Source organism: Microcebus murinus, chromosome 16, assembly GCF_040939455.1.
Source record: "Microcebus murinus isolate Inina chromosome 16, M.murinus_Inina_mat1.0, whole genome shotgun sequence".
Classification (NCBI taxonomy): Eukaryota; Metazoa; Chordata; class Mammalia; order Primates; family Cheirogaleidae; genus Microcebus; species Microcebus murinus.
Genome location: NC_134119.1, coordinates 68205686 through 68482416, shown reverse-complemented (window position 1 = coordinate 68482416; position 276731 = coordinate 68205686). Strand labels below are relative to the sequence as shown.

Here is a 276731-nt window from a genome sequence, read left to right as displayed (position 1 = left end):
TGGAAACTGATCCTTCCCCAGTCGAGCCTTAAAAAGAGACCACAGCCCTGGCCGACACTCTGATTACAGCCTCGAGAGACCCCGAGACAGAGGATCACTACAGCTACTTCCAAAACATTATTTTCAAATTAAAACAATTTTAATTATGCAAGATGAAAAAAAAATATCAAACAATAAGGTAACATTTCCCTTGACCAACATGCTCCATCTCATTTCCCCAGCCAGATGCACCCTTGATAATACTTTGGTGTGGATTTATTTATTATCAACTATTTATCATCTTCGGTGGAGGGTACTAATTATAGCTTCCTTTTATTGGGAGATTGTATTTGCTGGCACCACTTAAAATGTTTTATGGATGCGAACTCATTCAACCTAGACATCAGCCCTGTGAGGCAGGCTCTGTCGACAGTGGCATCTTGCAGATGATGAAATCATGACTGGGAGAATTTGTGGTGTCATCCCAGCTCATGGAGGTAGGGTGGCAGAGCTGGGATTCGAACCCGGGGAGTCTCCACCCACTGTATAGTTCTACTCCTGGGAGGACCCCCAGAGGAGCGGACTCTAGGCCTGCAGTCCCCTGTCTGCAGCTCACTCAGAAGGCAGGTTCCTAGGACCCTTCACTCACCCCCTGCAGAGGTCCCAGCTGGGTAGATTGGGGCAGGGCTCAGGAACCTGCCTTTTCACAAGTTCCCAGGTGACCCTGTGACAGGTGGCTCTTGATCATACTCAAACAAAAACACTTGGTGCCAGCCTTGATTCCTTTTTTCTCCTCACTTCCTACATGCAGTCCATCAGCAAGTATTGTCAACTTGACCTTGAAAATATATCCAGAATCTGACCGCCTCTTGCTACCCCCAACAGGGCAGGCAGAGGGACCCTCTTAGGACTCAAGTCAGCTGCAATCCCTCCTCTGTTCAGACCCCCTGTGGCTCCTGTCTCACTCAGAGTAAAAACAAAGTTCTCACCATGCACCGCAGGGCCCTGCAGGATCTGGCCCCCTTTGTCCCTTCTTTGCCTCCCACCCTCTCCCACTCCCTCTCGCCACTGCATCCAGGCTAGCCTGCTTCCTGTTCCTCAAGTGCAACTGATAACATTCCCGCCTCAGGGCCTTTGCACAGGCTGTTCCCTCTGCCTGGAATTCTCTTCCTCCCAGACATGCCTCTGGAGCTGCCCCATTCATTCAGGCTTTTTTTTTTTCTAAAAGGAAAATAGAGTTGCTATGGGTGGCGGTTTGGCAACATCTATTAAAATCTGACTTCGTATACTCTTTGACAAGGCAATATTCCTGCCGGTGCACGAGAAAGTAGAAAGGAGAATGTTCATGTCTTGCGATTTTATTTTGTTTATTTATTTATTTTATTTTTTTTTGAGACAGAGTCTCGCTTTGTTGCCCAGGCTAGAGTGAGTGCTGTGGCCTCAGCCTAGCTCACAGCAACCTCAGACTCCTGGGCTCAAGAAATCCTCCTGCCTCAGCCTCCCGAGTAGCTGGGACTACAGGCATGCGCCACCATGCCCGGCTAGTTTTTTTTTCTATACATATTAGTTGGCCAATTAATTTCTTTCTATTTATGGTAGAGACGGGGTCTCGCTCTTGCTCAGGCTGATTTCGAACTCCTGACCTCGAGCAATCCTCCCGCCTCGGCCTCCCAGAGTGCTAGGATTACAGGCGTGAGCCACCGCGCCCGGCCTTGTCTGTCTCTTTTGACAGACAGAATATCAGCACCATAGAGAGTGGGGACTCTGTCATTTACTGTTCTGTCCCCAGCACCTAGGACAGTTCCTGGCACACACTAAGTGCTCAATAACTATCTGCCAAATGAATAACATAAACCTTCTGCTCTAGCTGGTAGGACGCCAGGGAACTTTTACTTCCTCATTACTTTTACACACTGCTGGCATTTTCTAATATGATCATAGTCACGTTGGAATCAGAAGGCAGAAAAAAGCCACCAAAGCTATTTTTTTATGACATTATTTTCTTTTTGAATTAAAACAACTTCAGTCACACAAAGTAGAAAAAAAATCAAACAAGAGGGTAACCTTTCCCTTAATCAGCCCGGTCCTTCTCACTCCCCTTTTCAGATGTAGCCCTGAAAATATTTTGGTGTGGATTCTTCCAGAAACAGTTACTGTTTATGTACATCAGGGGTCAGCAAACAACAGCCCATAGGCCACGATTGGCCCACTGCTTGTGTTTGTAAATAAAGTTTTATTGGCACACAGCCATGCTCGTTGGTTTAGCATTGCATGTGGCTGCTTTCATGCTATAATAAGGGCAGAGCTGAGCAGTGGCGACAGAGACCATATGCTCAAAGCTGAAAATATTTCCCACTGGGGCATTTGCAGAAAAATATCTACCAACTCCTGGTTTACGTATATAGATAAATAACTGAGAAATAGTCCTTATGATTTCTTGTGTTCAGGGAAATAGGGTGATATTTGATATAGGGTACTCTGACTCATTTTTTGTACTTAAATATATGTCTTGGAGAACTTTTCAAGCTCCTACATTTTCTTTTTTTTTTTTTTTTTTTTTTTGAGACAGAGTCTCACTCTGTTGCCCGGGCTAGAGTACCATGGTGTCAGCCTAGCTCACAGCAACCTCTAACTCCTGGGCTCAAGCGATCCTCCTGCCTCAGCCTCCCGAGTAGCTGGGACTACAGGCATGCGCCACCATGCCCGGCTAATTTTTTCTATATATTTTTAGTTGTCCAGCTAATTTCCTTTTATTTTTAGGGTTTTAGTAGAGATGGGGGTCTCGTTCTTGCTCAGGCTGGTTTCAAACTCCTGACCTTGAGCGATCCGCCCACCTTGGCCTCCCAGAGTGCTAGGATTATAGGTGTGAGCCACCGCGCCTGGCTGAGCTCCTACATTTAAATTTACCTTAATCTTTTCCACACCTGCATGGTATCCCGTGGCCACGGTCTATAGTTCTTTTCACTCCTGTCCCATTGGTGGAGCTGTTCGTGGTTTTCCATTTTCACCTTTAAAATTGCAATAGGCCGGGTGAGGTGGCTCATGCCTGTAATCCTAGCACTCTGGGAGGCTGAGGCGGGCGGATTGCTCGAGGTCAGGAGTTCAAAACCAGCCTGAGCAAGAGTGAGACCCCGTCTCTACTAAAAATACAAAGAAACTAATTGACCAACTAAAAAATATATATATAGAAAAAATTAGCCGGGCATGGTGGCGCATGCCTGTAGTCCCAGCTACTCAGGAGGCTGAGGCAACAGGATCGCTTGAGCCCAGGAGTCTGAGGTTGCTGTGAGCTAGGCTGACGCCACGGCACTCACTCTGGCCTGGGCAACAAAGCAAGACTCTGTCTCAAAAAAAATGAAAAAAAAAAAAAATCGCAAGACATGAACATTCTCCTTTCTACTTCCTCGTGCACCGGCAGGAATATTGCCTTGTCAAAGAGTATACGCAGTCAGATTTTAATAGATGTTGCCAAACCGCCACCCACAACAACTCTATTTTCCTTTTAGAGAAAAAAAAAAAAAGAAACCAGTGCAGTTGAGTATTTATCACGCAGCTCTGCTGTGCAAGGCTCCACCCGCGGCGAGCCTGACCTGTAATTACCTCAGCCCTTTGTACTGGCTGTTCCCTTCTCCGCCTGGTGACATGTCGTTAGGGCTTCGAACCCCACCTTAGATGATGGGGCAGAATGTTGTGGCATGAACTGTGCACTCATCCCGGGACCGGACACCCCCACGTCCGGGTAAGTGTCACAGGGACGCTGCACAGGTGACACTCGAGGACGTGTGGCAGCATTGTGGGTGGGAGTGGGGACGTGGAGACCACCACGTGGCCTGCTACATGGGGAGCTGGTGACAGGGAGTAGACCCCTCCGTGGGGTTCTAGAAGCAGGAGATTGGGAGTTGCACATGGTAATGTAGAAAGATCCTAAAAGCATAACATTGAGTGGAAGAAGTAGAAAACAAAGCGGGGCTAAGGCACAATTTAAAAGACAAAATTTATCTTTTTTTTTTTTTTTTTTTGAGACAGAGTCTCACTCTCTTGCCTGGGCTAGAGTGGCCTAGCTCACAGCAACCTCCAACTCCTGGGCTCAAGCGATCCTCCTGTCTCAGCCTCCCAAGTAGCTGGGACTACAGGCATGTGCCACTGTGCCCGGCTAATTTTTTTCTATTTTTTAGTTGCTTGGCTAATTTCTTTTCTATTTATAGTAGAGACAGGGATCTCGTTCTTGCTCAGGCTGGTCTCGAACTCCTGAGCTCAAGCGATCCTCCCACCTCGGCCTCCCAGAGTGCTAGGATTACAGGCGTGAGCCACTGTCCCAGGCCCAAAATGTATCTTTTGTATCAATTTAGAGGATATAATTACACAAAGCAACACTATCTGGTCTACAAGTGTTTACACGTACCCAAGAAGGCAGGAATGAATATTAAATGTACTAGGGATTGTTTATGGGGTGCTGGGGGGGCAAGGAGGAGTCTAAATGAAAGGGAAAAACAGAAACCAAAGAAGGGATATGGCCAAATGGCAGAAAGACAAGAGCTGAAGGATGACACAACTCTATGCACCGAACACACCCCGCAAAGGATCCGCCCCGAGGGTCTCTTTTCAGAAGCCTTCCACGAACTGCACCCCCAGCCCCCGTTTCTGTCCTGCCCAGCGTCAGTCCCTTGCTCCTCTCGGCTCGTGCCTACGCCTTCTGCTGCCACACCACAGCGCCATTGTGCTACATTGGCTCAGCGTCCGCGACTGCTCCCCAACCAGAGCAGGAACATTGGGACAGAAAGGAACCAAATCCATGCCTCGATTTCCCTGCTCTGGAGAAGGGAGTAGTGATAAAAGTATCTCCCATGTAGACCTGCCAAAGGGCTGAGTTCATTCATTCATGCCTTACGTTTAGTGCAGTGAGTTTTGGCACATTGCAAACACTCAGAAAATGTTCTCAGCTATTACTGTCATTATTAATGTCATTATTACTATTCGGGTTGGCCTCATGACATTGGGAAAGGCCTCCGCCCCAATGCCCCCTCCTTCAGGAAGCCTTCCCTGATTGTTTCACAGGTGCTCTGCCAGCCCCTGTGCCACCTCCGTTATAGCCTCTTCCCCAGGTGTGGGCACTGCCTGCTCACCTGTCCGTCTCCCCGACTGGGCCGGGAACTCCTCAAGGCCTGGGACCAGGGGTGGCTTGCCTTGGATTCCTCGGAGCCTGGCATAGCCGCGGGTGTCCCTCGGGCCTCCGGGACCGTCTGCCCACCGGGATGGAATGCGGGCTGGGCCGCAGATAAGGCAGGTGTATAATTAACGAATATATGGCGAGCTGTATATGATAACAGCCTGGCGACCAGGGTAGGAACCGTACATGCTGAGTCCCGACCCGGTTTCCGCCCGCCTCCTGCCTCCTCTCCTACCGCACCCCTGCGTGCTCCCTGCCTTCCGCACTCCTGGTCGGTGCACCTGCCCCAGGAGCCTCCCCTGCGCCGGGGCCAGGCCTTCCTCCCCTCCTCCATTCTCACTGGGGGGGGTGCAGATGCGTGCAGGCAACACCGGTGCCCCCCCACCCCGAGAAATAGGATTCCTACCTTCTAGGCTCGTGCCCGAGAGGATGCCCTTGGCCTCTGAAGAAACCAACAGACCCTTCCCCAAAATAGGCTTTTTTTTTTCTTTTTTGAGACAGAGTCTCACTCTGTTGCCCAGGCTAGAGTGAATGCCGTGGCATCAGCCTAGCTCACAGCAACCTCAAACTCCTGGGCTCAAGTGATCCTCCTGCCTCAGCCTCCCGAGTAGCTGGGACTACAGGCATGCGCCACCATGCCCGGCTAATTATTTTCTATGTGTTTTTAGTTGGACAGTTAATTTCTTTCTATTTTTAGTAGAGATGGGGGTCTTACTTTTGCTCAGGCTGGTTTTGAACTCCTGACCTTGAGTGATCCACCCGTCTTGGCCTTCCAGAGTGCTAGGATTACAGGCGCGAGCCACCGAGCCCAGCCTACAATAGGTTTTTTTTTTTTTTTGAGACAGAGTCTCACTTTGTTGCCCAGGCTAGAGTGCCGTGGCATCAGCCTAGCTCACAGCAACCTCAATCTCCGGGGCTCAGTGATCCTTCTGCCTCAGCCTCCCAAGTAGCTGGGACTACAGGCATGCGCCACCATGCCCGGCTAATTTTTTTTTGTATATATATTTTTAGTTGGTCAATTAATTTCTTTCTATTTTTGGTAGAGACGGAGTCTCCCTCAGGCTGGTTTCAAACTCCTGACCTTGAGCAATCCGCCCGCCTCGGCCTCCCAAAGTGCTAGGATTACAGGCGTGAGCCACCACGCCCGGCCTACAATAGGTTTTTTTAAAGTCAGGTTTATTGAGATATAATTCATGTACAAATTTATAATTTTTGTGTACATGTGCAATTTTATATGAATATGATACATACTTATATAATTTCTATATGTACATGTACGAGGTAAAATTCCCCTTTTTAGTGTACAGTTCTATGAGTTTTGACAAACGTTCACAACTGTGTAATCAATTAAGACACAGAACAGATCCATCGGCCCTCGTGCCCCTTTTTTTTTTTCTTGAGACAGAGTCTCACTCCGTTAATGCCGTGGCGTCAGCCTAGCTCACAGCAACCTCAAACGCCTGGCTCAAGCGATCCTCCTGCCTCAGCCTCCCGAGTAGCTGGGACTACAGGCAGTCGCCACCATGCCTGGCTAACTTTTTCTATATATATTTTTAGTTGTCCAGCTAATTTCTTTCTATTTTTTAGTAGAGACGGGGTCTCGCTCTTGCTCAGGCTGGTCTCAAACTCCTGACCTTGAGCGATCCTCCAGCCTTGGCCTCCCACAGTGCTAGGATTACAGGCGTGAGCCGCCGCGCCCAGCCCCTCATGCCCCTTTGTAGCCAAGCCCCCCCTCGCCCCTAGCAATCGCCGCTCTGTTTCCTTCTATAGTTTTGCTTTTCTAGAATGTCGTATGAACGGAACTGTAGACTGTATAGCCTTCTTTCACGTAGCGCCATGCATTTGGGATTCATCCCTGTTGCGCATTTCCCATTGCCGAGGGGCGCTCCATGGCACGAACGTGCCGTGGTCTGTCTATAGGGTCCCCAGTTCGAGGACATCTGGTTGTGTCAGTCTTTAGCGTGGCAATAATGAACATAGAATAATGTTTTTGAGGGTGTACAGTTAATGCACATTATTTGTCATAAGGAGACACCACAGCACACCCCGCGGATGGCTACAGTAAACAAGATTGGTGGCATCTGGAGCAGGTGCGTGTGGCTGCCACCGGAAGTCCCCTGCACCGCGGGTGGGTGTGCACCATGGCACAGATCGCCGTGGTCGGGGGTAACAGCCCCGGAGATGTCTGCGTCCCAGTCCTTGGGACCGTGAGGGTGTTCCCTCCTACGGCCAACGGAACTTTGCAGGTGCGATTCAGTTGTGTGGGACGAGTGTCCTGGGCTATCCACGTGGGGCCAGTGTCATCATATGTCACCTGAAGGAGTCAGAGGAGGAGATGTGACGACGCCAGCAGATTGTCACAGGGACGTGATGGAGACTGGCAGATGCCCCGCTGCTGGCTTGGAAGCCCGAGGAAGAGGCCAAGAGCCAAGCAGCCCCTAGACGCTGGGAAAGGTGAGGAGACGGGTTCTGGCCTAGAGCCGCCAGAAGGAACGCGGCCCCGCCGGCACCTTGACTTTAGCCCAGTGAAACCCATTTTGGACTCTGACCTCGATAACTGTACGATAATAAATCTGTGTCATTTTAAGCCACTCCATTTAAGGCAGCTTGTTACAGCAGTGAGAGAAAATTAAGACAATGGCTTTGGAAAGTGATTTGGCAGTTTCTTTTTTATTTTTATTTCTTTTATTTTATTTTTGAGACAGAGTCTCGCTTTGTTGCCCAGGCTAGAGTGAGTTCCGTGGCGTCAGCCTAGCTCACAGCAACCTCAAACTCCTGGCCTCAAGTAATCCTGCTGCCTCAGCCTCCCGAGTAGCTGGGACTATAGGCATGCGCCACCATGCCTGGCTAATTTTTTCTATATATATTAGTTGGCCAATTAATTTCTTTCTATTTTTATAGTAGAGACGGGGTCTTGCTTTTGCTCAGGCTGGTTTCGAACTCCTGACCTCGAGCAACCCGCCTGCCTCAGCCTCCCAGAGTGTTAGGATTACAGGTATGAGCCACCACGCTGGGCCTATTTTATTATTATTATTTATTTATTTATTTATTTATTTTTTGAGACATGGTCTTGCCCAGGCTAGAATGCAGTGGTGTGATCATAGCTCACTATAGACTCAAACTTCTGGACTCAAGTAATCCTCCTGCCTCAGCCTCCCGAGTAGCTGGGACTACAGGCGTGTGCCACCGCACCTGGCTAGTGTTTTTGTTGTTCTTGTTGTTTTCGAGACAGAGTCTTGCTTTGTTGTCCAGGCTAGAGTGAGTGCCGTGGCATCAGCCTAGCTCACAGCAACCTCAAACTCCTGGGCTCAAGCAATCCTGCTGCCTCAGCCTCCCGAGTAGCTGGGACTACAGGCATGAGCCACCATGCCCGGCTAATTTTTTTCTGTATATGTTAGTTGACCAATTAATTTCTTTCTATTTATAGTAGAGACAGGGTCTCACTCTTGCTCAGGCTGGTTTCAAACTCCTGACCTCGAGCAATCCGCCTGCCTTGGCCTCCCAGAGTGCTAGGATTACAGGCGTGAGCCACCACGCCCGGCCTTATTTTTTTTTTATACAGATGGGGTCTTGCTACGTTGCCCAGGTTGCTCTTGAACTCCTGACCTCAAGTGATCTTCCAGTGTCAGCCTCCCAAAGTGCTGGAATTACAGGTGTGAGCTACCACTCCCTGTGTCAACTTCTTATAAAATTGCATTTCATATCTACCTTATAAACCAGCAATCCCCCTCCTGGTTAGTTACCTGAGAGAAATTAAAACACACATGGACACAAAGACTTGAACATGAATTTTCATAGTAGCCTGAGCAGAAGAAATTTGTTCAACTCTGGGACATAACTTCAAAGAACTGTTATGAGATTATATGAATTAAAATATGTAAAGTGCTTGGAACTGTGCCAGGTACGTATTAAGTGCTTAATGACTGGTATCTGTTGTTATTATTATTGATTATATAATAATGATGTTAATTAAGATAGATAAAGCATTATTCTAATAACTAATAACAACTGTTATTTTGCTATATATTTCATAGTAACCAAATATGGGGGCTATTCGGGGGTTCTCACCCTGCAGCCCTATTGAGGGGGTCCCAGACTGAATCACTGGTCAGTAGGTGGCTACATTTCAGTTTTGGACACAGAGCTGAGTCTGCATCCATTTTTCTTCCTAAGCCCACAGCTTCTCCTAAGCTATAGGCCCAGGACTATACACCACATTTCTAAATATTTAAGAGCTACACATCAAGCTAACAAACCCTCATGCATTACTGGTGGGAATGTAAAACGGTGCAGCCACTGTGGAAAATAATACGATAGTTTGTTGAAAAATTGAACGGTGGTGTGTGCCTGTTGTCTCAGCCATTTGAGAGGCTAAGGCAGGAACATCGCTTGAGTCTGGGAGTTCAAGTCCAGCCTGGGCAACATAGCAAGACCCCCACCTCTAAAAAAAAAATAAATAAACATAGAATTACAACATGATCCAGCATATGTCCTAAAGAATTGAAAGCATGGACTTAAACACATATGTGTACGCTCGTGTTCATAGCAGCATTCTTCACTGTAGCCAAAAGGTGGGAACAACCCAAGTGTCCCGTAAGGGATAAATGGATAAACAAAATGTGGTATATCCATACGATGGAATATTCTCCAGCTTTGAAAAGGAAGGAATGGGATTCTGATGCATGCTACAATGTAGATGAACCTTAAAAATATATGCTAAGTGAAATAAATCAGTCGCAAAAGCACAAATACATAGAGACAGAAAAGAGAATCGTGGTCACCAGGGGCGGAGGGGAGCAGAAGGAAGTTGCTGTTTAATGGGTCCAGAGTTTCAGTTTTGCACGATGAAAGGCAATCTGGAGATGGATGGTATTCCTCGCTGCAGGACAACAAACATACTTACTGACGCAGAACTGTCCTCTTAAAAAATGGTTAAAATGGTAAAATGTACGATCTGTATATTTAACCACAATTAAAAAAAAAATAAATCCAGCTCACAATTTTGTCAAATTATGTTCTATAATATCTTGGTCCCTTGATATATATACCTTCATTGCAACAAAATTGTAAAATACGGTTTTGTTTGGTTGTTATGAAATAGCAAAATAACAATGACGGCTGAATTGGATTACGATTACTGCCTATGGCTGGGCATTCTGATGATGGGGAGGCAGGGACTGATTAGTAATAAAATGAAGCACCCAGCAATAGCTTGATGGACACTTGGAGTCCTACGAAATGTTCCTCCAGTGTCACATGCCCTGTTGCGAGGACCCACAGAACCACACATTGGAACAAGAATTAGATGGTCATCTCTCCTAGGAAATAATACTTTGCCTCGCAAGAAGCTGTTACATTCATGCCATCTGGGAGGGAGGATTTGAGAATTAGGTTATCTTGCCTTTCTTCTTACCTAAGAACCTCTTTGTCTAAAATTCCCTCTTCACCCCAAAACAGCATCCATCCTGACATTAGCATAACCCCCAAACCTTCGGGCATTTGGGTACAGACCGTTTGTTCCAAGGACGTGGTTTAAAAGCCGTGTGGCTGCGACACCCTGGGCTCCGAACAGTCAGAGAGTGGACGTTTAGGGTCGCCAGTGGCCCTGTGTCAGCACCGAGCACTAGATCCTGAGCCAAGAAGGTGCCGTGTGTCCTTTAATCAATTGATTTTGTGAGTGTTTGTAATAACCGGGGGCGTCCACAACACAGGTCCCAGGACAGGAGGTGCAGAGGCAATAATTGTCTATAACTGTAGTCCCCAGCCTTTTTGGCATCAGGGACTGGTTTCATGGAAGACAATTTTTCCACTGCCAGGGCAGGCATGGTTTCAGGCTGATTCAAGCGCATTGCATTTATTGTGCAGTCAGACCTCTCTGCTGATGATCATCTGTATTTGTGGCTGCTCCCCAGTGCTAGTATCACCGCTCAGCTCCACCTCAGAGCATCAGGCATTGGATTCTCATAAGGAGCGCGCAGCCTGGATCCCGCGCATGTGCAGTTTACAGCAGGGTTAGTGCTCCTATGAGACTCTGATGCCACTGCTGATGTGACCTAGGCATAGGGACCCTGGCTTATGGATTGGGGGCCGCAGGTCTATGGGCAATAATTGTCTTCAGGTTTTCTCAGTATTGGTACATGCATGTCTTTCTCTTTAAAAACAAAATGCGAGGGGGGTGGGGGGGCCATGGGCAATATATGTAACCTGAACACTTGTACCCCCATAATACGCTAAAATAAAAACATAATAAACAAATAAAAATAAAAACAAAATGCTACTGCACAGAATTCCATAACATGGATGTTTCATAGTTCATTTTAAATAATCCACAGTTGATGGTTGATGGACATTAAGATCATGTCCAGTGTTTTGCCGTTATAGACAAGGAACTGAAAAACAAAGTAAAGAATCTTCTCAATACATGCCTCTTTGTAAACACAGGCCAATTATTTTTCCCAAGGGTAGCTGCTTGTAAATAGTACTGCTGGATCTCAGGGTGTGTGCGGTTTTCCCAGAATATTTTATCATGGAACATTTCAAGCATTGCTGTGGACCGTTCACAGGACGGGGGATGAACACAGAACACAAAAGAACGAGACAGACACACAAGACAGACACACATGACTCGAGTGCCCGATGCACTGGTCGCTTTATTTTTATATCCCCCAGACCCAAGATTAGTTCCTTGTATGTGAGCATCTGAGCATAGCAGCGACAGCCATCAATTTCAGAGTTGTTTTACAAGGGAACAATGATCCCATGCTCTCAGACCAGAAAACGGTTACTTAAGGCGCCAGACATAGCTCAGAAGCCAAGGCCGAGATAAGCAACATAAAGCAATGCAGCCATCTGAAGAACGTTTTGTTCTCTTTTCCAGCCAGTGGCTCCTTCCGGCCCCCACGGTTTTGCCTGTCTTAGGTTGCCCCTCCCTTGAGGAGTCTTACCCGTCATTGACTACCAACCATCACACAGGGCTAGGCCTTGGGAACATTCTTCTTATCTTTATGGCCTCCAGACTCCCACCACGGGGGCCCTCCGTGTGGGAGCCGGGCAACATTTGCTGACGTGCAGAAACTCAGGCCTCTTATCATGTCACAAGGCAGCAACCGCGTCTGAAGACAATGCTGACTACCGCTGCGTCAGGCAGCACACGTACATTACAGGCTGTAGTGAATGATTAGTATAAGGCATAACGCCAGAATCAGCCCCCGACAGAGCACATGGAAAATTTGGGGGAGGAAAGTGTACAATGAACACTCAAGTAGCCACTGGCTAGATTCTACAATTGTGAACACTCTGCTGTATTTGCTTCAGTACCTACATATCCATTTATCCTTCTCCTATCTCAGTGGTTCTGAACCAGGAACAAATCTGCCCCCTGGGGGGACATTTGGCAATGTCCAGAAACACTTATTATTGTCACAACCTGTGTGGGCAGAAGGGCTATTGACACTGAGTGGGGAGAGGGCAGGATGCCACCAACATCCTGTAATGCACGGGACACCCCCCCCAACACGCACACAACAAAGAATTCTCTGGCCCCAAATGTCAATTGTGCTGAAGTTGAGAAAGTCTACGGTTCATTCATCCATTAGAACAATTTGCGACATTAGTACACTTTAGTCTTAAACGCTTCATTGCACGCATTATTAACTCAAGCTCAATATTTGCTTACGTCTCCTTTTGTTCTTTTCTTTTTTTTGGAGGGGTCACCTAGATTTGAATGGCTCCTTTTTTTTTTGAGGCAGTGTCTCACTCTGTTGCCTGGGCTAGAGTGCCGCGGCATCAGCCTAGCTCACAGAAACCTCTAACTCCTGGGCTCAAGCGATCCTCCTGCCTTAGCCTCTTGAGTAGCTGGGACTACATGAGTGTGCCACCATGCCTGGCTAATTTTTTCTATATATTTTTAGTTGTCCGGCTAATTTCTTTCTATTTTTTAGTAGAGATGGGTCTCACTCTTACTCAGGCTGGTCTCGAACTCCTGAGCTCAAACGGTCCACCCACCTCGGCCTCCCAGAGTGCTAGAATTACAGGTGTGAGCCACCGTGCCCAGCCAGAATGGTTCCTTTTTTTGAGGTAAAAATTACATACAGTGAAATGCCACCAAGTGCAGCCAATTCTGCCTTCTTTATCAACATTTGGCATTGTTGATTTTTTTTTTTTTTTTTGAGACAAGGTCACACTCTTGCCCAGGCTAGAGTGCAGGAGTGTCATCATAGCTCACTATAACCTTGAACTCCTGAACCCAGCCTCCTGAGTAGCTAGGACTACAGGCACGCCACCAGACCTGGCTAATATTTCTTTGAAATTTTTTGTAGAGAAGGGGTCTCACTATGTTGCTCAAGCTGGTCTCCAACTCCTGCCCTCAAGCGATCCTCCCGCCTCAGCCTCCCAAAGGTCTCAGATTACAGGCATGAGCCAGGGCGCCCAGCCAGTCTTTTCAATGCTAGCAAATTGCCGTGGGTGTGTTGTATCTCATTGCAGTTTCAATATGGTTTTCCCTGATGACTAATGTTCAGCATTTCTTTTCACATGTTTATTGGCACTTGAATTTCCTCCTTCGTTCAGTGTCTGTTCAGATCTTTTGCCATATTTTAATCAAGTGATTTGTCTTTTGTTACTGAGTCCCGGGAGGGACGCATGCCTTTTTTATGTGACTAGTTTCTGCCAAATTGTCCCCTACATTCCCTGTTGCCAATTTAAACTCCTCTCATGCACAGAGAAGGCTTCCAACCTGCTCTTCCTTTTTATTCTTGCCTCCCTGTCATCCCTTCACCCCTCCCTTGCTACCTCAATAGTCCCTGCAGCTTTGGGTCTTTGGGACAACAGGGCACTTTTTTATACTTCCGGGGAGCGGGCTTAGGTCTAGAATGCACCGTCCAACATGGCAACTGCTAGTCATGCAAGGCTGTTTAAGTTGAAGTGAATTAAAATTAAATAAGATTAAAAATTTCCACTCCTCGGTCCCAGGAGCCAAATTATGCAAGATCAACAACCACACGAGGCTGGTGACGACTACGTTGGCAGCACAGATATTCCACGTTTCCATCATCACAGAACGTTCTACAAGTCTCTGCAGGGAAACTAACCCGTCTCTTGCAGCCATGGCCCTGCCTGATGTCAGACACCTGCCCTCCCCCTGCGGGTGAGGAAAGGAAGATAAAAAGGAGAGGGCAGAATGAGAAAAAAAAAAAAGACCATCCAGCCATAAAAATAATAATTGTCTGGCCGGGCGCTGTGGCTCACGTCTGTAATCCTAGCTCTTGGGAGGCCGAGGCGGGCGGATTGCTCAAGGTCAGGAGTTCAAAACCAGCCTGAGCAAGAGCGAGACCCCGTCTCTACTATAAATAGAAAGAAATTAATTGGCCAACTGATATATATATAAAAAATTAGCCGGGCATGGTGGCGCATGCCTGTAGTCCCAGCTACTCGGGAGGCTGAGGCAGAAGGATCGCTCAAGCCCAGGAGTTTGAGGTTGCTGTGAGCTAGGCTGACGCCACGGCACTCACTCTAGCCTGGACAACAAAGCGAGACTCTGTCTCAAAAAAAAAAAAAAAAAAAAATAATTGTCTGGCACTTTGTAAGTGCTCATTACATTTTTGAAAAATACACGCACAGCTACCATCTAATGAGCATTTATCGAGTGCCAGGTACTTGCTCGACTGCGTTTATCTGACACATGTTTATTCCCAGGGAAACAGGAGGAGCAAGAGAGGAAGGCGCTCATGCCAAGCCACTTCTTTGCCAAATTACAGAGGGATTAACCCCTCAAGTTGCACACGCTTCTTGGAGCCAGCCATCTCGGAAGGAAATCTCTCTGAAATGTGTCGTCTACGTATGCTAAATTATCTTCCTCGCCAAACCTGCTCTAAGACCTGCATTTTCCCTCTTGGTCCATGAATGGCCTCGATGCATGCAGTCGTCCAGGTTAGATACAGGGGCGTTGTCCTCACCGCCTCCCTCCTCCTTGCCCCACCCCCACACCTAGGCCTCTTGCCCCTGTCTCTGCCCCAAGCCCTCTTCAACATCCACAGGGTCATGGGCTCAATTCCAGCCTCATCCTCTCCCACCTGGACTCTTACCCTAGCCTCCTCCTGGGCCTGCAGGTGCTCCCCTCCAGCCTGTCCCCCACACAGCCCCAGAGGGTCATTCTATACCCAGAACTGCTCCTGCCCATGCCCTGCTCCCAGCCCTTCCATGGCTCCCCAGTGCTTTTAGGACCATACTTCAGCCCTTCAGCTTGGTTTTGGAAAAGTTCTCTTTCATCTCTGCACCAGCATGGCTCCCTTTACCTAGAATTCCGTCCTGTCCTTCCCTAGTGAACTCCTACTCATCCTTCAGCACCCAACCCAAATATCCCTTCTTCCAGGAAGCCTTCCCTGACTCCTTCAGACAGGACAGTATACACTGTCCTCTGGATCCCTGCAGTACTGTATGAGACCTGGATGACCCACTGATTTCTCTCTGTTTATGAGTTTCTAACCACCTATTAATTTTCCTCGTAAGAGTGTAAGCTCTGGAGGGGAAAAACTCTCACTCATCCTGGTTGCCACATCTTAGACAGGGCCTAGCACATAGTAGGTACTCAGTAAATGTGTGTTGGAAAAAAAATAATTAAGATCAAAGGAACTCTGTGTAAGAAGTAGTAGGTTTACAGAGAAGAAACAGGGAAGACAGAGCCTTAAGCAAGTGATCAAAGCTAATGTTACCAGTAATGGGACTTTCCAACAGCAGGGGCCTCCTGATGTCACTGAGAAGGACACAGCATCACTTCCATGGTGTCCCTGTCCCAAGTGCATAATCCGAATCTAATCATAAAGAAAATATCAAACAAATCTAAACTGGGGGACATTCTTCAAACTAAATTCCCAGAGAGCCAAGGCCACGAAAGCCAAAGAAAGAGTGAGGAGCTCTCCCAGATTGGAGGAGACTAACAAGAGGTGACAACTAAATGCAGCATGGGATCAGGATCGGATCCTGGACCAGGAAAAGAACATGGCTGAAAATATTGGTGAAATTTGAAAAAAGGATTGAAGATGAGTTCATAGGAATGTTACAAACGTTAATTTCATGGTTTTGAGTTATCTCACTGTGGTTACAGAAGGTGTTAACGTTTGGAGAAGCTTGGGTGAAGGGTATATGGGAATTCTTTGAACTGTTTTTGCAACTTTTTTGTAAAGTCTGGAATTATTTCAAATTTAAAAATTAAAAAAAAAATAATAAGCCATGTGTGGCAAAAACTTCACAAACTCCAAGTTCCTCTAACTCTTTCGGTGTCATGATCTCAATTTTGCCAACACAGAAACAAGCTCAGAGAAAAACAATTAAGGGGCAGCACCGGGATTTGAACCCACGGCCTTCTGATTCCAGTGCTTGCATTTTTAAAAATTCGACACAATGTTTTTGAGCACTTACTGTGTGCCACACACTGTTTTATGAACTGGGAAATACCAGCCATGGACAAGACAGAGTTCATCTCTCTGAGAGCAAGAAACGGAAGTACAGTGAAGGCAGAAGTTTTAAACCTCTGAGCCTTGGCTACCTGCTTTCCTAATTTGGTGCCTCCAAGTCTGGAGTCTTATTCATTAAGCTAAATTACTTCCCACAGGTGCCATGATTAATTGAACTTTTTCTTGACTCAGAGCTGTTATTACTAACATTGGTCATTAAACCTATGGCTATTGAGCAATACCCCCTACATCAGGGATCCTCACAGTTTAATGTGCTCAGTAAATGTGTGATGGGAAAAATAAAAAGTTAACAATAATTAACATCAAATGAATGCTGTGTGAAAAATGGTAAACTTTACAGAAGAGAAACCGGGTAGACAGCACTCGAATGCAGTGATCAAAGTTAGCATCACCAGTAATGGGACCTTCTGACATTAGGGGCTTCCTGATGTCATGCACTGGGAGGGACACAGCATTACTTCTATGGTTAATAGAACATTGGGAGGGTTCTTGTTCGAATGCAGATCCTGATTCGGCAGGTCCAGGGTGGGGCTGAGGGTCTGTATTTCTGATAAAGTCCAAGGTGATATTGATGTTATTCCACCATATTTTTGAGCAGCAGGGCTACAGCTTCTTAAACTTGAGCAGGGCTGAAAATCACCCAGAGGACTTGGTGAAATGTAGATTGCTGTGCTCCGGCCACAGACTCTCTCTAGGAAGCCTCCTTGTGCAGTTTGGCCAGTTCTCCCACCTCCTGTGTGATCAATCCCCTATATTAAATTACCTCCTGTTGAAAGACCTTGGGTGATTTTTGTTTGCCTGGCCAAACTCAATCAGGGACCTACACCTGGAATTGAGAAAGGAAGAGCTGGCATGGGGTAAGTGTCCTCCAAATGCAATATCCTGTAGTACCACATGCCACGACCCCATGAAACTAAACTGTGCATTCTTGTATATGGAAACCCGATGGAATCCTGCCTCCTTACCTTTTCCCAGGCTGTTCCCTTCACCTTGAATACCCATTCCCCTTTTACACATATCTGAATTTCACCCGTATGTATTAGTTTGCTAGGACTGCCATGACCAAATACCTCGAGCCCGGTGATTTAAACAACAGACATTTATTGTCTCACAGTTCTAGAGGCTAGAAATTCCCAAAGTGTCACCTGGGCTAGTTCCTTCTCAGGCCTCTGAAGGAAAAAATCTGTTCCAGGCCTCTGTCCTAGCTTCTTGTAGCTTCAGGCATTCCTTGGCTTATAGATGAGGTTTTCCCTGTGTCTTCCCATAATCTACCCTCTGTACATGTCTGTCTCTGCCCAAGTTTCCCCTTTTTTATAAAAATATAGCCTGATTGGATTGGGGCCCACCCTAATGACCTTATCTTAACTTAATCATCTGCAAAAACTTTATTTGCAAATAAGGTCACATTCACAGGTCCTGGGGGTTAATAATCTTTTTGGAGGACATAATTCAACCTATAACACCTTTGCCAAGGTTCAGCTCAAATCCTGATTTCTCCTTAAAGTGCTCCCTGGCTGCATAACCTTCATTAATCTGTTGCTCAATTTCCATAGTTTCCTCCTCCAGAGCAGATTACATGCAGACTGGTCTAGTTATTTATTTATTTATTTTTTTTTTTTTTGAGACAGAGTCTCGCTTTGTTGCCCAGGCTAGAGTGAGTGCCGTGGCGTCAGCCTAGCTCACAGCAACCTCAAACTACTGGGCTCAAGGGATCCTCCTGCCTCAGCCTCCCAAGTAGCTGGGACTACAGGCATGTGCCACCATGCCCGGCTAATTTTTTTTTTTGTATATATTAGTTGGCCAATTAATTTCTTTCTATTTATAGTAGAGACGGGGTCTCGCTCTTGCTCAGGCTGGTTTCGAACTCCTGACCTCGAGCAATCCGCCCGCCTCGGCCTCCCAGAGAGCTGGTCTAGTTATTTTTGTCTGTGTTTTGTGATTGTCCTGTTAGGATATGAGCTCGCTGGGGACAGCCACAGTGCCTTAGACCCAGTCTCTGTGCCCACAATGCATTGGTACAAAGAAAGTGCCCAGTCTATGTTATTTTCAGAATGAATAAATGAATAAAGGAATCAACCAACATTTATTGACCACCTCCTAAGGCCAAGGTCTGTGCATACAACAGTAAACAAGGCAGACAAAAATCTTTGCCCTCATAGGTTTTATAACCCAGGGAGGCAAGAAAGACAATAAACAAGATAAACAAGCCAGATGGTGATGCACACTATATTAGTTTGCTAGGGCTGCCATACAAAATGCCACTAACTGGCTGACTTAGAATAGAAATGTACCATCTCACAGATCTGGAGGCCAGTGGTCTGAAACCAAGATGTCAGCATGGCCATGCTCCCTCTGAAATCTGTAGGAGAAAATCCTTCCTCGTCCCCTCCTAGCTCCTGGTGGTTTGCTGGCAACCTTGCTGTTCCTCTGTCTTCGTGGTCACAGGGCATTTTCCTTGCATGTCCCTGTGTCGTTACACGGCATTCTTTTTTTTTTTTTTTTTGAGACAGAGTCTCACTTTGTTCCCCAGGCTAGAGTGAGTGCTGTGGCATCAGCCTAGCTCACAGCAACCTCAAACTCCTGGGCTCAAGCGATCCTCCTGCCTCAGCCTCACGAGTAGCTGGGACTACAGGCATGCGCCACCATGCCCGGCTAATTTTTTCTATATATATCAGTTGGCCAATTAATTTCTTTCTATTTATAGTAGAGACGGGGTCTCGCTCTTGCTCAGGCTGGTTTCGAACTCTTGACCTCAAGCAATCTGCCCACCTCGGCCTCCCAGAGTGCTAGGATTACAGGCGTGAGCCACCGCGCCCGGCTGACCCTGTCTCTTTAAAAATAATAAATGAATAAATAAAATAACCAAGTGTGGGGGGGAAGTGAGGTGGAGAGGGTTATGGATGAAACAATAAAGGTCCTATGATGATAACTATTGGAGCTCGGTAATCGGGGGTGCAATCCCTTCATAGTGGGGAGCTTGATGTACGCATGTCAGTAGTGGTTTCTTCTAGTCCTTGCGACACAGCAGTGTCCCAGCCAGCCGAACGTCTGGGATCCAGAATGCTCTTGCTCAAATCCATTTCTATAGTTTTATGCTGTCTTTTTCTTTTTTTCTTTCTTTTTTGTTTTTTTTTTTGAGACAGAGTCTCACTGTGTTGCCCAGGCTAGAGTGAGTGCCGTGGCGTCAGCCTAGCTCACAGCAACCTCAGAATCCTGGGCTCAAGCAATCCTCCTGCCTCAGCCTCCCGAGTAGCTGGGACTACAGGCATGCGCCACCATGCCTGGCTAATTTTTTTCTATATATATTAGTTGGCCAATTAATTTCTTTCTATTTATACGGCATTGTTTTTATAAGGACACCAATCATGTCGGATGAGAGGTCCACCCTGTACCAGGATGACCTCATCTTAACTGATTACACCTGCTGTGACCCTATTTCCAAATATGGTCACATTCTGAGGCACTGAGGGTTCAGGTGTCAGCATACCTTTCTTGGGAGAGACACAATCCAACCTCTGACGTGCATGAAGGTAGAACAGAAAGCAGAGAAGGAAGCCAAGAAATGGTGGGGTGAGGGCCTGCCGCCTCAGTGGGGTGGCCTGGGAAGGGCTGTCTGCGCAGGGGACACACGAGTCATGGCATGCTGTCCGAGGAAGAAAGAACCTGGATTTCATTGCCTGGCATTTAGAGCATTTCCTTTGGCGTCTCAGAGGTATTTAAGTTGTTTTTTTGCTGCTCATTTCCTGGTCTGAAAGTGGTGCGATTAAGAGGGAGGACAGTCACTGGGGCGTGGTTCTCCTAAGAACCTGAGAAATTTTCCGCCGTGTCAAATTCACTAAATCAGCGGCTCTGAGAAGCCCCAACAGCTGTGAGGCCGAGAAGCCGTCAGATCCCAATTCCAGCGAGAGGTTGGGAGCCTCTGCTGAGCACCAGCTGCTTCACCGGGTCTCAAATTGTCACAGCCAACGCCCCGCCCGCCTTTATTTAAAATAGCATGCACACAAAAAAGGTGCACACAACTCGAGTGTACAACTCAACCAGTTACTACAGAGTGGGCACACCCATGACGCCCACACCCAGATTTAAAAAAAGGAACATCCCCAAGCCCTGAAAAACCCTCCTTGTACCACCTCCCTTGTCCCTCGTCTTCCCCAAGGGTCACCGCTATCCTGACATCTAGCACCTTAAATTAGTCCTTCCTGCTCTTGAATTTCATATAAATGGAATCATACCTCCGTACTCTTTTGAGTCTGGGTCTTCCACTTAACATAGGTTCTATATTGATTGTTTATTCTCATGGCAGTGTGGCAGGGGCTGGCAAACCATAGCCTGGGGCCAGATCTGGCCCGTGGCCTGTTTGTGTAAATAAAGTTTTATTGTAACACAGCCATGCCCATCCACTCACTATTGTCTATAGCTGTTTAAGCACTGTAAGGGCTGCAGGGGAGACCACACTGCCCAGAAAGCTGGAAATATTTACTATGTGGATAGTAAGAAAAAGTTTGTCAAGCCCTGCCAGTGTACAAATATAACACAATCTATTTATCCATTCAACAGTGGATGGGTATTTGTGTGGTTTCCAGTTTGGGGTTATTTTAGTAGCAGTGCTAAGAACATTCTAGTGTAGGAGCGTCGAACTTTTCTGCAAAGGGCCAGAGAGTAAATATTTTAGACTTTGGGGGCCACATATGTTGCCTGTCACATATTCTTTATTTTTTCCTCCCTTTTTACAGCCCTTTAAAAACATAAAAAGCATTTTGGCTCTGGGCCATAAAAGAATAGGCTGTGGACTGAATGTGGCCCCAGGCTGTAGTTTGCCAATCTCTACTTTAGTACGTGGATTTTGGTAAACATATCTATGCACTGCTATTGGGTATTCCAAGGTCCCCTTTTTATGACGAATGTTTTGCTGTAGCCCTTTACTCTCCCCAGATGAAATTCATGGGCAATCTAATTTACCTACAGATACAAATTTAAAAAACCAAACAACTGTAAAATAAAGGAGAAATAAATTAAAAGTAATTTTTAATAAAATAATATAAATTCCAGTGTGCAAATGTTGGTGCACTGTGGCAGCCTGTTCACTGTTTTTTTTTTTCCTGAGCACATAAGCGTGTACTTCCTGTCATGTGACTTGTGTGGGCCAATGAAATGAGAGCAGGAAAGCCTGCCATTTTGGGAGGAAGTGAGCACGTTACCTTCTTCCTCTGCCTCAGTAACTGGCAGCAATGCCTCAAGGGTGGCTGTTCTGTCAGCCTGGGTTCCAGAGGCAGGACTATGAGGATGTGGACGTATAGTCCTCAGCCGAATGTGATGCATAAAAAACACAAATCACCACAAGCTTAATGGCTTAAAACAACACACATTTATGCCCTCACAGTTCTGGAGGGTGGAAGCCTCACTGGGCTAAATCAAGGTGTGGGCAGGGCTGGTCCCTGCTGGAGGCTCCAGGGGAGGGTCCGTGTCCTGGCCTTTTCCAGCTGCGAGAAGCCACCACATTCCCTGGCTTGTGGTCCCTTCCTGGCATCGCTCCAGCCCCTGTTTCCATTGTCACGTCTGCTACCATTAATGTCTTGGAACCGCCTATGTCCCTCTTGTGACGACAATGCTCCCAGCTGCACAATCCTTATTGTAAAGATGATACGAGTTAGTCTCCAATAATAATATTTCTAGTCATTGCTATCTGGGCGTTTCTAAATTATTTTCTTGCAACAGTGGAACTATTGTGCCAGTGAACATCCACACATTTACAGGCTTTTGATATGTATTACTAACTTATCTTTTAAAATTATTATACCAATTTATTTTAACAAAAACTATTAAGGAATTTGTTTATTTTCTTGCAACCTTGCCAATATTTGCTTTTGCTCATTTAGATGCAAAATAACATTCCATACTTTAAAAAAATTGTATAAATACAGTTGGTGTGATTGAATATTCTTTCTTGCAACCCAATTCTATGTGTATTCCTCTTCGTGAATCATTTGTGGTTTTATTTTCCTTGTTGGAACAATGTACGCTGAACATAAGAGATGATTCCAATAGCCTACTTGCGATGACAAAGCTCCCAGCTGCACAGTCCCAGCTGCTCATGATCCTTAACTTAATCACACCTGCGGAGTCCCTTGTGCCGTGTAAGGTCGCACTCACAGGTGCCAGGGATTAGGATGTGGACCATGGCCCAGCCCCCCACACCCTCCAGCCTGCTCCTCCCATCTCCTGTCTCCGTGGGGGGGCAGCTTCCAGTTGCTAAATCCCCTGGAGTCACCCAGGACCCCATGCCATCTCTCCCATCTCACCTCTAATTTGTCAATAGATCTACCTTTAAAATGCGTTTCTACTTCAGCTGCTTCTCGTTACTCAGCTGTCACCCTGCCAATCCAAGCCACCATCACCCTGGGAACTACCTGTCGCCTCCTCCTTGGGCTCTCTGCTGCCATCCACAGCCTGTTCCCCAATGGGCAGCCAGAGGATCCTACTAAAACCTAAGTTAGGTCTCATCCCTCCTGTGCCCAGAAATCTCCCCTGGTTCTTACCTCACCCAGAGCAGAAGCAAAGTGTCCCCCACACTCCACAGTCTGCACCACCGACCCCACCACTCCTCTGACCCTGTCTTGAATCTTCTGCTCTTCCCCTCGTGCACTCAGTTGCTGTCACACCGGTTTCTTTGCTGGCCCTCAAAAGTGCTGGGCATTCATACCCCAGGGCCTTTGCACTTGCTGCCCCCTCTGTCTGGAAGGCTCCTCCCTGCGATAAGCCTGTGACTCCCTCCCTCATCTCCTTCTGGACTTTACCTAAATGTCGCCTTCTTGGTGAGGCTTCCCCTGCAGACCCCTGAAAACTGTCAACACCTTCAGCCACCTCCCACCCTCCTCTCCTGCTTTATTTATTTCTCCGTAGTGCTGAAGGCCATCAAATACAATATAAGTATGTATTTTATTTATGGTCTGTTTCCCCCTTTAGAACACAGCCTGCGGGGGTTGTGTGTGTGTTGGTCACTGTTACAGCTCCCATGTGTAGAACAGCTCGTTAGTGCACGAGCTGCTTCTATGGTCCCAGAAACAAGCGTTCCTACTGGGTGCCTAGAACAGGGCTGGATTCGCGGACTCGGGAAGCTCAGACGGGCTCCTGCCCGGCGGAGTCCCTGCTGCAGGTGGGGAGGGCGGGAGCCCTTAAGGGAAAGAGAAACCGATAGGGCAGCACAGTGTGATAAGGACACGGAGGGAGGGGAGCTGAGGGCCTGGGAGGGACGGTTGCCTCAGGGCGGGCAGAGCAGGGAGACACCCACGCCCAGGACAGCGTTTGCCATGGAAACCACACTTAGGCTGGATTTTTTGAAAATTTTATTTTATTTTATTTTATTTTTGAGACAGAGTCTCGCTTTGTTGTCCAGGCTAGAGTGAGTGCTGTGGCGTCAGCCTAGCTCACAGCAACCTCAAACTCCTGGGCTCAAGCAATCCTCCTGCCTCAGCCTCCCGAGTAGCTGGGACTACAGGCATGCGCCACCATGCCCGGCTAATTTTTTATATATATATATCAGTTGGCCAATTAATTTCTTTCTATTTATAGTAGAGACGGGGGTCTCGCTCTCGCTCAGGCTGGTTTTGAACTCCTGACCTCGAGCAATCCGCCCACCTCGGCCTCCCAGAGAGCTTGAAAATGTTTTTTCATTTACTTTCCCGCCCCCTCCTTGCTGGTGGTTTGCTTATTGAAAAATCTTCAGGGCTGCCCAGATACTAAATCCTGTAAATCCCAGAGACTTTTTTTTTTTTTTAAGACAGAGTCTCATTCTGTTGCCCAGGCTAGAGTGAGTGCCGTGGCGTCAGCCTAGCTCACAGCAACCTCAAACTCCTGGGCTCAAGAGATCCTCCTGCCTCAGCCTCCCAAGTAGCTGGGACTACAGGCATGCGCCACCATGCCCGGCTAAGTTTTTCTATACATTTTTAGTTGTCCGGCTAATTTCTTTCTAGTTTTAGTAGAGACAGGGTCTCACTCTTGCTCAGGCTGGTTTTGAACTCCTCACCTTAAGTGATCCTCCCGCCTTGGCCTCCCAGAGTGCTAGGCTGGAGACTCTTTAGTAATAAAACAGGGGCCTGCCTGAGCCAGAGCTGCAAGTGTGCCCATCCTCCATACAATGCACTCCGCACCCATTGGTTGGGCAAGGCAAAGTCATCATATGTAACCAAAATGTTTGTACCCCCATAATATTCTGAAATAAAAAAGCAAAAAAGAGGCCAGACTCGCTGGCTCACGCCTGTAATCCTAGCACTCTGGGAGGCCAAGGCGAGCAGATTGCTCGAAGTCAGGAGTTCAAAACCAGCCTAAGCAAGAGCGAGACCCCGTCTCTACTATAAATAGAAAGAAATTAATTGGCCAACTAAAAATATATAGAAAAAATTAGCCGGGCATGGTGGCGCATGCCTGTAGTCCCAGCTACTCGGGAGGCTGAGGCAGGAGGATCGCTTGAGCCCAGGAGTTTGAGGTTGCTGTGAGCTAGGCTGATGCCATGGCACTCACTCTAGCCTGGGCAACAAAGCGAGACTCTGTCTCAACAAACAAACAAAAAACTACAATGAGATACCACCTTAACCCCATCAGGATGGCCATTATTAGAAAATCAAAACTCTAGGTGCTGGCATGGATGCAGAGAGACAGGAACGGTTATACACTGCTGGTGGGACTGCACATTTGTGCAGCCTCTATGGAAAACAGTATGGAGATTCCCCAAAGAGCTAAAAGTAGACCTACCCTTTGATCCAGCAATTTACCCAAAGGAAAAGCAGTCCTTTTTATCAAAAAGACACATGCACTGGAATGTTTATTGCAGCACAATTCACAATTGCAAAGATGTGGAATTAACTCAAGTGTTCATCATTTCATGAGTGTATTAACAAACTGTGGCATATGTACACTATGGAATGCCATTCAGCCATGAATGAGGATGAATTAGTGCCTTTTGCAACAATTTGGATGGAACTGAAGACCATTATCCTAAGCGAAGTGTCTAAAGAATGGATAAACAAACAATACACGTCTTCACTATTAATCTGGAACTAACTGATGAGCACACGTGCACAGAAGGAAGTAAAACTCAGTGGAAATCAATGGGTGTGTGTGAAAACTTACCTAATTGGTACAATGAACACTGTTTGGGTGATGGGCATACTTATAACCCTTACTCAAGCATAACAAAATTGATACATGAGACCAAAATCATTTGTACCAATGTAATATTTCGAAATTAAAAAATGCTACAAAAGAAAAAAAAGTCACAATTTCTATACCCCAGAAAAGCATGTGAAAAATGTTCTAAGGTTCTAACGGTGCTAAGTTTTTTAAAAATCACTTATTTATAGTTTCTACTCTATGTCAATGAACATGATTTGATTAAAAAATAAAATTAGACTACTGGAAATAAAAGGCAGGGGCCTATAGATTATGAAAATTCTATCATCTGCTAATGACCACTGAGAACTGATTTTCAAGAAAGCTGACTAGGAGCAGTGGCTCACGCCTGTAATCCTAGCACTCTGGTAGGCCGAGGTGGGAGGATCACTCAAGGTCAGGAGTTTGAAACCAGCCTGAGCAAGAGCGAGACCCCATCTCTACTAAAAATAGAAATAAATTAATTGGCCAACTAAAAATATATAGAAAAAAATTAGCCGGGCATGGTGGCGCATGCCTGTAGTCCCAGCTACTTGGGAGGCTGAGGCAGGAGGATCGCTTGAGCCCAGGAGTCTGAGGTTGCTGTGAGCGAGGCTGACGCCACGGCACTCTAGCCCGGGCAACACAGTGAGACTCTGTCTCAAAAAAAAAAAAAAATGATGTAGAGTTCACATAAAGTGTCCAACTCTTGGGTGTGCAGATTGTTAAGTTTTCGCAAATTGAACACACCCACGTGGGCACCACCCAGATCAAGATATAGCAGATTTCCAGCCCCTTAGAACAGGTGTCCTCAGACTACGGCCTGCAGGCCACATGCGGCCTGCTGAGGACATTTATCCAGACCACCGGGTGTTTGTGCCACCGCTGCCTGTCCTGCTTAGCAGCCGGCTAGTCCTGGGCCCGCAGTGCGCATGCGTGGAATGTGCGCAGCACTCTCCAACGGCCTCCAACAGTCTGGGGGACAGTGAACTGGCCCCCTGTTTAAACCGTTTGAGGACCCCTGCCTTAGAAGGTTCCTTTGTGCCCCTTGCCAGGCAGTCCCCTTTCTTACCCCCGAGAAGCAACCACTAATCTGTTTCCATCACTGCAGATCAGCAGTGTCTTTTCTAGAATTTCATGCGAATACATTTGCAGGGCGAGTACTCTTTCGTGTCTGGCTTCTTTTTTCCCCCAGCATAATGAATGCACTTGAGGTTCACCAACGTTATGTGTATCTGTGGTTCATTTCGTTTCTTTGCTAAAGCGTAGCCACTGTGCGGATTGACTGCGGTTTAGTCACTTCACCGAGTGACAGACATTTGTGCCGTTTGCAGTGATGGCTGCTCTGAATGAAGCCGCTAGAAACACTGTTGCACAAATCCCTTTGTGAAGGTAAGCTTTCATTTCTCTTGGGTGGAACTTCTTGGGAGTGAGATTGCTGGGTTATAGGGTAGGCATCTACTTATCTTTATAAGAAACTGCCAGATTACGTGCAAAGTGGCCGGCCCACTTGGCAACCCCTCCAGCCCCGCGTGAGACTCCCAGTTTCTCCATATCCTCACCTACGCTTGGGATTGTCAGCGCTTTCATTTTAGCCATCCTAGTGGGTGTGTAATGAATGACAAGTTTGCCAATTCCACAGAAGCCAGGTGGGTGTTTGAAGCTACCCTCTGCTGTTAAACCCCCAAGTGGGACATTCGTCTGTAACTTTTAACAGCCAAACTCCGCAACTTGAAACCACATCTGAGAGTTCCTTATGTCAAATATTTAATGTGCATTTTATAACCAGCTTTTTTTAGGTTGAGATGATGACCTTTCATCTCAAAAGTGTGGATAATAATTAACTTTTCATAATTGCAGCATGCCTTACAATCTTTAATACTTTTCTTTTGTATGCGGTGTTATGCCATAAAACAAGCCCGAAATTTGGGCCCAAAGTAGTAAATGCATGGAGCATAAAAATTTTCCAAGGGGTGCACAAAAGGATATGCAAGAAAATGTTTCCCTCCCACCCAGACACCTAGAATCTATCTCTACAGGTAATTGTAATTTCTTGCAAATACTTTCGGGGTATTATTAGGTGTACAAAGCCTATAAAAATAAACAGTTGTCTCTTATATAACTCTAACACAGGGGCACGGGGAGGGGGGTTGGCAAACTATGGCCTGTGGGCCAGCTGCCTGTTTTATTAAATACAGTTTTGTTGGAACATAGCTGCATCCGTCATTCACGTACGATCTGTGACTGCATTTACGATACAACGAAAGAGTTGAGTCACTGCAACAGAGACTTCATTGCAACCTTTGAGATTATGAATGTCCTGTTTTATAGATGAGGAAATGGGGTTTCAGAGAAAGGACATAATTCCCTGAGGTCGCACAGCCAGCAAGGGGGGAGGGGCAGAGCACAGGACACACTTACTTGGTTTTACCCCTCACTTTTTTCACTTACTAATATAGCTTGGAGAGGGTCCCGTATGTAATCGTGTATAGCCCCCACACTCATTTTTCTTTTCCTATTTTTTTTTTTCTTTTGAGACAGAGTCTCACTGTGTTGCCCAGGCTAGAGTGCCATGGGGTCAGCCTAGCTCACAGCAACCTCAGATTCCTGGGCTCAAGCGATCCTCCTGCCTCAGCCTCCCCAATAGCTGGGACTACAGGCATGCGCCACCATGCCCAGCTAATTTTTTCTATATATTTTTAGTTGGCCAATTAATTTCTTTCTATTTCAGTAGAAACGGGGATCTGGCTCTTTCTCAGGCTGGTTTCGAACTCCTGACCTTGAGTGATCCTCCCGCCTCGACCTCCCAGAGTGCTAGGATTACAGGCATGAGCCACCGCGCCCTGCCGACACTCATTTTTAAAAAGCCTGCTCTTGGGATTTAGACCCTCTTAGCCCTCCTGATGCAGGTCTAGGCCATTTCCCCCTCTGCGGAGACCGGCAGCGCCTCCATGAGTGTCTTGGAGCTTACTTCTCGGAGCTCCCATGTGAGTGTGGTCTGAAGGGAAAATTCCTGGAATTGGAGTTGTTGGGTCAAAGGGCACGTGGCAGTCGGCGACTTCGGTGTGGAATTGAGTTGACCGGGCAGGTGGGGAAGAGGAGAATGCAAAGGACATCTGGGCAGGGGGACCCGCATAGACAAGAGCGTGCAGGTGTGAAGTAGGCTGTCCCGGAGTGCTTGGAAGGCTGCACTGCGAGGGTGCTAGAAGGTTCGCTAGGGAGTGTGGCCGTCTGTCTCCAGCTGCAGGCTGGGCTCTGCTCTGGGGACACTGGGGAGCCACAGGAGGGCTGTGAACAGAGGAGGGGCAGTTACCTCTGGAGCCCTATAGGGACTAAGAACTTCAAATGCATCATCTCTTTTGCCCCTCGAAGCAAAACTATTATAGAGATGCTAATATCCTCGTTTTATAGACAAGGACCCTGAGGCTCGGGTGGGGTGGGGGATAAGCCTCAGGTCACACGGCTCATAGGAGCAGGGCTGGGACTCTGACCCCACAAGCCAGACTCTTTTTTTTAAAACCTTTTTTTTTTTTTTAGGTATAATCCACATACCATAAAATTCACCATTTTAACATGTACAATATGGACACCTGGGTTGTTTCCACTTTTTGGCTATTGTTTTTTTTGTTTGTTTGTTTATTTTATTTTATTTATTTATTTTGCGACAGAGTCTCACTTTGTTGCCCAGGCTAGAGTGAGTGCTGTGGCATCAGCCTAGCTCACAGCAACCTCAAACTCCTGGGCCCAAGCGATCCTCCTGCCTCAGCCTCCCGAGTAGCTGGGACCACAGGCATGCGCCACCATGCCCAGCTAATTTTTTCTATATATATTTTTAGTTGGCCAATTAATTTCTTTCTATTTATAGTAGAGACGGGGTCTCGCTCTTGCTCAGGCTGGTTTCGAACTCCTGACCTTGAGCTATCCGCCCGCCTCGGCCTCCCAGAGTGCTAGGATTACAGGCGTGAGCCACCGTGCATTGGCCATTTTTTTGTTATTGTGGATAATGTTGCTAGGATGATTCGTGTACAAGCTTTTGTATGGACCTATGTCTTCAATATTTTGGGGTATAGACCTAGGAGAGGAATCGTGTTGGCTCATATGGTAATTCTGTGTTTATGTTTTGGAGGAACTGCCAAACTCTGTCCACGGCAGCGGCAACATCTCACATTCCCATCAGCCACGCACGAGTGTTCTAATCTCTACGTCCACGTCAACACTTCTTGGTGACTTTTTGATTCTAGCCACGCCAGCGGGTGTGAGGTGGTGTCTCATTGCGGCTTTGGTTTGTGTTTCTGTGATGTCCAGTGACGCTGAACATCTCTTCATGTGCTTTTGGTTGTTCTAGTATCTTCTTTGGAGAAATGTCTATTCAAGTTCTTTGCCCATTTCTTAAATTGCGTTGTTTATCCTTTTATTGTTGAATTGTGAGAGCTCTTTATATATTCTGGAGACAAGTCATGCACTAACTAATGATTTGCAAATATACGCTTATATGGGATCTTTTCACTGTCTTGATGGTGTCCTTTGAAGCCCAAAGGACTTGAAATTTCTAAATTTTGAGTAAGTCCTCGCTAGCCCTTGTTCTTGATCGCTGCATGCTATTGTCAAATGTTGATACAGTGATCCGCAAACGGGGACGTTTGGCGACAGCTACAGACATCGATAATTGTTCCTGCTGGGGTGAGGGTGCTACTGGCATCTGGTGACTAGAGGCCAGAGATGCTGCTAAACACCCTACAGCACACAGGACGGCCCCACAAGGAAGAATCCTCCAGCCCCAAATATCAGCGGTGCTGAGGTTCGGAAATGCTGGTGTTCACTAATAAACGGAAGAGCTAACATAATGGAGGTTTCATAGCACAGGGTTAGGGGTGCAGGCTCCGGGGCAAGGCAGCCTGAGTCCAAATGCTGGCCCCACCACTTACTCAAGGTCTGATTTGGGGCTAACCTCAGCGTCCCCATCTGTGAGCTGGGACAATGTCTTTCTCTCACAGCAGCGCCACAAGGACTAAATGAGTCACTACGTCTTAGGTCTTAGCATGGGGTCTGGCCAGTGTTGGCTGTGGTTCTCATTGAGCCCCAACTACATGCGAGGTCCCCCCTGGGACAGAGTCAGTCTCTTCAGTTTCATGTCAGCCCAGTGTGTGCCGTGGCGCCAAGGTACAGATTAGGAAACTGAGGCACAGAGAGATGGAGAGATGGAGCAAGAGTGCTCAAGGCCACACAGAGAGTACATGGCTCTCAGAGTTTGAAAGGCAGGCAGGGCAAGCCGGGGAAAGGAGGAATACAGAAACACTGAGACTTGGAGTGGGTGGGGGAGGGAAGGGCGGGTGGACAGAGACCAAAGAGAGGGGGACAGAGAGAGAGCAAGACAAAGAGAAAGGCCGGGAGCAGTGGCTCAGGCCTGTAATCCTAGCACTTTGGGAGGCCGAGGCTGGAGGATTACTCAAGGTCAGGAGTTCGAAACCAGCCTGAGCAAGAGCCAGACCCCGTCTCTACTAAAAAAATAATAGAAAGAAATTAATTGGACAACTAGAAATATATATAAAAAATTAGCCGGGCATGGTGGCGCATGCCTGTAGTCCCAGCTACTGGGGAGGCTGGGGCAGAAGCATCGCTTGAGCCCAGGAGTGTGAGGTTGCTGTGAGCTAGGCTGACGCCACGGCACTCACTCTAGCCTGGGCAACAGAGTGAGACTCTGTCTCAAAAAAAAAAAAAAAAAAAAAAAGACAACGAGAAAAACAGTGAGTTTGAGGAACAAGAGGGATAGTTTGGATGGCTTTGGGCAACTTAGCCAAGCTGTGCCCAGAGAGCAGGGGGTGGGGGCAGTTTGCGGAGAAGCCCCGGGCGTGGGTGGGGCATGGAGCGATCCGGCCTGAGGGGCGGCCTGGGAGCCCAGGCTGGAGTCGCTGCCCCAGGCAGGTGAGGAGGGAGAGGAAGTGTGGGTGTGGGGCCCACCCGTGGGTGTGAGAGTCACTGAACTCGGGGAGAAATGTCCCACAAGACAGATCACAGCCCCACTTCTGCCTGGGGACAGCACTTGGACCCAGGCCATGGGCCCGTGCACTATTTACTCAACAATAACAGAGCACGTTATTTTTTTATTTTTTTTTTTTTGAGACAGAGTCTCACTTTGTTGCTCAGGCTAGAGTGCCATGGTGTCAGCCTAGCTCACAGCAACCTCAAACTCCTGGGCTCAAGCGATCCTCCTGCCTCAGCCTCCCGAGTAGCTGGGACCACAGGCATGTGCCACCATGCCCGGCTACTTTTTTGGGTGGCCAATTAATTTCTTTTTATTTTTAGTAGAGACAGGGTCTCACTCTTGCTCAGGCTGGTTTCAAACTCCTGACCTTCAGTGATCCGCCCACCTCGGCCTCCCAGAGTGCTTGAAAGATTTTTTCTATCCTGAAATATAATACCCATCCACAAAAGAGAGGAAAACAGCCAGTGCGAGCGTCCACGTTTCTCCTGACCGAGGAGCGGTGTCTCTGCACAATGGAACATTATTCAGCCGTAACAAGAAAGGAAATTCTGGCACATGCTGTGCCACGGACGAATATTGAGGACATTATGCTAAGTGACATAAGCCAGTCACAAAAGGGCAAACACTGTATGATTCCACGTATATGAAGCACGTAGAGTAGGCAGATTCCTAGACAGAAAGCGGACCGGTGGTTGCCACGGCTGGCGGGCAGGGAGCATGGGGGATTATCGTTCAGCGGGGACATGAGCTTCGGTTTGGGACGATGGAAAAGTCCCAAAGGAGACGGATGGCGGTGGTGGCTGCCCAGCAACCTGAATGGACTTCCTGCCACTGAACTGGACACTTAAAATGGTTAAGATGGTCAATGCTTTGTGATGTGTATTTTACCATAATTTTTAAACATGCAAATTGGATCATGTCAGTTAACTTTAGGCTCATAATAAAATATATAGATAATTTTTTTTTTGAGACAGAGTCTCACTTTGTTGCCCAGGCTAGAGTGAGTGCCGTGGCGTCAGCCTAGCTCACAGCGACCTCAATCTCCTGGGTTCAGGTGATCCTTCTGCCTCAGCCTCCCGAGTAGCTGGGACTACAGGCATGCGCCACCATGCCCGGCTAATTTATATATATATATATATTAGTTGGCCAATTAATTTCTTTCTATTTATAGTAGAGACGGGGTCTTGCTCTTGCTCAGGCTGGTTTCGAACTCCTGACCTCGAGCAATCCGCCCGCTTCGGCCTCCCAGAGTGCTAGGATTACAGGCGTGAGCCACCGCGCCCGGCCGATAATTTTTTAAAAGGTGCAGTTTCATGGATGAATATAAAATGAAACCCTTGGCCGGGGCGGTGTCTCATGTCTATAATCCTAGCACTCTGGGAGGCCGAGGCGGGCGGATCGCTTGAGGGAGGTCAGGAGTTCGAAACCAGCCTGAGCGAGACCCTGCCTCTACTAAAAATAGAAAGAAATTAATTGGCCAACTAAAAATATATATACAAAAAATTACCAGGCATGGTGGCACATGCCTGTAGTCCCAGCTACTCAGGAGGCTGAGGCAGGAGGATCGCTTGAGCCCAGGAGTTTGAGGTTGCTGTGAGCTAGGCTGACGCCACGGCACTCACTCTAGCCTGGGCAACAAAGGGAAACGCTGTCTCAAAAAAAAATGAAAGCCTTGTCCTCGCCACCCAGGTCAGGAACTAGACCCCGGGCCCCCCAGAAGCCGCCCTGATCAGAGCCCCCTCCTCCCCGCAGAGGAAACCTCTCCCCCCTCCGCCATGGTCGCCGTCTGGGCACGGGCGCAGGGCAGGCTGGCGGGCAGCTCGGCCGCGTCCCTTGCTTTGCATCGGTGCGGGAGCACGTCACGTCTTCTTCCTTTGTTCCTTCTTTCGCTCAGCATCATGCTCGAGCGATGTCCCCAGGCCGCTGCGTGGGCAGCTGGGCTTTTCGTCCCGCTGCTGTGCCCTGCTGCCTCCGACGAACGCGCCACTCCGGCTTATCTAGTGAGTCTCCCGCTGACGGATGCTTGGGTCGCTTCCAGCTTGAGCTCGTCACCTGGTGACATGACGCCAGCACCGTCGTCCGGTGGGCGCATGCCCGGCAGGGGTGTGCACCGGCCCAGCCTCCCTGCACCCGTGCACGAGAACAAGCCGCTGTGTTTGCAGCCACACGGCGTGGCCCGGGGACGGGGCTGGGCGTGGGCGGCGGACGGCGGGGAAATCACCCCTCCACCCCTGCCCCGCGAGCTCCTCTGATTCCCTCCTCCACGCTGGGCTCGCAGCCAGTCCCGAGAACCATTTCCCAGGCATTCTCTTCCGCCCGCTGCACACCAACGCGCATGGGCCGTTAGTGTCGCTCGGCAGGGCTTTGCCGCGTGACACCCCCCCCCCCCCCGCAGGCTGCCGGCCCGCTCCTGCCTGTCTCTGCCTGAGCGACCCAGCGCGAGCAGATTGACCAGCCGAGCCTCAGTTTCCACATCTGTGGCAATGCACACGTTTTCCGTACATTGCAAGGGTCGCGGGGCACAGTTTACCCTCTGGAAATATCAGGGCTGCAGGCACAACTGTTTACAGTCACAAACTCAGACGAGCATAAAACGCCACTTTTTTTTTTTTTTATATATATAGTGTAGTGGTTAAGCGCATGGATTCCGGAACCTGACTGCCTGGGTTCGAATCCCAGTGCTCCGTGGAATTTCTTTGGGCCTCAATTTGGGCCTCCATTTCCCCCTTTATCCATGGGGTGAAAACAGTACCTGTCTCATCTCCTGTAACTCCCCTGAGCCATTGGGACACTAACAGAGCCATCCACAGCCTTCTAGGACCAAACGCACCCACCACCACTCCGCCACATGGCTGCCTGGGGTGGTTTTAAAGTATATCCACAACCGAAGCTAGGGTGGCCTAAATAAATAAAAAATAAAATAAAATAAAATCTATCCACAAACTCCTTGACTCTCCTCCCTTCAAAAGGTGAACCCTAGCCGGGCGTGGTGGCTCACGCCTGTAATCCTAGCTCTTGGGAGGCCGAGGCGGGCGGATTGCTCAAGGTCAGGAGTTCAAAACCAGCCTGAGCAAGAGCGAGACCCCGTCTCTACTATAAATAGAAAGAAATTAATTGGCCAACTGATATATATATAAAAAATTAGCCGGGCATGGTGGCACATGCCTGTAGTCCCAGCTACTTGGGAGGCTGAGGCAGAAGGATCGCTCGAGCCCAGGAGTTTGAGGTTGCTGTGAGCTAGGCTGACGCCACGGCACTCACTCTAGCCTGGGCAACAAAGCGAGACTCTGTCAAAAAATGTTTAAAAAAAAAAAAAAAAAAAAAAAGGTGGACCCTAATTCTCCTTCCCTGGAACGTGGGCCAGGCCTCATGGCTTGCTTCTAATGGACAGACTGTGGTGGCAGTAATCACATATGACTTCCGAGGCTGGCCAGAAAGGGACATTGCTGCTGGCCCCCAGCTTGCTCTTGGACTGTTTGCACCTGGCCAGGTTGGCTCCTGTGTCTCGTGGATCTCTAAGAAGCCTGCGTAGGGGCCCAGGCAGCAAGGAGTAGAGGCCAGAGGTGTTCTGCCCAGCGCGGGTGCCATCTTGCCAGTGCGCCATCTTGGACACAGATTCTCCAGCGCCAGTCCTGCCTTCCGGGGACTGCAGCCCCAGCGAATGTCTGAACCGCAACCTCATGGGACTCGGAGCCAGAACTGTCCAGCTAAGACACTTTCAAATTCTTGGCTCATAGAAAGTGTGAGATAATAAATGTTTATTGTTTTTAGCTGCAACATTTCGGGGATCGTTTGTTACGCAGCAATAGCTGACTATTACACTGCCCCATCATGAGGCGTGCGGGAACCTCCCTGACAGGTTCATCTGCTCTCTGAGCCACCCCCAGGCTGGAGGTACAAATTGTCTCAGCCCACAGATCCCTAAACTCAAAGGGGGTTTCGAGATGGTTGTTGGAGACGCTCACAAATATCTGAACTCTCTCTCCTTCTGGGCACGTGAAGGATTGTTCCTGCTCACTCTTGTGACGTTAGGTGTGGCCATGTGACACAATTGGGTCAGCAAGCAGCTGTCATTTGTGGACGGGAACATTTAAAATGACTGTGAGCGCTGCTGCCTTCCCCCCTGCCGGAGTACAGACCAGCCAACCATCGTGACACGAGTGAGAAAGAAGTCAGTTGGGGCCAGTGGCTCACGCCTGTAATCCTAGCACTCTGGGAGGCCGAGGCAGGCGGATTATTTGAGCTCAGGAGTTCGAGACCAGCCTGAGCAAGAGCGAGACCCTGTCTCTTCTAAAAATAGACAGAAATTAATTGGCCAACTAAAAACATATAGAAAAAAAAAATTAGCCAGGCATGGTGGCGCATGCCTGTAGTCCCAGCTACTCGGGAGGCTGAGGCAGGAGGATTGCTTGAGCCCAGGAGTTTGAGGTTGCTGTGAGCTAGGCTGATGCCACGGCACTCTAGCCTGGGCAACAGAGTGAGACTCTGTCTCAAAAAAAAGAAGTCAGTTGGTTTAAGCTGCTGAGATATTGGGACTGTCTGATCCAGCAGTGTAACCTCATCCACCCTGACGCAGACATCTTTGCTGTCCCCTCACCCCTGCCAGACTCCAGAGGTACCAGGTACACATCCAAATAGATCGTTTTCTCTTTTTCTTGAACCTCCCCTTCTGTCCCCACCCCTAGTTCCAGGAGCCTCCTATTTCCTTTCCACTTTTACTAACCTCAGGTGCAGAAAATGAATTGTATCACCATGATCTTCAGTTTATGAAACTTATAAAAACAGCCAGTGCTTAGATAGTGCTTTGCTATGGACTATTCTAAACTATACATTCTAGGTTATTTAATGCTTGGGACAACCCTGCAATGTAGGAACTATCATTATCCCATTTTATAGATGAGGCAGGTGGGGTTAGCTAATTTGCCTGAGGTCACCCATGTTAAGTGGCAGAGCCAGGATTCAAACCCAGGCCGGCCGGTCCCCACTGTCCCATAACCTTCAATGGTTCGCACTCAATCCTGCACCCATTTCACTTATTTCTGACTCATTTTTATCTCCCCCACTCGCCTGCCTGCTTCTCTTCCTTCCCTGCCAGAAGCCACCATTCTACCACATTTACCGCGTAGACTTTTGTTTGTAGGCATTCGTACACACAGCGTATTTGTGTTTGGATGAATTTCAATTTATGTCAACAGTATTGGATTGTAGGTCTCACTGTGCTTTTTGCTGTTGTCACTCAGATCCATTCATGTCACGGTGTGGACAGTCTCGTCTGTTCTTCCGGCTGCTGGAGGGTCCGTCTTCTGCCAAGGACACCCTATGGGTGCTCCCACCTGCACCCCCCGACAGACACCCAGGCTGCCTTTGACTCTGAGCACCATAAATAACACTGCGATGGACACCTTGGTGCCCAGTGCATGAGCGTGGGAACTTCTGCAGCCTCTTCTGCTGCGATGTGAAATCTGATAATGCTTCATTTAACCACGTTGGGCCAAATGGCTCTTTCGCACGGCTGCATCGGAGAAACAAAACCAGTTCTGCCTCCTAATTCCTCCTGCCTGGCACCTGGCCCCGGGGGGTCTGGGGCTTAGAAGCTGAGGAACGTTCGGCCTCTGTTTCCCATCCCATCTGGCAGCTCTTTGCAAGGGCAAATAACAGCTGCCCCAAAGAGGTAAAGGGGGAAGAGGAAAAGGGCGAACAAGTTGACATCTCAGGTTCATTTATTGGCTGCATGTGCTAGTATTTTAACTGGCGGATCCTGGGAAAGGTAGGCGAGGCAGCCCAGCCCCTCTCGCAGGTGTGGGGAGAAGAGAGAATTTCTCTCGGGTGTGAGCACCACCTTGTGGTCCAATCGCCTCATTACACCCTGTTGGCCATTAACCCCCTAGCCGATTTAATCATGTCTGATTCAATTCAAATGATGTCTATTGGGTACCTTCTCCATGCCAGACCAGCGATGGCCAGTCGAAATATGATGAGCTCCACATGTAACTGCAAACCTTCCTCTTGCCACAGCGAAGAGGCAAAACGAAACAGGTGGCATTCATTGTAAGAATATATTTATTTAACCCGATACATCCAGAATGTTATAATTTCAACTTGCAACTAATATGAAAGTTGTTAATGAGCTATTTTACCTTCTTTGCACTAGGATTTTGAAATGTTCTCATAACAGCACATGTCAATTTGGACACTACACTTGCATTAAAAATACTTGATCTGGCCGGGCACGGTAGCTCACGCCTGTAATCCTAGCAATCTGGGAAGCCAAGGCGGGAGGACTGCTCAAGGTCAGGAGTTCGAAACCAGCCTGAGCAAGAGTGAGACCCCTGTCTCTACTATAAATAGAAAGAAATTAATTGGCCAACTAATATATATAGAAAAAATTAGCTGGGCATGGTGGCACATGCCTGTAGTCTCAGCTACTCGGGAGGCTGAGGCAGGAGGATTGCTTGAGCTCAGGAGATTGAGGTTGCTGTGAGCTAGGCTGACGCCAGGGCACTCACTCTAGCCTGGGCAACAAAGTGAGACTCTGTCTCAAAAAAAAAAAAAAAAAAATACTTGATCTGCATTTAGATTTCATAATGTTTGCAGTTGAAGTAGATCCATATACTCAAGTTGTTCCAAACATTTCTAAAATTTTTCTAATAACAGGATCAAGGATCCGTTTTAAAAATTTTTAAGTTTAAACTAGTTAAATAATATCAAAAGTGAAAGTCCTCAATCATACCACATTTCAAGTGCTTAGTAGCCGGCCACACGTGACTACTGACTACCATCCTGGACAAAGCAAACATTGGTTTTATGCCACTTCACCCTTGGGATAAAGTTGGCGCATTATTATCCTCATTTTACAGAGGGGTAAACTGAGGCTCAAAAAGGGAACTGGCTTTTTTCCTTTTATTTCCTTCAATAAATATTTATTGGACACCTACCATATGCCGGGTTCCTTCCTGCAAGTTCAGGGCAGTATACGCATGGCTCCTGGCCTCAAGGGGTTTATTGGGCTGATACGGGAGAGAGACAAAAAAAGACAAAGAAAAAAATTATAATTAGTGCTACGAAAGAAGCCAACAGGACGATGAATTAGAGCAGGTGTTGGCCACCTATGGCCCACGAGCTAAGAATGGTCTTTACATTTCTAAATGGTTGGAAAAAGTCAAAAGCAGAATAATCTTTTGTGATGCTTGAAAATTATATAAAATTCAAATTTCAGTGTGCATAGTTTCATTGAAATGCAGCCACCCTCATTCATTTCCCCAATGTCCTACTTGCCCACTACAGTAGTGACAGAGAACCTAGGACTCATAGAGCCTAAAATATTTATATTCTGGTCCTTATTTAGAGAAAATATCTGTTGATCCCTAAGATAGAGAATAACAGATCCGCTGTTCAGAGTGTAATCTGAGAGGGCTTCTGGGAGGAGGAGACACTGAAGCAGAGAAGAGTTAGAAGGCATATGGGAAAGTCTGAATATGTCTGGTGTTGAGCCAATGTTAAATTTCCCACGAGTGATAACCAGACTCTCGTCTCTAGAAGAAGGTCCTCATTCTTAAGAGAAATGTGCTGGAGAATTTAGGGGTAAAGTGTCTTGGTGTCTCCAAATTATTTATTTATTTATTTATCTTGAGACAGAGTCTCACTCTGTTGCCCCGGGTAGAGTGCCCTGGCGTCATCCTAGCTCACAGCAACCTCAAACTCCTGGGCTCAAGTGATCCTCCTGCTTCAGCCTCCTGAGTAGCTGGGACTACAGGCATGCGCCACCATGCCCAGCTAATTTTTTCTATATATTTTTAGTTGGCCAATTAATTTCTTTCTATTTTTAGTAGAGACAGGGTCTCGCTCTTGCACAGGCTGGTTTTGAACTCCTGACCTTTAGCAATCCTCCCACCTTGGCCTCCCAGAGTGCTAGGTATTTTCAAATGGATCAAAATAAATATATCTATGGTGCTATGAAGGAAACCAATAGGAGAACAAATTATAATGTAGGAGAATGCAAATCAGGGGAATAAAATATGCATATATTATACATAATTATATCTTTCTTCTCCTCTCCCCTCCCCTCCTGTGATGGACTGAATGTTTGCATCCTGTCAAAATTCATATGTGAAATTCCAACCCCCATTGTGATGATATCAGAAGCGGGGCCTTTGGGGGTGATTGGGTCTTGAGGGTGGAACCTTCATAAGTACAATTAGTGCCCTTCTAAAAGGGACTCTACAGAGCTCTGTCACCCTCTTTCTGCCATGTGAGGATACAAGAAGGCAGCCTCACCAGTACTCGCCCCTGCCGGCACCCTGACCTTGGACTTCCAGAACTGTGAGAAATCAATTCTGTTGTTTATAAGCTATTCAATCTATGGCACTTCGTTACAAGGGCCTGAACTAAGACAACTCCCCTCCCCTCCCTTTCTCCCCCTTTCTCTCTCTCTGTCTCTATGTCACTCTCTCTATACACACTAATATTTATTTAGTCTTTATTGACTTAAATATCTATTAATTAAATTAATATTAATCTATATATTAATATAATATAAATTGATTTACATTTGCTGTATCTGTGTACTAATATTTAATGTCTTTTATTTTTTATTAATGTTTTTTTATTTTATTTTATTGTCAACAGAACTACCAGAAATATTTAATGTCTTTTAATTTAATCTCCATCATTAAATTACTATTTTATTAATCTACATATAGGTAGAGAGATACAGCGAATGCAAAGTGTGAAGGCATATTTGAGTGTTTATTGTGCCACTCTTGCAACTTTTCTCTAGAGTTGAACATTTTCAGGGTGAAAATTTCAGGGAAAAAACAAAGTACACTTCCCCTGGGGAGTCCCCAGGGATATTTAGTGGGTTCACTAAATATCTATGGAGGACCTAGAACATGCCAGGCACCGGGCTAGAGCAGGGAACCAGACATCACCTCCTGCCCTTGAGAATTCTCCTGTCATCACACTGTATTTGCACCCCAGAGCAGAATGCAGTTTGTCATTGCTTTATTTACTAATCTGTTTACCGGGTTTTACATTTCTCTTCCCCCCACTCCCTCCCACCCCTGCTGGACTGAACTGCGTGAGCAGCGACGGTGTCCATCGTAGCTCAGTCATCTCCAGCTCCTGGCACGTAGTAGGCAACACTGACGTCTGTGGAAGAAATGAATGTGAACTCCAGGTGGGCAGGGGCTGCCTGTGTTTATCTCAGCTCTGTATCTGGTGCCTAGAACGAGACCTGGCACACAGTAGGCACTCAGTAAATACGTGTTGAATTAATCAAAGTAAGTGCCAAAAGGGCAGAGACCTCCTGTTTTTCTCACCTCTAGCTCTGGGGGCCTTGGTCGGCACCTGGCACATAGTAGGTGTTCAATAAATATGTGTTGAATGAATCAATTCAGTAGGAACCAGGAAGTTGCACGAGGGCAGAGGCTTTCTGTTTTTTCTCGACTCTCTCTGCCTAGGTTCCATGCCCGGCACACAGTAGGTGCTCAGCTTACGCGTGCTTGAACGCACCTGTGGTGTTCCCTGGCCCGCCCCGCCCCTAACTGGGGGGCGGGGCCTGCGGGCTGCCTCTGTGACGTCACAAAGACCCAGCCATGGCCCTGGCCTTGGCCCTTCTGCTGCTCCTGGGCCGGGGCGCGCCCGGCGGCCGGGGCTGCCTGCAGTGCGTCGACTCGGTGAACGAGGCCCTGGACAAACTGCGCGCGGCCATCATCCCCGGCCGCTTCCACCGCGAGCAGCTGCAGGCCCGCGCCCAGGCCCTGCTGCGGGGCATGCAGGGGCCCTTCTTCCGGGACTACGCGCTGAACGTGTTCGCGGGGAAAGCGGGTGCGGGGCAGACGCCCGGGGACCGCGCCCCGAGAGGAGCCCCGGGGGGCAGGGCCGGGCGGGGCCGGGCGCGGAGGCGGCGGGGAGGCCCTTAGCCCTCGGGGACCCACTGGAATGTCCTCCCTCCCGCCCCCAGAGGCAGATCAGCTGGACCTGGTGGCGTCCTTTGTCAGGAACCAGACGCAGCGCTTGCTGGTTTATTCTATGAAAGGTAGGAGCCGAGAGGGGCGCCTTTCCCAGCACCCTTCCCCCGCCTGCCCCGGTGCCAAGATAAAAGCAAACGCGCACACGGCCTTCTCGCCGCGCCCGGCCCGGGCCCGAGTGCTTCACCTAGAAGAGTCTACGGCAGTGCGTGGAGCTGGCCGTCTGAGTGATGCGCACTTCGCCGACGGGGAAACTGAGGCTCAGGAGGTCAGGGGACCCCCCCAACGTCACACACAGCTAGGAGGTAGCAGCGCTGAAGATCTGTGCCAGGGACCCCCGGCTCAGACGCTGTATTCCTAACCGGCAGCCCGCGGATGCTTCTGGTTTTGTGTCCGGCGACGCCTAGGGCGCCAGGCGCAGGATTAGTCGTCGCAGATTTGTGCGGTTGTTCTGACATTTCCCAGCAGAGGGCAGTAGAGGGTCCTGTGGACTCGGGGGCGTGGTCCGAGTGCAGAGCCCCGCCCCACCTTGAAGGATGAGTGACGTCATGCGGAGCCCGCTATTTTTTTTTTTTTTATGTAAAAATGTGTGTTTGTGTGTTACGTTTGTTTGAGGTCATTAAATATGAAATGTCTGGGCCGGGCGCAGTGGCTCACGCCCGTTAATCCTACCACTCTGGGAAGCCAAGGCGAGGCAGATTGCTCAAGGTCTGGAGTTCGAAAGCAGCCTGAGCAAGAGCGAGAGACCTCGTGTCTACTAAAAGTAGAAAGAAATTAGCTGGACAACTAAAAATATATAGAAAAAAACTAGCCGGGCATGGTGGCGCATGCCTGTAGTCCCAGCTACTCGGGAGGCTGAGGCAGGAGGATTGCTTGAGCCCAGGAGTTTGAGGCTGCTGTGAGCTAGGCTGATGCCACGGCACTCTAGCCCGGGCAACAGAGTGAGACTCTGTCTCAAAAAACAAAGAAAGAAAAAAATGTCTGATTTTGACTCCAAAGTCTAGTTTATTATATCTCAACCAAGAAGCAGTCCAGTGAATCAAAGTACGTGCCCAGACTATTGACACAGTTTTGCCATCTAAGCAGCTTGCTTATGCGAGCAGCAAAGAAGCCTGGAGATCGTATGGCGATGAAATCAGGAAAGACGTTTTCCGCAGCTTGTTGAGAATTTAATATTTTTCCTTGCAAGAAGTGGTCCAAAGCCTGGAAGAAGTGGAAGTCAGCTGGTGCAAGGTCTGGTGAATATGGTGGATGACAGTTTCCAAGTCCAGCCTCTGTAGTCTGAGCAGCGTTGTTTGTGTGACATGTGGTCGAGCATTGCCTTGCAAGAGGATTGGCCTGTCTCTATTGACCAATCTCAGCTGCTTAATCGCATGCATCCTCGTCATTTCCTCCAGTTGGTTGCAGTAGACATGCACTGTATCGACTGACCAGGTTTCATGAAGCTGTAGCGGATAATGCCAGCGCTGGACCACCAAACAGACACCATTAGCTTTTTATTGATGAATATTCAGTTTTGGACTGTGTTTCAGCACTTCATCTTTATCCAACCGTTGTGCCGAATGCTTGCAATTGTCAAAAAGAATCCATTTTTCATCACAGGTAACTATGCGATGTAGAAATTGTTTGCATTTATGTCGTGACAGCAAAGAAAGGCAAGCTTCCAGAGGATTCCTCTTCTGGCACTCATTTAATTCATGCGGTACCCATCTATCCAGCTTCTTACCTTGCCCATTTGTTTCAAGTGGTCCAATATTGTTGGAATAGTAACGTCAAACCTTGCTGCTAATTGTCATGTAGGTTGAGATGGATTCGCTTCCACTACAGCTTTCAGTTTATCATTATCCACCTTGGTCTCAGGTCGCCCACGTGGCTCAGTTTCAAGAGTAAAATCACCAGAAGGGAAATTCTCAAACCATCGACTCGTTCGTTAGCCACATCCTTCCCAAACACTTTGTTGATATTTCAGGCTGTCTGCACTGCATGGGTTCTGCAACGAAACTCATATTTGAAAATAATACGAATTTTTGATTTATCCATTAGTTTCACAAAAATTGCTCTAAAAATCATTTGAAAGATAATCACAAGCCAAAATGTACATTTGAAAGACTGAGGATGTACCTTCACAATAAAAAGAAAGCAATAAGTGTCAAACTGAAATATCAGAGATATCAACTGTCAAACTTAGCACTTAAGGAAATCGGACATTTCATACTTAACCTTAATCTAACACGAGCAACCAAAATACTGATTCTAGGTGTCCTAAGTTAAAGGGACTGAAGGTGGTGCTTGCTTTCTTCCCTGTGCTTGTCAAATTGTAGTTTTCAATTTCTTGTTTCTTCCTACCTTTTTAAATAATGAATGAGAAATAGTCATAGAATCAGGAAAAATATGCTAATTATGTAATAATGTTATCTCCTTTTTAGAATAACCCTACCATTTAGTGAATATGAAATTTTAAATACATGCTAATGGGCACAGGGTTTATTTCTGGGGTAACAAATATCCTAAAATTAATTGTGATGATTGCAAAATATGTGAATATACTAAAAACCATTGAGCCATACACTTTAAATGAGGGAGTTGTATAGTACATGAATTATATCTCAATAGAGCTGTTTTTTAAATGCAGACAAATATAGTCCCCTTTGACCAGACTCAGGCCCCTTCCTGGGGAATGAAACACTGGAATCCCCTGGTTCAGTGAAGTGGAAAGTCACCCAGAATACAATCATGACCTGCACTGTTACAATGGCACTTCGATGGCTATAGACGTTTGGCTAGCATAGCACTTAAAAATTTATTCAATCCATTCATTCTACAAATACTTAGTGAGCACTTACTATAACGCTAGTCACTCTATGCTAGGCACTGTCCTAGTAGCTGGGGATACTGCAATGAATATAACAGACTGAAATGCCTACCTCTTTGGAGCATATATGCTAGAGAGAAAGGCAGACAAGAAATACGATAAAGCAATATAATATACATGTGTGTTTGGGGACCTCCCAAGACCACTTTTAGGTTCAAAGATTTGCTAGAATAACACAGAACTCAGCAAACCTCAGTTACAGTTTATTACAATGAAAAGACACAAATGAAAATCAGCAAAGGAAAAAGGTGCGTAGCGAGAAGTCCAGGAGAGACCAGGTGTGAGCTTCCAGTTGTCCTCTCCCAGTGGAGTCATGTGAATGGTGCTTAATTCTCCACCAATGGAGTGCAACAATATGCACAGAGTATTGCCAACCAGGGAAGCTCACCTGAGCCTTAGTGTCCAGGGTTCTTACTGGGGGGTCAGTCACATAGGCACGGTTGACTTCAATTACTCAGTCTCCAGCCCCTCCAGAGGTCAAGCTGCTACTGCACAGCCCAAGGCTCCCACCATCAATCATATTGTTAGCATAGACTATTTGGTGTGGCCCAAGGCTCCCAGGTAAACCAAGACATTCTCAAGAGGCAGAATATTCCAAGAACCTAGAGATTACCTTCTAGGAACCAGGCAAGAGCCAAATTTTTGGAATGTGAAGGGTTTGGACAACCCAGATCTGCTCAGTTAATCTGCACAATTTAATATGTCAAATGGGGGGAAATACTATGGAAAAAAATTAAGCAGGGAACAGGGGGCTAGGGAATACTGGGAGCAGGGTGTGGGTTACAGCTTAAAATAGGGCAGCCAAGAAAGATGTCACTGAAAAGAAGCAACATGAAGGGACGGAGGGAGGAAGCCATGAGGGACTGCAAGGTTAAAGGCAGAAAGAACAACTAGCAAGGTTCCTGAGATGGGCTGATGTTTGGCATATTCACAGGACATCAAAACCAAGAAGGCTAGAGTGGAATGAGAGGGAGATATTATTTCTGTGTAAGATGAAATCCTAGCATTAGGAGGGAGGGGATGGATATCTTGAATATTGAGCAGACAGGATTTGGTGCCAAGCATGCTGACAGATTGCATGTAGGATGTGAGAAAAAAGAAAGGGGTCAAAGACAGCACCAAGGATTCTGACCCAAGCAACCAGAATCATGGCATTTACTAAGATGGAGTAGACTGGGAGATTGGGAGTTGGTTTGGAGCAGAACACCAAGGGTTTAGTTTGGGACTTAGTTTGAGATGCCCACAAGCCATCCAAGTGGAGATCTTGACTTGATAGTTGGATATATGAATCTGGACACCAGTGAGTGGTCTAGGCTAGAGATATAAATGTGGGAGGCATCAGTGTATAGGCCAGTACCATCCAATAGGAAAAGAATATGAGCAGGGCTACCAAATTTAAAATTTTCTAGTAGGCACGTTTTTTGAAAAAAGAAGTAAATAAGAAGCAGGTGAAATTAATAATATATCTTATTAACCCAATATCTAAAATATTACCATTTCAATGTGCAAATGAAACATTTAAGACAATTTATAGGTTTTTTGTATTATGTCCTTGAAATCCTGTGTACATTTTATACCTACAGCACATCTCAGTTCAGACTAGCCCACTTCAAGTGTTCCATGTGTGGCCAGTCGCTACCGTACCAGACAGTGCAAGTCTAGGTCGTATATAAAGCCATGAGGTTGGACTGGAATCATGAAGGAGTGTAGACAGAAAAAAGAAGAGGTTATCCAGTCCAAATCCACTTACCACATGAGCAAACTGAGGCCAAGGGAGGGTGATTTAGCCTGGGGGCCCCACAGTGAATCAAAAGCTAGAGGCAGGATCTCCTAAGCCATAGATTTGCCCAGGGGACCCTAAGGAATACCTGGTCTTCCTTATTTCTGGTAAATGAAGACGAGCTTCCACATCCCTTCTCCTGGAAGCCATAGATGGGGATGGGCTTGCTGGGCGCCTCCCATCCCACAAGAATCTCTTTCTCTCCCCAGATGAGCTTCTGCTGGAAGAGCTGGTGACTCTTAGGGCAAACGCGATCAAGGAACTCAAGACAGTTTTAAGATCATATGAATTAAAAGGTACAGCGTATTTCTCCACCAAGCCACCTTCTCCCCTTGCCCATTGATCTCTTGATCTACTTCGTTCACTTTTTCTCCCAACCTCCTCCTTCACCTCCCCTATAACTCAGCCTTCTTCATCTCTCCTTTCCCACACTCACCTCTCCCTCCCTCTCCCTTCCCAATTAAATTCTTAAATTGCCATCCCCTGGCAATTGAGATTGCCATCTCAATTTAACTCACTCGAGCTCTTTTCTCTTGCAGCCTGCGATCCCCAACTTTGCTGTGAGTCTTGGATTTGTTGTCTGCCCCTCCCTCCGTCCTATACCCTCCTACATCCTTTTACCCTCCTACATCCTTTTACCCTCCCTCCCCAAAGCAAGCCTTGCTACCACACCTCCATTCGGCGGTTCCCTCACCCCGAAGTCATAGCACCTAGGGAGATTTGCTTTTTGAGGGCTTATGAAAATAATTGCTACTTGCAAAAAAATATTACTGGAGTTAAGTCAGTCAGGATAGGATCGGCTATGTTGTATTAACAAATAATCCCCCACATCTCAGTGCTTTAACACAACAAAGGCTTGTTTCTCTCTTACCAAATTCCACTGAGCTTTGAGCAGCTCTTCCGAGCAGTGACTAAGGGATCCAGGCTGCACACATATTGCAGACTTTTAGCTTGCTTCTGAAGGGAAAGAGAATAGGGAATCACACTGGGAGTTTTAAGCCCACGCCTGGAAGTGACGCACATCACTCTGCTCACTTTCCATTGGCCAGAACTAGTCACATGGTTTCAGCCTACTGCAAGGGAGCCTGGGAGATGTAGTCTTCCTGTGTATGCAGGAAGAGGAGGAGGCATCTCACCAGTCTCTGCTACAAAGGGCTCCAGATTGGAAAAAGAAAACTGTCAACTCAAAATTAACAAGTGCTTAATTAAATGTTTACAAACAGAATGTTAGGTCTACTGGATTACAGGGGCTGGTCCAAGTGCAGTGGTGTTTACAACTAATTGATCACAACCAGTTACAGATTCTTTTGTTCCTTTTCCACTCCCACTGCTTCACTTGACTAGCCTAAAAAACAAACAAACAAACAAAACTGGATGACTGCAGCTCAACTCTTCAATGATTGTATGAAAATTATTTTTCATGTGAATTGTCAGTGCATTTTGCTCCACCTGCTTGGCTGTGCAGTGGAACCTCCAAAAATCAAGAGGGCCAAGGGACCCCATCTCCTCTTTCCCCTTCTTCCTTTCCACTCCTCTGATTTCTGCCCTCCTCATACTTCTCCCTTTCCCCTTGTCTAGACCAACTGAACGAAGAGGTCTTGGACTGTTTACAATGCCAGATAATCAAATCCAAATGTATCCCAAAAAAGTACTGCTTTGGTAAGCTCCTGAACGTGAAAGAGGAAGACATTTATGGCCCACTAGCTATGGGTTATGAGGCTTCCTACATGCAGCCTTGAATTCTGCCTTTACTGTTTTCTCGCAGTGTGGCTCAGAAGTTGCTTCCACATTTTAAAATTCGCTTTCCCCCTTCTGTTAAATGGGAAGATTCCTCTGGAACTTTAAAATGCCCCTAACACCAGAATGGCAGGTGCTAGAGAAACATTTTATTCTTAGCCATTGCAATACCTGGGGAATCAGGTAGGATGTGATGAAATCACTCATTCGCTCATTCATTCATTCAGAGATCTAAAAATATACATATCCTCATAGCAGAAAGATTAGTACAAGGGATCCACATATATCCATCCAGGTTGAATAGGCATGCTAGACCATTTCACATGCTGTTCTCTCTCTGTGTCATGCTGTTCCCCTCACTCCCACACTTCATTTGAGTCTCAAAGGTCACCTCCTCAGAGAGACCTCTCTGAACATACTCTTTAATATAGCACTATCAAATTATGTTACCAATGAACATTCTTCCAAATTTACCTATTTTATTCTTTATCATAGTATTTTAAAATAAACCACAGACATGCAATTTCACCTATACATATCAAGTACCTCTAAAAATAAGGACATTTTCCTACATAACCACAGTGCCATCCCCACACCCAACAGACTTAACAACGATTCCTCAACAGCAGATAATTCCAAGACCTTCTATCCATTCCCCTAATTGTCCCCAGAATATCTTTCACAGCTGATTTGTTCAAATCATGATTCAATGAAAGGATTTTTCATATCATTCAATTGGTACGTTTTTCACTTCATTTTTTTAATCTAGAGTTGTTGTTTTTTTCCTCCATGGCATTGGCTAGTTGACAAAAAGGGTGTGTGTTCTAGAGAATGTTCCACTTTCAGATTTGTTTGTTTGCTTCCTTTGGATGGTATTTAATGCCCCAAACTAGGGATCAGCAGACTGGGAGATAGATGTAGCTCCTGCCCTCATGGAGCCCACATTTTAGTGGGGCAAGGTGTTAGGCTAGGGTTTCTCGACCTCAGCACCGTGGACATTTGGAGCTGGGTATTTTGCTATGAGGACCCTCCCCTAATTCACAGGATGGTTAACAGCAGCCCTAGCCTCATCCACAAGATGCCATGATCAAACAGACCCCTCAACAATCAAAAATGTCTCCGGACACTTCCAAATGTCCCCTTGGGGATAACAATTGTCCCTGGTTGAGAACCACTGGGTTAGAAGGTAATTACATGAACATATAAACGAATTGATTCCAGAAGGCATTGAGTGCTCTAATGAAAAGAAACAACTTGATAGAGTGTATCTGGGTGGTGCTACTATACAGAGTACAGGTGGAGGGGCCTCTATAAAGAGGTGACCTTTGAGAACTGAAGAAAGTGAGGGAGTAACGGGAACAGTGTGAATGGTACGAGGGAACAGTACAGGCAGAATCCAACATGATTACGCAACAAGGAAGAGGAGTGGCGTGGCTAGGGCTGAGTGAGTGAAGGACATTAGTAGTGCAGCTAGAACAAGGGCCAGGTCACAGGGAGACCAGATCATGCAGCAACTGCTGGAGCAAAGGGTGGACTCGGGCTTTTATCCTGAGTGAGATGGGAGCCATTGAGCAGAGGAGGGAGCTAAGGTCGGTGTTAACAGCGCCCTCTGGAGGCCAAGTGGGGGAGTACAGGGGGAGGAGCCACAGGGAGACCCCTTTGAGAAGCAATGGTGAGGGCTGGACCAAGTTGGTGGATTCAATTCTGGGTACAGTTTGAAGGTCGAATCAAGAGGAGTTGCCGAGGGAAGGAAAGAGTTGGGGACAGCAGGGGAGTGGAAGATGCAGAGTGGAACTCCCAAGGCCGCCTTCAGTGTTGCCAGCTAAGACACAAGGAGACTTTAATCTTGAGAGACTGTCAGTGGTTTGCAGCCCCCTCTCATGTGTATGGTGTCTCTGTCCCTTTTCTTGGTTTTGAGTCAATGTTCCCAAGTCTTCCTCGCCCCCCCCACCCCATCAAATGAGGTGCATTTAGCACTGGCTCCTCACTGCGACTGACATGCTGTGTAGACTGCCAGCTGCATGAGGGCAGTTTGCCAGTTTCGTTCCCAGCTGTATCCCGAGTGCCTTCATTGGTCCCTGAGACACAGCATTTGGGGAGTGGACAAATGGGGAGTCAGACTCCAGGGGAGTGCAGGGACCAAGTCCGAAGAAGGGACAGGGAAGCCTGACCCCGCCCCAGGTTGCTGAGGGGACAGGTAGAGAGTGGGTACAAGGCTAAGGAAGGTGGTAACTTGAAGGTCTGGGCTGTCTCCCCCACCCATCCCAGTTGACCGGCAGCCCCGAGTGGCCCTGCGGTACAACAAGAGCAAAGAGTGGAACCTGGCTCTGTTGGGCAGCCTTATTTCCGTGTTTCTGGCTGTCTTGGTCTTCGTGGTCATCGTGGTCTCGTGAGTCATCCTTGCCCCCTCCTTGTCCCCCAAATGTCCCTCTGGGTGCCTCAAAAATGGCACCTCCCTGGATAGGCCACTGTGTACTTTGGCAGTCTCCTCCCCAGTCATTTGATGTGTCTCTGCCTTTTTCTCTCTCTCCTCCTCCTTTCCCTCTCCCCTCCCTCTTTTTCATTGGTCTCTCTCTCTCTCTTTCTCTCTCTCTCTCTCATCTCTTCTTTCATCCACTCTTGGGCCATATTATGACTTTCCTGGGTCTTCAGCACTTTCGTCATTGCGGACCCCTTCCTCCATATAAAAATTACTAAAAGTTGTATTTTGCGAATGCATTGGTATGAAGACAAAGATCATCCAAGTTGGCTTCATTATTATATATTCTTCATCATCATCATTATTGTTATATTCATGTGTTATCTTCTGGCTTTCAGAGATATTACAGTGAAAACGTTTCCATGGGCACCAGGCCCCTGTCCCCAGGGAGAGGTGGCCCTCACCCTCCCCTCTCCACCTCTGAGGGCTTGTCCCTGCCTCCATCTGCCTGTATGCCCCTCAACGCTTCTCCAGCCCCTCTCCTCTTCTCTCTGCCTCCTCCAAGTGGCCCAGTAGCCTCCTTTCCCTGACACCTCAGTTTCTTCATATTCAAAATGGGGGTGATCCCAGCGCCTCCTCCTCAGGCTTTGGTGGTGGGCACTGAGTGACTCAGCACATAGGAGCGCTCCGGGAGTGTCAGCCTCTCTTCCATCTCTGACTCTCCTCGTCCCTCGGTCTCCCTGTGTTATCAGTTTCGTGTTGCTGCTGTAACACGTCACCGCCAACTGGCTGGCTTCAAGAAACAGAAATGTATTCTCTGTGTTCTGGAGACCAGAAGTCCAGAATCCAGGGGTTGGCAGGGTTGGTTCCCTCTGGAGCCTGTGAGGGTGAATCCACTCCACGCCTGTCGCCCAGCTCCTGCGGCTGTGGCAGCCCTAGGCCTGGCTTCCCTCCCGTCTGCCTCCGTTGCGTGGCTTCTTTGTGTCTACGTCCCAAATCTCCCTCTCCTTTCTCTTGGGAGGACATCTGTCCTTGGATGTAGGGCCCAGCCTAAACCCGGATGAGCTCATCTCACCTCAACTTAATTCCATCTGCAAAGACCCTATTTCCAATTAAAGTCGCGGTCACAGGTACCGGAAGTTCGGACTTGGATGTATCTTTTGGGGGAAAACACACTTTAACCCACTATACTCTGCTTCCACTATCCCCATCTCTTCCTTTCATCTCTCCATTTCTGTCTGTCTGTCCTTGCTCTTTTAGTCTTTCTCGCTGTCTGTGTCGCCTCCTGTCTTTTTTGACTCTTCCGGGTCCCACATCTTACTCTCCCAACTTTTCACCCTTCTGAGGTATCAACTTCGATTGGCTGAGAACTTTGGAAATCTGCCCAGAGACTCATGACGTCACTGGCTGAACCAAATCAAGCCAATGATTGGAGGGAATTTGGGGGGGGTAAGGGTCAGTTGAGCAGCAGGAATCTGAAATTCTTTTCTAACCTCCAGGCTTTTTCTCTCTTACTAGGGCTTGTACGTACAGGAAAAACCGAAAACTCCTGCTGCAATAGGGTGATGCTTTGAAGGTGTGTAAGGGGAAAAGTTTAATAAAATCTGTGACAATCTTCTCAATGTGTCTATCAGTTTCCTGGGCCCTCCTCCCCACAGTTGGTGTCCAGCTCTGTTTCTCTACCCAACTTTCTCCATAAATGTTGTTGGCAATGAATTTATTTCAAGTACCAAAATCAACCCAAACACGTCTTGCTACCTCTGTGAGATGACAGGAAAACTTCTGGGGCTGGGCGTTTTTTGTAGATTTTACATTAGTGAGAGATTAGCAAAGAAACTTTTAAGTGTTGATCAATTCCGCTGGCCTCCCTATTAACATTTCCCAGAATCCGCTGCCAGCGCAATATCTGTTACCATGGATACCGGCGTCCCAGTCACTTTAAAAATAGGAGGGTGTGTATGTAAACCGTAACTTCTGATTGGCCGAAACCTCGACTTCTTTGTTCCAGCCCCACTGGTTGCCAAGCTACCAGTTTTAGTACATGCGCTGTAGAGTGCGCAACCACTATATTTTACTGCTGCCAAGTTCGCCTCGTCTCTTTTCCCTGTACCATGAAAATGAAATAGAATTGGCTCCAACCGAAAGGATTCTGGGAATGGTAGTTTCCGGCCTCGGCTGCGCAGGCGCACTCCCCTCATCCGGCGCTGCCACTTCCGTGGTGTTGGAAAAGTCGGCGGGAACCAAGTAGGCAGTGGTGTCTCTTCTCCATTTCTGAGCAGGTTCTGCCCCCTCCTCTTTCTCTCAACTCCAAGCCCTTGCCTCCAGCCTGCCAGAGGCGTGTCTAGGCAACGGACGCTGGTCGCCATGGCGACAGCCCTCCTGGAGCGTATGACGTCACAGTCCCCTGTGCGCTGGCCTGCTACAGCAGACTCCTCAAAATGCTTGACTTAACGCGCACCTCTTACGCGGGTAGCCAGACCGCAGCCCACCTGGAAGAGGCTCAGGTTTGGGGGTCGCAAACTAGTGGCCCAAAGATGCCTTTGTTATGGATTTTTTAAAAATGTATTCACGCCACAGGTCCAGATATTCCTTTAACTTCATGGGAATCCCCTGGGGATTCCCAGGGGACAATAAACAGATAATTTTATTATCTGTTTATAATAAAATCTGTACAATAAACAGATAATTAAATTGTGCATAAACTATGGTGTGATGAGAGCTCCTGGAGAGTGCAGTTGGACAATTACAACACAGCAATGATTACAATATCAGCGCTAGGATACTGGGATGATCCTGTGGGAACCCAGGAAGGAAGTTGCCAAAGCCAGCTGGGTTTGGTGGGAATCAGAGAAAGTTTTTTATTACATTCCTTGTGGTTCTTGTTTAAATGGAGAAAACCTATTCGTTTTAATTAATTTTGTACCCAGTCATTTTACAGAATTACCTTGTTTATTTTAGTGTTTCAGTCGATTCTCTGATTTTCATGATCTTAATCATATGTGAAAAGAAGAATGAGAACCCAGACTTCTCTATTTCAATGATGTCTTTTGTTTCTTTCTGTTGTATAATTACATTTTTAATTCTTCCAATAGTAGTGAGAGTGGACATTTTGGTTTTGACTTTAACAGGAATGCTTCTAGTGTTTTACCATTAAGGCTGATATTAAGTTTTTATTATATGTGTATAATTAAACACAAGAAGAGACCAGTAACTCTTCAGCATTTTTGTTATTATTGTTCAATATTGGCCTATTCTTAACTTATTAAGCTTATCTAGAAATGACTGGTTACTGAATGTTATTAAAAGCCTTTTCAGTATCTATGAATATGATTGCATTATTTTGATATATCAATATGTTTTATATCCTAATATTAAACCATCCTTGCATTCCTGAACATACATTTCCTAGCTCCCAGCATAGGACTCTGTTTCCTTTACAACATTGCCCTTTAAGAGGTGATGGGTAAAACTGAGGTAAACAGAAAGACAGATGCCCAGGGAAACTGAGTAATTAAATGACAGAAACTCGACTCATTCACCATTGGTTTAGATGGGGCCAACTTTTATCTGCCCTGAAGCCTTCCGCTATGGTAGGAGAAATTTGGATTAAATGGACTATAGCATTGCCTTATGTGAAGGACGATGAAAAGACTCTGCCTAAAATGAGGCTATTCGCGGAGCCAATACAGCCAGACATGTCTCAAATACCAGGTTTCCTCCAGCTGCAAAACAGTTGTCTATCCAAATAGTCTTTCTCACGCTCCACGCTATACGCCTAGACTCCATTTCCCAGCATCCCCCGCACTCAGAAACCTTAGGCCAGGAGGAGCGTGAGCCTCAATGGTTTCTGGGAAATGTAGTCCAGCTGCGATGCCAAGTTTAAAGTACTGGGACTGCTAGTTCCCAGACAGCGACCGCGCAGGCGCATTCCGCGGCCCGCGGGAGGGAGGGTAGGCCTGACTGCCCTGCGGAACCCGCCCGGGCGCACAGGTGAGTCGGGACCCAGCGGACTCGAGCGGAGCAGGTGGATGCGAGCTGGGCTAGGCTGGCGGGCGGGCGCTCAGGGGGCGGGCCCCAGTCGGGCCTGGGTGGGAGGGGGACGGGCTGTGGGTGGCGCCCCGCCCCCTGCTGTCAGTCGTGAGCCATCTCAGACCCCCTCACCCCCCGCATCCGCGCGGCCCAGACTACTCAGCGCGCGAGCACCGGGCGCCTGCAGTTTGCCAGGAGCCCGGCCGAGCGCGGGACAGCTGCGATCTCCCAGGAAGGGGAACCTAGCTTTCCTCACTTTGCGGGTGAAGAAACTGAGCCTCGGGGAGACTCCGCGACTTCTTTCAGGTCACGGAGCTACTAAGTGGTAGACCTGGAACACAGAGATTCTGACCCCAAAGCCTGAGAACAACAGTGCAGGCATACCCTGGTGTCCGTACCCCTCAGCTCCACTGTCCCGGATTCTGTTCCCCTGGTCTCGTCCGCCCTCCACCGCCCCGTGTGTGTCCCTCGCTTTCTAGGTGTCTCTGTCCCCTCCTCTGTGGGTCTCTGTCCACCTTCCCAAGTCGCAGACCCTCTCTTTGGGTCTCTGCCCCCCTCTCTGGGTCTCTGTCCCTTTCTCTCTGAGTCTGTCCTCTTCTCTTTCTGGATCTCAGTTCCCCTCTTCCAGGGTCTCTGCCCTCCACGCCCCCTCCCGGGGTCCGTGTGCCCTCTTCCCAGCCCCCAGCCCTCCCAGTGAGTCTCTTTGTGTTTTCTGAAAACGAGGTCGTTTTCTTAGGTAACCATAGCACCGTGATCACCATGAGGAAATGATAAAAAAAATTGTTACAATACTATTAGCTAATCTAAGGGCCTTATTCAAATTTTTGCTAATGCTCCCAACAATGATAAATGGCAAAAAAAAAAAAAAAAAATCTGAGATCACACATGGCATTAGTTGTCTAGTCTTTCTGGTCTCATTTAATCTGGAACAGTTTTTCATGCTTTTCTTGACCTTTCTGATGATCTTGGAAGTTCTGAAGATTACAGACCATGTACTTTCAGAAGGTTCTTCAGTTTGGGCTAGTCCAGTGTTTCTTCCTGATTAGATTTGGGTCACGTGCTTTTGGCAGCCATGCCCTGGGAGTGGTGCTGCGTCCCTCTCTCGTCAAATCGGGGTCCTTGAAGCGGGTCTGTCCCATCACAGGCCGGTCAACCTTGCTCACTCAGTGAAGGTGGTGCCTGCCGAGGTTCTCCTCTCTGCAGTTACTGTCTTCTCCTTGCAATTAATAAGTGATTTGGGGGAGATGGTTAAGACTCTGTCCCTCATTTCCTCATCAAAGTTTCACCTGCTGGTTTCAGCACTCAGGGGTGTGCATCCCTGTGTAGCTGTTTGCTTGGGAACACTCGGGAGGCACTGTATCTTTTCATTGTGTGGACGGTGTCAGTTTCCTCTTGCTGCCGTAACAAATTCCTGTATACTCAGTGGCTTAAAATGACACAGATTTATTCTGTTGCCATTCTGGAGGCCAGAAGTCTGAAATGGGTTTTTCACTGGGCAGAGATCAAGGTGGCAGGAGGGCCACGCTCCCTCCAGAGAGTCCAGGGGGGATCTATTTCCTCGCCTTTTCCAGTTTCTAGTGGCACCGTCTTCCTTAGGTTGTGGCCCCTTCATCTATGTTCAGAGCCAGGGACATAGCATCTTATCTCTCGGCCTCTGCTTCTTCTCCCCACTTCTGTCCCATGGCTGCCTTCTCCTCTGTGTCAGCCCCGCCTCCACCTCCCTCCTATAAGGACACCTGTGATGGCATTTAGGGCCCACCATATAACCCAAGATAATCTCCCCATCTCAAGATCTTTAACTTAATGACACCTTCAAAGTCTCTTTTCCATACAAGGTAAGAGTCACAGGTTCCAGGGATATCTCTGGGGGCCACGATTCAGTCTGCCACCTGGTCTGGGTCAGGCCTGTTTCCCGCACCTGGCAGAGAACCCCTCGAGGACAGGGCCGAGTCTCACTCGTGTCTCTCGTCCTCAGAACCTGGCACGGGGCCTGTTGCTCACATGGGGCTCAGAGCCCATTTGATGAATGAATGAATGAGGGTAGCCCCCCACTCTGAGCTCCCGCCTCTCTTTGGCAAGGATTCTGATACTTTATTTTACCAATTGGAACTGTTCTTCAAACAACATCTTAAGCAGGAGCCCAAGATCCTTAAGCAGGATTTTTAAGACAGACAGAAGGGGCTCTGCAAAATGTGGTCTGTCCGTCCTTTGGAATATTACTCAGCCATAAAAAGAATGATGCACTGATACAGCCTGCAATGTGGATGAACCTTGAACACGCTGTGCTAAGTCAAAGAAGCCAAACACAAAGGCCAAATATTGTATGATTTCTGCTGACCCTCATATGGAACACCTAAAATATTCACAGGCAAATTCAGAACAGAAAGCAGATTTGTGGTTGCCAGGGGCTGGGGAGGGGTGGGATGGGGAGGTCGGGGGTGACTGCTTAATGGGTACAGGATTGCCTTTTTGGGGTGATGTAGATGTTCTGGAATTAAATAGAGGTGGTGGTTAAACAATATTGTGAATGAACTAAATGCCACTGAATTGTAGACTTTAAATGATTAAGAGGGTAAATTTTATGTTATGTATATTTTACCACAATAAAAAATTATAAGGAAAAATGATATTGTGCACAGTGGCTCATGCCTGTAATACCAGCACTTTGGGAGGCAGAGGTGGGAGGATCACTTGAGCTCAGGAGTTCAAGACCAGCCTGGGCAACATAGTAAGACCCCATGGCTATAAAATTTTCAAAGTTAGCCAGCCATGGTGGTGTGCAGTTATAGTCCCAGCTACTCAGGAGGCTGAGGAGGGAGGATCACTTGAATTGGAGGCTGCAGTGAGCTATGTTGGAGCCACTGCACTCCAGCCTGGGTGACAGAGATTCTATCTCAAGAAAAGTGGGGGGAGGTGATTCTGCAGCCAGATTTCTGGGTTCAGATCCTGCTCTGACACTTATCTCTATGACCTTGAGCAAGGACCTTGACCTCTTGTGACCTCAATTTCTTTTTTTTTTTTTTCTTTTTTCTTTTCTTTTTTTTTCTTCTTTTTTTTTTTCTCTGACCTCAATTTCTTTATCTGGGGATAACTATAGTTCCCACGTCTGAGAGCTACTATGTGGGCGAGGTGAGCCGACCTTCATATGGATGATTTGTTGTCCCTGATATGAAATGGGGGCCTCAGGTGGCCTGTCCTGAGCCTTTGCTTTGTCCCTTAGGACACCAGGGACCCCTCTGTCACCAGGTGTCTTTGGGGAAGGCATCTGTCTGTCTGGGCCACAACCCCTTCTCTGCTCTGGTCTCCTCCTCCAGCTCTTCAGACTCCGGCCGGGATCTTCCTCCCAGAGGTCCCTGCCCAGGTCTCAGCAATGGCCACTGGGACCCTGATGGCTGAGAGCCAGGTGAGTCTGGGCTTCCTCTTCCGAGATGACTTTGTGGACTCCAGAAGGTCCTCCCCGTCTCTGTGCATGATCTGAAGGGCTTCCACCCCTCCCAGTGCTGAGGAGCAGGGAGCTCTGGCGCTGGGGGGTGCAGGGAAGGCAGGGGCAGGTGCAGAATGCTGTGAGCGGGGACCTCGTGACATAGTCTACAAATCAGTCATTGAACACTCAGCAGCCTTTTGGTTACCAGATGAAATGGGCAGTGGATGGTTTTGCTTCGTCCCTGATCCTTATCCCTGGAGTCAGGAATAGGGGTCAGGATCAGGGATGGGGTCTGGGACAGAGTGGGACATAGGAATATGTCTTACACAAAATGGCTTGATAGTTTTTTAAAAAGTGTTTCTTAGGGCTGTCATGTACAGGTGTGCAGGTTACGCACTGCACAAGGGCGCCTCATCTCAGGGGCTGGATTCACATCTTACACCTCATACACTGGTATGTTTATTGTGGCGATTTTCAAGCAGATGGCAGTAAACTGTCATATACTAAAATAATTGGTGTATTACAATAACTCTCCAACAGATGGCACTAAAGAGTCGCGTGGAAGGGCTCCTCGTTCTGCGTTACACCAAGGCGCCTATGGGCTAGCGGCTGCCCTAGGTGGTTTCTGTCCCCATGGGCCAGTGTGATTCAGTCACCTCAAGTCATTCTAATTCTTCAGAATTAGAATGTTCCGGCCCAGGGGACAATAGTGGGCGCTTGACCCGTGACATCTCCTGCCCCAGAGCTCTGGAGGCACGAGCCCCTCCACCGTGTAAAATCCACCCTTGCAGGAATCAGTGACCTTCAAGGACGTGGCTGTGGACTTCACCCTGGAGGAGTGGGGCTGGCTGGGGCCTGGCCAGAGGGCGCTGTACCGGGACGTGATGCTGGAGAACTACCAGAACCTTCTCTCACTGGGTGAGGCCCACCCCCAACCCTCCCCAGGGAGGGGCCTGTGCCCCTTTGCGCCCTCTTCCCATTTGTGCAGGCAGTCCCTGGGGCCGTCTGGGGCCCTCTGTGCTCTTACTGGGGCCTGGGGCCTGCCTCTGGCCGGGGTTGGCCTTGGCCGTGAGCAGGGCCGTTTCCAGGATAACCGGCGGCGAGGTGAACTGTGAGCAGAGATGCAGATTGGTTGCCGGGACTCCTGGTGGGGAAGGGCAGACGCTGTCATCCCGATGGCGTCTTCGAGTGATGAGGGGAGGTCACAGCTGCAAAGAGGGGCTGAGGTATAGCAAAGGAAGAGAAGAAATGACAAAAGGATCATTTTGGAGAATGGGAAGAAAACACACAATTGTGCATCGCAACTTGCAAGTTGCAAGCCGGACATTGGCGGAAACTCTCTTGAGCCTCTTGGGCGCTGGCACCTAAGTCAGAGGGTATCTGGCCCTGAGCACCGTGGGACCTTTCCCCAGGGAGGTCCTTGCAGGCCAAGAAGGGCAGTGCAGGTAGGGCTGTGGCAGGGGAGGGGCTCCAGGGTGAGTCACAAATGCCAGGCTGCAAAGAGAGAGGGAAAATCGTGGGGAGGCCACAGACGGCGAGGGGTGTACAGGCTCAGAGAATTCGCCATCCTGGGTCTCTGCTCCTCTTCCTCTTGCTTGTCCCCAGCCGCTGAGCCAGATTCCAGGCAGCTGCTGGTCCATGGAAGGTTAGTTGGAGTCAAGAAGTAGGGAAAGTGACAAGGAGGCCGGAAGGAGGGAGGAGAGGTTTGACGCTGAGATGGGGAGGTGTGGTCGTTACCGGTGGTGAAGGGGTCTAGGATGTGACCATGGGAGCAGGTGCCTGAGGTGGAGGGGGATGGACTCAAGGGATCACTGTGTCCAGGTCTGCCTCCCCCTTCAGCTTGGGACACCCCCCTCCAAGGGCAGAGGGGTGCCCAGATCATTTCTGTATCCCCAGCACAACCTCGAGCTGGCGTGGGAGGCCACTGGGCATGTTTGTTGAACCAAAATTCTTCTCACCCTCACCCCTGTTCTAGTCATCTTTTGGCTGCCTCCTCCAGGAAGCCTCCATTGATTTCTCCACCCTCCATGACTTCCTGCAAGACCAAGTATTTCTTCCATTCAGCTTATACCATACTAGACTATGCCTCAGTTTCCTGGTTGGATGGTAAAATGAGCTAATACATTCAACTAGCTTCAAAACATGCCTGACATGTAGTGTGTGCTTAATAGATGTTAATTTTTTCATATTACTCTAACTATTGTTGTAATTATCTCATGTTTTAATCAGGCATCAAATGTTTGCCTACAGGGATTCAAGACAGTTTCATCAAAATGAGAAAGTTTTGACTTGTGTTTCTAGAAGTCTCGGAATGGAAGGCTTCGAGCATAGATGAATCTAGAGCTGTATTGGCCGTCAGAAATAGGACATGACCCACGAAGGTCATTTTAAATTGTTTGGTGGCCAGGTTAAAAACATAAAAAGAAATGAGTGAAGTTAATATGAATCATGCGTTTTATTTACCTCAAGCTATCCAAGATATTATTTTGACTCATGGAAATCATAATATACAAATTATTGATTTTATGGCTTTTTCCATAGTAAGTCTTCAAAATACAGAACATTGTGTTTTGGGAGGTTTTTTTTTTTTTTTTTTTTTTTTGAGACAGAGTCTCACTCTGTTGCCCGGGCTAGAGGGCCATAGTGTCAGCCTAGCTCACAGCAACCTCAGACTCCTGGGCTCAAGCAATCCTCCTGCCTCAGCCTCCTAGGTAGCTGGGACTACAGGCATGCGCCACCATGCCCAGCTATTTTTTTTCTATTTTTAGTTGTTTGGCTAATTTCTTTCTATTTTTAGTAGAGACAGGGTCTCGCTCTTGCTCAGGCTGGTCTCGAACTCCTGACCTTGAGCGATCCTCCCACCTTGGCCTCCTAGAGTGCTAGGATTAGAGGCGTGAGCCACCATGCCCGGCCATGTGTTTTTTACACTTTAACGTCACACTTGCCTTGGACGGCACAGGCCCAGGGCTTTAAACAGTCTCATCATGGCTCAGTCTCTCATTTCGGTTTACTAGGCAATCAACAAACAAGCCTCGCCTTGGCCATTGGGGCCAATCATTAGGCGCTCGCTGTATGCATCTCGTCTGCAGACCGAGGGCCCAGCGCCCAGGCCTCCCTGGGATTGATTCTGGCACCCACGGCCAACTGTCCTATCTTTCCCCAGGGGCAGGGGTTCTCGGGTCCAAACCCGATGTAATCTCCCGTCTGGAGCGAGGGGAAGCGCCGAAGATGGAGGAGAGAGAAGCCCAGCGAGCTACCTGTCCAGGTGGGTGAGGATGCCCCGCGGGTGCGCACCCCCTCCCACCCCGTCTGTCATGGCCAGTGGGGTTCGTTCGGGAACAAGGCAGCAAAACACACAGGCGGTAATCAAGGGCTCTGGAGTCCGGCCTCCTGGGTTCGAATCCCAGCTGCCCACTTCCTGGCTGTGTGGCCTTAGCCTCTCTGTCCCTTGATTTTCTCATCTGTAAAAAGGGGATGGTACCAGTCCCGAGGGTTGGGCGGGATCAATGACTTAACAGCTACAGAGCAGCACCCCGCCCCCCAGTCAGTAGTGGCTTTGATGGTTGTCATCATTGTAATTGTGTATTGGGAATAGCCTTTGGAAAGACCCAGAAGTAGGACCTGGCCTACCATGTTTGGGAATTGGAAGAAGCCAGTAGAAGCTTCCCTATGGACTGCGGCCTCCATTGGAGGAGGGGATTGAAGCAGCCATGTTTCCATCACCGTCCAGATCCTCCCCTCCCTCCCCTCCCCCACAGCCCATCAGTCCTCAGCCTTGTCCCTCCTGCCCCTGGCCAGGCCTCAGCTCCTCTCCCTGGACTCTCATCTCAGCCTCCAACTTGGCCTCCTGGCCTCCAGGCCTCCCCACTCCAGTCTGTCTCCCACACAGCGCCCAGGGGTCTTTCTGTACTGAGAGCTGACCCCCTCCCCTGCTCATGCCTTCCCATGGCCCCCAGAACTCCCAGGATGGAGCCTCAGCCCCTCAGCCTGGCTCCCTGTGTGGTCTGTCCCACGCTGTCTCTACCCTCATCTTTTTTTTTTTTTTTTTTTTTTGAGACAGAGTCTTGCTTTGTTGCCCAGGCTAGAGTGAGTGCCGTGGGGTCAGCCTAGCTCACAGCAACCTCAGTCTCCTGGGCTCAAGCGATCCTCCTGCCTCAGCCTCTCAAGTAGCTGGGACTACAGGCATGCGCCACCATGCCCGGCTAATTTTTTTTTTTTGTATATATATTTTTAGTTGGTCAATTAATTTCTTTCTATTTTTAGTAGAGACAGGGTCTCACTCAGGCTGGTTTCAAACTCCCGACTTCGAGCAATCTGCCCGCCTCGGCCTCCCAGAGTGCTAGGATTACAGGCGTGAGCCACCTCACCTGGCCGAATTCTGATTTCTTTACATCCTCATCATCATTTGTTATTTTATGTCTTTTATTTTTTTAGAATTTTTTATTTTTATTTTTTTTTGCTTTTTTTAAAAAATTTATTTTGTTCTGGATGTTCCTTGCTAATCTGTCTTTTTGATTGTATTCCTAATGGGCGTGAAGTGGAATCTCACGATTTTGATTTGTATTTCCTCGATGGCTAAAGACGTCGAGCATCTTTCATGTGTTCATTGTCCATTTGTGTATCTCCAGAGAAATGACTATTGAGATATTTGCCCACTTTTTAATTGCGTTGTTTCTCCTTTTATTATTGAGTTGTAAGCATTCTTTGTATATTTTAGATATAAGTCCCTTATCAGATATATGATTTGAAAAACTTTTCTCCCATTCTACTGCTTGTCTTTTCACTTTCTTGATAGTGTCTTTGAAGCACAAAAGGTTTTAATTCTGACAATCTCCAATTTATCTATTTTTTCCTTTGTTGTTTATGCTTTTGATTTCATATCTAAAAGACCATTGCCTGATCCAATGACATCAAGATTATTTCAAGAATCTCACATAACATTTAGTTGTCATGTCTCTGTTTTGGGGGTCCCACAACTACCCACTAGTTTAGTGATTTTCTAGAAGGATTCACATGACTTAACAAGTAGTACTCACAGCTTATAACAAAGTATAGTGCAAGAACAGTAGGGACAAACACAGGCTCGAGAGGTCATACATAGGCCTCCATGGACAGTGCAAAACCACAGAGACACACATGAGGTATCCTCACCCAAGGAATCCCACTTGAGTCTTCAGTCCAGGGTTCTTGAAGAGGGCTTGTCACATATGCACATTCCCGCTACATGACCAGCCATGTGAGGACCCCAAACCAGGTACCATCATGGATCTTCATATTTATAGTCAACAATGCTAACAACTTAGCACATCGTGATCCATGGCCTTGAGCATACAGAAAAACATCATTAAGTAATAACTGTGTAAACGTCCCAGGAGTTTAGTTCTCAGAGCTTGACCAAGGGGCATTGCTGTGGCAGCAAGAGACAAACAAAAACTAAATAAAATAGACCTTCAGTGTTAACTCTTTCCTTGCACAGTCCCACAAACACAGCATGAGATATCTGTGCCATTCTCACTTGCCAATATTGTATATTTTTTAATATTTTCCAATCTAAAAAGGGTAAAATGGCATTTTAGTAATTTGGCTTTTTACTATTACTAATGCTGAGCATCTTTACGTGTATTTATCAGCCATTTATTTTTCTTCTGTGAATCGTCTATTCATATTCTTACCTTACTATGTTACTAGGATTTTTTCATTTTTTTCCTCATTGATTTGTAAAAAAATCATTATATTTCATGGCTAATCAACCTCCATGTACAAAAACTGTTTTGCAACTTGGCTTTTTTCATTTTTTGAGTATACTGAGGCCACCTTTCCATGTCAGAACATGAATCTATCTATTCATACATTATGCCTTTCAAAATAACAACAAATTTTAAATCATTTCTTTTTAAGTTTATCCCGCTACTGCCAAATAATCCGTTTTCTTTGTCTTGAGATAGATAATATTGATATTTTCCATTTATTTCAGACTTGGAGAAAAGCTCTGTGGCTACTCAAGAGACACCTCCCAAAAAGAGCATTTCTGAAGAGTCAGCTTCTCCAGTTGAGGGAATTTTAAGGGCTGTACTTGGTGATGCCAAGTTGAGGGAACTCCGGGCATGTTGCCATCCATTGGAGGACCTGGGAAAGCAGGAGAGGCATTTGAGGTGCTTATTTGCTACTCCCAAGGGAGACACCTTGGTGGATAAAGGTATCAGGGGTAATGAGCTTGGGAAAAGTCTCAGGTGGACCTCAGCCCTCATCAGGAAGCAAAGAGTGCCTGGTGGAGAGAGGTCCTGGAAGTGGAGTGGGCCATGGAAGAGCTTGAAACACCAAAGGATCTTCATGGAGAAGAAACCATTTAACTGCACAGAATGTGGGAAAGCCTTCATTTACCATTCGGACTATATTCTACATCAGCGAATTCACACTGGAGAGAAACCCTACAAGTGCAATGACTGTGGGAAGGCATTCAGCAACAGCTCATATTTCATTCAGCACCATATCATTCACACAGGAGAGAAGCCCTATGCCTGCCACGAATGTGGCAAGACCTTTACTCAGAGCTCATCGCTTACTGAGCATCAGAGGATTCACACTGGAGAAAAACCCTACAAATGCAAGGACTGTGGGAAGGCCTTCACCCAGAGCTCATCCCTCATTAAACACCAGCGATGCCACACTGGGGAGAAACCCTATAAATGTGACCAGTGTGGGAAGTTCTACTCACAGGTCTCCCACCTCACCCGCCATCAGAAAATCCACACAGGGGAGAAGCCTTACAAATGCGGCGAATGTGGCAAGGCCTTTTGTCACACTTCCTCCCTGACCCAACACCAGACCATCCACACTGGAGAGAAACCATACAAATGCAACGAGTGTGGGAAAACCTTCAGCCACAGCTCCTCCCTCACCCAGCATCAGCGAGTCCACACTGGAGAAAAACCCTACGAGTGCACTGAGTGTGGCAAAGCCTTCAGTCACAGCTCGTCTCTGACTCAGCACCAGAGAATTCACACTGGTGAGAAACCCTATGAGTGTCATGAGTGTGGGAAGGCTTATACGCAGATTTCCCACCTCATGAGGCACCAGAGCATTCACATGGGGGAAAAGCCCTATATATGCAATGAGTGTGGAAAGGCTTTCAGCCACACCTCATCCTTTACTCAACACCAGACAATTCACACTGGTGAGAAGCCCTACAAATGTGCTGAGTGTGGGAAAACCTTCAGCCAGAATTCTTCACTCACACGCCACCAGAGGATTCACACGGGAGAGAAACCTTATGAGTGTAAAGTTTGTGGGAAAGCCTATACCCAGATCTCCCACCTCATTCAACACCAGAGGATTCACACTGGAGAGAAACCCTATGAGTGCAGTGAGTGTGGGAAAGCCTTCAGCCGGAGCACCCATCTCATTGAGCACCAAAAGATCCACACTGGTGAGAAACCATATAAGTGTAAGGAGTGTGGGAAAACCTTCAGTCACAACTCATCCCTCACCCAACATCAGAGAATTCACACTGGTGAGAAACCCTACGCCTGTAAGGAATGTGGGAAGGCCTTCAATCAGAGCATCCATTTGATTCAGCATCAAAGGATTCATACTGGAGAGAAGCCTTACAAATGTAATGACTGTGGGAAAACCTATACTCAGATCTCACACCTTCTCCAACATCAGAAAGTCCACATTGGTGGCAAACGCTATGCCTGTAAAGAATGTGGAGAGGGTTTCAGCTGGAGTTCACACCTTACTGAACACCGGAGACGTCACACTCAGCAGAATGCCTACATATGTAATGATTTTGAGAAAGCCTTTGCTTGGGGCACAAAGCTTGCTGATCATCAGAGAACTCATGCTGACTAGATAACCTGAGCATGTACAAACTAGCAGTTCTGCTGTTAGGTTCAGTTCAGCCTTCATCAATACTAGGAACCCTAGAAAAAAATTCACCTTCAGGAAAATATGGATCCAGGTGCTTAAATAACCTTTCGGCAATCTGTTCTTCATCAACACCAGGAACCCCTCCTACTCAGGGAGGAATGTAGCACCACATTTGAGATAGTTTGTTACTTTGTTTCCTAGAGGGAGGATGGCACAGTTTATCACTAGCTGGGATAGCTTATGATAGTTTGGGGGGTTTACCTCACATATTTCCTCAACCCTGAATGTCCCCAGATGGTGGTATAATTAGGGGATGGTCTAAAAGTGATGCCACCTCATCTGAGATCTTTGATAAGAATAATTATTCCTGAGCTTTTTAAACTGATTAAATTGGAGCCTGAATATTCAGAAGGAAAAAACAGCTGTAAAAATTAACCCTTTAAAGTAATGATTTCACTTTCCTTTAAAACTTTAAGCTACAAATTTCACAATCTGTAGTTGGCTTAAATAATAAATATATTTCACACATTTATAGCCACTTTAATGTCCTATTATTTCTGTTTATTACATTTCCAGGATTTATGCTTTACAAAGCTATTACCCTATTAAGCATCATGCTCTTAAGCATCATTTTTATTCATGCCCAAAGAGAGATTTTTCATCACATTTTAAACATTATTTTTATTTTAAAAATAATATGTATACTTTTATAACAGGAAAACATTGAGGCAAAATAACATATGCTCATTGTAAGGATAATTTAGAAAGTGTAGAGAAGCATGCAATAAAATATCAAGTCCCTATAGTCCCACAGCTATAGAGAATCATTAGTCATTCTTGGGTGTGTTTCTTTTCTTTCTTTCTTTCTTTTTTTTTTTTGAGACAGGGTCTCACTTTGTTGCCCAGGCTAGAGTGAGTGCCGTGGCATCAGCCTAGCTCACAGCAACCTCAAACTCCTGGGCTCAAGCGATCCTCCTGCCTCAGCCTCCAAGTAGCTGGGACTACAGGCATGCACCACCATGCCCGGCTAATTTTTTTTTTTTGAAAGATTTATTCATTTTGAAGAGAAACCAGAGTATGTGGGCTAATTTTTTGTATATATATTTTTAGTTGGTCAATTAATTTCTTTCTATTTTTAGTAGAGATGGGGTCTCGCTCAGGCTGGTTTCGACCTCCCAACCTCGAGCAATCCACCCGCCTCAGCTTCCCAGAGTGCTAGGATTACAGGTGTGAGCCACCACGCCCAGCCCTTGGGTGTGTTTTTTTATGGCTTTTTTTAGTCTATATCCTACATGGTATGTTTAGTTGTCAGAAATTTTGGATTAAAAAAATAAAAGCCATATACTCATAATTTGGCCACCTTTAGAAGTCATATTGTTTTTGTAGTTTATATTTCCTTCCAAAACTTTTAAACAAATGTAACTTTATTTCATGTAATCACAGTGTAGAGACAATTGTGTCATTATGCCATAAGCATTGTCCTTGTCATATACACATCATATTTATCATTATTAGGGCTAATGATATGTCATTGAGCAGGTGGAGAATAATTTACAAATCAATTCCTCATTTAGGTTTTTGTTCTAAACTCCTGATTGACACATGTTATGGACCAATTTTTCCAATTATGAATAAGGTTATAATGAGCATTTCCATGCTTCCTCCCTTCTTCTGGGGGGATTATTTCTTGAAGTAAAATTCTCAGAATGGCAATGAGGGGAACCACATCTCCAACCAGCTTCCTGATTCCTCAAACATGTTGCAAAATTGCTTTCCAAAGAGGCTGAACTTCACTTAGCTGTCACAAGCTGGGTGTAAGGACCACAGTTGCACTACATTTTTACAGCAGTGTCAATTATTTAATATATCATTAAATAATCTTTAGCAACCTGATGTTTTGTAGTTTCACATAGTTATGTTTATTCAACCAATACATTATCCAGTCCCTTGTGGGACATTTCAGTTATTTCTTGTTGACTTTTATAAATGTGGTATAGAACAGGATGAAGTGCCTGACCATTTCCCAGGTAGTGAGGTCACTGGGTCAAAGGGGAGGACATTCCTATGACCCTGTGCATATTGCCAGTGGCTTGCCAGCAGCTCTGTATGGGTTGGCACTCTGGCCGTGTGTTGGGCTCTGTCTTGGGCTCTGTCTCACCAGCCCTCATCTCTACTATTATATTTTAAAGTCCTTGCCCAGATATTTCCTCTCATCTTCTGGGACTTTTTTCATGATTGAAGTAATATTCATTCATTGTGAATAATTCAGCCAAAACAAAAATGAAGAAAGGTATAGTGCCCTGTAAAACTTCATTCCAAAGATCCTAGACTTTTTTCTGTAAATGTGAAGCTCTCTTTTTGTTTTTATGAAACTGATTATATATATTTACATATAGTATATGTATAAGGCATATCCATATACAAAAACATGATTTTAAAAGTTACTTTTCTCACTTGACATAATATGGATAATTTCTCACAATAATACTACTATAAAATACATACATATTGTATATATTATAGAAAAAAATATGTGCAGGTAGCTATATATGTATCTTCATTTTTAACAGCTGCATAATATTTCATGTTAGAGTTTCGTTAATTTATTTAACCAATCCCTATTAATGGACATTTAAGTTGTTTCCATTCTCTTTTCAATCATTGGATATTTATTATTTGACATTATGTTTAAGATAATAATATGGACATAATTTGACATTATGTCCATAAGATGAATTCCTACAAGTATATTTGTGGGATCATAGAATGTCCTGCCCACATTTAAAATTTTCATAGTTAATGCTAAATAGTCCCCCAAGAAAGAATGAACCAATTTAAATGACTCCTGGAAATGTAAATGAGTGCTTGATTTTCTGTTCCTCTACTTCCTTCTTAAATACTTGGTATTAGTCCTTTTTAAAACAGTTTTAATCTGATAGGTAAAAATGTTCTATTGTTAGTGATATTAATGATCTTTTACGTGTTTATGTATTCTGTGAATTGCTTATTTATTTTGCCCATTTTTAATTGGGCAGCCTTTTGTATTGATTTATAATAAGCAGGTCTTTATATATTATGCATATTAACCCTTTGGTATATACGTTACTAACATTTTTTTTTTTTGAGACAGAGTCTCACTGTGTTGCCCAGGCTAGAGTGCCGTGGCATCAGCCTAGCTCACCGCAACCTCAAACTCCTAGGCTCAAGCGATCCTCCTGCCTCAGCCTCCCAAGTAGCTGGGACTACAGGCATGTGCCACCATGCCCGGCTGATTTTTTCTATATATATCAGTTGGCCAATTAATTTCTTTCTATTTATAGTAGAGACGGGGTCTTGCTCTTGCTCAGGCTGGTTTTGAACTCCTGACCTCGAGCAATCCGCCCGCCTCGGCCTCCCAGAGTGCTAGGATTACAGGCGTGAGCCACCGCGCCCGGCCCTTTACTAACATTTTTTCTCGATTTTTATTTCTCTTTCAATTTTGTTTGTAGTATATTTTGCTATACAGAATATAAAATTTTTTAGGTATTCAAATCTATTTGTATTCCTTTATAGTATAGAAAGGCCTTTCTCACCCCCAAGATTATTTTTAAATAATAGTTCTCTTATATTTTACACTAGTACATTTATAATTTTCTAACAATTAAAATTTTATTTCATCTGGATTTTTTATGGTTTATGGTATGAAATAGAGAATTATTATCAGCCAAGAGTATTTTGCTTGCTTACAGAAGAGAGAGGATTTGTTGGCCCATGTAATTGAAAAGTTTCACCTTCTGGAACAAATGGATCCAGGTGCTTAAATGACTTGTCAGCAATGTGTTGTCTCTTCTCAGCTCTGCTTCCTTTTTGGTAAGGTTTGTTTTCTGGCAATGAGAGGCCCTCGCCTAGAGCCTGTGCCTAGACAGCTGCCACGGAGAACAACTCTGGCGTTTGTTTCCTGAGTTGATGGTTGCCCTGGAGACGAACGCAGGGCGGGGGGCGCCTTACAGAGTCACAGTGGCCTGTCATTATTCATAATGGGAAGCGTTCGTATCCTGTGTAGCTGTCGTCTCCACTCCAAATACGGAAGCCTCAGTAAGCCCTGATACCGTGTAACCTACGCGAAGGCTACTTGGGCGCCAGGGTTTCTTCTGACTCTGCCATCAGAGGACAGTCGCCCTGAGGAGCCCGAATCCCTTGGTGGCGCTGCCCACGTGGGGACTGCGGTGGGGAGCCAGCTTTGGGCGGGAGGCCCACGGGATGCCCAAGGCCGACTGCCTGATGACATTCACTACTGACCCTCCCCATCTTTGGCCCGAAGAGCTGCCAGCGCTGTCTCCAGGGGTTTAGGTCACAGAGGGGAACAGAAAGACGCCTGAATCTGGCGGATGCCGAGGAGGCTGTGGGGGCGTGGCTGGTGCGCAGGCCTGAAGCAGGGAGTGGGCGGGGTTAGAGGCGGGACGCTACGGGGGCGGGGCTAGGAGCTGTGCTGGCGCAAGGATTGGCTCTAATAGGCATGGAAGGGGATGGAGGTGGTGTTGAGCCAATGAGGCCGGAGTGGGCGGAACCCGCTGATGCATGTCTGAGAATCCTTAAACCCAGTATCATTCTTGGCTCCATTGGGGAAATTGAGGCCCAGAGAAAGCAGGGGACCTTCACATTTACTAATTCATTAGAAGGGCTCACAGAACTCAGCAAAGCTATTATATTCATAGATGCATTTATTTCAGCTAAAGGATACAGACTAAAATCGGCTATGGGAAAAAGTGCATAGGCCACCGTCCAGGAGAGACCAGGCCATGAGTTTCCAGTTGTCCTCTGCCAATAGAGTCACATGAACAGCACTTAATGCTCCCAGCAAGGTGTGTGACAACATACAGAGTGTTGCCAACCAGGGAAGCTCACTCAAGCTTTGGTACTCAGGGCTTTTATTGGAGGTTGACCAATATTGGAGGTTGACCACTGCGCGGCTGACTTTAGTGTCCAGCCCCTCCAGAGGTCAAGCTGAATTCCAGCCTTTCATGATAGGCTCTTAGCTGGGTTCCACTTCTGACAAGGGGTCCCCATCTCTGAAACATCAGGGGAGACTTCAGCCCTGGAAGGCTTTCCTGCTACCTTATACCTTGCCCTCATGTGAGCTTGTCCTCATGTCAGCCTCATAGGTGTTGGGTTTTGACATCTTATTCTTTCTTGGTTTAGGCTCCTGTAGATCTCTGTTTTCTATTACATTTCTTCTTTTTAAAAACAGCTTTATTGGAATATGTTCTCACACCAATTTACTCATTCCAAATGTATAATTCAATTTTTCTAGTATATTCACTTATAATGTGCACCCCATCACTCACACCAGACAATTTACTCATTCCAAATGTATAATTCAATTTTTCTAGTATATTCACTTATAATGTGCACCCCATCACTACAGTCAATTTAGGATGTTTTAGAACATTTTCATCCCCCCAGAAAGAAGCCCCATACCCTTAGGTAGCAACCCCATCCTTCCACCTAGCCTTAAGCAACCACCATTCTCCCTTCTGTCTCTATGGATTTGACTCTTCTATATACCTCATATAAGTGAAATTATACAGTATTTGTCTTTTTGCAACTGGCTTATTTCACTTAGCCTATCTTCAAGGTTCATCCATGGTGTAGCATGTGTCAGAATTTTTTTCCTTTTTAAGATTGAATAATATTCTATGATATGGATACAACATATTTTGTTTATCCATTCTTCCATGGATGGACATTTGGGCTGTTTCCACTTTTTGACCATTATGAATAGTGCTGCTATGAACATTCATGTATAAGTTTCTATATGAGTTTTCATTTCTCTTAGGTCACAGGTCAACTCTATGGGTAACTCTTCGACGAACTGCCAGACTATTTCAGTACTTCTTTTGCATTTATTCCTCTACCTTTAGATGACAATGGCAAATTGGAAGGGCAGATGTCAGTAAGACTCTGAGGCTGAATGTTGAGTTCCTGACTGCTGGCCCCATGAAGAAAGGCTGATAATATTGCTGCACTGAACCACCAGGTAAGAATTTTGGAAAACCTACATGGTGAAACGAATGTTCTCCCACCCTACTGCATGAGAGGTGACTCATCTTAATGATTTATCTCCCTATGGTTAAAGGCAGGAGCTGATTATCTGTGCCTTCTGTCCTCTAGAGAGCTGTGACATCAGCTGGGTCACCCAGCCACTGGCTGGGAGTGGTGGCATGGGGGGATGGAGTGTGGGATCAGGGTCTTGAAGCCTGTTCCTTTATTAGGGTTTGTAGATAAGTCCCTTTACCTCTCTGAGCCTCTGATTCCCCAGCCTTTGCTGTCATCTATTTATTCAAGTTGGGGGCACAAGATCTCCTTCAGACATGAGAAAGAAAGTGCTTGATCAGCTGCCAAGTGCCATCAGTGTGGCTATCACCACACTCAGATGATTTCCCCTTAGGGACTGCACTCTGGGAGGGGAGACCACTCAGTTAATCCCCAAAGTCTACACCAAACCAGTGATCTCAGTCAGATCTGTGATGTCTTTGAGGCCTCCTGCCCGGTTACCAAGTGTCCTCTGGGTAGTTCTGATAATGGTACCAAAGCTCGCAAGAAATTGCTTTGTAAACATCAGTGAGAATAGATTCACTGATGTCTCCCTCACTTAGTTTCTTACTTGCTTTTCTGGTTGAGGAATGAAGCAGTGAATTAAACCAGCATGTCAGCTGGGAATTCTCTAGCTATGATTAATAGAAATCCTGTCTCCACCCGTCTTAACACAGGGAAGTTACTGGTTCATGTAACTACAACGTCCAGAACTTAAATGTGGTCAGATAAGGTCTAACCCAAGAGCTCACCCATGTCTGCTCATTGAAGTGTTGAAGTGGGCAGGGTTCAGGCCTCCTGAAGTGTTGACTCATCTAAGGCTCAGTCCCTGTATTAGATCCTTAGGGGTGCTGTAACAAATTACTACAGATTTGGTGGCTTAAATAACAAGAACTTGGGAAAACATACTCAGCTGCTCCCTTTTACTGGGCAACACTCACCATCATAAGCCCTCCCACACAAGAACATGAGTGCCAGTCAGGCAGAACTCTGATGCCTGGCATCTGGCTAGGTATGTGGCGCCAAGCTGAGAGAAGGAACCAACGCTTTCAGATTCAAAATTTTAATCAGGTATTTCTACAAAGGGGTTCAAAAGAAAAAAGAGGGGAAAATACCCCAAATTTTAATCAGAGAACCAATCAACATGTACACATAAAAGACATTTCTACCTTGACCTAATGGCTTCCAATTTTCCAGGGAGCATTCAATCTCTATCACTGGTGTAAAAACTCATTGAACACACTTATCAATTGTTTTCCTGTTCTGCAATACCTTGTACACCCCTTTTGTATGTAACATGCCCATCTTCTGGATCAGACAAGAGTTCCAGCATCTATGTGGAGGGAATGAAATGTTTTGGCCATTTGAAAAACAGCATGTCTAGGAGGTTCTGATGTGGAAAAAAAAAAAAAAATAGAAAAAAGAACAACAGAATGTGTCCCATTGTGGTTGTGGGCCCAATGGTCTGCCAAAATAAGGTTCCCCATTTCAACTACAAAACCAACCAGCAGAACTCAAGCTGAAAGGCTTAAATAGTCCAAGGGTACAGAGCAAATACCCCCAAACTCAAACTGTTTTGAACACTGAAAATATGGAAGGCATTGAAAATATGAGGGAACAATGTTTTCATAGGATTCTGTCATGCTTCAGCAAACATGCTACTGGGTCACTTAGTAGGTAAGGCACAAAATCCCAGAGCTGACAAAGCACTGTCAAGAGGGAGCTTGTCCTGTGTTTCCATCTCTTTTGGCTCTCCAGCGATTCTTAGTGGTCCCAGAATTTCCTGACACGAGGGAATGTGGCATATTTAAGATGTTATTTGCCAACTAATGGCAATCTTCCATGAAAATGGAGCCATTCATTTCCCTTTCTGATTCCAGAAGCTTCAGAACAGGGGCAGGGCTTATTATATTGGCTTTACTCACCAAAGCCTAGCAAATTGCCTGGTGAGTAGGATAAATGGTGCACGATAAACATTCTAGCAACCACTTCTGCACACAATTTCCACACACACCCCACTCCCCAGCATGTCTTCCATGTGTTTTGTGTGTGGCAACATCTTGATCAATGCTGCTCTCCTGACTGAATCCAGCTGTGTTTTCAGTTATCATCAACTTCCATGGCAAATGTGGTCTCACATGGGATAACTAACCACTTTTAATGGAGGAAAATTATGAGATGAGGCAGCACGTGGGAAGGGGAGTCCTTTGAGTAACAGGCTTGGGAGGTTGGCAGTGGAAAGTTTTAGCTCAGGTTAGGAGTTTACATGCTCTTCTTGGCTTTCTGGAGGTCAGTTAACAGAGAAATGGAAGGCCAGAAAAGACCAGACATTTTAAAAGAGTAAGATGTGAGAAATTTTTTAAAAGTAAAACTTTAATTAAAAGCAGTAACATTATAAAAACATTAACTGCAGTAAACAGAGACAAGTTACTAATCCTTTTCTTCTTTTAATATAAAAGAGTATATTTGTATTAGAGCTGACATATTTGTAGCTCACACTGGATGAGTACTTAATATGCCAGGCATCAGTTCTAAGTGCTTCACATTTGTTTAATCCTCACAACAGCCATCTGAGGTAGGTAAATCTTATCATCCCCATTTTACAGATGAGGACACTGAGGTCCTGAGAGATTTTACAACTTTCCCAAGGTCACTTAGGTAGTAGACAGTGGTGGGATTTAACCCAGGCAGACTGGCTCCAGAGTCACCTCTAAATCCCACTGTTGTACAGCTTCTTAATTTTTGTTTTTATTATCTTAATGAAACTCATGTGTGCAAACTTTCTAATCAATCTTTATTAATAAACAGACTTATTTCTTTGGAGGGAGATTGCAACGTGATGGTTTCAACTTCTGACATCAGATGAACATGGTCTCAGACGTCTGGGACTCTGCTGCCACCCAGTGGCAGCAGGCAGCATAGCTGCTTGTTACCTGTGTACTCGCTGATGGCGCCTGAGACTTGAGCAGCACCCAAAGGCTCTCTGACAATGTGGACATTGATAAGGTTTCTCCTGGCTGTGAGTTCTCTGGTGCTGACTGAGATGGGTGCTGAGGCCAAAGGCTTTACCACACACATTGCAGATGTACGGCTTCTCCCCAGTGTGAATTCTCTCATGCTGCGTTAGATTTGCTTTCTGGGCAAAGGCTTTCCCACATTGGCTACACACATAGGGCTTCTCGCCAGTATGAACTCTCTGGTGAATAACAAGGCACGAGCTCTGGCTGAAGCCTTTCCCACATTCCTGACAAACATAAGGCTTTTCTCCAGTGTGAACTCTCCGGTGGCGGATGAGTTCAGCGCCTAGGCTAAAGGCTTTCCCACAGTCACCACATTCATAGGGCTTTTCCCCTGTGTGATGAACTCTCTGATGCTTGGATAGGCATGAGCTCTGACGGAATGTTTTCCCACATTCTTTACACTCAATGGGCTTCTTTCTATCATGAGTTTTCTGATGCTGAATAAGGTAGTTACTCTGGGTGAAGACTTTGTCACACTTGTTACATTTAAAGGGTTTCTCTCCAGTGTGAACTAACTGATGTTCTGAGAGGCATGAACTTTGGCTGAAGGTCTTTCCACATTTGTTACATTTAAAGGGATGCTCGCTTGTGTGGAAGGACTGAAGGTCAGTAAGGGAGGTGCTGCTGCTGAAGGCTTTCCCATGCTCACCACATTCATGTGACCCCACCCCAGAGTGGATTCTTTGGTGGTGAATGAGCTGAGTACTCTGGCCAAAGGCTTGTCCACACTGGTCGCACTCAAAGGGCTTCAAGATGCTGTGAATTCTCTCGTGCTGAGTTAGGTATTTGCTGTGGGTAAAGGTTTTCTCACATTTGTTACACTTAAAGCACTTCTCGCCAAGCCTTAGATGCTCTCTCTGTTCTGGGTTCTGATCCAAGATCTTCCTGCCCACATCAAATCCTTGTTTTTCTCTGGCGTGAACACTCTGGTGGCAATTCAGGGTTGAGCTGCAAGTGAAGCGTTCTCCACACTCCTGACATTCATAGGGGGTTTCAACGGTGTGGATTTTCTGGTGTTGCACAAGGTGTTCCTTATGGCTAAAGGGCTTCTTGCATTCAGCACAGCTGTAGGGCTTTTCTGTGGTGTGAGTGGACAGATGTCGAATCAGGCGTGAGGGCCGGTTAAAACTTTTGACACATTCTTGACATTTGTGGGGTCTGTGGCCCGTATGAATTCGCTGATGTTCATTAAAGTGAGTGTTTCGGCAGAAGGTTTTCCCACACTCACTGCATTTGTAAGGCTTCTCTCCACAGTGAACCCTCTGATGGATCTTTAGGGTAGAGGTATGGCTGAAGGGTTTGCCACATTCATTACACTTATAAGGTTTCTCTCCAGTATGAACAGCCTGGTGCTCTATGAGCAGGGAACTCCGCCTGAAGGCCTTCCCACACTCCTGACAGTCGGAGGTAGCTTTAACAGCATGAGTTTTCTGATGTTGGATGAAATGTTTGTTCAAGTTGAAAGTCGCTTGGCATTTGGCACATTCATAGCGTTTCCCAGTGTGGGTCTTCTGGTGCTGAGTGAGATGAAAGGTCCGGTTGAAAGCCTTGCCACATTCATTACATTTAAAGAACCTACCACCTATGTAAGTTTTATGAGGTTTAACAGGCCTTGTGCCACGACGGGACTGGCCACCATCTTGACTCTTACATGGTTTTTCTACAGAGTGAGTTTTCTGATGCCGTAGAAGGTGACGATTCTGACTAAAAGTTTTCCCACATTCATTACACACATATTTGTAACTCATGGGAGTCATCGGATGCACAAAAAGGCAAGAACTCAGGTTGAAACCTCTCTCACACTCTTGATGCACAGTAGGTTTCTCCCTAGTATGAATAATCCAGTGCTGGATAAGATGGTAACTCCGGCTGAAACTTTTCTCACATTCACTACACTTATATGGTTTTTCCCCTCCCTGGACAGAATCTTGCTGGCTTTGGTCAGAGTAGTAGCCAAAGTTACTCATATATTCCTTAGACTTGGCTGGTGTGAGGCTCTTTTCAGGAAGATCATGCACCACAGAGTCCTCTCCTGTGCAAAGGAGGGACACAGGACTGAGGCCTCTCTTGAATTCGTGACTCTTGCATTCTGTGGGACTTCCCTTGTTGGTGATAATGTCAGACCTCAAAAGACATTCTGGATCTCCCAGCAAACTATCTAACCAGCTCTCGCCTATACAATCTTCTCCAAAATTGGAGTTCCAAAGGCCATCTTTGGACAGCGTCTCCATAATCTCCTGGTAGAGTCCTTCTTCCAAGAAATCCTGCTCCAGAGGAGAGTCATTGGTCTCAACCATGTCTGAAAGAAAAAGTACAAATGTCTCCTATTCCCAAAAGAGGAAAGACAGGAGCTGTGGAGTGAGAACACAGACAACAGGGAATGGGAGTGATGGATCTTGAGTCTAGCCTGTCTGTCAAGGGCCCCAGAGTAGTGACCTGTCTGGAATTGGCATCACAGAAAACAGAGAACCTACTCCCAGAAGGGGAACTGGGAAACCACAAGAGTTCAACAGGTCACAAAAACCTCTACCACTGCCCTCACACCTACCCGACAAAGTTCCCTAAAAAGTCTCCTGGACTCACCTCCTTCTCCCCTCCACTCTATCCTGCACTGTCACCAAAATCTTGCACCTCATATTCTGCATCCTCCATCTTGGAAAACCCCACCACCATCCATCCAGTCCTCCATGCAAGAATCCTAGTAGTTGGCCGGGCGCTGTGGCTCACGCCTGTAATCCTAGCTCTTGGGAGGCCGAGGCGGGCGGATTGCTCAAGGTCAGGAGTTCAAAACCAGCCTGAGCAAGAGGGAGACCCCGTCTCTACTATAAATAGAAAGAAATTAATTGGCCAACTGATATATATATAAAAAATTAGCCGGGCATGGTGGCACATGCCTGTAGTCCCAGCTACGTGGGAGGCTGAGGCAGGAGGATTGCTTGAGCCCAGGAGTTTGAGGTTGCTGTGAGCTAGGCTGACGCCACGGCACTCACTCTAGCCTGGATAACAAAGCGAGACTCTGTCTCAAAAAACAAAAACAAAAACAAAAAAAAAAGAATCCTAGTAGTAACCCCCGGGCCACCCCCCACCCCCCGGGCCCCCATGCCTCAACTCAGGCATTACTTCCTGTCTGATCTCCTTCAAAATGTCTCAACTAACTTCCTCTTCTCTCTACCGACTCCATCTGACTCCAGGCTCCTTGTTGGCCTTTCCTTTCTCTTCCACACTAATCCTGAAGGGCTTTATAATAAACAGATCTGACTACATCATTCCCCTGATTTAACCCTCCCATGGCTTCTTGCTTGAGAAAGAGAAATGCAAGTGTATTAGCCCAGCATTCTTTGTGCTGGCCACACAGAACTCCTGTAATTCCCTGAATCTGCCAGACTTTCTTACCTGTGCCTTGACTGGTCCCTCATGCTGGACTGTTCTTCCCGAGGTAACTCCTCTATGTCATTTTTTTTTTTTTTTTTTTTTGAGACAGAGTCTCGCTTTTGTTGTCCAGGCTAGAGTGAGTGCCGTGGCTTCAGCCTAGCTCACAGCAACCTCAAACTCCTGGGCTCGAGCGATCCTTCTGCCTCAGCCTCCTGAGTAGCTGGGACTACAGGCATGCACCACCATGCCAGGCTAATTTTTTTTATACATATATATCAGTTGGCCAATTAATTTCTTTCTATTTATAGTAGAGACGGGGTCTCGCTCTTGCTCAGGCTGGTTTTGAACTCCTGACCTTGAGCAATCCGCCCGCCTTGGCCTCCCAGAGAGCTAGGATTACAGGCGTGAGCCACCACGCCCGGCCCTCTATGTCATTTAATACTGAGCTTGAGTATCACCCTCCTTTGAAAGCCTTCTCTGACAACCCTGCACCCTGTTCTGCTTTAAGTGCCCTGCCCTGTATTCTCTGAACAATGGCCAAGCACTTACTTTTCTTTACTGTAACTGGTTATGAGTGGGCTGACCCCTGACCAAAAAGCAAGCTCTTTGATGGGGACCCTTCATTGCTTATCTGTCTTCAGTGCCAGTGGGCCAAACCTGCCACACAGGAAAGGCTCACAGGACAGAGTAATTCCCACTTATGACACACTTGCTCTTGGGCAGAAGTGCCTCAGTTACTCCCCACAGCCCCCTGTAAGGTGAGTACATTTCTCCTTTCTTACAGCTGAGTGAGCAGTGCAGTGAGGATCTGACCCGTGTGACCCCATACCCTCAATAACCAAGATGTGTGCTCTCTGGGATCCTCCATAGAGCATGAATTTCACTGCTCTACTCCATGCCTCCAGTCCCCCGTCCCTCCCCACCACCTCTCCTCCATCTTGCACCATCATCACATCTTTTCAAGCCTGCTCCTTTTGCTGAGATTTACTGGCTCACCATCTACTGAGTATCTGTGGGACTGCTTAATTTCTCTCAGCCCGCAATTGAAACTTGCCTTCCAAAACCACATCACTCTTGCCTCCACTCTTGTGTCCCACAATATCTGGCTCATTCCCCCGACCATACCTTTGCTCATGTTGTTCTCCCTGCCTAGAATGCACTGACAGATGTAACAGGCACCTCTTATATGCACAACATGGTGTTAGTACTGGGGAATACAGGATGAATCAGCTAAGCTCTACTTTCTAGAGAGGTGCACTGTGAAAGGAGGAAAGACAAAAATGAAAACAAAGCAACACAAGTGTTACTATTGGAGGTTAGTAAAGGCATGGCTGCCTATTTGAAAATAGTTAATATGCTGAGGTGGCAAAAACAGGAAACAGGTTGCAAGAGGCTGTGCCTGGGTTAGTCACTTGCATGGAACACTGGTGTGCTGAAGAGGAGGCTGCAGAGGGCCCACATTCATGAGCTCGTGGGTGGTGAGCCAAGAAGAGAGCTGCAGACTCACTCATTTGTGTGGAACTTAAGACTCCTGTGGTCTCTGATTCAGGGCCCTCCTTCCCATGTAGATAAAATAACAATGAGAGAAGCTTCCGATGCCCAGGTAAGGCACCTGCTGCTGCTTTCTCCCACTTGGGGAATACCCTGGGAATACTCATTGCCTAACCTCATCGACCCAGAGGAACCCTGGCCTAGGAGATGGCAGAGTGGATGCTCTTGGTGGCATTCAGGCCTGGACTTGAGTCACTACCAGATGTGGCCATATGCTGTGTCCTGGCCTAAACAAAGGGAGGTAAAAGAAGTAGACCAGGGGGTCGGTCCACATGCTCAGGGAGCACAAGGCTGGAAGGTAGAAAACCGACTCAGGGAGTGGAAGGCCTCCCATTGCTGAGTTCCAGAAGGAAAGAGGAGACACAAGACAGCCCTGTGCTGAAAGCCCAGGTAGATGACAACATGTTGCCAGAGTGAGGGTCCATCCAAATGTCCTGATCCACTCCAAGCCCCCGGGAACAGGGGATAGAAGCCAGCAAATGGCAGTGAAGCCTGGAAGCCAGGCATGGAGACATTTGGGTACATCTTCTGGGGGACTGGCCATAGCCTTTGGATGGAGGTCCTGAGGACAAAGGGTAAATGCAAGGGTCCCCCCACTCCATTCACTCACCAGGGCCAGTTGCTTTTGGGCTTCCTCTCACCAGGGCCTCCAGCTCTCCCGTGCCATCCAGGTGGGAGGTCAGATTGGGGCTTCGGGGGTCTGCAAGGAGAGAAGAGCACTGTCATCCAATCAAGCCTGTTGGCCAGGCTGGATTTCAGAAGGGTTCCCAGCATCACCAGAACCGATGATGGGCTCACTGGGCCTCAACTGTACAAACACTGGCTTACATTGAGCATCTGCTTCCCTTCTGGGGGTCTAGAATTTTGGTATATGCCAGGCAACAGAGGGGCCATGTGACCCGCCCCCAGTAAAAATCCTGGCACTGAACTCTTACGAGCTTCCCCGGGGTACAGCATTTCACATGCTGTCACACTTCATTGCCAGGGAAATTAAGTTCATTCCACATGACTGTACAGAGAGAATTCTGGAAGCTTGTGTCTGGCTTCCCTGGACTTCACTCTATGTAGCTTCTTCACAAGTAGTGATGATCAACAATGTCTCTAAACATTGCCAGTGTCCCGTCAGCCAGCTGAGAACAGCTAGACTAGGTCATGCTGATTCTAAGAAGCTTAGGAGCTGAGATTTCATCCTACAGGTGATGGGAAGTGTAAGTAATCAGCAAGCAGGGCAGTGACTGGGGCCCTGGGACGAGAAACACTCACTCAGCAGGAAGAGATCCTGGTAGTTGTCCAGTGCTGTGTCCCAGAACAGGTCCCCCTGGTCCAGCCCCAGGTCCTCCCAATCTTCCAAGGTGAAGTCCATGGCCACGTCCTTGAGGGTCACAAATTCCTAAAACATAAGACAACGCTGGTCACTCGGGGGAGCTCACTCAAAGTAGTCCTAGCCCTCAATTTTCTAGGCTTTTGGCAAAAATCATCCTGTTCTCAGCTGTAAAACAGGAATGAGAGCAGGAGTGACTCCATGACAGGCTGCACTTCCTGGAGTAGGTCTAAGTTTCGGTTTCCTGAAACTTTGCCTACTACACCCTTCCCCGAAGTGACACCGACAACACCCTTCCCCGAAATGACGTGTGCTGCTTTTGAAGGAGCCAATCAGGAGCCAACACGATCAGCCACTTTTAAAGGAACCAATGGACTAAGGGGGGAGGTGTACCCAGCGTGTATAACTTGCAGAAAAGGATAAAAGCTTCACTTATACCCCAGGGCAGGGTCCTGGTTCGTAGGGAGGCCACTGTGTTGGCGCTCTGGGACCTGGACCCTAGCTCGAGCTAGCCAATAAACTGTTTTGTGCTTTGCAACCTCAGCGATTCTGCCTCTCTGTTCCTGGGGCCAAAGGAAACTGGCTCTAACTAACACAGCCTCACGAGAAGAACCTTGAGATGGAAGAAATCGGAAACCTCTATATTGTGCAGGTAAGGAAACAAATCAACTCACAGTCACACAGGTAGCAATTAAATCCAGGTCTGCTTGATCCTAAAATCCATGTATTTCTTGCTCTTTTTTTTAGTGTTCATTCAAGATTTTTAAGTTTTATTTATCATGGAAATTTTCAAACATATGTACAAGTAGAAAGATGCATGTAATTAACTCCCATGGATTCATGACCCAGGGATCATCTGATTTCACCTGTGACTATTTCAGTATGAACAGTAACTCCTTAATATAACTGAATACATAGACCACATTAAAAGTCTGTATACAGATTTGTCTGACATCTCAATGCTATGTTTTCATAGCTAGCTTGTTTGATTCAGAATCCAAGGAGATCTATACCCTGGATTTGGCTGATATAGCTCTGAAGGTTTTTAATCTGTGCCCGCTTTACAATTACATGCGCCTGATTTAAGGTCCCACATTCTGGGTGTGGCAGACTGCTTCCTCATAGTGTCACCTGGCTGCTCCCCTGGCTCCTGCATTTTCTATAAACTGGTTGGTAGAGCAGAGGCCTGACGAGTCAGTACAGCTTTTGCGGGGAAGACCCCCTCACAGGTGGTGCCAGGTCCACTTCAGGCCATGAAAATACCTAAGGCTCATGTCCAGCTGTCCAACTTTTAGTGATGCCATCTTTCTTCATTTTAAAACTTCCTAGTTAATAGGTGTTTAGAATAAAATTTCAAATACTCAAGAAATAATGACAGCATGCTCCCATATGCTCTATCTCTAGGTGAAACTGTGACTTTTTGGTGTGTCCCATCCCCACCCCACAAAATATATACATAGATACACACTCATGTGCGCACACACACAGGCACGTTTTAGGGAAGAATGGAAACCAACTCTCTAGTCTGGATTTGAGGGTTGGCCCCTCTACCTTCCCGTGGGTGACTGTTGGTAAGCAAGTTGCGCGCCCCTCGTGAGCCCTATCTCATCAAGCAACTTCATTCCAGCTTACGCTGTCCGTCCCAACCCTCCAGGTGCCCGACTGCAAAGGCCCTCCTTTGACCAAGAGCTTCCTTCATGCTGGGAATGGATTCAACGCTGTAGGTGCAGTGAGTCCCTGAACTGCCTGACTTCTCTCTGAGGCAAGATTATCCCTGATTTACAGAAGACTGAGACCCAGAGAATCAAAGTCACTCACCCAAAGTCACACTGTGTGTTAGTCCGTTTGCTGCTGCTATAACAGAATACCTGAGACTGGGTAATTTATAAAGAAAAGAAATTTATTTCCTACAGTTCTGAAAGTGGGAAAGTCCAAGGTCGAAGGGCTGCATCTGGTGAGGGCCTTCTTGGTGGTGGGGACTCTGCAGAGTCCTAAGGTAGCACAGGACATCACATAATGAGGGGGCTAGAGCATGCCAACTGGCTGTTATAACAGAGTCATTCTCATGCTAAGTAACCAACTCCTGTGATAATCCATTACCTCTTAAAGGCCCCACACCTCTTAATACTGTTACATCAGGACTTGAGTTTTGACATGAGTTTCTGAGGAGATAAAAGTTCAAACCCCAGCACAGTAAGTAGGTGGTGGAGGAGCGTACCCCACCATCTGCTATGTGACCCCCAGCAAGCTGACCAGTTAGTGGCTTGGCTTTGGAGTCAGAGGGACCCCGGTTCAGATGCTGCATCTATTAGCTGTGAGGCCTTGTTACTCCTCATCTCTAAACTAAGGCTGCTGTGAGGACAAAGTGAGCTGATACCCGTACAGTGCTCAGCAGGGACCCAACCCGCTAGGAAGCAGCTGAGCAAGTGGCGTCTGTTGTCTACCCGTTTGTCCAATGATGACTGAGCAGCTACTATGAGCTGGCCCCTGAACAGGCACGGGATGCAGGAGAGAAGGAGGCAGCCAGTTCCTGCCCTCATGGGATTTAGTCACATTGACATTTGTGAAAATGCTTTGTAAACTCTAAGAATATTGCCGGGCGCGGTGGCTCACGCCTGTAATCCTAGCACTCTGGGAGGCCGAGGCGGGCAGATTGCTCCAGGTCAGGAGTTCAAAACCAGCCTGAGCAAGAGCAAGACCCTGTCTCTACTATAAATAGAAAGAAATTAATTGGCCAACTAATATATATATAGGAAAAATTAGCCGGGCATGGTGGTACATGCCTGTAGTCCCAGCTACTCGGGAGGCTGAGGCAGCAGGATCACTTGAGCCCAGGAGTGTGAGGTTGCTGTGAGCTAGGCTGACGCCATAGCACTCACTCTAGCCTGGGCAACAATGCGAGACTCTGTCTCAAAAAAAAAACCAAAAAAACAAAAAACAAACTCTAAGCGTATCAATTAACACACACACACACACACACACAAATACAGGTGTGTATAAAAGAATTGGTCAGGCCGGGCGCTGTGGCTCACGCCTGTAATCCTAGCTCTTGGGAGGCCGAGGCGGGCGGATTGCTCAAGGTCAGGAGTTCAAAACCAGCCTGAGCAAGAGTGAGACCCCGTCTCTACTATAAATAGAAAGAAATTAATTGGCCAACTGATATATATATAAAAAATTAGCCGGGCATGGTGGCGCATGCCTGTAGTCCCAGCTACTCGGGAGGCTGAGGCAGAAGGATCACTCAAGCCCAGGAGTTTGAGGTTGCTGTGAGCTAGGCTGACGCCACGGCACTCACTCTAGCCTGGACAACAAAGTGAGACTCTGTCTCAAAAAAAAAAAAAAAAAAAAAAAAAAAAAAAAAGAATTGGTCATCTTCGAAGGATGACAGTCAGAAACCAATTCCTTATATTGTAAACTGAAACACAAAAGGAAAGAGTCAAGCATTTACCCACCTGTCCCATGTGAAGTATACCATTGCATAGCCAAATAGTAGATGAGGGGAGACGTCTTTTTAAAAAAATGTTCCAACTAATAAATGAAATGATAGCACTAGAACAGCACCATTTTGCAACCCCTGGTGAATGAACAGAAGATAAGGCAGTAAACATCAGCATCTGCCAGGATGACAAACATGGAGAACTAGACATTCTAGGACTCCTTCACCTCTTAGCAAAAGGATTGACCCTAAGTCAGACCAAGCCTCTGGATCCAGCTGCCAACTGGGAACAAACTGAACTCCACCCGGAGGATGGAACTGACAAAAACGAACTGAGAGAAATTCTACAGGTCAAACCGCCCTGGTTCTTCAAAGGACAAGCTGTTAAGAACAGAAGGGGATGCAGGAGCAATCTAGAAAGAGTCGTAAAAACATTTTTTAAAAAAGAGGGGGCAGGCCAGGCGTGGTGGCTCACGCCTGTAATCCTAGCACTCTGGGAGGCTGAGGCAGGCAGATTGCTCAAGGTTAGGAGTTTGAAACCAGCCTGAGTGAGACCCCATCTCTACTAAAAATAGAAAGAAATGAATTGACCAACTAAAAATATATATACAAAAAATTAGCTGGGCATGGTGGCACATGCCTGTAGTCCCAGCTACTCAGGAGGCTGAGGGAGTAGGATCGCTTGAGCCCAGGAGATTGAGGTTGCTGTGAGCTAGGCTGATGCCACGGCACTCACTCTAGCCTGGACAACAGAGTGAGACTCTGTCTCAAAAAAAAAAAGAGGGGGCAATGGGCATGCTTTTGGGTAATGAAGCTATTATTTAAAAAACCCATAGGCAAGTAATAAATATAAAAATCATCCCTTATGAGGGATAGGAGAGGCTCTGATGGGGTCCACAAAGGACTTCTGGAATGAGTGGCAAAAAAAGTTCTCATTCTAGAACGAAGTGGTTATTTGTCTTCATTAGGTCATATATTTGATGCATGTTGGTTTCTGCTTCTGTGCTTTATTTTACAGTAAAAAGATTTTCTAAAACATTAAGCACATACTAACCAGGATCTTCCTCTGGCTGCTTTGTGGAAAAAGACAGAAGGTGGGAAGGACAGAAGCAGCGAGTCAAGGAAGAGGACCAATTTCAATGATCTGGGTGAGAAACGATGGCAAGAGTGGAGGGAGTGAGAAGTGGTGCGAGTTTAGATAGTCTGATGCTGGTGCTGACGAGACTTCCTGACAGATAACATGCAGGGCGTGAAAGGTGGAGAGCAGCACAGGATGTCTCTAAGTTTTTAGCCAGAGTAGCTGGAAGAACAGAGCTGCCACTTACTGAAATGTGGGAGAAGCAGCTTTCAGGGCAGAAAGTCTGAGTCTGGTTTGGGATATGTAAAGTTTGAGATTTCCTTTAGATTTCAGTAGGCTGAGTCATTCCCCCAGCCCCCACAAAGATGTCCACATCCTAATCCCCACAAATGTTACCTTATATGGCAAAAGGGACTTTGCAGGTGTGATTAAAGATTTTTTTTTTGAGACAAATGTCTCACTCTGTTGCCCAGGCTAGAGTGCCGTGGCATCAGCCTAGCTCACAGCAACCTCTAACTCCTGGGCTCAGGTGATCCTTCTGCCTCAGCCTCCCAAGTAGCTGGGACTACAGGCATGTGCCACCATGCCCGGCTAATTTTTTCTATCTATTTTTAGTTGGCCAATTAATTTCTTTCTATTTTTTAGTAGAGACAGGGTCTTGCTCTTACTCAGACTGGGTGATTAAGGATCTTGAGATGGGGAAACTATCATGGATTATCTAGGTTGGCCCTCAATGTCAAAGGTCCTTATAAAAGGAAGAAAGGGAGTCACAGGTGGGAGAAGGCAATGCTATGACAGAAACACAGACTGGAATGATGGAGCCAGGAGCCAATGAATACAAGCAGCCTCCAGAGGCTGGGAGAGACAAGAACATATTTTCCCCTAAAGCTTCTAGAAGGACCCAGCCCTCCTGACACCTTGTTTTGAGGCTCATCAAAACTAATTTTGGGCTTTCAAATTGTACAGCCAATATTTGAGCCCATGTACGCCTGACCCCAGAGCCTATATGTTTTAACCAGGGGTGAGCAACCTAACTACCCATTGGCCAATCCTCTCAGCTGCCTACTTTTATAAATAAAGTTTTATTGGAACAAGCAAAAAAAAAAACAAAACTAATTTTGGGCTTCCAACCTCAAAAACTGTAAGAGAATAAATCTGTGTTGCTTTTAAACCACCAAGTTCGTGTTAATTTGCTACAGTAGCAATAAGACACTAACACAGTCATCCAAACAGTGATGTTAGGCAGGAGTTAGGTAGACAAGACAGAGGATCCTCTTTCTATCTATAGCACATCCTGTCCCTCATCTGCTCCAAATCCTCCAATGGCCCCCTACTCACTCAGATTTTTTTTTTTTTTTTTTTTTTTTTGAGACAGAGTCTCGCTTTGTTGCCCAGGCTAGAGTGAGTGCCATGGCATCAGCCTAGCTCACAGCAACCTCAAACTCCTGGCCTCAAGCAATCCTTCTGCTTCAGCCTCCCGAGTAGCTGGGACTACAGGCATGCGCCACCATGCCCAGCTAATTTTTTCTATATATATTAGTTGGTCAATTAATTTCTTTCTATTTATAGTAGAGACGGGGTCTCACTCTTGCTCAGGCTGGTTTCAAACTCCTGACCTCGAGCAATCCGCCCGCCTTGGCCTCCCAGAGTGCTAGGATTACAGGCATGAGCCACCGCGCCCGGCCTACTCACTCAGATTTAAATACAGAGGCAGTGGTTTATGGGGCCCTAAGGATCTGGGCCTAGCTACCCCCTAGGCCTCACCTCTGCCCCTCCCTGCTTGTCACTCTGTTTCAGCCATACCGGCTTCCTTGCTGTTCCCTGAACACACCTGCCTGCTCCCCTCTCAGAGCACAAGAGTGCCTCCCTGGTTCTCTGCTCAAACGCCTCTTCTCCAATGAGGTCTCTGACCCCTCTCTATGAAACAATAAACCTATCCCCTTCTCTGCTTTATTTTCTCCATAGTTCTTAATATCACCTGCATTCTATGTGATTTACTTACGTATATTACTGTCTAGTATGGGTTGAATTGTAACCCTACAAAAAGATATGATGAAGTCCTAACCCCCAGTACCCCAGCATGTGCCCTTATTTAGAAATAGAGTCTTTACAGAGGTGGTCAAGATGAGGCCATTAGTGTGGCCCCTAATCCATATGACAGATGCTGTTATAAAAAGGGGAAACTGGGACACACAGATAGATACATGCTGAGGAAAGACTGATGTGAAGATACGGGGAGAACACCATGTTAAGGCAAAGGCAGACATCAGGGTGATGTTTCTACAAGTCAAGCAACACCAGGTATCACCAGCAAACCACCAGAAGCCAGGAGGAGGCAGGGAACAGATTGTCCTTCACGGCCCCTCAGAAGGAACCAGCCCTGCCATCCGCTCGATCTCAGACTTCTGGCCTCCAGTACCGTGAACAATAACTTTTTGTTGTTCAAGCCACCCAGATTATAGTGCATTGCTACAACAGCCCTAGCAAACTAATACACTGTCACTCCCAATAACATGTGAGCTTCATAAGGGCAGGGACCACATAAGTTGGTTCCCTACTCCAGCCCCTAGAACAAAGCCCATATGCAGTAGGCACATAATAAATATCTGTTGAATAAGGCAAGGAATCATGTAGTCCTAGCACCTGTTTTGGGATAAGGGAAGGAGCTCATCAAAGGATAGAGCCAATACTAGTTGGGACTGAGAGATGGGGACAACAAACTGAGTCCCAATCATACTAGCAAATAAGCCAGCCCCACCCATGGACTTTTGGTTATGTGATCTATGTAGTTTCCTGACTATTAATGTTGGTATGTATAGCTGAAATTGCTGCTGTCATCCATATTGAGAAGGATGAGCCAAGGTTTTCTTCAGCAGGAGCCAGATCAGAGGGCCTTGAGGGCTTCCTTTCCTCAGACTCCCAGACTCTGCTGCACATGGTCTCTGGTCACAGTGATTGGGGTGTGGCGGGGAGAAAGGGGCACAAACTTTATCCCTGAGGTAAGAGTTTTATACAGGAGAGTGACAAGGTCAGAGCATGCATTTGACAATCATTTCCCCTACATGCCAGACCACAGCGTGCCAGGGTGCCAGGGACACAGACATGTATCAGACTTGGTCCCCAACCTTGAGGAGCTCCTGGTCTGATGGAGACATAAGGGATGCCGACACTGAGCATGAGGCAGTGGGGCTGTGACAGAGGGAGGTGTCAGGGCTTATGTGGGCTGGGGAGGGAGGGAGGATGTTGCCCTGGGAACAGGGAAAGCCTACTGGAGGAGGACTTTCAAGTTGGATCATTAAGGACAGCAGATATTTATTAGGTAGAGAAATGGTTTCATGCATTCATTCACTCAACAAACACCTCACAAGGCTCCGTGTGTGCCAGGCCTGTGCTGGGCCTTGGGTACCCAGAGATGAACCCCAATCAGTTCCTGTCCTTGAGGAGCATCTACTCTGGTGGGGCTGACTGACACGCACAGAGATAACCAAATCTAGGTGGATCTGCGCTACAATGGAGGCAGCAGGGGTGCTATGGGAGGCCACAGCAGGTACAAGTTGACTCTGCCTAGGAAGGCAGGGTGGGGAGACACTAAGCTGGGTCTTGAAGGCTGTTAAAGACATTACCCGACAGAAAAGGAGGGCAGGGTATTCTAGCAGAGGGTACACTGAGCAAAGGCCAGGAAGCTGGAATATACAGTGTAATATTTTACCACCAACCCAAAAGGACGTATTGGTTGTCTGGGTAAATGGTAGCAGATGCTGAGGAGGTGGGCGAAACCCAGATCATGTGGGAACGGGCTGAGAAACCTAAAATTTATCCTGTAAACAACAGGGATTCCCGGAAGGGTACCAAGCAAAAGAACAACAGCAAGAGAGTTTTATATTAAAAAGACTGCTTGGGAGCCACCATGGGACAGAAAACCCAGAACAACGGAAGGCCAGTTTCCCAGGCTCAACTCACCTCAGTTGTAGCGTGAGGGTCTACTGGATCCCAATGGCCTCTTTTAAGCTCATCCTCCTTCCCCTCCATGTTTCTGGCTGGCAAGGCTGCAGGAAGAACAAGGGAGCTACGAGAAAGTTTTCCTTCCTCTTATGGCTGACTCCCTGGCCATGCCGGATGAGCCCTGAAAATATCCAGAAGTAGGAAAATAAGTCCCAAAGTGAGTCTCCTTGCAGGAATCACAATGAAAACTGTATTTACTAAAACCATCTCAGTCCCACATTTTCGTTGTGCTTCAGAGCCTACAAAGTAACTCTGCAACTGGGACCTTCCATCTTGGTCACTGCTGTGTCTTAGCACCAGCACAGTGCCTGCTGTATGGTAGGTGCTTTTTAAGTATTTGTTGACAGAATAAATGTATCTCTCTAACTGAATAAACAGGGCAGTGCTTCTGGGATTTCTCATTATCATCTCTAGGATTTGAATCCAGGTGAGTCTGCCTCTAAAACTGGCTACTTCTGTAACAACAATATTTCTTAAGTTTTTAACCTTGACCCACAGTAAGGAAGACAGTATGTGTCATGACTATGCATACACATGGTAACTAAACAAAAGCTTCATGAGCAATACTTACTCTTGCAACATAGTACTGGGATGTCTTCTAGTCTCTTTTATTCTACTGCATTTAAAAAAAATTATGGTCACTGCCCACTGAGTTATTTTCATGACCATTAATTTGCAAAACATTAATTTGCAAAAACCATAGGGTTTTTTACACATTTGTACCTACTGTGTATTTTCCAAATAGCATACATCCGTGGAGTGCTTTCACTCCATGTCACAAAGCAGCACAATGACTTAACAATGACACAGGTCGACAAGTTCTTAAAACTCTGAGGCCAGATATGCTTTAATATTTAGAAATTTTTAGATTTTAAAAAGGTGATGCAGGCCGGGCGCTGTGGCTCACGCCTGTAATCCTAGCTCTTGGGAGGCCGAGGCGGGCGGATTGCTCAAAGTCAGGAGTTCAAAACCAGCCTGAGCAAGAGCGAGACCCCGTCTCTACTATAAATAGAAAGAAATTAATTGGCCAACTGATATATATATAAAAAAAAAAATTAGCCGGGCATGGTGGCTCATGCCTGTAGTCCCAGCTACTCGGGAGGCTGAGGCAGAAGGATCGCTCGAGCCCAGGAGTTTGAGGTTGCTGTGAGCTAGGCTGACGCCATGGCACTCACTCTAGCCTGGACAACAAAGCAAAACTCTGTCTCAAAAAAAAAAAAAAAATAATATGCCAAAAAAAAAAAAAAAAAAAAAAAAGGTGATGCAGAATATATAGAGCATATTTCATTAAAATCCCAGCATGGTGTGGAACAGGCAGCATTTCCTAACTGAACACTTTAACATTCTACAGAGAAAGATGTAAATATACATTCTAGACTCATGGCTGTAATACCAACATTTCGTGAGGCCTTAGTTTGATATTAGCCTGGGCAATATACCAAGACTTTGTCTCTACAAAAAAACAGGACGTTAGCTGGGCATGGTAGCATGTGCCTGTTGTTCCAGCTACTCAGGAGACTGAGACAGGAGGATCACTTAAGCTCAGGAGTTTGAGGTTGCAATGATCGATAATAATGCCACTGCACTCTAGCCCAGGCAACAGACTGACACCTTGTCTCAAATAAATAAACAAACAAATAAATAAATATTTATTCTAGGTAGGCCATTAAAGGTTATAAATGCCCTGTAGCAGTTCAGGTCAGGTATGGACACCAAATTTATGAAAAAAAATTTGCTCTTCAGAGCTTTCTAGATTTTGTGACTACAGATAAGAGAATATGGTAAACCTACAACTGCTAACATTTACTAAAAACAATGAGTTTCTCCACATGACACAGTTGGTTAAGCCTTGACTTGTGAGACTAACCCAGTTGACAGATGTTTGATTTGGTCCACAGTGTTGACAGAATGTTTTGAAAGAAAATTCTTTAAGTAGTCCCAAACTTGAAAATTGGGAAATTTCACCTAAACATTAGATCTCCAACCTCTGAAAAATCCCAGGATTTGGCAACATTGGGTCAGCATTTCCACAAAGCTAACTCACTAGAGTCCTTTGCAAGCTCCCTGCTTTAAGTGAGGCAAATGCTCCCCAACACCCCACAGCCTCACCCAGGCGGTTTCTCTACTGTACCTGTACCCTCACACCTGAGTTTGGGACCTCTGTCTATGCAGGAGTCATCAAACTTTTTAAACAGGGGGCCAGTTCACTGTCCCTCAGACCGTTGGAGAGTGCGCACTGTGGGCCCGGGACGAGTTAGCTGCTAAGCAGGACAGGCAGCGGAAGCAAAAACACCTGGAGGGCCGGTTAATATGCTAGGCCGCCCATAGTTTGAGAACCCCTGGTCTCCAGTTTCCAACTCACATTCTGTTTCCATCTCATATACTCCTCAGACTTGGGAGGGAAGAAACAGGGGCCCTGAGGGAAAGTCCAAAGTCATCCAGCTTGTCAGGGTGACTTAAGCCAAACAATTATGGGGCCAAAAAACCTTGGGCCCTGGACTGGGTGTCTTGCTACTTCTTAGTGTGGGACCATGGCCAGATCATTTACCTTCTCTGAGCCTCAGATTCCACACATACAGAATGGGGCAAATGCAACAGGTCCACAGTCCCTTAGCTACAATTCCAAAAAACAAAAGGTTCAGAAAACGGGAACTTTATTCATAAATTGCCAACAACACTTAACCTGCATTGTCATAGGCCATGTGTAGTTTCTATTCCTGTCAGTGTGAATATTCACACCTTGCCCCACAGAAACATTTGATGATCAAAAATTGGCCCACAGGGCGGGCGCAGAGGCTCAGGCATGTATATCCCAGCACTCTGGGAGGGCGAGGCGGGAGGATCGCTTGAACTTAGGAGTTCAGAACCAACCTGATAAAGACTGAAAGCCTGTCTCTAAAAAAATAAATAAAAATTTAAAAAATTGGCCCAGATTCCTCTAAGGTGCTGCCTAATTACGAAACATGCAGCCCATTAATGTTCTAAAATCTGAAAAATTCTGATCCCCAACATGATCCTGGTGCCAAGGGTATCCGATGATAAGACCGAGGATGTGCACTCATGTCTCAATGTCGTTGTGGAGGTTAGAAGAGAGAAAGAAGAGCGTGCAGCTCGACGGCTGGCACACAGAAAGCGTTCAAATATAGTAAATGTTAAAATCTTCGGGTCTCCTGAAGAATTCCCATTCATCATCCCCGATCTGCCCACTTCGGACAACTCATCCCCCCTCCTTTAGCATCAGTTTCCTCAACCAATAATAAAATAAAGCAGAATCTCTACTCTCAGGGCGGCCAGTGAGGACTGGAAACCACTTTACTGGTTTTCCTACCAGGCTGTGAACGAAGGTACAAGCCTCCGCTGAGACAACCGCCGCTCAATGATACGCGCCTTTTGCCAAAGTCGCCGCATTAGTGTTGTCACCCCTCCAAAAAGAACCGAGCCCGAAAGCCTCCAGGGTCCTCAGCGATCCCAGCTCCAGCGTCTTCCTACCTCGAGACTGTCGTCGGCCGAGCTAACAGACGCGACCCACTCGCCGAGTAGCTAGAGAGCCAACTCCCCTCCCACGCGCCTCCTCACAGCAACTTCCGGTGTTGCGCGAGACTCCCCAGAGCTACTCCATCCATGATCCTCCGCGCCAGTGCCAGGACTATATTTCCCAGAGGGCTGTGCGGGCGACTTCACTTGTCTTCCCATCTCCACCCGCTTCATCCTTAGAGACACCGCTGGAGCGCTCTGGCGGGGGAAATAGGGTAGAAACGTAATCAGGACCGAGTGACTTCAGGGTTTAGTAGTCCAACTTTAACCCTGTTTAAAGGACCATCTAGTCAACCTTATCCTGCCTTTCCTAGAATACTGGAAGGCTTTTCCATTTCTGAAGGGGACAACAGTAGGTTGCCATAGAAACGCATTAAGAAAGACGTTGGGATTCTTGAGAAGACGCGCGAAACTAAGGGGCGGAGTTGAGGGAGAAGTAACAATATAACCTCTGATTGGTGGAGAGATGCCTTCGATTCATTCCGATTGGTTTTGCATTGGCACATGCGCAGTAGAACCATGAAGTGTTCCAGAGAGGGTGGAATGGGAGGGTGATGAGGAAATAATCCCTCCCTCTGTCCTGAGGCAGAGGACTGGCCTGCCGCGAAGGCGTCTGGGAGATGGAGTTCCCAGAGAGGTATAGCCCAGGGGCCGTCGGGAAGTCAGCGGCGCCTGCGCAGGCAAGTCCGGCCTTAGGGCCAGGATGCGCGCGCAGCGCGTTCGGCCCAGCGGAAGTTTCTGTGGGGTAACTAAGAAGGTGAGTCTTGGGAACTGCGGAGGATTCAAGGGTCTGACCTCAGAAACTCCGCAGTCCACCCTTCTCCTCAGGTACAGGGGTGAGGGGAAGACGAGGTGAAGCAGTGGGGAGTCTCCCAGTTCCTAGACACAGCTCGGTCGTGGTGCCTGTGACTTCAGTTTGACCCTTTGTAGGAGGCGGAGGCCCGGCAGGCGGGGATCGGGATGAGAGCGACTCCGGGTTTTTGGGATCACTGCCAACCCTAGTGTGTCGTTAAGGCACTTTTGGCTCTAGGTGCTTGGCTAGACTAGAGCTTCCGGAGAGTTTGAAAGACGCCCCGCCTTGACAGCTACGTCATCCCTCGTTTTGATAGAGGGTGAGGCCTAGGAGACTGTCACCAAGGCTACCGCCCTTCCTGCGCTGGGGTTAGGTGTAGCCCTTCTGTGTTGTCTGCAAGTAAAATAAATGGATGAATGGGTGATGAAGACTGGCCTGAGGGTTGGAACCTTGGGTTTCAAGCCCTGAACTGGCCACGTGACCTTGGATAGCTGACTTCAGCATTCTGGAATGCCCTTGTTTCTTTCATATTTATCGAGCGTTTAGTATATGTAAGGCTTTGTGCAACAGACACTGCTGTTTCTTATACGTTGGTGTGCCTACTTTGATAGGCAGAGTTCGAAGCTTAATGCTATCTAAAACAAATCCTGCCCAACAAGTGTACATTCTAATGGTTGTTGGAGATGCCACACCCTAACAAAGTAAAGTAAATTATACGGTATTTACAGGTTCACCATTCCTTATCTACAACTCTATAAAGTCCAAAAACTTGTGAAAGCTGAAAGGTTTTTTTCTGTTTTGCAGCTTGGTCGCCCAACCTGACTTGGCTTTGAACTTGTTTGCTGGCAACAACCAATCTGAACTGATGTGTGGCTATTTACAAGACCAGTGGTCTAACCCCTAAGCTATAGAGCCTCATATGTGGCTATTTACAATCTTTAAAGATTTTGCTGCACAAAATCATATACTTGATTATAGAAAGTTACCCCTAGATCCTGCTGGTGGTATAATATAGTACTATTCTAAAATCTAAAAATTTTCGAAATACTGGACTTTGAAACACACCTGGCACCAGGTGATTAAGATAAGGTGTATCTATTTTAGATGGCATTAAGTGCTAGGAGAAAAACAAAGGAGGAGGGGGATGCAATTTATAAAAAAGGTCAGGGAAGGACTCTTAGGCTGAGACCTGAAGAACAAAAAAGGAACCAGCCACAGAGGGAGTGGTGGGAAGAGCATTCCTGGCAAAGGGAACTGCTCTGGCAAAGGTTCTGGAGTAGGAATTAACTGGCCCGAGACCATGTGGCCAGAAATGAGTGGAGCAGAATCATTAGAAGAGCTAATGTATCAAATATACGGTATATGTCAGGTACCTTAAAGTTTGAAATTAAAGAGGGAAGTGCTGTTCTTAGTTTAAAAATGGAGAAATAGGTACAGAAGTGTTAAAAAAATTTTTACTCAGCACCATCAAACAGTAAGTGGCAGAAGCAGGATCCAAACCCAGTCTGATTAGATTCCAAGTCCATGCTCTTAACCCCTACACTGCTCTGCTTCTAAGTGGCAGACCTTTTTTAAAGATCTTCTAGCTAAATAATTCTGGTCCTAAGCTTTGACTCTCTGGCTCATTGTCTAGACTTGTTTGCAAGGTGAATATGTGCTAACACAGCTGGGGACTCTCCTGCCTTCTTGGTAAGTTTCTTTCTGCAGGGGAGACAATAGTTTATTCACTCAGCAAACACAGATCAAGCATATGCTCTGTGCATGGCCTATTTGAGGCTCTGTGCATACTGTGGTGAACAAGGCAGACAGTCCCTGCAGTCATGAAGCTTACATTCTAGTTAGGGGAGTCAGTGATAAACAAACAAATGAAATATGTCACATGGTAATAAGTGCTGTGAAGAAAAACAAAGCAGGGTAAGGAGGACAGAGTGTACTATTATTAATAAAACAGTTTCAAAGCAGGTGTCTCTGAGGAGGTGACATTTGAACAGAGACCTAAGGAACGTGATGAGGGAGTGATCCATGGGCACTCTGAGGGGAGGACATTCTAGGCATACATGAGAACAGAATAAGTGCAAAGGTCCTGAGGCAGAAATGTTCTTGTCACATTTGGGGAAGAGCAAGGAAGGTAGTGTGTCGGGCTCAGAGTGAGCAAAGAGAGATGGCGGGAGAGATCAGAGGGGGAACAGGGAATGGCAGATCAGGTAGGACCTTGTGGGCCATGGTAAGAGCTTTGGCCTTTACTGTCTGAAATGGAATCTGCTGTATAGTTTTGAGCAGAGCAAGGACAGGGTCTGACTTAGATTTTAAATAGACCCCTCTAGATGCTGAATTGAGAATAGACCGTAGGGGCAAGGGTAGAAGTAGGGAGTCTAGTTAGGAAGCTGCTGGAGTAGCACAAGGGAGGGTTGGTGGCCTAGACCAGGCTGGTGCCAGTATGTCAGAGCTGGGGGCTACATGGCTAAAAACACCCACTATCTCTCATGCCCAGATTCCACACTCAGCATCAACTTCCAGATTAAAATCTGCAAGAATCTTCTGACTTGCAGCCCCAAGAAAACAGTCCAGTTTTTCATTTCTATTTTATAAATTGGTACAAGGTTAAGAACATGGGCTCTAGAGTTCTGGATTTGAGTTCTGTCTGCACTGTATTCTACCAGAGTAGAGTCTGGTCTGGTGTAGAGAGTATTTTCACCCCTTTGAGCATCAGTTTGTAGATTTCAAAGATGGGATGATTATCCCTACCTCATAAGACTTGGGGAAAAGATTAAAATAATGTATCTGTCTCTGCCACTTAAGAGCTGTGTGGCCTTGAGTAAGTCATTTTCCCTCTCTGAACCTCTGCTTCCATATCTCCCCAAAGAGGAGAGTCATTCTTGCCTTGCAGGGTGATTGTGAAGATTCTGTGGATAATACCTACCAAGAACTTAGCATAGTGATCTGCATGTATTGAACTCTCATGAAATGGGAGCTGTTGTTAAGTGACTTTACCTCTCTGTGCTACAGGGATTCCCTGTTCCAGTTACTACCTCTGCAGAACAAATTATCCCAAAAATCAGTGGTATAAAACAGCCATGCGTCATGCTCATGGATTCACTGGGTTGGGGATTCAGAGAGAGCACAGCACGGATGGTTGGTTTCGGCTTCATGATGTCTGGGGCCTCAGGAGGAAGACTCAAAGGTTGGGGTTTAAGTTACCTGCAGACTTGTTCACTCAGAGCAGCAGCAGATGCTCACTGCCAGCTGGGGGCCTCACTTCCTCTCTGCTTGGGCCTCTCCATGTGGTCTCTCTGCCTGGGCTACTTTAGGCTGCCTCGTAGCATGGAAACTGGGTTCCACTGGTGAGCATCCTGAGCAAGCCAGCCAGGTGCACATTGTAATCTTTATATGACCTAGCCTTGGAAGTCTCATGGCATCTTCTGCCAGTCCTCTATTTACTGGAGCAGCATAAGCTTCACCCAGGTCCAAAGGGGAGGAACCAGAGACCCTGCCTCTTGATGGGAGGGGCTACAAGGTTTCCATGAGCACACAGGACCAGAAATATTGCTGTGGCCCTCTTTGGAAAATGCAGATGCCACCCTATCCTAAGAAATAATAATAATTTGAGAACCTACCTCTTGAGCTATTGTGTAGACTAAATAAGATAATACATAGAAAGCTCCCTGCCTGGAGAACTACCCCCGCCCCAGATATCATGACTCACTCCCTTGTTTCCTTTGGGTCTCTGCTCAAATGTCTCCCCCTGACTGAGACCCTCCTTGGCACCCCATTTTCTCCTGTGGTACTTTATTCTCAATAGCACCATCTCCATGGGACCTGTCCAACAGTTATTTATTAGCTTGTCTTCCCCCACTAGAATGTAATCTTCCTGGGGTCAAGGGCTGTGTTTCTTTCCTGTGTTGCTATCTTCCCAGTGGCTGGCACAAACTACAAACTCAGTAAATAATTACTGAATGAAAGTGAATGGATTTAGTACATACTGGCTACACGGCCAATGCTCAGTAAACACTAGCTATCATCTTTCAATAATATGTGAAAGAGGCATGAGTTAGCTTCTCTACGTTTGTTCACTTTCAGGTCATTGTCAAGATGGAGTTTCCAGCCCAGTGAATCCAAGGGCCAGACCGTGACCCCATAAAGGTACCATCCCCTTGGGCATATGCTCCATAAGGCCTATTCCCCACCAACAGCTGGCTCCTGCTCATCTCCTCTGTGTTGCTGCTAGCAGACTTCACTCTCAGATGGAATTTTGTCATGGGCGTGGCAGGGCTCACCTGTTCTAGGCATTTGTTCCATCCTGGAGACCATCTTTAACTGAGGGCGGTTGGCACCTAGGGACAATCTGCTTAACCTGAAGCCACTTAAAACCACCACAGATTTCCAAACAAACCTTTTGTTTACTTAAGAAACCCAGCAGAGTCTAGGTATGTTAGGCTAGGCTAGGCTATGTCACAGTAACAAACAGCCCCCAAGTCTCAGTGGCTTAACACAAACATGAGTTCTTTCTCACTAATGCAAAGTCTAGACAACTCTCTAGGGCAGCCAGCCTCTAGGCAATTTGATCTTGTGGCTCCTGTGTCAACACTTGGGCTTCAGGTTTGTCACTGCCTGAAGAGAGAAGGGTGAGGTGGCAGTGAGTCCTCTGGCTTAACAAAAGTGCTTACCAGTATTTATACCTTCGAGAAGGCAGAAGTGTCCATTTATGTGTTATTACCAAGACAACAGATCACGAAGACAACCAGAGTTGCAGACTTCCCAGAGGGTGAAGGATACTTGACGACAACCTTTGCAGTCCAGGTGTCCCACACAACTCCTTTGTGTGAAAGAAGAGAAGGGGCAGCTTTCTGCCACAGTGTGGTTTCACTCTTCTGCAGCCCCAGGGAAAGAAGAGCCCTGTTCTCTTCCTCTGGCTGAGATGTCTTTCACTAGCTGCTTGGATGGCCTGGGATTTTCAAGGGCAAGTGCTGGAATTCCTTAAGTCAGCACTTACAATGTGGAAAGAGGAAAGAGAAGAACAAATATATGAATAACTAGAATTTATGGTAACTGGGATACAGGGCACAGTATAGTTATAGCGACCACTAACATAAAAGGCCTTCTGTGGGCCAGGCCCTTTTCTTAGCACTTGACAGAAATATATTCATTTAGGCTTCAACAGCCGTTCCATCAGATATGTACTGGGAGGAGTCCCATTTTACCACTGGTCAGACTGAGCCACAGAGAAGTTAAGCAACTTGCCTAACACATAGCAGATCTGGAATTCAAATCCAGCAGCCTAGGACCAAACCTGTGATGTTAATTAAGGACTCCACTGTTTGCAATTGCAACAGAGGCCAATCTTCACAGCGAATAAAGGAAAAGGGTTTGATCAGAACTTTTTCTTGCATGGTAAAATAAATTCATGAGCACGTGTTCATTTTAACTTCTGTTTTGTTATTCTATCTTTTTAAATGCTACTGTACACTAAGTCTTAGAATATAAGAACAAATAAAATGTTTTTTTTTGTTGCTGCTATTTATAAGATATTCATTTGGGGTGTTTATTGCACTGTCATCCTTGTTGATTTTCTCTTCTTCACTTAACTGGCCTAATGCTGCCCTATCCTCATTTGTCATAAGGTCTGTGTGTGATTTGGATTTTTTTTAAGTATTAGAAAATATTTCAGAGATACACAAAGTATAGAGAATAATGTCGTGAACACCTATTGTCCCACTAAATTAGTCAGGATAGGATAGGCTGTGCTGCAGTGACAAACCCTGAAATCTTTGATGGCCTAATACAGAAATGTATTTGTCAATCATGAGGTTCCAGTGTGGACCAGGCCCTCTTTCATCTTGTTGCTATATCACCTGGCAGATGTGGCCTCCAGGGCATCCCTGCAGATGAAGGGGTAGACAGAGGAGGTCTCTGATCTTTAACTGCCACAGCCAGGAAATGACTTCTCCCACTCCATCGGCCAGATCTAGTCACGTGCCCCAACCTAGCTGCAAGGGAGGCTGGAAAGTGTAGGGGAGCTTATGGATATTTGGGGAGCATTGACTGTCTCTCCCATTCCCATCATATGTTTTAAGAAATGAGGCCGGGTGTGGTGGCTCACACCTATAATCCTGGCACCTGGGAGGCCGAGGCGGGCGGATCACTCAAGGTCAGGAGTTTGAAACCAGCCTGAGCAAGAGTGAGACCCTGTCTTTACTAAAAATGGAAACAAATTAAATGGACAACTAAAAATGTATAGAAAAAAATTAGCCAGGCATGGTGGTGCATGCCTGTAGTCCCAGCTACTCGGGAGGCTGAGGCAGAATGATTGCTTGAGCCCAAGAGTTTGAGGTTGCTGTGAGCTAGGCTGATGCCACGGTACTTTAGCTCAGGCAAAAGAGTGAGACTCTGTCTCAAAAAAAAAAAATGAGCATCACAAACAACAATCAGAGACACTGACTGTGCCTCTTTGACACTTGTCCTGTGATTGGAGCAATTCTCTGACAGTGTTTTCTCTGACCTCAAGGCACGGAGTTTTACTTTGTATTTGTTCTGCTTTGAGTCTACCTTGGGCTATTAGAATGGGCTAGAGGCTCGATGCACTGGACAGGACCTCTGAAGTACCCATTAGAAGTGGAATATACTTTAGGGAGTATATTCAGGGTGTGATCATTTTTCTTCCCTTTGCAACCTCATCACTGTGGAGAACTCAGATGACTATTCACAGGTAGTGGGTTAAGTTTTTCTTTCAGCTTCCTGTCCTCCTCACCCCCAATTCTGTTTTATAGCATGATCTCCTTCTGTCCAGACTGTGGCAAAAGTATTGAAGCAACATTCAAATTCTGCCCCTACTGTGGAAAACTTTTACCTACAGAGGAGGGCGCAGGGTCCCAGACCTTTGTCAAGCCACGTGTGTCATCCTTGCGAGGTAAGAACTTATCCCTGAGCTTATCCCTGCAGTAGGGGTGAAGTACACACATATGTATGTGAGGACACCTTTGTTACCTGTCTGACCCTTTCTTATACTGGAGAAGCCCAGGGTTTAGGCCTGGACTGCTCTATCTACTTTCAGTCCCTCGGCATCATATTGGTCTCATGGCTTTAAACACTGTGTATATGTTGACAACTCATGTATTCCTATCTCCAGCATGGACTTGCCCCCTGCTTGGAGGAGATTTATGTATAGCAAGCTGCCTGCTTGACTTCTGCAGGTTGAGTATCCCTTATCCGAAATGCTTGGGACCACATTATTCTTACTGATTGAGCATCCCAAATCCAAAAATTCAACATCTGGAATGCTCCAGTGAGCATTTCCTGTGAGTGTCATGTTGCCACTCAACACTCTGGAGTTTCAGATTTGGGATGTTCAACCTGATAGATGTCCCATATGCATCTCAATCTGAACGTGCCCAGAACTGAGCTATTGGTATTACTGTTGCCTCCATCTGCCTCCTTCCATGGACTTCCCCATCAAAGTAAACAGAAACTCCATTTATCCAGTTTCTCAGGCCAGAACCTTGCAGTCATCCTTGAGTCCTCTTTCTCTCCCACCTCATGTACATCCAGCCCTTCAGCACATTTCATTGGCTGTCCTTATAAAATCAATGCAGTATCAGACCACTTCCTTCCAGCTCCCCTCCCACCTCCCCACTCCATCCCACCCTCTCCTCTGGCCTGTATTGTTGTAGTCTTCTTCATGTGGCAGTGGAGGGGATCCTGCTAATATGGAGTCAGAACCTGTCATTCCTCTGCTCACACCCCATGTGAAGCCTCACATGATTGGGTACCCATTTCCTCTCGCACCTCACCTCCTAATCCCCCTCCTGTTGCTCATGCTGTTCTAGCTGCACTGGCCTCCCCACTCTTCCCCAGTACCTCAGCACACATGGCTCTCTGAGCCTTCACACTTGGCTTGGCACACCCAAATGTGTTGAATAAAATATAAACAATGTCCTTTTTAATATAGGGCTGGATGGTAGGAAAGTAAGGGAATTCCATGGAAGTGAAGAACAGTAAAAAAAATCCACAATAAAAAAGATCCACAGGGCTAAGCAAGTATTGTAGGTGTTATCTGTCCTGGGGCTATTTGATGGTGACCTGAAGTGGCCTGGTTTTCATTGGGGTACAGGAGGCAAAGCTTAGGGCCTGAGCAGTGCAGGAGGTGAGATTGGAATCCCACCTCTTAAATCTGGGATGCCTCTGTGGGTAAATGAGAATAAAACAATTGTTCCACAGAGAAAATTGGTGGAGACATTTGTTGGTCTCAGCCTTGGTGGTGGGTGAAAAAAGGAAGAATGTCTTTTCTGAATATTCCTAACCAAGCACTCACATTCTCACCAGTTGGGACCAGAATTCATACTGATCTGTGTGGCCTCCCAAAAATACAAGTTGAACTTTTAATTTAAAGTGGTGAGATATGGGTACCATCCCCCATCCCACATAAACAAATTTTCTCTTGGAAAACACCCTATAAAGACAGAGCTCAGAGAATTCTCACATCCCAGTAACGTGAGTCCCAGTCTTCGTTGACTTAAAAAGACACCGGGAAATAAGCCATCATGAGAGTCAACAGAAACAACAAACTACAGAATCAGAACTGCAAAGACTGCAGACCTTAGAATGAACAGATGAAAATATTTACAATGTAAATTTAATATGTTTAAAGAAATAAAAAGGCCAGGCGAGGTGGCTCACGCCTGTAATCCTAGCACTCTGGGAGGCCAAGGCGGGCGGATTGCTCTAGGTCAGGAGTTCGAAACCAGCCTGAGCAAGAGCGAGACCTCCGTCTCTACTCTAAATAGAAAGAAATTAATTGGCCAACTAATATATATAGAAAAAATTAGCCGGGCATGGTGGCACATGCCTGTAGTCCCAGCTACTCGGGAGGCTGAGGCAGGAGGATCACTTAAGCCCAGGAGTTTGAGGTTGCTGTGAGCTAGGCTGACACCACGGCACTCACTCTAGCCTGGGCAACAAAGCGAGACTCTGTCTCAAAAAAAAAAAAAGAAAGAAAGAAAGAAAAGAATAAATTTAAAGTATAGTGGAAGAATAAGAGTTAGAATTAAGGCCGGGCGCTGTGGCTCACCCCTGTAATCCTAGCTCTTGGGAGGCCGAGGCGGGCGGATTGCTCAAGGTCAGGAGTTCAAAACCAGCCTGAGCAAGAGCGAGACCCCGTCTCTACTATAAACAGAAAGAAATTAATTGGTCAACTGATATATATATATATATATATATAAAATTAGCCGGGCATAGTGGCACATGCCTGTAGTCCCAGCTACTCGGGAGGCTGAGGCAGAAGGATCACTCGAGCCCAGGAGTTTGAGGTTGCTGTGAGCTAGGCTGACACCACGGCACTCACTCTAGCCTGGACAACAAAGTGAGACTCTGTCTCAAAAAAAAAAAAAAAAAAAAAAAGAGTTAGAATTGACCAGGGAGATTAGAGGAAGAACCAAATAAAACCTTTAATGATAAGAATATATATATCATCTTTGCAATTGGAAACTCAGCAGATAGGCTGAGCATGCCTGTAATCCCAGCACTTTGGGAGGCTGAGCCAGGAGGATCGCTTGAGGATAGGAGTTTGAGACCAGCTTGGGCAATATAGTGAGACGCTATATCTACAAAAAATAAGAAAAATTAGCCAGGCATGGTGGTGCATGCCTGTAGTTCCAACTACTCAATGAGCTGAGGCAGGAGGATCGCTTGAGCTTAGAAGTTTAGAGCTGCAGTGAGCTATGATCAGGCCAGTGTACTCCAGCCTAGTCAACAGAGTAAGATCCTGTCTCTAGGGGGGAAAAAAGCCATGGATGGTTTAAATAGCAGACTAGACATAGCTAAGGGGAGAATTAGTGAACTGGAAGACAGATTTGAAGAAAGTACCCAAAAGAGAGCGCAAAGTGATGGAACATTTAAGAGAAGCCAAGACCTATGAAAGAAAGAATACCTAAAAGAAAGGAGCAGTTTGCTTAGATATTTAGGTGATCAAAGAAGCAAGAATGGCTGTGAAGGTCAAAGGGAAGTGTGTAGCTGAATATGACCTCAGGGTTTCTGGTTTAATGGTGCCTGGAAAGGGCCATTGTAACTCCAGTCTGCATTTGATCTGCCTTTCTCCAGGCACCAGAAGACAGCTGAACTCCTCCAGTTCTGAAATTTCTCCCAAGAGAGTGAAATGGTCTAGCACTGTCACTGCTCCCCAATTATCCCTCTTCCCAGATGGTGACAGTTCTGGGTCTGAAGATACCTCAAGTCCTTCTGAGAGATCCAAAGGTAAGAGTTAGGGTCATTCTGGCCTGACTGTAGATGGAGCAAAGGCGGGTCACCTGACAAAGTTTGGGACAGAGCTGCCACAGCCCCCCACTCATACCTCATCCACCCCTGCCTGGACCATCATCCCCGGCTCCCAGTCTCTCCCTCCAGCCCATCTCTAAATGGCCCCCGAGAGGTCTTTCTACACCTGGAGCTGCCCTGGCCCCTCCCTGCTCACAGCCCCTGTTGCTTCTGTCACCCACAGTGCAGGCTCTTCAGCCTGGCGTCTGTATGGTCTGGTTCCTGCTTTAGCTCTCACCTCAACTCTATGCACAGAAAACTCACTTTTGGAGATTTTTAGGCTCTGGTCTTTGTGAAGTCTGTTCCCTTCGCCTAGGGCACTCCCACCCCCCTCCTTAGCCTGGTGTGCTGCCCCTTTCCCAGCACTCAGAGGGTCTAATCTCTGAGAAGCCTTTCCTGAATGTTGTAGGCTCACGTCAAGGCCTCCTCCCTGCCAAGGCCTCTCTCCAACCTCGTCATCCAGCATGCCCAGTGCTGCTGCCTTCATTTGAGCACATGTGTCACTGGGTTCTGTGTCCCTTTTGGCCTCACTTTCTGGACTGAGAGTCCTTTGTGGACAGGGTCCAAACCAGTGCCCAGGACACTGGAGCTGGAGGACTGTGTGCTTATCTCCTGCCTACTGGGCCCCTAGATATGAAGTCACAGCCTGAGGGGCCTCCCCTTTCTCCAGCCCCAGAGTCCTGTTGCCATTATGTGTCTTGCGGGGATGGAGGGTAGGAGGAACGAGGTGGGGGATGTCATCTTTTCCTGCGTCCAAGTCTGTCTCCTGCCACACCCACCCCACTCTCTTGCCAGTCTAGGAGCCCATCGAGAGCAAGGCTTCCGTCTAAAAACTTCTGGTCCCTCTTGAATCTCAGCACAGGGCCAAGTCCTATTTTTGGGTAAATGTCCTTTTCCCCTGGCAAACTTCTGCTCATCCAATAAGACCCAGTGCTAATGTGCCCTCCAGGAAGCCTCCCTGACTTCTCTAGGCAAAGTCAATGTTTTTCTCTTCTGGTCCTTTTATCTCTTGGTACTGCCCCGTCTCAGACTCAGTTCTGACTGATGGTGTTTAGGTCAGACTTTCCCACCAAATTAGTGGCTTCCAAGAGAAGGGACCAGGACTGACTCATGTCTGGCTCTCCAGCATCATCACATATAGGACCTGACCTCATAAAAGTTCCCAGGAAGTGTTTGTTGAATGAACAAAGGAACAGTATTACGAATGTTATTCGTAATGTTGTTCATTCTCCATCCAGCTTTTCTTTCTGGGATGCCACTTTTTCTTTATTCTGACCATCTTCCTACAGCTTCCTTCAGCAGGCCCCCAACGCCCAGGTACAGCCCGGTACAGCCCAGGTACAGCCCGCAGCCGACCAACCGAAGCCCTCAGACACTCAAGCGGAGCCGGGTGACCACCTCACTTGAGGCTTTGCCCACAGAAATGGTGCTGACAGACAAGAGCGGGCGGCAGTGGAAGCTGGGATCCCTCCAGAGCAGGGACGACCAGGGCATTCTCTATGAAGGTACAGCCTGCCCACAGATGGGCGGGTGCTGGGCTGGACTGGGCCGTTGCAGCACCAGGACGGGGAGAGGGACCCCTTTCTGAGAATGGGAACGGAAGCCACGTCCCCAGCTGCAGACCTGCCTCTAGGCAGCCTTCCCTTAGACCCAGGACTGTAAACCTCCCTGCGTACAGGGGCCTGGCAAGTAGTGGAAATGAACGCAGGAGGCTGGAGGATGGCAGATGGGAGTGGCAGGACTGCAGCCAGTGGGAAAGCACGCACCCTGCGCAGGTGTGCTCCTCCTCACCGCCACCTGCTGTCACGTGGGGTGCGGGCCCAGTGGCCAAGTGATCAGGACGTGGCCAAGTGTCAGCCTACAGAGACAGGATGGACCCTCACCCAAAATTTGGTTCAGATGTCAAAACGAATGATGTTCCACACCAAGAGGACATGAGAGGTTTATTCCTTACATAGCTGTGGTCTCTGCAGAGAGCAGAGCAGGCCGGCCACGTGGGTGGGAAATGCCTTGAGAGAGCGAGGGGAGGAGGCTGCCCTGGGTGGTTCACGTGGCTGGGATGGGACTGGGGTGATTTGAGTCTCCCGCCAGCTCCAAAGGCTTTCTTACCAGCATGCCCAGATGGGATGGCTGGGGAGGGGCAGGGGTGAGGCTTAAAAACTGTGAATAGTGAAACCTCAAACGATGGAGTCAGATTCTTTATTACAATGAGGGAAAAAACAACTGTGGTATTAGTATTAATAATACCTAATGTTTATTGAGTGTTTATGCAAGGCCAGGACCTGTTCCAAGCACTTTATATGCGGTTTTTTGCACTTTTTTAATTGAGATAAAATTCATAAACATAAAATTTACTCTTTTAAAGAGTAAAATTGAGTGGTGCTTGGTATATTCACAGTGTTGTGCAACCATTGCTACTATCTAATTCCAAAACATTTCCATCACTCCAGAGAAAAACTTAATACCTTTAAACAGTCACTTGGCATGTCCCTGTCCTCCCACCCACCAGCAACCACTAATGTCCTTTCTGTCTCTGTAGATATGCCTATTTTGGCATTTCATATAACAGAATCATACAGTATGTAGTCTTTTGTGTCTAGCTTCTCTCAGTGTCACGTGTTCAGGGTCCATCCATGTTGTAGCATGTGTCAGTTCTTCACTCCTTATAGCTGAACAATATTCCATTGTGTGCGTAGACCACATGTGGCTTATCCATTCATCAGTTGACAGGCATTGGAGTGTTGGGCTATTATAGATAATGCTGTGTGAATATTTGTGTATAAGTTTTTAGATGCACCTATGTTTGCATTCTTCTTCTTTTTTTTTTTTTTTTTTTGAGACAGAGTCTCACTCTGTTGCCTGGGCTAGAGTGCCGTGGCTTCAGCCTAGCTCACTGCAACTTCAAACTCCTGGACTCAAGCTATCCTCCTGCCTCAGCTTCCCAAGTAGCTGGGACTACGGGCATGCACCACCATGCTGGGCTAATTTTTTCTATATATACTTTTTAGTTGGCCGATTAATTTCTTTCTATTTTTAGTAGAGATGGGGTCTTGTTCTTTCTCAGGGTGGTTTTGAACTCCTGACCTTGAGCGATCCTCCCACCTCAGCCTCCCAGAGTGCTAGGATTACAGGCCTGAGCCACCGCGCCCAGCCTGCTTTATTCTTCTTAACTCGTGGAATTCTCACAAGAGCCTTAGGACATCAGTATTTCCATTATCCCCATTTTATAGATGAGGAAAATGGATTCCAGAGATATTAATAACTAGCCAGGCTTTGGGCTCCAGAGATCTTTCAAGTTTTAGGGAAAACCAGAAACCTAGGTTTTGATAGGAAACCTTTCATTTCGATGTGCTGGCTGGCCGGATGGGCATGAGGCTGTTTTGAGCCTCCCGTTGGCTGTCTCTGCCTTCGACTCTGGGGAGGGGCAAGGCAGCATGTTTGGGACAGCCCTAGCTGAGTCCTGGCTTGGCTCCGACATGCTGTGAGCCCAGGCAAGCAGCTCAAGCACTCTGTGCCTCGATGTACCCCACTGGAAAAGTAAGAGATGATGCCCCATGCGCCTGTCTCCTAAGGCTGTTGGTGCCAGATGATGACAGGATGGAGGCAAAGCATTTGGAAAACTGTAAAGGGACCTTCCCAGGCCAAGATAGGCAGTGTTAATCATGGAGGGACAGAAGAGTGCGACAGGGAAAAGTCAGGGAGACAGAAGAGAGCATGGAGGAACGTGACAAGAGAGGGGTGTGAGCTAACGCTTAGGGAGCACTCACTCCATGCGGGCATGTTTGGAGTTCTCCATGTCATAATCCACATGATGCCCCCAGTTATGTTGTGAGAGAGGCACCCTTAGTACCCATCTTACAACTGGGGCACAGAGAGGGGAAGCCACTTGCCGAAGGGCACACAGCCTGCAAGTGGCAGAGCTGGGATTTGAATCCAGGCAGTCTGGATTTTCCTAAGAAAGGGAGAGAGGGAGAAGAAATGAGAGTGAGAAGGAATGGTAGGCAGAGGATAGAGGGAAGAACAAGAGGAAGAGGGATGGAGGAGAGAGAGCAGGGGTGGGGAGAGAGGAAGAGGGCAGGGAAGGAAGAGAGAGAAAGAAGACGTGCAGGGCCAGAAGCACCTGAAAGGAAGAAACCACACTGTCCTCACTGGAAACCACAGTGGGAAGTACAGGAAGGGACCAATTTTAGGTTGTTTGATAAAAATAACAAACCCCAGCTGGGCGTGGTGGCTCACGCCTATAACCCTAGTACTCTGGGAGGCCAAGGTGGGAAGATCGCTTAAGCTCAGGAGTTTCAGACCAGCCTGAGCAAGAGTGAAACCCTGTCTCTACTAAAAATAGAAAGAAATTAGCCAGACAATGAAAAATAGAAAAAATTAGCCAGGTATGGTGGCGCATGCCTGTAGTCGCAGCTACTCAAGAGGCTGAGGCAGGAGGATCGCTTGAGCCCAGGAGTTTGAGGTTGCTGTGAGCTAGGCTGATGCCACGGCACTCTAGCCCCTGCAACAGAGTGAGACTCTGTTTTAAAAAAATAAATAAATAAAAATAACCCCTTCCTGGCACCCAGCCTGCCTGAGTCACTCATTCCTTCAGCGGATCCTTAAGCAGCAGCTGCTGCATGCCAGGCCCTGGTGCCGGGGCAGACACAGCAGGGCTGGTGAAGGCCCTGCAGGCCCTGCTCGCACTTGGGGAGGCTGCGCAGTAGGGCGACATTACCGTAGGGCAAATCGCCCATATCCTCTGCCAGTTTGTACCAGTTGAGAGGAGATAGTGGCCTATTGTGTCCTATAGTTTAAAACAGTAACAATAAAATAGAAACAGCAGCAGAATCTTTATTGTTACTATAGCAGTGGACACTTTTATCCCATTCTGTGCCCTGCCAAGTTCTAAGCACTTTACATCTGTTAACTGTTATCTGTCAAATACTGAATTATAATGTCATACTTCTGGCCTCCCTGGAGCAGGATGGGAGAACCGTCATCCATTGTCAGTCGCATAAATCCCTGCAGCTGCTCACTGTGGTGTGCTTGAGAAAGTTGCCCCATGAAAAGGAGCTCAGGTTCAAGTCCAGGCCCTTGTGGATGGAGGCTTGTGTTCATTTCCTAGGGCAGCTTTGACAATTTACCACCAACTTTGTGGTTTAACACAACACACATATATATTCTCTTACAGTCCCGGAGGTCAGAAGTCCAGAATCACTGCGTACACGGTCTAGGTGCTGGAAGCACTGGTTCCTTTGCAGCCATTAAAGGAGAAGTCACTTGGAGTCTCCAGCGAGGATTAGGGAGGCAGGAAAATGTGGGGGACCCTGGAGCCTAATTGTGTGGGCAGGTCTCCTGCCTTTGCTGGCAGCTAGTTGTCTGACCTTGTTCACATGACATTATGACCTTTATGCCTCAGTTTCCTCATCTTCAGAGGAGAGATCATAACACTACCAACCTCACACAGCTGTTGCTGGGAGAGTTAAATGAGTAGAATGGTGCCTGGGAGAATAGCAAGTGCTGTATATGTGCTTTCTGTTGTTATGGTTAGGATAGGTCCAGAAGAGCATTCTTGCTGCGAGTTCAATGTTGCCCTTCCTTTGGCAAGCAGAGGCTCCCACCTGCCTGCCTGCCATGCTTGGCACACAGAGATTTTCCACATTGTGGAAGGGGTCGTTGTGGCAAGCAGGGGCCACCCTAGATCATAGAGTCTCAAGTCCTGGTCTCTGCTGGGGCCCTTGCTCTGGTCTGTCCTCCCTTGGTTCCTTCTGCAACGAAAATGGCCCAACCAGCTCTCCAGGCTGTTAGTGGGGGGGTCAGTTACAAAAGTGGAAAAGAAAAACTCTTTATAATCAGCAAAGCAGTGCAAGAAAACTGTATTTAAGTCACCAGCTTTTCCTGCCTGCTTCCTAGTGCCAGGCATGTACGCATTGTCGTCTGACCTCATGCTAACCCTGTGTGGTACTCTTATTACACCCAGGTTCCTGTGAGGAGCAGGCTCTTGGCCATAATGTCCCAGCCAGCTCCAGGACACTCCTTGATGATCCCCCAAGTCCCCTCCCACAGCCAGAAAGCATCCTCTATCCCCGAGATCCGTGCCCTGCACACTCTTCCCTCTTCTGCTGGGCTCAGAGTATCCTTGGCCTTGAATGTGTAGAACCGGGTCCCAGCCCTGTTCCAGCTGGAATTTCTTAAGGGGCAAGGATGGCTTCTAGGGGACTTGGTCACTTCCTTATCCCTTAGCTCAGCATCTTAGGTGATACCAACCTTGATGATTAAGGGAGGGACACAGGAATGAGCAGGGTGGACAGGCGATGATGGTTCAGTTCATGGGCTTCAAATTAACGGGGCTTCAAGTCCGCTCTGCCACTTACCAGCTGTGGGGCCCTGGTGTTGATGGGGATATTTTAAAAAGCTGCCACATGTTGAGCAATCCGGATGCACCAGGCTCTACACTGGGCTGTGGGCTGTGAGTGGGTTGATTGAGCCGTGCGTGCACATTAAGGGGGATGCAAGCTCTGGCTGCACGCTTAGCCGGTGCTATATTACTCCTACTGGCCAGTCGAATCCTTGCAGCCCATCTCAGGGTCGGCTTCATTACGCCTGTTTTATAGACGTGGAAATGGTGGCCCAGAGATATGTTTAGCACCTCACCCAAAGTCACACAGAGGAGCTTAGAGACGGAGGAGCTGGAATTTGAACCCAGGTCGGCCTGGCATTTCTTGGCTTTAGGTCTCTAAGCTTTAGGTCTCTCATTTTCTCATCTGTCAAATGAGGAGGATGCATGGAAGGCCCACACTTAGCACAGCGCTGGAGGTGTGGCGGGTTCCCAGAAGCAGGCTCTGGGCCGGGACAAGCACACGGGGTGTTTATAAGGAGCCTGGAGGTGGGGAGGGGAAGGAAGCACGTGGGGCAGAGAGAGAGGGGCGCCCATGATGCAGCCCAGTGACAACCTCAGCTGACCCTGCGGGAGTCTGGAGCTAGAATGGCCCTTCAGCATGGCTCCACATCGGGTCAGGACAGCTGAGCCTTTGTGTCCCCCTCGATCCTTCGTTGGATATGGGTCACTGTTGGATGAGGCTACTCTGCACAGGATGCTCTTAATTCCCCCGCCACAAGTTGTGACAATTTGTGGGAATTGTCCACCAGGGAAGCTGATCAGAGAGGCTCAGTGCCCCCTCTGTCTAACAGGTATCCAAATCCCAGGCTCCCAGAAGAAAAGCAGGTGTTCAACATAAACCACATCGTTTGCACAAATGGTTCAGGCCCAGTGAGCCCCTCTCATCAGTCAGGGAATTTTGGGAGCCCCCCTGAAACTCGGTTCCCAGACCTCACCCGGAGAGCAGTCCAGCCACTGTGGTAGCCTTTCCTGCACAGCTGGGTACTGACAGCGAGAAGAGGGAGAAGAACCCGGTTGCTGGGAAGTTTGAGGACGATGACTCTGGCCTTCCCTGGGGGTCATAACCTTGCCCGCTCGTTCTATTCCTCCACAGCTGAGCCCACCTCCATCCTCGCCTGTGGCTCAGATCCCCAGAAACAAAAGTTCTCGCTCAAATTGGTAAGTGGCCCTGAGGGGTGGGGGCAGCGCCAAGAGAAGGGTGTGGGGCTTTGCCAAACGCACCCTTGACTTCTGAGTCCCTCCTAAGTGGGAGAGTTGGGCCTGGGGGCCAGGGTCGGTCTGGCCTGCAAGGAGCAGCGAGGCCCTGGGACAGGCTCCCGGTCCTCCATCACGCAGGGCTGTTTGAAACCTGCAGCAGTCGCATCTGGCCGAGTCTGGCTCGGTGCTTCCTGGCTGTGTGATGTGGGCAAGCCCGTCCCCTCTCAGAGCTCGGTTTCCTCATCTGTGGAATGGAGCCACTAATACCCCCATCGGGTGGCCACCTGCCCACTACTGCCTGCCTCCGCATGTGGTCCGCAGCCTCGTCGTCATCCCTGGGTGCTGGGATTGTGGGTGACTTTTATTCTCTTCCTTTCATTTATCCAAATTGTCTCATGCCCCAGAAAACCCAGGACAGCCGGGTCGGGCGCCCTCTCTCAGGCCTAGACAGAGGCCGTGTGTGTGGATCAGAGTGCAGGCTCCGGGGCCAGGCTCACTGATGACAGGTAGCACCTGCTGTCAAGAGCCAGTCACGTGCCCAGCCCAGGCTAAGCCATTCACGAGCACTGCTTTGTCGAATCCTCTCAACGGTAGCCACCATGTCCCAATTCACTCTTTTCAGAAAGGTTCATTTGAGGCCTGGTACAGTAAGCACCCCACCAGTCTGCCTGTTCCTGTTGTTATTACTATTTTTACTACCATCCTCTCCAGGAAAGCAGAAATGAAGTTCTCTGCTCATCCATGTGACCCAGTCAGCATTTCCTTAGGCTCAGAGCTGGGTGACACTGGGCTGTCAGCCCGCCCCAGGCCCAGTCCTGGAAGAGCTCCCAGTCTGGTGTCTGGGAGACACCATGTCACAGTCCCATCAAGTAGAGGGACGTGCTGCCAGGCAGGGAGCATGGGGCACAGGGCCGACCAGAGGACATTGAGAGCCTCTCCATCCTGGGGCAGGCAGTTCTGTTCTGATGTTTTTGAAAGGGCAAGTGCTTAGTGCCCGGTGTGCTCATCCACTTATTTATTCATTTGTTCACCAAACCTTTCCCGCAGCTTCCTGTGAACTGGGCACTGGGACATCTGCAGAGATGGTCCGACCCGATTCCTGCCCTTAAGGCGCTACCCTGGTGGGGGAGTGGGACATAGGCACGAATGTGCCCTGTGGATTGATCAGGGCCCAAGAGGCTGTGCTCACATCAGCTCACAGTTACCCAGAGCTCACTGCGGATTCACTTGCGTCACAGAGGACTCCAGGGCAAGAGGAGGGTAGGCAGGGGCTGGGAGCCAGGCTCACTAATGACTAGTAGCACCTGCTGACGGAGAGCCTGTGTGACAGACCCTGGGCTGAGAGTTGCACAAGCACCGTGAAGCCTACAGGGTGGCTGCCGTGTTCCCATTTAACAGATGAGGAAATAGAGACTCACTTGCGCAAGGACACCAGTGTGCGTGTTTCTCTGTTCACTGCTATATCCACAATGCCCAGACGATACTCAGCACCTAGTGGAGGCTCTGTAGAAAGAATGAATGAATGACAGCACTGGGATTTGAACCTAGCTCTGTTTGACCTGCACTTTTAAGAACCTAGCTGTACTCGTTGTGTTTAATTAAAATATTTGGTTTGACTGTGATTTTTAAAAAGATCCAATGTTAACAATGGCTTAAGCAAGATAATATTTTGTTGCTTTTCACTTAAAAGTCTAGGGCCGTGGTCCAGAGCTGATATGATGGTTTTGTTAACAAAGGACCCGCTTTCCTTCTCTCCTGTTGCTCCAACATCTTCAACTCATAACCTCCATCTCTTGGGCTGAGATGCTGCGTCACCTCCCACTGCTACCTCTGTGTTCTGGCCAACTGGAACAGGAGAAAAAAGGGAAACCCTGTCCCAGCCTTTTAAGGGCATAACCTGGAAGTGGCCCAGATTTCTTCTCCTCACAGCCCCCTTGGCCAAGACTTAGTCATGTCATTCCTTACTGCAAAGGACGCTAGGAAATGTAGTTTTTAGCTGAAGGCCACATTCTGGGGAAAACTTAGTGGATTCTATCATAAAAGAAAGAAAAGGAACCTGGGTGCTGGGAGGTGGCTCGCAGTCACTGGTATGTGTTCACATGCAGCACCCTAGGAATTTGGTTCTGATTTGGGGACTTAAGGAACTTGGTCGTCACTGGCACTACCCTGGGGTGACAAATGGCCAGTGTGGATTGGGTGTCCTTGTCTAAGAGAGTTCAAGGTGACAGCCTCCCAGTCTTCCTGTCCCCCACCAGGATGCCAAGGATGGGCGCTTGTTCAACGAGCAGAACTTCTTCCAGCGGGCCGCCAAGCCTCTGCAAGGTACATGGGCAAGGGGAGAGAGTTAGAGATGCCAGTTTGGTCACAACTCCCTGTAGGTTTGGGAATGGTAGGGAATAAAGGCCCAGGTTTGCACCCCATCTGTGCCCACAGCCTCATGCCTGTCACCCTTCAGGACTCCATCCTCAGAGGAAAGACAGCATGTGCAGGGCCTGGGTCTCACCAGCTCTTGAGAGTCAAGTATTAAATTTTAAGGAATACTGTAAGCTGGTCATTATATACAGCCGTTATTTAAAATTAAATTATATAAACTTACAATCAAATAAATTATATTCAAAACAAAGGTACTACTACTCAAAATTTCATCCTGTCCTAATTATATTTCTACATTTTCTGTTATTTGTACTCTAGAGGTTACTTACATGTATCGCCACATGTGGTGACAGTACTGCATAGTGGCATCGGCTGTGTGTCTCTCCCAGGTCACATTCAGTCACGTCATATTGGTAGCTTGAAGTTGGCCGTGGTGGGAGGTGTTTACACTGCAGAGATTGCAAATGCTACCAGTCAGGACTTATTCCCCACACAGCCAGCATTAAACTTGCCTCAGCACACCATTGGTTCTTTTCCGCCCCACTGAGATCTGGAAGGTACACAGAGGCATGTTCTGGCCGCATCATGGCCAATTCAGATAGCCGTTGATCTCATCAGCTCTCCGTGCGAATTTAGAAGTTAGTCTGTCATTCTTTGTCTTCCCACTTACTCTAGATTTGTATATGCTTCCTCAGAAGTCACTTGCAGACATGAATCCCCTACGTTCATGGGTCACCCACACCCACCTTCTGACAACCCCTGTCCTGCTGTCACCCACCCGCAAAGATGTCATCTCCTACAAGTAGACCCAGGGTCTGGTCTGGGCACTCTGTGTTAGTGGTCTGAGAATGAGCTGTTGTTGCCATGGGCCTGGGACCAGGTAGGCTCTAATCTCAAGCCCCTGCCTCCTACAGTGAACAAGTGGAAAAAGCTGTACTCGACCCCCCTGCTGGCCATCCCCACCTGCATCGGCTTTGGTGTTCACCAGGACAAGTACAGGTCAGCCACCTCACTTGCTGTCCCCCTCACTGGCCCCTTTCTTTCTCTCCCTTTCCTATGCCCAGACATGGCTGGGAGCCTGGAGCCATTGGCCAGTTAGTTGCTTCCTTCCTTCCCCCAGTTTTGAGCCAAGCTGGTACCAAACCAATCAGAGCCCTTAATCTCATCTGGGACCAGGACCTTGCAACCCCTCCGCCACCCTCCATCCTTGGTGGACTGTTCCCCTCCCCTGTTGATCTCCCACCTCCTGGCACGCTCATGTCTTCAGGTTCTTGGTGTTCCCCAGCCTGGGGAGGAGCCTTCAGTCAGTGCTGGATGACAACCCGAAGCACGTGATGTCAGAGAGGTCTGTGCTGCAGGTGGCCTGCCGGATGGTATGTACCCGGAAGTTGCTCAGCTCCCATGTGCAGGAGGGCGCATCGGATCCTAGTTCATCAGGCTGTTTATTCGTTGACATCCAGCCCCCACTTCCCTCCGCTGAACACTGGGGCTGGACGCTAGCTGACACAGGTGGACGGTTAGAACTGGGGTGACGAGCGCTGCCATGGAGGGCTCTCGGGGCTGTGGGCATGGGGGAAGGGGCCCCAGCCTCAGACTCAAGGCTTAGATTGTGCTTCCTGGTAGAGGTTGTTTCTAAGCCAACACTCGCGAGACAAGTGGGAAATAACAAGGTGCTGGGTGGAGTGGGAGTACATGAGCAAAGAATATTCCAGGCCAAGGATACAGCTGAGACAAAGGCTTGTAAAGGAGAGAGCACATAAGACATTTGTTCATTCATTCATTTAATCTTTCATCCTCTCATGAAGTATTTACCAGGTACCTACTGAGTGCCACCCTGTCCGAGGGGCTGGGGGTAGAGCAGGGAGCAGCACAGACGTGGGTTTTGTGTCTTGGAGCTCGCAATCTAGTGGGAAAGGACACTATTAAATAAAACAGTTGCACAGATTGTGACAAGTACTCTGGATAGAACTGTCCCCCTGCTGTGATGGAGAATAAGAGGACCCAGTGGAAATTGCCGGAGGGATAGATGTGCCGGGGGAGTGACACGTTAAGGGAGTCTTGGAGTCTTCATGTTCAGAGTGTCTGCTATGTGGTATGGGGGTGGGGAGGTCAGCATTGTCCAGGTCACACAGGGCCTCATATACCAGGCTGAGGGGCTGGGACCCCATCCTGAGGGTGGTGGGGAGCCATGGGAAGATTGAGAGAAGAAGAAGGACAGGTCAGCTCTTGGGCAGAAAACCCTCAGGGGCCATGTGGGGATGGACTGGAGGGGAGAGACTGTAGGCAGAGTGAGGGTCCTCGTGGGAGAGGATGAGGCCTGAGGAGGGTCCCAGGCCATAAGGATGGAGAGTTTGCAGAAGTAGAACAAGCAGAACTTGGTGGACAGTTCAGCCCTGGGGTCAAGGAGGAGGGGCCTGGGGCTATAACCAGGATGTAGCTCACACCAGGCAGTTGTACAGGAGTCTGGCACTCAGTAGAAAAATTTGAGCTGGAAATAAAGATATAAATTGCTTAACTAAATTTATTTCTGCTCTCTAGGAGAAATGAGAAGAACTCTTTCATGTACATGGGTGCTAGGTCATTTTTGCAGAGGGGCAGGCTTCCTCTCCTGAGTTTGCGGTCAGCTAAGAGATAGAGGAGGTAGATGGAAAGCCACGTGTTAGTTGACTGCTGCATCTCTGAGAGCCTAGTTAGAGGTGTGCCTAGGTGTGCTATCACAGAGGGCTTCCTAATGCACCCAGGATTAGTCAGGCTTAATGTGCCAGTCACAGACAGAGCCAGACAACCCCAGGCCTAACAGCAGGGGGTCCCCTTACCCAGCTTTGCATCACAGCCTCTTCGTGTAAGTCATGCTGCTGACGGAGATGCTTGCTTGTTTCTTCCCCTAGCTGGATGCCCTGGAGTTCCTCCATGAGAATGAGTACGTTCATGGAAATGTGACAGCCGAGAATATCTTTGTGAATCCACAGGATCTGAGTCAGGTAAGAGCCAGGTCCTACCCACTCTGGAAGGTCTCTGAGCTCAGGTCCCATCTGTCTCTAAACCTCTGCTTATTTCACAGTGCTTATTGCAGACAAAGGATTGGTGTTCATCATATATAGAGAGTTCCTTTGAATAAATAAGAAAAGATAAGGAACTTAATATAAAAATGGGCAAAGGATAGGAAAAGCAGTTCGTAGAAAAAGAAATCCACAGGTTAGTTAAATATATGAAAAGATACTCAACCTCCCTTAATAATCATAGAAATGCAATTAAAAGAAGGTACTATTTTTTACCCTTTGAATGGGCAGAATTAGGAAAAATGATAATATTTATTGTTGGTAAGGATGTAAGGAAGGAGGAATTCTTCATACACTGTTGGGAGTGTGAATTGGGCAACCTTTTTGGAGGGTAATTTGGAGATAACAGTCACAATGTTAAATACATCTGTTTTTTGAATCATTAGTTCCTCTTTTAGAAATGTATCCTATCCATATATTCATGGGGCTGTTCAAAGATACATGTACAAGATATTCCTGACAACATCGATTGTAATAGTTAAATGGGAAACACCTTAAATATATAGTTCCAGTAGGATACTGATTAAATAGTATTTTAATTAAAGTAATTTTTAATTACTCTTTCAGTTGCAAATTACAGAAACCCAACTTAACATAGCTTAAGCAAAAATACAAAAGGAAGGGTGTGCAGTTTATTAGTCCATGGAATGGAAAAATTCATGACTTTACTGGGTTCAGGCATGGCTGGATCTAGGAACTCAATCCCAGTCACTGGGAAGCTGGCTCTTCCGTCTCTGGGCTCTTCTTGCTTCTGCATTACTCATTGTCAGGCAGACTCTTTCCTCATGGTGACACAATTGCCACCAGAAAATCAGGCTTAAATCCCCAAAGTTCAGCAACCGCATTAGAAACAGATCAGGTGAACCCCACCTGAACTGCATGGACTGAGAGTTGGGGAGGGACAGTCTCAGAGGAAAATGCTAGAACTGTGTATTAGTTGGGGTTCTTCAGAGAAACAAAACCAATGGGGGTGTGTATGTGTGGCCAGCAGGTCAAGACCCAACAAGACTTGATGTTTCAGTTCAGTCCAAGGGCAGGAAAAGACCAATGTCCTAGCTTGGTAAGCAGTGAGGCAGGAGGAGTTCCCTCTTACTCAGCTTTTCCTTCTATTCATATCTTCCATTGGTTGGATGAGGCCCACCCACATTAAGAGGAGCAGTCTGCCTTGCTCAGTCTGCCAATTCAGTTGTTAATCCCATCCAGAACACCCTTATAGACACACCCAGAAAAGGAGTTGGCCAAATGTCTGGGCACCCCATGGCCCAGTCAAGTTGCCACGTAAAGTCAACCATCACAAACTGTACTGGAAGAAGGGGGGATATAGGTCTTGCACTGACAAAACCAAGAGTTGTCCCGTAAGCAACATGGTAGAGTAAGACGTAGCCTTTAAAAAGATGTGGTTGACTTTGTATATCTAGCACAAGCAACTTTTTATTTTAAACTCAGTGTCTCAGTCTGTTTTGTGTTGCTGTAACAAACACCCAAGGCTGGGTAATTTATAAAGAAAAAAAGATTTATTCTGCTCATGATTGTGATGGCTGGAAAGTTCAAGATTGGGCATCTGGGGCGGGCCTTGGGCTGCTTCCATGTGACGGGGAGCTGGCACGGCAGAAACTGCATGGCGAGGAGGAAGTCGGGGAGGGCAGGATCTTTGCAACAGTCAGCTCTCGTGGGAACTCATAGAGCGAGAACTCACCTTGAGGGAGGGCATGCATCCATTTGTCAGGCATTCGCCCCACAATCCAGACACCTCTCATTAGGCCCCACCCCCAACAGTGAGAACCAGATTTCAACATGAGGTTTGAAGGAGTCAGATATCCAAACCAAAGCACTCAGTTAAACTTCATGACAACCCTTTGTGGTGCAGACTATTATTTTTATTATTTTTTACAAATGGAGAAGTCAAAGTACAGAGTACAGAGAACTTCCATGACTTGCCCAAGACTGGATGGCCACCAAAAGGTTGAGCTGGCATTTGAACCCAGGCCACCTGGCTCCAGAGCTAATGCCCTGAGCCATTATTAAAGTGTAAAAACCTGGGTGCCCAACAGGAGGTACAGTGTGATGTCTCTGTGCAAAACAAGAGCCCCTTCCCTGTCCACAAATGTTTACCTAGGTATTTAAAGAAAATGATTTGGAATGATGGGTAAGGAACTTTACTAGTGGTTACTTCTGGGCAGTTACTTCTGGGTTTGGGAGACTGGAAAGAAATGTGGATGACTGGGTTGGGTTCTTTTCACACCATTCCATAGTGTTTGGCATTTTTACTATGAGCATGATTTAGTTTTATAAGTTAAAAATATCATCGTAATGGATGGGTTGTTTCAAATTGCACCCACAATTGAAATCTCTGACCCCAGAGTCTGCACCTCTAACCTGCAATCTCTGTGGCTTTTTCCCATGTCCATAGGTGATGCTGGCAGGCTATGGCTTCACCTTCCGCTACTGCCCAAGTGGCAAACACGTGGCCTATGTGGAAGGCAGCAGGAGCCCACACGAGGGAGATCTTGAGTTCATTAGCATGGACCTGCATAAGGGATGCGGTATGCGGCCAGAGGAGGGGTTCAGTACCATGGGGGGACAAGCTTCTCATACAAAGGCAGCTCTAGGGGTTCACAACCACAAACAGTGGGCGCCAGACACAGAAGGGGTGCTAAGGGCGCCATGCTTAGGAATTGGGGACGTGAACAGCATCCGGGCCACTGAGGGAGTGATGGGGCAGCGGTTCAGCACCGAGGACAGCGGGGAAGCTGGGCACTGGGAGCCCTGGGTTTCAGAGGTTGGGATTCAGGATCTGGTGTGAACTTGGGAGATGAGAGTTGCCTAAGCATGATCCAGGAGGGGCTGCTGAGGAGGTGGTTGTCTCAGCATCCAGAGCATGGTAGCATGGACACTGGGGTGTAGGATCTCAGGAGTTATCAGCCTAAGCCCTAGGAAAGGATGAGCTTATGGGGGAAGAGGTCCCAGGGCAGATCCCTTGAGCCCCTCTTTCTCAAATCCCTTTATACCATGGCCATCCATGTGCCTGCCAGTGTCCACCCACCAGGCTGAGCTCCCCAGGCCAGGGATGGCACCTCTGCCCCCAGCATCCAGTGACAGAAGATCAGCACTGTCACCAACTCAGGGCACATTGAATGCTTACACAGAGTTATGTAAGGAGATGTGAGGAAAATAAAGCCTCATAGTCTCCTTCATCCTCCCCCACTGAGGCTAGGTTTGGTACCCATCCTTCTGGGCTCCCTGTGTCCTGTTCTGTCTCCTTGGTAGCTCAGGGAATCCTGCACTGTAACCATCTCTCTCCGAGACTGTCAAGAGCTGGGACCCAACACAACTTTTGTCTGGGTTTTCAGAACACGAGATAGGGTCTGGCACACGGGTGCTGAGGATTCGTTGAATGAGCGCATGAATGAAAGGCGATGTGGGAGTGAGCTAGTGAAGGAGCAGGTGAAGGGAGGCTGAGCAAGTGAAGAGTGAGAGAGTGAGAGGAAGCGAATGGCAATTGAGTGATCGGGCCAGACAGCCCATATGGCTGAATGGCTGAGGGCACGAGTGCATGGTTAAGTCAGTAAGAGAGAAAAAAGGAAAGGGGCAGGCCTGTCAGTGAGTGGAGCATCTAGACTGAGCTGCCACCTCTTCCTCTCCCTCCCCAGGGCCCTCCCGCCGCAGTGACCTCCAGACCCTGGGATACTGCATGCTGAAGTGGCTCTGTGGGTTTCTGCCATGGACAAACTGCCTTCCCAACACTGAGGACATCATGAAGCAGAAGCAGAAGTGAGTCTGGGGTCAGCAGAACCCAGCGCTGGCCCAGCACCCCTGCAGGCAGGGCAGAAGCCCAGGACCCAGCAGGGAGCAGGAAGGAAGGGGAGGTAGCGTTCGAGAGAGCTAGATGCCTCTCGATTCTCAGGCGCATGCTCCGCTGCCCATTCCAGCAGGCAAGAGCGTGGGCTCTGGAGCCACCTTTGTGGGTGCTGGGTGAGCAGCTTAACCTCACGAGCCACAGTGTCCTCCTCTGTGAGGTGGTGTCCTGTTAGCACCTGCCTCCCAGGGCTCTGGAAGGCTTTGGGGGAATCAAGTACTCACAGTACTCAGCACAGGACCTGGCCCATAGAAAGTGCTCATTGTGTTTTATTCACAAACATGAGCGACCTGACAGGTTAGGCCCAGGCCCTGCCTCGGGGTCTGGCACCACCAGCCACCCAGTGTCCATGCCACCAGTATCAGTGTCCTTACCTCTCTGTGTGAAACCAGCAGGTCTTGCCAGTTGTGTTTCACCACTCAGCACCGAGGACAGTGGGCGGGGGACACATGGGGAAGTTCTGGGATGGTATTCAGCACCAAGGACAGCGTGCAGTCGACCACAAAGGGAAGTACATGGGGTGAGAGTTCAGCACCAAGGACAGCGGGCAGCTGGATGCAGGGAAGCCCTGCAGTGCAGGTCCAGAGGTCGGGATTCAGCACCTAGTGTGGACTTGAGGATCTGCCAAAGAGTCATCTAGGAGGGGCTGTCCACGTCTGAACTGGGGGATTGAAGTCTAAATGGACCTCACACCTCAGGGGCATCTCAGGAGTTGTCAGCAAATGCCCCAGGAGAGGATGAGATTATCTGGGAAAATGTATGGAGTGGGAAGAGGGAACTTTCCAGTAAACAGCACTGAGTCCGTCATACTTCCCAGTTTTTAGCATGCCATGTCACTTGTTCATGTTGAGCCTTTCTTATTTTACTCTGCCCCTTTTGTATCTCCTTCCTTCCTTCTCTCAATCATGGACAGCCATACAGACACACTTAATGTATGTTCTACTGATATGTTCGCTTAGATGTATTTGTATCCTTAAAATTGCATGGTGGTGCTATGTGCGATCTGCATAAATGATGCTCTGCTCTGTATCTTATCTGCTTCCGGCTCTTTCCAACTTTAACCACATCTTTACACATGCGTTGAGTTCGCTATTTCTGACTCCTACTTCTAAATCGGTTTTGTACAGACATGGGTGTCTTTGAACAATACTGTGTGTGTTTAATTTGCATAAATGGTACTATGCTCTAAATCCCATTCTGTTTCTTGCTTTCATTCAGTGCTGTTTTTTTAAACTTTAGCCACATTGCTGTTTCACTGTCTCTGAGTACTTCTCCTAAATTCATTTAGATGTATCTATGTCCTTTAAAATTATGTGATGTTGGGTATGTGTTAGATTGGCACAAATGGTACCGTGTCCTGGATTGTATCCTCTAGGTTTCAGCTTAATTGTCACTCTCCCAGGGAGCCCCTCCACGTCCCACTACATCAGATCTCCTGCTTGTACCTGCTCAGAGGAAGGAATGTGTCCTCACCATGCTGGGCTATTTATAGTGACACTGTCTGCATTGGGCATTGCACCCGGTGCTTCCCTTTGTCATCCTCAGAACACCTGAGCTGAGTGCTCTTATGATCTGAGGCACAGAGGGCTTAGGTAGCCAGCCCAGGTCCACAGCTACTGAGTAGAAGCGCTTGGGCTCAAACCCAGGCCACTCAACTCCAAAGACAGCCCCTCTCCCTTCAATGCTTTTCCCAAGCACAGGAGCCTTATCATGGGTGGATTAGTGGTGCCTGGATACAGCCTGCCTTTACTCAAATGCTTACTGAGCACCTACTATGTGCCAGGCTCTGTTCTTATCCCTGGGGACATAGCAGTAGACAAGGCAAAACTCCCTTCCTCAGGGAGCTCACATCCTACCGGGGGAGATGGACAGTAAGGAGCTAAAGGCTGAAACACGCAGCATGCCAGATATCAGACCGATGGTAGCCATGGAGCCAGACCCCTGGGTGTCCACCAGTGAGACTGTCACAGTGTGGACGTGCACCACGCTTTTAGGTTTGATGTCCAGGGAAAGTCTCTGGCAACAATGGCAGGCGAATGGAGCATGTCTCAGTATAGCCCTGACATGCTCCTAACATCATAAAGAGAGAGAGACAGAGAGAGGCCTTCAGCTCTCAGGCCTCCACAGGCAACCTCTGCGTTGGAAGCTAGCCGCGCAGAACCCACTAGAACACAAGTCCACTGCCCTATTTTCTTGGATCTTTTTTTACACTTATTTCAAGTCATGACGGGTGGTGCTGGTTTTCCGCTTATGGTGGTGAGAGTTGCTGTCAAAATGAAGCCTGTTGGAAACAGTGACAGCATGAGTAGGGTTAACACACGGCCTGAGGCTGATGCAGTTTGCGAAGTGCCCCCTTACCCGCTCCGTTGGGTTAGTTAGGGACAGTCCAGGCTGCTTTCACAAGGAGACCCCGAACCACTGCAGTTTAAATGGAGGAGAGGTTCGCTCCTGTCCCACTAGCAGTCCCAAGGCAGGACAGCAGGGGCAGCACACACGTCCTCCTCTGGGTCCGTCCCTCTGTGCTGCTCTCTCCCAGCAACAGAGAGCACAAATCCTGGGTGCTCAAGAAATAGTTGTGGAATGAAAGAATGACTAGGAAATGCACATGTGTGCCAGCCTAGGCGTCCGTGTGGACACGGAGGGGAGACAGATGCAGCCCCAGCATGGGCGGTTCCCAGGCTGGGAGGAGACATGGAAAACAGGTGCTGCCTGCGAGGGCAGAGGCAGCCTGAGGCATGATGGGAGCCGAGGGAGGGCATGGGACCCTACAGCTGGGGATGGCTGACCCCAGGCTGTACAGAGCACGAGAGCCTCCCTCCCAGGCAGGCTCGGGAGAGGCAAGATTTCTAGGCAGACAGGACAGCACAGAATTGCACTCTCCATTCATTTCACTCAGCACCTGTTTCCTGAGGGCATCCATGTGTCAGTCGTGGTGCTGGAGACCCAGATAAGAATCAGCTAGTACCTCCTGCTGTCCACTCTTAGCAGGGAGATCAGCCCCTAAGGTTCCTCCAGGTTGAATCTTCTCCCCCCTCCACCTCCCCTCGCTCCTAAGAACAGTCGTATCACCCTTTTCACATCTCTCCCACCTAAAGGGACTTTGGATGAATGTGATGTGCTTCACAAAAACAGTCTGCACTGCAATTGTGGGTGGCGCAGGGTAAATAAGTCATGATAATAATTTTAATACCAATGATATCAGCATGGATGACAGTAATTCCAGAGCCCCAGCTCCTCACCACACTGTAGAGGGCAGGTTACATGGAAATGCTCCAGGGAGAGTTGGTGATGTTAAAACTGTACCCTAGATGCCCTGCCCCGCCCCCAGCCCAGCCTCTGTTGCCCACTGGAGGCCGTAACCAAAAGGACCAGGAGGGGGCGATGTTGCTACGTGCACGTTTCCTGCCACCCTAACGCGTCCTCAGCAGGGACGTTTTACTGGTGTGCGTGGCCTTTTTCCATTCAATCAACAGGTATTTGTTCATTTTGTGTACATTCCAGTTTGCGAAGGAAGGAAGGAATAAAAGAGGAGAGGCAGTTTACATCCCCAAGGCTTGTGCAAGGCCCCTGGCTGGGCAAAGCACAAATATGAGTCAGATTTGGCCCCTGCTCTCTAGCTGCATGGCTAGTCGGGGAGATCCCACAGACAGACAGCGACGGTGGCAGAGTTGCTTGTGCAACCTCCCGATGACATAACTCGGGACGAATTGATTTCTCCTGCCTGGAGGGGTTAGGGAAGGATTCCTAGGAGACGGAGCCCTTGAGCTGGGTTTTGAAGGGAGAATAGCCACAAGCCAAGGCTTAGAGGGCAGGGCGAGGAAGGCCGCCCTAGGCAGCGGGAGCAGCTTGTGCAGAGGTAGGAGGATGTGAGTAGACGCATGGCCTGCTGGGGACTAGGCGTAGTTTGGTGTGGCTGGAGCATGAGATGGGAGGAGGGAGTGGGGGAGACGAAACCAGAGGGTGGCCAGGTGGCCATGTGTGTCGGTCTCTACCCTCAAGGCCGGGAGGGGCAGGGCAGCTCTGGCTGTAGAAAGACCCTCTGGGGCCGTATGGGAGATGCACAGGAGGCCGGGAGGAGGGTGGGCTCCAGGAGAGAGGATGAGGTCTGAGACATGGGATGGGGGGGAGAGAGTTGGGGAGCAAGAGGGTGGTGCTGGGGGAGACTGGAGGACAGCGAAGGCAAGGATGGTACCCAGTGACTGGGTGGGTGGTGGCGAGCCACCTTGGTGGGCCAGGCCAGAGAAGAAGTGATGTGGCTGGGGCTCACGATGGAGCGGAGGCAGCAGACGAAGTCCTGTTTTCCTGAGCGGTCCAGGCGGGACACGCGTGTGTGTTTGCATTATGTGTGTATGTGTATATATGTGTGTGTGTATACAGTTGATCCTCATTATTCACAGATTCCATATTTGTGAATTCTCCTACTCCCTAAAAGCATTTGCAATCCCAAAATCAATTCTCGTGGTGCTTTTGTGGTCATTGCATAGTAGAGACAAATTTAAGTCACCTGCTGCACAAGTTTCCAGCTGAAGGTGGAACCAGGCAGCGCCTCCTCATTGCAGCTCTCATATTATAAACAAGTGTCCTTTTCACTGTCTATTTAATGCTATACTTTTCCCATAAAGTAGCTGCCTAGCACAGTGCTGTCTGATGTTCCTGGGGACAAGGAGACTAATAACACGTGTGGCAGATAAGCTCTGTCCAGGCATGAGTTACAGTGCTGTTGGCTGTGAACTCTTGTCACTTCCTGCTGCCTCAGCATCCATTTGAATATAAGTACGACTTTCTCATACCGGAAGAAGGGCTCAGTCACCATTGACACAGTTTCGAGTTCCACATCTCCCAGTTCCTCATTGTGGTTGATCCAGATATCTGCCTTATACCATTGCCTCCTGGTGACCCCGTCCCCATGGGACAGCTCAGGACAGCCCACTTGACAGTCCTGCTGGTCCCTACGCCCCACATGGACCATGCAGATAGGCCTCAGTGACCACCTCTTGGGCACAACATGACCTCCTGGAACTCAAGCCTGTAAGCCAGCATGTTCTAAACCCAACTGAACTGAACTCCCAACTGGGAGTCCAACTGAACCAAGTTGTCCCTATGGGAAACCCTTTGGATATTACCCTGGACCCCAATAAAGGCGTTGGCCCATGGGTGCCCCCCAACATATTCTCTGACCCCTGTATGTGTGTGTGGTTTCCGGGTATGCTGTGTACCTCTTAGGACCTGTCAGTAATAAAATCTTTATTTCCGTCTTGCGTCTGTCCTAATCATCAAAGGGGCCCTCTCCATCTTAAAGACCCTAAATTAAAACAGTTCAATGCTAATGATTTAACAATATTTATTAAATAAGATGTCTTTCACCAGAAGCACACCTAAAACAAGGTTACGTATTGATCAGCTGATGAAATATGACCAAAGGCTCACAGGAACCTAACGCTGTGTTTCTCCTGGGAGCTGGTTCTGGATCGGCAAATTCAGCATTCATGGCAACTACAGAATGTAATGACCGTGACTAACAAGAACCGACTGCATATATATTAGGCGTTCTCTTTTAAAAAGTTGTTCTCCTTTCCCTAAAAGACCTTTCACATGTCTTTCTGTCCCTTCAGGTTTCTTGACAACCCGGAGGCCCTGGTGGGACTGTGTGGTCACTGGATCAGGTCCTCAGGTACGTCCTGAAGGGAGGGGGCCTGGGCGGGATCAGGTGACTTGGGTCCTACGTGGGGTTGCCTCTCTTTGCACCTCTTTGTTTTCTTTCTTAAAAAAAAAAAAAAAAACTCTGTCTCTAAACAATAACAAAAATACCCACATACACATAATATTTTAATGGAATCATACTATGCATGTCCATAATATGGATGTGCAACTTAATATCCAACTTTTTTTTAATTTAAGAAGTAATTTTGGTTTGTGCTTAAAAAAATAAAATAGAAAAGAAGTAATCTTGGAGATTTTCTATGTACATTTTGCCAGTTTTTTAAAATTGTCATAAGATACAAATAACGTCAGTATTTTTTAAACTGATTATGTCTCATGAGTCAGTCATGAAATCAATTTAATTGGTCAAGCACAAGATTTTTAAAAATTAGAAAGGACCAAAAATCGAGTGCCCGGTAGGAGTTAAGGAAATGTTTGTGAGCGGTGGTTTCAATGATGCGTATTTATATTTCTATGTGTGCATGTGGGTACCAGACCATAATGTAAAATGTGTTTCTAACGTAGGTCTCAGTTTGAAAATATTTGAAAAACACTGGTGTATCTGTCTGTGGTTACGACAAGCCATTGTATGAATTCATTTAACCAGTAATTCATTTAACCAGTTCCTCATTGAAAAACATTTAGATTGTTTCCAACTTTTTGATGTTACAAACACTTTCCTCTTTTTTTCCTTTATTGGGTTTTGGTTTAAATGCCACCATAACATTTGCTTATAAAATAATTTAAACCAAACTGAAACATGTAACATAAAAAGTGAAAGTTCCTGTCCATTCCCGGCCCCCTCCCCCATCATACTTTCAAAAGTAATCTCTGTTAATGTTAATAGTGTGGTGAGTATGTATGTCAGTTACCTACTGCTTCACAACAAACCACCCAAAATCATAGTGGCCTAAAATGATCTGAGCAGACATTTCTCAAAAGAAGACATACAATAAATATATGAAATATATGAAAAAAGGTTCAACATCACTAACCATCAGAGAAATGCAAATCAAAACTACAGTGAGGGATCATCTCACTCCAGGTAGAAGGCTATTACTAGAAAGACAGGAAATACCAAAAGGGAACTCTCATATACTGCTGGTGGGCAGGTAAACTATGGAAAACAGTATGGAGGTTCCTCAAAAAACCACAAATAGAACTGCCATATGGTCTAGCAATCCCACTACTTGGCTTTTAGTCAAAGAAAAGAAAATTAGTATATAGAAGAGATATCCACACCCCCATGTTTATTGCAGCACTATTCACAATAGCTAAGATATGGAATCAATCCAGGTGTCCAACAAGAGATGAATGGGTAAAGAAATGTGGTGTATATGTACACAATGGAATATTATTCAGCCAAAGAAAAGAATGAAATTCTGTCATTAGCAGCAACATGGATGGAACTAGAGAACATTATGTTAAGTGAAATAAGCCAGGAACGGAAATTTAAATACCATGTGTTGGCCGGGCGCGGTGGCTCACGCCTGTAATCCTAACACTCTGGGAGGCCGAGGCGGGCGGATTACTCAAGGTCAGGAGTTCGAAACCAGCCTGAGCAAGAGCGAGACCCCATCTCTACTATAAATAGAAAGAAATTAATTGGCCAACTAATATATACAGAAAAAAATGAGCCGGGCATGGTGGCACATGCCTGTAGTCCCAGCTACTCGGGAGGCTGAGGCAGGAGGATTGCTTGAGCCCAGGAATGTGAGGTTGCTGTGAGCTAGGCTGACGCCACGGCACTCACTCTAGCCTGGGCAACAAAGCGAGATTCTGTCTCAAAAAAAACACCATGTATTCTCATATGCAGAAGCTAAAAAAAAAGTTGATCATGTAGAAGTGAAAAATAGAACAGAGGTCACTATAGGCTGGGAAGGGTATGGGGAAGGGAAGGAGAGGGAGGGATTTCTTAAAGGATATAAAATTACAGCTAGATAGGAAGAGTAAGTTCTAGTGTTCTGTAGCACTATTGGATGACTATAGTTAACAATAATTTGTATTTTCAAATAGATAGAAGGAGGATATTCAATGTTCCTAACACAAAGAAATGTTAAGTGTTTGAGATGGTGGATATACTATTTACCCTGATCTGATCACTATACATTGCATGTACTGAAACATCACTATGTGTACCCCATAAGTATGTACAATTATATGTCAATTAAAAAGACATAATGGCCTAAAACAACCCCCATTTTATTCATTTACAATTCTTTGGGATAGCAATTTGGGCTGGGTTCAGCCAGGCAGTTCTTCTGCTGACCTTACCAGGGGACAGTCATGCCAATGCAGCCATCTGGTGGCTCTGCTAGAGCTGGCGGGTTCAAGTGGCTCCTCACTCTCCATGTGGATGGGTGCTGGCTTGCCTCTGGCAGGTCTAGGAGGCGTCAGCTGGGATGGCTCATCCGGTCCGCACGGAGTCACGCATCCTCCAGTGGGGTAGACAGGGCTTCTTCACACGGTCGTCTCGGGACAGCTTCCAAGAGGACGAGAGTGGAAGCTGCAGCGTATGGGAGTCCCAGAACGTCACCTTTGCCACTTTCTCTGGATCAAAACAAGTGACAGGGTCAGCCCAGACTCAAGAGGCGTGGAAACAGACTCCACCGCAGGATGGGGAAGTGCTCCGTGAGGGGTGGTTTCAGTGACACAATGTCCCATCACAAAGCGTTCATACAGGGATGAGAGGAGCTGTCACCACCAGCTCTGCAAACAGCCTCCACGGTCTGCTGCCAGTGCTTTTTCTACATACAGAGCAAACATAAATGCGCACACATACTTTGTTTTTTATAAAACTGTTTTCGTATTTAAGAACAAAAATGGGCTCACCCTACATACGTCTTGTTCGACCTCCTCTTGCTTTTTTCACTTAACCCTAAGGCTACTCTTCCGAGTCCTTCCTTACACATAAATCCACCGCAGCTAGATTTTTTTGACAGCTGGGCAATATTCATGGTTTGGCTGCAGTATAATTTGTAAAGCCAATCTCTGTCATTGGCTATTCAGGTCGGTTTTGTTTGGGAGGTGTTCTTGCTGCTGTCCTTTGCAAACCCCTTCTGAAGAGCTTCTGTATTGCTCTCTGAACTGCAGGCAGAAATGGACAGACGGAAACAGATCGTTTGTCCCCCCTGGCTCTGTAAAGGCTCATTTTTGAGTTATATTAAATCCCCGGGGTTCAAATCATGGATCAGCTGCTCAATTCACGCTCTCCTCCTGGTCGGATGAGCCTCACATGTTTAAAGCCAATCAACGGGGGTTGACGGTGGGGCGGGGCCTGTTGGGGGCGGGGCCTGAGTGAGGACGTTGCTTCCTTGGGTCCTGTGGTCGGAGCTGCACATACCAGCCCAGAGACCTTCAGTGGGTAAATGGGCCCCCTCTGAGCCTCGGCTTCCTGTGTATAAAAGGAGGCCCGTACTAGCCCCGCCTCCAGGGTTGTCCCAGGGATCGAGTGCAGAGCCTTCTGCTCATTGCTGGGCCCAGGCAAGAGCTCGGGACGTGCTCCATGCAGACTGTGGCCTGCAGCAGGTATTCCCCAAGTAGGGGCCATTGTGATGATTGTTGTTGGCATCATAATTGGCACTTTTTTTTTATACCTAAGCTTACACCTCACAATGTAATAACAGGCACTTTTATTTTAAAAGTATGACAATAGTATTGTGTTAATTAAGAGGAGAAAAGGGAGAGAGAGCCTTTTTCTTTTTTTTTTTTTTTGAAACAGAGTCTCACTTTGTTGCCCAGGCTAGAGTGAGTGCCGTGGTGTCAGCCTAGCTCACAGCAACCTCAAACTCCTGGGCTCAAGCGATCCTCCTGCCTCAGCCTCCCGAGTAGCTGGGACTACAGGCATGAGCCACCATGCCCGGCTAATTTTTTCTATATATATTAGTTGACCAATTAATTTCTTTCTATTTATAGTAGAGACGGGTTCTTGCTCTTGCTCAGGCTGGTTTCGAACTCCTGACCTCGAGCGATCCACCCAGTTCAGCCTCCCAGAGTGCTAGGATTATAGGCATGAGCCACCGCACCCAGCCCTTTTTAAAAAAAAAAAAGGAGACGAGGTCTTGCTCTGTGGCCCAGGCTGGAGTGCAGTGGCATGATCACAGCTCACTGCAGCCTTGGTCTCCTGGGCTCAAGCGATCCTCCAGCCTCAGCTTCCCAAAGTGCTGGGATTACAGGTATGAGCCTCTGCACCCGGCCTACCTTTTGAAGTCGGCGTCAGTAAACTATGTCCTGAGGGCTGGCCCTCTGTTTTGGTACTGCTAGTGAACTAGAATTGTTTTACATTTTTAAACTGTTGAAAATTTTTCAAAAGAAGAGCAGCATCTCATAGCCTAGAATTTACGTGAAACTCCAGCTGGGGCGCCCATCAGTAAAGCGTGCTGGCGCTCAGCCACGCCCAGGCACTCAGCGGCTGTCTATGGCTGCTTGTGTGCGACATCAGCTGAGTTGGCCACCTGGCCTGCACCTGCAAAGCCAAAAACATTTCCTGTCTGGCACTTCACTGTAGAGTTTTCCTGGGCCCCATTTACACACAGGCAAATGACATTGCTAGTTGGGATTTCCTTTAAAACCGTGCAGGACGGGGAAGCAGCAGAGGTTTAAATGAAACGAGACTGGCTGTGAGGCGGTCACTGTTGAAACTGAGTGGTGGGTCCTTGGGTGTCATATCCTACTGGTGCCTATGTTTGTTGTTGTCAAAAATTGAAAGGAAGGCCAGGCGAGGTGGCTCACACCTGTAATCCTAGCTCTCTGGGAGGCCGAGGTGGGCGGATCGTTTGAGCTCAGAAGTTCAAGACCAGCCTGAGCAAGAGCAAGACCCCGTCTCTACTAAAAATTAGAAAAAAAAAAGTTAATTGGCCAAATGAAAATGGAAAAAAAAATAAAGGAATAAAAAAAAAGAAAAAAAAAAAAAGGTCAGGAGTTCGAAACCAGCCTGAGCAAGAGCGAGACCCCGTCTCTACTATAAATAGAAAGAAATTAATTGGCCAACTCATATATATAGAAAAAATTAGCCGGGCATGGTGGCGCATGCCTGTAGTCCCAGCTACTCGGGAGGCTGAGGCAGAAGGATCGCTTGAGCCCAGGAGTTTGAGGTTGCTGTGAGCTAGGCTGATGCCACGGCACTCACTCTAGCCTGGGCAACAAAGTGAGACTCTGTCTCAAAAAAAAAAAAATTGAAAGAAAAAAAAGTTTAAGTCCTCTGGCAATGGAGGGCAGAGACTGAGCAAATGGGCCCTGTTGCTGAGACCCTCATGCCCCTGCCCGGCCCCCTCTGGGTACAATCCCCCAGGCTTGGGGTTGGGGGCATCTCTCAGGCCTCTCCCTTGCTCCACAGAGACCCTGCAGGAGTACCTGAAGGTGGTGATGGCCCTCAAGTATGACGAGAAGCCACCCTATGCCATGCTGAGGAACAATCTAGAAGTCCTCCTCCAGGATCTGCGAGCGTCACCCTACGACCCCATTGACCTCCATATGGTGCCATAGATGGAATCTAGGTGGGAAGAGTTTGGGAGTTTTAACCCTTCTCCCCACCCCAGCCCTGCCTCAGCCCTGCCCCAGGTACCAACGGGGGTGTTCACACCAGGGCCCGGCTTCCCAGTTAGATGCTGGACTTTTCCACAAGGTTCTTGAACTTTCCAACCCCCAGAATGGCAAATAGCAGAAACCCGACTCAACTTGGCTTCAAGAAAAGGGGGGTTGATTGGCTGTTGTAGCTAGAAAATTCTAAGAGGGGAAGAAGCTTCAGGTATGACTGGATTCAGAGCCTCAAAATTAGCATCAAATTGTTGGTATCTGTCTCTCACCTTCTTCCGCTGTCCCTTGTTGTGTCCGTCCTCCCTCCCTCTGGCCGTCCACCCATGCACCACAGCCTCTGCTTTCCTCTGGGCTGCCCTCCCCGTCCCCGCCCCACACAGAAGTCAGCCACTGTGCCCTGTGCCGCGTCTGCGCCTCTCACGTCACAGAACTTCTTGCAGCTCTTCCCTTGTTGGCACAGAACGTCCCCGGTCTTGTCACAGCAGCCCAGTCCTCCATCGTGTGCGTGGGGACACTCTGCACGAAGGGCAAAGATGCTGCTCAACATCCTACAACACCGGGCGTGGCCCCACCTCTGTCCCCAGCAGAGAGTCACCAGCCCCCGGTGTCAGCCGCGCCCCTGTTCAGAATAGCATCTCCTCGGGTGGCCCGTCTCCCTTTGTGGGCACTTGGATGACAAGCGCTTCTTCCTTCTCTCCACCTGTCCTTACATCCAAGGCTGAAATTGTGAGATGACGCTATATGCAAGGCACTTGGCCCGGTGCCCGCGCACAGAGCCCGCTGGAAATGCCAGGGTCGGGCGTTTTTCTCTGTGGCAGCGGCGTGGCAGGCCCGCACCTTAACCGGACACTGTCCAAAAGCGAAGTCGCGCCTTCTGCGCCCGCCTCCTCCTCCCCCGCCTCTCCAGCTCAGTAGGTGGCTCGTCCTCCGCCCACCCAGCTGTCCAGGCCAGACACCTCGGGGTCCCTTCGGTGGCCGCCTCCAGGTCTCCAGTTCCGGATAAGGCCAACTGCAGTCACTTGTCATGGTCACCCCCTGGCAGTGAGCTCTGTGCCTGTCGTTTCTGTGTTTCTGGCAAAAGCCAGAGGCTGCCTCCGTGTTTATCGATGGCACGAGTCCAGGTGTCCTGCCAGTGCCACCCTGTCTTAAGTGCTTTCCAGTCCACCCAGGACGGTGGACATTTAAACCTCAAAACTTAGCAGCCCCTTCCGGGGTCACCACCGTTTCAGGTCTGCTTACCCCCCCCCGGGGGCCACTCACTCCGTAGTAGATGTGTCCCTCGGTGGGGAACTTAATTCGGAGATGCCATTTCAGGAGCCCAGTGATTGTCGAGTGACTTGAAGATCGTCTTGCCTCTGCTCTGGGGCAGCTCCTTGCCTCGGCCTGCACGCCTGAGCCCCCCTCCTCCCCTCACGTGCCGGCCACGCCATCCTCCCTCCAGCTCCACACCAGGCAGGCTGGACTCGTTTGCACCTGGCCTTCTGGCCCCCGAGTTCACACTCTGGCTCCTCCCCAGGTCACCCCGGGAGGTGCCACCTCACCACCGGCCCACCCACTTGATTGTCACGTCACCTATTTCCTGCACAGCCCTTGTTCCTGTCTGGAGGGAAGCACACGTTTAGTTCGTGTTGTCTCCTCTCCCTTCTCTATGTTATAAGCCCTGCAGGGGCTCCTTGTCCCTCTGGCTCACAGTGACGTCCAGGGCGTCCGGTGCTTAGCACGTAGTAAGGACACAGAGTGTGTTTCTTGAATGAATGAGACGCTAACAGCCATTTTTTTATTTTCCAGAACTTTCACTTTGCAGTTTGCAATAGAAAAAAAAAGAAAAAATGAAGCAATGTGACTCAAGGCTTGCTGTTTAATCACAGAAAAGCTTCTAGAACAATCCCTGGAATGTGCATTCCTGCCACTTGTTCAGGCGATACTCATCAGTCCTGAGGAGTGTCAGGGAACCCGGCAGCTACCTACAGCTAATGTGAAGTTTCTCCTTTCCACCGGCCCTGTCTCTCAGCTGTCGTCCCCAGCCAGCCGCTGGGGTGTGGACGGGGAGGATTCCAACTCCCAGATGGGACTGCCCCGGGCCCGCGGGGGGACCCCTCCTCCCACTGGCACCACCGTGCTTTGGTAATAAATTGTTTTTGTGGAGCTTGGGGAGTCCAGTGTCTGTAGAAGTAGTTATTTGGGGGAAAGTTTAGCTCCTTTTTTCCTCATTCATCTGTCCCTTCAGACTTTCATCTGAGTATCCACCCTTTTGTTCATCTATTAAAACTCTCAGGCACCCACTCATCCACCATTCTTCCACATGTCCACCCCCCCACCCTTTCATCCCCCCATCCATCCCTTCAACCTCTCATCCATCCATCCCCCCATCCATCCCTTCAACCTCTCATCCATCCATCCACCCATCCATCCCTTCAACCTCTCATCCATCCATCCACCCATCCATCCCTTCAACCTCTCATCCATCCATCCACCCATCCATCCCTTCAACCTCTCATCCATCCATCCCCCATCCATCCCTTCAACCTCTCATCCATCCATCCCCCATCCATCCCTTCAACCTCTCATCCATCCATCCCCCCATCCATCCCTTCAACCTCTCATCCATCCATCCACTCATCCATCCCTTCAACCTCTCATCCATCCATCCACCCATCCATCCCCCCATCCATCCCTTCAACCTCTCGTCCATCCATCCACCCCCTCATTTACCCAAACCTTCGTGTGCACACCCATTCATCCAGCCTTCCACTCACCTCTCCATCCTCACATTCTCCCACCCACCCTTTCATCCATTCGTCCCTCCGTCCATCCATTCTTTCATCCATCCATCCATCCATTGCTCATTCTTCCTTCGCCTTCCCCTTACTCTCTTCCGTACACTTACCTTTCATCCTGCAAGCACTCGCCAGGTGCATCTTGTGCACGTGCTCCATGGCAGCCACAGCGCTGCGTGGAGGCTCCCGGTGGACAAGACATCCCAGGTCCCTGTCCTGCTGATGTGTACAGCCAGGAAAAGGAGATGGCATTTAAATCGGACAGCTTTCTGAGGAACAGACACGGGGCTGTGCTAGAGAGGGAGGGGCACAGGGATGGGGGCTTCTCTGGGGAGAGCCTGGGCACAGAGACGGGGCAACAGTCGCGATTGCTACCCTAGGGTCCTTTGAATTTGCTGCACAACAAATCCTAAAACGTGGTGGCTTGAAGCAACAATTTATTATTTCTCACGATCCTGTGGGTGGCCTGGGTTCGACTGGGTAGATCTGCTCTATGAGGTGTTGGGACTCATTTGGCTGCAATTCAGCGAGGAGATTGGGATGGAGAGTCCAGATGGCCTCTTCCCTGCCTGGCACTCCCCCTGGAGTGCCTTGAAGGGGAGGTTGGCTGGACTTTCTCTCTCCAGCAGGGTAGTTAGACTTATGTGAAGGCTCATAGCTCCAAGAGAACAAAAGCAGAAGCCAGCTAGGTGCCATGGCTCACACCGGTAATCCTAGCACTCTGGGAGGCCGAGGCAGGAGGATCACTTGATGTCAGGAATTCGAGACCAGCCTGAGCAAGAGCAAAAACCTGTCTCTGTTAAAAATAGAAAAATGAGTCGGGCATTGTGGCATATACCTGTTTGAACTGAGCAATTAAAGGGTTTGGGGGCTTTATTGCCCTTCAATATTCTTAATCCTCTCATATTCCAGACCCCACTAACTCTCTTTAACAAATGATACTGAGAATCCTTAGTTTATTTATGTGAATCACAGAAATCATACTTTAATTATGAATAAAAGGCCCTCAAAATTCTTGGCTTTTAAAATAATCCATAGTTTTATCTACCAGTGAGGTATTTTTAAAAATAATCAATAGAAACCCATTCCATTTTTTTTATAGTTTCCAATATTTAACAAGATTGTGCAAATTTCAAGAACAGAAAACAGTGTTAAGTGCGCCTTTGCTTTCAAGAACGTGTTAAATGTGTTAAAGAATTGATGAAAAATGTATCTCTGAGTGTCAAGGCAAGGGACCTTAGAACAGGAAAAGAAATTCTCGATTTCTCAAAGTGCATAATTATTGCAGCATTTGCCATGACTATGTTTTGAAAATATTTTATCCCTTGCCAAGTTGGATTCTTTTATGCATACGTTACTAGACACTGTAGCAGCAGGAGCAGTGCAGTTTTGAAAAGGAACAACAATTGACAACAGTGCTCTTTTTTTTCATTGCTGGGCACTGTTTTTAAAACATCGTTGATCAGGCCGGGCGTGATGGCTCACGCCTGTAATCCTAGCACTCTGGGAGGCCGAGGCGGGCAGATTGCTCAAGGTCAGGAGTTTGAAACCAGCCTGAGCAAGAGCGAGACCCCGTCTCTACTAAAAAATTAGAAATTAATTTGGTCAAGTAAAAATATATAGAAAAAATTAGCCGAGCATGGTGGCGCATGCCTGTAGTCACATCTACTCAGGAGGCTGAGGCAGAAGGGTTGCTTCAGCCCAGGAGTGTGAGGTTGCCGTGAGCTAAGCTGACGCCATGGCACTCTAGCCGGGGTAACAGAGTGAGACTCTGTCTTCAAAAAAAAAGACACCTGCACTCGAATGTTTATAGCAGCACGATTCACAATTGCAAAGATGTGGAAACAACCAAAGTGCCCATCAATATATGAGTGGATTAATAAAATGTGGTATATGCATACCATGGAGTACTATTCAGCTCTAAGAAACAATGGTGATCTAGCACCTCTTGTGTTTTCCTGGTTAGAGCTGGAACCCATTCTACTAAGTGAAGTATCCCAAGAATGGAAAAACAAGCACCACATGTACTCACCAGCAAATTGGTACTAACTGATCAACACCTAAGTGGACCTACAGGAATAACATTTGTCGGGCAGATGGGAGGGGGAGGAGGGGATAGGTATATACACACATGATGAGTGCGATGCACACCGTCTGGGGGATGGACACGCTTGAAGCTCTGACTCCAGGGGGGAAGGGTGGCAAGGCAACATACGTAACCTAAACATTTGTATCCCCATAATATGCTGAAATACAAAAAAAAATCGTTGATCAAGAGATGCAACCTAATCCTGAGGGCTGGAAAAGCAAGTTCTGTTATGAAAGGTGCACTTCCGTGTCTCAGCGAGTGAGACGTGCAGAGCACGTGACCAACACGACCAGCATCCTCCACCCTGCCGGTCCCTGTGCGGTCTACCGGCCGTGAGCGCTCACGTGCATGCATTTTCTCACTAATGAACGTTCCGTGGAAAAATGGACAAAAGACATTGGATGGGACCACCGCAAAAACCACATTCAAATGTGAACGGAACACAAACCGCCACTGCAAGGAATTTTATGAGCGAATCCTGCAAAAAGAAGAAATTATTAAGGGGAAGCAAATCATCAGGGAAATATAATTAAAGAAAGACCTGTGTCATTTAGATACTTATAATTTATATCAGATAAGCAATGAATGGTTTGTGTGTGTGTGGTAGAATACACAGGTTGGGTTCCCGGGGAGACATACTAGCAGCAGGGTGTCTGATGCCCCAGGGACCAGCGGGGACGGGGCAGGGAAGCAGGTGGGCAGAGACAGAGTGAAGCCACAACTGCCCTGCAGAGCGTCCCCACGTGGGCCTGGCTGGTCAGACTTTTACACCTAGTGGGCCATTCGGGTGGAGGTGTGGCCGGGTGAGGGCTGTCTGCAGACGCCTGTGTCGGAAGCTTTCTGTTGATTATCTCCTTCCTGCCCCACCAGAGCCCTGCGAATGAGGCTTGTTGTGTCCCATGACAGAGCGGGAAACTGAGGACTACAGCAACTTGCTCACACTCAGGCTCCTAATGGGGGCTGGGGCTGACCTACGAGCCCAGTGCTGCCCTCACGACACTGTGAGACCACCGGGGCTACCAGGTCTCCTGTTTACACGGAGAACTGGGACTCGGGAACTGTCCCTGACATCTCCCTCCCCAGGGACGCCCTGGCTCTACTGGAGGTCGCAGGTTGTCACTTGTGGGTCTTGATCTCTGAGTACTCGGTGAAGCCGATGGCCTCCTGCTCCTGAGACCTCCGGGGCCTCAGCCCACAGAAGCTGAGCGAGGCGTAATGGAGCTCCTGCTCCTCCTCTGAGGTGGCGGTGGCCCCAGGCGGCTCCTTTCTGTTGCCCTGAATGCAGGGGAGCAAAGGGGGTCAAATTAGGATGACGGTACCTGGGGGAGAGCAGGGAGGATCCACAGGTGAACCCGGAAACCAAGCACGGAGTCTCTCGTCTATGCATTCCAGAAACGCTGGCGGGGCCCTCCTTCGTTCGTTCATTCATACATTCACTCAGCAAACACGTGGCAGTACCGACGCCTGGCCCTTGGCAGTGATTGCCGGTCTCATAAACTCCTCACAGCAATCCACTGGGGAGACGCTACTATCCCATTTACTGGGTGGAGAAACTGAGGCAAAGTAAATGCCCCAACCACACATCTAATTAGTGGTCAGGCTGAGACTCATGGCCAGGTCTGACTCCGGTGCCTGCCGCCATAAGGAGTAGCTCCCCTGTGCCACCCCTGAACATTCAGGGAAACTGAGCAGACACCATCCCTGCCCTCATGCAGCTGCAGAGTGGAGAGAGAAGCTGACAGTAAGGAATAGTCAATGAAGTTACTATCTAATTGCAAATTGTGATAGGATGCACAGGAGCTGGGTGGTGTGAGAAGGACAGGAGTTTGCTCAGATATGGGCTGCCCTCAGGGACCACAGAAGATCAGTTATTCAAACACAGTTGACAAATTGAACCATGAGCCCAAGACACAGAGGACACAGTGCAGTGAGGGACTTAGCTTGCCCAAAGCAAGGGCTGACCCTTTGTGCCCAGCTGCTGGGAGGGAGTCCCCAACTTAAGCCCTTGCAACGTCCTTAAGCCTGGTAGGAGTATTTGTTCACCTGGGAGCCACAGGCCATGCCACACAGTCCGTGTCAGCAGTGTGACTTACAGCGGGGGCTGTGGGCCATGTGGCAACACTTTGACTCTGGGTGGCTGGAGGCGGAGGAGCTGAGGTCAGTCACACAGGTGCTCCCTGCCCATCTGGCTCACCTAACAAACGGGGACACTGAGGCTCAGGTGAGTTTCCCTGGCAATACTTCATGCATGTTGTCACACGAAGTTGCAGAGAGAAGTAAGGGCCATCCGAGTGACTCCACTAGGAGAGGACAGCGGGAAGCTCCGGGCTTGGTCTCTCCTAGACTCTGCCCCATCAGCCTCTTCCTGTCACTGATTTTCATCTGAATCCATTCACTGTATAAAATATCAGGGGCAGGCTTGGTGGCGCACGCCTGTGGTCCCGGCTACTCGAGAGGCTGAGGCAGGAGGATGGCTTGAGCCCACTGGTTCGAGGTTGCAGTGAGCTATGATTGCACCACTGCACCCCAGCCTGGGCACCAAAGCAAGACCCTGTTGCTTAAAATAAAATCCGCTGTCACCATGGTATAACAGCTTTCAGTGGGTTCTCTGAGTCCTTCTAGTGAATTAGCAAACCCGAGAGTGCTCGTGGGGACCACCTAACGTGTAGATGGTAAAACAAGTGAGGGTGGTCTTGGGGACCCCCGAGCTTTCTAGTAGACCCTAATTATTCTGGAGAGATCTCTCTGGTATCCTGTATTTAGGAAGAGAGACAGGAAGGAGGGGGAAGGAGAGGTCAGGGGTCTGCAGAGTAATGAGGAATAGGGTAGGAAGGTCCAATGGAGCTGAGCACAGGCAGGTGACACCTGCGTGGCCCTCGGCTCTGTGACCAGTGGGGAGGGTGGCCTCCAGGTCACGGGACTGGGGTCTGCATTAATGGGGACCCAGGAGGCACAGCCGATTTGGGGCATGATGATCCTCTAAGTCACCAGTTGGAATGTGGCCTCCCCAGATGGGACCCTGGCAGACAGAGGGCTCCTCACTCACCTGGGAGAGGGGACCCAGGGCGGAGGGTGCGTCCTTCCTGCAGGTCTTCACCCTGAGGGAGGGGCCACGACCTTTCAGCCCCCGCTGGCTCAGAGCCTGGGGGGACTCTTAACCCCCTGCTCAAAAGTTAGAAGGCTGCCCAGGCCATGGAAGTGAGGACACATCTAACCAGGTGACTTCCATGATGAGAACAGGTGACCCTCTCAGGCGGTGGGATCAGAGGTGGGAACAGACCCCTGCTCTGATCCCAATTCTCCGGACCCCGCCCTGGCCAGGTTCCCCCAGCGGGACTGGGCGGGATTCCAGGACCCCCAGCCCTCCGCCACCCCTCACCTGTCCCCCAGGGACCACACTCACCTGAGCAAGGCCAGGCAGCAGCAGAGAGACAGCAGGGCAGCGACACCGGCCCCCACCACGGCCCCCAGCGCGAATCCTCCCCCGGCTCTGGCTTCCCTGCAGACCAGGGGCGCAGGGTGACGCCCCTCCGAGTCCCGGGACCCTCGTATCCCCTCCCCACACAGAACTTGAGCTCTGGGGTTCCTCCTCCCCCAGCAGCCCCAGAGCAGGACCTCTCCCCCTCCCCGTCCCACCAGGCCGCCCGCGCCACCCCGAGCTCCCCCAGCGCGGCAGGCTCCTCCCTCCCGGGCCCCAGCCCCGCGGGACTGACCTGGCAGCAGCAGGACGGCGCCGCTCCGCGTCCCGTGCACGTTCCAGGCCTCGCAGCTGAGCCTGAGGCCGGAGCTGAGGCGCCCTGGGAGGCTCAGGGAGCTGTTGGCCCAGGGCCCGGCTGCGCTGGGGGTGTCCGAGAAGGAGCCCTGGCTGCCGGTCCCCTCCCGCAGCCCCTCCCCCAGCCGCCAGCGCAGGGAGGGGGCGGGCTGGGCGCGGGAGCAGCAGCCGCAGCGCAGCCCCTCGGCGTCCCAGGAGCAGGAGGGGCCCAGCAGCTGCGGGGGGTCTGCGGGGACAGAGGCCCGCGCTCAGCACGGGCTCCTCCCCTCCTTATACCTTGGGGTTCTGGCCCCACGTGCCCCCGAACTCACAGGGCACAGAGAGGCTCAGCGAGACGCGCCGGGCGCCCAGGGCGTGCTGGGCGCGCAGGTGAATTCTCCTCCTGCAGACAGCCCTGGGGCAGCTCCAGGATCCCGGTGTTGGAGATGGGGGTGGCGTTTGGGGCTGGGGACCCCTGGAACCAGCTCAGGCGGGCAGGGGGGCTGCTGTCAGCGGCCCAGAGCAGCCGCAGGGCCTGGCCCTCCAGGACGGGGAGGGACGAGGTGTTTTGCAGGATCTTGAGGACTTTGGGGACGGGGTGCAGAGAGAGAGACAGACATGGGCTTGGGGTGAGGGGCTGGTGTCCCTCTCCTTCCGGGGGGGTCCACACTAGCTCTGAGGAAGGCCCTAGCAGAGTCCGGGCGTCAGGCCTTGGAGAGCCCAGACCACTTCCCTGGCGCTGCCTAGGCCGCCAGCAGAGGGAGGACAGAGGGCTGGGGACAGCGAAGTGGCAAACGAACGCCATCTGTGGACAGAGCAAGCGCCTGTGACAGCCGACAAAGGCGCAGGTCGCAGAGAAGGTGGGAACAGGTTGTGGCAGCTGTCCTTGGGTTTGGCCACAGTAGCCTATAGGGGAGTAAAACAGGAAGTTCATGGTGAGGGAGTTGGCGAGGCCCTGTCCCTCGCTGTCCCCGAGTCTGACCTCAGACCTGCTTCCCTCACCCCGAGTCCCGCCCGCTCAGCCCAGCGCTGAGACCCAGCCTGGGCCTGTCCCAGCGGAGACCCTCGTCCACCCCAGCCCTGGAGGGTCAGGACACACTCGTTCCTACCTGTGCAGTTTGCTTGGAAGATGCTGATGGCCAGGTTCTGGGGAGCACCTGGGACAGAAAGATGTGGCAGCCCGGACATCCCTGGCCTTCCCCCGGGAGCCATGGAGATGGGACAGGGGGCTTTTCCTGCTTGGCTACCCAGTCCTACCTTTCAGCCTTGGCCTGGCCCTGCCCTGTTCCCCCCAACTTCCACCCTCGGGCCCCGGGCATCACAATCAGCTCTCGCAGGACACGTTGAAGTGGACAGTCCTTGTCGTGGTCACACTGGCCCCAGGTAAGGTCACCTGGCAGGTGAGGCTGGTGCCGTGGTCCTGGGGCTGAGGGACGAGGGTGAGCACCGAGGAGTGGCCGATGGTGGGGCCCTGGGGGGCCACGGAAGCCCCCTCCCAGGAGATATTGGGGGGCGTCCCCTGTTCACAGGCCGAGGGCACAGAGCAGGTCAGGGTGCTGGGGCGGCCGCACTCCAGGGTCCCCGGGAGGAGGATGTCGGGCGTGTGGGTCAGGGCTGGGGAGGAGAGGAGGACACGCAGGGTCAAGAGGGAGGGCCAAGGTGCGGCCCTGAGAGGACTCAGGCTCTGGTCCAGCTCCTGCCCTGAGCCCCACACGCTTCACCCCCAGTCCCTCCCAGGACGGGGTCCCAGCCCAGCCCCGCCCTGCGGCCCCCACCACCTCCTCCCCTGTGGGCCAATCCTAGAGCCCACCGTTACCTGTCACATGCACAGAGAGGCCGAGAGATGTCCTCTCTTCTCTGTCCACCCAAAAACCGTGTGACCCATTGTCCCTCCTCCTGGCATCTCTGATGCTCAGGGAGCAGCTGTTCCTTCCCGGATCCCCAAGGAGGTGGCATCGGCCCTGGGTCTCCTCCTGCACTGTTTGAGTCGTTTGTGGCCACTGGAGACTCCTTGCGTGATTGGCCCCTTCCCGGAATCAGTAGCCGTGAACAGGGTCAGAGTGGTTCCAGCCACGTGGGGGGTAGGAGAAGGATCAGGGCACGCGGACACACAAGCCGTCTTGCACCGTCACCATACTCTGCACTTGCAGCCTGTAACCTTCCCTGTCCCCTCCCTGTCCCTCCACCCCTGCCGTCCCCCAGAGCAGGGCCAGCAGCAGCAGCATGTCCGGGCGCAGGTGCCAGGGCCACCGGGGACAGTCACTCCTCGGGGTTCTTCTCTCGGGAACTGAGAGCTGCAGGACTTAGAGGAGGCCCCACAGGAAGCCGGGGGCGAGGTCAGAACCCTGACCCTCCTCAGAGAAGGAACTTCACACCCTGACACTGTCAGGGCCAGGACAGCCATTAGAGATCCACTGTCACCACCCGCGTCCACTCCTGGGGACTCTGTGCCTCAACAGGGTGAGAGTCACCCAAGTTCCCACCCCATGGGGAGCCCAAACACATCTCCTACCTCCCTGTGAACACCTTTCCCTTAGGGGGACATTTTCTGGGAGGTGACAATGAGTCCCATATGACCAGACCCCTGACTCTCTGACTGTGTGTGTTTGTGAGGGTCAGGGGTGAGGCTGAGGGACAGGGCCATGGAGTTTTTGCTCACGCTGACCCCTCTGCTGGGAGTCTGTGCTCAGGGACGTGGAATGAGGACAGCCAGGTGCGGAGTGACACACCACTGGGAGCCATCGGGCTCTGTTGGGAAACAGCCCCTGCCCCTGGATGTGGAGAACTTGTCCCTGCTTCGTCGGTGGGGGCTGTGGAGGAAGTGGTGGATCCTGGGAGACGGGACAGGGAATTCAGGGAATCTCCTTAAATGGATTGAGTGGCGATTTTCACAATTGTTAGAGAACATTCTAGTTCTTTGATTTTCCACATACATTTTAGAATGAACTTGCAAATTTCTACAAAAGCACTTCCTGAAAATTTGTTTGGAATTGCTTTGAATTTATGGATCAATTTAGAGAAAACTGGTATCTTAAGAATATTGTCTTCCCCTCCATGAACATTGTATATACATACATACAATATGTCCTCAATAAACACACATATACACATATATATATTATTTGGGTCTTCATTTATCTCAGTAATGTTTTGTATATTTCAAATACAGGTCTTGCATTAATATTTACTTTAATAAATTGATTTCATGTTCATAATATTACGTGAATTGTACTTTTAAAACTTATTTTATTTCTAATTATCCTTGGCTAACATATAGATATCCAAAAGAATTTTCTAGTCTGAAGAAATATGCCGCCACCTCAATCAGTCATTTGTTGGTTTAGGAGCTTCTTTGTGGATAACTGCAGATTTTGTCTGTACTCAATCATGTTGTCTGTGAATAAAAACAGGTTGACCTCCTCCTCTAAGATCTGAATAGCTCTAATTTCTTTTCCTGTTTTTATTGCACTAGGAAGGAGCTACATGTTTACTACAAGCGGCGACAGCAGCCACTCTGCCTTGTTTCCAATCCTAGGGGAGAAAGTTCTCAGTCTCTCAGATCAAACCGGGATATTGCAGATCCCATCCTCGGACTGTAGATGTGCCCTGCTATTTCTAGATTGCTGAGAAGTTTACTCACGATTTAGTATTCCAGTTTGTAAGATGATTTTGCATATGGTTTTCCTACTTTGCTCTATTAACAGAATAAGATACATTATTTGGGGTTTTTAAAATTTTAATAGTGGAAAAAACACATAACACAGAATTTACATCTTAATTATTTTTAAGCATACAGTTCAGTAGCATTAAGTATATTCCAAATGTTGTGCAACAGATCTCCAGAGCTTTCTTATCTTGCAAAACCGAAACTTTAGACCCACTAACTACAGTTCCCTAAGTCTTCCTGTCCCCTACTTCCTGGTAACCACTGCTCTACTTCTGTCTCTGGGAAACTGAATACTTTAGATGCCTCAAATAAGTGGAATCACACAGTGTTGGTCTTTTTGTGACTGGTATATTTCACTTAGTACAATGTCCTCAAGGTCCTGCCATTTGGTGGCATGTGTCAGAAATTCCTTATTGAAAAGGAAGAATAGTATTTCATGTATGAATACATGTCTTTTTGCTTATCCATTCATCTGTCACTGGATACTTGAGTCACTTCCACTTCTTGGCTGTTGTGAATAAATCTGCCACGGACACGGGTTTGCCAGCATCTGATCAAGTCCCTGCTTTCGGTGACTTTCATGTATACCCACAAGGGCACTTGCTGAGTTACGATAATGCTATTTGTGATTTATGAGGAATTACTGGCTCACATTACCCCTTTCATTCGCCTTGTCTGTTGCCATGTTATGGCCCCCCCCCTTTTTTTTTTTAAGACAGAATCTCACTCTGTTACCTGGGCTAGAGTGCCGTGGCGTCAGCCTCGCTCACAGCAACCTCCAACTCCTGGGCTCAAGCGATCCTCCTGCCTCAGCCTCCCGAGTGGCTGGGACTACAGGCATGTGCCACCATGCCCGGCTAATTTTTCTATATATATTTTTTTAGTTGGCCAATTAATTTCTTTCTATTTTATAGTAGAGACAGGGGTTTCGCTCTTGCTCAGGCTGGTTTCAAACTCCTGACCTTGAGCGATCCTCCTGCCTCGGCCTCCCAGAGTGCTAGGATTACAGGCGTGAGCCACCGCGCCCTGCCATGTTATGCCCTTAAGGCTCCACCTGGAGTCCCCTACTGAGCTGCCGACACGTGTGTCCAGCTGTGTCCCTGGTGTCCCCACTCTGATGCCAGGTGGACTGTCAGGACTGACCCTGCCCTGCAAAGCCCTCCCTCCGCAGCCCCTGTGGACACAGCTCCTTCCTTCCAGGAGCTCAGGGGACGACTCTGCCATCATCCGTGTCTTCCTGTTCCCACATGAGCACGCCCATCGGAAACCCCTATGAGCTTGACCTTCCACATGTCCCAAATCACGTGCTCAGCCCGGCCCCGCCCCCCTGCTGCAGCCACCGTCCCTCCCCCTGATGGCGCCTTCCCAGTCTCCCTGACCAGGGCAGCCGAGGTCCTGTCACGGTGCAAGTGCAGTCCTGTCCCTGCTGTCCCCAAAGGCTCCGGGTTCCTGGGTGTCAGCCCTGTCCTCCCCCTGCTCCTCCTCCTGCCACCTCTGCTGTCACACACGGGCCCCCGAGAGTCCCCAGCACCCGGCCTGCCGCTGCCTCTGAGCACTGCGCTCGCTGTTCCCTCTTCCCTCCTCCTGCAGCGCTGTTCCTGACTCACACGCAGAGCCTGACTCCTCACCGCCCTCACGCTGTGCCCAGACACCGCCTCCTCACACCGTCAGATATGGAACCTGTCCCCAAAATGTCACAAGCTCCTTCACCTCCACGATCTTTCTCCAAACACACATCACCACCCCACTGGCTCTCAGTAGACTTCTCGTTTGTCATTTGTTTTTTCCTTTTTGCCTCCAGAATGACAGCACGTTGACGAAAGAGCTATTTTTTGCTTTCTTTTACATTTCGGTAGACTATATGTGACATACGATTTGACATTCTTTACATTGTATACCGTACAATTCAGTAGCATGAAGCACATTTCCAACACTGTGCAAACATCACCACTATTTCCAGAACTTTCTCATCATCCCAAAGGGAAACACTGCACCAGCTGCCCGGCCCCTCCCCATCCCCACCCTGTCCCCAGCTGCTGGCCCCCATCCTAGTTTCGGTTTCCACCCACGCGCCTGTCCTAGCAGAGCGATGACACTACGTGTCCCTCTGTGTCCAGCTTCCTTCACTGAGCACATGTCCCTGCGTGCTGTGACACGCGCTAGATCTCAATCCACTCCTTTCTATGACATCAGAATGTCACATTTTATGGATGTAGCACTTTCTGTCTCTCCATTGATCTGTCAACGGGCACTGGGCTGTCTCTGCCGTTTGGCTACTGCAAATAACGCAGTAGCCATGAATACTGCCGCACGCTCGGGCCGGGAGTGGATCTGGGAGTGGATCCCTGGTCACTCGGAAATTGTATGTTTAACTTCTGGAGGAAATACCAAGGGGTTTTCCACAGGATTACACCATTTTACATGCATTGCAAAAGGATTCCAATTTCTCCACAACTTTGCAAACATTTATTGTTATTCTTCTTTCCTTTAAATCACAGCTATCCCAGTGGGAGTACAGTCGCATCTCATTTGTAATTTTGATTTGTATTTTCCAAATGACTGTGACGTTGACATCCTTCCATGTGCTCATCGGCTTCTTGCACCTCCTCTTTGGAAGCGCGACTGTTCAAGGCTTTGGATGTTGTTGAAGTTATATTCACCACGCGACTCTCGCACTGTGACAGTCTTGGCACGTAGTAGGTGTTCAATAATTCCTCCTGAACGAGTCTATGAATGGCTGAAGGACTGAGCGTCCCTTTGCCACGCAGAAGCACACAAGGAAGACACACTACCCTGAGTGACATTTAAGGCTGAGCCTGAAGGATGAGCAGGACGTACAGGCAGAAATGGGGAGGGAAGGGCGTTTCAGGAGGAGGAACTGCACATGCAAAGTGTCAGATCGCAGAGGACTTGGCCCAGGGGTTGTGGGGACATATTGGGAGATGCAGGGAAGGGAGGAATCAGGAGGACAGTCCGGCAGGGGACAGACCCTGCGAGGACCCAGTCCCAGCCATGGCGTTTGCACCTCGTTCTCTAGCAATGGGGGAGGCACGGCCGTCCACACTGCGCGGGGCCGGATGAGGATGTATCTGGAGGCCCAGTCTGGAGGCCTGTGCTGGGGAGAGACGGAGGCAGGGGTGGGGTGGACTCAGGGAGCAGGGAGGAGGTGAGGCCGCAGGAATGACCAGGGTGGAGAAAGGGCACCGGGATGAGCCGTGCTCAGGAGAAGGAGGGACAAGTGTGAGTGACATATGGATGTGGGGGAGGGGGTGAAGGTGAGGAACCTCACCCTGGATCTGCATATAGAGACTCAGCCACCCAATCATCAGCGGGACTGGGGTCCTGGCAGGACAAGGGGGCTTGGGGAGGAGATGAGCCGCTCAGCCTTGGCCATGCTGAGCAGAGCAACCCTGGAGGCCATCATGGAGGAGGTGTCCAGCGGAATGTGGGAGGGTGAATTGCCAAGTCACTCACCTGAGGGATTAGCCTGTGACAGTGTCTACATCCTCCATGGCCATTGCTGCCCGGTCCACCTTCCCCCTGCGGGACCTCACTCTGAGGGAACAGACCAGGGCCTGTCATGGGGCAGGACCAGGGTGCAGAGGGCAGCAGCCTCACCATCCTGAGCCCTGTCAGGGGCATGAGGGGACTGAGGAGGAGAGAGCAGGTCTAGCCCCCAAGGCCCCCTCGATGACAGCAGAAACCTCACTCCCTGGACCCTTGTCCAGAGCTGGGGACAGACACCACTGGCCATGTGGGATCTCACCACCCGCTCAGCCCCTGCTGGCCCAGGCCCTCGTGCCCCTTTCTACTTCGTCCAGCACAGGGCTGTGGGGATCAGGGTCGTGTCCCCAGCCCTCCTACCTGTCGCCTTAGTCGCTGGGGCCGCACTCACCTGAGGAAGATGAGGCAGAGGCAGAGAAGCAGGATCTTCACAGTCACAGCCCCGATGGCCACCAGAGTCACCTCTGCCACGGGCCCCGGTTTCCCCACGGCACAGTGGGATGAGCCAGCTTCACCTGGGAAACCACAGTCCCGCCTTCTTCCTCTTCCAACCCCTTGGGCGTGGGTTCCCCGGACCCCCTGCTTCCCTGGATGGGTGACACGTGCCCAGGCCTCCCCCGACAGAGGTCCCCACAGTCCAGCAGCAAAAGGGTTCCACGACCCGTGGACGTTCCGGGCCTCGCAGCTGAGCCTGAGGCCGGAGCTGAGCCCCCCTGAGAGGCTCAGGGAGCTGTTGGCCCAGGGCCCGGCCGGGCTGGGGGTGTCCGAGAAGGAGCCCTGGCTGCCGGTCCCCTCCCGCAGCCCCTCCCCCAGCCGCCAGCGCAGGGACAGGGCGGGCTGGGCGCGGGAGCAGCAGCTGCAGCGCAGCCCCTCGGCCTCCCAGGAGCAAGAGGGGCCCAGCAGCTGCAGGGGTCTGCGGGGACAGAGGACTGCACTCAGCACGGGCTTCTCCCCTCCTTATACCTTGGGGTTCTGGCCCCAGGTGCCCCCGAAATGACAGTGTACAGAGAGGCTCAGCGAGACTTTCAGGGAGCCCAGGGCGTGCTGGGCGCCGCAGGTGAATTCTCCTTCGTGCTCCGTTTGGACCTTGAGCAGCTCCAGGACCCCAGGCTCTGAGGGATGGGACGGGCTCAGGGTCTGGCTCTCCCGGGTCCAGCTTAGCCTGGCCGGGGGATTGCTCAGGGCGACACAGACTAGGCGCAGGCTTTGGCCCTCCAGGACCGGGAGGGATGTGTCATTCCCCACGGTTTGCAGGACTAGGGAAGGGAAGAGGCAGAATCGATGCCCTGCTGAGGGCACAGGGACCCTCCTGTGTGGGGACAGACATCGGTCCCCCCATTTGGCTCTGAGAAGCCTGGTCCCTCTGTCCCCGATTCCTACCCGTCCTGTTTGCTTGGGAAACCAGCACCGTCAGGTTCTCTGGAGGATCTGCACGGACACAGGGTGGCGCTCTAGACGGGCCAGGGCTTCCCTCTGGGCAAAGGGAAGGTCCCTGGAGACCGAGGTGGGGGGTGATGTGGGGTGGGAGGGGCGAAGTCACTCCCAGAGGCTCAGATGCCAATTGCCCAAGGGTAAGAAGGCCTGGTCCCATAGGCCTGGGTTCCCAGTCCCCTCAGAGCTCAGGGGCCCTGACCCACCCTGCGCCCGCCCCTCTCCCTCCAGGTCCCCAGGCCCTGCTGGTCACACTCACACTGCACGGAGAGCTCCAGGCTGCGGTTCTGGGAGCCAAGCCTGTTCTCCGCTCGGCAGGTGTAGCGCCCTGAGTCCCCAGCCCGCACCCCGGGCAGCTCCAGCTCCAAGTTTCTGGCTCCCCAGGGGTGGGACCAAGACAGGACTCTGTCCCCCAGGAGCCAGCTCAGCATGGGCGGGGGCCAGCTGTCAGCAGTGCAGAGGAGCCGCAGGAACTGGCCTTTCTGGGCTTGCACGAGTGGGACGGTGCCCTGGGGCTTCTGGGCTGGACACAGAGACAGAGACACAGACAGAGACAGAGTGACAGAGAGGCTGAGCACATCCCGCACCCTCACCCCAAAGCCTTTTCACCCAAAGAGGACTGGCCCCGCCCCAGCCCGGAGAGACCCCAGTACCTGGCCCGTTGTCCGTGGAAATGCTGACAACCAGGGCTCTGGGGGCGTCTGCAACAGGGTTGTGAGGGGCTTCAGGGAGGGCTGCTTGTTCCCCAAAAGTGCTAACCCCTCCCTCAGGGCAAAGAAACTGTGATTTCCCGGGGAAGAGAAGTGACAAGGCAGCGCCAGAGCACCCGAGTGTAGACAGAGAGTACACCCCATTCCCATCCGCACCCCAGGGCCTAGGCCACATCCGGGACCCTCTGGCGTCCTCTCCGGACCCGCCTGAGCTGGGAGCCATTCGCTGCCCCTCAGGGCTGCTCCGCCTCCCCATCCGCCCGGCCTGTCCCCACACCCCACAGTCCTTGCCACACTCACAGGCCACCCTGAGTCGGACAGTCTTTTGTGTGCTCACGCCACTTCCGGGGAAGGTCACTCGGCAGGTGAGGTCGGTGTCGTAGTCCTGGCGTTTCGGGGTGAAGCTCAGCACAGAGAAGTGGGAGGTGGCGGGTCTGGATCCTCGGGAGGAGAGGGCAGCCCCCGTCCAGGAGAAAGAAGGGGCTGGACATTCCTCGGAGGCCCAGTTAAACACACAGATGGCTGTCGCTGGCTGCCCGGGCTCCAGGGTCTCCGGGATGTAGACATCTGGCTGCTGAGTCAGGGCTGGGGCAGAGAGGGGCTCCTAGTGCCCTGAGAGCCCTCCCTGCTCAGCCCCTCACCCGTCGCCTGGGGGAGTCCCACCCTTCCCATACCTGTCACTGCCAGAGAGAACGCATTCCTGAAATTATAATTTATGTCGCTTCCTCTCTCCACCCGAAAGAAGTATTTGCCCGCGTCTAACGGCCAGACATCTCTGATCAGCAGGGAGCAGCTCTGGTTCTGGGGGTTCCCGAGGAGCTGGAAGCGGCCCCGTGGACACGTTTGCACCTCTCGGTTCGGGTTGTTTGTGGCCACTGGAGCACCAGTCCTTAAGTCGGTCCCTTCTCGGAACCAGTAGCCGTAAGCTGGGGTAGAGTCTGTCCAGCCGCCCCAGGGGTGGGAGAAGGTGCAGGGCACGAAGACACACAGGCCGCTCTGCACTGAAACTGACTGCTGCACCTGAATGTCGTAACCTGGATGCTTCTGCTCGGAGCCTGGGGGAGACAGAGGCTCAGCTGCTGTCCCAGACCCCAGCTGGGCCCCCCCGGCCCCAGACCCACTCACCCGCGCCCAGCACGGGCAGCAGCAGGGACAGAAGCAGCATCCTCAGCTCCGAGGGGCTGGGCCACCTCGGGACCTCTGGCTATGGGTGCGCCTGTCTGGGAAGGAAGCTGCTAAGAGGGTCTGGGGGAGGGGCAGTGCCCAATCACTCAGAGGAACCTCAGGAACCGCCAATGTCCTGAAAAGTCCCCTCTCCAGACTTCTCCTTTGTGAGAGGGAAGCAGCATGGCAGGGGCCCCAACCTACCCCTGGGGAAGGCTCTGGGGGGCTGGTGCCCCAGCAGGGAACCCTTGGGGGGGGGGACACAAAGAGGAGCCATGGCCCAGGTAAAGTGAGAAAGACTCCCATTCATTCATGCATTCATTCATTTTCCAGGCCAACATCTGCAAACCATGAAGGGCTGGCGGCAAAAGAGAAGGTGAGGAGCTAAGCCCTGCCCCCAGGGGCCTCATCTTCAAGTGCCCCCAAACCTAGGGAACCCCCGGGCTCTCCAAAGGCACTGATCTGTCCTGCCAGTCTCAGGGCATCTCCGAGGCCCACAGCAGGCTCCCAGCTCCACGGCAGGAAGCAGGGCAGCTGCACAAGAGCAGGGGCTCAGAAGGCCTGTCCTGCCGGGCGCGGTGGCTCACGCCTGTAATCCTAGCTCTCTGGGAGGCCGAGGCGGGAGGATCGCTCGAGGTCAGGAGTTCGAAACCAGCCTGAGCAAAAGTGAGACCCCGTCTCTACTAAAAATAGAAAGAAATTAATTGGCCAACTAAAAATATATAGAAAAAATTAGCCGGGCATCGTGGCACATGCCTGTAGTCCCAGCTACTCAGGAGGCTGAGGCAGGAGGATTGCTTGAGCCCAGGAGATTGAGGTTGCTGTGAGCTAGGCTGATGCCACGGCACTCACTCTAGCCTGGGCAACAGAGTGAGACTCTGTCTCAAAAAAAAAAAAAAAAAAAAAAAGAAGGCCTGTCCTTTGGAGTTTAATGCTTTGATGTTTCCATCTTGAAATTCTGTTGTTTTTTTTTTTAAAGGTAAGGAAAGAGAATTTGTTTAGCTTTGTGAGGCTTTACTTTCACAATATACATACACTTGGCACAGGAAAGCCCTATTAAAGATTCAGAAGTTACTTAATAAGGTAAATATTTAGTTTGATTTATGAGGCTTTTCAACATTAAGTTTGAGAAAGTTAATGGTTATCAGAATTTCCATACATGATCACAATCAAAACAATAAAATAAACCAAAGAACAAACCTTACCCCCAAAACATAATAAATTGCAATTTCTAGTGAAACATTTATGCCTATGCTGTACTCATTTTTTTTTTACAAATGCCTTTCAGGAATCTTCTGCTATATTCATTTTGATTGCTTATTTTCCACTTTATACTCTTTGTTTTGAATATAGGTTACAAATAATCTTTTGTGTAATTTCCTCAGTCTTTTTTTTTTTTTTTTTTTTGAGATAGAGATTTGCTCTTTTGCCTAGACTAGAATGCAGTGACTTAATCATAGCTCACTGCAACCTCAAACTATTGGGCTCAAGCAATCCTCCTGCCTCAGCCTCCCAGATAGCTGGGACTACAGGCACACCACCATGACCATCTAATTTTTTTAATTTTTTGTAGAGATGGGGTCTCGCTATGTTTCTCAGGCTGGTGTCAAACTTCTGGCCTCAAGTGATCCACGTGCCTCAGCCTCCCAAAGTGCTAGGATTATAGGCGTTAACCATAGTGCCTGGCCCCCTCAGTCTTAATACCTTAGGCACCTGTTTTATCTTGGCTATATTTTTATCATTTAGAGTAGGATATACTTATTAAGCCAGTTATACTCCAGTAAACTTGTGAATGAAAAAATGTTAGAGAATTAAGAACAAGTAATGGAGTCATTATTTCACTGATCTTTATCCAATGTCAGGAAAATCATGTCCCTAAAACAGCAATTCTACCTGATAAATTCTTTACATGTCTAAACAGAAACAGCAAGAAAAGTGAACTTATGGGAAGCCTATTATACTTTACTAGACCTTGTGTGCTTTTAATAGTTCAACACTGGTAATATTTGATGATCAAGAGTAAATAGGCTAACATTTAAAAATGCATACTTTAATAAGTATAAAGTATATAAACAATTAATTAGGTAAGCTTGTGGAGAAGCTGACCAAGATACATAAATTAGGAGATACAAGTGTCCATTTAAATTTTCTATATCTAATTTTTTTACAGAATATTTATTAAAGTTGCTTAATATACAATTTCTCATTTTTCATTTTAGAAGTCATTTATTGTAAAGTAATTCTTCTGTCTGATGACAAACAGCAGCCACGGTGATTACTCTGGACCTCCATGTTGGATAAATTCAATTTCTTCTTGAGACACAAGTTTCCTTCTATATTTCTGAGGCAATGTTTTTATTATTTCTGCAGTGTCTGGTGGACCCTGATCCATCAGCAAATGTGGTGATTCACTTCCCCTAGAATGATGGGAAATTGCAGAAGAGTGAGATGGTAACCCTGCTGATCTCAAAGCTTCCGATACATTGGGTTTAGGATTGTCTCTTCTGTCAGGAAATCTTATTAATAAAGTGTGTGGCTTGACTACCTGGACAACCCTGCTGGCAGACGCCATCTTGCTGCCCATCATGACCCCCTCCATCTTGAAATTCTTTTTTTTTTTTTTTTTTTTTTGAGACAGAGTCTCGCTTTGTTGCCTAGGCTAGAGTGAGTGCCATGGCATCAGCCTAGCTCACAGCAACCTCAAACTCCTGGGCTCAAGCAATCCTCCTGCCTCAGCCTCCCAAGTGGCTGGGACTACAGGCATGCACCACCATGCCCGGCTAATTTTTTCTATATATATTATTTGGCCAATTAATTTCTTTCTATTTATAGTAGAGACGGGGTCTCGCTCTTGCTCAGGCTGGTTTCGAACTCCTGACCTCGAGCAATCCGCCCTCCTCGGCCTCCCAGAGAGCTAGGATTACAGGTGTGAGCCACCGCGCCCGGCCTGAAATTCTTAATATTATCTTTTTTTTTTTTTTCCAAGATGAGGTCTTGCTATGTTTCCCAGGCTACAGTCCACTGACAGGATCACAGCTCATTGCAGCCTCAAACCCTGGACTCAAACAATTCTCCTGGCTCAGCCTCCCGAGTAACTAGGACTACAGGCTTGGGCCATACTGGCTAATTTTTTTTTTCTTGGTAGAGACAGAGGCTCACTATGTTGTTCAAGCTGGTCTAGAACTCGGGGCCTCAAGCCATCCTCCCTCCTCGACCTCCCAAATGGCTGGGATTATAGGCATGATCCACCAAGGTCTTTGTTATCTTTGAATTGGGTTTTGCGGTGCTATGCTATGTACGATAGTGGTTGTCATCCATGGTTCCTGGCCCATGGATGACCGTAGCAGCCCTTGCTACGGTCATTATAATGTCAATGTGTTGGGCCTCAGGAAACTGACTAATCTTCTCCCATTTTTCTGATTGTGGGTCAGAAGATGGTCATTCCAGAGAGGGTTCTGCCCCATACCCATACCTTCAAGGTATGAAGGCTAATGACATTTCCACACAGTTGAACATAAAAACCCAGGATGGGCCGGGTGTGGTGGCTCACACCTGTAATCTTAGCACTCTGGGAGGCCAAGGCGGGAGGATCACTCAAGGTCAGGAGTTTGAAACCAGTCCCAGCAAGAGTGAGACCCCGTCTCTACTAAAAAAATAGAACAAAATTAATTGGCCAATTAAAAATATGTAGAAAAAATTATCCAGGCATGGTGGCGCATCCCTGTAGTCCCAGCTACTCTGGCGGCTGAGGCAGTAGGATTGCTTGAGCCCAGGAGTTTGGGGTTGCTGTGAGCTAGGCTGACATCACGGCACTCTATCCGGGGCAACAGAGTGACAATAAAAAAAAAATCAATAGAGTTTCTATACACCAATAATGAACTAGTTAAAAAAGAAACCAAGAAAGCAATCTTATTTATAATAGCTACCAATTTATAAAAATGTTCAGGAATAAAGTTAACCAAGGAGGTGAAAGAACTCTGCAAGGAAAACTACAAAACACTAATGAAAGAAAGTGAAGAGGACACAAATGAATGGAAAGACATCCCATGTTCATGGATTGGAATAACTAATATCTACGGACTCAATCCAATCCCAATCAAAATGACAGTAATTTTTCATGAAAATAGAAAAAACCATCCTAAAATTCATACAGAACCAAAAAAGAGACCAAATAGCCAAAAACATTCTGAGCAAAAAGAACAAAGCTGATGGTATCACACTATCTGACTTTAAAATATACTACTAGTCTGTAGTAACCAAAACAGCATGGTAATGCTATAAAAACAAACACCTAGATGAATGGAATAAAATAGAGAATCCAGAAATAAATCCACATACTTACAGCCAACTAAGTTTTGAAAAATAAGTCAAGAACATACAATGTGGAAAGGGCACCTTCTTCAATAAATGGTGCTGGGAAAATTGGATATCCATATGCAAAAGAAAGAAACTAGACTCCTAATTTTCACCATACAAAAAAGTCAAGTCAAAGTGGATCAAAGACTTACACTTAAGGCCAGAAACTATAAAACTACTGTAAGAAAAATAGGGGAAACACTCCAGGATATTGGTCTAGGCAAAGATTTTATGGCTAAAATCTCAAAAGCACAGACAACACAAATAAAAATAGACAAATGGGACTATATTAAACTAAAAAGTTTCTGTACAGCAAAAGAAGTAATCAACAGAGTGAAAAAATAGCCTGTTGAATGGAAGAAAATATTTGCAAATTATTTATCCAACAAGGGACTGACAGCTAGAAAATAGAAGGAACTCAAACAACTCAACAACAAAAAACAAATAAACTTGGCTGAGAATGGTGGCTCATGCCTGTAATACCAGCACTTTGGGAGGCCAATGCAGGAGGATCACTAGGGGCCAGGAGTTCGAGACCAGCCTGGGCAACAAAGTGAGAGCCCATCTATACAAGAAACTTGTATTTCTTTTTTTGCACCCTTCCTTTGGCTCTCCCTTTGATGCAACAGTGGGTCCGGTCATCATCTGTGGCATATGTATCATGCTCTCTAAACCTGTCTGGCTCTTACCCTATAATCCTAGCTTTCTCTCCTCAATAAACCTCATTTTCATGCTTGCCTTAAAAAAAGAAATTTTAAAAAATCAGCTGGGCATGGTGGTGCACACATGCAATACTATCTACTTGGGAGGCTGAGCTGGGACAATTGCTTGAGCCATGAGTTCAAGGTTACAGTGAACTGTGATAGTGCCACTGCACTCTTGCTTGGGTGACAGAAGACTCTATCTAAAAAGAAAGAAAGAAACAACACCACCACCAAAAACCACATAAAATCTCATTAAAAAGTGGGCAAAGGACCTGAGTAGACATTTCTCAAAAGAAGACATACAAGGCCGGGCGCGGTGGCTCAGGCCTATAATCCTAGCTCTCTGGGAGGCCGAGGCGGGCAGATTGCTCAAAGTCAGGAGTTCAAAACCAGCCTGAGCAAGAGCGAGACCCCGTCTCTACTATAAATAGAAAGAAATTAATTGGCCAACTAATATATATACAAAAAATTAGCTGGGCATGGTGGCACATGCCTGTAGTCCCAGCTACTTGGGAGGCTGAGGCAGGAGGATTGCTTGAGCCAGGAGTTTGAGGTTGCTGTGAGCTAGGCTGACGCCACGGCACTCACTCTAGCCTGGGCAACAAAGTGAGACTCTGTCTCAAAAAAAAAAAAAGAAGACATACAAATGGACAATAGATATATTAAAAAATGTTTAGGCCAAGCTCAGTGGCTCACGCCTGTAATCCTAGCACTCTGGGAGGCTGAGGTGGGTGGGTTGTTTGAGCTCAGGAGTTCGAGACCAGCCTGAGCAAGAACGAGACCCCATCTCTACTAAAAATACAAAGAAACTAGCTGGACAACTAAAAATATACATAGAAAAAATTAGCCGGGCATGGTAGTACATGCCTGGGGTCCCAGCTACTCGGGAGGCTGAGGCAGGAGGATCGCTTGAGCCCAGGAGACTGAGGTTGCTCTGAGCTAGGCTGATGCCACAGCACTCTAGCCTGGGCAACAGAGTGAGACTCTGTCTCAAAAAAATAAAAGTGTTCAGCATCACTAATCATCAGGGAAATGCAAATCAAAACCACAATGCGACATCATCTTACCCCAGTTAGAATAGCTATCATCAAAAAGACAAGAAATAGCATATACTAGCAAGGATGTGGAGAAAAGGGAACTCTTCTACACTGTCAGTAAAAATATAAATTCAAATAGGCATTATGCAAAACAGTATGGAAATTTCTCAAAAAACTAAAACTAGAACTACCATAACATCTAGCAATCCCACTACTGGGTATTTATCTAAAAGAATGGAAATCAGTGTATCAAAGGGATATCTTCACCCCCATGTTTGGTACAGCACGATTCACAATAGCCAAGATATGGAATCAGTGTAAGTGTCCATCAACAGAGAAATGGCTAAAGAAAATCTGATCTATATACACAATGGAATACTATTTGGCCATAAAAAAAAGAATGAAATCCTGTCATTTGCAGCAACATGGAGGTCATTATATTAAGCAAAACAAGCCATGCACAGAAAGAAAAATACTGCATATTCTCACTTATATGTGGAATCTACAAAAGTTCATGTTGGCCGAGCTCAGTGGCTCAAATCTGTAATCCCAGCACTCTGGGAGGCCAAGGCAGGAGGATCGCCTGAGTTCAGGAGTTCGAGACCAGCCTGAGCAAGAGCGAGACCCTGTCTCTACTAAAAATAGCACACACCACCACGCCTGGCTAATTATTTTTAAGAGACAGGGTCTGGCTATGTCGCCCAGTCTGGTCTCCAGCTTCTGGTCTCAAGTGACCCTCCTGCTTCAACCTCCCTAGTCCCTGGGATTACAGGCCTGTGCCTCCATGCCCAGCTAGTTTTTGACCTCTAATATACAGCGTGGTGATGACAGTTAATAATAATGTAGTATATATTTCAAAATTCCTAAAAGAGTAGATTTTAAATATTCTCACCACAAAAATATAAGTACGTGAAGTGACAGATATGTTAATTAGCCCTATTTACTCATTCTACAATATATATCTATATCAAAACATGAAAATGTACCCCATAAATACATATGATTTTTGTCAGTTAAAAATAAAATGAAAAAATTATAGTAAAATATACATAAAATAAAATTAACCATTTTAAAGCATAACAGTCATTGGCACTGGGGACATTCACATTGTTGTGCAACCATCACCTCCCTCCAGCTCCAGAATTTTTCTGGAAACCATATACCCATTAAACAGTCACTTCCCATTCTCCCCTCACCCCCAGATCTTCCTACCCCGGCAACCACTGATCTACTTCCTGTCTCTATAAATTTGCCTCTTCTGGACATTCTACGTGAAAGGATCCTGCAAGGATGTCTGGCTCTTGTCACTTAGTATAATGTTTCCAGGTCCACCCATGTTGTAGCGGGTCTCAGTGCTTCCTTGCTTTCCATAGTGGAATACTTTCCATTGTATGGACATACCCCATTTTGTCCATGGTGTTTTTTATTTGCTAGTGAATATCCAGTCCCTGAGCCTCTGGGACACTGGCAGTTGGGCAGTGAGGATCCTCAAGATTCTTGGGGTCCCGTCCCTTCGACTCAGCACAACCCAGATCCTCTCAGTGCCCAGGAAGGTTAAAGGAGGTGGCCTGGGGCCAAGAACCTGTATGGGAGGTTGATGAAACAGGCAGGTGACAAGGCGAGATTGTGTGATTCCAGGTCCACACCCCACCAGTGTGGGTTCCATGATCCCTGTTGACCTCACTTACAAAATCCAATTCAAAGACAAAATCTTTGTGAGTTTCAAGATGGCAGCTTCAGAGCATTAAACCCCAAGGGAGAGGCCTTCTGAGCGCCAGGTCTCCTGCAACTGCCCTGCTTCCCGCCATGGCCCTGGGAGCCCGCTGTGGGCCTTGGAGATGCCCCGAGACAGCCCATTGCCCTTGGGGAGCCTGGGGGTCCCTGGGTTTAGGGGCACTCAAGGGTGAAGCCCCTGGGGACAGGGGTTGGATGGTCATGTTCTCCTTGCCCTCAGCCCTGCATGGAGTAGAGGTTGGCCTGGAGAATGAATGAATGAATAAATGAATACCTGTGTCACCTCACCTGGGCCATGGCTCCCCTCTGTCCCCTAGGAGCACCCTGCTCAGGCTCCCACTCCCAAGAGTTCCCCAGGGTGGCCTCCCTGGTTTGGGGCAGATCCTCACGGCCTCTGCCCCGCTTTTCCTTCTCAAAAAGGAGAAGTCTGGAGAGGGGACCTTTTAGGACATTGGCGGTTCCTGAGGTTCCTCTTGTGTGATTGGGCACTGCCCCTCCCCCAGACTCTGTTAGCAGCTTCCTTCCCAGACAGGCGCACCCAGAGCCAGAGGTCCCGAGGCGGCCCAGCCCCTCGGAGCTGGAGATGCTGCTTCTGTCCCTGCTGCTGCCCGTGCTGGGCGCGGGTGAGTGGGTCTGGGGGGGGGGCCCAGCTGGGGTCTGGGACAGCAGCTGAGCCTCTGTCTCCCCCAGGCTCCGAGCAGAAGCATCCAGGTTACGACATTCAGGTGCAGAAGTCAGTTTCAGTGCAGAGCGGCCTGTGTGTCTTCGTGCCCTGCACCTTCTCCCACCCCCAGGGCGGCTGGAATGACTCCACCCCAGCTTACGGCTACTGGTTCCGAGAAGGGACCGACTCAAGAACTGGTGCTCCAGTGGCCACAAACAACCCGAACCGAGAGGTGCAAACGAGGCGACAGGGCCGCTTCCAGCTCCTCGGGAACCCCCAGAACCAGAGCTGCTCCCTGCTGATCAGAGATGTCCGGGGGACAGATGCGGGCAAATACTTCTTTCGGGTGGAGAGAGGAAGCGACATAAATTATAATTTCAAGAATGCCTTCTCTCTGGCAGTGACAGGTATGGGAAGGGGTGGGACTCCCCCAGACGACGGGTGAGGGGCTGAGCAGGGAGGGCTCTCAGGGCACTAGGAGCCCCTCTCCGCCCCAGCCCTGACTCAGCAGCCAGATGTCTACATCCCGGAGACCCTGGAGCCCGGGCAGCCGGTGACAGTCATCTGTGTGTTTAACTGGGCCTCCGAGGAATGTCCAGCCCCTTCTTTCTCCTGGACGGGGGCTGCCCTCTCCTCCCGAGGATCCAGACCCGCCACCTCCCACTTCTCTGTGCTGAGCCTCACCCCGAAACTCCAGGACCACGACACCAACCTCACCTGCCGAGTGAGCTTCCCCGGAAGTGGCGTGAGCACACAGAAGACTGTCCGACTCAGGGTGGCCTGTGAGTGTGGCGAGGACTGTGGGGTGTGGGGACAGGCCTGGCGGATGGGGAGGCGGAGGAGCCCCGAGGGGCAGCAAACCGCCGAGCTTGGGCAGGTCCAGAGAGGATCTGCAGGGTCCCGGATGTGGCCTAGGCCTGGGGTGCGCATGGGAATGGCATGTACTCTGTGTCCACACGCGTGTGCTCTGGCGCTGCTCTACCCCGGGAAAGTCACACTTTCTTTGCACTGAGGGAGTTATTAGCACTTTTGGGGAACAAGCAGCCCTCCCTGAAGCCCCCTCACAACCCTGTTGCAGACACCCCCAAACCCCTGGTTGTCAGCATTTCCACGGACAACGGGCCAGGTACTGGGGTCCCTCTGGGCAGGGGCGGGGCCAGTCCTCTTTGGGTGAAAAGGCTTTGGGGTGAGGGTGAGGGGGTGTGCTCACCCTCTGTGTCACTCTGTCTCTGCTTCTGTGTCCAGCCCAGAAGGCCCAGGGCTCCGTCCCACTCGTGCAAGCCCAGAAAGGCCAGTTCCTGCGGCTCCTCTGCACTGCTGACAACTGGCCCCGGGCCACCCTGAGCTGGCTCCTGGGGGACAGAGTCCTGTCTTGGTCTCACCCCAGGGGGTCCAGAACTCTGGAGCTGGAGCTGCCCAGGGTGCGGGCTGGGGACTCAGGGCGCTACACCTGCCGAGCGGAGAACAGGCTTGGCTCCCAGAACCGCAGCCTGGAGCTCTCCGTGCAGTGTGAGTGTGACCAGCAGGGCCTGGGGACCTGGGGGGAGGAGGGGGGGGCAGCGTGGGTCAGGGCCCCTGAGCTCTGAGGGGGCTGGGAACCCAGGCCTATGGGACCAGGCCTTCTTACCCTCGGCAATTGGCATCTGAGCCTCTGGGAGTGACTTCGCCCCTCCCACCCCACATCACCCCCCACCTGGGTCTCCAGGGACCTTCCCTTTGCCCAGAGGGAAGCCCTGGCCCGTCTAGAGCGCCACCCTGTGTCCGTGCAGATCCTCCAGAGAACCTGACGGTGCTGGTTTCCCAAGCAAACAGGACGGGTAGGAAAGGGGAACAGAGGGACCAGGCTTCTCAGAGCCAAATGGGGGGACCGATGTCTGTCCCCACACAGGAGGGTCCCTGTGCCCTCAGCAGGGCATCGATTCTGCCTCTTCCCTTCCCTAGTCCTGCAACCCCTGGGGAATGACACGTCCCTCTCGGTCCTGGAGGGCCAAAGCCTGCGCCTAGTCTGTGTCGCCCTGAGCAACCCCCCAGCCACGCTGAGCTGGGCCCGGGGGAACCAGACCCTGAGCCCGTCCCAGCCCTCAGAGCCTGGGGTCCTGGAGCTGCTCCAGGTCCAAACGGAGCACGAAGGAGAATTCACCTGCCACGCCCAGCACGCCCTGGGCTCCCGGCGCGTCTCGCTGAGTCTCTCTGTGCACTGTGAGTTCGGGGCACCTGGGGCCAGAACCCCAAGGTATAAGGAGGGGAGAAGCCCGTGCTGAGCGAGGTCCTTGTCCCCGCAGACCCCCCGCAGCTGCTGGGCCCCTCCTGCTCCTGGGAGGCCGAGGGGCTGCACTGCAGCTGCTGCTCCCGCGCGCAGCCCGCCCCCTCCCTGCGCTGGCGGCTGGGGGAGGGGCTGCGGGAGGGGACCGGCAGCCAGGGCTCCTTCTCGGACACCCCCAGCGCAGCCGGGCCCTGGGCCAACAGCTCCCTGAGCCTCCCAGGGCGCCTCAGCTCCGGCCTCAGGCTCAGCTGCGAGGCCTGGAACGTGCACGGGACGCGGAGCGGCGCCGTCCTGCTGCTGCCAGGTCAGTCCCGCGGGGCTGGGGCCCGGGAGGGAGGAGCCTGCCGCGCTGGGGGAGCTCGGGGTGGCGCGGGCGGCCTGGTGGGACGGGGAGGGGGCAGAGGTCCTGCTATGGGGCTGCGGGGCAAAGGAGAACCCCAGAGCTCAGGTTCCGTGGGGGGAGGGGACACGAGGGTCCCGGGGCTCGGAGGGGCGTCACCCTGCGCCCCTGGTCTGCAGGGAAGCCAGAGCCCAGGGGAGGATTCGCACTGGGGGCCCTGGTGGGGGCCGGTGTCGCTGCCCTGCTGTCTCTGTGCTCCTTCCTGGTCTTGCTCAGGTGAGTGTGGTCCCTGGGGGCGGGGGAGGAGCGGGGCGGGGGAGGGCTGCGGGTCCTGAATCCCACCCAGTCCCGCTGGGGGAACCTGGCCAGGGTGGGGTCCAGAGAATTGGGATCAGAGCAGGGGTCTGTTCCCACCTCTGATCCCACCACTTGGGAGGGTCACCTGTTCTCATCGTGGAAGGCACCTGGTTAGATATATCCTCACTTCCACGCCCCCCCCAGCAGCCTTCCAGCGTTTTTTTTGAGCAGGGGGTTAAGAGCCCCCCCCCAGGCTCTGAGCCAGCGGGGGCTGAAAGGTCCTGGCCCCTCCCTCAGGGTGAAGACCTGCAGGAAGGACGCACCCTCCGCCCTGGGTCCCCTCTCCCAGGTGAGTGAGGAGCCCTCTGTCTGCCAGGGTCCCATCTGGGGAGGCCACATTCCAACTGGTGACTTAGAGGATCATCATGCCCCAAATCAACTGTGCCTCCTGGGTCCCCATCAGTGCAGACCCCAGTCCCGTGACCTGGAGGCCACCCTCCCCAAGGGTCCCCTTCTCCGCCACAGCGCTCAGCGCCAGTGGACCCTTCCTACCCCGTCCTCTTTTCTCTGCAGACCCCTGACCCCCTTGTCCCTTATCGCTGTCTCTCCTCAACACAGGACAGCAGGGGGGGCCTCCCCAAATAATTATTGTCTACAGAGCCCAGGGCTCTCCAAGACCACTCTCAGGTTTGATAATTCAGGAGAGGGATGACAGCACTCAGCGGAAGCTGCCATAGTCATGGGGATAGTGTTTAGTTTATAAGGGGGACAGACAGAGATGAAAATCAGTGACGGGAAGAGGTGCGTGGGGCAGGGGCTAGGAGAGAGAACACCCGTAGCTGCTGGGCGTCCTCTCCCAGTGGAGCCACACGCAGCACTGAATCCTGCCAGCCACAATGTGTGACAGCACTCATAAAGTATTGTTATCTGGGGAGCCCGCCCGAGCCTTGGTGTCCAGGGTATTTATTGGGGGTTGGTGACATCGGCATGGGGCACTATGTGGCTGACAATTCCTCATTCTCCAGACCCTCCAGAGTCAAACTGAGGCCGTAGACTATCTGACATGGCTGTTGCTCCCAGATGAACAAAGATATGTCTACCAGGCTGATATTCCAAGGGCTTTCTTTAGTGAGAGATTCCCTCACCTTTGTTTGGTCAAACCTTTGTCTGGGCAAAGTAACGCCTTCATTGCACAGTTATGCTTTCTTTCTTGGGCTCACAGCTCAATTTCACAGTTGTGTTTGAACAACTGACCCTCTGAGGACCCTGAGGGCAGCACAGGTCTGAGCAAACTCCTATCCTTCTCACACCACCCGACTCTTGTGCATCCTATCACAATTTGCAATTAGATAGTAACTTCATTGACTGTTCCTTACTGTCTGGTTCTCCACTCTGCAGGCTGCATGAGGGCAGGGATGGTGTCTGCTCAGTTTCCCTGAATGTTCAGGGGTGGCACAGGGGAGCTGGTCCAGACCACGGCAGGCACCGGAGTCAGACCTGGCCATGACTCTCGGCCTGACCACTAATTAGATGTGTGATTGGGGCATGTACTTTGCCTCAGTTTCTCCACCCGGTAAATGGGATAGTAGCGTCTCCCCAGTGGATTGCTGTGAGGAGTTTATGAGACCGGCAGTCACTGCCAAGGGCCAGGCATCGGTACTGCCACGTGTTTGCTGTATGAATGTATGAATGAACGAACGAAGGAGGGCCCCGCCAGCGTTTCTGGAATGCATAGACGAGAGACTCCGTGCTTAGTTTCCGGGTTCACCTGTAGATCCTCCTTGCTCTCCCCCAGGTACCGTCATCCTAATTTGACCCCCTTTGCTCCCCTGCATTCAGGGCGACAGAAAGGAGCCACCTGCAGCCACCGCCACCTCGGAGGAGGAGCAGGAGCTCCATTACGCCTCGCTCAGCTTCCATGGGCTGAGGCCCCGGAGGTCTCAGGACCAGGAGGCCACCAGCTTCACCGAGTACTCAGAGATCAAGACCCACGAGTGACAACCTGCGACCTCCAGTAGAGCCAGGGCGTCCCTGGGGAGGGAGATGTCAGGGACAGTTCCCGAGTGACAGTTCTCCGTGTAAACAGGAGACCTGGTAGCCCGGGGAGTCTCACAGTGTCGTGAGGGCAGCACTGGGCTCGTAGGTCAGCCCCAGCCCCCATCGGGAGCCTGAGTTTGAAGACTACATTGTCAGGGATCCTCTCTCTAGTTTGTTCTCTAAATGCGCAGAGCAGGAGACACCAGGGTGAGGGGGCACAGTGTGCTCTGGAGCAAGAAGCCACTCTCCATGTGGCCTTGTAGCCGCTGCTGTTTAGCGCGGATGATCCTTCTCCTCCTTCGGGAGAGAGACAGGGAGAGGACGCAGTCTGAGTGGCTCCCATTTTCACATTAAAAAAAAAAAAAAGCACCTGAGTTTGAGCAAGTTATTTTATTTTATTATTATTTTTTTATTTTTTAGACAGAGTCTCACTCTCTTGCCCCAGCTAGAGTGCCGTGGCGTCAGCCTAGCTCACAGCAACCTCAAACTCCTGGGCTCAAGCGATCCTCCTGCCTCAGCCTCCCGAGTAGCTGGGACTACAGGCATGCGCCACCATACTTGGCTAATTTTTTTCTATATATTTTTAGTTGGCCAATTAATTTCTTTCTATTTTTAGTAGAGACAGGGTCTCGCTCTTGCTCAGGCTGGTTTCGAACTCCTGACCTTGAGCGATCCGCCTGCCTCGGCCTCCCAGAGTGCTAGGATTACAGGCGTGAGCCACCACGCAAGGCCTGAGCAAGTTATTTTACTCTGCAGTGTTGTTCTCTGCAGAGAACAGTAATTGGACACAGTAAGCCTAATTCACAGCGCTCGGGTGGGGCAGAAAGAAAATGATTAACCTAAGGCAGAGAGCCCTTACCCTACACACCTCTTCCCAGAGCAGCCCACCTCTGCCCCGCCTGCTTCCTTCTCCTCCGCTCTGCAGGTATTTTTTTTCCAGATTTTTTTGAGGTATAATTGACAAATAAAAATTGAATATACTTACTGTGACCCTCAGGATGTTTTGCTATATGCATATATTGTTAAATGGTCACCACGAACTGGCTGGCCATTCCATTCCACCATCTCCGTGGTTACTATTTGTGTGTATGCGAGATCACTAACTCTCTTGACCAACTTCCAGTGTGCAAGATGATATCATTAACTCTGGTCATTGTGCTGGACAGCAGACCCCCAGAACTTACTGATCGGCCGGGCACGGTGGCTCACGCCTGTAATCCTACCACTCTGGGACGCCGAGATGGGTGGATCACTCAAGGTCAGGAGTTCAAAACCAGCCTGAGCAGAGCCAGACCCCGTCTCTACTAAAAATAGAAAGAAATTAATTGGCCAACTAAAAACATATAGGAAAAATTAGCCGAGCATGGTGGTACATGCCTGTAGTCCCAGCTACTCAGGAGGCTGAGGCAGGAGGATGGCTTGGGCCCGGGAGTTGGAGGTTGCTGTGAGCTAGGCTGACGCCACACCACTCTAGCCAGGGTAACAGAGTGAGACTCTGTCTCAAAAAAAGACTCTGTCTCTCCATCTTTCCCAACATCTATTAATTTTTTGTCTTTTTAATAATAACCATTCTAGTTGGGGTAAGATGATATCTCATTGCACTTTTGATTTGCATTTCCCTGATGATTAGTGATGTTGAGCATTTTTAATATATCTGTTGGCCATTTGAATGTCTTCTGAAAAATGTCTATTCAGATCATTTGCCCACTTTTAAAAAATTTATTATTATTACTTTTTTTGAGACAGAGTCTCCCTTTGTTGCCCAGGCTAGAGTAAGTACCATGGCATCAGCCTAGCTCACAGCAACCTCAACCTCCTGGGCTCAGGCAATCCTCCTGCCTCAGCCTCCTGAGTAGCTGGGACTACAGGCATGCGCCACCATGCCCAGCTAATTTTTTCTATATATATTAGTTGGCCAATTAATTTCTTTCTATTTATAATAGAGACGGGGTCTTGCTCTTGGTCAGGCTGGTTTCAAACTCCTGACCTTGAGCGATCCTCCTGTCTTAGCCTCCCAGAATGCTAGGATTACAGGCGTGTGCCACTGTTCTCAGCTGTTTGCCCACTTTTTAATGGCATTATTTGCATTTCTACTGTTGAGTTATTTGAATTCCTTATATATTCTGGCTATTAGTCCCTTGTCACCTGAATAGTTTACAAACATTTTCTCCCATTCAACAGGTTGTCTCTTCATTCCGTTGATTGTTTCCTTTGCTGTGATGAAGATTTTTAGTTTATTTTTTGTTTTATTTTTTTCTTGCCATGGTATGTGCGAGTAGCTTTTTAGTTTAATATAGACCCATTTGTCTATATTTGTTTGTGTTGCCTGTACTTTTGAGGTGTTAGCCATAAAAATCTTTGCCTAGACCAATGTCCTGGAGTGCTTCCCCTATGTTTTCTTCTAGTGGTTTTATAGTTACAAGTCTTATGTTTAAGCCTTTGATCCATTTTGAGTTGACTTTTGCATATGATGAGAGCTGGTGGGGTCTAGTTTCATTGTTCTTCTTCTCTTTTTTTTTTTTTTTTTTTGAGACAGAGTCTCACTCTGGGCTAGAGTGCTGTGGCATCAGCCTAGCTCACAGCAACCTCAAACTCCTGGGCTCAAGCGATCCTCCTGCCTCAGCCTCCCGAGTAGCTGGGACTAACAGGTACACGCCACCATGCCCAGTTAATTTTTTTTCTATATATTTTTAGTTGTCCAGCTAATTCCTTTGTATTTTTAGTAGAGATGGGATCTCGCTCTTGCTCAGGCTGGTCTCAAACTTCTGAGCTCAAACAATCAGCCCACCTTGGCCTTCCAGAGTGCTAGGATTACAGGTGTGAGCCACTGCGTCCAGTCCTACTTTCATTCTTCTGCATACGGATGTCCGTTTTTCCCAGCACCATCTGTTGAAGACAATGTCCTTTCCTCAATGTAAGTTTTTGGCACCTTTGTCAAAAATCGATTGGCTGTAAATAAGTGGATTCATTTCTGGATTCTATATTCTTTTCCATTGGTCTAGGTGTTTGTTTTTATAGTAATACAATGTTTTGGTTGCTATAAACTTGTGATATATTTTAAAGTCAGGTAGTGTGATGCCTCCAGCTTTGTTCTTTTGGGTCAGGATTGCTTTGGCTATTCAGGCTTTTTTTTGGTTCTATATGAATTTTAGGATTGTTTTTTCTATTTCTGTGAAGAGTGTCATTGGTTTCTTGATAGGTATTGTATTGAATCTATAGATTCCATTGAATAATATGTCACTTTAGCAGCATTGATTCTTCTAATCCATGAGCATGGGATGTCTTTCCATTCATTTGTGTCCTCTTCACTTTCTTTCATCAGTGTTGTACAGTTTTCCTTGCAGAGGTTTTTCAAACCTCCTTGCTTAACTTTATTCCTAAGGTTTTTTTATAGCTATTATAAATAGGATTGCCTTCTTGCTTTCTTTTTCAGCTAGTTCATTACTGGTGTATAGAAACTCTACTGATTTTTGTGTTGATTTTATATCCTGCAACTTTACTAAATTTGTTTATCAGATCTAAAAATTTGGGGTAGAATTGTTGGGGACTGACATTATACTTTCCTGGTTTAAGAATTAAATTTAGTGAGTAACGTACGTGCTCTGCCCAGAGCATGTGAGAGTTATATGTTCCGGACAGGGTCATTGTGACAAACAAGGTTGCTGCCTAGAGGCATAACAAAGGACCTGAGTTTCTGCAAGTAAGCAAGAGATGCCCAGCCTCACGGTAGTGGGGGTCTGGAGGCCACATGATAAACACATTGTTCCTAGGATTACTGCTTAGCCCCATAAGATGGCTGGTTAGTCAATGACAGGTAAGACTCCTCAGGGAGGAACGACCTAAGCCAGATACAGCCGCTGGGGGTCAGCCTCCAGAAACTGGGGACAAAAATTGCCTCCCGTGGCTGCCTTGCCTAACCTTGCTAATATTGGTCTGTGATCTATGCCTGGCACCTAGAGCAACCACCTGGAAACCTTGAATCGGGGGATATCTGTGTCCTTAAGGCTACGTGTTCCAGAATTTATGGCCATTGCTAAAATGCCTGGGGGGTCATGTATAAGGAACTAACTTTGATTTCTTAAAGTATAAAATAAAACTGACAAGTACATTGGGCACTCGAGTCTTGTAATTGTCTTTGCATGTGTCTGTGTCATCCTTTTGTGTCTCTTTGTTCTGTGTTCATCCCCATCCTGCAAACGGGCCACGGCATAGAATCTTTAGGTTTTTCTAAATATAAGATCATGTCATCTGCAAAGAGGGACAATTTGACTTCCTGTTTTCCAAGTTGAATGCCTTTCGTTTTGTCTGTTTTGGTATCAGGGTGATGCCGGCCTTGTAGAATGAGTTAGGAAGAATTCCCTCCTCTTCAATTTTTTGGAATAGTTTGAAAAGATTGGTGTTAATTCCTCTGTATACGTTTGATAAAATTCGGCAGTGTAGCCATCCAGTCCTGGGCATTTCTCTGTTGTGAGACTTTTTATTACTGATTTAATCTTATTACTTGTTATTGGTCTGCTCAGGTTTTCTTTTTCTTTTCTTTTTTCTTTTTTTTTTTTTTTTTTGGCAGAGTTTCACTCTGTTGCCCTGGCCAGAGTGCAGTTACGTCATCAAAGCTCACAGCAACTTCAAACTCCTGGGCTCAAGCAATCCTCCTGCCTCAGCCTCCCAAGTAGCTGGGACTACAGGCATGCATCACTACACCCCACTAATTTTTTCTATTTTTAGTAGAGCGGGGGTCTTGCTGTTGCTCAGGCTAGTCTCGAACTCTTGAGCTCAAGCAATCCTCCCACCTCAGCTTCCCAGAGTGCTAGGATTACAGGTGTGAGCCACCACGCCCAGCCTCTGCTCAGGTTTTCTATTTCTTCCTGATTCAATCTTGCTAGATTGTATGTGTTCAGGAATTAATCCATTTCCTCTAGATTTTCCAGTTTCTTAGCACATAGTTGTTTATAAATCTCTGATGATGCTTTGTATTTCTGTGGTATCACTTGTAATGTCTCCTTTTTTATTTCTGATTTTGTTTAATTTGGGTCTCCTCTTTTTTTTTTTTTTTTTTTCTTGGTTAGTCTAGCTAGTGGTTTATTGATTTTGTTACTTTTTCAAAAAACCAACTTTTGGCCAGGCGCAGTGGCTCACACCTGTAATCCTAGCACTCTGAGAGGCCGAGATGGGAGGATCATTTGAGCTCAGGAGTTCGAGACCAGCCTGAGCAAGAGTGAGACCCCATCTCTACCAAAAATAGAAAAAATTAGCCAGGCACGATGGCACATGCCTGTAGTCCCAACTACTCAGGAGGCTGAGGCAGGAGGATCACTTGACCCCAGGAGTTTGAGGTTGCTGTCAGGTAGGCTGATGCCATGGTACTCTAGCTGGGGCAACAGATTGAGACTCTGTCTCAAAAAAAAACAAAACAAAACAAAACTTTTTTCAGAGCTTCCTCATTGTTGGTAAAAAAAAAAAAAAAAGAGTCAACTTTTCATTTTGCTGATCCCTTTTTTTTTAGTCTCAATTTGATATAGTTCTTCTCTGATCTTTTTTTTTTTTAAAATCTATTAATTATGAGTTTGGTTTGTTCTTGCTTTTCTAGTTCTCAAGATTTATTGTTAGGTTGATTATTTGAAATCTTTCTGCTTTTTTTTATTTTTTCATTTTTCTTTTTCTTTTTTTTTTTTTTTTTCACAACCAAACAGGGAACAAGAAAGCCCAATTTCTGCTTTTCTGATGTAGGTGTTTATTGCTATAAAATTCCCTCTTAGCATTGCTTTTGCTATATCCCATAGATTTTGGTAGGTTGTATTGCATTTTCATTTATTTCAATAAATATTTTGATTTCCTTCTTAATTTCTTCATCAACCCAATGGTCATTCAGGAGCATGTCATTTAGTTTTATTTGTATGCTTTCCAAAGTTCCTCTTGTTATTGATTTCTAGTTTTATTCGACTATGGTCTGAGAAGATACTTGACATGATTTTGATTTTTAAAAATGTATTGAGATTTGTTTTGCAGCCTACTCTATGGTCTATCCTGGAGTATGTTGTATGGATTGATGATAAGAATGTGTATCCCCCAGCTGTTGGATAAAATGTTCTATAAATACCAGTTATGTTCACTTGGTCTAAAGCGCAGTTTAAATCTCAGGTTTCTTTGTTAATTTTATGTCTAGATGATCTATTGAAGACTGAGATTAGAGTGTTGAAGCCCCCAACTATTGTTGTTAGAATCTATGTCTCCATTTAGAGCTAATATATACCTGAGTGCTCTAGTGTTGGGTGCACAACATATGAGTGTTTAGAATTATTATATTCTGTTGCTGAATCGATCCTTTTGTCATTATTATATAATGACCTTCTTTGTCTCATTTTACTGTTTTTGACTTAACATCTGTTTTATCTGATATAAGTATAGCTACCGCTTGCTTTTGGTTTCTGTTTCCATGAAATGTCTTCTTCCATCCTTTTACTTTCAGTCTATATGTGCCTTTACAAGTGAAGTGAATTTCTGTTAGGCAGCATATATTTGGGACATGGCTTTTTATCCATTCAGCCAGTCTATATCATTTAAGTGGAAATTTTTAATCCATTTACATTCAAGATTATTATTGATATGTGAGGACTTATCCCTATCACTTCCTTAATTGTTTTCTGGTTATTTTATATATCATATACTCCTTTCGTCTTATCTCTGTTCATCACTGTGCTTGGTCTGTAGTGGTAACATTTGAGCCCTTTCTCTTCTTCATTTGTGTGTTTGCTCTACCAATGAGTTTTATACTTTCATGTGTCTTGGGGTTGGTAGATATCATTCTTTTTCTTCTAGGTGTAGGACTCCCTTCCACATTTCTTATAGGGCTGGTATACTAGTAATGAATTCCTTTGGGTCTTTTTGTTTGTTTGTTTTTGTTTTTGTTTTGAGACAGAGTCTCACTCTGTTGCCCAGGCTAAAGTGTGTGCCGTGGCGTCAGCCTAGCTCACAGGAACCTCAAACTCCTGGGCTCAAGCAATCCTTCTGCCTCAGCCTTCCAAGTGGCTGGGACTACAGCATGTGCCACCATGCCTGACTAATTTTTTTCTATATATTTTTAGTTGGCCAATTAATTTGCTTCTATTTATAGTAGAGACGGGGTCTCGCTCTTGCTCAGGCTGGTTTCAACTCCTGACCTTGAGCGATCCACCCGCCTCGGCCTCCCAGAGTGCTAGGATTACAGGTGTGAGCCACTGCTCCCGGCCTCCTTTGGATCTTGCTTGTCTGAGAAAGACTTTATTTGTCCTTCAATAAGGAAGTATAACTTTTCTGGATAGCAGGGGTTTTCTTTTCAGCACTTTGAATATATCATGTCATTCCTTCCTGATTTGCAAGGTTTCAGCTGAGAAATTCACCCTTAGTCAGATAAGGGCTCCCTTATATGTGACTAGATGCTTTTCTTTTACTGTTTTTTTTGTTTTGTTTTTTAATTCTTTGCTTTTGCCTTTTGACAGTTTGACTATAATGTTCCATAGAGAAGACCTTTTGGGGTTATACCTATTTTGGAATTCTGAGCTTACAGAATGTCTATCTCTTGCTAGACTTGGGAAATTTTCAGTTATTATTTCATTAAATAGGTTTCCCATGCCTTTGTCCTTCTCTTCACCTTCTGGAACACCCAAAATCACTTTATGGTGTCTCATATGTCACATGGCTTTGTTCATTTTGTTTGTTTAGAGATGGGGTCTCATTATGTCACCCAGACTGGCCTCAAACTCCTGGGCTCAGGTGATCCTCCTCCTCAACCTCCCAAATAACAAGGACTATAAGCATATGCCCCATGACCAGCCCTGTTTGCTTTTTAAATATTTTTTAATTTTATTTTGGTTTTTTTTTTTTGGTCTGACTAGGTCATTTCAAAAGACCTGCTTTCAGGTTCTCAAATTCTTTCTTCTACTTGATCTAGTCTATTCTTGAAACTCTTGAATGTATTTTTTTTTTCTTTTTCTTTCACCAGCCTAACAGGCCCAAATTGAATGTATTTTTTATTTCATTGAATTTTTCAGTTATAGGATTTCTGTTTGGTTCATTTTTATGCTATCTACCTTTTTGGTGAATTTTTCACTCATATCCTGAATTATTTTTTGATTTGTTTGTATTTTTTTCTGGGCTCTCTTGTATCCCTCTGAGCATCTTTAATATTAGTATTTTGAATTCTTTTTCTGGTATTTCATACATTTCTTTTTCATTGGGATCTGTTACTTAGGAATTATTGTATTTCTTCAGATGTCATATTTCCTTGCTTTTTCAAGTTTCTCATGTCTTTCTGTTGATATCTGTGCATCTGGTAAAATAGTCACTTCTAATTTTTTGGATTGGCTTTCATAGAGGAAGACTTTCCTGAAGATTAATCTATGGTGTTAGTTGGGGGGGGGGGCTCTTTAGCTTTGGTTCCGGGTGCATGCAGTCGTGTAGTCCCCATCCGATTTCTGTAAACAACATCAGTGGTGTCTGTTATTTCCTCAGTGGCTTAGGCTGCAGTTGTGAGAAGAGACTGTGGTGAGGTTTTGCTAGGGATGGGAATGCCAGGTGGGTCAATCCTTGGGCCCCAGTGGTGGTAGAAGCAGGCTGAGCATACCTGTTCTTGGGTCCAGGTGGTGTGAGCAGGCACAGGTCCAAGACGGCTGATTCTTGGGCCTCCAGGTGGCTTACTTGGGTGCCAGCAGTGGCAGTAGTTGGCTGGCTTGGTGGGCAGGTCCTCGATTACTTAGGCAGCATGCATGGCATGGGTGATGGCAGTAGCAGTGGTGGGGCAATCCTCACCTTCCCAAGCCACTCACACTGGTGTTAGCAGTGGCTTCGACAGGCTTGGCAGGCCAGTCCCCGGGTCCCCAGGTCCCCAGGTAATGAATGTGGGTGTGTGCCAGTCATGGTGGCGATGGCAGGCTGGGATGGCCTGTACTGAGGCCCTTAAGAGGAGTATACAGAGGCCAGTGCTGGGGGATGTGGCAATCCCCAGGCACCCAGGCAGCATGTTTGGGCGTTGGAGGGGGGTGGTACAAGGCCGTGCAGGCCTGTCCTCAGGTGGCATGCACAGGTGCAGGCTGTGGTGGGCAGGGTGCAGCGTTCCCTGCACCCCTGCACAGCACGCCTTGGGTGGTGACAGCAACAGCTGTTGGCAGAGACAGCCTGTCCTTGGGGCACCTGCAAGCGCGCTGTGACCCTGCTCCTGGGCCAGGGGGAGTGAGGTCGCTGTCAGTTTCAGCGGCAACAGTCCTTTGTTGGTTTAGTCTGTAATCTTCCGCCATAATAAACCATAACCATGAATCTAATAGCTTCTCTGAGCTCTGTGAGTCCTTCTACTGAATCATCAAATCTCAGGATGCTCTGGGGCATCCCCAAAACAGCCCGTTCTCCTGCTTGGGCTGCAGTTCACAGTTCACTGAAGCCACTGTTTGTCTAAGTGAGCGAGACGTTGCCCAGCTGCCCGGGTCTGTTGACTCTCTGACCGGAGCCCAGACCAGAGCTCACCAGCCCAGCCCTGGTGGACACGCAGGGTCCCGCCCAGCAGGCCTCGATCTTGTCTAAGATGGAAAGTTGCTGACCGAGAAAACTGCTGAGTTTATCAGTAAAAAAAGGGAAATGGGATGATGTACCCCAAAACCACAGAGAGAAAGCATCAGTTCCTTCCCATCTGTCACCAAGTCCCTCATGCTACTTCCCAAATACTTGGTTCTCAAACATGAGGTGACTTGTCACTTTCCAGTAAATGGTCCCAGGTTGTAATACAAGGACACCGTTGCGACTCTGTCACCCACGGCCCAGCCAGGACTCCACGGAGAGCAGCCCAGGAAGGAGCCTTGGGGCAGACTCTGCAGGGAGGGGACTCTCGGGGCTCTGTCTCTGACTCGGTCACTCTTCCTACTCTTGGTCTCAGTCAGGTTTTATTTCTGCAAACTGCAAAGCAGGCCCCCCAAAGTGCCCTCCTTTAAAATCAAGTATTCATCATTTTTCCAAAAGATGGCAAGAAACAATGGGGATGGGAAGTCAACCACTGGTAGGGTTCCAAGGTCCCAGGACCACGTGGCACTGACAGATAGTGACTGAAGCCAGGTCTAGTTGCACGGACACAGAGGCTCACCTTTCCCAGGAGAAAAGTAGGAGGGTGAAGAGTCTATCACAGTGCTCACAGTGGAAATCCCCAAATTCGTATGTGTAAGTTTGTGTATCTGTGCGCGTGCACATGTACGCAGGTATCCATCTATGTGTGTCTGAAAGCGTCTGTCTGCTTGTGTGTCTGTGTGTCTTTGTATGTGTATCTGCCCGTGGGTGTGCATGTCTGTGGCTCTGAGTGCATGTTTTGTACCTGTGTGTTGACATGCAGTGAAAATATCCAAGTGTGTGTGTGTATGTGTGTATGTGCACGTGTACACCCACGCACATGCTAGGCATTTGAAACTAGCCTCGTAGGCTAACATTGAGAAGGACCCTACACATCTTGGGCACCACATTAAGGATTTGTGTCTTTATTTCTGTAAACACAACACAGTGTTTACCAGCAGGAGAATTGTGCTCATAATTATAAATATACGATGTGGTCACCTGTTGTAAAAGACCCAGGAGTGACTGACCCCAGCCTCGGACTCGTTCTGCACGGTGAGGCTCCTCCCTTCCTGACTTGCAAGGAGTATCTCCGAGCCTGGGGCCTGGTCTGTTGCACTGACAGCGACCTTTCCACCAGGCTGTGCTGGCCTCAGGGGGGCCAAATCTCGAGCCTCTAGGATCCTGGAGTTATCCCAAGTAGAGTCAGGGCATGAAATGGAATTCACATTTAAGAATATAAGCAGCAGCCAGGCGTGGTGGCTCATGCCTGTAATCCTGGCATTCTGCGAGGCCGAGGCGGGAGGATTGCTCAAGGTCAGGAGTTCAAAACCAGCCTGAGCAAGAGTGAGATCCCTGTCTCTACTATAAATAGAAAGAAATTAATTGACCAACTAATATATATAGAAAAAATTAGCCAGGCACAGTGGCACATGCCTGTAGTCCCAGGGAGGCTGAGGCAGGAGGATTGCTTGAGCCCAGGAGTTTGAGGTTGCTGTGAGCTAGGCTGACGCCATGGCACTCTAGCCTGGGCAACAGAGTGAGAATCTGTCTCAAAAAAAGGATATGAGCAGGGGCCGCACAGGTGCTGAGTAAGCAGGTAACTTCCCCAGACTCCACCCAGGTCTTGCTATCCTGGGGGATAAGTCTGGGAGGAGTTCGGACCAGGTGCAGGGACAGAAGCTCCAGGACTACAGTGATGGGGCGTTCCCAGGGAGCGGCAGAGGGAGTGACAAAGGGTGCGGCTGAGAGGCCTGTTTCTCTCTCCTCCCATAGGAGGAGAAATAATCAGAAACAGGCTGGGCACAGTGGCTCACACCTGTAATCCTAGCACTCGGGGAGGCCGAGGCAGGAGGATTGCTCAAGGTCAGGAGTTCAAAACCAGCCTGAGCAAGAGCAAGAAGCCGTCTCTACTATAAATAGAAAGAAATTAATTGGCCAACTGTGAGGAGTCGAGACATTGCACACCTGCAAGGCCCACACCCCCAGTGAAGCCGGAACCAACATCCGGCTTCTGGAAACTGTTGCTTGCTTGCTTGTTTGCACCAACTTTGCATTGTTCGAACCCCTGTATAGTGGGGCTACCAGACAACCAATCATGTTAAAGGTCAATGCATGATCCACGCGTGATCAGTCACTGCATAGTGTATGCACCATAGGGATAAAAGGCACGCTGCAACCCCAGTCGGGGTCCTTGCCTACCAGAGTGGCCACTGCGTTGGTGCTCAAGGCTTGGACCCTGGCTAGCCAGAAAATAAACTCCTCTTGTGTGTTTGCATCCTCGGTGTCCCTGTCTCTCTGTTGGGTAGGGTGGTGAGAGGTAGTCGACTCCCAACACAACTAAAAATATATAGAAAAAAAATTAGCCGGGCATGGTGGCGCATACCTGTAGTCCCAGCTACTCGGGAGGCTGAGGCAGGAGGATCGCTTGAGCCCAGGAGTTTGAGGTTGCTGTGAGCAAGGCTGACGCCACGGCACTCTAGCCTGGGCAACAGAGTGAGACTCTGTCTCAAAAAAAAAAGAAGAAGAAATAATCAGAAACAATGCCACACTCCAGGTGGAGGATTCGAGAAGGCCATGTATGCGATTGGCTGAATGAAGACCCCCAAAGATATCCCTATCTTAAGCCCTGGAACCTGTGGATGTGTTTCCTTACACAGCAGAAGGGACTTCGCAGGTGAGATTATGCTAAAGCTCCTGGGGTGGTGGATTACCTTGGATTATCCAGGAGGGTCCTAAATGTGACGGGAAGTCTATAAGAGAGCGGCAGAGGGAGATGGGACATCAGAAGGGGTAAAAAGATGTGTGACAATAGAAGCAGAGATTGGAGTGACGTAGCCACAAGCCAAAGGCTGCTCATAGCCACCCAGACCTGCAGGAAGCAAGGAACAGAGTCTCCCCCAGAACTTCGAGAAGGAACCAGCCTGCAAACACCTTGGCTCAGACAGCAAGAGAAGAAATGTGTGTTGTTTGAAGCCACTAACTTTGTGATCATTTGTCACAGCAGCAGTGAAAACGAACGCAGTGTGTAAATGACACGGGGTGGGTTGTCTTCTTGGAATAAGAAACCTCTGAGCTGGGCTGACAGAATCCCAGGGGAAAGAACTTGATGACTCATTGATTTATTTGACAGCTTAGAAAATTAAGCAATGGTCAATATTCAGAAAACTTAGAAGGCAGGAACGAAAGTGCTGTCAGACTGTGATGATGTTGGAAGAACAGGATCCTTGGAAACAGGGAAGGAAGTGGGATAAATTATTCTTTCTTTAGCCATACTGCTGGCTTCCAGGGGGGCTATAAAAGAAATAGATAGGACTCTTCCTCCTTGACAGCCAGAGAGAATGAGAAGTGATGTCCCTATGTCAATGGCAGATGGCCCCTTTCAGGCCAGCCCTCCTACAAATAATTAACAACTAATTATCTCTAGATGAAATATAAAAACAATTACCTGCCAACAGGGAAGAGCAACAAATGGCAGGTAGCTTCTGAAGCAGAGTCATCACTTGGCTGAAGGGGACATTAATTCCCCTCAACTCCTCTTTTGTAAGGATTTTTGCCTGAGGGAAGACCTCAAGTGGCATCAGAAGGGATGACTAAATCTTTGCTAGAAATCTGCAGTCTTACTGGCTTGAACTAAAGGACAGAGTTTGGCAACCACATAGGAGGAAATAGAGGAGCTGTCTTAGAAAGGAGAGAGTCACAAAGAGGAGCCCCCAAGTATTGCATATAAACTCTTCCCGAATATCTGGTGAGCCTCGTGCAATGCCTGCACATCTCAGACTCCTGGCCATCCCAGAGAAGGCTTAAGGAACTGAACAGAGAGATTTCAGTTGCTGTTCAGCTCAGGGAAGACAGAATTTAGCATTTGAATCCAGCCAAAGACACTGTGTGCCAAAACAAAACATCAAGACACCTCAGAGGAATAAAAAATAAACCAGAGTTATCATAACACATAATTCATAATATCTAGAGTATACCACAAAATGACTAAAAGAGTGAACAAACAGGAAAATGTGACTTATACTCAAGATAAAAGACAATGAAGACAGACACACAAAGATAAACTGGATGTTGGGCTTGGCGGACAAGTATTTTAAAGCAGCCATAATAACCATGCTCAAAGACATAAACGAAAATATGCTCATAATGAATGAACACATATTAATACTTAGTACAGAAAGGGAAATTATTAAAGGGAATTAAATGGAAATTCTAAAGCTAAAAAATACAAAATGAGAAAAGGAAGAGTGAAGGTGACAGATGATTGATTGGGAAGGGAGGGAAAGCTGGAGCAAGAATAAGCTATAATTGGTAAAGTAAAAGAAGGGTAGGCATGGTGGCTCAGGCCTGTAATCCTAGCACTCTGGGTGGCAGAGGCAGGAAGATCACTTGAGGTCAGGAGTTTGAGACCAGTCTGAAAAAGAGCAAAAGCTCATTTCTACAAAAAACAGAAAAATTAGACGGGCGTGGTAGCGTGTGCCTGTAGTCCGGGCTACTTGGGAGGCTGAGGCAGGAGGATTGATGGAACCCAGGAGTTTGAAGTTGCTGTGAGCTAGGCTGATGCCATGTCACCTAGCCCAGGTGACAGAGTGAGACTGTATCTCAAAAAAAATAAATAAATAAAAATAAAGGAATGGAATTTAGGGCAGTGAAATTAGTATAATACTATAATGGTAGATACATGTCATTATACATTTCTCCAAACTCATAAAATGTACAACACCAGGAGGGAACCCTAATGTAAACTATGGCCTTTGTGTGACAACGATGTCATCAGTTGTAACAAACGTGCCACTCTGGTGGGGGATGTTGATAACTGAGGAGGCTGGGCATGCATGGGGACAGGAGGTATATGGGAACTCTTTGTTCTTTCCTCTCAATTTTCCTGTGAACCTAAAACTGCTCTTAAAAAACAAAGTTTATCTTCAAAACATGACAGAGCCAGAATTTGAACCCAGGCAGTCTGGCTGCCAAGTCCATGCTCTTAGTCACCACCATGAACTACCAAAAGGGAGGGGGGGAAGAAAGGAATGAAGTGCTCCTCCAAAACATCACTCGGAGTGAAAGAAGCCAGACACAAAAGGCCACATATCGTAGGATTGCATGAGGTGTCGGGAATACACACATCCATAGAGGCTGCCATGTTTGTGTCTCTCAAAAATTCATGTCGAAACTTGAACCCCAATGCAGTAACATTAAGAGTTGGGAACTTTAGGAGGTGATTAGGTCACAAGGAGGCCCTTGATCTTGGACTTCCCAGCTTCCAAAACTGTAAGAAATAAATTTCTGTTCTTGAAAAAGCTCTGGAACTAGATAGTGGTGATGGCTGCATGATATTGTGAATGTACTAAATGCCACTGAATTACGCACTTTAAAACAGTTAAAACAGTACATTTTATAGTATATGTAGTCTATCACGATTTTTAAAATGTCCTTCAGGGCCACCCACGAGTAGGGTACTAGTCTAAAAACAGTATATTTCTGGCTAGTGCCAACCTAGCATGCCAAACTATGAACTAGGACTGCATAATTTATTTTTTGGTGTGTTAGTTTCCTAGGGCTGTCAAAAGAATGTACCACAAACTGGGAGAGCTTAAAACAACAGAATTTTATTCTTACAGTTCTGGGGGTCAGAAGTCTGAAATGAGGGTGTCATTAGACCCGTGCTCTCTCCAAAGGCTCTGCGGTTGGATTGATCCTTCCTGGCCTCTTCCAGTTTCCAAAGGTTGCCGGCAGTCCTTGGCTGTTGACATACCGTTCCAATCCCTGCCTCTTCCGTCACATGACCCTCTCCCTAGGTGTTGTCTGTACTTGTGTCTCTTCTTCTTGTCTCATAAGATCACCAGCCTGGCCAATCCCATTTCTAAATAGGCATGTTCTAACATTCTGGAAAGGACATGAATGTTGGGGGTGTTAGAGCCTAGGGACCATAGGTAGCCAATAACCAGCCATTAGCTTCTGTATTATGGTTGCTTGCTTGCTTAGGATAGTGGGAAATTTTCAGTTGACCCTTATCTGACTCCGCACCTGCCATCTCGCCTCTGCTAGGGTAATTAAGTTTAGAAACTAAGGAGAAGGGGGCCAGGCGTGATGGCTCTCGCCTGTAATCCTGGCACTCTGGGAGGCCAAGGTGGGCGGATTGCTCAAGGTCAGGAGTTTGAAACGAGCCTGAGCAAGAGTGAGACTCCCGTCTCTACTATAAATAGAAAGAAATTAATTGGCCAACTAATATATATATATATATAAAAATTAGCCGGGCATGGTGGCGCATGCCTGTAGTCCCAGCTACTCGGGAGGCTGAGGCAGGAGGATTGCTTGAGCCCAGGAGTTGGAGGTTGCTGTGAGCTAAGCTGATGCCACGGCACTCTAGCTCGGGCAACAAAAGTGAGACTCTGTCTCAAAAAAAAAAGAGAAAGAAACTAAGGAGAAGGACGGTGGTGCATGGCACAACTGCCCACAAGATATAGTCGCTAGTCCAGGGTCAAAACTCCCTGGACCCTTGAGGCACCTGACATGCTTTATGTACCTAGTGAAACACGGTCGGGCTTAGATCACAGGATGCAGGATATATTTAAACTTGATGTTGTTAATAATGAGGATACTTCAGAGGCATCCTCTCGGCTGAATCTTAGCTGTAGCAGGTAACTCCTACAAAACCCATCTCCAGGCTCCAAAAACCCCTGATTGTGCTAAAACAAGATAGAAATGTAAGATTAATGCTTTCCCTCGCTTCTGTAAAAGTGCTTGCTAATTAGATTTTTAGAGTGTATTTTTTTTTGCCTTTAAAAAGAGACCGTTTTTGCCTTCTCATCACTACTTTCTGTGCCTGCCTCTCTGCAGGACAGGAGTATTCCTGGCCAGTAAATGAAGACTCACAATTTGGCCCAATTCGGTTTCTAAAGTGGTTTTTTCTCACGCTTTGGACTATAACGGGGGGCCGGGGAGGAGCACTATCCAACCCAGCACACTTAGTCAATTGGTCCTGGGAAATTGCACACCTGGTCATGGTTTAACACTCAGAGTGAGGCCACAGAGCAGCAGACAGATGACACCGGAGTCTGGGTGCCTGTTAATGTAACTGGCCCATGCGTTCTGTTCCCACGGGACCCTTCTCCCAGGGGAGGGCTAATGCCACGCCCAACCTCAGGACGCAGCAGGGCAGGTGACCAGCTCCTGATGTGCAGGATGAGTGACATTGTCACTTAGTGCCCCACGACTGGATAGTAGGTATCTACTGGGAACCAACAGAAAGGCAGGCAGGGGACTTCTGTAGCTCACAAGGCAGAGCTGATGTTATCACAGCCTGGGCTTGCTGAAGAACCTCTCTTGCCCTGGGCCTCACTCAAAACTAGCAGCGTTGCATTTCTCCCCGTGTTAAGTTACGAGGCAGGGTGTTATACGAGAACTAGTGTTGAAGAAAATAAGAGGCATACTAAGGACTCATCGTCCATCTACTCAGCAAATCCTTCATTATCTTTTTCAAATGAATTATTGCAGATGCTCAACAAGTCCTTCCAAGTATTTACTATTTAACTTTGCATTTTTTTTTTTTGAGACAGAGTCTCACTTTGTTGCCCAGGCTAGAGTGAGTGCCGTGGCGTCAGCCCAGCTCACAGCAACCTCAAACTCCTGGGCTCAAGCGATCCTCCTGCCTCAGCCTCCCAAGTAGCTGGGACTACAGGCATGCGCCACCATGCCCGGCTAATTTTTTTTGAATATATATATTTTTAGTTGGCCAATTAATTTCTTTTCTATTTTTAGTAGAGACGGGGGTCTTGCTCTTGCTCAGGCTGGTTTTGAACTCCTGACCTCAAGCAATCTGCCCTCCTCGGCCTCCCAGAGTGCTAGGATTACAGGCATGAGCCACCCCCCAGGGGCCTAACTTTGCATTTGATTATAACCTCCTTGTTGAGAGAACACAGAGAATCACGGAACATGATTCCTAGAAGGGAAGGGTTCCTAGAGACCATCAGTGTGGACAAGATCCTAGTTCTGGGAACACACCAGGGTCCGGAGAGGGTAAACGGTGGGCTGGGATCCCACACCTGGTGACAGCGGTGGTGCTGGTGGTATTTTTCAGTTCTCACTTCAAAACTCATTACAATCTGGGACTGCAGAGGCCACGTGGCTCTGTAAATGCTCTTGCCTGCTGGTTTTACTTTCCGTCTATGTTACTGTCTGGTTGTGGTTCGACTTAAGATGGGGCAAACCCCACTCCCGCTGGCCACAGACGCCACCTGGCGGTGGAGTCCGGAGTCCATGCTTTTTTCCAGCCTATTCTAATCCTGCTTTTTTTTTTTTTTTTTTTTTTTTGAGACAGAGTCTCACTTTGTTGCCCTGGCTACAGTGAGTGCCATGGCGTCAGCCTAGCTCACAGCAACCTCAAACTCCTGGGCTCAAGCGATCCTCCTGCCTCAGCCTCCCAAGTAGCTGGGACTACAGGCATGTGCCACCACGCCCGGCTAATTTTTTCTATATATGTATTAGTTGGCCAATTAATTTCTTTCTATTTATAGTAGAGACAGGGTCTCGCTCTTGCTCAGGCTGGTTTTGAACTCCTGACCTCGAGCAATCCGCCCGCCTTGGCCTCCCAGAGTGCTAGGATTACAGGCATGAGCCACCGCGCTCGGCCAAATCCTGCTTTTTTTTTGAGACAGGGTCTCACTTTGTTGCCCAGGCTAGAGTGAGTGCCGTGGCGTCAGCCTAGCTCACAGCAACCTCAAACTCCTGGGCTCAAGCAACCCTCCTGCCTCAGCCTCCCGAGTAGCTGGGACTACAGGCATGTGCCACCATGCCCGGCTAATTTTTTCTATATATATTATTTGGCCAATTAATTTCTTTCTATTTATAGTAGAGACGGAGTCTCACTCTTGCTCAGGCTGGTTTCGAACTCCTGACCTCGAGTGATCCGCCCTCCTCGGCCTCCCAGAGTGCTAGGATTACAGGCATGAGCCACCGCGCCCAGCTTCTAATCCTGTTTTTAAATATCAGTCAGAATCCTTTACACTGATTCCCCTGACTCTAGAATGGGTGCCCACCTGGGCATTTTTTTTTCCAGCTCACAGAGAAAGACCGTGATGGAGAAAGGGTTAGTGCCCAGGAGAAAGACCGTGATGGAGAAAGGGTTAGTGCCCAGGTGATATCTCTCCACATCGTGCTGGGTCTCCGGGTCACAGTTGCCATCTCTGACTTCCTGATGAGGAACTTGGGCTCAGAGACGTGAAGACACCGGTCCAAGTCCACACAGTTTGGACGCAGTAGTTTCAGCTTCTGCCTCACTCCTGGAATGGAAAAATCACTCCTAATTTCACCGTTACTAAGTAACGTTTAATTCATCCCTTCCTCCATTTTTGCCAAAAGATGGAGCCACACTGGGCCACTGTCATCTTATACTGTTTAAGGTCAATTAATGACATTCCAGAGCTCCAGCTTAAAAATAGTCTTCATATGTAACGAAATGATCCAAGATGGAGATAGAGTCTGTGTTGATTGATACAGCTGTCTCTTCTAGCCTGTTCAACATTCCATCCCACGTAAATATATGTAAAGGTGATAGGTAAATTATGAAAAACATCTTCTGCACAGCAAGGACAAAGACTTTTGAACAGCAAATGGCAAGGACTTCCCAGGCCAAAGTCCATGAAAAAGCTGGAACCTGAGAGGGGAGTTAGGACTGAAGATATTTTGCCCTGAGAACCTTGAGTGCCCCAGTGAACTTGAACTTGGGCCTTGACATTTGCAATTGTTCCTGCCAGTAAGTTGGAGGCAACATCAGTCAGGGATGCTTCAAACTAAATCCAAGTCCCAAGGACCTCTGTTCTTCAGCTATCATTGCCCAACAAAAAAAGGCTGGCTATGGCCACAGCTGCTCAGAGATGTATTTTTCCTATTTTTTAAAAATGATCGAGGCTGGCACGGTGGCTCACGCCTGTAATCCTACCATGTTTCCCCAAAATTAAGACAGGGTCTTATATTTATTTTTCCTCAAGAAGATATCCTAGGGCTTATTTTCAGGGGATGTGTTATTTTTTTTAAGTACGGTACAACAATCTACATTTATTCAAATATAGTTAAGTCATCTTCTTCTGGAACATCATCATAACTCTCCAAACCCCGAATTCCATCCTAAATTTCTTGCGACTCTATTTCCTTTAGAACCATTGTCCCCAATCTCTCATGTCCAGCAATAGAGCTCTCATGGGGCAGATGAGAAGGGCTGCTCGTCTTCTTTCCCGCTCCTCGATGAAATGCATGGGTTGTGCAGATGCACTGCATAGCCACACCCATCACTAGGTCTTATTTTCTGGGTAGGGCTTATATTGCACAACTGCTTAGAAATCCTGCTAGGTCTTCTTTTCGGGGAAAACACAGTAGCACTCTGGGAGGCTGAGGCAGGTGGATCGCTCAAGGTCAGGAGTTCAAAACCAGCCTGAGCAAGAGCAAGACCCCGTCTCCACTAAAAATAGGAAGAAATTAATTGGTCAACTAAAAATATATAAAGAAAAAATTAGCCAGGCATGGTGGTGCATACTTGTAGTCCCAGTTACTTGGGAGACTGAGGATCGCCTGAGCCCAGGAGTCTGAGGTTGCTGTGAGTTAGGCTGATGCCACAACACTATAGCCTGGGCAACAGAGTGAGTGAGACTCTGTCTCAAAAAAAAAAAAAAAAAAAATGATCTTGCTCTGTTCAGCACCAAGAGGTGAAGGATAATAAAGTAAAAGCCAGAAAAGATGACCTTCATCACTACAAATGATGAGACAAATACCATGATTCTACTTATGTGAGGTAACTAAAGGAGTCAAATTCAGAGGCACAAAGTAGAATGGTGGTTGGCAGGGGCTGGGAGGGGGCAATGGGGAATTGTTTAATAGGAATTCAGTTTCAGTTTTACAAGATGAAAACAGCTCAGGAGATGGGTAGTGGTGATGGTTGCACAATATTACACATTTATTTAATAACACTTAACCATTTATAAATAGTTAAGATGTAAATTTTCTGTTATGCATATCTCCCCACAATTTAAAATTTTTTAAAATTTCATTTTAATGCCATAAAAGGAAAAAAAAATACATCAGCCCTCGTTAGCAATTAGCACATGGGATCACAAGACTTTGAGTCACCGCAGATTGCCTGGGGTCCTCCCAAGCCACAAGAGAACGGGAGGATGGGACAGCTGGCTCTTCAGCAGAGGGGGACCCCAAACTCTCGTTGCAGCCACCCAGCCCCTTCTGTTCCGGAGTTGTCCTGACTGCAGTGCATGACAAGGACCTCGGGGACACGGCACACTTGGCTTGTCATCCTTTCGCTGTCTATGTAAACAATAAACGGTCTGAATCTGAAAGTGGCTTGTTATGTCTTTACCGGCTCAATCAGTCACCGTCTTGCTTTGCCTGTGCCTTGCTAAGCGTGTGTGCTTGGCAACAAATGAATATCATCTTATCTTTATTTTTATTGCTGTCTTTCACCCAAGACTGCCCTCCCCCGGGCTTTTCTCAAAGACAAGACACACATGCTGGAGGAAATTCTTCATTTTATTTTTGCTCATCACCCCCCTCCCTCACCTAAATGCAGCCCCTCCCCCAACACCTTCACAAAACACTGATTTTCTCCCAGAGCTAAAATGAACACCCAGTCACCCACCATGACAGCCCCCCGCTCTGCCCCTCCTCATATCCACCTGCTCTGCGAGCTTGGCCACATTTTGGCTCCCTCCCCAAGGTCCCTTGCCATGCTTTTCTGCTTATATCATACGGGTCCCCGTCCTGAAGCCTCCCTGACTCACGTCCCCATCGGCATAGGCACCCTGCTCTAGCCCACGGCCCCTCCACCCACCACCAAGAACCACCTGCAAGAAACCAGATTGGAAATTCAAGAGACCAGTCTCCAAGCTCTCCCTGCTGCCTGCGTTCCCTGTGGGCCTCCCCCAGCCTCAGCTGCTACTTGAGGGTGTTAGACGTTGACTGAGGCCAAACATTGCTTGATTCTGGGGAGAGAAGAGGGAAACACAGTCCAGAAATGGGCAAGAGAGACAGTAAGGACAAGAGCTGGGGGGTCTGGAAGGAAGCTGGGGGGAGGGAGGGTGGTCATGGCCCCAGACACGGAAGTGAGCCAGTGCTGATGCCCAGCGCCCTGCTAGCTGCTGCGGGACCTCTGGCTCCGAGCCTTGTACACCTCGATGAGCAGGTCCTTGACGTACTGGATCTCGCGCTCCACCGACTCTGCCCTCTCCCGCAGCTCCCGGTTCCGTGCCTCCAGCCCCTGGCACTCGCCCTCCAGGGCCTCGCCCTCTGCCCGCTTCCTCTGGCGGTACCTCAGAGCTGCAGACTTGTTCTGGTCTCTCTTCTTTTGCTTGCGGTCCCCTCGGGCGGTGGCAGGACTGGGGTAGGGGGCAGGGCGAGAGGGTGGAGGTGGAGGAAGAGGAGGAGGAGGAGGGGGCTGCTGTGGTGGGGACAGGGGCACCAACCCGGCCTCCCCTTGCCCGGCCTCGCTGCGGCAGTAGATGGCCAGCAAGTCCAGGGTGTCCAGGGCAGGGGGCTGGGGGAGGTCGAAGGTAGGGAGGGGGAGAGGGAGGGAGGGGGCTGGTGGCAATGGTGGTGGTGGTGGTGGTGGGGAGGGTGGTGGGAGGAGTGGGGCATCAAGGAAGAAGTCTTCCATCTGTTCCAGCTCCTTCTTAAGGAGGGAGGCCATGGCTTCCAGGTCAGGTGGGGATGGGGAAGGTGGGGGAAGGGCACCTGAGGGCAAGGGGGGTTCCAGAGGGAGGAGGGCTGTAAAGTCAACTCGCTCAGTCATCCAGTCGGAGAAGCCATCACCTGGGGTTGAAGGGGTGACATAAAGTTCCCTGAGTTCCTGATCCTCCACCCAAACAGGTGCCCACTCATGTCTGTCCCATTTAGGCTCATATGTCCCATTCATTCAGTAAAATAACCAACCAATGAATCATCAAACCAGTCAACAAACCAATGAACTAGTCAACCAACCAGTCAACCATCTAACCAGTCAACCAACCAATCAACCAACCAGTTGACCAGCCAACCAATGAACTAGGCAACCAATCAATCAGTGAATCAGTCAACCTACCAAATGAATCAGTTAACCAACCAATTAACTGTTAACCAAGCAATCAATGAACCAACAACCAAAAAATCAGCTAATGAAAGAACCTGGCAACCAACCAACAAAACATCCACCACTATTTCTTCACACATTCCAGTAACCCCTTTAGTGAGCACCCTCTATCTACAGTATCTCTGATTTATTCTCTGGTTTATTCTTTTATTTATTTATTTTTTTGAGATAGGGTCTTGCCTGTTGCCCAGGCTGGAGTGCAGTGGCATCACCATAGCTCACAGCAGCCTCAGACTCCTGGGCTTAAGCGATCCTCCCACATCAGCCTCCCTAGTATCTGGGACTACAGGCGTGCACCACCACACCCGACTAATTTTTTATTTTCTGTAGAGACCGGATCTTGCTATTGCCCAGGCTGGTATCAAATCTTCTGGCTTCAAGCAATCCTCCTGTCTTGGCCTCCCAAAGATTTATTCTTAAAAGGCAAACCAGATCACATTTCACTCACACACTCTCTCTCTCACACACACCCCCATCCTGTCTCATCTTTATTCAATAATTATTGAAAACCCACCATGTGCCAAGCATTTGGGATACAGTAATGAATAAAATAACTCCTGCTTCAGGACTTCCGCATATGCTCTTCCCTTAGGTCTTTTCATGGCTCATTCCTTCCCATCTTTTAGGTCTCAGTCAACGTGTTACCTATTTGGAGAAGGTTTCCTAGCTACCTATTCTAAACTAGGTCCCCTCTGTCATTCTTCAGCTCAGCTGCTAAGTGTTTCCCACTTGTCCCAATACAACATCATTTAATTTGTCTCTTGTCTGTTTCCCCACTGCAGTATGAGCTCCAGGAGGGCAGGGATCATGTTACTCTTGTCCCTAGCCATATCCTCAGCACCAAAAACATTGCCTGGCACATTGTAGGCACTCAATAAATATTTAATGAATGAATGAATAAATAATTCTTCCTTCCCCCTTTTCCCCTGCCCCCTATACCCTAGCTGACCCCATCTCCACTCCCCACCTGCCCTTACCTGCCAGGGGCTCTCCCCCCCCTGGAAGCCCGCCCTCCAGGGCTCCCCCGAGGACCTCATAGGGGCCCAGGGGGGCAGGGGCCAGGGGGAGCTTCCCATAGTCTACGAGCCAGCCCAGCCCACTAGCTGGGAGCAGGGCCCTGTCCAGCTCCAGCCCCAGGGTCGCCAGGAGTGACATGGCCGTAGCACACGTGCTGAGCACCGATGGCAACGGAGAAAGCTGCACCAACAGCTGGTAGGAAGCTCTGGAGGTTGCTCAGCTGGGCGAAGACAGGCACCAAGGCGAAAGTGGAGGACCTGCATGCATGAGACAAGAGTGGGTGGGTCAGAGGCCAGCCTTGCCCACCAGCCAAAATCACAGGGAAACCAAGTCACATTTTCATGTCTCTGGAACTGCTCCTTCCCCCTTCCAACCAGGGCTTGGGACTAAGCCTCACTATTTTAGAATTCTAAATCTGCACTTTCTTTCCCCAAATCTCCAAGCCCCACCCACTCCCAAGGGAATTCTCTTTAGGTCCTACCTTCTTTTCTTCAGAATTCCCAAGCCCCACCCTTTCCCCCAACACAGAAACCTAATGGTCTCCCAGGGGAATTACCTTAAGCCCCTCCCATCCACCTCATAATATTCCTCTTCACTAAAAAAACTTAATCCCAGGGGAATTTTCTTCCAGCCATGCCCCTTCCTCTAAAATATTTCCTTCAGGCCCCCACTCCCTTCCTAGAGTTCATCCCAAATCAGTTCCCAGGGGAATTCGCCCATGCCCTGGTCCTCCATCAACGTTGTCCACTCAAATCCCACGCCTCCACTTTATTTAGCCCCGCCCCTCACTGTGTACCTGACTCCGCCCCTCCCCGAGGATTTCCCCATAGGCCCCGCCTCTTCGTCCCATCGAAACCCACCCCTCAGCTACCGGTTGGCTTAGCCCGCCCCTTCTCACAATGGGCTCTCCCCAAGCCCCACCCTTAGCGACGGCTGTGCTCCTAGCTCCATCCCCTTCAAAACGGGTTGTCTCTAGGCCCCGCCTTCTATCCTGTCAATCTAAGCCAGTCCCCGCCCCATTGGGTTCCCGAATGAGAGCCAGGCGGAACCGGGAAGGTGGGGGCGGGGACAGGCGGAAACAGCTACCCAACCCCCACCCTTCCACACGCGGCTCTCTTGCCGAGGATCACAGCGCATGCTCCGCCTCCGGAGCGGTCCAAATGCTCTCACGCCTCTGCGCTCCTGGGGAATTAGTGCGCATGTGCAGCCGTTTACGGTCCACCCTCGTACATTACCGGGCTTTGGGGGCTGATGCGCACTAGCAACTGCGCGCACACAGAATCGTTCAGAAAAAAACAAAATGAACAAGTAAAACTTTTTCTGGGGACTAGTGTGCAGGCGTAACTGCATGTAAACCGACCTTAAACACCAGCTCTCTTAAACGCACCCTCCCCGAGCCAAGTGCGCATGCTCGGCCGCGCGCACACGGCCCATCGTCTCTCTTCTGCGCCTGCGCGACCGTGATTCCCCAGTCCCGTCTCCCCACCCCCAGGCCCGGTTGTGAGGGCCGCGAGCTGCGAAAGGGCGGGAAAGGCGGTTGGAGAGGGAGGGGCGAGCGGTTACTCACTCCATGGCTGCGGAAAGGAGAGGCAGCAGCTGCCTCGGCTGAAGAAAGAAGGCGGGAGCGGAGAGCGCAGGCGCGGTGAGCAGGGAGTCGGGTCCGGGGCACAAAGGGGTCGCGGCTACAGAGCCATGGCCGGGGCTACGCAAATGGAGGCGGCGTCGCGGCAGTGTGAGGAGAGGTCATGATCTAAGGACGGGGAATGAGGCGGCCTCGGGGACTTGGGACAGATATAGCGGAGGTGGCGCAGCACGGCCCTCCCGGATCCTTCCGCGCCCCGCCCACGCGCGGCCCCAACCGGGAGGTGGCCAGACCTCCTCTTGGGGATCTGGGGATCCGATCTCCTCCTTCAGACCGCTGAGGTTCGGCCCTCTCCTCCTTCTGACCCTAGAATTCGATCCTCTCGTCTCCCTGACTCTGGGGGTTGGATCCCCTCCTCCCTCTGACCCAGGAGTTCGGCCCTCTCCTTGTGGCTCTGGGGACTGGTTTCCTCCTCCCTCCTGACTCTGAACTCTGGTCGTTTTCTCTCTCTGCCTACGGTCCTGTTTCCTGTCTCTCTGCCTCTGAGGTCCGACCTCCGTCTTATTTTGGGGATCCATCCCCATCCTTTTCCCTCAGACCCGCACCAGTTCATTTCTCTTTTCCCTGCTTCTTGAATTTCCTTCGATGTGTTTAAAGACTTTGACAAAAGAATGAAAAGAGATTAATTTTTTAAAACAAAATAGTAAAATAAAAGAAAATATTTTTGAAAAAGAATTTCCTTCTAGTTACACTTTCATCTTATCACCCAACTGCCTTCCCACCCTGAGAACCCTCCTGGGTTAGTCAGTCTGGCGTGTGTCACAAGGACCGCCCTCCATTCAAATCAGACCTGCCAGGGTGGCCTCGGGCAAATAACTTGAGTTCTCTGGCCTCATTTCCCTATCTGTAAAATAAGGAGAAATATCTTCTATCTGGTGAGGTGGTTTTGTGAGAATCAAGGCGATGTCTGCCATGTCATAAGCACAGCTTGGTTCTTACTTGCCTGTTCTATGTATTTTATTTTATGTTTTTTTGTTTTTTGTTTTTTTTTTCTGAAACAGTCTCACTCTGTTGCCCGGGCTAGAGTGCCTGGCATCAGTTTAGCTCACAGCAACCTCAAGCTCCTGGGCTTTAGGGATCTCTCCTGCCTCAGCCTCCCAAATAGCTAGGACTACAGGCACTGGCCACCACACCGGGCTAATTTTTCTATTTTCTCACTATATCTTTAGTAGAGATAGGGTCTCTTGCTGAGGCTGGTCTTGAACTCCTGACCTCAAGTAATCCTCCTGCCTCAGCCTCTCAGAGTCCTAGGATTACAGGTGTGAGCCACTACACCTGGCCATATTTTATTAGTAGTAGAAATTCAGGGGCCCAATCTCACCTCTTGCTCCCCTATCCCCAAGAGCCCCAGACTCTGGGCCATCTGTCACCTTCTGATGGGTCATTCTTGTGTCTTCCTCACTCCTCCAAGGTGTCAATATCCTGCCATCCTCATCCTCCCAGTTCCAAATGACGGATGCCCCCTCTGCTTGTCCTCCAGCCCTTGCCCTGACTTCCTTTCAAACAGTCCTGGGCCTCAGCTGCCTCCCACTGGGTAGGAACTGTACCGACCCTGACAGAAATGGGAGACCTGTTTCCATCTAGTAAGAGAGAGGAAGCTTGGTAGCCATCCTGCCCCTCCCCATGTGCTGGGCCCTTCCTCACTGTTGGTGAATGTGACTCTTCTTTGTTACAAAAGCCCTAATCTTTTCCACCCTGCATCCATCCACTTCAGGGCGCCCCATCTGGAGTTGAGCTTTTATCCTTTCTGTGTCAGATAAGAGGCTGAATCAAGCTCCAGCGAAGATGGGGGAACCCTGGTATTGAGCATTGCGCACAGGCTTCTTTATTCTCCCTTCCCTTTTGAATGTAGGAAGTCCTTCTTTGAGTCTGACCACCTTCCCTAAGATCACTGACTGTTCACTCTGCCAGTATTTGAGCACTTGCCCTGTATCTCCTTGGGCCCATAGAGGCAGTGTTATTCCCTAGGCAGTATATAGACTCTCAGTTAAGAGCACACATTCTGGAGCCAGGTTGTCTGAGTTCAAACCCTGACTGCACCCCACTTACTAGCTGTGTGACCCTGGCAATTTCCCATCCCTGTCGCTTGGTTTCCTCTGTGGTACAAAATGGCATTAATAGTACATACCGTTTGGGGCTGTTAGGATTAAATGAGTTAATCCCTGTCAAGTACTTAGACTAGTGCCTGGTACATGGCAGGTGCTACATAAGATTATTACTGTCATTGAGTTGGATATGTCTATTCCCACTGTTAACCAATTAGTGCTTTCAGACTCTTGACTAGTCTTCCACCTTTTTTTTTTTTTTTTTTTTTTTTGAGACAGAGTCTCACTTTGTTACCCAGGCTAGAGTGAGTGCCGTGGTGTCAGCCTAGCTCACAGCAACCTCAAACTCCTGGGCTCAAGCGATCCTCCTGCCTCAGCCTCCCGAGTAGCTGGGACTACAGGCATGCGCCACCATGCCCGGCTAATTTTTTATATATATATCAGTTGGCCAATTAATTTCTTTCTATTTTTATAGTAGAGACGGGGTCTCGCTCTTGCTCAGGCTGGTATTGAACTCCTGACCTTGAGCAATCCGCCCGCCTCGGCCTCCCAAGAGCTAGGATTACAGGCGTGAGCCATAGCGCCCGGCCTGGTCTTCCACCTTTTAAGTGAGACTTAAGGACTGACTTCCTTCTACTTCTCAGTATAGATTTTTTGTGTGTGTGTGTGTGTTTTTTTTTTTTTTGAGACAGGGTCTCACTCTGTTGCCCAGGCTAGAGTGCCGTGGTGTCAGCCTATCTCAGAGCAACCTCAAACTCCGAGACTCAAGTGATCCTCCTGCCTCAGCCTCCCGAGTAGCTGGGACTACAGGCATGCGCCACCATGTCTGGCTAATTTTTATATATATATATATCTATTTTTTAGTTGTCCAGCTAATTTCTTTCTATTTTTTTAGTAGAGACGGGATCTCACTCTTGCTCAAGCTGGTCTCTGAACTCCTGAACTCAGACTATCCTCCCACCTCAGCCTCCCAGAGTTCTAGGATTACAGGCGTGAGCCACCACGCCCAGCCTCAGAATAGATTTCTGAGCAGTAGCAGGTGGAATTAGGTATAGACTGTGGAACAGACGCTGGCAGTGAGGAGGCACAGTCTACCCCTGAGTTGTCTTCTAAGAAGACCTTCTATACTATACACAGGGACTAGATAGAATATTTTTTAATAAGCTTTATTATCTTCAAATAATTTTAGATTTACTGTGCAGAAAAGTTACAGAGAGTTTCTGTCTACCCCTCACCCATTTTCTTCTGTTAATATCTTAGATTGCTGTGGTACATTTGTCACAAGCAAGGAACCAACATCGATACATTACTGTTGACTAAACTCCGCACTTTATTCTGATTTTATTAGTTGTTCCTTAACGCCCTTTCTCTGCTCCAGGATCTCTTCAGGATACCACATAGTTAGGCCTCATATCCCCTTAGCTTCCTCTGGTCTGTGACGGTTTTTCAGACTTTCCTTGTCTTCATGACCTTGACAGTTTTGTAGAATGCGAGTTGAGTGTATAAGGAAATGTGCTTTAGTTTGGTTTTTGTCTCGTGCTTGGACTGGGATTATGACTTTTTTTTTTTTTTTTGAGACAGTCTTGCTTTGTTGCCCAGACTAGAGTGAGTGCCATGGCGTCAGCCTAGCTCACAGCAACCTCAAACTCCTGGGCTCAAGCAATCCTGCTGCCTCAGTTTCCCGAGTAGTTGGGACTATAGGCATACGCCACCATGCCCAGCTCGATTTTTCTATATATATTAGTTGGCCAATTAATTTCTTTCTATTTTTAGTAGAGATGGGTGTCGCTCTTGCTCAGGCTTGTTTCGAACTCCTGAACTTGAGCGATCCTCCCGCCTTGGCCTCCCAGAGTGCTAGGATTACAGGCCTGAGCCACCATGCCCGGCCAGGATTATGACTTTTTGAGATTCTGGCCAGGCAGGGTATTATTTTAGTAACTGGCAGTGAACTTAGTGACTGTGAGAATCGAGTTGTTGGCCATGTGCGGTGCCCACTGACTATGAAGGCATCTGGGCAGGGACTCCTGTACCCCTGTCTCAGCCTCTTGTGCCCTTTTCTCTCCAGCTGTCGGATCCCACCCAATTTAGCCCACCCCACCTAAGCAGCTTGACTCAGTCATTCTGAGTGGGTGCCAATGACACACCAGCTGCCCAGATCTTCCCAGCGTGTTCTAGTTAGCGGTTGGTGGGCCATCAGTGGCTGCCCTCGACTCCCCACCCCATCCCTGCCAGGTCTTTGAACCCCTCAGCCGCCTTCTGTGTCCATTCCTGACCCAGGCCCATGGCCCCTCCAAAATTCATGCCTCGGCCTCCCCCAGCCTCAAAAAATCCTCCAGGGTCCAGGTGCCCATCCCTTTCAACCCCTGAGCTGGGGCTAGAAGCAAGGGGTGGAGCTGCTAGGGATTCTTTTTCAGAGCGGAGGGGCCTGGCTTGGGGAGTGAGGCGGTGATTGCAGGCAGGTTGCATCAGCCCTGGATCTTTGATGGGGAGGGGGAGTAAGGGGATTCTCTGGGGGCCCCTGTGCACCTGGCAACGGCTCCTGGTTAGTAGAGCCTCCTGGTTAGTAGAGCCGGAGATGAAGGGGAGGCCCCAGCACAGCAAGGGGGGGGGGGGTATGGAGGAGGAGGGAGATCAGCTGCCTGTGAAGGACCCTGAGAATCTGAGACTCGGTGCCAAGAAGTGGCCTCAGATCACAGGGGCCAACTGGCTTGTCTTGCAGGAGAGGAGACTGGGACTTGCAGGAGGTAAAGGGGGTTGTACACAGTCACAGTATATAGAGCCAAAACCCCCACAAGTCCACATGGCTTCCAGGGCCCCGAGGCCTAGGGTGCAGCCTGCTGGGAGGCCTCCAAGCCTGGCCTTTCACCTCAGCCTCGCCACTGCTCACAGTTGCCAAGTGCTATCGATTCCGCCTGCCCCTCACCATCACCCCTGCCCTGGAAGAGGCCTCCTCACCTGTGCTATTGCAGCAACCCTTGCAAGTTTCCCAATCAGCGTGGCATCCTGACATGATGAAGGTGGCTCCAAGTTTTGCATCAGATGGTCCTGAGCCCACAGCACTTAGTCCCAGACTGGGGTACAGGCCAGGTCCTCATCTGCATGAGCCACAGTTGCCTTCTGCCAAGTGAGTCAGAGCATGGGCCCTGGAGCCCATGGTTCACACCCTAATTCCATCCACCACTTCTGTGACTCAGTTTCCTCATCCATAAAATGGGAATAAGACCTCACAGGGTGGTTGTGAGAATTAAATGGGTAAATGTATTTAAAATGCCTAGAACAGGGCCTGGTATATGGGAAGGCCCCTGTGAGCATTAGCTCTTTGTCTAGGGCTCAGGGTGCCAGGAATGTCATGGAAATGATGCAGGTAAAGCCCAGCACAGCTGGGAGCGCAGGATCTGTAAGTGCTTTGTTCTGTTTTCAGAGCAGCCTCACACACAGATGTCTGCATGCATGACTGTTTCCCTGAGCACTTAAGAGGGCAAGGTCAAGGCCCTCCTTGTTCCCAGAATTGCTCCCCACTGCCCGCAGCCCCCTGCTACTATTTCTGTGGCCATCAATACATTTCTTAACAAGTTGCTTGTGCACAGAGGCCCGGGAATTTGATACTGTGGTCCCTGAGGGTGTCAGGGAAGGTAACTGGGTCGTGCAAACCATGGGGCAGGGGTTGGAGGTGGGCGTCCTGGCAAACAAGAGCAGGAAGGCCAAGGCCAGCTCAGTTGGGGAAAGGGCAGTGCGGAGGCTGGGCAGGCAGAGCATAGCCTTTCCACGTGGCCCATGGCTCAGAGTCCTCCAGAGCCCCTTCCCTCCCCTCACACCCGCCTCGTCCCTTAGCAGAAGCCATCACAGCTCTTCTAGCCCAGTCAGGCCCCACACTGCCACACCAGCTCTGGATCCTTGGTGTCACCTTCTGTATCAGTGTCCTGTGGCTGCTGTAACAAGTCATCACAAACTTAGTGGCTTAAAACAACACACATTTATTCCCTTCCGGTCCTGGAGGTCAGAAAACTAGGCCGGGCGCAGTGGCTCACGCTTGTACTCCTAGCACTTGGGGAGGCTAAGGCAGGAGGATTGCTTGAGCTCCAGAGTTCGAGACCAGCCTGAGCAAGAGTGAGACCCCGTCTCTACTATAAAATAGAAAGAAATTAGCCAAACAACTAAATATAGAAAAAATTAGCTGGGTGCAGTGGCACGTACCTGTAGTCCCAGCTACTCGGCAGGCTGAGGCAGGAGGATCGCTCGAGCCCAGGAGTTTGAGGGCACTCTAGCCAGAGCAACAGAGTGAGACTCTGTCTCAAAAAAAAAAGAAAACTAAATTTGGTCTGCAGGTGTGTGTTGCTTCTGGGGGCTCTAGGGAGAATCTGCCTCCTGGCCTTTCTAGCTTCGAGGCTCCCTGCATTCTTTGGCTCGTGGCCCCTTCCTCACAGCCCTCGGACCTCTGCTTCAATCATCATGTCTTCTATTTCCCCCTTTGATCTTCTTGCCCTCCCTCTTAAAAATACTCTTCAGATTGCATTAAGGGCCCACCCAGATAACTCAGGATAATATCTGCATCTCGCAAGATCCTTAGTTTAATCATGTCTGCAGAGACCCTTTTGCCTTATAGGAGGCATGGTCATAGGTTCTGGGGACTAGGATATGAACATCTTTAAGAATGTTCAGAGCCTCAGTTTCCTCATCTGGGAGATAAAGGAGAGGGTCAGCCCTGGAGTGTCCCCTCCCTCACATTCCCATAGGGCCTGGATATAGGAAAAGGACAGGGCAAATGGATGACAGTTGGCAACATAGTGTCCTGGAGTCCAAGATGCCATCACTTACCAACATGTGGCCAAGGAACTAGATTTTTTTTTTTTTTAATTTTTTTTTATTTTGGCATATTATGGGGGTACAGATTTTAAGGTTTCAATAAATGCCCATTCCCCCCCTCCCCCCAAAAGTCTGAGTCTCCATCATGACCATCCCCCAGATGGTGCACATCTCACTCACTATGTATGTATATACCCGCCCCCCTCACCCCTCCCCAAGGAACTAGATTTTGTACCTCCCTGTGCTTTGGTCACCTCATCAGTAAACAGGGACAGTGATAGAACTGCCTCAGAGGGCAGTGTTGAGGATCAACAGGCCGAAACCAGCGCCTGGCCCAGTGAGCGCGAGCTGTCCCCACCAGCACTTATGCCCTGTGTCAGAGACCCAGAGGGAGAGGCGCGCCAAGAAGCACCTGAAAGGCACAGGTGCTGCTCTGGGGTGTCCCAGCACGCTGGGTGGCAGCGCTGGCCTGGTGGTGCAGAGCTGCTGGTTTTCCAGAAGTCGGAAATCCAGATGTTTTTCTGTGAGATCCAAGTTTTAAGGATTGGCAAGTCATTCAGGAACACTTGAAAAACCCCAGCAAACCCAGTGTGGATAGGACTCAGGCTGTGGGCCCTCTGAGTGTTTGTGGTCGGTGACTTCCCCTCCCCAAATCTGTAATCCTCTCCGCCCATTGCACAGAGCAAAAGGAACCAAGCAGTCCTCCTTGCAGAGTCGCTGAGGACTGGGGCCAGACCCCTCTGTGCTGGACTTAGCGGCATGGAAAACGAGCAGGGTCTCCATCAGACTCTGTCTTTCGTGCCCCTGACTGCCAGGAACTCATTGTTCTTCATAGTGAGGGAGACTGCCCGCCGTGGGGACCCACAGCACATCCTGGTTAAGGGGGTGTTAGGGAGGACTTATTTTAGGAGTTGGGCTGTGCCAGGTGACTTTGGGGAGGGCTCAGAGAAGTGGCCCTTGCTCTGGATTGGGTGCTGGCCAGGAAGCAGGGCAAGCCCATGATGGGAAATCCGTCTTGTCCAGAGGCGGGAGGAGTAGCTGGAGCTAGTGCTGTGATTAGTTAAGAGGCAGCCATCAGCTCCGAGTGAGGGGGGGTTTGATCGGGTTTGTGATTTGGACACTGTCACGTTTTTGTCTCTGTTGAGACATGATTCAGGAGTGGTCTTGTCTCGATCCATCGGGGTCACAGTGGCCTTGCCTGATGTTGGTATTTGGAAAGTTGTTTTGTCCAGCAGGAGAGCACCAGGGCCTGCCAGGCTGCCTTGCCCTTTCTCACGGCAAACATCCTGCCAAGACTGGGGGGGATGGTGGAGGAGCGACCACAGGGCCAAGAGGAGGCAGCTCCCCCTCTTTGGTGGGCCAGAGGTGTGTGGTTCCCACACAGTCGCCTGGGCACACAGGAAAGTAGCCAGGCAGAAACCCGGCGCCCACTGGGTTGGATGGTCATAATGGGAGCTGAGGGGACAAAGGAAGAGGCAGAGGCAGGGACCACAGCGGGGTGACCTCACAGCACCCCCAGGGTCCCCAAGTGCCCCCTCGATGGGCACGTGGGTAGTGCCCTCTCTCCACTCCGAGCCCCTCAGGCCACAGGTCCAGCCTGCAGCTGGGGAGGCGGACAGCCCTGAGTGGGATTCAGGAGTGAAACCTAAACTGGTCTGGAAGGTCATGGAGGTGGCCTGGGATGTCACTAGGGAGTGGGAAGGGGGTACTAGCCATGGCTCAGGGTGATACGGGTGGTAGAGAAAATGTCACGTGGGAGAGGCCTCATTAGTAGTCAGGAGTTTGTGACCCAGACAGCCTGGGTCAGAGTCCCTACTTGGCTGTGTGACTTTGAGCAAGTTACTTAAGTTCTCTTAACTTCAGTTTGCACATCATAATGTTGCTGGGAAAAGCGAGTGAGTCAGTGTGGCAAAGCCCTGCAAACAGGCCTGGCACCTACCAGATTCCATGAAGTATTAGCATGGCTGTGGCTACCCAGGGGCAGGTTGGGGCTGTGGTTGGTTCTAGTTCTCAGTCAGAGTCACCCTGTCCCCCACCTTGGCTGCTTTCACCTGGTTCCCAGAGAAACCTCCTCCATGGCAACCCTCTCCATGACAACCTGGCGTGGATCCCCCACTGACATCACGGCCTCTTCCCCTGGGAAGCTGGTGTTGACTAGAGGAGAGGCCAGGGAGGGAGCTCCAGTGTATGCAGTTCCCCACCCCCACCCCTCCACACATGCCCCTCTGCTCTCTCTCAGAGTCCCTTGGTCCTGGTGCTTCGGCCCCCTGGGGTGTCCTATGTGTGCCCAGCTGCATTTCCTGGGGAGCTGCCTGGTGGCCTACACAGCTGCCCAAAGAATTTCAGCTCCAGCCCGGAGCCCGTTCTCAGCCAGCATCACCAACCACCCCAAAGAAAGCAGGATCCTATCTTTAGAAACTCTTCTGCCTGTGCTTTTGCCCTCGGGTGAAGTCAGGACTGGCCTGGTGCTGCCCACCTTCCCAGCCTCACTACTGCCCTCTCAGCCCCTTCCTGGAACCTCATGGTTGGTTAGTTGTTTGGGTTTTTTGTTGTTGTTGTTGTTGTTTTTGAGTCAGAGTCTCACTCTGTTGCCTGGACTAGAGTGCCGTGGCATCAGCCTAGCTCACAGTAGCCTCAAACTCCTGGGCTCAAGTGCTTGATCCTCCTGCCTCAGCCTCCCGAGTAGTGGGACTACAGGCATGCACCACCATGCCCTGCTAATTTTTTTGTATATATATTTTTAGTTGGTCAATTACTTTCTTGCTATTTTTAGTAGAGACAGGGTCTCGCTCTTGGTCAGGCTGGTTTCGAACTCCTGACCTTGAGTGTTCCACTCTCCTGGGCCTCCCAGAGTGCTAGGATTACAGGCGTGAGCCACCCGCAAGCCACCGCACTGGCCAGTTGTTTGGTTTAATGGCTTTATTGAGCTACTGTTTAATCTGCGTCTGTTTATTAAAGTGTTTAATTCAGTGGTTTTTAGCACATGCACACATTGTGTTAACATTGCCACAATCAACTTTAAAATATATACCACCCTTGAAAAAAAACCCTCAGCTATTACCTCTCAATCCTTTCCTTTTGCCCAGCCATAGGCAACCACTAATCTACATTTCATCTCTCTGGATTTGTCTATTCTAGACATTTTATTTCAGCAGAATCACATACTGCATAACCTTTTGTTGTTTTGTTTTGTTTTGTTTTTTGTAGAGACGGGCTTGCTACGTTGTTCAGCTTTGTCTTGAACTCCTGGCCTCAAGCCATCCTCCCACCTCAGCCTCCCAAAGCACTAGGATTATAGACATGGGCCACCACGCCAAGCCACTTTGTATAGCTTTTTTTTTTTTTTTTTTTTTTTGAGACAGAGTGTCTCTTTGTTGCCCAGGCTAGAGTGAGTGCCGTGGTGTCAGCCTAGCTCACAGCAACCTCAAACTCCTGGCCTCAAGCGATCCTCCTGCCTCAGCCTCCCAAGTAGCTGGGACTACAGGCATGCGCCACCATGGCCGGCTAATTTCTTCTATATATATGAGTTGGCCAATTAATTTCTTTCTTTTTATAGTAGAGATGGGGTCTCGCTCTTGCTCAGGCTGGTTTCGAACTCTGCATAACCTTTTGTGTCTGGGTTCACCCACACTGTAGCAGTGCTTTGCTCCTTTTTAAGCCTGGATAATAATCCATTGTATGGCACTCCATAAACAAAACCATATTTTCTTTCTCCTTTCATCACTTTCAACAGACTGGCATTTTGATGGACATATGGGGTGTTTTTTGGCTCTTATGAATAATGCTACTGTGGATATGCATGTAGAAGTTTTTGTGGGAGCTTATATTTTCATTTCTCTTGGGTAGGAACCTAGGAGTTGAATTGCTACATCATAGGGTAACTGTATGTTTAACCTTTTGAGGGACTGTCAGACTTTTTTGCAAAGTGGCTGCATCATTATACATATCCATCACCATTGAACTCGGGTTCCAGTTTCTCTGCACCCTTATCAACACTTGGGGTGCATCGTTTTTATTGGGTGTGAAGTGGCATCTCTTTGTGGTTTTGATTTGCATTTCCTGAATGGCTGATGGTGCTGAGCTGCTATTTGCCTGTCAGGCATCCTGTGGCAGCGGCCTCTTCCCCATCTGACCTTTTGCCTTGAATGAAGTAGTGACCTAAGCCATCAGACTCCTCCACATCCTTCAGAACTAGGCTTCAACATCCCTCCTCTAGGAGGCTTTTCACAACCCTCCCCTCAGACATCCCCCAGGGAAAGTTAATCACCACCTCCCCTGGGCTTCCAGTAGTTTCCAACCAAATCTCTTCTGCAGTGTCTAATGTGCTGTTCTATAATTTTTATCTTTTTTTTTTTTTTTTTTTTATCTATTACTGTTAGTAAACTGAATTCTTTGAGGGCAGGGACCTTGTCTTACTCATCCTGCCTCAGACATTGATGTTAACCTTGGGTGAGATACTTAACTCTAAAAGGAAGATACTAACGGTGCCTGCTTCATGGGGAGAGAGTTGAGAACTAAACAAGTTAGTAACGGAAAGCGCTAGAATAATACCTGCCACAGAGCAGGCCCTGGATCTGTTTTTTCCATTGACAAGCATTTACTGAGTGCCCACAGTGGCCAGCTACTGGGACATTGGGGAGACAGAATTGGAAAGAACAGACAAAAATCCTGCCCCTGGTGGAGCTGACAGTTCTAGTGGCATGACAAACAACAACAAGACCAGTAGCCGGGCATGGTGGCGCATGCCTGTAGTCTCACCTACTCAGGAGGCTGAGGCAGGAGGATCGCTTAAGCCCAGGAGTTTGAGGTTACCGTGAGCTAGGCTGACACCACGCACTGTAGCCAGGGCAACTAAGTGAGACTCTCTCTCTCAAAAAAACAAAAATAAAATAAGACCAGTGAGTTAAGTCTGTTGCATTTCAGATGGTGCTGAGGCCCAAGGATGAGGAGGATGGTTGGGAGTGGTGGGGTCGGGGGTAGATTTCAGTGAAGCCAGGAAGACCTCACTGAGTAGGTGACATTTTAGCAAACACCTGGAAGGAGTGAGGGAATGAGCCATGCTTGTCGCAGCATTGTTTATAATAAATAAAAATTAGAGGTATCCTAAATGTCCACTGTTAGAGGCATGAACAGATAAATGTGGCATGTTCCTACCATGGACTGGTCGATAGCAGCTAGAAGGAATGAAAAGCATGCCGAGAAAAAAAACAACTTATGGTGTAATGCATATAATATGCCAGCCTATATTTGAGCAAAAACACAGAAAAGCTTTTATTTTCTCTGGCGATGGTTGCACACACAAATGTATAAATAAGGGAGCTCGTACCAGCAGCTTGTACGAGGGATTCTGTGACAGGTGCTGGGGACCAGAGTGGAGACCAGCGATCAAAAGGATCTTTGCTTGGCTGGGCGCAGTGGCTCACGCCTGTAATCCTAGCACTCTGGGAAGCCCAGGCGGGCAGATTGCTCAGGTCAGGGGTTCGAAACCAGCCTGAGCAAGAGCGAGACCCCATCTCTACTATAAATAGAAAGAAATTAATTGGCCAACTATTATATATATAGAAAAAAATTAGCTGGGCATGGTGGCGCATGCCTGTAGTCCCAACTACTGGGAGGCTGAGGCAGCCAGGATTGCTTGAGCCCAGGAGTTTGAGGTTGCTGTGAGCTAGGCTGACACCACGGCACTCACTCTAGCCTGGGCAACAAAGCAAGACTCTGTCTCAGAAAAAAAAAGGATCTTTGCTTTATTGGTGTTATTTTCATTTTTAGTGATGTTTAGAAGAAGATGCATTAATTGTGTAGTTAAAACTTAAGTGTTAAAAATGCAGTTTAGTCTGAGCCATATATAAATGCTCGCCATATAAAAAAAAATAATACTGATTTTTTAAAAATGCAGTTCAGTAGAGGGGGGGGAAATCTTTCTATATAAGAGAACAAAACAAAACTATTCCTGGCAAAAAAAAGTAGGAGGCCTAGCACCAGCGTAGTCTTCAACTCTCTTCCAGTCCTATTATTATTTATTAAGAGCGGTGGTTCTAGAATCCTCCTTAAAAATCTATTCTTCTGGTTGTTTCCTGACTTCTTTTCCGTGCCTGGCTAAACTGATGGGTTCTTCCCTGGGGAAAATTGCTGTTTGTCCCACCACCTGAGCCTTTGGGTACTCAGTTCTGGGCCTCAGGAGTGAGAAGGAGAATGCAATTGCTAATTAGCCGCAAAGCAACTTCCAAGGAAAGAAGGTAGAGGGAAGACTGAGAACCTAAGAATCATTGAGGCAACTGCTGTGTTGCATGTGGCAGGCAAGTCAGCCCCCTCTGAGGACCTGTTTCATCTGCCCAATGCGGAGAACAAGCCTGCTTAAAATGGCTTCTAAAATACTGTGAATGGAGAAAGAACGGTGCATCTAGCGTGCTGCCTGTTGTGTACAAACCGGGCCGGTGCAAACCGTGCTTTGGTTTAAGTGCACGGAACATCTCCAGAAAGAGTCTCGAGAAACCTGGCAGCCTGTCTCCAGGCGTGAGTGCTGGGCAGCCATGGGACTCAGGGAAGATGTTTGTATCTTTTGAACATAAAATTGTGTAAATACACTCCTTATTCACAAAATGAGTGTAATTTTCATTTTTAAAAAGGCTCACCAATGTCGTCGGGCTGGTTGTGAAATAGGGCAGGTGTGGTGTTATGGAGCAGGAACATTCGATAGGCATTGAAATATTAAATGTCTACACATGCAGTAAGAGTTCAAATGACTCGGGCTGGGACAAAGAACAGGCAGCACCATCCTGCAGGGAGGCTTCCCGGCCCTCCCCTGAGGAGCAAGCGGAGGGGCACTCACACCTTCTGTTACTTTGTCTCTGCACAGGTCGCTGATCCATAATGCAAGGTGGTTTTACCTGGGAGGTAGAAAGGCCTCCGGGAGGAAGGGCTGGGGAAGTGGGACCAGAATCCCAGGTGGTCTAAGGAGGTGTGAGAGGGCAGCTAGAAGCTCACAGGCTGTCCCTCCTCCCACCCTGCTGTGAAGGACACCTTGTTCTAGGGAGGAGAGGTGACCTTTATATGGGGTTGGGGGATGGGCTGAGCTGTCCAGCCCACAGGTTTGGCCTAAAGCAGTCCCTCTGCAAGGCTCCACTTCCTCCTGCAAATGGGGTTGGCTGTCGGCCACTCGGTTGTGTGGTTGTGTAAGAGCTGGGCGGGGCAGCTCCCTCCAAGCGACTGCAGCAGCCTCCTTGCTCCCTGCACCACAGCCTGGGTGAGTCTCTCTAACCGTTACCCAGGCTGGCGCGGAGGGCTCGCGCCTGTAATCCTGGCACTCTGGGAGGCCGAGGCGGGAGGATTGCTTGAGCTCAGGAGTTCGAAACCAGCTTGAGTAAGAGGGAGACCCTGTCTCTACTATAAATAAAAAGAAATTAGCCAAACAACTAAAAATAGAAAGAAATTAGCCAGGCATGGTGGCACAATGCCTATAGTCCCAGCTACTCGGGAGGTTGAGGCAGAAGGATCGCTTGAGCCCAGGAGTTGGAGGTTGCCATGAGCTAGGCTGACGCCACAGCACTCTAGCCCAGGCAACAAAGGGAAACTCTGTCTCAAAAAAAAGGGGAAAAAAACGTAACCCAGACCCTGACCCTGACCCGTCGGAGCCTTCCTGTGGCCTCATCCTCCCCCACCACTCTGGTCTGGCCACTCGGCCCCCTCCTCGCTGCTGTGCGACCTGCCTGTGTGCCGCTGTCTCTTTGGCCTGGAGCATTTGAATCTGCCTTGGCTAAGGTCTGTTTAGCAAGCATCCCTTGTCTATCAGCTGATTTCCATTCTGGAAGGGTAGACTCCAGGTCGATCTGTTCCATGAGGTTTAGGGCAATTTTCTGTGACAAAAGGGAGAGAGGGGAACTGAGACAGTTCAGAAGCAGAGTCTGGGGCTTGCAGTGAGTGGACACCAAGCTCTGTTTGACACGTTGGGCTTGCTGTGCTGGCGATACAGCCCGGGGGAGATGCGGGTGTAGACAGGGACAGGGAATCCCTGCACTAACACATGGCAAAGGTCCTGGCCAGGTGCACCACAAGAGGACAGTGAGGGAAGGCAGTGCCCAAGGCGGGTGTCTGAGCCTCAGCAGGGAGCAACTTTGCCTGGGCAGAACCTGCCAGCCTCTGATTTTCCCTCTCTCTTGTCTCCTCTCCTCTGCACCTCCACTCTGGGAGCTTTCCTCCCCTCTTCTGGTCTTTCTGGTTCCACTGGTCGTACTTCCTCCTCCAAATCTGAAGTAGTTAATTCCATGGGGAAAAGGTGGGTCACTCAAAGACAGCTCCTCGCCCTGTCCTACCTGCGTCTGGGCTTGCCGTTGTCAGCAGTGCCCCCAAGTGGCTGTCAGCAGAATGCCAGGAACATTCGTTCAGCTGTCTTCCCAGAACTGGGTTAAGAAGTTAGCATTAGCTGAGCGGGAGGTTACAGCAGGCACTGGGCTCGATACCTCACTGGATCGGATCATTTCATCTTCACAAAGAGCATATGATCAACGTGCTGTCATTCCTGTTTTTCAAATGAGGAAACAGGCACAGGGGATGAACTTAGAATCTAAGGTCCCAGGGCCAGGAGCAGAAGAGCAGGGGCTCAGCAACTGACAAGAAAGGTTCCTGTCCTGAGGGCACAGTCTGTGGCCTGAGCTTCTAATGACAGCTCCAGCTCCAGCCTGCCACCCAGGGCCCCTCCGTGCCCATCAGTGGACTAGACAGACCTGGATTCAGTCATGAGCCCCTTTAAGGAGTCCTGGGAAGTAGAATCCTTTGGCTGGACTTGCTGCTGGCTGCCCCGGTGCAGGAGAGTTTCTGTTATGGGGGGGGGGGGCAGCTGTCTCGGCCCCAGTGGATCAGAGCTGCATTGCAGGGCATCACTCAGGCTTTGGAGGGGACAAGATGGAGCGCGGTGGTGGTGTCGGGTAAGAGTGTCAGGGCTTGACTGCAGAAAGGGGCTAGCCTGGTAGTCAGGCCTCTGACCTGGCCCCAACCCCACTTCCCCACAGTGACTTCAGAGGCTGGGGTGGAACTCCTCTGCCACATGTCTGCCCAGAGAACCCCCACTGATCCTTATTTCTTTAAGAGATAAGGGGTTGTGTTTTTTTGTTTTTGTTTTTTTGAGACAGTTTCACTCTGGTACCCAGGCTAGAGTGCCATGGCATCAGCCTAGCTCACAGCAACCTCAAACTCCTGGGCTCAAGGGATCCTCCTGCCTCACCCTCCCAAGTAGCTGGGGCTACAGGCATGCGCCACCATGCCCGGCTAATTTTTTCTCTGTATATTTTTAGTTGGCCAATTAATTTATTTCTATTTTTAGTAGAGACAGGGTCTCGTTCTTGCTCAGGCTGGTTTCGAACTCCTGACCTTGAGCGATCCACCTGCCTCAGCCTCCCAGAGTGCTAGGATTATTGGCGTGAGCCACTGCACCCAGCCTTAGACTAAATTCCGACTTATTTTTTCCAGTGAAAACTCCCTCTGTCCCAGGTGTTGGCCCAGAGAGATCTGGATTCCCAGCCTAGGACTACTGTTTGCCGGCTCTGGGACCTTGAGGAAGTCTGAGCCTCTCTGAGCATGTTCCCCATCCAGGAACGGTTCCGGGTGCTGCCGTGTATCCGGTGCTTGCTGAGTGCCAGGCACTGCTCTAGGTGTTGAGGATACAGCAGTGAACAAAACAGGGAAATATGGCCCAGTGGCGCTGACACCATCACCATTGTTGGCCTTCCTCTGTGCTCCCAGGCGACCTTGTCCTTCCCTCTGTCATAGATGGCCTGTTGTCAGGTGCCAACAGAGATCTACTCTCACACATCCAGACAACAGTATCACACCAGTGGCAGGGGATGTCCAGAGTTTCAGAATCTCACTTCATTGTTCCTCTCTGTACTAGCTCCCCAAGCGCTGGGGACAGAGGGACTGCAGCACCTCTCCCCCTTGGTCTCCGTGTACAGAGGCAGACCTGCCCCAACCCCATCACCTCTGACTCCAGACCCTTTCTTGACCCCAACTCTAGGGTGTGTTTCCCCATCCATTTATCTAGATTTCATTCTGTTCTGTTCTACCCAACCCCATTAGTTTTGTATGGCTGCTGTAACAAGTTATCTTAGTCTTAGTGATTTAAAGCAACATAAATTGTTCTTATAATTCTGGAGGTCAGAAGTCTAAATAGATCACAAGGCTGCATCTCTTCTGGCGCCTTTAGAGGAGAGTCTCTTTCCGAGTCTCTTTCCTTGCCTTTTCTAGCTCCTAGAGGCTGCCTGCGTTCCTTGGCTAGTGGCCCCATCATCTTAAAAGCCAGCACCATCGTATCTCTCAGGCCATTCTTCCCTAGTCACATCTCTCTCTGACTCTGCTCTTCTGCCTCCCTGTTCCACTTAAGAACCCTCGGGTTTACCTTAGGCCCAAGGATAATCCAGGATAACCTAGGCATGTCGGGATCCTTAACCTAATCACATCGGCAAAGTCCCTTAGCTGTGTAAGGCCACATATTCTAGGTTCCAGGATTAGAGTGTGAGCACGTCTGTCTGTCTGTCCCCTAGTCCTTCCTTTCCTTGTGGTCCAAGGCTGAGTCCCCCCACCGCACCCCACCTGCATTCTTTCCCAGACACACACCCCGGTCCCAGACATCTAAGGAAAGGGGTCGAGATTGAGCAGTGTGAAAGGAAATCAGGAGAGCCCCAAGGCTCAGTAACAATGACATCTGCCTCAGCCATGCCACCCAGCTGTTCTCCATCCCCCCTTAGGACTTTGTTCTAGCTCTTCCATCTGTATCGGTCACTCCCACTGGCAGGCCTTGGTTAATCTCTCCCTCCTCCAGGTCTTTGCACAGACCCTGCGATGCCTGCTCTGCCCACCCTGCCTACTGCCTCAGCCTTCACCCCTGCACTAGCACCCCTAGTTCCCCTTGCCCGAGCCTGGTTTTTTCCCGTGACGCTATTAAAGAGATTAGGTGAAAGTAGGACTCAGAGTGGCAAGAACTAAAGATGGAGGTAAGATCAGTGGAACTGAGTGAAGGTTGGGGCGGCGTGTGTCTGTGCATCGGAATCGCAGATAGGCCCTTCTCCAGCTCCCCAAGAAGGTGGCAGGCGTTTGAAACACAAGAGCAAGGGTGAGGGGGCAGGTGGCTCTGCAATTAACCCCCTTGGTGACCTCAAGGCAGCACTTCTCAGTCTGGGCCTCGGTTCTGCTGTCCAGCACTGAGCACTAACCCAAGCACACCCTTCACTTTTCCCTTGAAACCCACTACTTCCTCAATTTGGATTCCTCCCTGCTTCTCCCCGCTCCCAGCACTTTTGCTTTTCTTCTAGGAAAGCTTTCCTCTGTGGTAAATGTGGAAATGCCTGGGTGGGAGCTCGTGATGGTTTGCATTTCTGAGAAATTCCCCAAGTCCTGCTTGTTGACCTAAACAGACCCTGTGGGCTTGGTGCAGACTTGCACGTTTCTCAATTGTTATTGTGTCTTAAAGTCCCCCCCCTTGGCTCCCTCAACACAAAGTCTGAGCCACCAGCATGGCATTTGTGGCTCTCCCAGCTCCTCCTGCCCATCACATGGCTAAGTCCCCAAGACCCCACCCCCAAGTTCAGCGATAAGCTAGAAGGACTCACAGAACTCGGCAAAGCTATTATCCTCCTGCTTGGGTTTATTACAGTGAAAGGATACAGATGAAAGTCCACAAAGGGAAAAGATGCAAAAGGTCCAGGAGAGACCTGGTGGGAGTTTCCAGCTGTTCTCTGCCAGTAGAAACACGAACAGCAATTAATTCTCCCAAGAACAATGTATAACAACACATGGAGTATTATCAGCCGGGGATGCTTGCCCAAGCCTTGGTGTCCAGGGTGTTTATAAGGGGGCAGTCCTCTAGACATGGAGCCCCTGTGTGGCCAAACTCACATGTTCATTCTTCAGCCCCCTCTAAAGGTCATATTGTTACCATATGACCCAAAGCCACCACCGTAGGTCACAGTGATAGCATGGACTATCTGGTGTGGCCAGAGGCCCTAGATACACAAAGACACTCTTATCTGGCAGGACACACAAGCATTAGAGATCATCTCCCAGGAGCCAGTCCTCTTTGGAACATGCAGGTTTGAACAGCCCACCAAGTCGGTTCAGTGCACACCGTCCCTCCAGCAGCACCAAATCTCCCAGTGCTCCAGACACGCCTTCACCCCGGCCCTTCCTCCTGCCTGCACGGCCCCTGCTCCCTCCGCATCCCGTCTTTCCCCGGCTAATCCTGCATCTTCAACACTCAGCCTCTCCTGGGTAAGAGCCTCCTCCCTGCTCCCAGGCCGTGTGACCCAGCCCTGTCCCTGCCTTGAGCCCTGATCCTGAAGCTGACATTTGCTGTGTCTCTGAGCCGCCTCAACCGCAGAGGCCGTGGCTTAGCTGGGCCTCATTTTCCTCGTTTGTAAAATGGACCTGCCCCAAAGTTTGCTTCCTGGAATTAGTAATAAAACATTGAAAGCGTAGGACAGGGCTGGGTCAGTATGTATTCGCCATTGTTAGTAGCTCCCTGGCAGCTCAGGGGCTGGAAACCAGTGAGGCATTTAATAAATGGTGAACCGTCACACCAGACAAGTTCCTGCAGAAGTTTTTTTTTTTTCTTGTAGTTTTTTAATAGTTGCAACGAGCTTTTTATAAATACTCTTCTGGAAAATTTTACCCTATTAATAGCATAAGCTCTCTTGAGCTGGGTTCTTGAGAACTGAGACGTGTAGGTGTAGCTGTTCAGATGCCTTTAGCAGCCGGTTTCAACACAGCCGCCTCCAGGTGGCTCGACAGTGAGGAGGTGTGTTCTGTCACACAAGAAGAGGTCTGGGCGCGGGGCAGGGCCTTTTGAAAGTGAAGAGCCCTTTCTCAGAAGCTCCCTGCAGAGCTTTGTGACAGTGTCAAGGCCAGCATCCTCCAGCCCATGGAGGCTGACATTGATCTGGCCTTGCTGCACGTGTTGGAGGCTCCAGGCGGTGCCGGTGGGCGGCTTGCTGAGATCGGCTGCCTTCGAGCAGGCAGATCAGGGCAGGTGGCCGTGGGGTCATCTCCCCAGAAGCCCATGGCTGTGTGGAAGAGGAGGAGGGGGAGCAAGAATTAGGGGTCTGGGAGAAAGGGAGAAGGGGGCAGTGTACAGGTGAGGGCAGCTACAGCAGGTTCCCTCTGACTCGAGTTAGGAGAAGATTCTCTGTGGACACCTCGAGAAATACAAACTGGCCTAGAGAAGGAAGAAGAAACAGACCTTGTGGATACTTCTCTGGGCCGGGCATTTGGCTTCTCAGTTGTGACCTTGTTTATTCTAAACAGATTGTCCTCACAGTTAGCTGGGGACTCTGAGGCATAGAGCGGCTCAGGAGTAACTTGCACAATACCCAGCTAGTAAGTGGCAGAGGCAGAATTCAAGCCCAGGTCTTTTTCTGATGTCTGGAGACCAACTCTGTGCCTGAAAACCTTGCAGCTAAACTACCTCGGCTGTTTCAGATGAAGGGAATATAAGAGTGCTAGGTGGAAGCTGGGGTATGGAATAGTGGCGGTGCCCCAAAGCAGGGCAGCATGCCCTGTGGCCCGTGTAGTGGAGTAGAAATAAAGGGTGGGTTGCAGTTCACGGCCCACTGTGGGGTGAGAGCTGACAGCTTCTTTCCGTGTGGGCCTCTTCCCCCTTCTATGCACTGGGGCCATAATCTGGACCTCCCAGTGGGATGTTGTGAAGTCACCTTCAGGGCTGCCCAGAAATCTCCAGGCAGAATTAGCACTTCTCACGCAGAATTCCTGCTAGGCTTGTCCACAGGACTTCCTCTGCTCAGCATAGCTGCCACCCCGCCCTCCTGAGGAGGGAGCCAAGCCTCGGGAAAGTTTGTTGGACCTTGTTTGAGGTCCTAGTTCTAGGGAGTGACCAAGTCACATGTCAGATCTGCCAGTTTCTATTTCCCAACTGCATTCATTTTTTCTGGCTGCTCTCACAAATCACCACAAACTTGGTAGCTTAAAAAAACACAGACTTACTCTCTTCCACTTCTGGAGGTCAGAAGTCCAAAATGAGTCTCGCAGGGTTAGCATCGGTGTGCAGGCAGGGCGGGTTCCATCTGGGGATCTTGGGGAGAATGTTTCCTGTCCCTTCTCTTCTAGAGGCCTCTTCACTCCTTGGCTAGTGGCCCTTCCTCCATCTTCAAATTGCAAAGCACAACACTCCAGTCTCTGCTTCCATGATCTCATGGCCTTATCTTCCCTAGTCAAATCTCCTCCACCTCTTTTTTTTTTTTTTGAGATAGAATTTCATTCTGCCACCAAATCTGGAGACTCAGACTCCTGGGCTCAAGCGATCCTCTTGCCTCAGCCTCCCGAGTAGCTGGTGGGACTACAGGTGCACACCACCACACCCTGCTAATTTGTGTTATTGTTTTGTAGAGTCAAGGTCTTATTCTGTTGCCCAGGCTGGTCTTAAACTCAAGTGATCCTCACACCTCAGCCTCCCAAAGTGCAAAGATGACAGGCGTGAGCCTCTGCACCCAGCCCCTGCCTCGGTCTTGTAAGGACACTTGTGATTATGTTTAGGGCGCACTGGACACTTCAGGATAATCTCCCCATCTCAAGACTCTTAATTTAATCACATCTGCAAAGTCCTTTTTTTTTTTTTTTTTTTTTTTTGAGACACAGTCTCACTTTGTTGCCTAGGCTAGAGTGAGTGCCATGGAGTCAGCCTAGTTCACAGCAACCTCAAACTCCTGACCTCAAGCAATCCGCCTGCCTCGGCCTCCCAAATGCTAGTATTACAGGTGTGAGCCAACGCGCCTGGCCTGCAAAGTCCTTTTTATGGCTTATAGTAACATATGCCCAGGGTCCAGGAATTAGGCTGTGGACATCTTTGGGGAATTGTATTTTTTGTTTGTTTGTTTGTTTTGAGACAGAGTCTCACCTTGTTGCCCAGGCTAGAGTGAGTGCCGTGGCGTCAGCCTAGCTCACAGCAACCTCAAAATCCTGGGCTCAAGCGATCCTCCTGCCTCAGCCTCCCAAGTAGCTGGGACTACAGGCATGCGCCACCATGCCCGGCTAATTTTTTTATGTATATATATTAGTTGGCCAATGAATTTCTTTCTATTTTTATAGTAGAGATGGGGTCTTGCTCAGGCTGGTTTTGAACTCCTGACCTTGAGCAATCCGCCCGCCTCGGCCTCCCAGAGTGCTAGGATTACAGGCGTGAGCCACCGCGCCCGGCCGGGGAATTGTTACACTCCCTCCTACACCAGCTCCACTGGAAACCATTTAGGGCCCCTGCGGGCTGCAGGGAAACGTTGAGCTCCTCAGACACCAGGCCCAGCGGGGCGTGAGGACGTTTGCACGTGCTGGCTCTCCACTGCCTTCGGCCCAGCCCGTGGTCCCCACTCCTGTCACCTTTGAGGCAAGATAAGGTCTGACAGAGAGCCTCTTTGATTCATTAACTTGAAGTATCCCAGTCACGTGTGATTGTGAGGACTGGCTGCATCCGTCCACTGGTTCCTCAGGTTGACTTCATGCTCCATAATTCAGTCCTCTTTCAAGAACTAAAGCCTATCCATTAAGTTTCTCCGCTGCATAGAACATTTGGAAGCTACTGCAACGTAGAAAGGAGACACCCACGTGTAGCCCACCACCCAGAGACTGCCCCTGCCAGGCTGTGGTCTCCTCCCAGCCTCTCTCCAGAGGCGTGCTGCTTTGCTACCGCGTAGATCACACTGCGCTACTGAGTTTGCATCTACCTCAGCCTCTGCTGTCCTTTCCTACACACCGTGTGCCTCAGTGGGCAGAGTGGTGCCTCATTGTCACTGAGTGGTGCCTCAGTGCTGATCGTGCACTCTCACATCCCGTATCTGATTGGAGGTAGGGAAATGCCCTGGCATCCAGTAGGCCTGTAGTCTGGGGTCAGCTCCTGGCTTACTGCTTGCTAGCTGGTGACCCTGGGTAAATCGCAGCTCTCTGAGCCCATTTCCTCATCTCTTACTTAGGGACAAGAATCCTGCCTTCCAGCACTTGTGAGAGCTAGTGTCTGTCTGAGCGCTTCTCCCAGGCTCACCTCCTAATCCATGCTCCGCGCGGCCATTTACCTGAACGCGCCTGTGTAGTGCTCCCTCTCACCCTTTCCTTACCGGGTAACCTTCGACCCTCCGGCTGATATAGATGGCTCTGCCGGGAGGTTTCCAGTTAGTAGTTACAGAAATGCAGTTCGTACACAGTGCAGGGGAGTGTGCTGGTTCACGAAGATTCTAGAGTGCTCCTTACCCCTACCCCAACCCCACCTGTTGATGTCTCTGGCTTGTGGTCTCCAGTGTCTGCAGTTGGCTGAGAAGATGCCCAGGGGAAGGTCCAGGTGCACACCCTCTGCATTGCACCTGGGACTTTGTGGGGGGGGGGGACCCAGGGGAGGACTCTGATTGGCTGAGTTGGGTCTCTGTTTATCTTTGAGCCAGTGGATGCGGCCAGGGGAATCTAGTGCTCTAATGGAGCACTGGGGTCTCACACACTTCTCTGAGTTAGGAGGAGGGGTGCATTCCAGTATGCCCTCTCCTGCCAGATGGTGTGGGCCGTGCCCAGATGGGTCCCTCAGTGGCCAAGGCCCTGCTGTACAGCCCAAGTTTCTGGGGCCCATCTCTTGTGTGAGGTCCAGAGAGGCGCTCTGGGTGGCGTGAGGCTCATCTGCTCACATACACCCTGCTTGCAGTCAGCAAGGAAACCTCACGGGTTCCACTCTGGGGAGCAAGTCCTACAGGTGCTATTTTGTGTCCTTCTACTCATTGGAGACGCCTCGGGTCTGATCCTCCTCCTTAGGGGCTCAGGGTCCTGTTCTCCTGCCTTTTCTCTCCTCCATGGAGCTGGAGGTTCCCACTGTGCACAGCATGGCCACGCACATCCCTAGCCCCCCAGCTCCTAGTGCCTGGCCCCCGGGGCATGGACTTGTGCTTCTGGATCCTTCTCTCCTGGTTTAGCAGAGTCTGATTTAGGTCCCACAGGAGGAGGAGGAAGGGTCGCTGCGTATTATCATTATCCAGTCCCGCCACCCTCCAAACCAAGCGTGCTTGGTCGCGCCATTGAGTTTGCCATTCCAAAACTGCCATCTGATCATGTCACTTCCTCTGCTTTAAAAATCTTCCCAAGGTTGCAGACGCTGACGGATTTGCTTTGGGAGCTGGAGTAGCTGCTGCCACCAGAGTCTGGAGCCATGAGCGGGTTTAATTTTGGAGGCACGGGGGCCCCTACAGGCGGGTTCACGTTTGGCACTGCAAAGACAGCAACAACCACATCTGCGCCAGGGTTTTCTTTCTCCGCTTCCACTGGAGGGTTTAATTTTGGGACTCCCTCCCAACCCCCTGCAAGCTCCTCTTCCACCGGCCTGTTCTCATTCAATACCCAAACTCCAGCGACACAAACAGCGGGATTCAGTTTTGGAACAACAACTCCTGCTTCAGGAGGAACTGGGTTTTCTTTAGGGATCACTGCTCCAAAGCTAAGCCTGAGCAACACAGGTACCACCCCGGCCACGGCCGCCCTGGGCAGCTTTGGGCTCAGCAGCAGCACCCTCACCAATGCCATATCCAGCACCGTCCCCTCCAGCCAGGGCACAGCACCCGCTGGCTTTGTCTTTGGCTCCTCCACCACGCCTGCCGCTCCGTCCACCACGTCCGGAGGGTTCTCATTCACTGGTGGAGGCACGTCCCAGAGTGGGACCTCTGGTTTCAACATCAGCTCAGTGGGGAATTCGGCCCAGCCCACAGCGCTTGCTGGATTACCCTTCGCTGCGGCCACACCAGCAGCCACCGCGGCGGGTGCCACACAGCCAGCCGCTCCCGTGCCCACTCCTGCCACCACCAGTGCTGGGCCCACCCTCTTTGCCTCAATAGCAACCGCTCCAACCTCATCCACCGCCACTGGGCTCTCCCTCGGTCCCCCGGCGACCACAGCTGGAGCTGCCGGGGCTGGCACGCTGGGCTTCAGCTTAAAGCCCCCTGGAGCAGCTTCTGGCGCCGCCACAGCCACATCCACCGCCGCCGCCACCACCACCACCACCAGCAGCACCGGCTTTGCCTTGAATCTAAAACCGCTGGCACCAGCCGGGATCCCCAGCAATGCGGCGGTTACCGTGACTGCCCCACCTGGCCCCAGTGCAGCTACCGGGGCGGCCACCAGCCCCGCGATGACCTACGCGCAGCTGGAGAGCCTGATCAACAAGTGGAGCCTGGAGCTGGAGGACCAGGAGCGCCACTTCCTGCAGCAGGCCACCCAGGTCAACGCCTGGGACCGCACACTGATCGAGAACGGGGAGAAGATCACCAGCCTGCATCGCGAGGTGGAGAAGGTGAAGCTGGACCAGAAGAGGCTGGATCAGGAGCTCGACTTCATCTTGTCTCAGCAGAAGGAACTGGAAGACCTGCTGAGCCCGCTGGAGGAGTCGGTCAAGGAGCAGAGCGGGACCATCTACCTGCAGCACGCCGACGAGGAGCGCGAGAAGACCTACAAGCTGGCAGAGAACATCGACGCGCAGCTGAAGCGCATGGCCCAGGACCTCAAGGACATCATCGAGCACCTGAACACATCGGGGGGCCCTGCCGACACGAGCGACCCGCTGCAGCAGATCTGCAAGATCCTCAACGCGCACATGGACTCGCTGCAGTGGATCGACCAGAACTCGGCTCTGCTGCAGAGGAAAGTGGAGGAAGTGACCAAGCTGTGCGAGGGGCGTCGCAAGGAGCAGGAGCGCAGCTTCCGGATCACCTTCGACTGAGCCGCCGCGGCGTCTGGGACCCACGGGTCTGGAGGGCTTTAGGCGGGAATGTGCCCTGTTGTCTGGTTTGGGTGGGTCGCAGCAAGATACTTGTTGCCACACGATACTTATTTGTTTCTTTGTTTCTTTCCTTCAAATGATTGTGCTGTTGAGAGAATTGTTCCCAGGTTTAGTTTTTCCCATTAGTAAATAGCAAGTATTCTGAGCCCTCTGGTCCAGGCAGTAGCCTCGTGGGTAGGGTTGCTGTGTTTCATTTGCAAACCTTTGGCCCCTTTTCACCCACTACAACCACCCACCTCATCCTTCTGGCTCCAGCCAAGTGCTGACTCAAAAAATCCGCTTCCCCGCCAGGCTGGGTGGGCAGCCGCTCTGTCCGACACACGGTTGCAAGTGCAGTGAAAAAATACCAAGGTTAGAAGAATCTCTGTCCTCAGGAGACAGCAGCCTGGTTCTGGAGTATAAGATGTATACTTGTGAAAATTAACCACCAAGACAAAGCATTGAATTGTGACTAGAACAGACAATGGATTAGTGAATTTCAAAGGCGAAAAACAGGTCGGCTAAGGGGCCTGAACTAGGTCTTGAGAAAAGGGTAAGACTCGAGCCGTAGGTCTTCCTTTTGACTGCCTGACGTCCCCACTCACCCTCCAGGTCTCGCCTTAGACCTCACCTCCCCCAGGAAGCCTTCTCAGCCACCAGAGCTCAGGCAGTGGCCGTCTTGCGGGTCCCCATAGCACACCAAGCTGGCATCTTTGGTGACACCCGCTACGCTGTAATGTGCTGGTTGTGTGCTTGTCTTTCTCACTGTTAGATTGTGAGCTCCTGTGGGCAGAGAGTGATTGTTGTTCCCCTTGTGTCCCCAGCACAGTCCCTGTCACATTTGTTAGATGAAAGAACAGTGAAGATGACACCTGACATAACGTCAGTCCACACAAATGCCTGCTGAAATGGCCACCGTTGCCAGGCCACGGACTTGTTTCTGAACTTCCCAGTGCCGGAGTTAACCCAGTCAGTGACAGATCCACAGAGTCTAGAAGGCAGAAGCCAGCCTGTTGTATACCAAGTGTCTTTTGCATTTGTCTTTATACTTTGTTCATTCTCTGAAATACCTATGACTGTATGTTGGTTTCCTAAATAAAAGAAAATTTGCAAAACAAAAACAAAGCTGCCATGAATATGGGTAAATGTTACAAGGAGAAGCTTGAGTAAAAAAAGTAGGTTCCAAGTGGGATGCCATTCTTCTGAAATGCAAAAGCAACACATTGTTTAGACAGAGGTCAAGACATGGTGACACAGTTTTTGTTTGATGAGAGGGAGTGATGCACAAATTCAAGTTGTGGCTGCCTCTGGGAAGAGGTGGGGCTGCTGGTGGCAGAAGAGGAAGCTGTCGCGGCCACTGTTCTGGGTAGTGGGCCCCAGGTGTTTGTGATATCCTAGAATGTACACGGCTATTAAGTCATCTGGTACCATCCCTACCCCCGTGGTCACAGATGTCATCAGCAGCATTCCTAACTGTCACCTGGGGCTAGCTGGAGCGTTCTGGTTATGCTTCAACAGTGGACATGGATTTATATCGGGTGATTTCCAGATACGGGTCCAATGTTCTGCCTCAGCCCTCCAGCCTCCCTCCCATGGGCTGCAGTGATACTGTCACGGTCCTGTCCGTGGCTGGACTTTGAAGTGTTTCCCCAGTTCTTGGGTTCCTGGCTTGGAGGAATCGTAAGCCTTGGCCCATGGAACAGAGAGATGACAGACACTGAGCAAGTATGCGTGAAGAATTTATTGTAAGGAAAGTTTAAGGGTGCAAAGCGAAAGCACATTTCCTAAGGGGCAATGGGTCTGTTTCTGAGAGTGGAGAAGACACTGTCTTCTTCTATGTTTTTCTTTTTACATGCCAGTAGTATGAGTTGATGTAATGGTCAATTGTAATTACTTATGACTATGTGTCATGGGTTTGGGGGGGTCTAGATTTTTCCAGGTATGGACATAACTTAAAGGTTGTGTTCCAGACATTCTCCTATATGTGTGCACCCGGGCTAGAGTGCCGTGGCGTCAGCCTAGCTCACAGCAACCTCAAACCCCTGGGCTGAAGCAATCCTCCTGCCTCCCAAGTTCCTGGGACTACAGGTGTGCACCATGAGGCCTGGCTTATTTTTGTATTGTTAGTAGAGAACAGGGTCTCACTCTTGCTCAAGCTGGTCTCGAACTCCTGATATCAAGCAGTCCTCCCGCCTTGGCCTCCCAGAATGCTAGGATTACAGGCGTGAGCCGCCAAGCCCAGCCTATGGTACTTTTCTGTTTTCTGATTGTCACTGTTCCATGGTCTAATTACCTGTTTCATTAAGACTGAAATAACTCTTTCCCTTGGTTATTTTTCTGTAACTATTTCCTTCTTATTGTTTTTCTTTAATTGTTCCCTCCTTGTTTTTCTGCTCCTGTCATTCCATTACCTCTTGTTTTTCTGTCCCCAACAATACCAAGCACTGAGATCTTACGCCTGGGCTGTGGGGAGTCAGGACCCTCTGCCTCCCTCGGCCTAGTGGATAAACTGGGCCATACATTTTGGAAATTTATGGCCCAGTTTCCAAAATGTTCCAAAGTCCTGATCATGAGTCAATTATTTTCTTAGCTTGGGCTTCCAAGGACAAGAGTTTTGTCTAAGCAGAAGCCACAGGAGGGTGGGAAGGGGAGCGAATTAGAAGAGGAAGGTCCCAACAACCCCAGTTGCTTGTCTCGGAAGGCTGTCAACAGTGGCCTTTTTCCTCAGCCCAGAGCCTTGACTCACTGACCCCTCTGCCCATAGGAAGGCTTCAAGTCCCCCTAGAATGTAGAAAGTAGCTTGTATTTTACCTACATGTATCCATTCAACATCCATTTGTAGAGCACTTACTTCACACCAGATCCTGATCTGGACTGGAGTTGGGAAATGGAGCAGAGTTTCTCTGCCCACAGGGAGGTCGCTGGAAGCGGCCACACAATCATGTTAAAATAGAAAAAAATCTGAGCATACATGTCCCATGTATAGGAGGGCTGTCCGGAAAGTATCCAGCCATGTCCCATTAAATATTTTTATTGTTACATTAACGATGGCTAGATACTTTCCAGACAGCCCTCTATGTACCTGTGTATGTATATATATTTCATGTTATTTGATATATTAAACATCAGTAAAACTTAATTACTTCCTTATAGTTGTATTTTTTTTTAATAAATTGTTCTAATATTTTCTCCCCACCCCTACCCGGAGGGATCCTGGGCACCCCATGTTGAAGGACACAAGTGATTCGGATAGATTAGGAGGATCCCCGTGTGGGAGGGATCGCTACACAATGCTCTAGAACCATGTGGGAAATGGTCCCAAACAGGCTCCCTGGGGGCGTCAGGGAGGGGTCCCCAAGATTGCAGCTGACTGGGTGCCACCCTGTGATGATGGCGTCATTGTAACTGCAGTTTCCCTTTCCAGGAAGAAAACACAGATCTGCCTTGCCGGCCCAGACAAATGGCCTCTACTTAAGTTCCTCTTCATTAATTAATATGAAGGCAACAAAAGTGGTGACTAAATTTGGAATCAGAGGCTTTTAAAGGTGAATCTCTTCAGTAAGCTCTTACTGCATTTCTATTCCCTGTTTAGGGATAAGAGTGGCAATAGGATTTATAGCTGTGGCTTTCTTTGAGTCTCAAAGAAACCCTCAAATGACTATCCACGTCATAGCCCCTTCCCCAGCAGGATTCCCCTGCCCCATTCACTGGCCACAGGTCGGCATCAAAAGGCCCAGATTTTTGAAACATTTCCAGAGCAAAGAGCAGCCTTGATCTCCTATGGAAAATTAAAACTAATGATTCCCAGGCACTGGTGTGCTGGTACATGTTGAATAGTCAGCTCTCCGGGGTGGGAGGAGGCCCTGATTTGTACAAGATGCCAATTTCCGTGGTGTAAATACTCCCACCATGGCTGATTTCAAGCTGCCAACGTGAAGTCACTGAACACAAAATTGGGGAGAAACACACACTACGTAGAGACAATAAGTTCATCTCGAGAGCATATATAATAGTGTAAAATGTCAATTAGGGAGTGATATGTTTTGAGTATTATCTTTGTTTTTAGTAAAATCTGCTTAATTGTAAATACGATTCAATAATGAATGGCTTACAAAGCAAGACCAAAAATTCCTGAGAATTTGTCAGCTCTTGGGAATTGGTATGAGCCAGCTCCAGCACACCACTGCTCTTAAGTTTTCATTGAACCCCCAAAATATCTAAGTGCTTTAAAAATCTACCTTCAGACTCTCAGGGCAGTGGGGCTCTGTAGAACTTCGTAGGGAGTCAGATCCCTCACCCTCAGGAGCCAGGTCTGCTTCTGGGACACCGGCCAGCCCTCCAGCCAGGCTCAGGTGACCCCAGCTGCTCCCATGCCTGTCCCACAACATCGCAACTCCAGCTCGCACACACCCGGGCACTGGTCACCTCAGACACAGTGACTCACCTGAGCACTCCCGTCTCATCTCACCTCCGTACGCCATCCAGTTAACCCCCCACGAATGCCAAAAATGTCCCTGTGGCAGGAACCAGCCTGGTGCACTGCCTTGCCAGGGCCTGGCCTGGTGCCCTGGTGTCACATCAGACCCTCTGGTTCTAAGGAAACAGATTCCATGGACCCAAAAGTGACACTTTACTGACAGAGACACTTATTCGCTCAAACGCTATGTGGGCTCTGATTTGAATTTTTTTTTTTTCAGCATATTATGGGGGTACAGATTTTAAGGTTTCAATAAATGCCCATTTCACCCCCTCCCCCCTGATTTGAATCTTGATTCAAACAAACCAGTCGTTTAAAAAAATAATTATGAGGCAATCTGGGAAATGGGAACATTGATTTAATGATATTAAGGAATTACTGCTGTTTTTAAATGTGAAGTATTGTACGTTCTGTTTTCTAAAAAGCAAATCAGTTCTTTTAGAGGCGAGGTTGGCAAACTACAGTTCCCCCTCCTGTTTTTATAAATAAAGTTTTATTGCAACATAAACGCCCACTCATTTACACATTGCCTATGGCTGCTTGGAGGACAGAGTTGTGTAGTCAGGACACAGAGCCTGTGGCCTGCAGATCCTCAAATATTTACACAAAAAGTTTGCCAGCCTCTGCTTGAGAGAAACATCCCAACGTGTTTACCTACAAAACAATATCATGTCTGGGATTTGCTTTAAAATAATCCAATGGGGGAGGGAGAAAGGGTCAATGAAACAGAGCTATGAGGCCACTGGTACACTTGGGTTCATCATCCTAGTATCTCTGTTTTTATATGATTGGAAATTTTCCATAATAAAACACTTGAGAAAGGACGGGGGGGGTCAGTTTTTCAACCACTCTGACCCCACACCAGGACCCTGGCACCTCTGGTCTAACAAAGGCATCAGGACAAAGCCACCACCATTCACCCCGGCTCTGCACACGCCCAACGATGACTTCTATCCCAGGCTAACCAGAAAGGCCATGGGCGCTGAGAGAGGCCCCCAGAGCCAGCCATGCAGTGAGTGCCCCCCATCCGGGGCCCAGGGGTGTTCTGGAAACTGGGGAAGGAGGGGCAGGAGGGCTCTGTGGGAAGGGGGCTCCTGTCTGGGGCTCAGGCCACAGATCAGAGGAGCTCAGGTAAGTCCATCCTTTGCTCTCTGCACCCCTCCCCCCATCCTGGCCCTAACCCCTGACTTCCACCTGGGTCCCTGGGCTCCCCTAGGCAGGCCCTGTCAGCCTCTGACACTTGGTGAAAGTTTTAATACTGAGCACTCAGGGTCTTTGGATGGACTCAGAGTTATATGTATATGTGTACACACACACACACAGGTGTGTTTGTGTCACGTAGTGGCCCACCCTTAGCACATCTGTGGCTGCTATCAGCATTAGCTGCCCTGATGGGCCACGAGGTCCCCAGTGGGGTTGAGGCCTGGTCTCTGGCTGCTGTGTAGATATGACCAAAACCCCATTAGAACCGTTATTGTGGTTCTAGAAGGAAATTAAATAGGGTAGGGTTTTTCCCCCTAGAAACCATTTTTAAGCCAGGCGGTGGCTCACACCTGTAATCCTAGCACTCTGGGAGGCTGAGGTGGGAGGATCGCTTGAGCTCAGAAGCTTAAGACCAGCCTGACCAAGAGTGAGACCCCATCTCTACTAAAAATAGGAAAAATTACCCAGGCATGGTGGCGCATGCCTGTAATCCCAGCTACTCGGGAGGCTGAGGCAGGAGGATCGCTTGAGCCCAGGAGTTTGAGGTTGCTGTGAGCTAGGCTTACACGGCTAGCTAGGCATGGCACTCTAGCCCCGGGCAACAGAGCAAGACTCTGTCTCAAAATAAATAAATAAAAAACATTTTTACCTGGAAGGATTAACATTGTTTTCTAGAAATTCCATCATAAAACCAACATGTCCCCAAACCCACAGAGACTTTGATCTGGCCTTTCCTCCCCCTGCTCCCTCACGTCCCCTTATCCCGTCCCTGCATCTGCTCCCAGCCTGACCTAGCTGGGCCCACTGGGCATCCACCTTGTCCTGTCTCCTACCCACTACCTGATCCAAACTGCTCTTTTTCCTGACTCATTCCACCCTAATCCCTACCCCTGAGTTAACCCAAATGCCAATCTCTTCAGTATTATCAGGAATGGTCTGGAAAGCCCAGTGTTTCCACCAGTGGAGATTAGCATCAGTCCCAACTCGGCCCTATGCGTCTCTCTGTATTGCTTCAAACTAACATTAATTGGGATTTTTTTTCTTTAATTGCAAAAGTAATACCTGCTGCATGAAAATAATGTGAAATATTCACACACACACACACACAAACCCAAAGGAAGAAAGCAATCCTCAAATTATTCATAATCTCCTGCCCCCAAAACAACCTCTGTGGGATGCTCTGCCATGTGGCTTTCCAGCATTTCTTTTCCTGCTAACTGGGTGGAGACATTTTTGGTTGTCACCCTTGGAAGGGGGAGAGCACTGCTGGCATCTACTGGGCAGGGGCCAGCGATGCTGCTCACCGTCCCACAAGCCCAGAACAGGCCCCACCAAGAACTAGCTGGCCCCAAATGTCAACAGTGCTGACCCTGATCCCATCCCTAATCCACAAATCAAAGCTTGCTCCTGACCGAACAGTCGATAAGAACACCAGCCGGGAGCCGGGCTGCCTGCCATCAAAGCTGGGCTCTGCCCCTTCCAAGCTGGTGACTTCATCTAGCCTCAGTTTTCTCCACTGTAAAATAGGGACAGCTGAACTCGCCTTGTCAGAGTTGTTCTTAGAGTAAATGAAGGAAAACGTATAGGCCGGGCGCGGTGGCTCACGCCTGTAATCCTAGAACTCTGGGAGGCCGAGGCGGGCGGATTGCTCGAGGTTAGGAGTTCGAAACCAGCCTGAGCAAGAGCGAGACCCCATCTCTACTATAAATAGAAAGAAATTAATTGGAAGAAAAATTTAGCCGGGCATGGTGGCGCATGCCTGTAGTCCCAGCTACTCGGGAGGCTGAGGCAGGAGGATTGCTTGAGCCCAGGAGTTTGAGGTTGCTGTGAGCTAGGCTGACGCCATGGCACTCACTCTAGCCTGGGCAACAAAGGGAGACTGTCTCAAAAAAAAAAAAAAAAAAAGAAAACATATAAAGTGTCTGGCACAGAGTTAAGGACTACTAAACAGTAGCCACTGCCATTTCATCAATAGCAAGGTGATTGATGAGCCTGTTATAAAGGTGCTCTCAGGTGGTGCTCCCGAGTGGTGCTCCCCACAGCAGTGCTCTGATTCTCTCCCTCCCGCCTGCATCTCCCTTAGAGTCCGCAGGTGAGCTGTGAGCAGCAACCTGTATAGGAAGGCGGGTCGACTCGGGGACCCCAGCAGGGCCTCACGCATCCACTCTGGGAACCCCAAGCTCTGCCCAGACATGCCCCAGGAGCCCTTGGCTCTGTGGTGTCCACCCCTTTTCGGGGTGGTTTCTGTTTCCTCTGACTTGTGTGGCACACTGTCATGAGGCTGTAGAACTGAGGATCTTCTGGGCAGGGACGAGGGGACCCTGGGGTCTGGCCGACCTGGTAGGAGCCCCCAGCACCACCGTTCCCTGCCCTGGGCCCAGAGAAAGCTCTCTCCCCTCTGGCCCAGGTTCCCGCCCGCTCGCTCGGGGCCTGGGCTAGACGAGAAATCCTGTTTGCAGAGCACAGGGCCTGGCCAAGGCACAGGTGACTAAGGTCATAACGGAGCGTCCGTGCACTGCACGTCACTGTGAATAGAGCAGGCCTCGTCTGCGGTGGGAAGACCTGGGCTCTGGGACCTTGGGCAAGTGCTTCCCTCTCTCTGTGCCCCAGGGTCCTCCTCTGCCCACCACTCGCCATCTCTGAGCCTCAGTTTCCTCATCTGTCAAATATAGGCATTGTGAGGGTCACAATAAGTGCAAGGCCCCGAGCACAGGGTGACCTCTGAGCTCACCATGGCGACAGTCGCTCTCGTTCCCACTTCTGCTGAGTTGAGCTCTCAGCAGGTAGCCTCGGGGGCTCTGTCCAGCTTTCCGACTGACTCTGTTTCCTTTTGCCCGCCGCCTCGCCCCCGACATCATATGTCTTCTGACTCATATATACCTCCAGCCCTTCCCTCCATCAGACCACATCCCTCTTCCAGTCACTGTCAAGAGTTTCCCATCTTGCTCTTTCTTGGCAAAGTCCCAGATGCCCTTGCATCTGTCCTCTGGCTTCTGTCCTCACCGACACCCCGGTTCCCTCTCCCCTGCTCCCAAGAAAAGTCCCCACCATTGCTTCCCCACCCCGCCCACTTCAGGGTGCCACCCACGCCCTGCCCTGAGCTGAGCGTCCTCGAGGCAGGCTGGGAGGAGGGGCAAGGGCATGCCTGGGGCCCCCGCTGCCAGGTGGCCACTCACGGCCCCCGGTCCCCACAGCCACAGCGGCGGGCACTTCCACAGGAGCGGGATCTAGTAGTGACTCGGTGCTGCGCAGGTCTGAACGTGGATTCCCTCACTCAACCCTAAAACACCGTGATGGCCCCGTTTGACAGCTGTAGACGGGAGCCACAGACAGGGGAAGGCCCTTGCCCAAGGTCCCCGCTGGCAGGTGCCAGGTGGGCTGGCCCAGAGCCCACAACCTGACCACCGTGCTGCTGCCTGCGAGCCCTGCTGCTACGCCCGTCTCACCGAGGGGAGGCTCAGCTCAGAGTGGCTGGGAGAGGGGAGTGGAGCCATCGAGAACCCTGCAGGGCATGGTGACAGCTGACAGAGAGGGACTCAGAGGAGAAAAGAGGCCTGGCCCAGAGACCTGCAGCCTCACAGCCAGAGACCCTCTGTCCTCCTGCCCCAGGAACCAAGGAGGCAGAGAGAGCACAGGGGAGGGTAGAAACAGGGACCTGGCGATCAGGGCGCTGGGCAGGCCGAAGGGGCAGTCCCTGCTGTTAGCAAGGTTACCTGAGCATTTATTTCCGGCCTCCAAACTGCCCCAGAACTATTTGGGGCAAGAGGAAGAAAATAGACTGGTTTACTTCCTCCCAGCCCCCTTTCTTCCATTCCTTCCACGCCCTTCCTCCTCCCCCAGCCTCAATTAGACTCTGAGCGTCTGGCCTTGCACGTCCAAGCTAGCAGTTTCGTTTCCCTGCCGATTCCCCACGGGAGGGTGGGCGGGGCTCGCCTGGTTTAAGGGGAGAGAAGGGGCCGGGAGGGCAGAGCGGAGGAAAGCGCCACGCCATGCTGCTGTCCCAGCGCCAGAGGTAGAGAGACACAGCCAGCAGGGGCAGGGGGCCAGGGGGCCAGGGACAGGACCGCACAAAGAGGGGCTGGGCTGAGAGGCAGGGGAGAGGGGAGAGACCCAGAGCCAGTCAGGCGGGGAGGAGGTGAGAGGAAGAGGGAGCAGAGGAGAGACAGGGAGGCGGAGAGGGAGCAGAAGAGAACAGGAGAGATGTCGGGCAGAGGTGGAGCACGAGGGCAGGGACCGGCAAGGAGGGAGGCGAGGATGGTCTAGGGGACTCTGAAGGAAGCAAGTCGGGGGACACAGGCGTCCAGAGAGGAAGGTGGTTCGGGGCAAGGGCTGAGGCAGGCGGCTGGGCAACCTACAGGGACACAAACTCAGGCTGAGGGACACTGGTCCCATGACAGTGGCCCTCGCTTCTCCTCCACCCCAGACACCATCTCCTCCCGAGAGGCATGGGCCCGCTGGGTGAGTAAGCAGCAGCGCAGGAGGCTGTGGGACGGGCGGGGCAGCACCCCTCTCTCCCCCATCCCCGCCGCCTACCTACTGACCCTGTCCTCCTTCCCAGCCCTGCGCCTCCTCGTCCTCTTCCCCATCCTCCTCAGCCTGGCGGCCTCCCTGGACTGGAGGGCTGACTACAGCCAGGACCCCTTCGACAAATGCACGCGTGACCGTGACTATCAGCTGCTGCTCAAGGTGGTGTCCTTGGGCCTCAATCGGACCCTGAAGCCGCAGAAGGTGATCGTGGTTGGCGCTGGTGTGGCTGGGCTGGTGGCCGCCAAGGTGCTCAGTGATGCTGGACACAAGGTGAGAAGTGCTGCTTGCAGTCTACCTTGAGTCTTTCCTGCTGCAGGCTGGGGGTCCTTGGGCAGAGGGTCCTGGCCACATCCCCGCTTGGAGGGGTGGAGGTTGGTGGGAGGTGCAGAGAGAGAACTGTTTTTCCCTGGTGGTCAAGGAGTGAGGCCCAAAGCCCCTTGCTCTCCTGGGTCTGCACCAAGAGGCCCTAGACCCTCCTGCCCTGCTCTTCCTCACCCCGGAGGGAAGTCCCACTCGAAAGATCCTCTGACTTGAGCTGGGTGGAGTGTGCTGGTGGAGACGGAAATTCCACCAAGGGGAAGTGCCCCCTAAGGTCTAACCACTGTCTCTCCCACTGAAATCCAAGAATGAGAATGGGCTAACCCAGGGGTTTCTAGGCATACGGGAAATGTCCCCACTCCCTGAGCTGGGAAGTCCCTTTGCAGTCTAACTGGTGGCCGTGTGCTGCCGCCTGGAACTGCTTGCTCTGTGCTGTTCTCCCACCAGCCCCCCACCTCCCACAAAGAAAGGGACCCTTGCAGGCCAGGTCTGTGGGGATGGAAGGAGGCCGGGGCTGGCACAGGGCGGGGTGGCTGGGGATGGTGAGCGGGAGGAGCTGAAGCGCCCCCACCCCTTCCTGCAGGTCACCATCCTGGAGGCAGACAACAGGGTCGGGGGCCGCATCTTCACCTACCGGGACCAGAAGACTGGCTGGATTGGGGAGCTGGGAGCCATGCGCATGCCCAGCTCCCACAGGTGAGGCCTGACCCAGGCAGGCACCGGGGCCACCGCCAGCCCCACCGCTGTGCCCAGACTCAGCCAGACCCCAACTTGAACTTTGACTCCTCGAGCCTAGACCCCCAATGCAAGTGAGGTCTAGACCCAACCTCCAGCTCCATCCTTCACCTGCTCCCGATTGATGGTCTCCTGGCTCCAGCCCCAGCACCGTGCCTCCTGCCACGCTCAGGCCACCTGGTCCGGCCAGCCCTGCCCAGCCCAAAGCCAGCTCCATTGTTGTACCCTCTAGGCCTCCAGCTCGACCTCCCCAGGCCCAGGCCCAGGCCCCGCCCCATCCAATCCTATGTGTAACCCAAAGTCTATTCCCATCCCAAATCTAATCCAGGACCTAACTTCATCCCCAAGGAAAGCCAACTCCCGCTCCTACCCCAGCCCTGCTCCTCGTCCTGCCCTCAGCCTTCCAACGCCATCTCACTTCCGTCCTCCCGCGCTGACAACCCCAAATCCCGCCCCACCCCTGGCCTCATGCCTGTCCCCAGCCACCCTGCCCGCCCCCTTCCCTCCTCCAACCCCCGCCAGGGGTGGGGCCACCCCACCCGACCCCCCCCTCACCCAACCTCCCGTCCTCAGGATCCTGCACAAGCTCTGCCACAGCCTGGGCCTCAACCTGACCAAATTCACCCAGTACGACGAGAACACGTGGACGGAAGCGAACAACGTGAAGCTGCGGAACTACGTGGTGGAGAAGATGCCCGAGAAGCTGGGCTACGCCCTGCGCCCCAGCGAGAAGGGCCACTCGCCCGAAGGTATCTACCAGATGGCTCTCAACAAGGTGCGCTGCCCGTGCTCCTCCCGCCCCATGCCCCCTGCCTTTCCCCTGCGCGGCGTCCCCCAGCCTGCTCCCTGGCCTGGCTTTCCTTCTCTCCGTCACCCCTCTGGTCTCCCGTCACTGGCTCTTCAGGCTTTAGATTCCCCATAGACACTGCTGGTCCCGAAGTGCCACCCGCTTTTGTTCCCTTCTTCCTCTTCTCACCCGCACACTGTCCTGGACAACCTCTCCTTTCTACACTTTCGGCCTAGACTTGCGTCTACAGGCTGGTGTCCCCTAAGTCTGTCTCCTGAGACCCAGACCCTCTCCTGGGCCCCTCCAGCTCCGCTGAGCTCAGCCCCCCTAAGCCCGCTCATATGCCTGGGGGCACCTCCATGCCCCGGCACCCACAGACCCTCAGGGGCCCCCAGATCCCTACCCCAGCCTCGTCTTCCTCTCCCCCACCCTCAGTTCCGGCCCTGCTCCTACCCCTCTGTCCTACCCCAGCTCAGGCCTCCTCCTCTCCCCCACCCTCTTCCCCAGCTGCCCAGCCTCAGTGTCCCCCACCTGGCACTAGGAGGCTTTTCCACACCCAGAGTGACTGGGCTCACAGCCCCCTGTGACTCCCAAAGCCTCCAGGACAAAGTCCCAGCTTCTCAGGTTCCAGTCCTGAATGGCCTTACCTGCCCCACCCCCCTAGCCTCATCTTTTCTCCTCTAAGAAGTTTCCGTCACCCCCAAAGTCTTCACGGTGCTCCAGATGCCCCCGGCTCTGTGTTCCTTCTCACCCACTGCGCTTGGTCATGGCCTGAGCCCATGCCTCTCCCTTTCCCTCCCAGGGAACTGCCCCTCCCTCCTCCTGGAGGCCCTTAGGGCGGAGCCGGCCACACCCCACTCTGTTGAGAGCCCCTTACTTGCCCATCTCCCATCCTAGATAAGAGAGGGGGCCGAATCCAGGTCATTTCTGTGCCCTGACAGTGACCAGTTTGGGGAGCCTGGGGACATGGGAGGTGAATGAGTGACTGAGTGAAGAGGCACCTCTTTCCTCGGGGAGTTCCCTGAGTGGTCATGCCCCGTCAGTGCTGACAGGTGGCAGAGGGGACTCAGCTTCTGTCCAGCCCACAATGATCCAGGCAACAAATAATTACCGAGCAGGACCAGGACAGACACAAGCCCTGTGTTCATGGAGCTCACAGGCTAGCACAGAAATAGGCAAAATGACACCCAACTGGGATGAGAGGTGACAACCCAGGTGGGCTGAATGCCGAGGGCTGAGGGGGTACTGAAGGTTTGGGAAGACCTGCTGGAGTGGTGGCACCTGAGTTGCAGGGAAGGGTGGCACCTGAGTTGCAGGGAAGGGTGGCACCTGAGTTGCAGGGAAGGGTGGCACCTGAGTTGCATGCTGAGGGCACAGCATGGGCAAAAGCCCAGGGCTTGAAAGAGAGTGGCAATGGCCAGCTGGGGGCAGAACCAGGGGGAGGACCCAGGTTTGGCCTCTAGGCTGGGCCTTCACCCCTTCTGTGCTGGCAGCTCAGCACCGTCTGCTTGTTCCACGACAGGCCCTGGAAGATCTCAAGGTACTGGGCTGCAGAAAGGCAATGAAGAAATTTGAAAGGCGCACGCTCCTAGTGAGTGGGGCCCCGGCTTTGCTGTCTGGGAAATGGGGGCAAAGAGGGTGCCCATGGGGCCTTCCCCAAAGAGTCAGAAAGCAGGACACCAGACCCCAGTCGGGCCACCGCCTCCCTGCTTGACCAAAGGGCTGGACACACCCCCTCTCTGGACCTCAGTTTCCTTCATCTGGGCGATCCCTTATGGCCACATCTACTTCCCGGGGAGGGAGACCAAATCCCTTTAGTGCCAGGGAATCAATCCCAGCGGGGGAGGAGTCCCCATGGCAGTGGGGACGGAGCAGGGCCTGACTTCGGGCCGCACCCACCCCGCAGGAATACCTCGTCGGGGAGGGGAACCTGAGCTGGCCGGCCATACAGCTCCTGGGAGATGTGATGTCCAAGGATGGTTTCTTCTATCTCAGCTTCCTGGAGGCCATCCGTGCCCACAGCTGCCTCAGCGACCAGATCCAGTGAGGGGCGGGCCCCGCGGTTAGGGGCGGGGCGGGCGGAGGCCAATCGGGGAGAGTAACGGGAAGTGGGTGGGGCCGCGGGGATTGGGTGGGTGGAGCCGCGGGAAGGGCGTGGCCCGAGGGGTGCGGAAAGAGGCTAAGGGTTGGCGAGGTGGTCGGGCCGCGCGGGCCCAGGCATCCGGGTCCTCGGAGGAACTGGTTAGAATGGTTCCCGGGAAAGGGCGTGGTCCAGAGGAGCAGTGGCAGGGTTCTGGGGTCGCACAATGCCCTACTCCTCAGGCCTCGGGAACAGCGAGAACCGGCGGGGTCAGGGAGAGGCAGACGGGCGGGCCTAGCGGGAGCCGGCAGGTGCCAAGAGGGGCAAGCAGCGAGGGTGGGCGGGGCCTACGCAGAGGGGCGGGGCGCAGACCCCGGGTCACGCGCTCGCCTGGCCCGCAGGTTCAGTCGCATCGTCGGCGGCTGGGACATGTTGCCGCGCGCGCTGCTGAGCTCGCTGTCGGGGCCCGTGCTGCTGAACTCGCCGGTTGTGGCGATGACGCAGAGGCTGCACCATGTGCAAGTGCAGCTCGCCACCTCCCACCACAACCTCAAGTCGCTGATCGCGGACGTGGTGCTGCTGACGGCCAGCGGGCCGGCGGTGCAGCGCATAAACTTCTCGCCGCCGCTGCCGCGCAGACTGCAGGAGTCGCTGCGTGGGCTGCACTACGTGCCGGCCACCAAGGTATACCTGAGCTTCCGCCAGCCCTTCTGGCAAGATGAGCACATCGAAGGCGGCCACTCGAACACCAATCGCCCGTCGCGCATGATATTCTACCCGCAGCCGAACGAAGGCGCGCTGCTGCTGGCCTCGTATACGTGGTCTGACTCCGCCGCCGCGTTCGCCGGCCTGAGCCTGAACGAGGCGATGCGCTTGGCGCTCCACGACGTGGCGGCGCTGCACGGGCCGATAGTGTACCAGCTCTGGGACGGCAGGGGCATTGTCAAGCGCTGGGGAGAGGACCCGCACAGCCAGGGTGGCTTCGTGGTGCAGCCGCCAATGCTCTGGCGCAGCGACAAGGACAACTCACAGGACTATAACTGGGCGATCCCTTATGGCCGCATCTACTTCGCCGGGGAGCACACGGCCTACCCACACGGCTGGGTGGAGACGGCTGTCAAGTCGGCGCTGCGAGCTGCCATTAGGATCAACACCATGTCCCAGATCGCCAGCATCCAGAAGCCGAGGGTGCGGAAGGGCCGTAATAATCACTTGGTGGCCAGCACCCCACTGGAGGCCAAGGGAGACACTAGCCAACCTCCACTCCAACTCCAGTTCTCTCTCCCACACACGACCCAACAGAGGACCTCGAATTAAAGTATTTTCCGAAAAAGCTGGGTGGTCCAGCCTCTTCCTTGCCTCAGTTGTTCCTAGTTCGCCTGAACCAAAGCCATTATCTGGTTAGCAAGGCGGCGCCTAGAGCTTAGAATCTGTCATTCTGTCATTCTTTAAAAAAAAAAATGCGGTGCCTGTCCTGGAGCCCCAGAAGCAGCTGGCCCTTCCTTCCTCCTGGACGGCAGGGCTCCGTGGGGGGAGCGGAGGAACAGGACGCACACTCTGCCTCACACCACTGGCAAACGGTAATCACAGTGACCCGCAGATGGGAGTAACAAAATCCAACTGACCATTGGTTAAACGAGTTTATTTTTCTCACTAAGCAGCTGGTAGGCAAGGTCCCCAGAGTGTGCAGCTCCACAGGCCCCTGCATTTCAGTTATGTCCGGGATGTGTCCCGGCACAGCCACTTAAGTGACAGCCCCAGCTCTGAGTGTCTCATCGTCACTCCTCCAAAACAACAATTCAGGCAGGTAAGGGAGCCTCGCCTCAACCGAGCCCGTCACCCACCCTAGGGGCCTCCTTCTGCGTCTCACTGGCTGGCTCGGGGCCACCTGGTCAGGCTTCAGCTCTGGGGAGCCGTCAGAGGGGACCCTGAGCCACTACCCCTTCCCCATCCAGGTCGGAGCCAAAGTGGCAGCCTCTTCCCCCAAGGACACGGGGCTAACTGGACGTGAGAAGTGTGTTTAATGAAATCAGTTTATCAGGAGCACACCCGCCCCTCCCAGGGCCCTCCTGGCCCCCCAGGGGACAGGATAAAGTGCCCGTGCGGGTCACGTGCCCAGCAGGGTTAGGAGTCCGCCCCGTCCTCCTCCTCCTCAGGCAGGATCTCCAGGCTGCTGTCAGGCTGCGGGGCTGTGTCTGTGTCTGCGGGGAGCGGGGGGGCCAACGGGGCCCGGGTGGGTGACAGTGGCAGTGGGGAGGCAGGGGGTGAAGGGCTGTGGGGCTCCGCAGGCGGCGCCAGACCCAGGACCTCCTGCACGTTGTGGGGCAGCTCCTGGGGGGCAGGAAGCGTCAGGTGAGTCAGAGGCGAGCAGGGGTGAGAGGGCTGCTGGCGGGAGGGCACTGGGAGGGGTGGGGACTCACGGGGCAGGCGGTCAGCTGCCGGTACAGGGCCTCGGCCCGCGTCAGCACGTCCTCCACACTCAGCTTCATGGTCAGCTCGTTGATGTGCTGCAGGAGGGGCGGGTCAGGCGCCAGGCGGCACACTCAACCACCGCCGCCCGGGCGCCCGCTCTGCCTCGTGCTGGGGACACAACGGGGGAAGACAAGACAGGGCTGGCCCTCTGGGGGCTCGGAGGCAGCTGGGCCATCAGGGGTCATGCTTCTCAGGCCTTCAAGGAGCACTCACTGCTTGCCAGAGGCTGATACAGTGGAGGAAGACCCCCGCCCCGCCACTGACTCGTGTCCTGGGGAGAGGCAGGTCCCCCCGCACCTGCTCTGTGAGGACACTGCTGGGCAGGGATAGGATGGGGTAGAAGACTGACCCAGGCCCGGCCCACAGTGCCCACAGCTAACCATACTGTCAATAATTCCACTGTGAGCGCCTACTCCCACAATGCACCGCAGCACGGGCTCCACGCCCAGGTCAGGCTAGGTTGGGAGAGAGGGACCTGCCCTCACCTTAAGGATCTCGTTGGAGCCGAAGCCGGACAGCATGAGGGCGTCCCGCTCCATGTCCAGGATGGCGCAGGCCACCAGCAGGTGCAGATTGGGGCCAGGGAGCCCTGTCCACAGCACCTGGGGGTGCCAGAGGGAGGGAGGAGTCATGGCCCAGCCTCTGCCCAAGGTCCCCCTCAGGTCTGCCGTGACACTCTGCCCATCTGCCCCAACCTCCCAGCCCCTCCTACGGGTAGGAGAGCCCCCTTCAGGCCTCCCACCCAAACCGGCTGGCCCACCTCCCATAGGCGAAGGACATCCAGGAAGGGGAATTCCCTCTTGAACCAGATGAGCAGCCACCGGAAGCAGAAGCAGAGGGAGCCGGAGTCCTGGGAGTCTGGGGGAGGACAGGAGTCGACTCAGCGTCACCCACGGCTGGAGTGCCACGAAAACCAGGCCCAAAACCCACTCGGATCCCACTGGCGTTTGGACGGAGACGCTCAGTGATCCTGGCCATCCCCCAGACTCGGTGAGTAGCTTATGCCCAGCTTAGGGGACTTCAGAGGCAGGAGCACTTTGGGGGCCTTTCCTATCATACTGTCTCCACATGCCACTGGTGTGGAAGGGACGTGGTAAGACCGACACACCCAAGGATGCTGGCGGCCGGTGCCGGTGAAGGCTGAGGACGCTGGCACTGCAGCTACGCTGCCAGCACAGACACTCGCTGCTGTGGTAACTGTTCCGGAACCGACACAGGACGCGCATTTCAAAACTGCAAACGACCCAAGTCTCCAGCAGGCCCATTAAATCAGTCCCACCATGCTCAGGTGGACAGGATCTCCTGCAGTCAGTGAAAGTGACATTTTGGGAGATCTGAATGACACAGAGGCAGCTTATGTCTGTGTGCCCCAGGAAGTGACGTGTGCTTTCGCTAAGACTTAGTTTCCTCTTCCGTGAGATGAGGCCCAGAGTCACTCTGCTCCCTCCCCTGGGGGTCCCAAAGCTGCGGGGAGGGAACGTCCATACCTAAGTCAACGCCACCATCCCCACCTGCACTCAGAAGGTGATACCACCAACAGCGACTGTATCTTTTCTTTACCTGAATTTCCTGCATTTTTCACATTGAACAAGTAATGAAGAACAATTTTACAGCAGGAATGCAGCAGCCCTGGTGGCCAGACAACTGGTTTCTTTTTTTGTTTTGTTTTTTGAGACAGAGTCTCTCTCTCTGTTGCCTGGGTAGAGCACAGTGGCATCATCATATCTCACAGCAACCTCAGACTCCTGGGCTCAAGCAATCCTCTTGCCTAAGTCTCTCGAGTAGCTGGGACTACAGGCATGCGCCACCATGCCCGGCTAATTTTTTCTTTTTTTTGTAGAGATGGGGTCTCACTCTTGCTCACACCGATGCTGAACTCCTGAGCTCAAGCAATCCTCCTGCCTTGGCCTAAGTGCTAAGATTACAGGTGTGAGCCACTACCTCGGGCCCAGAGAACCATTTTCAGAGCCCCGGCACAGGGTGAGAAGCAGCTGGGTGGAGATAAGAAGTGGCAGGAGCCACACGCAGGTCCTTATTTCTGAAAAGTATCCAGCAGATTAAGCTAAAGTTAAAGCCAAAACAGGATCCAGGTGAGCAAGAGGTAGCCAGCTCGCCTGGCACGCAGGGCGAGTGACAGTGCCCGCACATCTGCATTCGCTGAGGTTTTGCTCCAAACTGCAATTCTGCCTTGACATGTAAGTGTTAGGTTCTGGGTTACATAGGGGTGTTTCTCTTGTTTGGATCAGAACCAAATGTCCAGGATGCCATCTGTCACTGCTACCAGAGAATCTTTGGCAAGGTCTGTGGCCCCACTGTTTCCTGCCCACCCACCCAAGATACATACCCAGGAAGTCACAGAGCGGGGGGTCGAGCACCCTCAGGAGCAGCAGAAGTTGCCCAAGTTGCCGCTTCATGGTCTCCTGACTCTCTTCAAAGTTCCCTTGCTGCGGGAGGGAGGAGGGAGCGAGGAGGGGGAGGGGTGGGCTTCATGAGGAGCAGAGACCCCTAATCCTTTGAGGGGCCTCTGCCTGTCTCCCACCCCTGCCCTGAGGTGGAAGATAGCTCACCACGAGCTCCATGAAGCCGCAGAAACACCAGAAGGCATCCACCTCGTTCTGAATGACGTAGAGGATCGGGGAGAGAAGGTCACTCATGCCCTGGACGTAGCCTGGAGGGGGAGACATGGGATCAGGGTCCAGCCCAGGCCCTCTTCGCCCCGCCCCATGGAAGACCTCCCCACCTGGGCCGCACCCTACCCAGGTCGAAGTGGTACATGCAGTACGTGAGCAAGATGTCGTTCAGCAGGCCCAGCCCTGGGTTCTCTGGACCCTCGTAGAACTTGTTGGTCCTGTCAGTGCGGCTCACGTCTCTCTCTGTGGGGAGGGGGCGCAGGTGCAAAGGTGAGGTGGCCTGTCCCCACTGCCCATCAGCACCAGCCCCCGACTTGGGGCTTGCTCTGGGGGAGGAGCGGAGCCAGTTCTAGAAACCGTCACTAACACTCTTGCTGTGACATACCAGACCCACAATTACCAACTTATCCTCCTACAGGTGGGGAAACTGAGGCCCAGGGAGGTGAAATCACCTGCCAAGATCTCACGGTGAGTAAATAACAGAGCTGAGATTTGACTCCAATGTGGCCTGAGTTCCCTTTTCCCTGCCCTGTCCCTCCCTGGCCATTCCTGCCACTGCTCACCCCTCTTTCCTCCCAGGTGACCTGTCCGTGGTCGTGGGAGGGTCTCCTTCCTCTCTCCCTCGCACCTGCTCCCACCCCACCCCATGTGCTGCCCGCACCCACCGATGAGGCTGCGGTATCCGTGCAGCAGTGAGTTCCTCCGCTCCTGCTCGGGGCTCACAGACTTCCACTGCAGCTTCATGCGGAAATACTCGTCCCTGAGGGTGGGGAGAGCTGATACTTTCGGACGCCCCTCACTGCAGCACCTGGGGAAGCACCTGAGGACCTCCCGGCCACCTCTCCATCCTTCAGGGCTCGGATCCCAGAGCCCCTCCCTGACCACGCAAACCCGAGCGGGCCACCCAGTGACTCTTGCCACCGCCCCTCACGCTCCCCTCTCCTGACATCACTACGTAGACATCCTTGGGGACTTTTGGTGACAGTCTGTCACCCCCATGCAGGACAGAGAACCTCAGGGTCAGGGAACAGTGAGGCACTGCTGCATCCTCAGTGCCCAGCACGGGGCTGGACACACAACAGGTGCATGATATACCCGGGAATGCGGAGAGATGGGCCCTCCTGAGAACAACACGGCGCAGGAAGGAAAACAGCAATGGAGGCAGGAGACGGACCACACAGGGCTAGGGACGGGGCTGGCCCGTTCGCTGCCATCTCCCCCGGGGGCAGGACAGTGCCCAGCACATGGCAGGCTCCAGACCGGCGTTCATGCAACGCGCCCATCTGCCCGTCGGAGCCCCTGTGGCGCGCCAGCTGCTGTGCCTGGCGAGGAGGGGCTCCCGAGGACATGGGGGTCAGGGCGCAGCTTGTCACTCACGTTTTCCTGCGCATGTGCGCCTTGTGCTCCTCAGCTGAGCCCTCCCAGCTGAGGTACCCCAGGAGGAATTTCCAGGCCTCGCGACGCAGGCCGGGGCTCAGACCCTGTGGGCGCAGTGGGGCGGGCAGCTCAGCGGAGGGGAACCCTCCCGGCCCCACCCATCCTCACCCCCACCCGGCCTCACCCAGCGCTCACCCCAGAGAAGATCCGGCTCTTCAGCTCCGAGACCTGCTGCAGGCGGCCCTCGGGGCCCACGTGGCGGGCCCACTCCTCCTCTGTGACCGGAGGCGTCCGTTCCACGGCCGGCCGAGGCCCCAGCTCCACCTGCGGGATGCTGGGCCAGTGAGCCCAGGGGCTTGGCTGGCTCTGCCCCACCCTGTCTCAGTCCACGGCCCACATCCAGGGACAGGAGGCAGCTCCTTCTCTGGGTCGGCAACAAAGTTGCCCCCAAGTCAGGAAGGGTCCCCCCTAGTAATAAGAGCCATCAGGTGCTCTCCATGCCTGCCACAGCTGCGTGCACCTCTGAAATCACTCCTGCCACTTGCTGAGGGGATACCAGTACTGTCCCCATTCTACCAAGGAGGAAACTGAGGCCCAAGGAAATAAAGTCATGTGCCCAAAGTGACATAGCCAGAGAGGAACAGGGAGGGTCCCCTGGATACTCACACAGGAAATGACCTCGAACCCTGGCTCAGGCTCATCATCGGGTGGCAGGGGCAGGTCAGGGGAGGCCCCCTCGGGGTGTGGCTGCAGGGCTCCCCGGAAGAAGTTGGTCACTCGGGAGAAGCTGCTGAAGGTGGTGGAGTAGGGGTCCTGGAGGAAGCGCTGGGGACAAGGCCGGGGATGGTCACGGCCCTCCCCTTCTCATCCCTCCCTGCCCACCCCCGCAGGCCGGGCACCAGCGACACTCACGGACACCACGTTGGAGCTGTCCTGGTCAAAGAGCTGCAGGTGGTAGAAGGAGTTGGAGAGGGCGGAGGAGTCGTGGGGGAAGACAAGGTAGAGGCGGGAGTCCTGTGGGGAGCTGGGAGACAGGAGGCGACAAACAGGTGACGACGCACAGGTAGGGCCCAGGGTCCCAGGCTGTCCATGCCCACCCTACATTTGTTCCAGCGGCAGTGTCCCAGCCACCCTTAGGGAATCCCTCATCTCAGGGGTGTTAAGGGGGAGGCCTGTGACCAGCACTGGGCCCCAGGGGTGGGCACGTGGCTCAGGGCTGGCCAGTGAGGGCCTTGCATCTTCCTGGCCAGGGTGACTGACTCAGGGGCGAGCCAATGAGAGGCAGCCCTGGGATCCTGCTGGAATGTGGGGAAAAAGTCACTTCCTAGCCACCAGGATTGCTAAGCCAGGGCTAACGGGGGGCCCAGACAGTGACAGAAGCTCAGAGGAAAATAGAGCAACTCTTGCCAATGTTTTGGGACCTGGGTCCCGCCTGAAATGAACACTGCCCTTTGGTTTCTGTTACTTGGGCCAGTCAACTCCTTCTTCCTTCCTCTAAATCAGTTGCGTGTGTTTCTCTCACTGCCCCCAAGGGGTCAGGCTGACACTGTCAAAGGACAGGGCCCGTTAGAGGCTCAACAGGGGGAGAAGACTCACCTGGCCAACAGCAGGTAGCGGCTGAGGACGCGGAGCAGGGCGCGGGTACCCCCGCGGTGGAAGTGCAGGGCGGGCAGGGAGCCCCCAGCCTGGGTCACCAGGACCAGGTAGGCCCAGCTGAGGCCCGGCTTGGAACGGCGGATGGACTTGAGCTCCCCCAGACTCACGGAGAAGGCCCACGAGGCCCGTGAGGAGCTGGACTCTGCGCCTGGAGGGGTGACGCCATGTTGGGAGAGGTGTGGGAGGCCGGAGGCAGCCACGTCAACTTAGGCTGGCCCTTTAGCACAGTCATCTCCTGAGGGCCCCCCACGAGCCACCCCTGGCCCTGGTCTCTGGGAACTGTAGGTCACCTCACATTTCCTTGGAAGTACAAATGAATAAAACGGGAGGGGAGCCCGGTGGACCCATGCCTGTTCTAGAACCTTCCCAGGCCCTTTGCCTGTCTCACTGCCAAGCCCCTCTTCATTCCAACCCCACACTCGAGCCACCATGAAAGGCTGGTGGCTCCCTGAACACACCCGCTGCCACCTGCCCCTGGCTTGTACGGGCTGCGCTCTCTGCCGGGAGACACAACTCCCAGAGTCCCTCAGAGTCGAGCTCTGGCATCACCTCTTCCTGGAAGGCACCTGCACTTCCCAGAAGAATCAGGTAACTTCTCTGGATGTGCCCATCAGCCTGTGTGACTCTAGGAAGATGAGAGTCACCCCGACTGGCTTCACCTGTTACCCCACCAGCCTCAAACCTGCAGAGGCAGGACTTGTATAGGGGTGCCCACAGCCCGTCTGGGAGCCTGGATGAGCAAGGCTGCAACCCCCAAAGAAGCTGGCCATGCTGCATCTGGGTGGACAGAGTCCTGTGCCCCAAGCACTTCTCTCCTGGGACAGGAAGGCAGTGAAGGGCAGCCATCTTGACTGTGGGCAGCAAAGCCCTTGGGACCATGCCCACTGAAGGCAAGACATGTCCCACTTGCTCCCACTTGCCCCCAAGGGGCACCAGCTCAGCCTACCTCTCGTGGGCTCTGAGTGGCGGGGTTGTGCCCGAACAGTGCTGATGACAGCCCAGTCGGGTTCATAGCCAGGGTCAAAGGTCGGCTCCTCCTCAGAGGTACAGGAGTCACCCCCACTGGAGTCCTTGTGGGAAGAAAGGAGAAGAGAGTGAGGGGCTACAGATTCAGAGTTTCCAGATCTGAGCCTCAAAGCCACCCTGGAAGGTAGCCCCATGGAAGAAAGAGGGAAACTGAGGCACAAAGGAGGTACAGCACTTGCTCGGCGTCACTCAGTGCAGCCAAGAAGTGAGCCGGGGCTTGAATCCAGTCTCCCGGTGCACGGGGAGGTCAACGCTACGCAGCAGGTAGCTCTGCAGTCAGACTGGCGGTGCTCAGAGGAGCGGCTGGTCCTCACTAGGGAGGTGCAAATGGAAACCACCTTAAGATAGCACTTCACACCTGCTAGGATGGCGGGCACCAAAAAAAATAAGTATTTTCGAGGATGTAGAAAAACTGGAACCTTCATACACCGCTGGCGGGAATGTAAAATGGTGCCACCACTTTGGAAAAGTCTGGCAATTCCTCAGAAGGTTAAATACAGAGTTACCATAGTGACCCAGCAATGCCACTAACAGGAGAAATGATAACACAGAAACTCACTACTGCTACATTCCTTACAGCAGTACTCACAATAGCCAAAAGGTGGAAACAACCCAAATGTCCACGACACCGATGAATAAACAAAATGTGGCACATCCATGCCATGGAATACAATTTAGCATTAAAAACAAAGTACCCTTGTTGCCACAATGTGGACGGACCTTGAAAATACTCTAAGAAACCCAACACAAAGGACCATGTATCATGTAATTCCATTTATATAAAACGTCCGGAACAGGCAAATCCAGACACAGAAAGTAAAACCATGGTCAGGGCCTCCAGGAAGGGAAGAATGGGCAGTGACTGCCAACAAGTACAGGGTTTCTTTTGGGGATGATGAAATACTCTGAAATTAAACAGTGGTGATGATTGCACAACTTTGTGAATACGCTGAAAACCACTGAACTACATAGTTGGAAACAGGGTCATGCTCTGTCACCCAGGCTGGAGTGCAGTGGTACAATCATAGCTCACTGCAGCCTTGAACTCCTGGGCTCAAGCGATCCTCCTGCCTCAGCCTCCCAAACAGCTGGGACTGCAAAGGTACACCACCATGCTTGGCCTATTTTTTTAAAATTTTTGTAGAGATGAGGTCTTGTGCTGCCCAGGCTGGAGTGCAGTGGCTATTCACTGGCAAGATCCTAGCTCACTGTAGCCTTGAACCCATGAGCTTGTCAAACGATCTTCCCACTTTGGCCTCCAGAGTCGCTGGGACTACAGGCATGGGCCACCATGCTCTGCTAATTTTTTATTTTTTGTAGAGATGGGGGTCACACTATGTTCCCAGAGCTGGTCTTGAACTCCTGGCCTCAAGTGATCCTCCCACCTCGGCCTCCCAAAGTGCAAGGATTACAGGCGTGAGCCACTATGCCCAGCCTGAAAAATTTTAAACTGTACTATAAAATTGAATTTTTATAGTAAGTGTATTATATCTTTTTTTTTTTTTTTTTGAGACAGAGTCTCACTTTGTTGCCCAGGTTAGAGTGAGTGCCGTGGCGTCAGCCTAGCTCATAGCAACCTCAATCTCCTGGGCTCAAGCGATCCTACGGCCTCAGCCTCCCGAGTAGCTGGGACTACAGGCATGCGCCACCATGCCCAGCTAATTTTTTTCTATATATATTAGTTGGCCAATTAATTTCTTTCTATTTATAGTAGAGATGGGGTCTTGCTCTTGTTCAGGCTGGTTTCGAACTCCTGAGCTCAAACGACCCTCCTGCCTCAGCCTCCCAGAGAGCTAGGATTACAGGCGTGAGCCACCGCACCCGGCCTATTATATCTTAATGAAGGAAAAAAATAATTCCCTTACAGGTTGCTCTGAAAATAACCCAAAAGGCCAGGTATGGGGCCCAGCACACGGTACAAGCAGCAGCTGCTCTTGATGGCTCTGGGGGCTGCTGGGCAGACTCAGGGAAATGGTACAGGTGAGGGCCATGCTGAATATTCCAGTGCAGTAAAAGCTTGTTGTGCTGGTGACAACCCAGGAAGGACAGGGAAGGGACAAAGTACATGTGGCAACTGAGTCCATTCCCATGCCAGTGGGCCTGGAAAGCTAAAAACTACATTTCCCAGGTTTCCTTGCAGCTAGAGTTAGAGGACCGTGATAGATTCTACCAACCAGATACAGTCAGATCTGGAAAGCGGAAATGAGGTAAGGGCAACTTCCTGCTGCTCTGGCTGTACCTGGAGAGGCAACTGGGGCAGTGGTGGTGACCAGCTCAGTCTTCCAGTGCTCAGCCACTGTGGATGCCAAGTGGCTTCCAGCCTTGGGTGACAACTCCAATGAGTTCTCACTCCTTACCACTCTCATTCTGACAGTGATGACAGCTCCCCTGTGGGTCAGTTCTGTGGCATCAGGTGTCAGTCCAACCCTTTTTTTTTTTTTTGAAAAAGTGTCTCACTTTGTTGCCCGGGCTAGAGGGCAGTGGTGTCATCATAGCTCAATGCAACCTCAAACTCCTGGGCTCAAGCAATCCTCCTGCCTCAGCCTCCAGAGTAGCTAGAACTACAGGTATGCGCCATCATGCCCGGCTAATTTTTGTATTTTTTTGTAGAGTCAGGGTCTTGCTCTTGCTCAGGCTGGTCTTGAACTGCTGGCCTTAAGTGATCCTCTCGCCTCGGCCTCCCAGAGTGCTAGGATTGCTTGGTGGCCCAGATTAGAGAAGAGGAAGACAGCTTTGAACAGACAGTTCCCTGCCTTAATGAGAGGAATCAGATAAAAACATGAAAACTCCAAGAATGTTGCAGCGAACACCATTTCAGAGCTTGGAGTAGCAATGGAGGAAGAACCTCAATGGCAAAGATTTGCTGCTGTCAGCCTTCAACCTAAGTCAATGAATTAAGTCAACCTGAAGAGTCTAAAAACGCCAAAATGCCACATCTGGTTAAATGGGTGGTGGTGGGGTTTGCTTTATTTGCCTTGTTTACCCACCCTGCCCAGTAATGTCTGTAATCATGAAGATGGAATAAATTGGAACATTTAGCTTCTATCATTAAAAAATAATAATAAATAAAAATAAAAGCCCACTATAGCAAGCACTGTAAGGTCTCACTAATCTAAGCCCTGATGTCACCCAACCAAGGCCAACAGGCTCCTACCTCTTGGAGTCTTGTGATGTGAGAAAAACAAACTTGTTGTCTTAACCTGCCATCAGCCTACTTTTGGTGCTCCTTGGAGCTGACGTGTCTTGATTTGCATGTGAGCCTTTTCTGCGTGTCTCGGTGGGTTTCTGTTATTCAAGAATAAGACTGCCAAGAGCAGCAATATCCTCCAGAAAGGCACTCGGAGATCAGTGAAAAGTGCAGAATCCTGGCTGCTTCTTTGTGAACACAGTGAAGCCAACTCCCTCAGGAGGGGCTCTGGAATCTACATTTGTACCCCCCACCCCACGGCCAGGTCCTTAGAAAGTCTGATGAAATTTAAGAAAAACTCTAATACAGAATTGCTCTAAAAGAAAATTGGTTTGAAAGGTGAAGTCACTTGCCCAGGGAGACATGAGAAGAGGGACACCCCATCTTTCTGGTTCCACATCTCAGTGTGCTGCCCCAACTGTCCCTCCCAGACATCCTTGGCCCCCTGACAATGAGGTGCTTGGGGAAGGGGAAGCCAGGCCCTCCTGGGCTCTTACTGCCCGTTACCTCTTTTAACCTCCATCTTTAGAAACCCTGGGTCTCCAGGAAAGCACGTTAGGCTGTCTCAGGTTATAAAGTCATCTGACAGGGACAGTGGTGCCTTCCTGGTAGCATGTTCCTCCAGACCAAGTGAGGTGTGTGCAGGATCACAAAAATCCACAAATTCCTTTGAACAGACTATATAAGGCCCTCTCTGCCCACTGCCCTGTCAAGTCCCATGCATTTTTTCAAGATTCAAGAAGTGTCAAACCCTTGTCGCCTCCTAAATCTGTCCCCTCCCTCACTATCCTTGCCACTCCAGCTGAGGCTTAACCTCTCTGCCTGAAGCATCACATCGGCTTCCTCCCAGACTTCCCAGCCTCTAATCTCCCTCCGTTCAGTCCTGCAGCCAAGCTTCCACATGGCCCCCAAGGGGTTATCTACACCCACAACCTTCTCCCATGGTTGCCCAGGGTCCCCCAGGACACAGTCTTAGGGGTCTGCTTGGGACAAACAATCTTCTGAGCTCAGTATTTCAGGTCCAACCTTTCTAGCAAACCACTCTATACAGATACCCAACTTCCCAGTGTGCCCTGAAACACGCTTCCTTCTGCCATGCCTGAAATACCCTCTTGTCCCCTGAGAGTCCCAGGTCAAACGTGTGCTTTCTCAGGAAGAGCTGGGGGTCTGGAATCAGACTGTCTGATGGAACCCAAGTTCCAACACCTCCTAGCTTTTTTTTTTTTTTTTTTTTTTTTTGAGACAGAGTCTCACTTTGTTGTCCAGGCTAGAGTGAGTGCCGTGGCGTCAGCCTAGCTCACAGCAACCTCAAACTCCTGGGCTTGAGTGATCCTTCTGCCTCAGCCTCCCGAGTAGCTGGGACTACAGGCATGCGCCACCATGCCCGGCTAATTTTATATATATATATCAGTTGGCCAATTAATTTCTTTCTATTTATAGTAGAGACGGGGTCTCGCTCTTGCTCAGGCTGGTTTTGAACTCCTGACCTTGAGCAATCCGCCCGCCTCGGCCTCCCAAGAGCTAGGATTACAGGCGTGAGCCACAGCGCCCGGCCTACCTCCTAGCTTTTTGATCTCAGAAAATGGCTCCTTTTCATCATGTGTCAGTTTCTCAAAAATAGAGCATGGGTTCTGTTCACTCTTGGCGTGCCCGGAGAGGTGTGTTGGAGCCATGGCTTCTGCCAACCCCTGGGACCCGGCATCAGTGCCAAACGGTGCTGGGCTACTGTTGAGCCACTTCGTAGCTTCAGGGATAGTCACTCAGGAGATGTTAAATATATCTGAGAAAACAGCTTCTTGTTTTATGAACTTCTCCAGACTACAGCAGATCACCAATATTCAAGCTGAAATCTACCAGAAAAACCTGGAAATTGAACTCCTGAAACTAGCAAAGGATACAGCAGATATTGTTCATCCTTTCTTTTTGGATATTTGGTATATTTGTTGGAGTTGGCTGTGACTTTCATTGAGAAATTAGAAAACCATCTTGAAACAATTAGACATATCCCTCATTTAAATACAAATTTAAAGAAAATGAGCAAGGCTTTTCAAAGATGGATGTTTTGGTGACTGAGACAGAAGAACTAGCAGAGAATATATTCAAGTGGCAAAAATAACAAAATGAAGTTTCTTCTTGTATCCCCAAAATATTAGCTGAAGAAAATTATCTTCATAAACATAACATTATTATGCCTCCTTTACCTTTTACTTCTAAAGTTCACGTCCAAACTATTATTGCCAAATGATCATCAATTTTATTTTTGTTTAATTATATATAGTCATATATAAAGTCTATTTCTAGTCACTTGTGACATATTTTATAGGCTTTGCTGCTAGCAATACTGAAAGAGCCCTCTTTATATTGTAGGATTCAAGTTCATTAAGACCAAACTGAATTTTTGTTTTTCATACATTTTTATTTCACTTTTCAGTAAAGCTACTCAAGACTATATATAATTATGATGATCTGTTAACATAAGTGAATTAAGCAGTAATTTCTCAAGCAGTAAATTCTTTATTGTCTTTTTAAAAAATGCATGTTTCTGAATTAGAAGAGTTTTCTTGAATTCAAAAAAAAGAATAGAGTATGGGTGAAGGCATAGGTGATGTCTGCATGTGACTCATCTCTGGGTCCCGGTATCAGCCACCACAGGGCCTGGCCACAGGAAGCCTCAGGAGACATTTGATAAGGGGGGGGGGGGGGCACTGGCAAAGTGGGTGAATAGCCTCAGTCAGGTCCTGGGTGAAGGGACAACTGTCCCCATGGCCTGAGTCTCATGGTTCCTGCTCTTTTCTAGAATGGGCATCCTCAGCCCATTTCAGACAGAGGAGAAAACTGGGGGACAGAGAGAACCTGGTTTCCAAACAGGGTCACACATGCCCCAAGAGTAGGTCTGGGATTGTACCTAGGTCCTACAAATGCCTTCCACTGTGTGGACCTGGAAAAAAATGGTTGGTGAAGAGGAAAGGGAGGGAGGCCTACCTTCTTGGAGAAGAGGATTTGGGTGGAATCTCCAGCCTCCTCTACAGGAGCCCAGTGCAGGAGGACGTCATTGTCCTGAGGGAAGATGGGAGGTGTTAGAGGTGGCCCCCACACCCCACTGCCAAAGGTCTCCCCTGCAGATTTCCAAACTTCTCCACCCTCCACCTTGCAAAGCCCTGCCTCTTATATCAGTTCCTATGCCCCCACCCCCTACCCTTTCTAAAGTTCCATGGCTGACAGCCATGCCATACTTCTACAGATGCCACCTCCATCCCGCTGGCTCAGAGCCCGCCTGAGCCCTGCTACCTCCCAACCCACCTTTTCCACGACGCGGATGACACCAGCAATGAGGGAGTCCGGGTCCTGGTACTTCTTAGCACTGGTGTGCAGGTACACTCCTCCCTTCTCAAACACCACCTGGCGGCAGGAACCAGTGGAGGGCGGGGCCAAGTGAGGGCCTACAGGCCAAGGAGGCGGGGCCCGGGAGGGAGCCAATGGGGGTGGACCCCGAGAGGAGCTATTCTCAGGGGGCGGGGCCATGGAGGCCTCCGCCGAGGGGACAGGCGTGGTCAAGCCCAGAGGCACGCTTGGCGTTCGGGTGTGGGTGTGCATTCCAAAGGGGGTGGGCCCACAGAGTCACTAGAGCCGGGAGGCGGGGCTCAGAGATTTGGTCTCCCCTTGGGCGGTGGACTGGAGACTGACAGCGTTTATGAGAGGTCAATGTTCGCTAAGGCTCTGCCGACCTCCCCGTGTACCCTAACAGCCTCAGGGAGAAGCAGACCGCTGGACCGGGGCGTTTTGAATAGACAGAAGCGAGGGAATCCTTACCCTGTAGCCAGCACCTTCCATAGCCGCCGCCGACAGCCCCACTGCCCCGGCCTCCTCCTTTTCCGGGTCAGCGTGTTGTCACTTCCGGAAAGGACACTCCCCCCACGGCCGGAGAGTGGTAGCTCCCGTACCAGTTGTAGAGCACAAGTGGGTGAAACCATCTTTCAGAACGGGGTAATTTAACCACAAAGGTTCAAGTCACATGGCGAAGACGCTAGCGGGCTGGCCAGAGTGCGCAGGCGCAGTGTTACCACTCTCACCACGAAGTAAACAAGTGGGAGGGTCTAACAAGAGCTCCACCACCTAGCTCTAGCTCTCCTCGAAACGCCCATTTCCTTCTCCATATTGTATACTGGCATCGAAGCCAAGAAGGTGCCATTTTGCTCGAGGGCACGACCAAACCAGGTCGCCTTGAGGCCATGTTAATGCGGGGCAGTCCCATCTCTCTGAGAGGCGCAACAGCGAGGTGCTGGAAAAGAGGAACGGACAAAAGAAAAGGTGAGAGGAACCGTCCACCACAAGAGGCGCTGAGGGACTCGGGATAACGGGATGAAGCCGTCAGTGCCCCCGGAAACGAAGCAGTCCCAGACGAATTCCTGAGTCACCGTGGAGAAAAAGCGGACCGAACCGCCATTTTGAAGCTGGGCAAACCGAAGCCAGAATTCTGCCGTATTGGATCTTTGCCAGCCTTGGTGCTGAAGGAGGGAAGGTTGGAGGGAGGGAGAGCCCATGTACATTTTGGGCAGATGAAGCCAGGCTGGCTGCCATGTCGTTAACGGGAACAGATTTCCTCCAGTTCTGCAGAAGAAGTTGATTGTGAGTGAGGGACGTCAGGTCGCTCGCCCTAAGTTTATTATGGGCATGAGCGAGCACGTGCGGACGGCCATATTTCTTGGGGGCATATCGAAATGGTCTGGGCTTGTTTCTGCGCAAGCTGAAGCCTTTCTTTCACCATTTCTCTTATGGGCACCGTGTTGTCGCCGTTGCCCACTGGTTCGGATGAAGCCCCTGTGGCCGCCATTTTGACTTCGGGCGGCTCGGATAAGGGAGGCGGAGTGTGCAGAGTGGAGGAGGAGGGGCACTACGCGGACGTGACGCACGGCGCCGCCATGTCTTTTGAGGGCGGCGACGGCGCCTGGCCGGCCATGCTGGCTACGGGCACGTGAGTGGAGGCGGCGTTGTGAACCGCGGTGTGGGGAAGATTTGTCCATTCTGAGGCAGTGGGGCGCTGGGAGGGCAAGCGACTCATGGGAGGGGTATGGCCTACATAGAACAGAGGGCAGAGATCACCCAGCGACCCTTTGCCGAACGCTGGAAAGAGATCGCTTGTGAAAACTGTCGTGTCTGACCGGAGGCAAATCCTAGACAGCCTTCCCTTCCGGTGTCCAGTCCCAATGGGATCCTTACCTTGGCTGAGGATCGTATCCACGGGGTCGGGGGGTTGCTCGGAGGGCCTCGGGGCGCCCCTCACCCGTCCAAGGGCGGGACTTCCGGTCCCGGCCCCTGCCTGGGCGGGATTTCCTGTTTTCTTCCTAGAGAAGTGGGTCTTGCCTGGACCCCCGGGCGAGGTGGGGAGGTCTCCGAACGGCAGAGCAAGGCCCCAGACATTCACCCCACCCTTGGCTACGGTGTGCATGATCGGGTTCCTCACGTCTTCGGGTGAGGGGCATTTCCATTTTGACAGGTGGGGGGTTCACTAGTATTCCTCGTTCCTTGGGGGACTTTCCTCACCTCTTCCTGGAGCACTTTCCTCTCCACCTCCTCTCCTCCTTGCCTCTCTTCCCTCCTCACCTGATCCTAAGAGGCCAGTCACCTTCCCGCTCCCCCTTCTCTGCGGGCCAGGTCTCAGCTGCTTCTCATCTCTGCCTAATCTTGAACTCCATTGGGGCGGGGTTCTTTCTCTATCTCTCAGCTCCTTGGAGGAGACAGGACTTTCTCCAGAGTTGAGGGATAGGGACACTGCCCTGGTCTGGGCTTCGTGGGTAACAGACTCCAGAAAGCTCAGGCCTTGGCAGGGAGGTCTGTTTAAATGGCCCTCCTGCTTTTGCCCATGCCTCCTCTGTAGGTGGGGGAACCTCCACAACCCACTCACCCCCATTTCACTCTGTTCAACCCTGTGGTTATTCCAAGACACAGCACAGACAGGGAGTTTAACCCTGATGTCCTCTGCCAGGAAGCCTGCCTCCTTATTCTCTACATGTCATTAGGAGCTAGGAGTGCAAGGACATGAGAGCCCCAGGCCTAGCACTGCCAGTGTGATCTTGGGCTAGTCATTTCCCTGCTCTGAGCCTCCCTCTCCTCCATCAGATGGGAACAACATGAGGAGTGTGTTTGGGACACTGGACTCCTCCCAGTTCTGTGGGTCTGGGGGGCTAGGCAGATAGCAGGTTGTTTGTTTGTTTGTTTGTTTTTTGAGACAGAGTCTCACTCTGTTGCCCAGGCCAGAGTGAGTGCCGTGATGTCAGCCTAGCTCACAGCAACCTCAAACTCCTGGGCTCAAGCAATCCTGCTGCCTCAACCTCCCAAGTAGCTGGGACTACAGGCATGCGCTGCCATGCCCAGCTAATTTTTTCTATATATATTAGTTGGCCAATTAATTTCTTTCTATTTATAGTAGAGACAGAGTCTCGCTCTTGCTCAGGTTGGTTTTGAACTCCTGAGCTCAAACGAGCCTCCTGCCTCGGCCTCCCAGAGAGCTCCGAGCCGGAGATAGCAGTTTGAGCCCCACTTCTGCCCTGTCTAGCTGTGTGCCTTCTGGCCGGTATCTTAAGTTCTCTGAGCCTCACTTTCCTCAGCTGGATTAGAAGGTCGTAAATCTGCCTTTCTAAGGCAGGCAGAATGGCGGTTGGAATTAAGAACAGATGCCCCATCTCCCTGGACTGGAGTTGACAACGGTTAGATGGGGTGGTAACAGCTCCTCCTTTATAGGGTCGGTGAGAGGGTGGGATGAGAAGGTTGATCACACTCGGGTCCCTGCCTGCTGTGTATGAAGCGCTAAATAAATCCCTTCCGTCCAGGAGGGCTTTGTACTCCCTGAACGGGGTCATGAGCTCACAGCTCCCACCTTCACGGGTCAGATAAAAGGTGAGATGCTAGGTGTGAAGTTGCTGCACAGAGTGGGTGCTCAGCAAACACCAGCTTCTGTGATTATGAGTCACACAGGGCTGCAATTGGAATGCAAACTCCAGACTCCCTGCTCCCTTTCACTGCAGCCCTGGTGGGCTCTGCTTGAATCCCTCCAGTGACAGTGTGCTCACCACCTCCCCAAAGAGCCTCTTCAGCTACCCAACAGCTCTGGCTCAACCACTGTGGTTAACAGGGGAAGAAAGTGAGGCACAGAGAGGGCTGGTGAATGGTCCAAGGTCACACAGCAGACTTGAGACAGGGCAGGAACCCAGCCTCCTCACCCCTGGCTCTTCTTACCTGGTAAGGAGACACGTCCAGCAGATTGTCTGTCTGCTTGGGGCAGACCTGGCTTGGGGATGGAAGTCCCTGTTCTTGAGGAGTTCACTGTCTGATAGAAGAGGCAGGCAGCTGTCACAAGCTCAGGTGACATGAGCTATAATGGAGGGAGCCCAGGGCATTGTGGGGGCTAGTGAAGTCATCTCATCCATCTTGGGGATTAGGGAAGACTTGGAGAGGAGCTGCCAGAACAGTCTTGCAGGAAGTACAGAGTCTTTGCGGGTGGATTTCCACGTATAGGGACCACCTTGTCCGTAGGCCAGAGCACGTGTCCTCAAGCTACGGCCCGTGGGCCACATGTGGGTGTTTTTGCCCATTTGTTTTTTTACTTCAAAATAAGGTATGTGCAGTGTGCATAGGAATTTGTTCATAGTTTTTTTAAAACCATAGTCCGGTCCTCCAACGGTCTGAGGGACAGTGAACTGGCCCCCTGTTTAAAAAGTTTGAGGACCCCTGGCTCAGAGGCTCTGGAAGGCTAGAGAGACATGTAGCCTGTGAGGCCAAGGGCGGGCTGAGGAGCTGGGACCCTGTCCTGGGGGTTCAGGCGAGAGCCAGGGTCAGCTCCGGGTACAGAGGGACTCCTCCCCGCCTCCTGCCCGACAGACTGGAGGGAGGCGATGGTGCTGACAAATGCCATGCGAGCCCTGCGTGGAACTTTAAATTTTCTAGAAGCTATGTTAAAAGGGTAAAAAGAGGCCGGGCGCGGTGGCTCACGCCTGTAATCCTAGCTCTCTGGGAGGCCGAGCCGGGCGGATAGTTTGAGTTCAGGAGTTCGAAACCAACCTGAGCAAGAGCGAGACCCCGTCTCTACTATAAATAGAAAAATTAATTGGCCAACTAATATATATAGAAAAAATTAGCCGGGCATGGTGGCGCATGCCTGTAGTCCCAGCTACTCGGGAGGCTGAGGCAGGAGGATTGCTTGAGCCCAGGAGTTTGAGGTTGCTGTGAGCTAGGCTGATGCCACGGCACTCACTCTAGCCTGGGCAACAAAGCGAGACTCTGTCTCAAAAAAAAAAAAAAAAAAAAAAAAAAAAAAGGGTAAAAAGAAAACATATGAAACTCATTTTATTCGTATTTTATTTAGCCAGTTTATCTAAAGTGATACTTAAACATGGACTGAGCATGGGATTGTGACTGAGCTGGGGTGCTTTCTACTTTTGTACTCAGTCTTCCGAATCCACGTGTGGCTGGTGGCTCCTATGGGAGGGGGCAGGGGCTGGCCCGTTGTGGGGTGTGGAAAGGACAGGGTGGCTGGGAGAGGCGCGTGGACACGCGGGGCTGGGTAAGCCGGGTGCGGTCGGCCCGGCCTCAGCGCCCGCTGTCCTGCTCTGGCCCGCAGGGCGCGGATGGCGTCGGGGCGCCCCGAGGAGCTGTGGGAGGCCGTGGTGGGGGCCGCCGAGCGCTTCCGGGCCCGGACCGGCACGGAGCTGGTGCTGCTGACCGCCGCGCCGCCGCCCCGCCCGGGCCCCTGCGCCTATGCGGCCCACGGCCGGGGCGCCCTGGCGGAGGCCGCCCGCCGCTGCCTCCACGACATCGCCCTGGCCCACAGGGCCGCCGCCGCTGCCCGGCCCCCTGCGCCCCCGCCAGCACCACAGCCGCCCAGCCCTGCGCCCAGCCCGCCCCGGCCTGCCCTGGCCCGGGAGGACGACGAGGAGGACGAGGACGAGCAAACAGAGACCGAAACCTCCGGCGAGCGGCTGGGCGTCAGCGACAACGGAGGTAAGTGGGCCCCGGGAGGGGCTGGCGCCTGCCGCTGGGCAGTTGCGCGCACAGGCTTTCCTGGGGTGGGGCTTGCTTGTCTCCCAGCCCTGATGTGCCTTAGAAACTGCAGTCTCCAGAGCTTGGCAGCCAGAAGGGCTTGCCCATGAGTCACTAGGTGAGCCTACGCCAGTCATTTCCTGTCTCTGAGCCTTACCGGTTCCCTTACATTGGTGTCCTGGGGCCAGCTCTGCTCTGGGAGTGCTGGGCACCGAGACTCAAAGCAGACTCGGGCCATTTTCTCCAGAGGCTCTGAGTCTGGCAGAGGAATTGGAATTGTGACATAAAGCAGTGCCTTGTGGGGGCCATGGGGGTTGGGGGTACCTCCTAAGCAGGAGGTCAGATGCTTCCCAGAAGCTGGACTGTAACACTAGGGCTTTGAGGTGTGAGTAGGAGTTTGCAGGTGTCTCAAAAACCAGGAGTTGCTCATTTGTTATTACCAGTAGGTAGCCTCTCCACCCTTGTGGGAGAAAACCTGCATAGGGCGAAGGGCACAGACATCCTGGTGATGCCACTAAGTAGCTGTGGCACCTCGGGCAAGTGACTTAGCCTCTCCGGGTCTCCATTGTCAAATGGGGATCATAATCACTCCGTGTTAGTCTCAGCCTGTATTTGAGTCACATCGTTTCTAACAGATCTTAGAGAGGTTTCACGTTAACAGAGCCAGTTATTTGCACCTGAGGGTGTAACAGAATGCTAGAACCTGGACCCGTTTGTGCAGATGACCCGGCAGATAACTAGGGGAAGGGTGTTCGGGACAGAAGGTATAGTAATCACAGAAGCCACGGGGAGGCGATGGCAATGGCTCGGGTTGAGGACACACGGGGTGTGGCCGGGACCTGACTGGGCCGGGTCTCTGATGCCATCCACAGGGCTCTTTGTGATGGACGAGGATGCCACCCTCCAAGACCTGCCACCCTTCTGTGAGTCGGACCCTGAAAGCACAGATGGTGAGTGTCCCAGGCTGTCCCCACGCCTGGAGGGCTGGCAAGAGGGCAGGGGCAGAGGCTGAAGGCCACCGTCTCTCCCAGACGGCAGCCTGAGCGAGGAGACCCCCGCTGGCCCCCCAAGCTACTCGGTGCCCCCGGCCTCAGCCCTGCCCACGCAGCAGTACGCCAAGTCCCTGCCCGTGTCTGTGCCCGTCTGGGCCTTCAAGGAGAAGAGGACAGAGGCGCGCTCATCAGATGAGGAGAACGGGCAGGTGAGGGCAAATGGCCTGTTGGGGGGAGGGGGGGAGGGAGGGTGGCCGCGTGGGCTCAGAGCCACCATCCCCCGTGGATGCTGCTTTCCGCCCCCGGGCTGATGAGTCTTCCTCTCCGCCTCAAGAGGTGGGTGGCCGGGCCACAGCCCTGCACTTTAACTACTGCAGCCCATGTGTCCTGGTACCTTGTAGAGAAGCCTCGTCCCTCCAGGAGCAGCACCATTTATAGCACAGCTGCTCTGGGCAAGGCGCGGGTATTTTGGCATTCCCGCCAGATGGGGAGACTGAGGCTCAGAGGAGTCAGATCAGCCGCCCATGCCCACCCTGCTCCGCCCAGAATTTGTCCCACCCCCTTGTGCTCTGCCTTCCTTCACAGTGCTGGGCTGGCCTGGCCTGAGTGAGTCCTCACTTATCACTGAAACTCCCTAAAGCGATGGGGAAACCAAGGCACTGAGAGGACGTGGCTTGCCTAAGTCTGGGCCTATAAGGAGCAGAGCTGGAACTGGAACCCGGCTTTTGGGAGAGGAGGCCTGGGTTCCCGTACCCCCCTCAGGCCTCAGTGTCCTCATTTGCAAACCGGCAGTCACAAAGGTGACCCCGTCCCCATGCTGTAGGAGGGCCCAGAGAGGCATTGAAAGGTGGAGATGAAGAACAGGGCAGAGTCCATCAGCACAGTCCTTGCCTGCAACCCACGGAGACACATTAGGTGGATCTTAGGCCTCCTGAGTACTTGGGTTGGTCTACTCGGCGCAGATCCAGCTGCCGCTGATGGCCTCTCCTTTCTACTGGGGGGCAGGTCCAGCTCCGGGTGACAGGGGCTGTAATGGAGGTAGCACTAGGTGCTGCAGGACCCTCCCCAGTGGGGGCCAACATGGGGAGGGATCCTTTCTGTACAGCTGTGGCCACCTGTGGTTCACCTTTCTTGAATGGTAACAGCTGATTATCTCATCTCAGCCCTCACAGGGACACTGCTATCACCCCCATTTTTCAGAGGGAGAGACTGAGGCCTAGAGAGGCGAAAATTCTTGTTAACAGCTAGTCGGTGGCAGAGGTCTGATTGGAATATGTCTGAATCTCCAGCCCGAATCCTCAGACATGTGACCGGCTGGGTGCACACAGCCTTAACTGTCAGCTGACAGCGGGGCTTCCAGGGTGTGAAAAGTAATGGCCCAGGCCGAGAAGGGGCAGAGGAGAGGAGGGGCAGGAAGGCTTCTCGGAGGAGGCAGCGTCTGAGTCAGGGTGAAGGGCATTGCTGGCAGTGGGCATGGCAGGCACGAGTGGGAGGGCGGAAGCGTGCTGGGAGCCAGCCTGGAGCCGGGGGTGGTGTCGCTGACCCCTTCCCGTCGCTGTCCCCGCAGCCTTCCTCGCCCGACCTGGACCGCATCGCGGCCAGCATGCGCGCGCTGGTGCTGCGGGAGGCCGAGGACACCCAGGTCTTCGGTGACCTGCCTCGGCCACGACTCAACACTAGCGACTTCCAGAAGCTGAAGCGGAAATACTGAGGCCTGAGGCCGGGCAGGGAGCGTCCCGGCCCTGCGTCCGCCCCGCCCCACACTACACCCCCGCCCCGCCTCCGGGGCCAGCCAATCCGGTTCAGATCCGGGCCAGCCTCCCCACGTCTCCCTGGCCCTGGGATTGACCAGTCCCCGCCGCCCTTCGGGCCCACGACCTCCGGCGCCGAGGAGCGGGATCTGCCCAGTCTCCCAATTGGGTCTGTTGCCCTTTTCTCTGCCCAGCGACAGATTCTATTGAGAGATTGGCTCGCTTCCCGCATCGGGGCAGTCTAAGCCTAAATGGGTAAAATCCGTTGTTTTCTGCCTAGCAACAAGGGCTTTGCTCGCATGGCATTGGCTCCATCCCTGATAGAGCACAGCCAAGGCCCAGGATTGGGTAGTGGCGCTCCACGCCACCTAGTGACTGGGCAGCTCCTTAATTTGATTGGCTCGAATCCTGTAAAGGGCTTGACCAATTTCCCTAGTGTCACCGTCCGCCCTTCCCGAGTTCTCCCACCTGATTGGCTCCAGCCTCCTGGGGGCGTGGCCAAGCCCTCCTCTACCCAGAATTGGCCTGCGGCCTTCAATTTAGGTTCTTTACACTACTAGGGCTGGGGTCGTTTTTTGCCCAAGTCCTGACAACTTGTATCCTTGGCCTCCTTAGGGATGGCCCAATCCTGTCCCTGCGTCTGACACCTCCTGTCATTGGTTCCATCCCCCCGACAGCCTGCCAATTGAAGCCCGTCCCTGCATCCTGGACGGTACCAGCTCCCGCCCCTCTCACCCCAACCCCACAGGTGCCTTAAAGGGCCCTCGTCCACCCGAGGTGGGGGGCTGGGGGCCTCACTCTCCGGCCCTGGTGTGGGGGAGAGAGTGGGGGATGGGGGATCAGAAGTTGGGAGGGACGCTCTGAAATTAAAGAGTTTTACCTCTGACAAATGAGTGTGAAGAGTGTTACGTGTGTTCAACAAACATTTTCTGAAGCTGAATGAGCAGCATCTGGTTCTCAGAGTAGAGTTGGAATTACTGTCACCATTTTATAGGTAAGAAAACGAAGATTCATGGGGTAGCGGAGCATTCTACTCCTGTGTGACCATGGAACCCCAATCTTCAGGGGGATGAGTGTTGGAACCAGAATGGTCTTTAAGGAATCAGTCTCTGGAGCCCACATATTCCCCAGCAAAGCCAGGAACCGCCAGCCGGGAGTTTCCTGCCATAAGAAAACGACTCGAGGTTAGAGCGCAGGTAGAGCCTGGTCCGAAGTTAGAACCCGGTAAACACGGAATCTGCATCTCCCGTGTGATCACCACGGGAAGAGTGCTAACAAATAGACAAGACTTAAACAGTGCTTAGTACCACTCAAACACTTTTCTAAGCTGTTTGTATTAACTCCTTTAATCCTAGTAACACCAGAAAGTGGAAACGATTGTCCCCTTTACAGGCGGGAAAACTGCAGCATCGAGGGTAGATCAAAAGAACGAACTACCTAGGTCTAGGGGAGCTGTCAGGGGCGGGGGGCTTCGACTTACAATGATCATCACATGGGAAAGAAAGCTTAGAGGTCAAAGTGGAAAGAAAATCTGTGAACGGAGGGTCCGCTCCCCCTACTGGCCAGAGCGTCGCATTGCAGCAAGAGAGATGAAGGCCAGAGCTGCCGAGGGACCCTAAGGGGCAGAGGTCTGGGAGGGGGCGGGGCTTCCTCCGTGGGAGGAGCCACGGCCCCGCCCCCGTGGGGCGAGTCATTTCCGTCCGCCGAGGCACCGAGAGTGGCCCGGGAAGCTGCGGGCAGAGTGCCTCAGGTAGCAGCCGCGCCTGGGTCGGAAGTGGAGCCTGAGCCCGAGCGGCGGCCACCGGTGAGTGTGGGGGCGAGACGGCGGCAAGCGGGAGGCTCTTGGCCTCTGCCTTAGGGAAGTGGGGATCCCACCTAGCTGACTGATGGAGCCGGCGTCGTCGCCTGGGAAACGGCGCGAGCCCGAGCCCGGCGAGGGGGTGGGATTTCCGGAGCCTTTAGAGGCTGGAGGGAATTTCTGGTGGTAGTGGGAGGAGGCGGGATTTCCTGTAGCGAACTCGGGCGACTTGCGGCTGCAGCCCCTTTATCTGCTTCCTCCATAGGCCGGCACCCAGGATGGCAGAGGTGGAGGTCCAGGGCCGCCTGTGGCTGGAGAGCCCCCCTGGAGGGGCGCCCCCAATCTTCCTGCCCTCAGGCGGGCAAGCCCTAGTCCTGGGCCGGGGACCCCTGACCCAAGTTACGGACCGGAAGTGTTCCAGAAACCAAGGTGGGCGGGACGGAGCCTGCTTCCGCAGCGGGAACACTGGCAGTGGGAAAGGTGCACAGTTAATTCAGTGAGAGAGACAGTTGGCTACTAGGTGAAATTGCGTGTCTAGCCAGTCCTGAAGTTGGAAGGTGCTCTCTGGGGAGCACAGGAAGAGAAAGGTTGTGCTTGACTTTTGAACTAGGCAAGGCCCCTTGGGGGAGAGGGGATTGGAGCCAATCCCGGGAGAATGGTCACTGGGCAGAGAAAGATGCTCATAGGCCATCGTGTAGGCCTGAAACAGGCCACAACCCTTGCCAAAGAGACGATCCTATGGAAAAAAGTAAATGTCTCTAGGAAGGGGTGGACCGTAACAGACCAAGCCCAGGACCTGCATCTAGCCACACTTTTTGTCAAGGAGGAAGCCACTTCTGTAGAGAAAAGTATCTGCCCTGTCCCTAGGCAAGGACCAGTGTCAGGCAATCTTAGGGCCTCTATCTGGCTATTACATGTCAAGGAGCCAGTCCCATTTAGAAATAAACTGCTTCCTACTCCCTCCCAAATGGATGCTATAGCCTGAAGCTGGCGACACTCCCCATCAATGAGGGAATTAATCAGAAAAGTATGTAAATCCTGACTCTACCCCCTCCACCCTCAGTGGAGCTGGTCGCAGATCCAGAGACCCGGACAGTGGCAGTGAAACAGGTACCGGTGCCTCTGAAAGGGGAAGCAAGGCCTGGGGTGGGGTAAGGGGAAGCAAGGCCTGGGGTGGGGTCAGAGGAAGCAAGGCCTGGGGTGGGGTCAGAGGAACCAAGGCCTGGGGTGGGGTCAGAGGAACCAAGGCCTGGGGTGGGGTTCAGGGAGGAATCATAAGCTAGCGGGAACAGACCCATTGGAAAAATCTGATTGGCTGGGAGAGAAGGAGGTGTGGCCAGTAAAGCATTGCCTCATTTAGTGAGGTGTGGTCCATCCATTACCTTTCAAATTGGACAACACTGGAAACCTGTAATCTTCCCAAAGCCCTGATTGGTGATATGTAGTGAAGAGGTGGGGCTTAAGGGTAGATGCAGAAAGGGAAGTCCTTTCCCAGGGTATTTGATTGGAGGAGGTGTTCTCTGGGGGTGGAGCCAGTCAAAGCACCTCCCTTTTCCTCTGCAGCTGGGAGTTAACCCCTCAACTGCCGGGACTCAGGAGTTGAAGCCAGGGTTGGAGGGCACTCTAGGGGTTGGGGACACGTTATATTTGGTCAACGGCCTCCACCCACTGACCCTGTGCTGGGAAGAGACTCGCACACCAGGGTCCCAGCCAGATACTCCACCCGGCACCCCTCCGGTGGCCTCAGACGAGAAGGAGGAAGCTGAGCAGCAGAAAAAGCGGATGCGGAAGTCATCCCCCGGCTGGGAGAACTTGGAGAAGTTGTTAGTGTTCAAAACATCTGGGGTTAAGCCCCAGCGCAAGGTGAGGGCCAAGCTGACGGCTAAAGGAGCAGCAACATACTGGGGACTTAACCTCAAGTTTGCTGTGTGCTTGCATCTCTCAGCTTCTTTTAACCTCCATGTACTGTTCTGAGAAATGGGTCTGATGACAAAATTCCGGGGTCATTTTAAGCAATGGGAAAAATGATGTATGTCAGCTCCTGCCTGACCCACGTAACCACCCAGTAATCAGCGATGATCGTAACCATGTCAGCAAGAGTTATGACGAGTATCCTTTTAGGGCTAGAGAGACTTGCGTTCAAACGCTATTACCACCCCATTCTTGAGTCCCACTTCTCACTGCTACGATGGTGATTCCATGAAAAGCATGTGGCACAGTCCCTGATGTGCAGTTAGCACCGATCAAAGCTTTGCTCCTGTTTTTATTGTCATGGTTATTAACCCTGTATGGTGGAGGCGGCCAGGGAAGAAGCGTGGCTAAGATATTGACCCCCATTTTAAGGACTGGAGCACTGCAGCGGGAGCACAGGGGTACTGGGAGCCACTGAAGATCTCAGGCTCTGCACTTGGGGCATCATTGCCACATCCTTGCTGTGCCATGTCCTCACACAGACGTGCAGGTGCTCTGTGACTCCGTTTCCCTATGTCTAAGATGGGGGTAGTAATAGACCCTGCCTCACAGGGTTGCTGTGAGTCAGCCTGAGTGAGGAGGGTCAGAGGTGTCACAGTGCTGCTGTTCCTCTTTTCTTGATGACACCAGGTGGCCGGTTTTGATCTGGACGGGACCCTCATCACCACACTTTCTGGGAAGGTCTTTCCCACTGGCCCCAGTGACTGGAGGTGACAAGAGGCAAGAGGAGGGTGCGAGTGAGGCCTGGAGTCCACGTCCGGGCCCCAGGTGACCCCTACTGCTTCCTACCCACCCTAGGATCTTGTACCCAGAGATTCCGAGGAAGCTCCGGGAGCTGGAAGCTGAGGGCTACAAGGTATGTGCACGCAGCGTGTATATGCATGTGTGCGTGCGTGTGTGCACGTGGTGGCCAGACCAGGGCCCTGGTGAGGAGGGCTCCTGGTGACACCCATCTGCTCCCCAGCTGGTGATCTTCACCAACCAGATGGGCATTGGGCGTGGGAAGCTGCCAGCAGAGGAGTTCAAGGCCAAGGTGGAGGCTGTGGTGGAGAAGTTGGGGGTTCCCTTCCAGGTACGGCTGGAAGGGAGGCTGAGGGGCTCATACCCAGAGAGGGGTATGAGACCCCAGTTGAAGAAGAGGGGGGACAGGGACCCTGGGATGAGGGGTGGAGGCCTTGGGGGCTATACTGACAGAAGCCCAGCATAAGCCACCAGCTCTGGGTCACTGGCAGCTCCCCCTGCCTTGGTGAGGGTTGGGGTGGCATCCAGTGGGTGCTCCAGGGGGAGCTGAGGATGTGTGACCCCTCCCCATCCATAGGTGCTGGTGGCCACACACGCGGGCTTATACCGGAAGCCAATGACTGGCATGTGGGACCATCTGCAGGAGCAGGTGAGCTGCGCTGCCACTGGCCTCTTGCCCCGCCCCCCTCTTCCCTGCTCTGGCCTCTCCTCTGGGTCTCTGGTCCAGGCCTCTTACTCCTCCTCTCCTGTCCCTCCTTGGTCCCCACCTTCTGTTTTTACTTGTCACATCGTAGGCGTTGGTTTATGAGGATGGTGCTCTCAAACTCTGAAAATCAGAGTAGTGGAGAGCGAAATTGCTCGTTTGTTCATTCCTGTGTGTGCATTTGCTCTAAAGTTCAGCCCATTCTTGAGCTGAAGGCATTAGTGAACGAGAAAACGTGCCCGCAGCAGCAGTGAGGGCAGGTGTATAAGTGGGTAGACTGTATCTAAAATAGCAGGGGTCGGCCGGGCGCTGTGGCTCACGCCTGTAATCCTAGCTCTTGGGAGGCCGAGGCGGGCGGATTGCTCAAAGGTCAGGAGTTCAAAACCAGCCTGAGCAAGAGCGAGACCCCGTCTCTACTATAAATAGAAATTAATTGGCCAACTGATATATATATTTAAAAAAATTAGCCGGGCATGGTGGCGCATGCCTGTAGTCCCAGCTACTCGGGAGGCTGAGGCAGAAGGATCACTCGAGCCCAGGAGTTTGAGGTTGCTGTGAGCTAGGCTAACGCCACGGCACTCACTCTAGCCTGGGCAACAAAGCGAGACTCTGTCTCAAAAAAAAAAAAAATAAAATAAAATAAAATAAAATAAAATAAAATAGCAGGGTGAAGCAAGACAAAGCAAGGCATTGGTTTAGCTACAGTGCTCAAGGATGGCCTGAGGAGGTGACATTTGGGTAAAGGCATTAAAGCAGGGAGGGAAGGAGCCATGGATGACCAGGAGGAGAGGTGCAGACTGGATAATAGCCAGTGCAAAGGCCCTGAGGTAGGGCCAGGCCTGGTACTGTTACCTGCAGTGGGGCAGCCCACGCGGCTGGACCTGACTGAGCGAAGGGAAAGAGCAGAGCCTTTTGGGCCACAGGGAAGACCTTGGCTTACCTCGAGTTAGGTGGGAGCCAGGGGAGGGCTGCAGGAGAGGGGCTGTGAGCTGACATCGTGGGCACAGGGCACCCCCTGGTGGCCGCCTTGGGAAGTGACGGGAGCGGAGGCAGAGGCCAGAGACAGCAAGGTGACTCTAGGCAGAGGTGATGGTGGCGGCTCCAGGTGGAGGTGGTGAGAAGTGGTCGGAGGGTGGGGAGGTGAAAGGTCAGAGATCAGGCCCAGTGCAGGGCACACGGAGCAGCCCCAAGGAGCCCGCAGACAGCCGTGGGAAGGGTCCTCACTGCCTGTCCTTCCCAGGCCAACGAGGGCGTGCCCATCTCCATCGGGGACAGCGTCTTCGTGGGAGGTAAGGCCCGGGGCCCGCTGTGGCTGGGCGGGGACCCCTGTCCGGGGTTGCTGGTGCAGAGAGGGGGTGCCCTGTGTTCCAGACGCAGCCGGACGCCCAGCCAACTGGGCCCCCGGGCGGAAGAAGGACTTCTCTTGTGCAGACCGCCTGGTGAGGCCCCGCCCCCATCTGCCCCCTGTCCCGCCCCCTCAGGGGTCTGGCCCCACCCTCTGACCTCTGCCCTCACCCCCAGTTTGCCCTCAACCTTGGCCTGCCCTTCGCCACTCCGGAGGAGTTCTTTCTCAAGCGGCCGGTGGCCCGCTTCGAGCTCCCCGCCTTCGACCCGGTGAGGCCCGGCGCGGGAGGGCGTGGGAGGGCCGTGGGCCTGGGGCGAGGGTCTCACGCGTCTTGTCGGCCCCTCGCAGAGGACCATCTCCCACCCGGGGCCGCTCTGCCTCCCGGAGTCCAGCTCCCTCTTGAGCTCCAGCCCGGAGGTGGTTGTCGCCGTGGGATTCCCCGGGGGTGAGACGCCCTGCCCTCTTCCTCTGGATGCCCGAGCCCCCGCCAGCTGGTCCCAGGCCACCCACTGACACTTGCCCCCACAGCCGGGAAGTCCACCTTCCTCAAGGAGCATCTCGTGTCCGCGGGATACGTCCACGTGAACAGGGTATGACCAGTCTGCGGCTGCGCCACCCGCACTGTGTCCAGTCCCCAGCCTCGCTTTGGGGCCGCGTCCCTCCCGTCACTGCCCTGCTGTGTACCCCTGCTCCTCTGCCCCGTCTCAGGGTCTTCTCTCCCGCGTCTCCTGACCCGTTCGTGACCTGCTCTCCCCGTGTCCCCCAGGACACGCTGGGCTCCTGGCAGCGGTGTGTGACCACGTGTGAGACAGCTCTAAAGCAAAGGAAAAGGGTCGTGATCGACAACACCAACCCGGACGCCTCGAGCCGCGCCAGGTACCAGCGCCCCGGGGCGGGGTTGGGGACAGGCGGGGCGGGGTTGGAGACAGTCGTCGAGGGGGTGGGCCGGGGCCTGTGGACAGTGCCCCAGCTCCCTGGTCCCAACAGGTACATCCAGTGCGCCAGAAACGCGGGCGTCCCCTGCCGCTGTTTCCTCTTCACCGCCACGCTGGAGCAGGCGCGCCACAACAACCGGGTGAGCCGCTGCGCCCCGTGAGCCCCCCTGCTCCCGGAGCCCCCGCCCCGCCTGACCCCCGCCTGCCGCCCTCCCCAACCCCCGCAGTTCCGCGAGATGACCAGCTCTTCGCACGCGCCCGTGTCCGACGTGGTCATGTTCGGCTATAGGTACTGCCGCGGGCGGCTGGGCGCGGGGTGGCGCACTGGGCAGGCGGCAGCCTGGCCTCCTCTCACTGTCCCGTCATCCACTGCCAGGAAGCAGTTCGAGGCCCCGACGCTGGCCGAAGGCTTCTCGGAGATCCTGGAGATCCCATTCCAGCTGCGCCCGGAGCCGCAGCTGGAGCGTCTGTACCGCCAGTTCTCCGACGGCTGAGTCCCCACCCCCACTCCCGTCCCCAATAAATGCGGCTTTCCTTGAGCTTCGCCGGCGCTTCGCTGGAAGTGGGTCCTCACTGGGGGTGGCCAGGGCCTGCCTCAGACCGCTCCATTTGTTTCTTGCACACACTGAGGCTTTAGGGACATTGTCAGGGAACGGAAAAGTGGGGCCAGGGGCTGGCTCAGGCTGGCGCTGCCCGTCTGTCCCTCTGGGTTGGACCCAGCTTGCTTTGGAGGGAGACCCTCATTCCATTCCAGGACCCTGCAGAGGGGATTTAGGATTTGCCGGGACCTGGCTGTGGCACTTGAGACAGGGCGGAGTGGCCTCTCCAGAGCCAGCAGGGAGCCCCATGGCCCAACCTAGAGCTTGGTTCAAGGACGTGAGAACAAAACCCAGAGCTCAGGTTCTCTGACATGGTATGTGAACCCAGTGCACATGGGTCTGGACCGGCCGCTTGGAGATTAGGGAGACAGCCAGGAGCCAGACCTGGGTCCTCTGGGACCCCACAGCTGGAGCCACTGCACCAGGCAAAAAGTGTCCCAGCCCAGCTATCTTCTGCTTACATCCAAACCATGCCTGGAGAGGCCTTGAAGGCCACACCCACCAAGCAGGGCCTGGCCTTTCAGAGCTGGGAACCGCCACAGTGGCTCCACACTGAGTCCTGGTGTGGAGGGCTCTGGTGACAGTGATCTCAAAAGTGTGGCCCCCAGCTCCAGCCTCCCCTAGAAACTTGTCAGACATACATGTCCCCAGGTGCCACCTAGACAGACGCAGTAAGAAACTTGGGGCCCGGGCCTCAGGGGACCCAGATGACACCAGGTCTGATGACTGTAGCCACGGGAAGGGTGCGGCTTCTGGCCACACAGGCCTCCCAGCAGCTGGAGGTGCCCGGCTCCAGGGCAGTGAGTGGAGGCAGCAGGTAGGTTTTTAAAAGGCTTTATTGGGGAAACATACAAGGGTGGGGACCATCCTTAGAGACCTCAGGACGCTGTCCTCTGTGTCGCTGGGCAGTTGCAGTCCCCAGGGGCCCCAGCTCAGAAGCATCTCACCTGGGGGCAGGGGACATAGTGGGAGGGGCTGGCCCCGGGCTCTGGAGCGCGGGCCCTGCTGCACCGACACACTGGCCCGCAGGGCCCCACCTGGACCTGGACGCTGCACGTGCTGCTGCCCCGGGAGCCCTGCTTCCCTACCGCGGCAGGACTGGAGCTTCCCAGGCCCGAGACCACTGCTCTGGCCACTGCTCAAGGCCAGGGCCACCTGCTGCTTCCCCAAAGCCCCCCACGTCGGAGGGTGCATCCTGCACACCACAGTCAGCCCACTCACCAGTCTCTGCGGGGGCCTCGTCTGTGACTCCTGGAGGGGGCCCAGCCCGGGAGGTGGCCACTACCCCCCCATCTGTGGGAGGAAACGGAGTGGTCAGCAGCAGGGGTGGGGCGAGGGCACAGGCGGGGGAGCGCGGACACGCTGCCTCACCCCTCGCTGCTGCTGCTCCTGCTCCAGGTTCCGCTGCAGGACCTGCTGCTGGTTGGCGATGACGCGCCGGATGCCGTTGACGAAGTTGCTCTGGTCGTGGGGGATGAGGCCGATGAAGATCTTCTTCTCCGAGGAGTACAGGAGCATGAGCACGCGGATCTCACACGAAGCCTTGTAGGAAAAGTGCACGCAGCCCGCCTGGCAGGCGCAGGGCGCAGTGTCAGGGGACGCCCCGCCGCAAGGGCCAGCGTCCCTCAGACCAGAACTGGTGCCACGGAATGCGCCCTGAGCCAGGTGCATCCTAACTGCTTTGTCCTCACGGCCCCTCAAGGGTGGCACCGCCATTACCCCCACCTGGGGGACGAGGAGACAGTGGCCGAGAGCCACGGGTGGGCTCGGCCAACGGGCTCTGCACAGGGGCCCAGGAATCCGCGTGGGACAAGCTCCAAGGAGACTGCGGTGCCCGCTGCACACAGCCACCCCCCATGGGCTGACATGCAGGTGCGCAGCGCCCCCCCCCCATCTTTGCTGTCTGAGAAGCAGCCGAGGCTCAGAGTGGCCAGGGCAAAGGAGGCAGGGCTGTGCCAACCTCCCACCTCCGTCCCCCTGCAATGACCAGCAGCTTTGTGTGATGACGCCACCACCGATGGGTGCATGGACCGAGTGCGCCCTGCGTCCACCCCTAGTGGGTCTCACTGGACCCTACACAGGGACGGTCCCCACCGTACAGAGGGGAAACAAGGGACTTGCAAGGCTCAGCTCTGCGCGCTGCCTGGGGACCACAGAGCGACGGGCACGCGGAGGGAGCTCCTGGGCAGGCGAGGCGGTGCCTGTGCCCTCCCTTTCTGTCACCCGCCAGAGCCAACAGCCGCCAGAAGAGCCCGCAGCCCAGCGACGCAGTGGAGACCAGCCCTGCCGCAGGTGACAGGGTGTGGCCTGGGGCCTTTGCGGGGTTCCCAAGGGAACTCTGTTGTCAAACCCTGGACGCTGCTTTAACGCAGACGCAATACACAGCCAGGCCCTCGCGTGCACGATTTATGGGTGTTACGCAATCTGACGTCGAGGGAAACAGGTAACCTGGGAACAGAGACCCCAGTATCCCAACAGCCAAGAGGCGACCGACCCTCCCCGCCCTGCAGGCGGAGAAGCTGAGGCCCCGGGAGAACTGGGCCGAGAGCAACCGGACGAGATGACCGCCCGGCACCCCGAGACCGTGGGCTGCGGGCAGACAGCCCTCCCTGCCTGGCAGGGCTACGGCAGCTCCAGGGAGCCGCCAGCACACCCCGGAGTGTGCCATCCCTAGGCTGCTGTCACCTCCCCAGGCAGTGCAGGAGACTGGCACTCGGTTCACCCACCCAGAGCGCACCCGTCCCCCATCGCCCCGGCCCCGGGCGCGACTCACGAAGCCGTTGTCCATGATGCGGCACAGGCTCTTCAGCGTCTCCATGTCCTTGGTGAAGTGGAACTGCACGAGGCGCGAGTTCCGGAACAGCGGCACCAGGGTGGTCTGCGCGGCGGGAGGCCCGCTCATCAGCCTCCGCCCCAGCGGCCGGCCAGGACGGGACCAAGGCACCCAACTCGCACCACAGCACTCGGGAAGCATCACCACGACAGGAACCAGAAGTCCTGCTCCTCAGCCCCTGGGGGTCGCACTAGGCCTCTGCTTCGCCTCCCCCACATCTGCAGTCCCTCGTCATCCCAGTCCTGACACAGCGGCCGGCTGGGCTCCCGGAGCCTCAGAGCTGGGCATGAGGACCCGCAGACTCCACTTGCTGCATAGGTGTGGCTGTCCCCGCCTGGCCACACACCTGCCTTTAGCTGTCAGAGCGCAGGGGACCTGCCCAGGAAGCGCCCCTGCCACCCCGCCTGGAACCTCCCCCCACTCACCAGCAGCTGCTGCGGGATGAGCTGCATGTACAGCTTCCTCGGCCACTGCTCGGTCCTCCTGTGGGGCATGAGGGGGTGAGTGTCAAGTGGCCCATCTCCCAGAGACACCGCTCCTGTCCCCAGCCCGGCACTCACAGGATCTCCCCTTGGTTCACATAGACGTGCGACGGCAGCCACCTCTTGGACCGGCTGTTGGGCTCAGGCCTGGGCTTTTTGGGGAAAGGAAAAGAGGAGACCTCAGAAGGGGACGCCCGGACCCCAGCACCTCTCATGGCCCGGGCTCAGCGAGGATGTGGCAGCCTCAGATCCCAGGCCACCCAGGGCTCACCTCCTGCCACTCCATGACGCCGCTCCACGCCAGGAACTTGTTGTTGACGATCTGGACTGGGCCTGCATTGACGCCACCAGGTCCCACTGCCTGTGGGAGGGGAAGGAGGGATGGGAGAGGGGACCAGGCTCCTGGGAAACCTCAATGCTGTCGTGGGACCTCCTGTCCCTTCCTCCTGCTCTGGCCTGTCAGCCCCAGCCCCATCCATCCTCCGGCCCTGGTCCCCACCCTAGCCCCACAGCCTCAGGGAACCCCCGGAGCTGGTCCTGCCCATCACCTGCTCATAGCCTCCCATGGCTCCCCAGTGCCCTGAGACCCAGCCCCTCACCCGGGGCACGAAGTCCACAGAATGTCTCTAATAACTGGGCAGCCATATTTGGTATACAAATTGGAGCACTTTTGAGAAAAGGGGGTGCAATCCATTAGCAAGGTATGACCAGGACATACGGTCACCCTTCACACAGGCCCTCTCCTTGATGAGCACGCCCCTCAACCACCCCCTCCCCAAGCCTCCTGAGGCCACTTCTCCCACCAAGCCCTGACAGTAGTGAGCCTCAGCCTGCTCTGGCTGCCCTGCTCCTGCCATCACATCACACTCTGCCCACAGTGAGTCTAGGGCTGGCCTGGGCCTAACTCCTGTCCCCCAGCGGGGGCAGGCAGAGCTCAGCTGGCACACCTGCTTGCGGGTGGTGATGACCTGCCGGATGGCGTTCACGAAGCCGCTCTGGTCGTAGGGGATGAGGCCCATGAAGATCTTCTTCTTGGACGAGTACAGGAGCATGAGCACGCGCACCTCGCAGGGGGAGATGTGGGGGAAGAGCATGCAGCCCGCCTGGGGGGAGGCGGCAGGTCAGGGACCCCACGGGCACTGCCAGGGGCCGCTCGCGCTGCACGCTAACCCGGGACCGCCCCATCGGCAGGTCAGCAGCGGACAGAAGCCCTCACAGTCAAGGCTGTGTCACTCACGAGGGGCTTGCAGACAAATCAAGAGCATGCGCCGTGCATCGCACTGTCTGCCCCCGCCCTGCAGTGACTGGTGCCTCAGGGGTGGCACCAGGGACCCACGTTTGGGGTGTGAGGACCCGGGAAGGCTCCTTGTGTTGTACGCCCGCCTCATGAGGTGGCCTGGCCGGAGGGTTGAGAGCAGAGGTCAGCCCTGCTGCTGGGCACAAACCCGGCTCTGCCACCGCCTGTGTGGCCGAAGGCAAGCCGCCTCCTGTTTCTAACCTCAGTTTCCTCATCTGTAAAACGGGTAGAGCAGCACATACAGGAAGTACTACATCAGTCAGTTAAACGAGGTGCTGGTGCCTGTTTGATGGGACATGGGAGGATGTGAGCCTGACAGCTGTCCCCGGCTATGATGTCTGGACACGGGTGTGCATATCCTAGAACACTCATGCCCCCCCGGCCCACCTCCTGGACCACTCTCCCCTCCACGCTGCCGGCCCCATGGCCACCCAAGGACCACCCGCTCAGGGTCCCATCCCTCGCCTCCCAGGCCGGGCAGAAGGTGGGCGCTCATGTCCGTCGTCCCTACAGCCTGGCCCCGGGGCTGGCACAGCAGGCCCTCAGCAAACAGTGCTGAGCGAGGCGTGTCCCTGCACTGAGGGAGCGGGGACAGCAGCAGTGCACATGGCGCCCAGGAGGCTGGGGCTGGGGGCGGGGCAGGCAGACTGTGCCAAAGAGGAACAGGGAATGGGGATGACCGCAGGGTCAAGTCCGCTGGGCAGAGGACTCGCCCCCACCCCATTCCCACCCCCTCCTGCAGCCTGCCGCCACCAAACCGCCCCATGCCCGCGTCCAGCTGGTGTTTGCTGAGCGCTGTGTACTAAAAGCACCGTCTCAGGCACCCCCCAGAAACTCACTCGCTCCGGCCTCGCAGTGGCCCTCTGAAGCAAGGCCTACTGTTAGCCCATTTCACAGATGAGGAAACTGAGCCCCGTACACAAACTCTTCCCTCCTCCTGGCTCACTCTTGCCCCTAACCACACCCATTTACCAGGTCCCTGCCATGTTCTGTGTCCCCAACAGGCTCCTGGGCCCAGCAGGGCCAGCCCAGGTCCCTCCACTCACTCACATCCCCGACAGCCGGCTCTCAGCCGGAAGCTCCCCGGTGTGACTCTGCCTGTGCTCTACTGAGACTTCCTGAGATCTTAATTTGTAGACAGGGCCAGAGATGCCATGAGAGGGAACAACTACCCCAGGTCCCAGGAGCCATGGCCTGGGCCCCAGCACCCCACCTGGCAGAGCTCCGCCCCCCACCGCACCGTGTCACCAGAGCGCCCTGCTCACGATCGTGAGGGTGCAGCCCGCGCCCCGCCTGCCCGACTCACGAAGCCGTTGCCCATGACGCGGCAGAGCCCCTTGAGCGAGTCGCAGTCTCTGTTGGTGAAGTGGAACTGTGCCAGCTGGGAGTTTCGGAACAGGGGGCCCAGCGTGGTCTGGGGACAAGGCCACAGGTGGGTCAGTGCTGGGGCGTGGGGTGCCGAGGGAGTGGGCGGGGGAGGGGTGCGGGTCTCACCAGCAGCTGCTGCGGGATAAGCTGCATGATCAGCTTCTGTGGCCACTGGTCGGTCTCCCTGCGGGAAGGGGCAGGTCAGGGAGCGCCACCCGCCGCCCCGCCCGCCCAGCCGCCGCCTCCGGGCACTCACAGGTTCTCGCCTTGGTTCACGTAGGCCTGGCAGGGCAGGGTCCGCTTCAGCTTCGCGGTGGAGTCGGAGTAGGGTCTGCGCTTCTGCGGGGGCAGGAGGGCCATCACAGCCTAAGCCTCGATGCCCGGGCCTGTCCGCCACCCACAGGGACAGACCGGAACCTAGAGGCCAGCCCCCACCCCCCACAGGAACTCACAGGGGACGAGACACAGACCAGCTCACCTCCTGCCACTCGAGGACGCCACTCCAGGCCAGCAGCTTGTTGCTGAGCCGGTGCTCGCTCACGGCCAGACCGCCAAGGGTGAGCCCCGGCGAGGAGGGACTGATGGGACCCAGGGCCCCGAAGACCCGAGCACCTTCCTGCAGTTGGTTGGGGAGAGGGGAAGTGAGTGGGAACACTGAGGCTGGGGGACCTGCAAGGACAGGTAGAGCCTACACATCCCAGAGGTAACATCCTAATATTAACACCCAAATCCTCTGCTGGAAACTTCCAAACTCTTTCCCCAGTGGTCAGGACCAGGAGAGGCTGACCCAGCCCACTAGTTACCACCACACTGGCCCCAGCAGAGTCCTGAAAGCCTGTTCCCCCTCAGGCTTCGCCCCAGCTGTGCTCGGCCTGGAATGCCACCGCCACAGGAGGCGCAAGCCGGCTGGTGGGGACTTCCCAGTGCCCAGGCTGGGCCCCGGGATTCCCCGCAGCGCCCACAAGGCACAGCCAGCCTGGTCTGTCTGGCACACCGGCTTGCCCCGCCCCTCCCATGCTCAAAACCCTCCTGAGACTCTTCGCCAACCTCAAGAGAAAGTTCACACTCTCCCCTCCGGCTCGTGCTGGTGCCAACCTTTCCAGGTGCACAGCCTGCCCTGCACACGCCCGGCCTGCCCCGCACATATGCCAGCCTGCCCCGCACACAGCGGGCTGAGCCCAGGATGCAGGGGCAAGGTAGCCAGAAACACACAAAGGAACAGAACCAACCAGAAGACAGCCGGCAGGGAGGTGGGAAAACATTTGAAAGACAAGTAGGACAACACCTGGAGAGGTCTCACACCAAAACACTTGCAAAACACCAGAACATTTGAGCAACAAAGCTAGGAATTCTACTCACAGGGCACTCTCCCAATTATCTTTTTTAAACCAAAAACATCTCAAAACAACACAAAGCTTTATAAACAGCCAAATAGCAGGAAACCCACGAAAATCTCAGTAGTAGCTGCCTCTGAGCAGCAAAAAAAATTCATAAGGGTGGTTTCTTTTTGCCTTATTATGAATGGGGATTTTCTAAATTTCCTATAAAGTACAAGGAGATCTTCTGTCCCAGAATAACAACAGGCAGGAAAAATTTTATTTTGTGGGAATTAAAACCTGAACAAATATGCTGTCCACTTGGGCAGGCGATTCTGGGACTTGGGCAACGTTATAAGATCAGGAAGAAAGCCAGAGAGCATGTTGGTGTGAGAACGCGCTGGTGTATGTTTGAGGCTGGGGCACGTCTGAGATGGAAGCCGGGTGGCAAAGCCCGGGATTTACAGCACCTGAGGAAATGTCCTTAAGGCACTCAGCTGGAGGGCTTTCGAGATGACCATGTGCTTGCAACATACAAATTTTCTGGTGCGCTTCGACCTGGGATATCTGGACTGTACATGTTTTTAGAACTGTGCCTATGGCCACCCACATATGCATTTACTGCCACCAAGACAGATTTAAGGTCAGGTGAATGCACTTAAGGGCCCAATGTAAGTTCCAGCAATACATTTAACAGTTGCTTGTTTGGAAGAGCAGGTTGATTAGGGCTCGAAAAGTGTTTGCATCTACAGCCATTTGTGTAAAGACCAGGAATGCTTGCCCAAAACCCAAGATAGGAGGATCATATTTAACGACTAGGCTTAAAATGCAGCCCTAAAGGAAATCCCACATCTGGGCAAGTGTGTGCAGAACTGCGCTGTGTCTCTGACATCTGATTTGTTGTTTATTGCACAGGGAAGCCCGTTTGGTAGCTGGACTGAAGTTTAATGCCTTAGGATGCATGTTTAAGGACCCAGGAAGCACTTTGGAACAGCTAGATGTGAAAGCTTCAGGCAGGGGAGAAGGCAGTGGAGCAAAGGGGTATGTCTAAGTTTGGGGAGGTGATCAGAGTCTGGGTATTCGTGTTTATAGCCCAGGAAGCCTGTTTGAGGCTTGAGTAGAACTGACATAGCTCTGCCACCAACAACGTTGGGGCGGTGTATTTAAGAAGTGAGCTCGAACACCAGCCCTGAGGAAATCTCACACTGGGGCAAGCAATGGGCAGTTTTATGACCCCGGATAAGCCTTTAAGATTTTCGAAAAGTATGTGTGTGTTTGGGGTCTGGGGGAGCGTGTGCAGTCTAATGTACCGGCAAACCTGAATATTTACGTTTAAGGTCCGGGCTCATTGCAATCCATAAAGGCATCCCACATTTGGGCCAGAGTGCAAATGCTGGGTGCGCACGCCAAGAGCACCCTGCGGGCCCAGGGGAGAATGCCCCCGGGTGCAACATCTGGGCGCGCGAGTGCAAATGCGGCCCCTCGCTGGCCGCCTTCCCCCCCACCAGCCCCCTCCCCCATTTCCAGATTTCCAGCCAGGAGAGAGACCAACTTTCCAATTGGAAAAACAAGCGCGCATGCCGCCCGCCTGCCAGCCCGGCCCCCACCCCGCATTTAAATCGGGACGCAGAGTCAGCAGTAATTCGAGCCCGCCCCGCCCCCGTACACCCCCCCACTCCGGCCCAAACGCGTAACAAAGGGGAGAGTCGGGCGCGTACCACCAGGGGTTCCAGGGGGCACCCGACCCCAGGGGGGACCACCCAGGGGCCGGAAGGGAGACCCCAAAGTGGAGGGGACACTGGACAAAGGCGAGAGCCCATAAGAGCCAGCGGGGGCGGGGCCGTGGAAGGCTCTGGAAAAAGGGCGGGGGGCTCACCATGGGAGGGGCCGAGCGGGCCCGGATCCGCGGCGGCTGCGGGCCTCGGGGGCTGGCCGGCCAGGAGCGCGAGCGGACGGCACGGACTACGAGGGGTCGCGGGGGGCGGCCGCGACCCCCGAGGGGGCCGCCAGCGCCGGAGCGGTGCGGGGCACGGCGCGGACGGACCATGGCGAGCGCGGGCCGACGGGCTGGGGGCTGCCGCGGGCCACACGGAGGGCTGCGGCTCCACCGACTGAGGGCGCGGGCGCGCGGCTTCGGGGGAGACGGGCCGAGCTGTACCAAGCGCGGGGGACGCGCCGCCGGAGAGGGGTCGCCGCAGCCAAACCACTGCGGCGGGCGGGGGAGCCGGCGCGTACCAAGTGCGTGCGGGGGCGTGGCCGGCGCGTACCAACCCGGGCGGGCGTCGAGACGCGGGGCGCGAGGGAAAGCGCGGTCGGGAGGGACCACGGGCGCTCCAGCAACGGGGGAGGAACCGGGGGGACGTGCGAGGAGCAACTTCGCGGGGGCGTGGCGGGAACGGAAGGCCAAACCAAAGGGGGGGATGAGAGACGCTACCAAGTGGGGGCACCGGCCCTACCGAGAGCCCCGGGACCGCGGAGCCAGAAGACTACACCAAAGACCTCAGGAAAGACGGGAGGGCGGATGATGGGCCCGGGCGCCTACCCGGAGGCGTGGGGTACGGATGGCACCACGCAAGAGAGGGTTGGGGTTTGCAGGCGGTGACGTGGCTGGGTGGTGGGTGAGGGACCACAACTCCCAGCGGGCCCCGCGCGGCCTGGGCGGGGCCAGCGGGCCCGGGAGACCCACTCCCCCCTCCAGCCACAGACGCGTGCCCATTGGCCCCCGCGCCGGGCTCCGCCCACCGCCCCTCTACCCCTCCAAGCTTCTGCCTCTCCCTGGCCATTCGTCGATTCACTTAATGGCTCAACTAAAATGACTGCGTAGTCACTTACTAGCCGTTGTGTAAGATTTCTTCTCTCAATTTCACCGCTTCTTAAATGTAAATATCGTCTAACCTTACAGCGTTATGAGCATCAAATGAGTTACTAAAATGTTAGGATGAGTGCTTGGCACTGCAACTATTCAATTGTTAGCTTTCCTGTTTTTCAAAATCTGTTATTAGTAAGCTGTCCGGTTCTGTACTGGGCGATGAGTATACTACGATGACCAAATTAGACCAGGTCCCTCACAGAGTCCACGGTCCACTGGGAAAACAAATAATCACAGGTTGTGATGTGTTGACTAGACCAAAGGCAGCGGTGATGGGATGGTGACCACGAGGAGGTAAATTTAGCAAGGGAAGTCAGGATAGCGACCTTTGAGCAGCTTGCAATTCCAGGTACGCTGAAAAGTGTGCTAAAATGAAGGGACAGCAAGGACATGAATCCGGAAAGTAGAAGGAAAAGAAGGGAGCCAGTGTGGCTGGAGCTGAGGGAGGGTAAAGGAGAGGGGTGAAGAGTGAGGAGAAGCAGGGTGCTACCGGCAGACTCCTGTAGGGCTTGGGAAGGAATTTGCATTTTAATCTCCCTTTCCTGGGGAACCACCAAAAGGTTTTTAGCAAAGCAGTGACAGTCTCATTTACATTATAAACAAGAACCATGCACACAATATCTCTACGTATCCAAAGGAGACTAGGTTTACTGTATTTTAGAGTATTTGGAATTTTTACCATATGCAAGTGTTGCTTACTAAACAATAACTTTTGAAAGATTAAAAAAATTTAAGGATACCTTCGGCTGCTATGTTGAAAATAAAATTGTCAGGGACAAATGGAAGCAGGCAAGAGAGACAGTGGCAGTCATCTAGGCAAGAGGCAGAGACAGGATGGCCCAGTGGAGGTGGTCAGTTTCACGATTAATTTTCAAGCTGGAGCCCAAAGGATTTGTGCAGAGAGTGACAGAAACAGAGGGGTGAAGGGTAATGCCAAGGTTTTTGCCTTATCCAGAGGTGCCAGTTACTGCAATGGACAAGACTGTACAAAGAGGTTGGGGAGGGAACCCTACTTCCATTTGTGATGCTGACTAAACAATGTGGATACACCGGCCTGCAGGGAGAAATGTGGGGGATATCAGTGTTTGAGTTGATGAGACTGAATGAGATAATAAAATCATGAAAAGGCTGGGACACTCCAGCCCTTTCGTGGTCACAGCCATGAGGAGTAACCAGCAAAGACGACAGAGGGCTGGCCAGTGAATTGGGAGAACCCCTGGGCCAGGTCACATTTGCCTGCCCGACCAAGCCTCCTCCCCAAGGACTGAGTGGAGTCCAGCTGTAAGCCCACAGTCTGACCTGGATTGTGACCAGTGGGGACTTAGTGCTCCCTGGACACAGGCTGCAAGTTAGATAACAACAGGTACCTCCAGAGCCCTGTTCGTCAGCCATGTCAGGACACCCTATTGCTCACAACAGGAAGGAGAAAAAAAAAAACCCTACAGAAACACGAGCCTTCTTTATCTCCCCAAATCCTCACTTCTCCCCGTCCTCATTGGTCCGAGCCAGCAAGATCTCCTGCCTGGATGACACCTCCTAACTCTTGCCACCTTCTCTCTCACTCCACTAATCAAAACCACCCAATGGCTTCCCAATGCCCTTAGAAGTATATTCAAACTCCTCACTGTAGCCCCTGCTGCCCTCTCCAAATGATCTCTTTCTCATCCTTCCTGTTCTCTAGCCTATTACTACCTTCCCATCCTTTAGACCCAATAAGGGCACATGCGTGGGTATGAATACCCAGGATTGTGTGGAGAGAGGTATACCAGGATACACTCCAGGGTGAACAAAATGCAGACTCATGTCATAATGTGAAATGAAAATGTAAGCTGATTTTCTAACAGTAATACTCTCTGAAAACTCTCTGAAACTATCTCACTTACCCAGTCTGCCAACTTGAAAGACACTTTCCATTTCATCTTATCACACCATGCCCAGGCTAGCAGGCTACTATTATGACTAAGCAATTTCGATTCCATATGTCAGGCTGCATACTTCCTGAGAGACAGCTGTTTGTACCAGTTGTTCTTAAATTAATACTTCTATTCACTATCAAACCTAATGAAATAATAATGCAAGAGTTGTTTATATGCAAACCAGGTTGCTAGCATTGGAAAGAATAAAGGTGAGTTGTTAAAAGAAAAAAATGCTGCCACGTTAGGTGCCCCCAAAGCAACTGTAAATGATTGAATGGAAAAGCTTATAAAACCTAGGAAAATTCAGCCCTTGAATTGCTTCCAAAGTGCCTTTCGGTTCTCAAGCCACTTTTTTTTTTTTTTTTTTTAAATTTTGTTTCCCTGTAGTTGAGTGTCAGTATCAAGCCACTTTTTAAAAAATGAGATGATTCATTGTGGCTTGTGGGTGCAATTTATACAAGAATATGATCTTGCTAATTGAGAAACCAATACTAAAAGAAAAAGTCTTGGTCCCACATGGAGAGATGATTGGTTAAATGTTCTTGGTTCAAAGAAAACGTTTACAGTGTTAATATGGCCATTGGTGCTACTTGCCATATATTTCTGGCTCCTCACTTGCCCAGCATTGGAGCCCGTTATGGTTGAGTGGAGCCACGTGATTAATTCTGGCCAATGAGATAAAAGGCCATGTGATTAGATTAGTCCTGGCCAATGAGATGTAAGCAAAAGTGACACATGTGAATCCAGCCTAGAGCATGTTATTACTGGTGAGACTAGAGCTTTTACTATGTCGCTTGGCAACATTCATAATCTGTCAGCATGGGCTCTAAGCGACATGATACAGCATGGGAAAATCCACCATGTTAACCATTTGTTTAGCCAATCAACTACCAGTCTGATTGAGTTTACTAAAAGGACAAACTGGGAGTACATGTAAGTTGTATGACATAGACAAGGACAGGAAGGCAACATGGACACATGAAAATGTTTTATATTAAAAATGGAGGCCAGTCGTGGTGCCTCACGCCTGTAATCCTAGCACTCTGGGAGGCCGAGGCGGGAGGATGGCTCAAGGTCAGGAGTTTGAGAACAGTCTGAGCAAGAGCGAGACCTCATCTCTACTACAAATAGAAAGAAATTAATTGGCCAACTAAAAATATATGGAAGAAATTAGCCAGCATGGTGGCGCATGCCTGTAGTCCCAGCTACTCGGGAGGCTGAGGCAGGAGGATTGCTTGAGCCCAGGAGTTGGAGGTTGCTGTGAGCTAGGCTGATGCCACGGCACTCTAGCCCAGGCAACAAAGTGAGACAAAAAAATGAAAAAAAAAAAAGGAGTAAAGTTATCTCTGTCTTGGGATTTTCTTTTTTTTTTTTTTTTTTTTTTTTGAGACAGAGTCTCACTTTGTTGCTTAGGCTAGAGTGAGTGCCGTGGCATCAGCCTAGCTCACAGCAACCTCAAACCCCTGGGCTCAAGTAATCCTTCTGCCTCAGTCTCCCAAGTAGCTGGGACTATAGGCATATGCCACCATGCCCGGCTAATTTTTTCTATATATATATTAGTTGGCCAATTAATTTCTATTTTAGTAGGGATCTCACTCTTGCTCAGGCTGGTCTTGAACTCCTGAGCTCAAACCATCCACCTGCCTTGGCCTCCCAGAGTGCTAGGATTACAAGCGTGAGCCACCACGCCACGCTTTTTTTTTTTTTTTTTTTTAAGAGAACAGGGTCTTGCTGTGTTTCTGACCAGGCTGGAGTGCAATGGTGTGATCATGGCTCTGTAACCTTGAACTCCTGAGCTGAAGTGATCCTCCTGCTAGGACTACACGTGTGCACCACCACGTCCGGTTAATTTTTAAAAATTTTTTAGAGATGGGGGTCTTGCTATATTGCCCAGGCTGTTCTCAAAGTCCTGGCCTCAAGGGATCCTCCCACTTTACCCTTCTTTTTTTTTTTTATTTTTTTTTTATTTTTGTGTTTTTACCAGAAACGTCTGTTGTAAACCCTTCTTTTTCTTTTCTTTTTTCTTTGCAATTATAAAATAATGGTTTTGGGTTTTTTTAAATAAAAGCCCTGCCTGATACATGCTCTACAAGCTTTATATATCTTCCAACAACTTTCTTTCCTTTTTTTTTTTTTGAGACAGAGTCTCACTTTGTTGCCCAAGCTAGAGTGAGTGCCGTGGCGTCAGCCTAGCTCACAGCAACCTCAGTCTCCTGGGCTCAACCAATCCTTCTGCCTCAGCCTCCCGAGTAGCTGGGACTACAGGCATGCGCCACCATGCCCGGCTAATTTTTTCTATATATATTAGTTGGCCAATTAGTTTCTTTCTATTTATAGTAGAGACGGGGCGTTCTTGCTCAGGCTGGTTTCAAACTCCTGACCTCGAGCAATCTG

At 50.5% G+C, this 276731-nt stretch overlaps 14 protein-coding genes, 2 long non-coding RNA genes and 3 pseudogenes across 34 annotated transcripts; 10 read left to right on the top strand and 9 right to left on the bottom strand.

Moving 5' to 3' along the window:
- Window positions 1-41337: 41337 nt before the first annotated feature.
- IZUMO2 (IZUMO family member 2) lies at window positions 41338-52134 on the top strand. 2 transcript variants are annotated; one of them, XM_012754232.3, is made up of 7 exons: window positions 41338-41569; window positions 41706-41780; window positions 46574-46660; window positions 46904-46924; window positions 47943-48023; window positions 50370-50490; window positions 52039-52134. In XM_012754232.3, exons 1-7 carry the CDS (start codon window positions 41338-41340, stop codon window positions 52079-52081), a joined length of 660 nt encoding a protein of 219 aa, XP_012609686.2. In that variant the 3' UTR covers window positions 52082-52134. The 2 variants fall into 2 exon arrangements, with proteins under 2 accessions (XP_012609686.2, XP_012609687.2); XM_012754233.2 differs by lacking the exons at window positions 50370-50490; window positions 52039-52134 and adding an exon at window positions 49146-50344.
- A 5604-nt stretch (window positions 52135-57738) lies between these two features.
- Window positions 57739-66582, top strand: LOC105865535 (uncharacterized). The gene is made up of 4 exons (XM_012754153.3): window positions 57739-57952; window positions 58765-58891; window positions 61137-61238; window positions 63948-66582. Exons 1-4 carry the CDS (start codon window positions 57920-57922, stop codon window positions 65822-65824), a joined length of 2139 nt encoding a protein of 712 aa, XP_012609607.2. The 5' UTR covers window positions 57739-57919; the 3' UTR covers window positions 65825-66582.
- On the bottom strand, window positions 63920-69778 carry LOC105865577 (uncharacterized). Of its 2 annotated transcripts, none has more exons than XR_012912482.1 (2): window positions 69613-69778; window positions 63920-64099 (listed from the first exon to the last, which is right to left on the bottom strand). It is a non-coding gene; the product is annotated as an uncharacterized LOC105865577 (long non-coding RNA). The 2 variants fall into 2 exon arrangements; XR_001151542.2 differs by having other exon boundaries at window positions 69569-69656.
- A 2713-nt stretch (window positions 69779-72491) lies between these two features.
- Window positions 72492-93323, bottom strand: ZNF473 (zinc finger protein 473). The gene is made up of 5 exons (XM_075993236.1): window positions 93184-93323; window positions 89653-89815; window positions 81121-81247; window positions 80468-80557; window positions 72492-77233 (listed from the first exon to the last, which is right to left on the bottom strand). Exons 2-5 carry the CDS (start codon window positions 89719-89721, stop codon window positions 74844-74846), a joined length of 2676 nt encoding a protein of 891 aa, XP_075849351.1. The 5' UTR covers window positions 89722-89815; window positions 93184-93323; the 3' UTR covers window positions 72492-74843.
- Window positions 93324-93841: 518 nt separating this feature from the next.
- Window positions 93842-134579, top strand: VRK3 (VRK serine/threonine kinase 3). 4 transcript variants are annotated; one of them, XM_075993238.1, is made up of 16 exons: window positions 93844-93985; window positions 97028-97202; window positions 98099-98161; window positions 100786-100925; window positions 104111-104263; window positions 105613-105828; window positions 111799-111863; window positions 114158-114224; window positions 115190-115274; window positions 115543-115648; window positions 117164-117256; window positions 119745-119877; window positions 120985-121105; window positions 126803-126861; window positions 132226-132385; window positions 134214-134579. In XM_075993238.1, exons 4-15 carry the CDS (start codon window positions 100787-100789, stop codon window positions 132372-132374), a joined length of 1386 nt encoding a protein of 461 aa, XP_075849353.1. In that variant the 5' UTR covers window positions 93844-93985; window positions 97028-97202; window positions 98099-98161; window position 100786; the 3' UTR covers window positions 132375-132385; window positions 134214-134579. The 4 variants fall into 4 exon arrangements, with proteins under 4 accessions (XP_012609614.2, XP_075849353.1, XP_012609613.2 ...); XM_012754160.3 differs by lacking the exons at window positions 97028-97202; window positions 134214-134579 and adding an exon at window positions 133143-133209 and having other exon boundaries at window positions 93842-93985; XM_012754159.3 differs by lacking the exon at window positions 97028-97202.
- A 3258-nt stretch (window positions 134580-137837) lies between these two features.
- Window positions 137838-140779, bottom strand: LOC142861179 (uncharacterized). Its single transcript, XR_012912563.1, has 3 exons — window positions 140695-140779; window positions 140338-140389; window positions 137838-138566 (listed from the first exon to the last, which is right to left on the bottom strand). It is a non-coding gene; the product is annotated as an uncharacterized LOC142861179 (long non-coding RNA).
- A 318-nt stretch (window positions 140780-141097) lies between these two features.
- Window positions 141098-145394, bottom strand: LOC109729906 (sialic acid-binding Ig-like lectin 6). Its single transcript, XM_075993453.1, has 7 exons — window positions 145367-145394; window positions 142859-143020; window positions 142378-142656; window positions 142152-142199; window positions 141454-141627; window positions 141161-141289; window positions 141098-141105 (listed from the first exon to the last, which is right to left on the bottom strand). The coding sequence occupies exons 1-7, from the start codon at window positions 145392-145394 to the stop codon at window positions 141098-141100; spliced, it is 828 nt and encodes a 275-aa protein (XP_075849568.1).
- A 1758-nt stretch (window positions 145395-147152) lies between these two features.
- Window positions 147153-151550, bottom strand: LOC105865538 (sialic acid-binding Ig-like lectin 16). 4 transcript variants are annotated; one of them, XM_075993235.1, is made up of 10 exons: window positions 151480-151550; window positions 151029-151409; window positions 150655-150939; window positions 150298-150345; window positions 149904-150167; window positions 149594-149641; window positions 149210-149469; window positions 148605-148696; window positions 148184-148264; window positions 147153-147824 (listed from the first exon to the last, which is right to left on the bottom strand). In XM_075993235.1, the coding sequence occupies exons 1-9, from the start codon at window positions 151517-151519 to the stop codon at window positions 148192-148194; spliced, it is 1491 nt and encodes a 496-aa protein (XP_075849350.1). In that variant the 5' UTR covers window positions 151520-151550; the 3' UTR covers window positions 147153-147824; window positions 148184-148191. The 4 variants fall into 4 exon arrangements, with proteins under 4 accessions (XP_075849350.1, XP_075849347.1, XP_075849348.1 ...); XM_075993232.1 differs by lacking the exon at window positions 149210-149469 and having other exon boundaries at window positions 148605-148728; XM_075993233.1 differs by lacking the exon at window positions 149210-149469 and having other exon boundaries at window positions 147153-147819; window positions 148605-148728.
- Window positions 151551-153658: 2108 nt separating this feature from the next.
- LOC105865588 (alpha-ketoglutarate dehydrogenase component 4 pseudogene) lies at window positions 153659-154105 on the bottom strand (annotated as a pseudogene).
- Window positions 154106-159878: 5773 nt separating this feature from the next.
- Window positions 159879-165319, top strand: LOC105865629 (sialic acid-binding Ig-like lectin 11). 2 transcript variants are annotated; one of them, XM_012754338.3, is made up of 11 exons: window positions 159879-159972; window positions 160040-160420; window positions 160511-160795; window positions 161092-161139; window positions 161259-161522; window positions 161783-161830; window positions 161955-162212; window positions 162296-162580; window positions 162796-162892; window positions 163211-163262; window positions 164753-165319. In XM_012754338.3, the coding sequence occupies exons 1-11, from the start codon at window positions 159933-159935 to the stop codon at window positions 164909-164911; spliced, it is 1917 nt and encodes a 638-aa protein (XP_012609792.2). In that variant the 5' UTR covers window positions 159879-159932; the 3' UTR covers window positions 164912-165319. The 2 variants fall into 2 exon arrangements, with proteins under 2 accessions (XP_012609792.2, XP_075849346.1); XM_075993231.1 differs by lacking the exon at window positions 161092-161139.
- On the top strand, window positions 165091-165287 carry LOC142861419 (uncharacterized; annotated as a pseudogene).
- Window positions 165320-186046: 20727 nt separating the features above from the next.
- ATF5 (activating transcription factor 5) lies at window positions 186047-190359 on the bottom strand. The gene is made up of 3 exons (XM_012754334.3): window positions 190222-190359; window positions 188615-188911; window positions 186047-187321 (listed from the first exon to the last, which is right to left on the bottom strand). The coding sequence occupies exons 2-3, from the start codon at window positions 188790-188792 to the stop codon at window positions 186645-186647; spliced, it is 855 nt and encodes a 284-aa protein (XP_012609788.3). The 5' UTR covers window positions 188793-188911; window positions 190222-190359; the 3' UTR covers window positions 186047-186644.
- Window positions 190162-216260, top strand: NUP62 (nucleoporin 62). The gene is made up of 2 exons (XM_012754327.3): window positions 190162-190296; window positions 214251-216260. Exon 2 carries the CDS (start codon window positions 214315-214317, stop codon window positions 215872-215874), a length of 1560 nt encoding a protein of 519 aa, XP_012609781.2. The 5' UTR covers window positions 190162-190296; window positions 214251-214314; the 3' UTR covers window positions 215875-216260.
- Window positions 190209-231373, top strand: IL4I1 (interleukin 4 induced 1). Of its 4 annotated transcripts, none has more exons than XM_075993228.1 (10): window positions 190209-190296; window positions 219325-219458; window positions 221256-221402; window positions 226017-226051; window positions 226152-226390; window positions 227022-227134; window positions 227747-227948; window positions 229483-229551; window positions 229867-230003; window positions 230442-231373. In XM_075993228.1, the coding sequence occupies exons 3-10, from the start codon at window positions 221398-221400 to the stop codon at window positions 231355-231357; spliced, it is 1716 nt and encodes a 571-aa protein (XP_075849343.1). In that variant the 5' UTR covers window positions 190209-190296; window positions 219325-219458; window positions 221256-221397; the 3' UTR covers window positions 231358-231373. The 4 variants fall into 4 exon arrangements, with proteins under 4 accessions (XP_075849343.1, XP_075849342.1, XP_012609778.1 ...); XM_075993227.1 differs by having other exon boundaries at window positions 190211-190296; window positions 219338-219458; XM_012754324.3 differs by lacking the exon at window positions 226017-226051 and having other exon boundaries at window positions 190211-190296; window positions 219338-219458.
- A 293-nt stretch (window positions 231374-231666) lies between these two features.
- Window positions 231667-246486, bottom strand: TBC1D17 (TBC1 domain family member 17). The gene is made up of 17 exons (XM_012754322.3): window positions 246199-246486; window positions 245689-245787; window positions 245371-245445; window positions 239122-239245; window positions 238116-238323; window positions 237432-237543; window positions 237186-237344; window positions 236715-236843; window positions 236520-236623; window positions 235808-235902; window positions 235269-235385; window positions 235080-235180; window positions 234857-234956; window positions 233273-233370; window positions 232998-233114; window positions 232461-232547; window positions 231667-232371 (listed from the first exon to the last, which is right to left on the bottom strand). Exons 1-17 carry the CDS (start codon window positions 246217-246219, stop codon window positions 232165-232167), a joined length of 1953 nt encoding a protein of 650 aa, XP_012609776.2. The 5' UTR covers window positions 246220-246486; the 3' UTR covers window positions 231667-232164.
- On the top strand, window positions 244050-244633 carry LOC109729935 (HAUS augmin-like complex subunit 2 pseudogene; annotated as a pseudogene).
- A 75-nt stretch (window positions 246487-246561) lies between the features above and the next one.
- Window positions 246562-255372, top strand: AKT1S1 (AKT1 substrate 1). 6 transcript variants are annotated; one of them, XM_012754329.3, is made up of 6 exons: window positions 246607-247360; window positions 247735-247857; window positions 251003-251382; window positions 252294-252371; window positions 252453-252622; window positions 253981-255372. In XM_012754329.3, exons 1-6 carry the CDS (start codon window positions 247161-247163, stop codon window positions 254122-254124), a joined length of 1095 nt encoding a protein of 364 aa, XP_012609783.2. In that variant the 5' UTR covers window positions 246607-247160; the 3' UTR covers window positions 254125-255372. The 6 variants fall into 6 exon arrangements, with proteins under 6 accessions (XP_012609787.1, XP_012609783.2, XP_075849344.1 ...); XM_075993230.1 differs by having other exon boundaries at window positions 247228-247360; window positions 247735-247882; window positions 253981-255361; XM_012754333.3 differs by lacking the exon at window positions 247735-247857 and having other exon boundaries at window positions 246562-246696; window positions 253981-255358.
- Window positions 255373-255814: 442 nt separating this feature from the next.
- On the top strand, window positions 255815-262197 carry PNKP (polynucleotide kinase 3'-phosphatase). 2 transcript variants are annotated; one of them, XM_075993237.1, is made up of 18 exons: window positions 255815-255968; window positions 256228-256391; window positions 257026-257072; window positions 257526-257825; window positions 258564-258643; window positions 258732-258789; window positions 258898-259005; window positions 259252-259323; window positions 260618-260666; window positions 260749-260816; window positions 260899-260991; window positions 261071-261167; window positions 261251-261312; window positions 261489-261598; window positions 261710-261797; window positions 261885-261946; window positions 262034-262085; window positions 262122-262197. In XM_075993237.1, the coding sequence occupies exons 2-18, from the start codon at window positions 256241-256243 to the stop codon at window positions 262149-262151; spliced, it is 1527 nt and encodes a 508-aa protein (XP_075849352.1). In that variant the 5' UTR covers window positions 255815-255968; window positions 256228-256240; the 3' UTR covers window positions 262152-262197. The 2 variants fall into 2 exon arrangements, with proteins under 2 accessions (XP_075849352.1, XP_012609780.2); XM_012754326.2 differs by having other exon boundaries at window positions 262034-262197.
- An 877-nt stretch (window positions 262198-263074) lies between these two features.
- PTOV1 (PTOV1 extended AT-hook containing adaptor protein) lies at window positions 263075-271760 on the bottom strand. The gene is made up of 13 exons (XM_012754328.3): window positions 271429-271760; window positions 268715-268852; window positions 268493-268575; window positions 268363-268420; window positions 268175-268282; window positions 266519-266674; window positions 265843-265932; window positions 265650-265723; window positions 265515-265572; window positions 265030-265134; window positions 263628-263825; window positions 263478-263549; window positions 263075-263203 (listed from the first exon to the last, which is right to left on the bottom strand). The coding sequence occupies exons 1-12, from the start codon at window positions 271597-271599 to the stop codon at window positions 263538-263540; spliced, it is 1251 nt and encodes a 416-aa protein (XP_012609782.1). The 5' UTR covers window positions 271600-271760; the 3' UTR covers window positions 263075-263203; window positions 263478-263537.
- Between the last annotated feature and the right edge of the window lie 4971 nt (window positions 271761-276731).

What these genes read in the sequence shown, in the direction of transcription:
- LOC109729906 (XM_075993453.1), bottom strand. Translation starts at nt 145,394, where the DNA reads ATGGCAACAGACAAGGCGAATGAAAGGG. An exon ending in CCTCTCTGTGCATGTGACAG is followed by an intron (nt 142,657 to 142,858) that starts GTAACGGTGGGC and finishes TCTCCTCCCCAG; the next exon opens with CCCTGACCCACACGCCCGAC. An exon ending in CTTCCAAGCAAACTGCACAG is followed by an intron (nt 141,628 to 142,151) that starts GTAGGAACGAGT and finishes CCGTCCCCAAAG; the next exon opens with TCCTCAAGATCCTGCAAAAC.
- IL4I1 (XM_012754323.2), top strand. Translation starts at nt 225,583, where the DNA reads ATGCTGCTGTCCCAGCGCCAGAG. An exon ending in TCAGTGATGCTGGACACAAG is followed by an intron (nt 226,391 to 227,021) that starts GTGAGAAGTGCT and finishes CCCTTCCTGCAG; the next exon opens with GTCACCATCCTGGAGGCAGA. An exon ending in TGCCTCAGCGACCAGATCCA is followed by an intron (nt 230,004 to 230,441) that starts GTGAGGGGCGGG and finishes CCTGGCCCGCAG; the next exon opens with GTTCAGTCGCATCGTCGGCG.
- PNKP (XM_012754326.2), top strand. Translation starts at nt 256,241, where the DNA reads ATGGCAGAGGTGGAGGTCCAGGGCCGCCTGTGGCTGGAGAGCCCCCCT. An exon ending in GGGTTAAGCCCCAGCGCAAG is followed by an intron (nt 257,826 to 258,563) that starts GTGAGGGCCAAG and finishes TGATGACACCAG; the next exon opens with GTGGCCGGTTTTGATCTGGA. An exon ending in AGCTCCCCGCCTTCGACCCG is followed by an intron (nt 260,992 to 261,070) that starts GTGAGGCCCGGC and finishes GGCCCCTCGCAG; the next exon opens with AGGACCATCTCCCACCCGGG.
- NUP62 (XM_012754327.3), top strand. Translation starts at nt 214,315, where the DNA reads ATGAGCGGGTTTAATTTTGGAGGCACGGGGGCCCCTACAGGCGGGTTC.
- PTOV1 (XM_012754328.3), bottom strand. Translation starts at nt 271,599, where the DNA reads ATGGTCCGTCCGCGCCGTGCCCCGCACCGCTCCGGCGCTGGCGGCCCC. An exon ending in GCGTCATGGGCAACGGCTTC is followed by an intron (nt 266,675 to 268,174) that starts GTGAGTCGGGCA and finishes GCCTCCCCCCAG; the next exon opens with GCGGGCTGCATGCTCTTCCC. An exon ending in GTGAACCAAGGGGAGATCCT is followed by an intron (nt 265,573 to 265,649) that starts GTGAGTGCCGGG and finishes CATGCCCCACAG; the next exon opens with GAGGACCGAGCAGTGGCCGA.
- LOC105865535 (XM_012754153.3), top strand. Translation starts at nt 57,920, where the DNA reads ATGGCCACTGGGACCCTGATGGCTGAGAGCCAG. An exon ending in CCCTGATGGCTGAGAGCCAG is followed by an intron (nt 57,953 to 58,764) that starts GTGAGTCTGGGC and finishes CCACCCTTGCAG; the next exon opens with GAATCAGTGACCTTCAAGGA. An exon ending in CCAGAACCTTCTCTCACTGG is followed by an intron (nt 58,892 to 61,136) that starts GTGAGGCCCACC and finishes ATCTTTCCCCAG; the next exon opens with GGGCAGGGGTTCTCGGGTCC.
- VRK3 (XM_012754159.3), top strand. Translation starts at nt 100,787, where the DNA reads ATGATCTCCTTCTGTCCAGACTGTGGCAAAAGTATTGAAGCAACATTC. An exon ending in GGCCGCCAAGCCTCTGCAAG is followed by an intron (nt 114,225 to 115,189) that starts GTACATGGGCAA and finishes TGCCTCCTACAG; the next exon opens with TGAACAAGTGGAAAAAGCTG. An exon ending in GTTCACCAGGACAAGTACAG is followed by an intron (nt 115,275 to 115,542) that starts GTCAGCCACCTC and finishes TCATGTCTTCAG; the next exon opens with GTTCTTGGTGTTCCCCAGCC.
- ZNF473 (XM_075993236.1), bottom strand. Translation starts at nt 89,721, where the DNA reads ATGGAGGGGAAGGAGGATGAGCTTAAAAGAGGCCATTGGGATCCAGTA. An exon ending in ACCCTCACGCTACAACTGAG is followed by an intron (nt 81,248 to 89,652) that starts GTGAGTTGAGCC and finishes CTTATGTTTTAG; the next exon opens with GAATTTGTGACCCTCAAGGA. An exon ending in CCCAAAAGCAACTGGCCCTG is followed by an intron (nt 77,234 to 80,467) that starts GTGAGTGAATGG and finishes TTTTTCTTTCAG; the next exon opens with ACATGGTTGAGACCAATGAC.
- LOC105865538 (XM_075993235.1), bottom strand. Translation starts at nt 151,519, where the DNA reads ATGCTGCTTCTGTCCCTGCTGCTGCCCGTGCTGGGCGCGG. An exon ending in GCTGCCCGTGCTGGGCGCGG is followed by an intron (nt 151,410 to 151,479) that starts GTGAGTGGGTCT and finishes TGTCTCCCCCAG; the next exon opens with GCTCCGAGCAGAAGCATCCA. An exon ending in TGAGCCTCTCTGTACACTGT is followed by an intron (nt 148,697 to 149,209) that starts CATTTCGGGGGC and finishes TGTGCCGTGGGG; the next exon opens with AAACCGGGGCCCGTGGCAGA.
- LOC105865629 (XM_012754338.3), top strand. Translation starts at nt 159,933, where the DNA reads ATGCTGCTTCTGTCCCTGCTGCTGCCCGTGCTGGGCGCGG. An exon ending in TTCCACGGACAACGGGCCAG is followed by an intron (nt 161,140 to 161,258) that starts GTACTGGGGTCC and finishes TTCTGTGTCCAG; the next exon opens with CCCAGAAGGCCCAGGGCTCC. An exon ending in TTCCCAAGCAAACAGGACGG is followed by an intron (nt 161,831 to 161,954) that starts GTAGGAAAGGGG and finishes TCCCTTCCCTAG; the next exon opens with TCCTGCAACCCCTGGGGAAT.
- AKT1S1 (XM_012754329.3), top strand. Translation starts at nt 247,161, where the DNA reads ATGGGCACCGTGTTGTCGCCGTTGCCCACTGGTTCGGATGAAGCCCCT. An exon ending in GCCATGCTGGCTACGGGCAC is followed by an intron (nt 247,361 to 247,734) that starts GTGAGTGGAGGC and finishes TTTTCTTCCTAG; the next exon opens with AGAAGTGGGTCTTGCCTGGA. An exon ending in GGGCGTCAGCGACAACGGAG is followed by an intron (nt 251,383 to 252,293) that starts GTAAGTGGGCCC and finishes TGCCATCCACAG; the next exon opens with GGCTCTTTGTGATGGACGAG.
- IZUMO2 (XM_012754232.3), top strand. Translation starts at nt 41,338, where the DNA reads ATGGCCCTGGCCTTGGCCCTTCTGCTGCTCCTGGGCCGGGGCGCGCCC. An exon ending in CCCAAAAAAGTACTGCTTTG is followed by an intron (nt 48,024 to 50,369) that starts GTAAGCTCCTGA and finishes CACCCATCCCAG; the next exon opens with TTGACCGGCAGCCCCGAGTG. An exon ending in TTCGTGGTCATCGTGGTCTC is followed by an intron (nt 50,491 to 52,038) that starts GTGAGTCATCCT and finishes CTCTCTTACTAG; the next exon opens with GGCTTGTACGTACAGGAAAA.
- ATF5 (XM_012754334.3), bottom strand. Translation starts at nt 188,792, where the DNA reads ATGTCACTCCTGGCGACCCTGGGGCTGGAGCTGGACAGGGCCCTGCTC. An exon ending in GGGGGGAGAGCCCCTGGCAG is followed by an intron (nt 187,322 to 188,614) that starts GTAAGGGCAGGT and finishes CTTCAACCCCAG; the next exon opens with GTGATGGCTTCTCCGACTGG.
- TBC1D17 (XM_012754322.3), bottom strand. Translation starts at nt 246,219, where the DNA reads ATGGAAGGTGCTGGCTACAGG. An exon ending in AGAGCCGGATCTTCTCTGGG is followed by an intron (nt 236,624 to 236,714) that starts GTGAGCGCTGGG and finishes CTGCGCCCACAG; the next exon opens with GGTCTGAGCCCCGGCCTGCG. An exon ending in CATGTACCACTTCGACCTGG is followed by an intron (nt 235,181 to 235,268) that starts GTAGGGTGCGGC and finishes CTCCCCCTCCAG; the next exon opens with GCTACGTCCAGGGCATGAGT.